This window comes from Bubalus bubalis, chromosome 4 (assembly GCF_019923935.1).
Source record: "Bubalus bubalis isolate 160015118507 breed Murrah chromosome 4, NDDB_SH_1, whole genome shotgun sequence".
NCBI lineage: Eukaryota > Metazoa > Chordata > Mammalia > Artiodactyla > Bovidae > Bubalus > Bubalus bubalis.
The window spans coordinates 1,471,224-1,752,835 of record NC_059160.1 but is presented as its reverse complement, the minus strand read 5'-3'; the positions used below and the strand labels follow the sequence as shown (position 1 = coordinate 1,752,835).

At 58.1% G+C, this 281,612-nt stretch overlaps 1 protein-coding gene across 2 annotated transcripts; it reads left to right on the top strand.

Annotated features, from left to right (window-relative positions):
- The first annotated feature begins 53,871 nt into the window (after nt 1–53,871).
- Nucleotides 53,872–231,324, top strand: TAFA5 (TAFA chemokine like family member 5). Of its 2 annotated transcripts, none has more exons than XM_006066302.4 (4): nt 53,872–54,109; nt 163,272–163,421; nt 204,696–204,823; nt 229,242–231,324. In XM_006066302.4, exons 1-4 carry the CDS (start codon nt 53,998–54,000, stop codon nt 229,248–229,250), a joined length of 399 nt encoding a protein of 132 aa, XP_006066364.1. In that variant the 5' UTR covers nt 53,872–53,997; the 3' UTR covers nt 229,251–231,324. The 2 variants fall into 2 exon arrangements, with proteins under 2 accessions (XP_006066364.1, XP_025138455.1); XM_025282670.3 differs by lacking the exon at nt 53,872–54,109 and adding an exon at nt 125,097–125,408.
- The last annotated feature ends 50,288 nt before the right edge of the window (nt 231,325–281,612 follow it).

Sequence of the window (281,612 nt, the reverse complement as noted above, 5' to 3'; positions counted from 1 at the left end):
TGAAGGAAACGGGAAGATGGCATCTGGTCTTTTTTAAAAAAAGAAGAACACACGTCGGTGAGAAGGAAGAGGGACTGGGCAGAGTCACCGGCAGATGGGCCGAGATGGACCAGCCTCAGGATAGCAGAGGCTTCCTGTCCACTGGGAATCCATGGGCGCAAGGCCCCTGAGAAGCCACAGAGCCCAGAGGAAGCCTGTGCTGGGGTTCAGAGCCCTCCCCGCGGCTCGGGGCTTGTGCAGCTTTGGGAAGCCTGATGAGCACATCTCAGAAGCAGAGAGCAGCTGTGATCAGCTTCACAGGAGCAGCGAGAAAGGATGTGAGCAGAGAGACACTCTTCCAGCAAGTTCACAGGACAGGAAGAGGTGAGCCAAGAAAGGCAGGCAGGGAGCCCGTCCAAACCCCTCTGGCCCAGCAAGCCTCAGAGTCACCCGCGTCTGCCCCCAGGTAAACCAAGGCTGCTCTGAGAAGTGTGAAAGGGCTCAGGGACAGATGGCTTTTAGAAACAGTCTGTTAGAGTCTGCAAATTAAAGACCTATATGCAATTAAAAACCAACAAAGGGGTCCTTTGCTGCAGGGATTCCTTGACCCTGGCAGGAGGTGGAACTGCATCCTTTGGAACTCACACCTGCACTCAGCCTTTTAAGGTCGCGCGGACCCGTAATCCTAGGAGTCCTGAGAAAGCATCTGGCGAGGAGCCTCCACAATCGCCCTGGCCTTTACAGACCAAAGGGCGTTCCAAGAGCCTGAGGGATTGTTCCACCCGGTGGGTTAGACCCACACTCTGGAACAACGCTTAAACCACAGAGGTGATGAACAGAAGCCCTGAGCCGGAGTTTCCATACTCGATTCACCCCAAGGCGCCCTCTCCTAACCTCGGAGCAGACCCTCCCTCTCTCCCTCCCTCTCTCTCTCACCCTGCTCTGCCTTCCAGTCCAGGCAGGATCCCTCAGCCCCTCTTAGAAGCAGACCCTTTCCCCTGTTTTGGTGGGAGTCGTGTTGGACGGGTCCGCACTTTGACCACAAACTCAAACCTGACAGAAGGGCTCATTGGTCACAAGCTCCCTCCGCTGGAGCAGACAGGGCCCGGCTCCATCACCGCCCGGAGCGAGGCCCCCCAGATCCTCACGGCGGAGGAGCCATTGGCAGGACGGCAGGAAGCCCCGGGTCGAGGGCATGCGCTTCTTCCCATAAAGGAGCCCAGGGAAGCCACCTCCCCACTGCTGAGCACGCTCGGTTGCAGGGTGATTTATGGTTGTATTATTCGTAAATCTCTGCAAAGATGTAAACAGGGTGATTGTGCCTCCGTAAGATATTAATAACTTAATGAGTCTGTGCTATTTGTTTATGTAAACGGATAATGGAATCTCTACAGGGGCCAAATATGATATTACATACAGTCTGGTGATTCCATGACTGTTGTCACAGACACACACACACACACACACACACACACACACACACTCCCAGCATGCTCTGGAGCTAGTCCAGAGCACGAACAGGGTGGGCACAGCTCACACTTCCTTCCAGGGGTCTGGGAAGAGTCAAGGTTGAGGCCATCCTGCAGGCCCCAGGGGAGGGGGCGCTGGACACTTCTTCCCTCCTCTCCCCGCCCCCTCCTCCCAAGAAGCTCCCAGGCCTCCGCAAGGCCCCCAGCCCCATCCTCAGCTGGCTGGGCCTTGCGTATGTCCCCAGCCCTGGACCGTCCTCGTCTCCCTGCAGACAGTGGAGCTGGACCAGCACTCACATCCTCCCTGTCAGAGCACTGGCCCCCGAAACTCTGGGCTGCTGAAGGGTGACCCCAACCCCCCACCAAAAACCCAGGAACTTCGGAATGCAGCTGTGTTTCGAGATGGGCTTTGAAGACATAAATAGGTTACAGTGAGGTCATGTGGGTCCTGATGCTCTGGTGGGGGTGTCCTTATACAAATGAGGTCAGGACGCAGACGTGCCCGGGGCGTCCACGTGAGGAGGGGGCGTTAGGACACAGACATGCACAGGGTGCCCATAGGAGGAGTGGATGTCAGGACGCAGACGGGCATGGGGACCCACGGGAGGACGGGCCGTCAGGATGCAGACAGGCTCGGGGCACCCACATGAGGATGGGGCATCAGGATGCAGACACAGACGGGGCACCCACAGGAGGACGGGCCGTCAGGACGCAGACGCGCACGGGGCGCCCATGTAACAACGGTGCACAATCCCCGACCTCCAGCAGGAAAGTGTCAGGAGAGGGGGTGTCTTCGGGCAGTGACCAGGTCATGAGGGTGGGCCCCCACAGGGAGATCAGTGTCCAGTGTCCCGTGGGAATGAGATGCCACGCCCCCCTCTCCCTCTGCACGAGAGGACAGCACCCTTTCCCAGCACTGCATCTGCTCGGGGTCAGCCCCATCCCCGCACTTGCCACCAGTGCCTGAGCAGCGGTGGGAGGGAGCTGAGTTCCGGTGCCTCTCTCCTTGCCGAGGGGTGCACACTCAGGTCCGAGGGGCCGTCTCCACCCTCGGGAACCTACAGGCCACAAGCTGGTCCCCCTGATCACCAAGGCCTTGTCTCCCCGGGGCTGGGAGGGGAAGATGGCTGGCAGGGCCATCTGATGGTCTCTGGCTCCACCCAGGCTAAGCCTGGGGGGAGGTGGACTCACGCCCCTCTCCTCTCGGAGCCTCAGGCTCTGCAAAGCCAGGCGGCCAGGATCCGCCCAGGGCTCTATGTGTCCAGCCCTCCCCGCGTCCCCATGCCCCCCTCACCCGAGTCTCAGGACTCGCCTGCCCCATCCCCGTCTCCCACCTCCTGCCCACCTACGTGAGGACATTAACGCGCATCCTGCCCTTCTCTTCTGTTGTTTTCTCCTGTTTATTCGTGAGCTACCGTGTGAAACAGTTACAGTTCAGATTTCTGCTGTGGATAAACAAATACAGAAAATTAGCAGATGTGTTTTGCAGATGCATTTCACAAAAATAACCTCCTCCTGATGAGTAGGAGCGTAGGGAGGCTGAGCGGTGCGGGCCCTGAGCACCGCTGGACGCCCTTCCCGGCTTTGATGGGAGGACCCTGAGACAAGAGGAAGGGCAAGGACCGGCCAAGGCCGGAGCCGGTGGCCAAGCCTGCTGTGGGCACGTGAGAGGGTGTCCGAGAGGGCGCAGAAGCTGAGGCCTGGTGGGACAGGAGGGCAGCAGCCAGGGCCTCAGGGCTGCGGCTGGACCAGTGGCCGCGAGGTCCCCTGGAGCCCCGGGGGTGGGGGAGAGGGGAGACGGAAGACCCCAGAGAAGATGCCAAAGTCAGGTGTCAGGGCATCCGGGGGACTCGGGTCAGCAGAGCTCTGACCCAGGAATGTCAGCAGGGACAAGAGCCTGAAAGCGTCCCTGAGGAGGCAGGACATGTCCCCTGTGACACACAGCCCCACAGCATGCCGTCCCCTAATTCAAGATGCCCCAGACCAGGGGCAGCTAACCTCACAGTCCTGGGAGACGAGGGACACAGAGAGGGGCGCCCGGACACCCCCCCACACACATACCCCTGCACGCAGAAACGCGGTCACCTATGTGCACATGTACGCACACGCACACACACGCTAGTTCACCCCAGCCTCCATGGCATCCTGCCGGTGGTGAGTGAACGGAGCCTCCTTCACATGCAGGCTTGGTCCTGGGAGGAAGCACTCGGTACAGATTCTATTTCTTCTTCCATGAAAGGATCACAGCCTCCCAGGGATAATTTAATTTGCCTTTTCTTTCAGGAGTGACTGCTACACAGAGGAGCCTTTCTTCTCGTCTAATTTTACCCCCAAATAAAATAAAAGACTCAAAGAATATTAGAACTGCTTCAACCCCATCACCCGATACCTGGGGAGAGACAGGAATGGTCCAGGCCTTCTGTTCAGGAGTGGGGGGTAGGGGAGGAGGGAGCCGAAGGACACAGAGGGATGGGGAGGGGTCCCAGGGAAGGAGGGAGATTCAGGGAAGGGGGGGAAATTGAGGGACGGAGGAGCAGGCCCAGAGATGGGGTGGGACTCAGGGATGGGGTGGGGACTCAGGGATGGGGAGGGGACTCAGGGATGGGGTGGGGACTCAGGGATGGGGAGGGGACTCAGGGATGGGGTGGGGACTCAGGGATGGGGAGGGGACTCAGGGATGGGGAGGGGGGGTCCAGAAGTAGCGTGAAGGCCCAGAGTTGGGGTGGGGGTCCCAGCGATAGTGGGTGCTCTTGGGGTGCCCACATACGCTGGGGACCACCTGCCTGCTAGGTGTGAGCCTGTGTAAAGGAAACGGGGCTCTGGACGCCCTCTCCATTCTGGAGAGGGAAGGAGGCTGCCGCAGAACCCACCCCAAAGCACCAGCAGCCGGCCGCGTGCAGTGAGACCTAGCAGACAGGCTAGGACCTAACAGGCTCCAGGTGACAGCCGGGGTTTGTGCTGAGTGCCGGCTCTCCTGGAGGCTGGAGTTTGGGTGCCAGCCAGGCGAGACCAGCTCTGGGCCACACCCCCGGGCAGGAGCTTCTGATGGGCTCCCCTGGCAGACTACACCTCACTCGTGAGGTCACAGCTCAGCACTGGGTGCTGAACACGTCCTGGGTGGCTCTCCTGGCCGGACCCTGGGTGCCTGCCCTGGTCCGCAGGCTCCACCTTTGCACCTGCCCTTTGCTGACTTGCTGTGTCTTGTTGCCCTGACACGTCTTAGCTGTGAGGACTGCAGGCTGAGTCTCGGGTCCTTCCAGGAAATCATGGAGCTTACGGGTGGTCCTCAGGACCCTAACACATGCTTCAGGGTCTCAAAGAAAAATGCCAAGAGTCCCTAGGGGATGACGTCCCAGGCCAGCCACTTGGGGTGAACGATGGCAGGTGGCGAGGCTCACCTTGCCGGGTCCTCCTGTGTCCCGGGTGCTGGTCCAACCCCGGGGCCATCGGCTGACATGTGTCTCATGTCTGTGATCCCAGGGACTTTGTGCAGGTCTGTAGCCTGTGGTTTTCTTTAACATTGCCTAGAAACAGTGACAGACTTTTTCTTGGGCTCCAAAATCACTGTGAACGGTGACTGCAGCCATGAAAAGAAAAGATGTTTGCTCCTTGTAAGAAAAGCTGTGACAAATGGGAGACAGCATATTAAAGAGCAGAGACATGACCTTACCAACAAAGGTCCGTCTAGTCAAAGCTCTGGTTTTTCCAGTAGTCATGTACGGATGTAAGAGCTGGACCATAAAGAAGGCTGAGTACCAAAGAATTGACACTTTTGTGTGTTTTGTTTCTTTGTTTTAATTTTATTTTTAAACTTTACAAAATTATATTAGTTTTGCCAAATATCAAAATGAATCCGCCACAGGTATACAGAATTGACACTTTTGAACTATGGTGTTGGAGAAGACTCTGGAGAGTCCTAAAGGAAATCAACCCTGAATAGTCACTGGAAGGACTGATGCTGAAGCTGCAGTACTTTAGAGCTGACTCATTGGGAAAGACCCCGATGCTGGGAAAGATTGAAGGCAGGAGGAGAAGGGGACGACAGAGGATGAGATGGTTGGATGGCATCACCGACTCGATGGACATGAGTTTGAGCGAGCTCTGGGAGCTGGTGATGGACAGGGAGACCTGGTGTGCTGCAGTTCATGGGGTTGCAAAGAGTTGAGCACAACTGAGCGACTGAACAACAACGCAAACATTCGCACTCATCTTTGAACTCTTATAAAGACATAACTTTAACAGCTGCGGAAGGATCTTCAGAGTATAACTGATGGCTGTTGCTGGCCATTCATTCTTCCAACAAAAATCTTGTTTCCCAGTGCTGTTCTTGAGAAAGTGGCCAGTCCAGACCCCACTGTCCCGGACGCACGTCCAGGGATGGGGGATGGATGACAAATGGGTGGACAGGGAGCATAAAACAGAATCATAAGACAGAAGTAAACAGAGAACACTGAAGCCACTGGCCATTTTTCCTGCGAAGTGTCGATGGAATTAATACCTTTGTGTGAACATCTCTAGTTCATCTCAGATCATGTCCTGAAGATAAATTCCCAGACAAGACATTACTGGTAGAGAAGTGTGAGTGCTTATGGCTCAACACACACTGATCCGGCAACTCCAGCAACTTTCCACACCCCAGGGGCCTCTCCAGGTCAGCAACTCCACGCCGAGGGCCCTCTCTCCTGTTTTCACCTGGGCCTGGGGGTGCGTGTTTACCCCAGTTGCCCACCGTAGTCTCTGCTGCAAGAGTACACTGCTTTCGTCTCACAGATTCACAGTTCTCCATGGGGTGGGGCTGGGGGCAGGGCGGGACCCCCCAGAAGGAAGCGGAATCCACCTTCCCTGTGCTCCCAACCCCAGCGCTCAGGCCCCTTGATTTCCACCGGGGAGGACGCCGACAAGGCTCACGTGTCCGCCTTTCAGGAGCGGATGGACACCTTTCTGCGTCTTCCGTGTTCCTTACGCAGTAAAATAGCCCCTCCCTGCCTTTTCTCCTTTGTGTTCACGTAGGATCGCCTGATCTCACCAGGTTTAAGTGCCGCTGACGCACACGTGTGCCGACAAGCAGATCACTGAGCCCTCCCCGGCTTCATCAGCATCATCGAGGAAGCACGTGCGTGCGCCAGGCGTTCTCCCTGAAGTGACTTTTAAAAGTAAAACATAATTTACGGGCGCCTCGTCCCCGCTGTTTGATGTTCACGAGTACGGTGCCGTCTCTGTCACAACGTTTTAAAGCGTCCCAAGGCTCGTCGTCATCGGAGTCTCCGGAGGACAGATGAGCCTGTGATGAAACTGCCCCTGGGGGCCCGTCCCGGTCGCTGTCTCCTCCCAGGATGTGTTCCGTTTCGGGAGGACGCTGCTGGACCCACACCTCATCAAGTCCCAGGGCAGCCGCACGCCCAGCCCACCCCGTTCCTGCTCACCCGCCTCCCTCTCCCCCTGCACAAACCTCCCCTCCCGTCCGGGCACAAAGCAATCCCTGTGCCACGGGGAGCTGGTTTCTCATTGGCCACTCCGTTACAGGCATCGTTGGATTCCCACTTGCTGCCCCAACCTGCTCACGGTGCCCCCCGTGGGGAAAGTCCACCCGTGGGAGCCCCTCCCCTAGCCCTTCTGGCCCCCTGAAAAGAAACGCTGATTGACAGAGAGGCAGGGAACATGAGCGTCCAGGCATGGTTACTAGTTAAGGACCCTTTCTGCCCTCTCCAAAATGCGTGCGAACTTGGCTTCCAGTAATTCAGCCGGGTTGACTTGAAGGTTTAAAGAACAGCCTTATGTCCCAAATCTGTTGGCAAATCCTGGGACGATGCAATCCGCGCTCACAGCCCCTGGGTGTGGGCTTGCATTCTGCCACGTGCTGTGGAATCCGCCAGCTCCGGTTTCCAAAGTGCAGATCCGAGGCCAGTCGGCCAGTCCGTGGTCTACATGGAATTTCTCCACCTCAGCCTTGAGGCATGGAGTCGGGCGGGCTGCTCTCTATGCTGGGCGGTCCGGGGAGCTGCAGGCCTGCGTCTCCCTTGGTCTCTGCTGGGAGCCAGTGGCACCTCCAAGTCTTTTTTTTTTTTTTTTAATTTTTTAATTGTATTTATTTATTTTTGGCTGTGCTGGGTCTTCATTGCCGCTTGTCCTTTTCTCTGGTTGCAGCACAGGGGCTCCTCGTTATGGGGCGTCTCTTGTCAGGGAGCACGGGTTCTGAGACAGGCGGGCTCAGCAGTTGCGGCTCACATGACTAGCTGCTCCGCCGCAAGCGGAATCTTCTGGATGGATCAGGGATCAAACCTGTGTCCCCTGCATTGGCAGGCAGGTTCCTAACCCCTGGACCACCAGGAAAGCCCACCCTCCAAGTCTTGATGACCCAACATGTCTGCAGACATTGCCACTTGCCCCGGGAGGGAGCAGACTGGTCCCAGCTGAGAGCCCTTTCTGGGGGCATCACCTCCTCCGAGTGGGGGGTGCAGCTTGTTCTGCCCCGGCTCCTGGCTGTTCTCCCCACGCCTGTGTCCTGTGGACTTGCCACCTCAGTGGCACAGCTGGGCCAAAGCCGTCCCAGGTCCCAGCACAGGGCCTGGGCCAGGAGTGCCTGACCAGCGAGTCCTTCCCCTCATGCATGGCCTTCCCACCCCTTTCCTCCATGTAGCTCCACCCACACCCGGAACTGCTCAGGCTGCTCTCAATATCTCACAGGCACCCACTGCAGCCCCCAGCTCCCCTTAGCTGTCCCCACCCCCCAACCCTGGACAGTCTCAGGGAGAGACCCCAGCAAGAGGTCTGGGCCAGACTGGGGGGGCTGTGAGGGAAGGGACCTGGGTCCCCAGCCTGTACTTCCCGTGGACACAGTCAGTGAGGGCCTGTGGGGGGAATTCCCTGGGGGTTTCACGCTACTGGGGGCTTCCCTGGTGGCTCAGATGGTAAAGAATCTGCATGTAAGCCAGGAGATGTGGGTTCGATCCCTGGGTCAGGAAGATCCCCTGGAGAAGGGAATGGATACCCACTCCAGTATTCCTGCCTGGAGAATCCCATGGACAGAGGGGCCTGGCAGGCTACAGTCCATGGGGTTGCAAAAGAGTTGGACACGACTGAGAAACTAACAATTTCACCTCACATTATTGGGCTCTTACCCATTAATCACTCCTCCCTGCTCCTGAGTTATCACCTCAGTCCCCCTGCAGGTTCGATGACCCCATCCCTCTTAAAGGTGGGGAAGGGGCAGCTCAGCATGGTCCCACAGCCCAGAAAGGGAGGAACCAGGCTCAGGGGGGTTTCTTTGTCCCTTCCTTCCTCCGCCCCAGCCACTGAGCCACAAGTTCAGGGCCATCCCATGCCAGACGCTCTCCGCTGGGTACATGGTGGGCAGCCAGTCCTTCCCGCCTCAAGATAGCTCCAGGCTCTGTCCCCGCAGCCTCGTGAGCTGGGCTCTGCTCTGCAAACAGCCAGGAGACCCCTCCCATGGGACAGAGGCACGTGTGACTTTGGGGTGCAGTGACTGTTCTGCTCCCACCGACTGCCCAGAGGAGGGACCTGACCGACCAGCCAGCCGCTCCAGGTGGGGCCAGGTGGCTGCGGGGGAGGAGGGGAGAGGGCTGAGGCCAGGGCGGGAGGGGGACCAGCGCTGCCCTCCGGGATCCCCCACCCAGGCCGTCATCCGCCCTCTCCATGTCTCCATGTCTCTGGGGGCCTCGGGGGTGTCCGTGTCTGGTGCCAGGTTGTTGGGAGCGTTGGCTGTGGGTAGTTTGGGGCTGGTGTACATTTCTTTCATGTAAATAAGCAATAATCATAAAAAGGAAAAGTGCGTTTGCTCTGAGTGGGCAGGAGATGTGTTTAAGTCAGAGTGAGGAATGCTCTGGGAGCACGGCTCCAGTCCAAGAAGACCAACACTAGGAGGCTTTTTCCCGGGGCTGCGGCTGGGCAGGCTGTGCGTCCTCGCCCACCAGCGCGAACAGTTAGGCTGGTTAATGAAAGACGGCCGGGACCCTGCTCCTGCGGCCAGCACACTGCCGGGGCCAGCGGCGTCATCAGTGGTCCAGGGATGCCCGGGACGAGGGGTGGACCAGGGACTACAGTGCCCACAGCCTCCCGACTCAGATCTCGGGGCCGATGAAGGGACGTGTCCTACGCCACGTGCTGAGTGGGGGCTGGTCCTCCCGTAGCACCTCGGGGCTCCTGAGATGAGCGTGAGCAGCAGGTGCTGGGGCGGGTCCCAGGGGCCTCTGCTTCTCTGAGCCCCTTCCCAGACCCGAGACCTCTCTCCCCTGGGAAGTTCAACGCTGGGTTCTAAAAATTTACACGATTAATCATAAATTTCCACCACTGATTTTTTTTCTTAAATAAGCACTCGAATTTATGGGTGATCATGAAACTCTCCCATCAGATATGAGTCAGAGCCACAGAAATGATGAAGTAGGAATTCTAATGTTTAATGAAATGGCTGACCCCAGCTGAGAAGTAAAAACCAGACTCTGTCCTAGCTACACATCTCGTGAGGAGCCTGCCTCCTCTGATTATCGTGAGCAGCCTCTGTCCTGTGACCTCTGTGGACAGCCCAGAGGCCCCCATAAGCCCTCACCCCAGTCAGCTGAGGCTTCTTGAGGGGCAGAGAAGGGGCCCAAGGGTCAGTCGTGTCCTTCAAGGCAGAGGGGCTGTGACCTCGAATCAGAACCTTGACCCCCACCCAGATCCTCCCCCAGTATATGGAGACTTCAGTCTCCTTTAGCTGAGCGTATCAGTCAGGGGTCTCCTGGAAAACAGACCAGCAGGATATATACACAGAAAGAGGTTTATTACAGGAACTGACTGAGATGTCCCAAGACATGTAGTCTGCGAGCTGGACACCAGGGGAGCCAGGGGAGTAGTTCAGGTCCAAGCTGGAGGCTGAGAACCAGGAGTCCAGGGGCAAATCTGAGCGGGAGGCACGAGAGGATGGATGTCCCAGCTCAGGAGACAGTGGACGCTCCCCGCTCCCACTTTGGTCTCCCTAGATGGATTGGATGAGGGCCCCACACTGGGGAGGACCATCTGCACTGCAGACAGACATGCCTAGATTGATGTTCAACCAGACACCTGGACACTCGCGTCAATGTGACACGTAAAATTAACCATTACACGGAGCACCCTGGGAAGACCGGGAAGGCGCAGACTGTGGAGACTGGCTCCTAGGGGATGTCTCCAGCCTGGGATCCTCACCACACTCAGCTCAGACTGGCCCTGGGGACAGCAGGGTCCTCGTGGCCAGAGGCCTCTGCCCTGGGCTCCTGTCCCACAAGCTGCACACCAGCCGAGGCGGTGCGACGGAAGGACCCTCTCCCCCCGAGAGCTCGCGGACACCCGGAAGCCGTATGGCTTCCCCTGAGAAACAAAGATGGCCTGACGACACAGGATGGCCAGTGGGATTAGCGAGTGATCATCTCAGGGGCCGGTGGGCGTCGGGTTGCATCCGGGTCCGCGTCCTCCCGTCGCACTAACCCACGTGCGCGTGAACACAGGCGGCACGGGCACATTGGCCAGCTCTGTTTCAGATGTTGTCGGAGATGTTCTGTCTGAATAACCCAGGAGCAGAGCCACTCTGCCCGGGACTGCGAAAGCCCCCGGCCGGTGCTGGGGGAGTACGTGCAGCCACGCGATGAAGAGAAGGGGATGAATCCGCAGATTCACGGGAGGATCGTGGAGCTGACCCGGGTCTGCATCATCACCCGCTTCCCCAGGTGTTAAAGGCTGACCCCCAGGGCGATCCGGTCCTTTGTCAGAGACGCCCGGGGGCTGAGTCAGAGCCGGGGCTGGCCCAGCCAAGGCCACTCCAGACCCCCATTTGTTTAGTCCCTGAGTCGTGTCCAACTCTGCGACCCCATGAACTGTAGCCCACCCGGCTCCTCTGTCCATGGGATTCCCCAGGTAAGAGTACTGGAGTGGGCTGCCGTGTCCTTCTCCAAAAGCTCACCTGAGGCAGCCTGAATTCTAGAGGTCAGAGCACATTTGAAGGGCTGTTAAATCCAGGCAACGCAGCATAAATCATCTGCATCCTTTCCAAATCTGAACTCCGAGATCAGCAGCCAGCTCTCTGTGGCCGAGAATCCTCCTCCCCCCGGCTCCTGTGATCCTGGACCACGCCTCCCGCTGGGGGCTTTGTCCCCCCAGCCTGGACCACCACCTGTCCTTCGCAGGGTGGATGCCCTCCTCTGCCTGGCCCAGGGAGACCCACATATACCTAAGCAGCTCTTTGCCCACCTAGCTGTGAGGACAGATGGCCGCAGACGCGGCGGCTGGGCGGTCACTCTGTCCCTGCTCTGCCCATCACTGGCTGTGTCCCTCAGCCTGGCCTCTAGCTTCCTGAGTCTAGGGCGCTTCTCTGAAGACGAGCCAATGGCTCTGACCTCAGAGAGCCCTGAGTGGGGAAAGAGGGGAGTCCAGACCCGTGACAGAGGCCGAGCCCAGCGGAGTCCTGAAACCAGGGGGTGGACGGGGCAGTCCACCACGCCGGGCATGCAGAACCGGGAGACAGGGCACAGACCAGGAGCCTGGCCAAGGGTGTGGGGACGGAGAAGGGGGCGTGACTGTGCACACAGCGTCCGGGGCCGTCAGGGAACAGACTGACCACCCGATGGGGGGATGTGGGCGCGTCTGCGGCTCAGAGGTGCCGCCGCGGCCAGTGATCCAAGGGTCCTGAGCAGAGGGGCCACCTCCCTGCCCACCACCACCCTCCCTGCCTGAGGACCACCTGCCCTCCAGTGTGGGGAGGCACCTGCCCTCCGGGGGCCTCATCTGGGGCTGGAAATGAAACGAAGGAGGCGGGCAGGGGTGGGTCTTCCCAGGCCGGACAGGCCGGGCCTTGTGAGTCTTCCCCGAGGCCGCTGGACCGGCCAGCTTCCCCTCCCGCTGCCGCCCCCATGACAGCTTGCCCAACACCGGGTGATGAAACACCATCATCCCCATACTTATTTTTGTCTTCTCCATCTATTTTGGGAAGTGGAGTCTTAGATCAGCAATTAGAAATGTCACTTGTACTTTGGGAAGGGGGGCGCATTTGCAAAGTCTATAATTGAGAATAGTAATCAAACTCGCTGACAACTTCAATGGTATGAAAATGGTAATTAATTGTAAATTTTTGATGGAATGTATAATATTTATCTATTTTTGAACTTTTTCCCGATCAGCAACAAGCTCTGGTGTCTTATTTCCTTTTTTTATCTGATTTCTATAGTTAGCATCTTTATTATTTTTTCATTAAAAGTTTCCATGGGGAAGGAGGGAGTTGCTTGAGAATGAATGGCAGGGTCAAGGAAAGCTTTGGCATCTGATCGGGGGGACTGCGAAATGGAGACATGTTCTCCGGGGTTCAGGGCTTCACTGGAGTAGGGGGTGAGGAGGGGGAGGCTGGAGATGGGAAAGCAGCCTAGGGTTCCCCCAGACCCCGAGGCTGGGGAGCCCGAGCAAGGCAGACGTTCACACGTCCAGATTCAGGCCGCCCCAGATTAGCACCTGCCTTCCACCCGTGCCAGCCCTTACAAGCCTGTCTGTCACCACAGGTCGGTCACCGTGCAGGCGGCAAAACCACATCTGATGTGCTGCCAGGCAGCTTGGTGGCTGCAAAAGCCGCAGACGGAGGTTTAGACAACACAAGCTGATTCTCTCCAAGTCCTGGAGTCTGGAATCTGAGATTCTGGTAGGGAGCAGGGCTGGTCCCTCCCGAGGCCCCTCCTGGGCGTGTCTCCTTCCTGTATCCTCACGTGGTCATCCCTCTGTGTGATTCTGGGTCTTGATCGTAGGTGTTTGTTCAGTCGTGTCCAACTCTTTGTCCCTCCATGGACTGTGGCCCACCAGGCTTCTCTGTTCACAAACTTTTCCAGGCAAGAATATTGGGAGTGGGTTGCCATTGCCTACTCCAGGGTATCTTCCCAACCCAGGGATGGAACTCGCATCTCTTATGTCTCCTGCATTGCAGGTAGATTCTTTACCACTGAGCCACTCGGGAAGCTTCTGGGTCTTGATCACCTCTCTTTGTAACAACCCCAGTCATGTTGAGGGCCCACCTGTGTGACCTCACTTTACTTTAAGTACCTTTTAAACACTCTGTCTCCAAAATGTAGTCACATTCCGAGGTCATGAGGGTTAGAAGTTCAACACGGCAACCTGGGGGGACACTGCTCAGTCCGTAACGGAGGGCAGGGGCCAACAAGCTCTGAGATGCTCATACCCCCCGAGAAGCCGGTGGGAACCCAGCTGCTCTGCCTCGGCCCTGCTGCACAACAGCCAGGGAAGGAGGCCCGAAGGACCGACTCTGAGGCTGGCTCTCTGGCAGCTCAAAGCTGAATCGCCCAGCTTCCATGAGTTTCCTTCATCACAGTCACGACGCTCCAAACAGCACTGGAAGAAAGATGCAAAAGCCACTGCCCGGCTTTTGCCAGGCTGGGGAGAGAGGAGCTGGGGCCAGCCTGTGGACTCCCCACTGCAGGTCACACCTGGCGGTCCTGGGGGCCCTCGGTTACCTCCCCCCACAGATGATAAACCAGGGGTGCCTGCTGGCCGGGGGTGGAGGTGACAGCAGAGTCTACCCACCAGGGCCCCCCACTCACCAGGGGGTTCAGGGAGACAGCGCATCCTCTGTGCACTGGGAGGGCCTGTCTCTGGGTCAGAATGTGCACATCTCACTTCAGGCCCTCACGGGTCCCTGCACCGCAACCTGGCCAGCCTCAGCCGTCCAGGGCCCTTGCTCCCACCACCACCCAAGCCTCTGACCTTGTCAGGGATGGGGGCTGCAGGATCTGCCATCTTGGCCCCCTGCAGAGGTTGTGGGGGCTGAGGGCTGGCGGAGATGCTCCAGGCCAGGGTGCCTGGAGGAGCTGGACCCCGGACTTATGTGTGCAGTGCCTGCAGGGGGCACCCAGGTCTCTGTGTTGGTGACATCAGCCCCAGGGCACACGTTCCCCAGGCATCTAGCCCCACCTCCACTCACCCAGTCCCCCCCGAACTGCCAAACTCCATCTTCACGGAGCTCTGTTCAGGACCGCCAGATGGTCCTGGAAGAGTAATGAGCAAGCAACACAAAGCCGTCGTCCAAAAGCAGAAAAACACGCAGGTCCTCGCACACGCGCGCGCACTTGGAACACAGTGAGCTTCCCGGCCACCATCTATTCTAAATCTACTTTGCATTATAAATTAAGCACGTTTTCCAATCTAATTTTTTATTATGCCTTCGAGTCTCTTTTGCTCCCTAACGAGTCGGCCGCACACATTTGAAATTTTCTACAGCCTAGCACTCAATCTGCCGGTTCATCAGCCCTCAGCCGTCAAACTCCTTCCACAAAGGCCTTTGACAGAAAAATTGAAACAGAACAGTGGATGAGGTTGAAGAAATTTGGAATCTCAGATTTGCAGCTGAAAACTAAAATCTATTTGCAGTCACCCAGATAGGCTGTTCCTGCGAGTAATGAGAACACGCGCTCAGGCCTCGAGAGGCGCCTCACGAACCTTGGAGGAGGCTGTCTATTCCGGGGAAGGTTCCGACGATTAGCCAAGTCCCAGGCACTCCCGATGCACGGAGATGGACCTGGAGAAGGAGCAGGGGCAGCTGCTCTGCAGATGTGCGACCTGGGTGTCCGTCTGTCCTCTCGCCTGATGTCTTCTGGTCCTCTATGGTCCAGCCTGGTCTTCTGTGGTCCAGTCTTGTCCCCTCTGGTCCAGCCCTGTCCCCTCTGGTCCAGGTCTGTCCCCTGTGGTCCAGTTGCTAGGCAGCCTCCATGGGAACAGAGCCCAGCCTCAGGGAGCCGACCCCTACCCCAGGGCACGGGCCGATGAACAGGGATGAAGCGAGCTGGAGGAGGCCGCCTCCAGCTCCCAGTGCCCCCAGAGTCCCAGGACGCGCAGGACTCCTGAGGGTTCATGGGAGCCTGAAATTCTGGTGCCCCAGGAGCTCCGCATTGAGGTCAGAGGGCTGAGTGCCAGGAGGCAGGGGAAAGGGCCCCTCCTGCATCTTTGAGGCAGACGGCTAAGTCCAGAATATTCCAGCTGCAGCAGCGCCAGCCGGGGACATAAATGGAGCCCCCGGCACAAGCAATCATCGGCGTTTCACGTGGACACGGATAGCTGTGCAGGGAAGCAGAATCTGACCCTCTAGGCCATGAGGATGCCTGGAAACAGCTCCGAACGGTGCCCCGGGGGCCTGGCGAGCAGGTGGGGGAAGGGCCAGGGACTTTGGGGTCTTCCCCATCAGGGCCCCGATCCTGTATTTCCGGCTGGAGAAAGTGAGAAGGTCTGCGTGCAGGAGCGGGGTCAGCTTTGCTTCTCCAGGGGTCTGGTGAACATCTCCTTGGCCCTTGGAGAGGAGCTTACCTTGGTCTCCCACCCCCGGGGCTGGAGACCTTTATGATGCAAACTGACGCACACGTTAGGTGCTATGGACGCAGTGAAGATGGCAGCTGGCAGGGAAGGACGTTGACCCGGCTAGGAGGCTGGAATCTGATCCTGTAGCTAAAGTGAGCTCCAGCTCAGGGTCCCCAGGTCTCCCTGGCAGAAGGTGGGGTCCCCTGAGACCTGAACACAGTGGGCAGCCTGACAGCCGTCCATCCGTCCGCCAGCCATGTGCTGATGACCCCGGACAGACCCCCGCTCCCCGCCCGCAGCACAGGCACACTCTAAATCCAATTGATAAGATGTAGAACATCTCCTCCCCCACCTCCTGTGCTCAGTCGGGTCAAAAATAGGTGACGTTCATTGCATTACTCGGCATAAACATGATTTTAATAATTACCGTGGGCCAGAACCCGTGCCTGCTCTTGAATAATGAGCATTGAATCCTATTATCGCTCAGTATTAAATATCTTCCAGCACGGTTCCTCACGCCTCCTGGCAAAGAGATGTCCGTGGCACAAAGCTCCGCTCCGAAAGGCGTGCGGCCCGAATTGCAAACTCTCTGCTGTTAGTCCAAGGCCCTAATAACGTATCATGTTGCAGCCCGAGAAAGCCGGAGCTGAATTATATTCCCTGCTTCGTAATCAGAATAGGATTTTCCTGAATTTGTTGTCATTTCAGGTAGCTTTCCTGTCCACTGAAGATGATGTTATTCTCTCCCTGAAGATGCATGTTCGTCTCACAGCATCTTCTCATCGGACGCAGTTCATTTGTGGTTCTTCCCTGTGCCATCAGCACCAGGAATCCACACACCCCGGGGACCTGAACCCCACGTCAGCGCACAGAAGCCAGGCGGGAACTCACAGACCATCACAGAGACCGTCTCCTGCTGCCCCTTTGTCTTCCAGATAAAGACAGTGAGCCCAGAGAGGTTAATTGACTCACCCAAGGTTACCTGAATAATTTAAGAGCCTTTGGGAACACGAATTAAGTCTGCATTTCAAACAGGTACCTCCCAAGTGTATTTAACCGGTCAGTTCAACTGCATCTCAGGGAAGCAGGGAAAGCTGACGGGCAGGTCTATTGTTGTTGTTCAGTCACTAAGTTGTGCCTGACTCTTTTGCAACCCCATGGACTATAGCCAGCCAGGCTTTTCTGCTCATGGGATTTCCCAGGCAATACTGGAGTGGGTTGCAATTTCCATATCCAAGGGATTTTCCCAATTCAGGGATCAAACCCATGTCTCCTGCACTGGCAGGTGGATTCTTTACCACTGAGCCACCAGGGAAACAATGAGCAGATTCAGTTCAGTTCAGTCGCTCAGTCGTGTCCGACTCCTTGCGACTCCATGGGCTGCAGCACGCCAGGCTTCCCTGTTCATCACCAACTTTCGGAGTTTACTCAAACCCATGTCCATCGAGTCGGTGATGCCATCCAACCCTCTCAATCTTTTTCATCCCCTCCTCCTTCTGCCTTCAATCTTTCCCAGCATCAGGGTCTTTTCTAGGAGTCAGTTCTTTGCATCAGGTAGCCAAAGTATTGGAGCTTCAGCTTCAGCATCAGTCCTTCCAATGAACACCCAGGACTAATCTCCTTTAGGATGGATTGGTTGGATCTCCTTGCAGTCCAAGGGACTCTCAAGAGTCTTCTCCAACACCACAGTTCAAAAGCATCAATCCTTCGGTGCTCAGCTTTCTTGATAGTCCAACTCTCACATCCATACATGACTACTGGAAAAACCATAGCCTTGACTAGATGGACCTTTGTGGACAAAGTAATGTCTCTGCTTTTTAATATGCAGCCTATGTTGGTCATAGCTTTTCTCCCAAAGAGCAAGCATCTTTTAATTTCATCACGGCTATCACTGTCTGCAGTGATTTTGGAGCCCAAGAAAATAAAGTCTGTCACTGTTTCCATTGTTTCCCCATCTATTTACCATGAAGTGATGGGACCAGATGCCATGATCTTAGTTTTTTGAATGCTGAGTTTTAAGACAACTTTTTCCCTCTCCTCTTTCACTTTCATCAAGAGGCTGTTCAATTTCTCTTCAATTTCTGCCATAAGGGTGGTGTCAACTGTATATCTGAGGTTATTTATATTTCTTATGGCAATCTTGATTCCAGATTGTGCTTCATCCAGCCTGGCATTTAACATGATATACTTTGCATATAAGTTAAATAAGCAGGGTGACAATATACAGCCTTGACTTACTCCTTTACCAATTTGGAACCAGTCTGTTGTTCCATGTCTGGTTCTAACTGTTGCTTCTCAATCTGCATACAGGTTTCTCAGGAGGCAGGTCAGCTGGTCCGGTATTTCCATCTCTTGAAGAATTTCCCAGTTTGCTGTGATCCACACAGTCAACGGTTGTAGCACTGTCAGTGAAGCAGAAGTTTTTCTGAAATTCTCTTGATATTTCTATGATCCAATAGATGTTGGCAATTTGATCGCTGGTTCCTCTGCCTTTTCTAAATCCAGCTTGAACATCTGGAAGTGCTCGGTTCACATACTGTTGAAGTGTAGCTTGGAGAATTTTGTGTGTTACTTTGCTAGCGTGTGAGTTGAGTGCAACTGTGCGGTAGTTTGAGCATTTTTGGCATTGCCTTTCTTTGGGATTCGAATGAAATCCTTTTCCAATCCTGTGGCCACTGCTGAGTTTTCCAAATTTGCTGGCAGATTGAGTGCAGAACTTTTACAGCATCATCTTTTAGGATTTGAAATAGCTCAGCTGGAATTCCATCACCTCTACTAGCTTTGTTGGAGTGATGCTTCCTAAGGCCCACTTGACTTTGCATTCTAGGATGTCTGGCTCTAAGTGAGTGATCACACCATCGTGGTTATCTGGGTCATTATGATCTTTCTTGTGGAGTTCTTCTGTGAATTCTTGTCACTTCTTCTAACATCTTCTGCTTCTGTTAGGTCCATACTGTCTCTGTCCTTTATTGTGCCCATCTTTGCATGAAATGTTCCCGTGGTAGAGCAGGTTGGGAGCCCTGAAAAGATGCTCACTGGTAAAAAAAAAAAATGTCCAGAGAATTGTCTCCACAGCATGGTTTTAGAAAGCACCAAGCTTTCTCCTGAGAAATCATAAGGAGGGATTATTAACTGAGACATTCTTTAAGTGAAGAATGCTCACCCACGGGCACGTGCACACAGGCAGACACCAAGTGCCAGGACCCCTGTCTGATGCTCCATCATGACATTGACCCTCCAGCCATGGAAACTGACTTTGCAGATTACACAAGGGTTTCCACTGAATATCCCACTCAACCCCTGAAAAATCATATAGGTAAAGAAACAAGTGTTATGAGGACCATTTTTCGAGGAAGAACACTGAGATCCATGGAGTTTAAAGAACTAGGTCCAAAACACAGAGGCTGGAGGGACCCTCGTGGCCACAGGCACATTGTCCTGTTTCTTCTTCAGTATCCCTGCCAGTGAAGCCATCCCACTGCGAGTGAGTTTCCAGAGTTATCCCTGGCCTGAGTGTCTGCCTTCCCGGGTACCCAACAGCCATCATCCAGAAAAGACACATCTCTCGCCATTTAGTCAGATGTTCTAGGACCCCCTGGAGAAGGAAATGGCAACCCACTCTGATATTCTTGCCTGGGAAATGCCATGGACAGAGGAGCCTGGTGGGCTACTGTCTACAGGGTCACAAAAGCGAGCAAACAACAACAGCAGCTCTTGTCCATGTCACTGCTACACCTTCCGCTTAAATGTATTCTTAGAAATTGTACAGTTATTTCGTTATTATGGATGGAATCTTCTGTCTGCCTCCATTTGCCATTGGAAGTTTCTGGTGAGCAGCGTTCTCTGTTCACTTGTCTTGTCCTCCAGCTGTCTTGCCACGTCCTGTATGATTTTAATGGTGTTTTCAGTGCGTTCTCTGGTTTTCTAGCAACTCAATTGTGTGGTTGGCAAAAGAGTATGGGTCCTTTCTATGTAAGTTGTACATTAACTAGTATTGCAATCAGATCCTTAATGGGTATTTTGGGGAACAGGACCAAGTGATTTAAAGTTGCACGTAGAAGAAAGACTATCTTAGAATAGCTATTTTTAACATGAAGTATAAACAACTCCTTCAATCACAGCAGTCTGACATCTTCACAGAGAGACAAACAGATCAATGGAACACAATAAAATGTTCAAAATTAGTCCCTGTGAAGGGAGTCCTCTGAGTCAGCTTAGCTGGGTTCCAGTCCCCAGTTATCTTATGAAACATGAGTTTGGGCTCCTCTGTACAAATATTTTGTGGATGTGGTTGACATCTACAGTTGGTTGACTCTGAGGAGGATGACCTTTGTCTGTGTGGGTGGCCCTCATCCAATCAGTTGAAGGATTTTAGAGCCTAAACTGAGATTTCCTGCAGAAGAACAAATTCTGCCTCAAGAGTTCAGCATTAAGTCCTGTCTGGGTCCCTCACCTACTGGCCACCCTACGGATTTCAGACCTCCCTATAAATGCGAAGGGTTATTTCCTGTCCTACCTGTTGTTTTTTGGGAGAATGCTGACCGACACAAGCTTTAATAATGAAGAATGCTTTTAGAGGAACGAAATCTTAAGAATAAGTTTTCTGAACAGGTTCCAGGCCTTCTGGAACTGCTTCTTGAATCTGATTTGATTTACAGGCGTTACTGGCTCTGTCTCTGTGGTGCAATGTGGCAGCAGAGACACCAGAAGCATCAGGACTGGATGCTCCTGATCAAACATGGACAAGGGGCCAGGCTCTGGGTGACTTGTGACTTAGGACTTCAGGATGTTTTGTTGAACTAACAGTGTAACGAGATTGGTTGGTTGCTCCTAATTGTGTTCAGCAAAGTGGGGACAGAGACCTCCTGGTTCACACACCACCAGAAGACCCCACATCTGCCCTAGAAGGGGACCCCCGCTCCCGACGCAGCACAGCTGAGATTCCTAAAACCAAACCCAGAGGCTCACACTGCCAGTGGCCACATTACAACAAAAGCTGAATTCTGCATGTCACAGGGGGTCTGCTGCTGAAGTGAGAACCTTGATTGGGAAGGAGGTGATCACTTTGCAAGAAGCTACTAATTCTCGGGACCCCCTGACAGCTTCTCATGGCTTCCAGACTCAGGACTGGACTCAAGGCCCAGCAGACCCCAAAAAGTAAGGCTCAGAGAATAAACCAAAGGAGGGGGTCTTACTGCATGCCAAACGTACTGCATCTTCCCAACTTCTACAGCCAGAAGCTGGGGGGTATGTGTGGAAATGGGAGCTAAGGGTGTGGAGAGTGGGGGAAGGAGCAGAAAGCTGTGCCAGGCTGAATTCTCCGATATGGGCCCACTAGCAGAGAGTCTGGATGCAGGACCCAGCTCCCCAGTTTGCTTGGTTGGGGGGCTGCAAAGTGGACCATACAGTGGCCAGCACTCAGTGTAGATGAAGTGCCGGGACCACCTCGGGATGCAGCAGAGGAAGGGTTCCAAGGCTTAGTGAGATTGAGAGTCGATCTGCCTGGTGATGCTGCTCACTCAGCCGGGAGGGTCCAGAGGACACACGGCTCCCCTGCTCCAGGAAGTGAGTGCACACTGGAGACCCAGGCTTACGAAGCCCTCTGCTGTCGCCCTGCTCTGTGGGTGAGAACTGCAGAGGGGGTCATTGGATCCCAGGGTGGGGTTAGGGTTCGGGGCCCAAGCGACAGGAGACATGCTGGAGAGATACAGCTGTGGGCCTGGCCCCTGGGCCCTCCAACTGGAACACAGAGCCTGGATGCTTTTTGGACCTGAAAAAGTCTAACGGGGAGGAATGGGCTCTGAGGGCTGGGGGCAGCAGAGGACACCATGATGCTGGCTGACCCCGAGGTTTGGGGTCTGTGCCACCTGCCAGCATTGGTCTGAGGACCACGCACACCTCCATTCTCCCAAGAAACCTCAAGGGCGGGGGCCTATCGTCCATCTCCATAGACCGACGATGAAGACGAGCCACTGAGGGGTTAGGGACTGGCCCCTCGTCTTGTAGGTGGGAAGAGGAAATGCCAGGATTGAAGGCCAGGTGGTCTGAAGTTGACCATGACTCAGTCAGGCAAAGAGAAGGGGGCCCTGAGGAAGCAGAGGGCCCACCACCACCTGGGGACACAGGGCCATGATTCCCCAGCTCGTGGCTGAGAGCCAGGCCTGAGCCCTGTGGGGAAGCCCTGCCCGGGGGAACGTGACGCAGAGCTGGGTGGCGAAGGGCTGTGGACAGCCACCGGGGTAGGGGCCTGTCACCCACTCCAGAGGCTGGACTCAAGGTCTCACAGGAAGATGCCCAAGGCATCTGAAGGCAAGTCATCAACACCCCATCAGAGATCCTGCAGCCCCGAGCCTCTGCCCTTGCTCTCTGACCCACAGTAGCTCTGGGCAGACCTGGCAAGACCTAGAAGAGCAGTTACAAAAGGGGACAGAAAATCAAGAGAAGCCAAGAGCACCTGTCCCACCATAAACTTCCTGACAGTCCACCAGAGATGCCACCAGGGAGAAGGGCTACTTTGGATGAGGGCTTGAGCCAGACCTCATGGCTGCTGAAGGTCTGAATGTAACCAGAGCAGAGACCAGATCTCAGAACAGAGACCATGTCTCATCCAGGAAGGAAGGATGGGGTTCAGAGGAAGACGGGGTTGAGCTGTTCAGAGCAGCAGCCATGAGGATGAGTGGCGTCCCCCAGCCAGCTTCTCGGCTCCTGGAACAAACTGTGCTTGTCCATGAGTGGTTACCCTTTTAAACACAGTAATGGACTTGATTTCATCTCTGCATTTTATTGAAGACTTTCGCATCTAGATGTAGAAATGAAATTAACATATAATTATATAATTTGTTTCTTCCTTTACTATTATTATCCAGTTTGGACATTAAGTTTTCCATCTTTTCATGTGATCTGCAGTTGTTTAAAAATCATAGGAAGTAAAGAAGAGTGAGAATACAGTTTGGAAATCATGGACCAGAGTAGTAATTTTTATTAAGCAATACTTAAAATGTCCCCGAACTCGAATAGTCTATGTTAATATCACCAAAATTTCCAGAGAAAAAGACAGAATTCTGGACACAAAATTAATGTCTGAAGTTTCCTTTCGGAGAGATTGGGAGAGAGAGTTAGGCAGATACAAAGATAGGAAATTTTCACTGCTCATTTTCTCTGTGTATTTATTTTATTAAAGTTATCTCAAGTGTAGGACAAAAATACAGAGGAAAATAATAAACATCCTCGGACCTTCAACCAAGTTTTGGCAAATCAAAATGTGACATTAAAAATATCTCTTCTAACAATGTTTTGCTACACAAAAGTAAAGGTATCAAATGGTCTGGTTTCCTGAATTTTCATAGATAGTATCCACCCTTGGAACCAAGACTCAGATCAAGAAGCAGGACACGGTCACGCCGCCGCTCCGCTAGGGCACCCTGGTTCTCTGGCCGCTCACCACCCACCCATGCTTAAAGGGTACCCGACTGTGCCTTTTACAGCACCAACTGCTCTCTCGTGGCTTACACTCTGGGCAAACGGGCTCCAACACGCGTGTCGTTTATGTCCAGCTTCTTGTCCTCAGAGGAGCATTGGTGCGATTCCTCCATGTTGTTAGGCGAGGGTGTGCCTCATCCACTCTAATGCTGTCAAGGGCCCATCGTGGGAATAGATCACGTCTGCACCCATTCTATTGATGAGCAGGTAGGTAGCCACCAACTGGGGGACACCAGAAGCCCTGCTCTGAACATTCCCGTATGTGGTACTTGGTGAACACATGTCCGTGTGTCTACTGGGCCCACGCCTGGGAATGAAGAGGCTCCCCCAGAGAGTTCTTAGCTGGGGCTGCAGCAGGCACTGCCAAGGGGTTCCCCAAAGCAACTGGGGGCACATCTCCACAGCAGCAAGTAAGAGATAGCATCAACCCATTTCCTCACCACTGCTCGGATTCTTCCCCATTCTGGCGCACAGACCGTGAGAACTCACCGAAGCTGCAGAGGCCTCTTGGAAGCCCATTTCTGTGAACGAATTTGCCATTTTCTATTGGGTTGTCTCTTCTTCCCTATCCATTTGAAGTTCTTCCGTAGTGCAGATATGAGTCCTATATTGGACATGTGCGTTGTGAATATTTCCTCCCAGTCCACCAGCTGCCTTCTCACTCCCCTCATGGGTTCTTCTGATCAACAGAGGTTCTTATTTTCACTATAATCCACTTCCTCCACTTTCCCAGTTTAGGTCTTGGTTAAGAAATCTGCCTACACTAAGATTGTAAAGATATGCTCCTCTGCTTTCTTCTAAAAGCTTCCTTGTTCTCACATTTAGACCTGTAATCCATCTGAAATTGATTTTTATGTAAGGTAAAGAGTAGGAATCCATACAGATATCCAATTGATCTCACTCCGTTTATTGGCGAGTCTGTCCTTTCCTCTCTGTGCTGCAGTTTGGGCTGTGTTTCAAATCATTTTTTAAAATGAAACTCCAGCTTATTCACCAATTTTTCCATTAATGTCCTCTTTCTCCTCTAGGATATAACCCAGGATCCCACGTGATGCTTCGTGGTCATGTCTCCCTAGCCCTCTGTCTGCTACAGTTTCTCTGTCTTGGCTTGTTGCTTATGACCTGGAAAGTCTTGAAGAGTACCGGTTATGTACCCTGTACAGTGTCCTTGAACCTGGGATTTTCTGTGGTTTCTCTCGTAATTAGACAGGGCTATGGATTTCTGGAGATCATAGTGCAGAGAAGTGCCCCGCCCATCACATCACACCTAGGGCACGTGATATCACACGACTGATTGTTGGTGATGTTGACCTTCATCACTTGGCCATGGTGGAATCTGCCAAGTTTCTCACTGTACAATCACTGCTGTTCCTTTCCTGGCCTAGTCTTTGGGAACCAGTCCCTGAGCCTAACCCACCCTTGAGGATGAATCTTCACCTTCCAGAGGGAAGATCACCTACATACGGTGCTTGAAATTCTTGTCCGGTGAAGACTTGTCTCTTCTCTCCTATTTGTTTATTCATTCATTCATTCACATCCGTAAAGACTCAGGCATGTTTATTTTCTACATCATCACATCCTAAAAATAAATTCAGCATGAGAGCCAGAGTCGGTGTGCAATTAAGAGACGGAGTATAAGGGATCAGATTTAACCTCTCGCTTGAATTAACAATAAAACCAGATAATACATGAACAATTAAAAATCAAACACGGTGGATCGACTTATATGCATTACTATGTGTCAGACAGATAATGAATGAGAAGCTACTGTATAGCTCAGGGAACTCTACTCACTGCCTGCGGTGACTAAATGGGAAGGAAACCTAAAAAGGAGGGGATATATGTATGTATGTACAGCTGATTCAATTTGCTGTATAGCAGACACTAATGCACATTGTAAAGCAACTGTGTGTGTGTGCTAAGTCGCTTCAGTTTCACCTGACTCTTTGCAACTCTATGGACTGACTGTAGCCTGCCAGGCTCCCCTGTCCTTGGCATTCTTCAGGCAAGAATACTAGAGTGGGTAGCCATGCCCTCTTCCAGGGATCTTCCCCACCCAGAGATCGAACCTGCATCTCTTATGTCTCCTGCATTGGCAGGCAAGTTCTTTACCGCTAGCACCACCTGGGAAGCCCAAAGCAACTATATAGCAATAGAAATTTAAAAAAAAAGTCAAGCATGGTTTCCAAGACACTGGACATCAGGCAACGAAGGGCAGGCATCCCTGAGAGACAGGAAACCAGTGAGATGTCCCCTAAAGTGCTCCAGCCTGGAGAGCTTCCTGCCAAGGGGAGTGCAGAGAAGGAGGAGCCACGGGGAGTTGGGCGCATGCCCCCAGGTGAGCAGACAGAACCTAGAATCCAAGCTGACTGTAGCGGCTGGAGTTTGGAGGACAGTGTTTAACAGAGCGACAGAGAAAGAAAGGGCAGAAGCCCGATCAGTGCGTGAGAGGGAGGAGATTGCCCAACTTCAGGGAAGAAGGATTCAAAGAGAGCAGCGAGAACATCCACACTCACATAGGGCCAGGAACATTACCTGTTCCCAGCAGTCAGCTAGAATCCTCCTGATTTATGGGGCATTAGATGATTGCTCTGAAAGGTCATGCCCCAGTAATAGGGGAAATCTTCCCTAACTCGGTGATGCTCTGGTCCTGCCTAATAAATGTGAAATAATTCCTGAAAGAATAAAATCGCTTCCAAGTATCATAACTATACATCAGAACCAAGCTCAAGACCATGTTAAGAATATAAAAATATTTGACACTCAGCAAGGTAAGATGAATAATGTCTGGCACCTAATCAAAAATGACCAGGCATACAAAGAAGCAGAAATATCAGCCCCAGATGAAGAGCGAAACCAGTCAGTGGAAACCAGCTCATAAGTAACACGGATATTAGGATGAGTGGAAAAGGACTTGAGAGTAGACGTTGTAACTGCATATCATGGTTCAAAGCACTAAAGACTGACCATGTTAGGCAGGCACACGGAAGATACTAAAAAGACCCAAGTTGAATGTGTAGAGATGAAATCTACAATGCAGGAGATAAAAAATGTACTAAACGGGATTAATGGTAGGTTAGAACTTGTAGAAGAAAATATTAGCGATTGTGAGAATGTGGCGATAGAAACCAAATTGAAATGTATAGAGGAAAAGACATGAAATATGGACAGAGCATCAGCGGGCGGTAAGGAAACTTTCAGCAGCCTGAGACAGACATTCCTGGGACCCCCACAGAGCAGAGATAGGGAAGCGCATTTGAAAACACAATGGCTGAACTTTTCGCAAATTCCATGGAAACCAAAAACCCACAGATCCAAGAAGTTCAATGAACCCCAAGTTAAAGAAATAAGAAGACAACTCTAAGGTGCATACTCGTGAAATTGTTCACAGCCATCAATAAAGAGAAACTCTGAAGAGCAGCCAGGTAAAAGTCATATACATACAGAAGAACAAAGATGAAGATGAGAGCAGGTTCATCACGAGAGCAAACAGCCAAGCTAGAAGTCAGGAGGACAGCATTTTTAAAATAATAAAAGGAAAAGTATAATCCTTGATTTTTACATCAAGTGAAGACAGCTTTTGCAAATAAAGACAAGAGAAATTTTTTTTCTGACATTTGAAAGCTGAAAGAATTCACCACCATGAAATGAATTTATAGGAAACTCCTTCACTAATAAGTAAGTTTAGCAAGATTGCAAAATATAAGATGCACGTCATCACTATATACTAGCTATGACCTCTGGAGTTGAAATTTAAAAACAACGTTTACAAAAGCAGCAAAAATATAAGATACATACGAATAACAATATAGATGAGATACTCTACTCTGAAAGCTATAAAATTCTGGTTAGAGAAATCAAAAAAAGGCCTAACGAAATGGGAAGATATACACTGGTAATAGATTGAAAGACCAACATACTAAAGATTTTAATCTCCCCAAAATGATCAATAGGTTTATATACGATTGCTATCAAAATGCCAGCAGAAATTTTTGTGGCCTGTTCTAACATTTATATAAGAAAGCAAAGGGACAAGAATAGCTAAAAACATTTTCAAAAGAGGAGAACATAATTAGAGGAATTACACGCCCTGATTTTAATACTTAAAGACTGACTCGAGCGCTATAGGAATGAACATGGTATCCTACTGACATGGTGGTTTAGTCACTGAGTCGTGTCCCACTCTTGTGACCCCACGGACGTAGCCCGCCAGGCTCTTCTGTCCATGAGATTCTCCAGGCAAGAATACTGAAGTGGGTTGCCATTTCCTTCTCCTATTGATATTAAGATATTCAAATAGATCCATGGAACAGAATAGAGTCTAGGATCAAACCCTTACATGGATGAACCAAGGTGCAAGGAAGGTACAGCTTTACTATATAGAAACACAATATTTTTAAGATTAGAACTGTCAGAAGCAAATAGAGAATACAAATAACAGAGAAGGAAATGTTTTTCAATATACATGACCAGCATCTCGCGGTGCTACAATTTACAACGTGTGTACAAGCCCAGAGTAAAAGGTGAACAACCCAAAAGAAATTCAGGCCAAGAACCAAAACAGGCAATTTTCAGATAAAAGAAATACAAAGGTTTATTGAATGCATGAAAGGATGCTCAGCCTTATTCAAAATTAATGGCGTTTCCCTGGTGGCTCAGACAGTAAAGCATCTGCTTGCAATTCAGGAGACCCAGGTTCAACCCCTGGGTCGGGGAAGATCTCCTGGAGAAGGGAATGGCTAGCCACTCCAGTATTCTTGCCTGGAGAATTCCACGAACAGAGGAGACTGGCGGGCTGCAGTCCGTGGGGTCACAAAGAGTCGAACATGACTGAAGCAACTTTTCTTTTTTTCATTGAATACATGAAAGGATGTTCACAAGCATGCAAAAGTAATGGAATTCAAGCAAAAATAAGAAAAATCCACCACTTTTCAGCCATCTGACTGTAAGTCATAGGAAGCGTTGAACACTGCAGGTGGTATAGGAAGAGAATCGGTGCCGCCTTGGGGAGGGTGTCGGTCAGGGCAGACAGTCCATGTGTCCAAGGAACACCAGTCCTGAGAAAATCTGGACATAACCTGAAACATCATAGCAGAGTGTTTCAAAGTTGAATTTGGGTTTAAGAATATATATATAAACTATAAATGCAAATTTATCATGTTTTACAAAATAAAGTTTATAAGGAAACTATGTCCTCATTTTCCAGAGGGGGTTTTCAAGCAGGATTCTTCTAAACAAATATTATAAGGGTACAGCGAGAAGCCTTTCCCTTTTTCCAGAGCAGGAACATAGCTGAAAGTTGACGTGCCTTGAAAGGCTCTGTCACTCCCCCAGGGCCTCTCCACCTGCTCTCGCCGCATCTCCAAGTGTGTGGATGGGTCCCTCCCCCACAATCCAGAAACCAGTTCTCATCTGTCAGTGGGATCCACCTTCCTGATGTCTCTTCCCACTTGATTTGCTCTTTCCTCTCTTTCCACATCTGTCTCCTTCTCAAGTTCTCTGATATTTCATCCCTGCATTTGGCTTTTCATGTTAGTTGCAGGGGTTCTCATTTCTAGGAGTTTTTGTTGGCTTGATTACCAAGCTCCTATCTTTACCAGTGTTTACTTCCCTGCCCACGTTCCCAGGTGGCTCAGTGGTAAAGAATCCACCCGCCATGCAGGTGACGCAAGATACGCGGGTTCAATCCCTGAGTGCGGAAGATCCACTGGAGAAGGAAACGGCAACCCGCTCCAGTATTCTTGCCTGGAAATTCCCACAGACGGAGGATCCTTGCGGGCTACAGTCCATGGGGTCGCAAAGAGCTGGACAAGACTGAGCACACACACGTTTCAAATCAATTTTGTGTTTTAAATTCAAGTTCCTCTTACACTGAACACACAGCACATATGTATTTACAATCCCTGCCTGCCAGTGCCCCAGATCTGAAGTCTGTAGGAAGGTGCTGCTGCTGTGTGTATGTGTGTGTGTGTGTGCACACACACGTGTGTGTGTATGTCTCTACCCAGTGGTATTCTGTGTCTTTGTGTGTTTCTGGGTCACTCACTGGGCAGATCCTGAGGTTGGCTTTCTGGATGTACAATATGGAGAATATTGCATTTTTTTCAGCTGGGACCTTCCAGCCCCGTGAACCTGGGGCCATGTCTAAACATAAAGAGTCAGCTGCAGGGCTGCGTGTTGCATTAGTCCCTCAGTCATGTCCGACTCTTTGCGACCCCGTGACCTGTAGCCCACGAGGCTTCTCTGTTCGTGGGATTCTCCAGGCAAGAATACGGGAGTAGGTTGCCATTTCCTCCTCCAACAGTACTGTGGGACTCTACAGAAAATGCACGTTCACGCCATAAACCTTCTACAGGAAGTTTTAAACATGGATTTTCAGAGGGACTTATATGTTCCCTCTCCCCAGAAACATAGTTGATATGACAAGCATCTGTTTCTTCATGTCCAACTCTCTGTGACCCCATGGAATACAGCACACCATTTCTGTCCTCCACTGTCTCCCGGAGTTTGGTCAGACTCATGTCCATTGAGTCGGTGATGCCATCCAACCATCTCATCCTCTGTCATCCCCTTCTCCTCCTGCCCTCAATCTTTCCCAGCATCAGGGTCTTTTACAGTGAGTGGGCTCTTTGCATCAGGTGGCCAAAGTAGTGGTGTTTCAGCTTCAGCATCAGTCCTTCCACAGAATATTCAGGGTTGATTTCCTTTATGTTTTCTTGGCTATATCTCTCAGAATCGCACTGCTGTAGGCCCTTCTCAGCTTTGGCCTCAGATCCGAATGGAGGAGTCTGGAGCCACTTCCCCTTTGTTGCTGTGTCTCTCTCCTCCCTGCTCCCCTCCTGCCTTTTTCCTGCACTCACCTCTCCCATCTGAGGACGGGCCTCCACTCCACCTGCACTGCAGCCAGTTCCTGGTCTTACGCAGGCTCATGTGCTGGGCTGGCAAGGATGCTGGAGAAAGGACTGGCAGGTACCAGGCTCAGATCCCAGCCGCACGGTTCTGTCTGTTATGTCCCCAGGCCTGCCGCTCCACTCCGACTAGGTCGCTGGATCTTAGAGCAAGTCACCTCCAGTCTTGTTTCATCGGGTCCCTCCCCACGCCTTGGCTACAGCCTGGCTCTCTCTCCAGTCTGATACTCTGGCCTCGTTACTCGGTGGGTGTCAAGCCTCGTCCACCTGTGTGGACCTGGCAACCAGCGGCCCTCGATCGCTCCCCTCAACAGCCGCACATCCCTGCCCGCTGCTGAAATGAAGCCACAGAGGTGTGTCTCCCGGTTTCAGAGGTGATGTCTTTACATTTTCTCTGTTCACACCTTGTCCGCTACTTCTGTGAGTGCAGAGCAAAGGGAGCTGTTGAAACACAACACTTGGTCCTGTCCTGGCAGGAAATCTGGTGACTGCTTTTAAACCATAGGATTTTAATTTTTGTCTTTTATTCGGAACTTTTCAAGCAAAAACGGATTGTGAAGACGATAAAGCAAAAATAATGAATGGTTATTTTTGTAGAATTAAGTTTTTGTTTGTCATTGTTCAGTTGCTGAGTCATGTTTCACTCTCAACCCCATGGACTGTAGCTCGCCAAGCTCTTCTGTCCCTGGAATTCTCAGGCAAGAACACTGGCATGGGTTGCCATTTCCTTCTCCAGAGGATGTTCCTGACCCAGGGACTGAACTCACATCTCCTGCATTGGCAGGAAGATTCTTTACCACTGAGCTACCAGGGAAGCCCTGAAAAGTAATATAGAATTAGTGCAAACTGAATGTATAATAATAAGAATTACACTTGTGTATGGATGGAACCTGAGAGAGAACTTAGCAAAGTGAAGAAAAATTCGTAGGTGTTATAGGATTCTGGGTAAATTTCTCTTTGATTTTTAGTGTGTCTAAAATGACAGTGATTTCAGAGTGTGGGATAGTGGGTAGATTGAAGAGTGAAGTAAGAACTGTACTTAATGTCTAGGTGATTTTTTTTTTTCTAACTGCAAGACACAGGTGAAAGTCTACAGGCTAAATGGGATACCAATTAGAAAAATCTTTGTATTTACAGTGAAAAAAGGGGTAAATAAAAACATTAGCCTTTGAAAGAGCAGAAGCTTTCTGAACCAAGCGGGAGGTGAGGTCACAGAATCCTGGCTAAGCCTCAGCACTGGGCACGCCCTGCTCCCGTGTGTTGTGGCCACAAGCCAAGGAGCCCCGGCCGCCTCAGGAGGCTGGAGGAGGTGAAGGACCCTCCCTCGAGCCTCCAAGGGAGCACGGCCCTGCTGACACCTTGCTTTAGCACTTCTGGCTCCAGAGCCAGGGGAAAACACATTTCTGGGAGTAGGTGGGGCCCCTTGCACATACAGTAGCCCGGGGAGGTTTTGTCCGGCTCTGTGTCCCTGCTCAACGGGCCTTCGTTGGTCAGATATAACCACCCAGCAGCCCTGCTAGTGACTGTGAGCCGCCTCCCCCATGGTGGGAATTGATCTGGAAGCAGCCAGGGAAAAGGACTCGAGAAGGAATGTGGCCGCTTTAACTCTAAGGAAACGTGGCAGCCTCTTCAGGATGGAGGAGTGGAGCAGGAGCCTGGCACTGTGCCCAGGCATTCCAGGGGCTCTCGGTCACCTTCGCAGGACGCCTGGCCTCAGACCCGCTCCCAGAAGGAGCGGGATGCGGGCCCCAGTCCCCGTGGTCGAGGAGGGGCCTGCCTCTGGGGGGTCAGCCAGTCCTGGGAGGGCCGGGCCGCGGGCAAGCTTTGCTTCCAACCCCGGAGCCCGGCCACAGGCTGACCTTGTCCAACCCTGCCGACTCACGACACATTTTTCTGAAGGAGGTCGGCAAAGCATCTTCTTTTAAGACTTTGATTAAGAAGCTGTTCTCTTCGGGCACCTTCCAAGGGCCCAGCAAGGAGGGCAGGAAGGTGTTTATTCTCACTCACGAAGGAAATGGGCTGTGAGCAGAAGTATTCCCTGCAATTTATTCACACCACAAAAAATTAATGAGCATTAGTAAATTCCTTTTAGTGTAAGGAGGGAAAAAGATGCAAACCATGATTTAATGAAGGATTCTGCTCTCAATGCTACTCTCCACCATAACAAAGAGGACCGTCCTTATTATTCAGAAAGCAGTTGGACTCAGAAGGAGAAGGTTCTATAAACAGCCATTAGCATCTTAATTACACGATCATTCAAAAGACAGTTCCCCTGGAAAAGAGAAAAAAAAACAAAACAAAACTTCAGCCCATAAATCTCTTGGTCTCAAAGTCCAAGAAGTGAAACAGCCTCCTGAGAACATGTTCCAGGCTGGGTGGGAGCAGAGGGGGTCTTCACCGCACGGGAGGGGGTGGTGTCCAGGGTGCGTCCTCCCCGAGGGAGGTGGGCACGGCGAGAGGCAGCCTGGATTCCCCAAGCTTGGGTCTCTGGGCCCAGCCTCTCAGGGCAGGAAGCTTTCATTGGAAGTGGGCAACCTCATTCAAACCCACTCCTTCCTAAAGGGAAATGTATTTGCACAATTGGAAAAAAAAAAAAAGAGAGAGAAAGGCTGTCTCTCCTTCCAGGCTGAGTGGCTTTGAAGACTGAGGGCTGATCACCATCTCCTGTGGTCCCTCCCTGCCCTCAACGTGGGCTTTGGTGACACAGTCCTGGGGAGTCCTCTCCACAGGCCTGGGTGTGCGTGTGCCTCACACGAGTGGGAGTGCCTGTGAACAATTTCTTTCCCAATAATTTCTGCAAAAACCCTAGAACTGACTGCTATAGGAACCAATCACTGGTTTGTGGGGAGTTCTGCCAGCTTTGGGTTAAGGGCACAGACCAGCCCCTCCCAAATCCATGGGCAAAGACAAGGGGGTGGTCCCCTTGGGAGAATGCAGTGTGTCTGGCACTGGCAGAAGTAGGGGGCAGACCCTGAGGAAACCATAATAGAAAAAGACACACTCACCCCAGTGTTCATTGCAGGCCTATTTACAACAGCCAGGACATGGAAGCATCCTAGACATCCCTCAACAGATGAATGGATAAGGAAGCTGTGATACATATGCACGACGGAATACTACCCAGCCATAAAAAGGAACGCATTTGACTCAGTTTGAATTAGGTGAAAAACTTAGAGACCATTACACAGAGTGAAGTACATCAGAAAGAAAAAGACAAATATCATGTTCATGACATTGTACAGAAGGTGGTGATCAAGACCATCCCCAAGAAAAAGAAAGGCAAAAAGGCAAAATGGCCATCTGAGGAGGACTTACAAATAGCTGAGAAAAGAAGAGAAGCTAAAAGCAAAGGAGAAAGGAAAAGAACATCCATTTGAATGCAGAGTTCCAAAGAACAGCAAGGAGAGATAAGAAAGCCTTCCTAAGTGAACAATGCAAAGAAATAGAGGAAAACAACAGAACAGAAAAGACTAGAGAGCTCTTCAAGAAAATTAGAGATACCAAGGGAACACTTCAGGCAAAGATGGGCACAATAAAGGACAGAAATGGTATGGCCCTGACAGAAACAGAAAACGTTGAGAGGAAATGGTTAGAATACACAGAAGAACTATACAAAAAAAATCTTCATGACCCAGATAACCACGATGGTGTGATCACTCATCTAGAGCCAGACATTCTGGAATGTGAAGTCAAGTGGGCTTTAGGAAGCATCACTACGAACAAAGCTAGTGGAGGTGATGGAATTCCAACTGCGCTATTTCAAGCTCTAAAAGATGATGCTGTGAAAGTTCTGTACTCAATATGCCAGCAAATTTGGAAAACTCAGCCGTGGCCACAGGACTGGGAAAGGTCAGTTTTCATTCCAATCCCAAAGAAAGGAAGTGTCAAAGAATATTCAAACTACAGTACAATTTCCCTCATCTCACAGGCTAGCAAAGTAATGCTCAAAATTCTCCAAGCCAGGCTTCAACAGTACATGAACCAAGAACCTCCAGATGTTCAAGCTGGATTTAGAAAAGGCAGAGGAACCAGAGGTCAAATTTCCAAAATCCGTTGGATCATAGAAAAAGCAAAAGAGTTCCAGAAAAACATCTACTTCTGCTTTACTGACTATGCCAAAGCCTTTGACTGTGTGGATCACAACAAACTGTGGAAAATTCTTTAAGAGATGGGAATACCAGACCACCTGACCTGCCTCCTGAGAAATCTGTATGCAGGTCAAGAAGCAATAATTAGAACCAGATATGGAACAATGGACTGGTTCCAAATCGGGAAAGGAGTACATCAAGGCTGTATATTTTCACCCTGCTTAATTAACTTACATGCAGAGTACATCATGTGAAATGCCAGGCTGGATAAAGCACAAGCTGGAATCAGGATTGCTGGGAGAAATATCAATAACCTCAGATATGCAGATGACACCACCCTTATGGCAGAAAGTGAAGAGGAACTAAAAAGCCTCTTGATGAAAGTGAAAACGAAGAGTGAAAAAGCTGGCTTAAAACTCAACATTCAAAAAACTAAGATCATGGCATCTGGTCCCATCACTTCATGGCAAATAGATGGGAAACAATGGAAACAGTAAGGGACTTTATTTTCTTGGGCTCCAATATCACTGCAGATGGTGAGTGCAGCCATGAAATTAAAAGACGCTTGCTCCTTGGAAGAAAATCTATGACCAACCTAAATAGCATGTTCAAAAGCAGAGACATTACTTTGCCAACAAAGGTTTGTCTAGTCCCATGGATAGAGGAGACTGGCAGGCTATAGTCCATGGGGTTGCAAAGAGTCGAACACAACTGAGTGACTAAGCGTAGACTAGTCAAAGGTTTGGTTTTTCCCATAGTCATGTATAGATGTGAGAGTTGGACCATAAAGAAGGCTGAGCACTGAAGAATTGATGATTCTGAACTGAGTGTTGGAGAAGACTCGTGAGAGTCCCTTGGACTGCAAGGAGATCCAACCAGTCCATTCTAAAGGAGATCAGTCCTTGGTGTTCTTTGGAAGGAATGATGCTAAAGCTGAAACTCCAGTACTTTGGCCACCTCATGCAAAGAGTTGACTCATTGGAAAAGACTCTGATGCTGGGAGGGATTGGGGGCAGGAGGAGAAGGGGACAACAGAGGATGAGATGGCTGGATGGCATCACCGACTCAATGAACGTGAGTTTGAGTGAACTCTGGGAGTTGGTGATGGACAGGGAGGCCTGGTTTGCTGTGATTCATGGGGTCGCAAAGAGTCAGACATGACGAAGGAACTGAACTAAACTGAACTGAACTGAACGAGCATTCCCAGATGGCACAGTGGTAAGGAATCTGCCTGTAATACAGGAGATGCAGGTTTGAGCCCTCGGTGAAGAAGATCCCTGGAGAAGGGCATGGCAACCGACTCCAGTATTCTAGCCTAGGGCATCCCAGGGACAGAGGAGCCTGGCATGCTGCAGTCCATGGGGTTGCAAAGAGTCATACACAGCTGAAACGGCTAAAACAACAAAACGTATTTGATTTACAATGTTGCGTTCATTTCAGGTATATAGCAAAGTGATTTAGTTGTACATGCAAACATATCCAGGCTTCCCTAGTGACTCAAAGAGTAAAGAATCTACCTGCAATGTAGGAGACCTGGGTTCGATCCCTAGGTCGGGAAGATCCCCTGGAGAAGGGAAAGACCACCCACTGCAGTGTTCTAGCCTGGAGAATCCCATGGACAGAGGAGCCTGGTGGCCGCAGTCCGTGGGGTTGCAGAGCTGCAGACACGGCTGAGAAGCAGCACCATATGTTCCACATCCTCTCTGTCCATCCATCCACCAGGGGACACGGGTTGTTCCCACGTCTTGACTATGAATAATTCTGCAATGAGAGCGAAGATGCAGGTATCTCTCTAAGATGCTGATTTCAGCTCCTTGCATACACACTCTGATGTAGGATTGCTGGATCGTAGGGTAGTTCTGTTTGTAACTTTTGAGGAGCCTCTATATTAACCAACCTCATTGTGATCGTCATTGTGTGATATGTACGTGTATAAAATCACCACGCTCTATGCCTTGCTCTTACACAGCTTCATATGCCAGCTCTGTCTCACGAGCTGGAAAAAGCCCAGCAGGAAACATAGCTGCATCTACACTAAAGCAGCGGTGATTTTCCTGGGGCCGCCCTGATGCAGGGGCCCCACCCAGGCTGTCTGGCGCTTGTCACAGATGCTTTGTTGTACAGACAGGTAGACAGACAAAAGCGTAACTTGAGAATACTGAATAAGCCATCAAAGACAAAACACCCGCCGTGATGAGGGTTCGTCAAAAGGACTCAGGAGCCGCTGAGAGGCTGCCCGTTGGCCGAGGAATGAAATAAATCACGGACCATTAAATCACACCCTGTGTAAATAAACAGCCCCCAGTCTGTGCTAATATAAATACACAACTGAGGAAATAAAGAGAACAAGGGACACGTCTCTCAGGCAGAAAGACACTAAACCATTTGTAGACACTTCACGGTCTAGGAGCCGGGACAGAACCTCCAGCCCGTAAGTGCGGGCCTTTTCCAGGGACGGCCTCCAAAGAGGAGCACGTGAGGAGCAGCCTGACAGGCACAGCTGAGCCCGGGCACCGGGGCGACACCACGACCGCCAGCCGGGTGGGCGGCTCGTAGCTGATGCGATGTGGCGAGGGCGCTTCATCTCGGAGGGCCTTTCCCCAGAACCCAGGACCCCAGCCTGACCCCGAGAAACACACCAGACAAACCCCATTAGACGGGGCACCTACAGAACCGCTGCCCAGCACACCTCAAAGCTCCCAAGGTCACACACGCAGGAGGTTTGAGAAACAGTCACGACCCTGTGACCGAAGGAGACGTAATGATCAAATGTGATGCAGAACCTCGGTGGGGGTCCCAGGACCAAACAATAAGGAAGAAACAAGGCCTTGGGTGAAGATGAAGCAGATTGGAAGAAAACGTGGATTTTCGTTTAAGGTATCCACATGGAAACGGACGCACGGGACCAACGTAAGCTGCTGGGTGTACGGGGGTCTGTGTTTATTCCTATTATTTACCTGTTTTCATTCATTTTGGGCTGTGCTGGGTCTTCATCACTGCGTGGGCCATCTCTAGCTACAGCGAGTGGGAGCTAGGCCGTCGTCGCGTGCGCCGGCTTCTCGTTGCAGAGGCTTCTCTCGTTGCAGAGCTTGGGGCCTGGGGCACGTGGCTTCAGCAGCCGCGGCCCGTGGGCTCAGTGGCTGGGGCTCCCGGGCTCTAGAGCAGGGCTCAGTAGTTGCGGCACACGGGCTTAGTTGCCCTGCGGCAGGTGGGATCTCCCCAGCCTAGGGATCAAACCCATGTCTCCTGAACTGGCAAGCAGATTCTTAACCACTGGACCACTAGGGAAGCCCCGGAATTCTGTAATATTATCACCGTTTTCTGTGAATCTGAAAGTGTTTTAAAATTTAAAAGTTGATTTTAAAAGTGCTCAGTAAAAGCCATTTGTGGGAGAATACCCTTGCAGGGCTGTCCACTCTTCAGCACGGGGCCCACGGGCCAGGCAGCTTTCCAGCTCTGTCCTCACAACTCCACCGTGGATGGGGCCCAGGGCCCCCAGAAGACAAGTCCTCAGCTTTGTGGAGCTTCTGAACCCAAGCTGGTCCACCCCTTCAGTGCTGGGGCCATTTCTGGAAAGCGCAGGAAGGGCCTTAGGACAAACTAGATGGGCCAAAGTGGGCGGGAGCCCTTTGGGGAGGGGCTCATATTCTTGGAAATGTTCAAAATGGAACTCCAAGTAGACCAGAAGAACAGTCGAGAAGCGCTGACTGCCCACTCGAGGCAAGATGACCTACCGAGTCTGTGTGGGCCATACCAAGGAGCCCCATGCAGGGTCTGCGAGGGTTATTTAGTGGGTCTGGGTGGAGGCCTCCCAGGTGTGAAGGTGATACTGTAGGGTCTTAACCACAGAGAGGAGGACTAGGAGCAGTGGGGAGACTCTAAGGGCCCCTGGTCCTCAGGTCCAGGACTAGACAGGCATCCTCTGAGATGCCCAGCTCTGGGTTTTATGCAGCACAGCGTGACCGGCCCACGATCCCAGGGGTGGACAGTGGTGAGTGGGCAGGGTGGCAGGGCTGGCTTGTTTGGCCAGGACGGGCTGGATCCAGCTTCAACACTCACCGACCAACCTACTCTTCCTCACTCATTTATTTATGTATGCATTCATTCTCCCCCTCTCCCCACTGTAACATTTTCCATTAAATCTCTGGTATCCTGTTAATTTACCTCTGATCAGTTCAGTAGATGCCTCTAAAATAATGACATATTTATTACAAAATCAGTAACCATATCACAACTAATAAAATAATAGCCGAATACTTTTGAATATCTAGCCCTGATGACGTGGCTGAGGACTGTCTTCTGACATCCTGGGGCACCTCCAGGGTGAAGGCTATTCCCAGCGCCCCTCATCCTGCCTGCTGGGACTTCCTTCAGGCCTTGAGCAGCCAAGCATGCCTGTGGGCACCCCTGTCTGACCACGGGCGGGACGCCTGACAAAGGCCACAGGACCTCCAGGACTAACGGGTCAACGACAAACGCACAGATGCTTTCAAATCCCACTGCTCCCTCCCACACACACTGAGTTCCACTCCTGCCAAATGCTTTACCTTTGCCTGGACGTCCATCCCTCTGTCCCGGGGCCTTTGCATGGCGGCTGCTTCTGTCTTCGATGCCTTCTGCTCAGCAGAGCTTTCTCATCCATTTTGGAAACAGCTGGTGTCTCCTGCTCGGAAGCCTGCTCTGAGCTCCTGTGGCAACAGCCCCACGCGCTTACCTGTGGGTAAGCTGAAGCATTACCTGCGGGCTGCTGAAGCATCACCTGTGGGTAAGCTGAAGCATCACCTGTGGGTAAGCTGAAGCATTACCTGTGGGTAAGCTGAAGCATTACCTGCGGGCTGCTGAAGCATTACCTGCGGGCTGCTGAAGCATCACCTGTGGGTAAGCTGAAGCATCACCTGTGGGTAAGCTGAAGCATTACCTGTGGGTAAGCTGAAGCATTACCTGTGGGCTGCTGAAGCATTACCTGTGGGCTGCAGAAGCATCACCTGTGGGTAAGCTGAAGCATCACCTGTGGGTAAGCTGAAGCATCACCTGTGGGTAAGCTGAAGCATTACCTGTGGGCTGCTGAAGCATTACCTGTGGGCTGCAGAAGCATTACCTGTGGGTAAGCTGAAGCATCACCTGTGGGTAAGCTGAAGCATCACCTGTGGGTAAGCTGAAGCATTACCTGTGGGCTGCTGAAGCATTACCTGTGGGCTGCAGAAGCATTACCTGTGGGTAAGCTGAAGCATCACCTGTGGGTAAGCTGAAGCATCACCTGTGGGCTGCTGAAGCATCACCTGTGGGCTGCTGAAGCATTACCTGTGGGTAAGCTGAAGCATCACCTGTGGGCTGCTGAAGCATTACCTGTGGGCTGCTGAAGCATTACCTGTGGGCTGCTGAAGCATCACCTGTGGGCTGCAGAAGCATTACCTGTGGGCTGCTGAAGCATCACCTGTGGGTAAGCTGAAGCATTACCTGTGGGCTGCTGAAGCATTACCTGTGGGCTGCTGAAGCATTACCTGTGGGTAAGCTGAAGCATCACCTGTGGGCTGCTGAAGCATCACCTGTGGGTAAGCTGAAGCATCACCTGTGGGTAAGCTGAAGCATCACCTGTGGGTAAGCTGAAGCATTACCTGTGGGTAAGCTGAAGCATCACCTGTGGGCTGCTGAAGCATCACCTGTGGGCTGCTGAAGCATCACCTGTGGCTGCTGAAGCATCACCTGTGGCTGCTGAAGCATCACCTGTGGGTAAGCTGAAGCATCACCTGTGGCTGCAGAAGCATCACCTGTGGCTGCTGAAGCACCTGTCGCACTCGCTGTGACTGCTGCCCTGGGGCAGGAGCTGGGCTGCGACGGTCCCTCTCTGGGGCTCAAAACAGCACTGAGCAGCGAGTAACTGGAAGGATGACTATTTCATCACATATTTTATAGGGGAGCGCATTTTCATTATTCAAATTACAAAAAGGAAGACTTTTGCTTTCAGAAATGATGGGCCCACAGTGATGGAATAGACCCTTCCAGCTGAATCCACTGGGAAATGGCCAAAGTACATGAAACAGGGGTCTACACGATACTGGTCATCAGGCGACAAAGGACAGTGACCCCTGAAAGGTGGGAAACAAGAGAAGGGAGCCCTGGGGTCGCCCCAACTTGCTGCCTGGAAAGAGGCCCCAGGCTGGGGTGTGGGCAGCAGGACCTGGTGGAACCCACGGGTCTCTGAATGGAGGAGACGGGTCCAGAGTACAGAGGGCACAGGATGGCCGGAGGTCACCCACAGGATGCCCAGGAGGAGAGATCCACCCAGAGAGAACCCCAAGACTGACACAGCCTCTCCCCTCTAGTGCTCACCTGAGAACTAGCCAATGCAGGCAGCTAGAAACTGCCCCAAGCCAGGGAAGGAACCACAAGAGGATTCAAGGTGACCGTCTACCGTCTCCACTGTCCACACAGTGCCCGTTATTAGTGCTTGCTCCCATTGCTTTGTCTCAGAAGACAGAACCTCAAGGTTCAGGGAGCCATGGGTAGCATGCTCAGAATCTGTGATTTGCCTTAACTGTGGGAAGTAATTTGGCTTCCCTGGTAGCTCAGCTGGTAAAGAATGTGCCTGCCAATGCAGGAGATACAGGTTCAATCCCTGGGTCAGGAAGATCCCCCGGAGAAGGGGTATGCTACCCACTCCAGTATTCCTGGGCTTCCCTGGTAGCTCAGCTGGTAAAGAATCTGTCTGCAATGCCAGAGACCTGGCTTTGACCCCGAGGTTGGGAAGATCCCCTGGAGGAGGGCATGGCGAGCCACTCCAGTATTCTTGCCCCATGGATAGAGGAGCCTGGTGTGCTGCAGTCCATGGAGCTGCAAAGAGTCAGACAAGACTGAACGACTAAGCACAGCAAAGCACAGCACGTGGGAAATAAATAATCCTAGACCATCTACTGCTCCTGTCCCACCTAAAATAATCTCCAAAAGCAAGACTCAAAAGGATCAAACTGCTTCCAAGTGAACTGCAACCTACAACAAAGCTCAAGAACACTCACAGAAATTCAAAAACATCCACTGTGGCTCAGACAGCAAAGAGTCTGCCTGCAGTGCGGGAGACTAGGTCGGCCCCTGGGTCGGGAAGATCCCCTGGCGAAGGGAATGGCACCCACTCCAGTATTCTTGCCTGGGAAATCCCATGGACAGAGGAGCCTGGCAGGCTACAGTCTATGGGATTACAAAGAGTCAGACATGACTGAGTGACTGACACTTTCACTTAATTTTCCTTTCCACAAGGAAAATTCCTGATGTCTGCTGTCCAATTAAAAACCACCAGGACCGCTATATAGAGGACATTTCAACATATAAGGGGGAGACATACCAATCAATTGAAACCACCTCAGAACTGACACAGATGTTAGAATTAGCACACAAAGCATTTTAAAAGATGTTAAAACAGTAATCCATATGGTCATGAAGCTAAGTAGAGACATGGAAGATATTTTTAAAAGACCCAAAATGAAATTCCAGACATAAAACTATAATGTCTTAAATGAAAACTACACTGTTGGGATTAATGATAGATTAGAAATTAAGGGGGAAAAGATTAATGAATTTGAAGGAATAGCAGTAGAAGCCATTCAAAAGGAAACAGAAAATAATTTTAAATTAGAGAATTATCAGGCAGTGGGCTAGCTTTATGCAGTGTGTAATGGTAATCCTCCAGGAATATAAATAGAACAAATATTTAAGAAATAATGGCTAAGCGATTTCCAAATTGGAGGAAAACTTTGAATGCACAGAGCCAGGAAACTCAGAGACTCCAAGCACAAGGAAATATTATATTAGATGTATTATAATAGTCAGTTTGCTCACCACAGATAAAGAGAAAACCCACGGAGCAGCCAGAAGCAAATGATAGGCTACATAGAGAAGGCGCGTAAGGGAGACCGCAGACTTCCTGTCACAAACGGTGCGGGAGGAAGACGCAGACAGACCCTTGAAGAAAACACAACCCGAGAAGCAGACGCCAGTGAGCCCAGCGTGCCTCACCAACACATCCGCTCTGTAAGAAATGGCAAAAGTGGGACTTCAAGCAGGAAGAGATAATACCAAAGGAAACAACTGACCTACTCAAGTAGGGACATCAGCAAGTGTGAGTGTTACTTACACCGTAAATGAAGTGGTGGAATAATACGCATTCAGCGTGGTGTAATGTAGCTACGTTGTGAGAAGCAGACACTGACACAATAAAGCAAGAACAACAGAACTAAAAAATATAGAACTGAATCATAAAAATATTCAATTTATCCATAGGAAGGCAGAAAAAGAGGTAACGGGGGGAAAAGAACAGCTGAGAAAAACACAAAATATTTAGATTTAAATTTAACTAATAAATATTCACATTAAATGTAAATTGTCTAAATGACCCCACGAAAAAGCAGATATTGCCAGACTGGATAGAAAAAGTGAGACCCTACAGCATACTACATTAATATAAAGATAGGCTGCATTAACAGAGTGGAAATGTTAATCTGGAAGAGTAGATTTCATAGCAAACTATTATTAGGAATCAATGTGGCCATTTTATAATGAGAGAAGGATCAATCTATTAAGAGGACACAACAATCCTAAGTGGTTATGTAGTTAATTACAGAATTTCACAATATGATACTTGAGGCAAAAACTGATAGAAATTCAAGCTTAAATAGACAAATCCACGATTATCGGCAAAGATTGCGATGATTGTCAATAAGCGACGCTGAAGCTGAAGCTCCAATACTGTGGCCACCTGACGCGAAGAGCCAGTTATCAATGGAAAAGACCCTGATGCTGGGGAAGATTGAGGCAGGAGGGGAAGGGGGCGGCAGGGGATGACACGGCTGGATGGCATCACTGACTCGATGGACATGCATTTGAGCAAACTCCGGGAGATGGTGAAGGACAGAGAAGCCTGGCGTGCTGCAGTCCGTGGGTCGCAAACACTCGGACACAACTGAGCGACTGCACAGCCACCACCCGTAGATCCAGTAGATAGATCGTTAGAGGCGTAGATGATGTGAGCAACACCGGAAACTCACTGCCTGACAGGACTGTGTTCAGCATCCCACCCAGCAAGAGCGGTGTTCCATTCCTGTCAAGGACGCAGGAAAGTGTTTACAATCATAGACCCTATTGTAGGCATAAAACATATCTCAGATTATTTTAAAGGACTCAAGTCAGTCAGATATGCTCTTTGTCAACAGAACTAAACTAGAAATCAATAAAAGAAAATCTCTAGAAAATCTTCTGAATGTTTAGACTAAATGATCTACTTCTAAATAACTCATGGTTCAAAAAAGAAATTAAAAGGGAAATGAGAGAGTGTTGTGGATTGAATGGAAATGAAAACACAACTGAAATAGTAATTGAGGGAAGTAATGCTGTGATTTTGTCTCAGGAAACACAGAAACAATATTTAGAAGATGTAATATCCATTTCGGATAAAACACTCCAAAAGCTGGGCATGGAAGGAAACTTCTTCAACCTGAAAGAGCACAAGTTCAAAATCTTCAGGGAACATAATGCGTGATGGAAAAGACATAAAGGCTTACTTCTAAGATTGGAAGTAAGACGATGATGTCTGCTCCAGCTGCTTATATTCAACACTGCGCTGGCATTTCTGCCCAATGTAATAAGGCAAGAAAAAGCAATGAAATCCACCCAGGTTAGAAAGGAAGGGCTAAAACTGTCTTTGTTCACAGAAATTAGGATTCTGTAGGAATTTGATGGAATCAACAAAAAGATACTAGACCTAATATCTGAGTTTATCAAGTTTTCAGTATCAAAGATCAATGTAAAAAAGACAAAGAAAAATTTCTATAAAGTAGGAACAGTCAGAAATTGAAATAAAAATTACTTAAAAACTAACAAAGTATGATTCTGTACCAAAAGTATGACGAATATGGCAGAAGGTTAGAAGACCTATACACTAGAAACTACAAATATTGCTGAGAGAAAGGAAGTAAAATCTGAATGGAAAGATACACAGTGTCTGTGGGTCAAAAGTCAAAATTATTAAGCTGACGATCACATCCTAAGCTATTGCCAAAACTCACATGGAAATGCAAATCATCTAAAAAAGTTAAAAGAAAAAAGTAGAGAACTAACACTATCTCATTTCGAGACTCTGTAAAGCTACAGCAATCAAGTTTGTGCATAAACATGGATAAATAGATCAGTGGTGCAGAGAAGGGAGTTTAGAAATAGACCCATGCAAATGTTGCCAGCCAAGTTTTCACAGTTACAGAGAAAATTCAGTGGAGAAAGGACAGTCTTTCAAACAAACGGTGCCAGAACAATTGAAATATTCATTTTCAGAAATAAATTTGTATGTGTAATTCACACCAAGTACAAAACTATCTCAAAATAAATTATAGATCTAAATGTAAACCCCAAACTACAAAACTTCTAGAAAAAAACATACCTGAAACATTTTTGGCTTGAAGTTAGGCAGAAACTTCTTAAATAGGATACCAAAATATGTACTTTATAGAGCAAACTGATGAACAAGACTTCATCAAAATTAAAAACTTCTGGTTCTTCATTTTACACAGTTTGGAGAATGAAAAGGCAAATTGTAGATTGGGAGAAAATATTTGCAAACTACATGTATGAGAAAAGACTTGTATCTTAATATATAGTGAACGTTGCTCAGCTGTGTCTGACTCGTTGCGACCCCATTCCGTGGAATTCTCCAGGCCAGGATACTAGAGTGGGTAGCCTTTCCCTTCTCCATGGAATCTTCCCAACCCAGGGAGAGAACCCAGATCTCCTGCATAGAAGGCAGATTCTTTACCAGCTGAGCCACAAGGGAAGCCCAAGAATACTGGAGTGGGTGGCCTATCCCTTCTCCAGGGGATCTTCTCCACCCCGGGAATCAAACCGGGGTCTCCTGTATTGCAGGTGGACTCTTTACCAACTGAGCTTTAAGTAGTAATAAATAAAGAACTATCAAAAATCAAGAAAACCAACAACTCAATAAAAATGTTGGGTACCTCTCCACAGAAGTATTTATTTGCACGTATGCAAACAAGCCTATGAAAAGATTCTTAACATTATTAGTCATTAGGGAAATGCAGAATAAAACCATATGAGGTACTGATTTACACCCAATAGGATAATACCAAAAAAGACTCCAAGACAGGAGAAAACAGAGCACCCAGAACTCTTGCTGCTGGTGCAGATGCTGAGTGGCATGGCCACGCTGGAAAAGAGTTCACCATTTCATGCAAAGTTAAGTGTGCAGCTGAGATACAATCCAGCCATTCTACTCCATAATATTTACCCACAAGAAATGAAAACATATGCTTATACAAAACTACACAGGAATGCTGGCAGCAGCTTGATTTGTGATAGCCCGTGTAGGCAACCCAGATGCCCCTCAACAGGTGAATTCATGAAAACTGTTGGATCCACGTAAGGGAACATTACTTGGCAGTGAAAAGGAATTAACTGTTTACTGGGAGCTTTAGTAACATGGCTGAATCTCAAAATAATTTTACTGAGTGAAAGAATCCAGAAAAAAGGAGGATACACTGTGTAAGTCCATTTTTAATATGTATCCAGGATATGAAAACTGATGTATCATGAGTCCAGCATAGGCTGAAGTGGATGGGGAGCTGCAGGATGGAGGGACTGCAGAGGGCCAGTGGGAACAGCCTGGGGAGATGGATGTGGATGCAATTATTCTCTTGATTGTGACGATTTTTCATAGGCATGTTCACAGGTGTTCAGTCGCGTCAGACTCTGTTACTCCATGGACTGTAGCCCACCAGCCTCCTCTGTCCATGAAATTTTTCAGCCAGAATTCTGGAGTGGGTTGCCATTTCCTCTTCCAGGGGATCTTCCTGACCCAGGGAGAATGTGTTTCTTGCATTGCAGGCAAATTCTTTACTACTGAGCCACCAGGGAAGCCTTTTCATAGGCATGTTGCTGCTGCTAAGTCACTTCAGTCATGTCCGACTCCGTGCGACCCCATAGACGGCAACCCACCAGGCTCCCCCGTCCCTGGGATTCACCAGGCAAGAACACTGGAGTGGGTTTCTATTTCCTTCTCCAATGCATGAAAGTGAGAAGTGAAAGTGAAGTCACTCAGTAGTGTTTGACTCTTAGAGACCCCATGGACTGCAGCCCACCAGGCTCCTCCATTCATGGGATTTTCCAGGCAAGAGTACTGGAGTGGGCTACCATTGCCTTCTCCATTTCATAGGCATACAAACGCCAAAGTTTATAAAAATGTCTACTGCTCACGTGTGTTGTTTACTGTATGCCAGTTGCGTGTCCTGTGATGATTAATTTCATGACCACTTGGCTGGACTATGACGACCAATTCTTTGACCAAACACCAATGTAGTCATTTCTGTGAAGGTGGTTTTTTTAAGATATGATTAACATTTAAATCAGCAGACTTGGAGAAAATAAATGATGCTCCACCATGTGCCTGGGTCTCATCCAGCCGACTGAAGGTCTTAAGAGAAAGCAGCGTGAGGTCCCCAGGAAGAGAGGATTCTGTTTCTGGACAGCCTCTGGGTCCCAGCTGTGATGCCAGTGTTTCCCTGAGTGCCCAGCCTGCCTTGTTCTGCACATCCCGGGCGTGCCGGCCTCCATACCTGCACGACGCATTCCATACCTTTCAACCTCTCGCTCTGTCTGCCTCTCCCTCATAGTTCTGTTTCTCTGGAGAACACTGACGAATCCACATCTGTAAAGCTGTTAAAAATATCAAAAGATACAAAAGATGAAAACCCATACTTCCATTGACAGCATATTTAAATCTAAAGATCGAAAAATGAATGGCCCATGATTCATTCAACAGTTGAAAAAATATTTATAATACATGCATAAGATCGGTAGTACCCATGGTTGTCTTATTTATGCCTTTCTGTATATTCTACATTTCAAAAACTTGAAAGAAATTAATTCCGAAGTTAAAAGCGTTATTAATTAATAATAAGATAAGAACACGAGGAGGAAACTTAGCAAAGAATATAAACAGTTGATTCACAAAAGATGTTGAGATGACACATACATATGTCAACTCTTGTTAGAGCAAATAAAAGCAAAGGTAAAAAATAAGAATTTTTTTTATCAATTAAGTAATTGTCCAACGAACTTGAGTCAATAATAATAACCAGGCTGACACGAGGTGACTGAAATGGCTCCTGTCAGGTACTGTCCAGAGGAATGTAAATTAATACAACATTATTTGGAAATTCATGGGGCTATATACATCTCAAGTCCTTAAACTGATGTCCTTACTTTGACCTAACAATTCTGGCTCTACAGTATTTTTCTACAAATAACCATAACTATAGGAAACTCGTGGCTGAAATGCTTAAAGCAGGAAAACACTAAAAGTGGTCTCAATGCCCCAGAGTAGAATTGCTAATTAAATAAATGGTGATATTCATGCATTCCTGAACTCCAACTGCATGGAAAGAATGTTCTGGAAGAGTACACGGGGCCATGGAATAACACCCGCTACACATAAGAAGGCTGTTCACTGAAGAGCTGCAGACCCAGCGACTTCACTGCTAGCGATGCATCTAGAGTAAGGAAAACAAGGCCGCACGGAAACGTTCATGAAGATAGCCCGAGGGAAGAAAGAGCCCAGTATTTATGAATCAGTGAATGAACAAACAAAAGGTGTCAAGCTGTACAGTAGACTAGTACTCAGACCTGGAAAGGAGAGGCTGCCACATGGATGAACCTTGAAGGCATTCCGCTAAAGGAGAGAAGCCAGCCACAAAAGGCCACACAGTGCATGGTTCCACTTATATATAAAACGTCCAGATTAGGCGATCTATAAAGAAATCTACAAATCAGAAAGTAGATTAGCGGTTATCTAGGGCTTGCTGGAATGGTATGAAGGGCTCTGGGGTAACAGGGGGTCTGGGACTTCTTTTGGGGGGATAAAAAGTTCTAAAATTGATTGTGACCGATTGCACAAATGCTTAAAATTATTGAATTACACAGTGGTTAAATGGGTGAATCATATGGTTTGTGAATTATCTTAATATAAAGCTGTGACAAAAATAAGAAAGAGGAAAGATCAATGGACTGGATGCGCAAAAAGAGACATAACAAGTTACCAACAAAATACCAATTGTGGCTGACTCTGAGTGGCAGAAGGAAGGGACATCTGATTTTCTTTTCGCTTATCCGTCTGTCTTACAAAACTTAGCATAAACGAACTTAAGTGAGCATCAAGAAGCAGGAGAGCAACAGCGCTTAAGGCACCCTGTCCGAAGCCAGACGGCCTGGGTGCGGCCTCCGCCAGCCCTCACAGTACACAGCCCGGAGGGACGGCCCAGCTCCTTCCTGCCCATCTGTCCCACCTGTACATCCCGGGATGAGTGCTTCAGGGGGTGGTCCCGCCGGCCCAGGTAACCACACGTGCCTGCCCAGAACGGAGCAGTGCCCAGCGCATGGCACGGAAGAAACACCACTTACCGCGACTGAGGCTGAACTGATACAATGGGTGATGGTTCATTAAACCAACGTGGAGATCCCCTCGACCAAGTCCATGGACGGTGCTGCTCCAGGAGCTGAGAGTTCTGCCGAGTGGCCTCTGGTTCCACGGGGTGGACGGTCTGCACCGGTGGAAGCGCCCACTCTTGCTTCTCTGTCTTCTACCCTCAATGATTCCTTCTGGACTGCAGCCTCCCACCATCTGAGAGCGTGCACAGGAAGCGGCTGACCTTGCTGACATCTGTCCCCAGTGCCTGGCTGGTGCCTGATCCAGGAGACGTGGAGACACGGCTACCCTCTTCCTGGGTTTCTGGACAGAAACTTGCAGTCACCTGGGACACGTCCATCAAGGCACCCCCGCCCCGCCTCCCGGTTCCCATGGCGGGTCCAGCCCATCCCCTAAAGAGCTGCTGAATGCACCCTTGCCTCCATCCCCTGTCTCCTGGACAGCCTGCCTCTCACGTGGACTTGTGCACCTGCTGCAGCTGCTGTCTGTGCCCCGCCCCCTCCCCCACACTCACTTTGGAAGCGATGTCTTTCCAAACGCACACGGGAGACCGCGTGGCCTGTTCCAGCCCCTCAGAGGGAAACCTTCTGTGTTCCCAGAAGAGGAAGAGCCAGGTCCACCACAGTCCAGCCCTTTAGCTGCCTGCTACCCAGACCCACGTGTCTTCTCTGTAAAAGAGGGCTGCCTTTCCATAACAGAGTGCCTCCCGGATGTCTCCTGGAGACTTTCCCCGCAGCTCACCTACATCCCACTTGGTTCAGGCGCTCTGGGACCTCCTGGCCAGCCTGGCAGCCCATCACTAGGCTGACAAATACGACACCCAAAGCGGAGGAGTAAGAAGCGAATGGGAGGGACGCCCCTGGTGGCCCAGTGGTGGGGAATCCACCTGCTAACGCCGAGCACGCGGGTCCAGTCCCTGGTCCAGGATGATTCCACCTGCCGCGGGGCAACTGAGCCCATGCACCTCAGCAAGAGAAGTGACCCCAGTGAGAAGCCCGCTCATCACAACTAGAGCATAGCTCCCGCCCACTGCCACTAGAGAAAGTCCACACGCGGCAGCGAAGATCCAGCGTAGCCCCCAAAGCGAGAACGGGAAAATCACGGCTGGTGTCCCTGGATTCAAAAGCAGAGCGGGGGACACGAGGCACACTCAGCCCGAGAGGAGAAGCCAGGGTTCCGGCCCAGACCTGGGAGGAGTGCCTTAGCACGCCTCCTCAGGGGGCTCTGTCCACTCCCGGTGCCTCCACGGCCACCTAAGCTGTCCACTGGCAGGATACCCCCTGCCCCGGGGCCACATCTCCACAGCCTTGTGATTCTCAGCTTGATGTGGGGTAAAACCCAGGGATATCCTCAGGGGTGCAGACCTGCATCCCTTGCTTCCTCGGCTTGACGTGGAGGTGGTGTGATTCTCTAATAAACTTATCTGTGTTTCAAAATTTCACGTTCCATCAGTTCTGGCCAGTAATCAAAAGCAGCCAATCAAGAGCCACAAACTGTCGCTGGGTAGCACGCTTGGCTCCAGGACTGAGCTTTCTGTTTCCTAGCAACAGGATTCAGCGCCCTGCTCATCCCCATCCTCAAGTTCCATGCTGATCTCTCACCAGGCCTCCAGGAGCCTCCAGCTTCTGCTGCTGGACTGGGGCTGCACCCCGGCTGTGCTGCTGCGACTGCCTCGGGGCTGTCCGCCCAGGTCAGGAGGCCCCGGCCTTGTCTCTCTCCCCACCTCCTTTCCCCTTCCAGCTTCACTGGGTTCCAGCCTCTCTGTCACCCTGGATTCGAGTCATAAGCACCAAGAACTCCATTCCCCTGCCTCTTCCTGGTAAGAGTTTTCAGTGCACGGGCGTGAACTCATCCATGCGCTCTGACTTCCTAAAGTTTTCCCCCTGATAAAGCTTCTTTGCTCCATCAATCTTCACTCAGCCTCCAGAACCTTCTCTAGACCCCACTTCCTTGTAAGATCCAGTTTCAGCAAGAACCCTTGTTTTGCCATTTAGTTGCTAAGTCCTGTCCGAGTCTTTGCAACCTCGTGGCTGGTAGCCTGCCAGGCTCCTCCGCCCTTGGAATGCTCCAGGCAAGAAAAATGGAGCGGGTAGCCATTCCCTTCTGCATGGGATCTTCCCAACCCAGGGATCAAACCCACGTCTGCTGCGCTGCAGGCGGATTCTTTACCACCTTTCCCACCGAGCCACCAGGGAAGCCCTACCAAGTCTGTTTATTCAGAACCAGCCCCTCTGTATCTGATCAGGCTCCTTTCCCTCCCCCGATCACCAGGTTATTCTGACCACCTGGCCTGCCTGGGGCAAGAATCCTGCCCGGTCAGTTTAGCCAGAAGCTCCCAAGCCCTCCTGTTTCCTCTCAGTAATTTCCCATCTCCTGACTCCCCTTCCAGCTCTGGGCTATAAATGCCCACTCGCCCTGCTGCATGTAGCAAGGAGCCTAGTCTGCTTCCTCCATAGCAAAATCCCATCCCCGTGGTCCCCATCCATGTGGTGATGGTCCTGAATAAAGTCTGCCTTACCATCTTCGACAAGAGTCCTTGAATTTTTTTTTCTTTAACATGTCAGACTCCTAACATTGCAGCCACAAAACTCTTGAGGCCTGAGTTTCAGAATGGAGGACGCTGTTTATCTCCGTGTGCCCCCTCCCTCTGCGTGGGGGACCCTCCCCAACCATCCTGCATCCCCTACATCCTTTGGCAGGACAGCTCCGATCTATCCGCCCAGGTTCAACACAGACCACATCTCTCTTTGGAACCGTGTTTGTCAAGCAAAGAAAATTACAGTCAGCAAAATTATTGGGTGGGCAACCAGCATTTTAAGAAATGAATTAGGATAGAATTGAACATGTCAGAGAGTGCTGAGGGTATAAGTATTGTTCTGTGAAACTTTCATTTCATGTGTTTGTGTGTCTGTGTGAGTGTGTGTGTCTTAAGGACAGCACTTTTGAAGACGGCTCTTCTGGAAGCTTTCCTGGGACGCCCTTACTGTAGCCCACAGCCCGCGTTGGGGCGACCCTCCTCTGTGCCAGGCGGCTCTCTCAGTGCTCCATCACTGCACGCTGGACTGTAACGGCTGCTTTCCCAAACCAGCACACATCTGCAGGGGCCAAGGGCACGCCTGCCCCACTTTCCTCCCCCACTCCTCCGGCACCTGGCATCTCGCAGGTGCTCAGCAAACAGACTTTGAAGAAAGGAGCGTCCAGGATGTTCAGAGAGAACACGATGAAATGCGAGGTGCAAGGTTTTTATCCTGTACACCCTTTTAACAGGATGAAAGGCTGAAATCAAAGGAATGAATTGTGAAGGTGGGGATGCAGGCATCTGTGGCAGCCCCCTGCATTCCAGGTGAGGGACGCCCTCCCTGGGCTGGGGGCAGAGGAGACACGAGGCGCTGCCCTCCTGCCCCCCTGTTCTCAGGGGCCCGGGTTCTGCAGCACCTCCCTGCCAGCCAAGGGAGACGGGCAGCTGCAGCTGGGAAGACACTGAAATGGGAAGTCAGAGGATGTGATTAACCAGGACCAGAAAACTCATGAAGAAACTCAGCCTGGACACAACCATATTACAACACCAGCCTTGGCCAAGCCCTGGCCCAGGCACCCATGGAGCCGGCCCCTGAGACCAGGCAGACCGCCTGGCCTGAGCCTTCTCCTCTCTGCCTGTTTGGTTCCCCCACAGGGCGTGTGTGGCATGCATGTGTGTATATGTTGTGTGTACAAGTGTGTGGCATGCATGTGTGTATATGTTGTGTGTACAAGTGTGTGGCATGCATGTGTGTATATGTTCGGTGCAGTGTGTGTGTATATATGTGTGCATGCTTGCTATGCATGTGTGTATATGTTGTGTGTACAAGTGTGTGGTGTGCATGTGTGTATGTGTTGTGTGTACAAGTGTGTGGTGTGCATGTGTGTATATGCTATATGTACACGTGTGTTCACGTGGTGTGAATGTGTGTGTATGCTGTGTGCACGTGTGCATGGTCCTGGGAGAGCTATATCCTCACGCCCTCACAGCAGGCTCTGTGATTCCTCTGGGGCCTCCCCAGCCAGGACTCAGGTAGAAGGACGGACCAGTGACCTTCCACCTCGGGGCTCCTCCCAGCTATTCGGTCAGTGCCCGGGCCCTCCAGTGGCTCCTGAGAAAGGGTCGCCGGCTTCATCAGGACTTCATGGGTGCCCAGCTCCCCTTCCTCATGCAGAATCCAGAAGAGCCCCAGAATCAGGAAGGACGATTCCTGCAGCAGGTCCACAAAGGGGCGGGCAGTCAGCGCTGGGGTGGACAGTGAGTCTGGGCGCTGCAAGGCCAGAGCCTCCCAGGGCGGAAGGATGACCCTGAGGGCACCTGGACTTGCCAGCATGTCCCGCTGAGGGGACAGGAGAAGGAGGGGTGGGGATGGCCACACTGAACTCAGAGGACGTGCTTGGTCCATCCTCTGGGTTAACACAGGTGGTCAGTCTCCGGAGGAGGAGCTGGAGACCCAGGACTGGGCTCTTGTGAACGGCGGCACCAAGACGACTCACCAAGGCCAGGGCGGTGGGCAGAACGAGGGTGCTTCAGAGGGGCCAAGACAGGGCTCCTGGGACGTGTGCCCGGCCTTCCAGGTGCCGGAACTCAACTGACTCTGCACGGGGCCAAGGCTGTGCTGTCCAGGGGTTCAAGGACGCCAACATTCAACTCCGAGCAGAGAAGACAAGGCCCATCTGGGTCAAGGGTCCAAAGACTCCTGTGCTTGGAACAAAGTCCGGTCCCCCCACCCCCGGCAAGGTTGGGGGCCGAGCACCCCAGGCAGGGGAGGATATGGGCCCCGAGGGCTGGCGGGCCACTCGGCCCGGTCCACAAACTTTACGCTGGCCGCCCGTCTTCCCCGAGAGGGGCTCCGGACGCGGGCGCGGCGGGCCGTCTTTGTCGCCATCCAGAGGCGCGGCTCGGGCGCTTCGTCCCCTCCGCCGCCTGCCTCCCCCGCCTGTACCAGGGCCCGCGTTGGGCCCCCGCGGCGCCGGGCACGCGCCTCGGGAGCGCCCCTCGCCTCGGTGGCCCGCGCGTCTGGCTCGGGCGCGCAGCGACGCCCAGAGCGGCAGGGCCGGCGTCCCCGGGCTCGGCGGGCGCGGGCGCGGGCGCGAGCTCGGCGCGGGGCGGGCCGGCGCGGGGCGCAGTGGGCCGGAACCCGGGCGCGGCGGCGGCGGCGGCGGCGGAGGATGGCGCGCGCGGGGCCCGCACGTGGAGGCCGGCGCGGGGGCGCGGGCAGGGCCGGCTGCTGAGACGCGCTGCTGCCCCCCGCGCGGGCGCCGCGGCTTCAATGGCGCCATCGCCCAGGACCGGCAGCCGGCAAGATGCGACCGCCCTGCCCAGCATGTCCTCAACTTTTTGGGCGTTCATGATCCTGGCCAGCCTGCTCATCGCCTACTGCAGTGAGTACCGCGCGGCCCGGGCCCCCGCCCGGCCCTCGGGTCCCGGCCCCGGCCCCCGATCCCGGGCCGCGGCTCCGGCAGGGCGCCCCTCGGGCCGCCCGGAGTCCGTGCGGAGTTGGGAGCTCGGGGCGCGTGGTCCCCCGTGTCCCCACCGGCCCTCCGCTGGGCCAGAAGGACGGGGGTCCAGCACTTCCGAGGTCGGCGCCACCTCTGAGCCTCCCTCCCCCCGGCTCCGGGGCAGGGCCCGGGCGCCAGGCCCCGGGTGGCGCGGCGCGTCCCTACGCGGCGATGCCCGCGGCTGCCCGGCATACCGCCGCCGCTCCCGGCCCAGGCCCACGATCCGAGCTGAGCCAGCGGCTTCTTGGCCGAAACGCGCGCTCCGGAGGCGGCGGAGGGTCTGGGGCGGGCGGGTAGCGCTGCCGGGGTTGGCGGCGGAGCGCCCTGCCCGGGGCTTTCCGCGGGCGACACTCGCTCGGGGAACGTGGGGGGACGCGGCGGCCGATTCCGGAGCGGGGCGCCCGGGGCAGAAGCGGGGCTCGGGCTAGAACGCGCGGCTGGAGCTGCTGGCTTGCAGGGAAGCAGGCTCGCCGGCGCTCTCTTAAAAACAGAGAAGTGAGGGGTGGGGTGCCCGCTGCCGCCGGCATTTCGCGGGTAGCGTCCGGGGACCCGAACCGGGTGACCCCCGTGGGTCTGGCGCGGGGCCTCGGGCTCGGGGCTGTGGTGGCACGGGTTGGTGGGCGCCCGGGGCACAGGCTGGGGGCTGGGGTGCCAGGAACAGGCTGGGGTCTGCCTGGGTGCGTCGGGGTGCGCTGTGTCAGGGGCACAGGCTGGGCACTGCGTGAATGGGAGGTGGTCGGACATTGAGCCTAAGGACTGGGGTGGGGTGAGTGGTCAGTGCTCCAGACACGGGTTCGCGGCTGGTTGGGGTGGGTGGGGAGTGGTCAGTGTCCGGGCATGGGTTCCCAGCCGGAATGGCGAGGGCTGGGGGTGGGGTAGGTTTCCCCCGCCGGCCGCCTGGCACAGGGTCCGGGTCCCTTCCCACCCCAGCAGGAGGAAGGGACGGGCGCTGAGGAACACCTGTCATGGAGAATTGCCATGGGCACGGGAGGCGATGGAAAAATATGGATTCTTTACAAAAAAGAGAGAGAGAGAGGCCGGCGGCGTACCACGCTCCCCGCCGCCACCTCGCAGCCCTCCCTCGGCCTCCTAGCTTCCAGCCCGAGCCTTCGCGCTCTCCAAAATGGGACCGCAGCGGGCCATGGTGACCCTGGGCGCGCGGGTGCCTAGTCCTGGGACGGCGCCCCCAACCCGGAACCCTGGGGAATCCGTGCTCAGAGCGGGAATGGTGCGGTTGGTCTGAGCCGGGCTGTGCATTTCCCTACAGTTGCCGGGCGCGCTGTGGCAGCGGTGGGGAGGGGTCTCGGAGCCGGAAGGTTCCCTGCGGAGTCTCAAGCCCAGCTGCCCCGGCTGGCACCGCATCCCTGGGGATGCGCCCCAGGGGCCTTTCCCAGTGTGTTCCGGGGCAGGCTGCCTGGAGGGGGAGGGGGTCTGGGGCTTGAGGGAGGAGGCCTGTGTCCTCTCCCCAGCTCCCTGCGGCCATCTCGGGACCCTGGGGCAGGTCCCCGGGGCAGGTAAACTCGGGGCTCGTGAGCAGGTGCCCTGTGGATGCACTTCCTGGTGGCGGCAAGGGAGGGGTCCCAACCACAACCGGCCGTGTCGGGAGGCGATTTGTGTCCCTGTCCGCGTCCGCCGGCCGCTGTCCCTTGCTGGCTCTGGGGACAACATCGCGGTGAGAACCCGGCAACCCCAGGCTGGCTGGGGAGGCAACCCTCCGGGAGGGGAAAAGAACAGCCGCTGATTGTTGTGAAGTGTGTGACACCTCCGCCCGTGGCTTCAACACTTCCCGCCCCAGGTACACCAGCCGGGGCCTTCCTTTCTCGCCTTCCGCTCTCTGTGCAGCCGCTGCTCGCTCCACCCCCGCGCCAGCCCTGCTTGAACCTGAAAGGGAACCCTCTCTCATACCTCTGCCAGACGGCCGCCTGCTCCCGGCGGGGGTCAGAGTGCACTGTGCCCGCTGCTCGGGCACTTGGTGGAACCTGAGGTCCCGTGGGACACTCAGGCTGCCTTTCGGAAGCCTCCCGGGCATTCTAGAAACAGCTCTTCCACCAGGATGAGGACATGTGGCAAAAACATCTTATTATCCAGAATGGCAGAAATCATTAATAGCAGAAGCTTGGGTTCACCACATTTTTATGGTTGTCTCCATGGAATGTGATAATTGACAATAAGATAACGTTTGTGGACACACCCCATTACACCAGAAAGGCACTTGGAGAAATTAAAACCTTTCGGTAGAATACAAAGTAGACATATGCACTTGGAGAAATTAACGCATGGCACTAAAATACGAAATAGACATGATAATAACTGATAGCTTGGAACAGCAGTCTCGGAGAGAAAAGAACCCCCCCTTCTTTTTTAAGATTGATAAAGCAAATAAAAAGCAAATGGAACAGTCCCTGGGATTTCATTCTCTTTTCCAGTATATCTGGGATGAAGAAGAATAGTTAGCATCCGTGTTTGTAAATTGTTTTTGTTATCTGTCAGGATTTTTATTACCCGAAATATTTTTGTGTTTTGGAGAAGATCTATCTGTATCATTAATTAGGGAGACTGATAACTCACCATTCAGGGTTCAGTTATCCTGCCTGTTCAATCTGTGCATTTTGCTGCAGCACAAAAGGTGTTCACTTCCTGGCACGGCTGAAAGAAAACTGGAATATTTCCTGGCCTGGTTTTCAGTCAGGGGTGCTCTGCTGTTCTTGGCCCCTGAAAGCCTGGCTTTTTTGCAGCCTGCCGAGCTTCGTGTTTAAGGACACGGGCTCCACCCTCTGGCTGGAGAAAGACCTGCAGTCCACCAGTTAGGTTAGTTGCTATGGTGACACAGCCTTGTCATTTTCTCCTGTTGGGGAAGAATTGCCAGGAGAAGCAGGAAGGGGAATGGGGCCCTCGATGGCTTTCTTTCAAGACGCGTACTCAATGTCTGTGTACATTCCCCTTACAGCCGAGCTGGGCGCTCGGCAAAGAGGCGTCCTGGGGAGGTGAAGGGCTCGGATGAGACCCTGAAACTCTCCTTCTCCCTGGTGGGGGGAGGCCTCTGTCCTTGCGGCTTGGAAAGTGCTGGCCTAGGTCCTCTTCCCCTTAGCATATCCAGAGCCAAGAGGTCTGTCTGGACTCGGTTCTTGGCTGGAGTGGGGCAGCTCTGTCCAAACCAGAGCAGGTTGCTTCTTTGCTGTGCTCGTCCTAAGACCTCGGAGATGCCGTCTCTCGTGCCAGCTTGCAGCATTTGTTGTTCAGTCACTAAGTCGTGTCCGACTCTGCAACCCCACAGACTATAACACACCAGGCTCCTCTGTCCTCCACTGTCTCCCGGAGTTTGCTCAAATTCGTGTCCGTTGAGTCGGTAATGCCATCTAACCATCTCATCCTCTGCTACCCCCTTCTCCTTTTGCCTTCAATCTTTGCCATCATCAGAGTCTTTTCCAGTGAGTCAGCTCGTCGCATCAGGCTGTAATAACAATGAGAATGGTGACCTAGAGGCTGCCTTAGGGCCCTAAGCCTTGACTTGATATTCGTGCACAGTATTTAATCCGAAGGTGGAGGCGGCTGGGCTTTCACGTAGACTGCGAGTCCCCTATTTGGACAGGCTTGATGGACAGTGTGTAAACGTTGGGAGGAAAGTCTGTATTTTAAAGTACAAGGGAGCAGGGTGGGAGAGGCAGTGTGACTCTGTTTTTGACTTTTGATTTTTTCTGAGTAAATTCAATATTGAATGGCAGCTTCAAGTTAAATCTTGCGTCACGGTTCGCACACAACTAAGAGAAGAAACTACAAACAACTTCTGAATTCTTGTTGATCCATTAGAATACTAACCAAGCGTAGGCTCTCTGGTGCTGCGTTTTCTTTACAAATACAATTTATTGCATATTTAGGAGAGATTAGGCCACTTTCCTGCTGTTCACATTTTATTTCTGGGGTTTTCCAAGAGGTAAAATTGAAAGTACTGGAAACTTAATGAAGTGGTGCCATTCAGAAGTTTATTTGTCTTTTTTTTCCCTCCTACTGCGTTTTTTATTTGATCAATTTCTGGCAGGAGAAGATGTGCCCCGTGTGTTTCTTTTAGCCACGGAGAGACAGGTTACCTGTGGGTGGGTGTGTGTTAGCGGAACTCCATGCCCAGGGGTGGGCGTGAGGTGGGGAGGGGTTGCCCCCTGAAGCCAGCCAGGCAGGTCGGTGCTCCCTCACCCTTCCCCTCGCTTGCCTAGTCTCCCAGACGTGGCCAGGAGGGGCTGCACCCTGCAGGGCTCCCCCAGGGGGCCTCTGACCCCTCACAGCAAGCCCGGGGAACAACACAGCTAGGAAGGAGGCCACGCGCCGCTGCTCAGCCGGCCGAGCCTTGGGCACCAGGCGTCCAGGCTGACCCCTGCCCTGGAATTCCTTGCTCCGGACCTGCACCTCAAGTGATATATGGAGATCAGTCTCTGTGGCATGAAGTATTTTCAGGTGACTTTTATGGGCGTAATTATGGGAAAATGTTATGATAATGTGGCACTAGAAAAGGGAAGAAAAGCAAAACATTAAAATCCCCATTTCTTTATATAGCTCCGCAGCTGCGCTGATTGAGAAGGGCTCGTTTTTGCATTAAAGCGGTGGTGCTCTGGAGTTAATGACCTCCACCGCACGCCACCTGTCACCCAGAGCCCTGGGCGCCGGCCCAGTGGCGGGGAGGAGAGCGGCTGACGAGGGGGCCGTGGGGAAGGTTCCCGTGCGCCCGGGGGCGGCTGCGGGGCCTGCGGGCTGTGTGTGTTTGGAGGACTGTGGCCTGGGCTGGCTCCCAGGGCCGAGAGTGCCTGGGGCAGGGGGGCCCGTTTGTCCCTGCAGCCTGGCACGCCATCCGTAGGGCCCAGAGCTGAGCCAGCGCCGCGCAGCTTGCCCCAGGGTGCCCGCAGCACCTGGGAGGCCTCCAGCGGCTGCCTGCTCCTCCCCAGGTGCCCCTCGGCACGGGTTCCACCCTGGAGGGGCGCTGACGGAAGCTCCCAGCAGGCCGCACACACCGTCTCCGTGGCCCAGCTTCCCGCAAACCTCCTGGCCGCTGGCAGTGGATCTGGGCAGCCAGCCCCATCCCTTCACCCCGCGGACGTGGTGGAGGGCGCCCACAGGCTTTGGAGTGTTTCCTTATCTGTGCCAGCGGCTGGCAGGAGTCGGGCGTGGAATCGCTTTTGTCTCCACCGAGGCTGGCGGGACTCCTGCAGCTCCCCCGGGGCCTCGCTGCGTCCTCGGGCATGGGGGCCTGGGTCTGATGGGATGGCGGCTCTGTGGTGAGATGGCCCCTGGGACACCACACTCCTCTCGCGCTGTTCCCACCTCCCGGTCAGTCCCGGGCCCTGTTGTGCTGCCCAGTGTGGGGTCAGCCTCCCCCCTGGAGGTCTGGCCTCGGAGGGACTCCACCCGGGGACCCGGCTGTCTTCCCAAGCATGTTGAAGGAGGCAGGAGGGGGAGAGCCAGCCCCTGCATCTCTGACTCCGTGCACCCCTGGGACAGGGAGTTGGGGAGTGTGTGGACACAGAGACAGGTGAGACAGTGGCCTCCTGGGCTTTCATCCTGGGGGCACCAGACGGTCCACACCAAGTCAAGGCAGCAGAGGAGGGGGCTCTCAGTGGGTCGGGCACCCCGTTCTTCTGGGTCCTTGCCCGGCCTCTCTCCGGCCACAGCCTGCCCCAGCCACTCAGCCCCAGGCTCTGGCCCCAAACCCCCTTCCATCCCTGGAGCCTTCTCTTGCCCTGCCTGCCTCCACCAGGGCCTCTGTGTTGAGGATGGCCTCTGGCTCTAACCCTGTGCCCAGCCTCCTGGAACTCCTTCTCCAAAACACCCCTCGCCATCCTCCAGGTCTGTCTGCAGTGCCATCAGCGGAGTTCCCCATGCACACATCAGCATCATTCTCGGAGGGCCACTGCCTCCAGGCTGGCTGCCAGGAGTTCCCCGCCCCGGCTCCCCTTAGAATGGCGTTGGCACCCACCGCTCCTCCCTGCGAACATCACTCAGGGCCTGACCATCGCCACTGATGTTTCCTGCCCAGGAGGTCCCCTCCGCCCCTGGCGGGGTCCTTCTGGGGCCTGCACCCCGGGCTCCCTCTGGGGGAACGTGTGTGTGTGTGCTGGTTCTCTCCTGCACACCTGGTCTCACTGGAATGTTCTGCTGCCCACGGGGCCCCTCCCGCGGTAACTGCCCACTGTGCTGTCGCGAGTGCAAGGTGGGAACCTGGAGTTGGACTGGTCCCCGGAACACCCCCAGCCCCCAGGGTTGGAGACCTCCTCCTCCAGGAAGCCTCCCCTGAGTACGCCAGCTCCTCTGCCTCTCCATGTGCTCCGTGTTCATCCAGCTGTCGAGGCTCCACCCCACCCCCAACCCCACGTCATGGTCACGGCCGGCCTCTCCAGGGCCGGGTGCTCAGCACAGCGCCTCTGGTTTACTGACAGCGGCAGAATGGTTTTCCAAGAGGACAGACAGAATGGAGTGCCTGCAGAGACAGTGGGGGGAGCGAGGGCCCCGAGCTTTTCAGGATGCCCCGTCGCCCGGGTGGGTCCCATCTGCCTGTCTTGGCATCTCGGATCCAGCGAGAGAGTCTGGTTCACGCGGTGGGGCAGGTGCCCCCGGGGTCCTGGCTGGCGGCCTGTGGCGCGTGGCTTTCTCCCGAGCTCGCTTGGGAGAGTTCATCTGCTGTTGAGGAAAGTCAGCACCAGCATTATAAGCGTCTCTGAGCTCACTTACTAAAATCCGCCGGTGACGCGCTGATGGAGGAGTCGTCCCAGCCTGGCTGACCTGCCCATGAGCAGGTCGGCTGGAACTGGGCCAGGTCCGGGGTCTCCTGCTGCAAGGTACCTGGGTGACGCAGAGGGGAAGGGCGATGCCGGTTCTCCAGGACCTGACTCACATCTGACTTTACTGAGCGTTGAGAAAGGGGGTTAAAGAGCACACCCACGGCCCGAAGCCTTGGGTCTGGGAGGGTTGGGCCGTTCTCCGGAGGCCTTTCCTATGAGGATGCTGCAGAACTGAAGCGCTGGTGCCTCCGCGCTGCCCTGGCTGCTGCTGGACGCAGGTGAGTGGCCCCTCCTGGCTCTGTTTCTAAATTATGTTTCTCTGCAGCAGCTCCATTACCTGGTAGCACTTCCCCGGATATACTAAATGCCATTAATGGGTTGATAGGGCTCGTGTTAATTAATTGATGCTAATTTATGGTTCTCGCGGCCGTGCTGGTGGCTGGAGCAGGCCAGCTGTGGAGCCACGCCGGGTCTGCCCCGAGTTTCCCTGCAGTCCAGCGCATCTCTTCCCTTCTCCTGCGCACATGGGGGGCTCTGTGGCCCTGACAGGGTGCCATGCAGGGAGGTGGAGGCTGGCCTGGGCACCCAGCGCCTCTGAAACCCTCTCGCAGGCTTAGGCCTCCTGACACCAAGGTCCTAGAGACGTGGCAACCCACGTGCCTCTTTACAAAGACTCCGACCGAATCGACAGTGTTCCGTGGTCAACAGAAATGCATCTGCTGGCGGCGGTCGCTGTTCAGTCTGTCTTAGCTCAGTGTTCATCATAAGGTTCCAGGATGCAAAGGGGGCAGCTTCTAGAGGCAGGGGCAGCAGGAGCCCACGCGGGGCAGCGCGGTGGTGGCTGGCCGCCTCCAGCTCTAAAGCCTGCAGTGTGTGGGGGGGGGATGCACACGGCTTCATCGGATGCGGTCGTCATGGAGATCTGCAAGACGCTGCCATCGCCATCACCGTCTCAGGTGGTCAGAAGGTTTTTCTCTGTCGCACCCTGGGAAGTGGGCAGGACACCCAGAAACCTCTGTCCCCTCAGCTTGTCAGCCCCGTCCCCTGGCCATGAGCCTGCCCACGGGGCCGGGACCCTCGGAGAACAGTCTGCACACCGCAGGCCCCTCCCTTGTGATCACGGCCCGGTTTGGCCCCTCAGACCTGACATGCTGTGTGCTCCTCCTGTTTTCTTGGAGCCAGCGAAGGGGTAGGCGCTTCTGAGAAGCAGAGGAACCTGATTCAGCACGGCCACGCAGACGCGACAGGCCGGAGTGTCCTGGGTGGGACTCTCTGGGGCCTAGAAAGTTCCCCGGGGTGGGCCAGGCCACCTGACGGTGGATGCTCCGTGCAGCCTTGTCCTCTGCCAGCACTGGGCAGGACGCAGCTCTGGTTTTGGGTGACCTGGGCCTTCGCCAGTCAGATTCTCATCAGAGTGGCTGAAACCTCAGCACGTCCTCTCCTGGGATCAGGCAGACGCCATGTGGGAAGGTCAGGAGCTGGCCCGGCCCTGCAGGGCCTCGTGGCCTTGGACCCAGGGTCCTCGGGGCCCTGTGTTTGCTGAGCATGGCCATGTGTGAGCAGGCCCAACCCTTGTTCCTGTGACCTGGGCTCGTCTGGAAGGTAGGGGCGTCTCCACTCACAGCAGCAGACAGGAGCTCCCCCAGAGGCAGGGGCTCTGGGCCCTCCAGCCTCTCGCCACGTGGGCTCTGCGATTACCCTGGGCTGGGACCCGCTCTGGGCAGGAGCTGGGCTTCCTGGTGGTTGTGTTGTCCTTGTCGCTGGGCCAGGGCCTGCAGAGAGCAGGTGCTGCAGATGAGTTATCCGGGCTGACTGCTGTCAGCCGTTCACACGTGTGTATGAAAAAGGCTCCGATGCAAATGTGGCTGGCAGGGGTGGGGCGGACCTGGGGTGACCCACCCGCTTTGACCCTGACTTGGAAGACTGGCTCCAGCAGCTGTCCTTACCTGCGTGGGGAAAGAGCCTTTACCAACCTTTTAATCCAACGAAGTTCTGAGAGGAGACAGCTCATCCAGGCCCCAGGGTCCTCGTGGCTGGCGCCTCGTGTTTCTACCCGCCTGTAACCCTGATGGAGGCCCCGTTTGCCCCTGGAGTCTCCCCTCTGCGGCGCCTCTCACCCCTGCCCCATCCAGACCCCCACGTGGAAGCCTGCCTCCAGGGCTTTGGTGACCGAGGCCGGACCTGCTGCCCAGAGGGATGCACGCTGTCACCCCAGGGCTGTCCAAGCAGTGAGGCTGCCCGCTTCTCACGGGCCGTCCTGGGAGAGGTGGGCACCGGCCCTCCTGTGCCACTCAGCTTCAGTCCTGGTGGACAGATGGGCCGCCAGGCACCCAGCAGACAGTGTCCACTTGCTCCTGGGTTGACCTGGCAATCTTCCCAGCTCGATACTTCTCTTCATCTTCGAGGACAGCGGGACTCAGGGAACTCAGGGGTGCACCCAGGGCCCCAGTCGGGGTAGGTGGCTACAGAGCAGGACCTTCTTCTGGGGCCCCCAGCCTGGTCCCAAGGGGCCTGGGAGGCTTGGAGAGAAGATTTGTGATGCGGGGGGCGGGGTGGGGATCAGCAGAGGAGAGCATGGTCACAGTGGGGGCTCCCAAATGGGATCTCGGAGGCCACTGCAGGGCTCCCTCCAGCTGGCGGGGCCAAGGGTGTGCACTGGGGAGACTTTGGGTGCTTGGGTGCCTTGCAGACTTCCTGCCCCAAGCCTCCTGTGAGCTCGCTGAGCAGGGCAACTGTCGGTACCATCCCACACTGTGGGCATGCCTGCTTGCAGCTGGGACACACATCTGCCTTTGGAGTCGAACCAGTCGCATCTCGAAGCCCCAGTGCTCGGGAACCCACACAAAAGCCCGCAGCCCTCCCAGGAAGGACATTTCTTGAGCCAATGCTGGGTGTCAGGCAGGTGAAGTGATTTCTTGTGCTTTGTGATATTCAAAGTGGGAGATGGGCAATGGTTTTCTTTTTATAGAAGGAGAAACTGGGGCTCTCAGAGGCCCACCGTGACTCCCAGTCATCCCCCCGTGGGCAGAGGCTGGGAGGTGAGCCTGGCTCCCGGACTCCTTGGGCTTCCCAGGTGGCGCTCGTGGTAAAGAACTCACCTGCCAATGCAGGAGACATACGAGACATGGGTTTGATCCCTGTGTCGGGAAGAGCTCCTGGAGAAGGAAACTGCAACCCACTCCAGTACTCTTGCCTGGAGAATCCCATGGACAGAGGAGCCTGAGGGGCTGCAGTCCATGGGGTCACAGAGTCGGACAGGACTGAGTGACTCAGCACACATGCGCGCAGGACTCCTCAGCTCTGGGTCTTGCCGGTCACCTCTGAGACACCTGCTCCCCACGAGGTGTGGGGTCGGGTGGTCACCAGCCCATGGTGCTGCCTGGGGACTGAGGGCCGGCCTTTACCCAGAGGCGTCCCAGCAGCCTTGGCGTCTGGCACCGCGTCTGCAGAACTGTCAGCCTGAGCACACCTGGTGCCGACCGTCGCCTCTCCCGGTGCGTCAGGGTCCCTGAGACCATCCTCAGGCTCAGAAAAGCTGTGAAGGTCATGGGGACGGCTTGTTAGAGTGAAAGGACCCAGATTAAATCAGCAGGAGGGACAGGTCCACAGAGACACGGTCCCCAGGAGAGACCAGGCCCCAGGGTGGCACGCACGGCACTCAGTTCCCCACTGAGGACGTGAGACAGCCTGGGGTGTCAGCAGGCAGGGGACTCACCTGGGCCCTGGGACCCGAGTGGTTACTGGGGACCACTTGATGGGCAGGCTTCAGTCCCCCTAGATCCTAACCAGGAAGAAAGAGAAAATACGACCTGAGAGGGTGTGGAGAAAAAGGAACCCTCTTACACTGTTGGTAGGAATGCAAGCTGATGCAACCATGGTGGAGAACACTATGGAGATTCCATGAAAAACTAGGAATAAAATCACTATGTGACCCAGCAGTCCCACTACTGGGCATGTACCCCGAGGGAACCAGAGCTGAAAAAGACACCTGTACCCCAGCGTTCGTTGCAGCACTAATTGCAACTGCTAGGACGTGGAAGCAGCCTAGATGTCCATCAGCAGATGAATGGATAAAGAAGTCATGGTGCATATGCTCAATGGCGCATTACTCACCCATAAGAAGGAACACATCTGACTCAGTTCTGATGGCTGGAAGAACCTAGAGCCTGTTATACAGAATGAAGTAAGTCAGAAAGAGAAAGATGGATACCAGATACTAGTGCACATCTGTGGATTCTAGAAAGATGCTACCAGTGATGCTCTGTGCAGGGAATAAAAGGAGACGCAGACATAAGTACAGCCTTTTGGACTCGGTGGGAGAAGGAGAGAGTACAATGAGTTGAGAAAATAGCCTTGAAACATATATGTTACCATATGTAACAGGCAGTGGGAGTTGATGAATGACGCAGAGAATGTAAAGCCTGTGCCCTGTGACAACCTGGAGGATGGGGTGGGGAGGAGGGGGGGTTCAGGAGGGAGGGGAACATGTATGCCTGTGGCCGATTCATGTTGATGTATGGCAGAAACCATCACAATATTGTAATTATCCTCCAATTAAAATTAATTAAAAAATATGAACTGACCAATTGCCAGTAACAAAATTGAATCAGTAATTTTAAAAATCCCAACAAACAAAAGTCCAGACCAGATGCCTCCACAGGTAAATTCTACCAATTGTTTGGAGAAGAGATAATACCTATCCCTCTAAAGTTATTCCAAAAATTTGCACAGGAAAGAATATTTAACAAACTCATTCTATGAAGCTAGCATCACCCTGATATCAAAACCAGACAAAGATATCACACACAAAAAATTACAAACCAATATAACTGATGAACATAGACATAAAAACCCTCAACAAAATACTAGCAGACTGACTTCAGTGGTACATTAAAAGGATCATACATCATGTCAAGTGGGGTTTCCTTATTTTTCAATATCTGCTAATCAATGCAGATACACCACATTAGCAAATTGAAGAATAAAAGCCATATGGTCATCTCAATAGATGCAGATAAAACTTTTGGTAAAACTAAACATCTCTTTATAATAAAGAAAAAACTCCCCAGAAAGAGAGCATAAAGGGAGCCTACTTCAACATAATCAAGGCTATATATGACAGACCTATAGCTCACATCATACTCAACAGGGAAAAGCTGAAAGCATTTCCTCTAAGATCAGAAACAAGACCAGGGTGACCACTCTCAGCACTTTTATTCAACATAGTTTTAGAAGTTCTAGCCCTGGCAAATCAGAAGAAAAAGAAATAAAAGGAATCCACATTGGAAAAGAGGTTAAACTGTCATGGTTTGCAGACAGCATAATACTGTACATAGAATATTCTAAAGATGCCACCAGAAAACTATCGGAACTTATCAATGAATTTGTTAAAGTTGCAGGATACAAAATTAATAGAAATCTGTTGTAGTTCTATACAGTAACAATGAAATCCTGGAGAAAATTAAGGAAGCAATCCTATTTGTCACTGTATCAAAAAGAATGAAATATCTAGGACTACACCTACCTGAGGAGGCAAAAGACTTGTGCTCAGAAAACTAGAAGATACTGATGAAGGGAACTGAAGATAACACAAAGACGCAAGAGGACAAGCAGAGGGACGATACAGCGTGCTCTGGGATTGGAGGAACCAGTAGTGGTAAGATGACTGTAGTCCTCAAGGCACTCTGCAGCTCCCGTGCAATCCCTATCAGAATGCGATGCGAGCTTTCACAGAACCAGAGCAGACAATTTTAAGGTTTGCATGAAAATACAAAAGACCCTGAACAGCCAAAACAGTCTTGAGAAAGAAGAACTGAGCTGAGAAAGAAGAACATCACCGGTCCTGACTTCAGACTATACTGTAAAGCTACAGTTATCAGAGCAGCATGGCTTTAGCACAAAAACAGATGCACAGATCAATGGAACAAGATAGAAAGCACAGAAATAAACCCACACGCTGATGGTCAATTAATATATGATAAAAGAGGCAAGAAGATACAATGGAGAAAAGACAGTCTGTTCAATAAGTGGGGCTGGGGAAACTGGACAGTTCATGTAAAAAAAGTGAAACTATCATTTACAAAAATAAACTAAAAATGCATTAAATCTAAATGTAAGACTGGATACCATAAAACTCCTAGAGGAAAACATAGGTGGAGCCCTCCTTGACATAAATCACTAGCAATGTTTTTTTGGAGCTACTTCCAAAAGTAAGGGAAATAAAAGCAAACATAAGCAAATGGGACCTCATTATACTTAAAAACAAAGGAAATCATTGACAAATTGAAAAGACAGCATAGTGAATGGGAGAAAATATTTGCAAATAGTATGATCAATAAGGGATTAATATCCAACATATAAACAGCTCCTACAACTCAACATAAAAAAAAATCACAATTAAAAAATGGGCAAAAGAACCTAATAAATATTTTTCCAAAGAGGTAATGCAGATGACCAACAGGGCACATGAAAGGATGCTCAACATCACTAATCATCAGTTCAGTTCAGTTCAGTCGCTCAGTTGTGTCCGACTCTTTGCAACCCCATGGACTGCAGCACGCCAGGCTTCCCTGTCCATCACCAACTCCCGGAGCTTACTCAAACTCATGTCCATTGAGTCGGTGATGCCATCCAACCACCTCATCCTCTGTTGTCCCCTTCTCCTCCCGCCTTCAATCCTTCCCAGCAACAGGGACTTTTCCAGTGAGTCAGTTCTTCACATCAGGTGGCCAAAGTATTGGAGCTTCAGCTTCAGCATCATTCCTTCCAATGAATATTCAGGACTGATCTCCTTTAGAATGGACTGGTTGGATCTCCTTGCAGTCCAAGGGACTCTCAAGAGTCTTCTCCAACACCACAGTTCAAAAGCATCAATTTTTCGGAGCTCAGCTTTCTTTATAGTCCAACTCTCACATCCATACTTGACCACTGGGGAAACCATAGCTTTGACTAGACGGACCTTTCTTGACAAAGTAATGTCTTTGCTTTTTAATATGCTGTCTAGTTTCATCATAGCTTTTCTTCCAAGGAGTAAGCGTCTTTTAATTCCATGGCTGCAGTCACCATCTGCAGTGATATTGGAGCCCAGAAAAATAAAGCCTCTCACTGTTTCCATTGTTTCCCCATTTATTTGTCACGAAGTGATGGGACCAAATGCCGTGATCATAGTTTTCTGAATGTTGACTTTTAAACCAACTTTTTCACTCTCCTCTTTCACTTTCATCAAGAGGCTCTTTAGTTCTTCACTTTCTGCCAGAAGGGTGGTGTCAACTGCATATCTGAGGTAACTGATATTTCTCCCAGCAATCTTGATTCCAGCTTGTGCTTCCTCCAGGCCAGCGTTTCTCATGATGTGCTCTGCATTTAAGTAAAGTAAGCAGGGTGACAATATAGCCTTGATGTACTCCTTTCCCGATTTGGAACCAGTCTGTTCTTCCATGTCTAATTCTAACTGTTACTTCTTGACCTGCATACAGATTTCTCAGGAGGCAGATAAGGTGGTCTGGTATTCCCATCTCTTGAATAATTTTCCAGTTTGCTGTGATCTACATAGTCAAAGGCTTTGGCATAGTCAATAAAGCAGAAGTAGATGTTTTTCTGGAACTCTCTCTTGCTTTTTCAATGATCCAACGAATGTCAGCAATTTGATCTCTGGTTCCTCTGCCTTTTCTAAATCCGGCTTGAACATCTGGAAGCTCATGGTTCACATACCGTTGAAGCCTGTCTTGGAGAATTTTGAGCATTACTTTGCTAGTGTGTGAGATGAGTGCAATTGTGAAGTAGTTTGAACATTCTTTGGCATTGCCCTTCTTTGGGATTGGAATGAAAACTAACCTTTTCCAGTCCTGTGGCCACGGCTGAGTTTTCCAAATTTGCTGGCATACTGAGTGCAGCACTTTCACAGCATCATCTTTTAGGATTTGAAATAGCTCAACTGGAATTCTATCACTTCCACTAGCTTTGTTTGTAGTGATGCTTCCTAAGGCCCACTTGACTTTGCACTCCAGGATGTCTGGCTCTAGGTTAGTGATCACACCATTGTGATTATCTGGGTCATGAAGATCTTTTTTGTACAGTTCTTCTGTGTATTCTTGCCGCCTCTTCTTAATATCTTCTGCTCCTGTTAGGTCCATACTATTTCTGTCCTTTATGGTGCCCATCTTTTCATGAAAACTTCCCTAATTTTCTTGAAGAAATGTCTAGTCTTTCCCATTCTATTGTTTTCCTCTATTTCTTTGCACTGATCACTGAGGAAGGCTTTCTTATCTCTCCTTGCTATTCTTTGGAACTCTGCATTCAAATGAGTATATCTTTCTTTTTCTCCCTTGCCTTTAGCTTCTCTTCTTTTCTCAGCTGTTTGTAAAGCCTCCTTAGAGAGCTATTTTGCCTTTTTGCATTTCTTTTTCTTGGGATGGTCTTGATCACCACCTCCTGTACAATATCATGAACCTCCATCCATAGTTCATCAGGCACTCTGTCTATCAGATCTAGTCCCTTAAATCTATTTGTCAGTTCCACTGTATAATCGTAAGGGATTTGATTTAGGTCATTCCTGAATGCTTTTCCATTCAGGTGGAAAGGAAAAGTGGTTTTCCCTACTTTCTTCAATTTAAGTCTGAATTTGGCAATAAGGAGTTCATGATCTGAGCCACAGTCAGCTCCCAGACTTGTTTTTGCTGACTGTATAGAGCTTCTCCATCTTTGGCTGCAAAGAATATAATCAGTCTGATTTCAGTGTTGCCCATCTGGTGATGTCCATGTGTAGAGTCTTCTCTTGTGTTGTTGGAAGAGGGTATTTGCTATGACCAGTGTGTTCTCTTGGCAAAACTCTATTAGCGTTTGCCCTGCTTCATTCTGTACTCCAAGGCCAAATCTGCCTGTTGCTCCAGGTATCTCTTGACTTCCTACTTTTGCATTCTAGTCCCCTATGATGAAAAGGACATCTATTTTGGGTGTTAGTTCTAGAAAGTCTTATAGGTCTTCACTGAACTGTTTTACTCCAGTTTCTTCAGCGTTAGTGGTCTGTGCATAGACTTGGATTACCATGATATTGAATGGTTTTCCTTAGAAACAAACAGAGATCGCTAGTCATCAGGGAAATGCAAATCAAAATCAGCGTGAGATACCCCTCTCACTTGTCAGAGTGGCTATCATCAAACAGAGCACAAGTAACAGTGTGAGTGAGGACGTGGAGAAAGGGAAGCCTTCTACACTGTTGGTGGGGATGTAGTTTGGTGCAGCACTGTGGAAACGAGTGTGGAGTTTCCTCAGAAGACTCAGAGCGAAACTAGCATACAAGCCAAAACTCCTACTCCTGGTGCAGATCTGAAAAAAAAAAAACACTAATTTAAAAAGACACATTCACCCCAGTGTTCATACCAGCATTATTTACAATTGTCAAGATATGGAAGCAGTTAACAGTTGAATGAATCAAGATGTGGTATATATATATATTGGAGAAGGCAGTGGCACCCCACTCCAGTACTCTTGCCTGGAAAATCCCATGGACAGAGAAGCCTGGTGGGCTGCAGTCCATGGGGTCACTGAGGGTCGGACACGACTGAGCGACTTCACTTTCACTTTTCACTTTCATGCATTGGAGAAGGAAATGGCAGCCCACTCCAGTGTTCTTGCCTGGAGAATCCCAGGGACGGGGGAGCCTGGAGGGCTGCAGTCTATGGGGTCGCACAGAGTTGGACACGACTGAAGCGACTTAGCAGCAGCAGCATATACACACACACACACACACGCACACACACACACACACACACACATATACACACAATGGAATCGTATTCAGCCATAAAGAAGAGTGAAGTAATGCCATTGCAGCAACATGGATGGGTCTGGAGGGTACTGTGCTGAGTGAAACGTCAGACTGAGAAAGACAAACTCTGTATGACATCACTTTTATCTGAAATCCAGTGAATGTAGCAAAAAAGAAGCAGCCTCACAGATACAGAGAAGAAGCCAGTGCTTGCCAGTGAGGAGAGGGAAGGAGTGGGGGCAGGAGAGGGGGAGGGAAGAGGGAGTCCAAACCGCCGGGTGTGCGAGAGGCTGGAGGGTGTGTCGCACAACACGGACCAAAGAAATAAGACCTCGGTCCTCAGGGGCCATCCTCCCCTGACCTGAGTGGAGGGGTGCGCTGGCCAGCACGGGCATGGCTGTCATCTGTTGTGGGCTGACACCCAGCACTTCCTGGGGTGGCCAGGACCCTACATTCACTGGGAGCCAGAGGTTGCAGAGTCTTGGGAACTGGGAGCAGCTGGAGGGAGAAAGCTGGTCAGTGGGCAGCCTCGGGGCACGAGCTGTGCTTGGCGCTCCCCACGGCCCCATCGCCCCAGCAGCATTTGTTAACTGTCCGGGGGCTCAGGCTTCCAGGAGGTGGTGCCGTCCAGGGTCCAGCCCTTTTGTGTGCCTTTAGTCCCAAGGGGCCTGTCGTTCCTGGGGAGACAGTTGACAAAGCCCCGAGGGCCATCCTGCTGAAAGACATCTTGATTCTGCTGCACCCAGGTCTGCAGAGAAACTGCTCATCAGTGTGAATTTCACAGCACGCGCTTCCTGAGGCCGAGTCACGCTCAGTGCTACCCCCCGGGGTGGCAAGGACTCTGCCATTCCAGCTCGCTTGCTAGGCCCCCTGGACCCCTGGAGCTCTGAGGGCCAACCGTGAGGCGGGCTCGTGCAGACCCTGAGTGGGTGTCGTGTGGTCTTGGGACAGCCCCTGCCTGTGCGGGTGCCAGGAGCCAGTTTTCTGGGGGTGCAGGAGAGGAAGCTGGCTCTGAGTGCCTCCTTCCCACTCCCCAGCTGGGGGGTCCCCTAAGTCCTCAGATGCTGCGTGGCTCGGGGAAGGGAGAGGCGTGTCTGCCGGACGTCCCCCAGCCGCAGCTGGTGGTGGAAGGGGCGGGTCCCCAGGGCCCAGCGTGGCTGGCAGGCTGCAAGGAGCTGACCCGGGTGGTGGCTGCAGCGTAGGCGTGGACGTGGGGAAGGTGGCCGGGGCCCGCCTGCGCATGCGCCCGCATCCGTGTGGCCCAGGCTGCAAGGTGACCCGCGCCTCCTTCCCTCTGCTCCGTCTCCCCGTCACAGCCGCTCCAGTGGGAAATAGCCCCTGCTCTGCTCCTGGAGACAGGCGGTCATTTCGGAGGAGGAGAGCTTAACAGAAACCTGCAGGGAAATAACAAAGTCTGAGATGAGGACAGTGTCAAAACGTAGATGGTTTGTAGAGTGTCTGTGTGTGTGTCTGTGTGTGTGTGTGTGTGTGTCTATTTGTGTGTCTGGTGTGTGTGTCTGTGTGTCTGTGTTTATATCTGTGTGTGAGTTGATGTGTCAGTGTGTCTGAATCTCTGAGTGTATGTGTGTATATGTCTGTGTGTTTTGTGTGTGTGTGTGTGTTTGTATCTGTGTGTGTGTCAGTGTGTGTGTGTCTGTGTATGTATGTGACTGTGTGTCTCTGTGTGTGTCTGTATGTGTTGTAGTGTGTGTCTCTATCTCTGTTTGTGTCTGTCTGTGTGTCTGTGTCTCTGTGTGTCTGTGTGTGTGTGTGTGTCTGTGTCAATGTGTATGTGTGTGTCTGTGTGTGTGTGTGTCAGCATGTGTGTGTGTGTCTGTGTCAGAGTGTCTGTGTGTCTGTGTATGTGTGTCTCTGTGTGTCTCTGTGTGTGTGTCTGTCTGTCTGTGTCAGCGTGTCTGTGTGTCTGTGTGCACAAGCGTTGGTCCTAACATAACTCCTCTCCACGTGCTCTTCTTCCCTCCGGTGGGTCCCTGGGGCCCAGCACCTCCTCACCTTCCTTTCCCGACCCGGGATCGGAGGCTTCCCCAGCCCAGAGGTCAGCCTGGGGACTCAGCAGAGGGAGGCTGAGACCCTGACTCGGAGCGGAGTCCGTGCTGCGGCTGACCCGGGCCCCGGCTGTGTCGGCCTCTGTGGTCTCCGGCGCTGCCTCTCCCCGGGGGCCCACACGTGTCCCGGCATGGGGCTCTTTAGTCTTGTCGGGGCTCGCTGTGTGGACAAGCTCGTCTGTCTGCTGACCTCTGGCCTGGGGATGCTGGGGGCCTCTGGGAGGGGTTTGGTCCGGGTGGGCTTGGTGTGGACAAGGGCCCTCAGCTGCCTGCCATGGGTGGGGCAGGACGGAGGGAGACCCGGCCCCCCTTCCCTTTTGTGAGGCGCGCGGCTCCAGAGGGATTGTGCCCCTTCTTGGGTGCACCTTGTTGACCCGAGGGTACAGCTGACCTCGGGGTCTTTCCTGCGCCCCGGGCAAGGAACCCTATGCGGACCACCGAGTCACGGGCATCTGTGTGCACAGGCTCCAGACGGAGTGAGCACATGCTCCTCTGGAATTCCAAATTGCAAAGTTTTCATCTCAATTAATGCAACAATAAGCTTGGAAAGGTGGCAGTCGGCATTAGAAAATTAAACGACACCTTCTTGGCGTCTCATGTTGGTGAGAAGGCCAACTGATTATTTTTATATTACAATCCCCAGGCATTGTCAAATTGATTAATAAATTCGCTGCAAACCCGTTACCTCTTAATAAATTTAATTCGGGTTGTTGGGGATAACTTTCCTGTGACCTCTGAGTGTGGGCTCTCCGGGCGTCGACGGTGGGAATGTGAGCCTGCCTGGCACATCTGTCACCCTGCAGGAGCACGCAGGAGTCGAGGGGACCATTCCGTCAGCCCTGTCTCCACGGACATGGCCCAGGTCTCAAGGGCTTTTTGGATCTTCTGGGTGACTTCCAGGCTGGGCAGAGCTGGAGCCTGCAGGGCCAGGTGACTCCTCCCAGCTGAGACTTAACAGCCCAGGCAAAGGGAGCCCCTGAAATTGAGCCCAGAACTCGGCCCTGAGCTTTCTGGCAGGCAAGACAAAAGGGAAATATCCACTGGGTTTAAGGCTCTGAGTGTCCATTAGGGACTCAGCTCAGAAGGTTGAAATGACACCAACAGGGCTGCCAACTGCCGGCCATCACACTGGCTGTTCCAGCATCCCGATGACTCAGCCCTCAGCCTCCAGAGCCGGGCGAGGTGGCCACTCTCACTCCCAGTCTTAGGCTGAAACCAGAGAGGCCCAAAGAGGGGGCCTCTCACGGGACAGAGCGGATGTGACCCTGAGAAAGGCGTCCGGCCCTCCCCGCCCGGGAGCCGTGGTGCAGAGCTGCTCCAGGTTGGTGAAACTCCAGCACGGGGGCCGCACGGGGATTGGCCCCCGACACTGCAGCTTCCGGTCCTGCCAGGGGGGACCCTTCACGGCCCATCTCCACCCCACGCTCTGGCACCTTGGCCTCAGACCAGATGCCCTCGGCTTCCCCCACAGCCACAGGCCCATCACCCATCCTCTGGGACTTTGGGCTCCTCCTTCCCAGGGGTTGAACTTGTCAAGATCACCATTGCAGTTGCCAGTCGCGAGGTCTTCCGAGGTCTCACAGCACCAGGGCTTAGCTCATCCGGCCCCTCCCCGACCCCTCCCCACTCCCCATGGGCCGCTCCTGGCCTGTGTGCAGCCAGCCTCGTTCTTCTGGGCTGGCCTCTCTGTCGTCCATGTCAGGAGCACTGCCCACCCCTGCCAAGCCCCAGCCTCCAGCCTGGTAGGGGAAATGGGTCCGGGGCCACCTGAGAGCTTCAGCAGCCTGTGGACAGGCGTATGTCCTCCAGGGGCTGAGAGCAGAGACCCCACCCTGCCCAGGGCAGTGGGGTGGCTGACCTCCCATGTCCAGCCTCACGCCCCAGGCCCACCTCCAGGCCGACCCCCCACAGCCCCCACCGTGTCCCCAGTGACCTCGGCCCCAACACACCACACCCATCGGCCCGCGAACCCAGGGACCTCGGCCCCGACCCCCGACCATGTCCCCAACGACCTCAGCCCCGACCCCCGTGCCCCCGCCGCGTCCCCAGCGACTCGGCCCCGACCCCCGTGCCCCCGCCGCATCCCCAGCGACCTCGGCCCCGACCCCCGTGCCCCCGCCACGTCCCCAGCGACCTCGGCCCCGACCCCCCAGGTGAGGTGGTCGACGTGCCCCGCAGTCAGCCCGTGTGCCACCCGAGGACTGATGAGACCAGGTGGCGCTGGGTCCCAGGTGGAGGTGCGGAGACGGCTCTGCATTTAAGTTGATCAGAACTGGGTGGCACAGCACATGCCAGTGGAGGTTAAGAACGTTGTACGCACGTCTGAGCGGCCCTTCCAAACCCCTTCCTGGTGATCCGCTCACATCTCTCGCGCCGCCTCATGCCCTGTCCCGAGACCTCGGGGCCGCTCCGTTTGCATGTCCTCTAAGCTGGCAGAGCACCCACCGTGGGCGTCACCGGCGTGGAAGGCCTTCAGGATGGAGGGACCCGCGCTGACCCCCAGGTTCCTTGCGGAGCTGGCGGGCCTTTCGCACCGGGCCTGGTACCCCGAGGATGGCCGTCTCCGTGGCAACGTGCCGACGGCCTGTCTGGCCTCTCTGCGCGTGGGTGTCATCCTGTTCCGGGGCCGTGTCCCTGGCTGGGGGGCTTTGAGCTCGGGCAGTGCTGACGCTCAGTCAAAGAGGGGTGGAGGCCCCCCTCCAGAGGCCAGTGCTTTATCTGGGGGAGTGGTGGCTGCAGCCTGGCCAGGCCCCCGCGGGTCCGCCACCCTCCACGTTCCAGCAGCGTGCATGGCCCCAGGGATGGGGCGCTGGTGCACGGGCGTGTGTCAGCCCCTGGGGGGGGCCCGTGGGGGCCCCGGCAAGTGTGTGCTCCGCATCCAGGCCTGCTCCGCAGCAAGCGGGCCTCACTCCTGCTCTCAGGGAGAGTCTGGCTGCTCTGACGGGCTTTTAAAGTGTTTCCTTGTTTTGCTTTTTATTGAGATGAAGCTCACATAACAGAACTAACCGCTTTACGTTCACGCTTCGTTGGATCCAGCGTGTCCTGCCACTGCCGTCGCCATGACGTTCTCTTTTCATCTCCCCGGGAGGAAACCCCGGGCACACTAAGCAGGCACTCCTGTCTCCCCTCTGCCCACCCCGGGACACCCGGGGTGACACACCTTGGTGACACAAAGCCCGAGAGACCCTCGGTTGCTCACAGTTGGAGGCTCACAAGCAGGGAAACCAAGACCTTGGCGTTGACCCGGCTGCCCAGACACGCAGACTGTGGGAGGAATACGGGGCACAGTTGTGCTGGGGGCGTCTGACAGGCCGTATCACATTCCATCAGCCGCTGCCCAGAGGGGGACCCAGGCCCGCCTGCAGGCACCCCTGTGACCCACCCCACCCCCGGGGTGCACGCCCGGCCCTGCTTGCCCCACCTCCCTGCCCAGATGTCAGCTGTGGGCCGGGCTCCCCACGCTGGCACAGCAGCGAACTCTGACCCGGCCCCGGGCCTGGGCCGGCGCAGTAACTGCCCCCAGGGAGCCCAGCACGCAGATGTCCGGGGCTTCTGCCCGGCGGCTTGGCTCCGGCCCGCCTAGGGGCCCTGAACCATGTCCTGGTGGAAAGCGGCCAGTCACGGGCGAGTGGCGGACCCCAGGGCCCTGCCGCCCGGGCACCCAGATGCCCCACCTGAGTGGCGGCAGTGAGGCCTGCCATGTCACCCCCCGGGGCCGGGGCCCTCTGCCCTGGCCGGCCCGGGGCGGGGCTGGGGACCCAGGCGGCCCTCTCCTCAGCCCCGCCTCTCCCAGTCCGTCTTCTCCGGGCAGGCTCAGTGGGGGTGCAGTCCTGGCAAAGCTCACTCTGTCTTCCAGTCCAGTGGTGTGCCCACATGTGACCGTGCAGGGGACAGTGCCCATGAAAAGCCCCTTTGTCTGGCCTGGCTAATTAAGAAGTAGCAGCAGGCCTCGGAGGGGGCCCAGCCCCAGGTCCTCTCTGGACATGGGCCAGGGTCCCAGAGGGCTGGACAGGCGCGGCCAGGGCTTGAGCGGGATTCCTGAAGGACCTTCCAGGCCCGCCCGAGCGTCCTGCCGCCTCCGGGGGCCTCCCAGCCCCGGTCAGCGTGGAGCCGCCTCCTCTCCTCCAAGCCCGACGCCGACGCGGTCCTGGGAGCGGGCCCAGCATCTGAGGCTGCTGCCGTGTGTGCGCTGGAGGCCCAGGCCGGGCACCGCGCCCGAGGCCCCACGCTCTTCTCTGGGAAATGGGGCGGGCTCGCCCCGGAGGCTGCAGGGCAGAGGCCGCAGCGCCCGAGGCTGCTCCCAGGCCCTCGCCGTGACCCCCGAGGCGCGGACCCCCAGCAGGGCCGCCTTCTCCGCACTGACTCCGCCTGACGTGGGGCCTGGTGTGGCAGCCGCTGCCCCTGGGCATCCCTCCCCACTCCCGTCTGCTCGGTGTGCCAGCCCCTGCCCCTGGGCATCCCTCCCCACTCCCGTCTGCTCGGTGTGCCAGCCCCTGCCCCTGGGCATCCCTCCCCACTCCCGTCTGCTCGGTGTGCGCACGCAGGGGCGGGGACCAGGGACTCCCGCGAGCTCGCATGGCATCCGCAGCGGTTGCTGGGGGTCCCGCCTCCCGCCGTGGCCTTTGGGAGCGGCAGGGCTGTGCCCCACTCAGAGGGCCTGCCCAGGGAGGCCAGCCATCCTCCTCCGGCTTCAGTAGTGGCCAAAGCTGAGGATGAGCTGACGGGTTCTGATCTGCTTGGAGATGGAAGGGCTCCGACCTCGCGGAATCCAACGGACATGCGCGGGTTCTTGCATTTGGGCCCCGTAAAGGCTCCTGGAAGCTGGTCCAGCTCTCAGCTTGGAGACACAGTGACGGGACTGGGTGAGCTGCTCAGCCTCTGGGACCTCGGTGTACTGGTCTGTGTAATGCGAGCAGGAGTCCAGGAGCACTTTTCCCCGAGGCTCTCCGCCTGGCCTCAGCAGGTTAACAGAGGTGAGTGATGGACTCACCACATCCCGTATCACCTGAATGGCAGCCCAGCCATATCCCCACCAGCTCCATCACCGCCGTGACCTTACCAGACGTGGGGTCCCAGCAAGAATGCCTGGCTGTGGACGGGATGACCCTGGGACCCCTCCTGCTGGACCAGCCTCCTGCTTGGCCCCACACAGTCCTGTCCAGGGATTCCTAAAGCTTCCAGGGTCTTCCGGAGGCCGAGTGGGCTGGCTAGGTAGCGATGGCCTGTGTGTAGATGAGGAAACTGAGGTCCCTGGGAGAAAATGGTTCCCCGGGCACTGTAACAGTCGGGGGTGTCCCGCCCAGTGACCGCCCCCCCCAGTGCTCTGCGGACAGTCGCTTGAAACGGACCGGGGCTCTCACCTCCTTCCCCAGGGCAGTCTGCACCCCGGTCTGCAGGGCAGGGCAGGGGTCGCCTGCGATGGCCCAGACCTCGTGCAAGCAACAGGCTCTTAGGGGCTGACCCCGAGCCGAGAGCCCTGGGGTAGTTTAAATTTGAAAATTAACATGAAATCAAAGGAGACAGAGTAATTTTTCATTCTGCTTGAAAGGTTATTTGCTTCTCAGCCGATGCTTAGTGTGCTGATACATGATGTCAAAAGGTAAATGATTTTAAACCAGATTCAATTTAAATTTCATTACATATTTGTAGGAGACAGAGGCTCCAAGCGTCCCTTGCCTTCTCATGGAGGATCTTTCACTTTTAATAACTCGGGCGCCTAATGCCCTAATCTATTGATTATGCGGTCGTGTGGCAGGGGCGAAACATTCATGCTCCCAGAAGCCCCTCGAGCGTCTGTGGAACCGTCCCGCGTCTCGAAGGGTAGCTGTGCTGGGGGCCAGGGAGGGGGGCAGACTGGAGACCCCCGTCCCAGGAGCCGCTCGGCCCAAACACCCATGTGACTGTCCGCAAGCAGCGGCCTTCTCAGCTCTGTCTCCCCGTCTGCGCCGCGTGGCTGAACTCCTGGGGACAAGGGCCGGGGTCTGGTCTTGCCTTGACCACGCAGCAACTGTGCCACCCTGGACGAGGGCTCGGCCTCTCTGGGCGTGGGCTCCCCTCCGCTACAGGACGGCCTCTTGGAAGGCTGAATCGTGTCCTGCCTTCAGTTCACACCAACCCGGGACCTCCATGTGTGCCTGTCTTTGGAAATAGGGTCCTTGCGGGTGTCAGTTGTTAAGAGGAAGTCATACTGGAGAAGGGCGGCCCTGAATTCGGTGACTAGGGTCCTTGAAGAGGGAGGAGAGGACAGAGACCCCGGGGGGAAGCCACGTGACGGCCGAGGCAGAGATGAGAGCGATGTGCATACAAGCCCCCCCCACCCCGGCGAGCGCCAGAGCCGGGGAGAGGCCCAGGACGGAGCAGCCCTGACCTCCTGTCGGAGGGGGGAGCTCCCGCTGTGCCATCCGGGGTCGGCACGGTGACCGCCCCAGGGAGCAGAGGCCCAGGGCTGGCGAGAGGGTGCCCTGTTGTTTCGTCGCTCAGTTGTGGACTGTAGCCCACCAGGCTCCTGTGTCCGTTGGATTTCCCAGGCAAGGATACTGAAGTGGGTTGCCACGCCTTTTTCCAGGAGATCTTCCCGACCCAGGGATCGAAGGCTTGTCTCCTGCTTTGATTCTTTACCATTGAGCCCCCAGGGAAGCCCGAGGGTGCCCTGATTGTGCGCTAGTGTGGGAACCACTGGCAGATGCCCCGGCTCCAGGCAGCACCGTGGAAATTGTTCTCTGCATCCACGCCTCCTTTTCTTGACTCATCATTTCCATCCCTCCTGGGGGCCGTGGCCAGTCACAGCTCTGCTCTGAGCCCCTGGTCCACCCTGAACACCATGGAGCAGGGGAAGGGGCAGGGTCGTGCCAGCAACCACAGCTCGTGTTCTGGGGGGGGGCGGAGCGACCACCACTGCTGGGTGAGGCGACGAAGCTTGAGGACGTGTCCTGGGTGGGACCAGGTGGACAGCATCCCTGGGAGTCGGAGCTGGAGGGACCACCTCTGGGCGTGTGGCTTATCCCTGGAGGTGAAATGGTGGTTCGAGGCTGATCCCGTGAGTGGTCCTGAATTGAGGCGGGGGCTTCAGTGCAGGGTGGATGGCGGGAGAGGCTGTGGGGCTGAGCAGCGAGATGAGACAGCCTGGAGGCTGCGGTGTGGCCAGTCTCCCTGGTGTTCCTGGAACGCACCCGGCTGCCCATGCTGGCCTCACCCCGCGGGGTCCCACCCGGAGCTCTGGGGAGGAGCAGCAGCGGTCACTTCGATTTGCCCAGGGCTGCCGAGTGCCGGGGGAGGTCCAGCCACAGGGCTGCCCGGGGCTCACTGGATGGCCAGGGACAGGTGGGCAGGACACAGCTCGAAGGAGCATACGGACACCCCAGGTCTGGAAGTTTCCATCAGGACCGGCCTGCCTCGGCTCCTCTGGATCTCAAGGGCTGGGCCGGGCCGGGCCGGGCCGGGCTGGGTGCAGAGGAGTGCGAAGACGGTGGGTGTCCAGAGGTCACGACCCCGTCTACACTCTGTGTCCGACTCCCACCCCAGCTCCTGGAAGAGCCCAGTGAGGGGGATGGGGGTTGTGGCCTGTACTCATGAAGAAGTCTATTTGTGGGGGGAACGTAAGCGTGGATGGAATTTTCCCTGGAAGTTAATTGTCCGGTGCATTCTTCCCATCTGGGCTGTAGCAAAGCAGAATCCAGGGCAAGGAAACAGGGCTGTGAGTGAGTTTCCTCCAGCCCGCTTCAGCAATTACTGCCTCTCGCTGGCGTGCAGTCCGCTGCTTTATTTACCCAGCAGGACGCTGCTCTTAAATGCACATCTGGGCACTTTCACAAAATAATGTGATTGCCTCTCGGGAACTCTTTTCCCCGATTTGGGTTTGTTTTATTTTCAGCATCAAACAGTGAGGGATGGAAGGTTCCAGATCATGGTCGCAGGCCTCAGGGTTCAGCGTGCAGATGCCCCCGAGCTGGTCCCCGCGAGCGCATCGCCGACTCCCTGTCCCGGGTGCTGGTGGCACCGTTTGTTCCCGGTGCCACGAGGAAGGAGCAGGAGGAAGCCAGCCGGGTGTTCGTTGTCGTTAAGCTGAGGATAAAAGTAAAGATACTCCGCAGCTGTGTTTCCAGGGTGTCTTTGATGAGTGATGTTTTTACAAATGTGTGGTTCTGGGGATCTGGAGCGGCCCCGTGGCAGCGCGGCTGCAGACACCTCCTGATCGTGAGGCCTGGGCAGTGGGCTGCGAGGATGTCCTGGTTTGTCATGAAGCATCACGCTCGTCCCTGGTTGCCTTGGCCTGTGTCTGTGAGCTCAGGATGGTGTCTGAGACCCTCCTCTCCCGCCACTGGGAGGTGGTCTGTGGCTGCGGCTCCTCGTCGCGCCGTCTCTGTTTCTCCTTGGAGCAGAGCTGGGCCGTGAGCTTGGCTGATGAGGGCACTGGAACCATCCAGAGGGAAAAGAAAGTTAAGTCACTCAGTCGTGCCCGACTCTTTGCGACCCTGTGGACTGTGGCCCGCCAGGCTCTTCTTGTCCATGGGATTTTCCAGGCAAGAACACTGGAGTGGGTTGCCATTTCCTTCTCCAGAGGATCTTCCTGACCCAGGGATCAAACTCAGGTCTCCTGCATTGTGGGCAGACTCGTTGCCTTTTGAGCCACAAGGGAATCCCGGGCAATCTGGAGGGAAGCTCTGTCCCAGAAACGTAGCCCAGGCTCCGGGGCAGCGCCTGGCGGGCACAATAAGCAGGTAGGAGCAGGGGAAGCAGGGGCCACTCCAGGTGCTCGCAGGCCCCGGTCAATTCGTGCTGCCTCCCTGGGGAGTGCTGGCATCTGACCAGCAGAGGTGCCAGCAGGCAGACCTTGTTCTCCGTGAAAGAGCGAAGTGAGCAGCCCAGAGCTAGCATGGGGCTGACCGGGGCTCTGAAGCCAAGGCCTGTCCATCCCTCCTGCCCGTCTCAGGGTGGGGCAGGCCCCCTCCCGCCACCCTGTCCAGCCCCAGGCCCGGGGGCCTCTCCATCCCCGCACCATCTGGGTTTCTGTTTCCCTCTCTAGCACGGGCTCTGGCTGATGAAACTTCACACTTCCTTCCATTTGCTGAGATGATGCTACAGCGTGAGTGGGAACCCTGGAGGAGAGGAGGGCCCAGCTCTGCCTGGCAGGCGGGCTCATATCTTCCTGGGAGCGTCACCCCTTCAAGTCCCATTGAAGGTGAGCCAGGTGTCCACTCGCTGTGGGTGACCTGGCAGAGTCCAGGGGGCATCTGCCTGCCACCCCAAGTGAGTTCATGGCAGTGAGAGCAGAGCAAACAGGAACCCCGGGGCCAGCTCACATGCAGCCTGTCCTGGGGGTGGAAAACCGGCCTACCTCGGGAAACCAGGAGCAGTCCAAGGTGCTCAGAGGGCAGGGTGCAGGAAAGGCTAGTCACACATGTCACTTCCTTGCCAGCAGGGGACCTAGGGCCGGCAGGTCTTCCCAGAGGGTGACCGAGGCTGCACTGGACAGCCTGGGGGACAGCTTCAGCCCCCGGGCCACAGGCCACCCCAGAGCTGAGACCCCCGGCTCGAGGGTCGGTCCTCTGACACTCCTGCTCGGGAACTCCCCGGCCTGGGGCCCAGCTGTCCTGGCGCAGCAGCAGCCCTGGCCACGTGTCTTCGAAGCTGTCAGCGCGGCAGGAGCGAGGCTGTGGCCAAGAGCACCGGGTGGGCTCGGGGCTCAGAGCCCATGGTTCAGGGGGCAGGGTCTCTGCGCCTCCAGTGGGGCACCAGTAGCTTCAGGTCCGTCTCCCGCCCTGAGCCCGGGCAGCCGTGTCTGGAAGGTGGTCACGTGACAGGTCCAGCCCATGTCAGACCCGACAGCCCGTCAGCGCTGCGGTGGGACTGATGGGAGGTGTGACCAGTGAGTTAAGCGGCTCCTGCTGAAGGCTGGACTGGCAGCGGGTCCGATCCACAGGGTGATAGGGTGCACGGGCCCAGGCCGGCCCGCGCGGTGGATGCTGGTGGGGACTCACTCAGCCTGGCGGGGCCGTGATGCCCACGTGTGGCCCATAGTGCAGCCCTCAGCCACCCGGGGAGACGCAGGGCGTGGTCTTTGCACTGAATCCTGGCGTGGACAAGCAGCCGTCTCCCTAGCCCCCTCTGCCTCTCCTTGTCTGTGCCTGCCTCCCTGTTCCCACCCCTGTCTCCCTGTCCCTGTCTCCCCGTCTCTCTGTCTCTCTTTCTGTCTCTGGGTCATCACCATCAGCATCACCCACAGCACCCAGAGTCTTCCCACCCCAGGATCCTGGCGCATGGACTTTAGGAGAACCTCCCAAATTCAGGCCCTCCTCCAGGATCCGCTAAGCCCAGCACTTCTCAACCTGTGGCCCGTGACCCGGCCTCGATGTACAGTCAGTCTGGTGGGTCAGGATCATCTTTAATGACGCAGGCGTATTTACTCAGACCGCCACCCACTTTGTGGCCGGCAGCTCTGTGAGGTCTGGCTCACGTGTGATACCGCTTCTCCTCCCCAGAATCTCTCATCCGGAATCAGGCTCTGCGCTCGCTTTCTCTAAAGATCAGAAACTCGCACACGCTCTGCGGGCCCCACGGTGTCGAGCGCAGCGCCTCCGCCTGGCTGTGTAACTGAGAACTCATAGGGCAGACAGCTGACTGTCCTCAGGCCCTGGAGTCGTGTCCCCAGAACTCAGGACGGGGCCGTGCTTGGCAAGAGGGCTGATGCAGGGTGACCGGTGTCCTCACGAGAACCTGCATGGTGGGGCTGTCGCCCCCATGGGCCTGCGCCCGGGCGTGTGAAGGTGCAGGCTGGCGGGGACACGCAGATGGCCAGCGAGCCCCGGCGCCGGAGGAAAGCTTGGAAAAGATGCTCCCTCACGACCTTGGAAGGAGCTGGCCGGCCGACACGCTGATCTCAGGCTTCCAGCCTGAGCCAGGGCGGGTCTGCTGTTCAAGCCGCCCGGCCTGTGGGATGGGCTAGGACAGCACAGGACACGCAGGTCCCTCCTGGGTCTGGGGTCAGCTGTCACAGGCTGTCCTGTGACTGAAGAGCAGAGCATCCATCCTCTCGAGTGTGGCCCTGGACAGGCTGCCTTCTGTTGTCTTCTATCCACTGGTCCATCTGTCTGTCCAGCCCACTCTGCAGAGCCCTGACACCTCCGCCTCTCCCACCCCGGCCCATCTCCCTGCCGTGGGGAGGGCTGACCCCGACCCCGTGAGGAGCCCCCTGGGCAGCTGGCTCCTGCAGCTGCCACCCTGCAGGGGCGTGTGGGGTGGGGCTTGGGGCACAGGCTGCGACCGGCAGAGCACCCCAAGAGCCACAGGGCAGGGCCTGGGGACAGCAAAGCGCTCAGAAAAGAGGGCGGGCCGGGGGGACACAGAGCGGAAGGCAGGAGGCGGCAAGACCCTTTCCCCGACTGGCCGGGATTCAGCCGCAGCAATAGCCGCCCCTCAGAGACAGGAGGGATGTTCGTGCCGGCAACTCGGACGCACACTGTGCACACCCGTGTGGGCACCAATATGACCCACGTACACACGCCAAGCAGGTGCCAGCCTGACGTTTGCCCTCGACACCCACGCACACACGGGGGACCCCACGGCTGAGACCTGGCGTCCAGCCTCCTCGCTCAGAGGTGCGGCCACCCGCTGCCACCTGCAGGCTTGTCCCGTGACCTGCGAGCACCCCAGGGCCTCCCGGCGGACGGAAAACCGCCTTTCAGTGGCTGGAGCCCCACACCACTCCCCGGGGTACAGGGGGCTGTCTGCTGAGGGCTCCTCCCCCCGGGGTCTCAGCGGCAACCCAGCCTCAGAAGCAGGGCTTCCCTCCTGGGGGTGGATGCCGACTCTGAGAATCACAGCCCCTTCTCCTTCATGGTGCTTGTGGGGTCCCCCATCCTTGGGTTGAGGACACGGGGTCCCTTGAGCCTTTCCTGCCGCCTTGGCCCACACCATCACCTGGGGGCCCCCGAGGGGGCTCCGTCTGGCTCAGCTCGGCTCCCTGTTGGATGAGAGCACCCAGCGGCTCCGAGGGAGCTCTGGGGAGCGCAGGCCTGGCTGCCGGCCTCGGAGGTCTTCAGGGACCCCTGCACCCGCCTTCCTGGGGCTGCTGGGTGGGAGGGCTCTGTGCCACTGGCTTCCTGGTACAGGTGGGCAGCAGGACACACCTGTGAAGGCCTCGCCCAGGTGTTCCCAGGTGATAGAGACTCCGTCCGGCTGTGCGTGCACGTGTGGGGGCGTCCCTGCTGCCTCCCAGGACCCTGGGGCAGCTCCCGCTGCAGGGCCCTCGGGTGGAGCAATGCCTGACCCCGGAGCTCTCCGTGGGAGAGCGGGAGCAGGTGCGGCAGCCCAGCCTTCCAGAAGCTAGTGCCCATGGCCCCATCTGAGGGTGGAGTGCCGAGCCCTGGGCCCTGAGGACCGGGCCGGGCATCGGAGTGCCTCTCGCTCCCCTTAGCCCTGTGCGAGCCGGCTTTGCGCAGCGGCCCGCAGGCACTCCCGGGGGCATCGTGTATTGTTCCTCCTTCCTGGTCCCGGCAGGAAGAAACAATGTCCCGGGAATGCATCTGCATGGTGATCACGCTGTCATTATGTATCTGGGAGTTTTTATCGTGGGAAGAATGAGATAATCATGTTGGTAGATACTGAATAGACTTTCAAAGATTGCAAGATGGCACTTTCATTGGAAGAGGGGAATTCATTTAAAAATACGCTGTCAAAATATGTTGTTCTAAATGCTGAGTTGATGGTTCTTTTGTTTTGCTTTGTTTCTTGAATGTGTCATTAGAAAAAATTAACAGTGACATCAACTGCGAGATGGGCTACACGCCTCTGAAAGGGAGACGTTGTCCTTGTGACTTTGTGGAACAATTTCTTTGCCTTTACATATTGCCTCCCTTGTGAGGAAGGCCTCTCGTAACTTCGGTATTTATTCATTTTGTAGAAGTCGGATGTGTACGTTTGGAGAACTCAGGCCTCGGAGGGCCCCTCCCAGGGTCTCCACTCCATACTGTGGGACTGGGTCCAGCCTTGGGCCCCAGGCTGGGCTGTGTGGGCCACCTGCCCTCTTAGCTCTCCTCCCAGAGGGCGGTGTTTCAGAGCCTCCAGCCGAGTTCCTCCTCTGACACAAGAGCAGATGAGTGAATGCATTTGTGTTATGTGGACACAGATGTCTGTCTGCATCACTGGGTGACGACTGGATGGATGAATGAATGAGTGAATGAATGAATGCAGGGTGGCCAGGGAGCTGTGGCCTCCTGCCCCAGAACCCCCATGAGCCTTCTTCCCCGGAAAGCTCCATGGAGGATGTGCTCTTGCAGTGTTGGGCTCCAGAGCAGAGACCAGGGCTCCCCGCCCCATCCCTTCAGAGCCACTCTCACCCAGAAGCTTCTCCTGGGAAGACCCCGGGATCCCAGAGGCCATGCAGGACCCAGAACAGGGGTCAGTGCCCCAGGGCTCGGAGCAGCGGCAGGTGCCACTCCCAGCTGCCCCCGGGCCGCCCCTCTTGTCCTTTCTCTTGCCTGCAGGATGGGTCATCCTGGCCTTGGAACCCAGAACCTTCCAGAAGGCAGACCGGGGAGTAGCTCAGGGAAGAGGGGCAGCAGAGTGTGCGAGTCGGGAGGGTGCGGGCTGGGCTGGGGCCCCTCTGCCCTGCTCACATCCCCAGCGCGCCCTGATCCAGATGCTGCGGTGGGCAGCAGGCAGACCCCACCCTGGCATCACCCCGGCCACCTACCCCCCTGGGCCCAAGGGGAGCCCAGGAGGGGTCACGGCTCAGAGGCCACAGCAACTCAGAGGAGGGGACAGGGAGGACGGGGCTTTGTGCATGATTAGATTTCAGTCATTCCTTATCTGGAGTGAGAGAGAGGCGTAGGTCATTGCACACAGTCAGGAAACTCAGATCCCCGCAGAAGCACGCTCGGGTCCCCCTAGGCTCTGTCCAGAAGGCCCTACCCCACCACGTCAGGTCTGGCAGTGGTCCTGGCGTCCACCCATGTGGGGCTGACCATGTGCCAGAGCCCTGCAGGGAGGGTGGATGCCAGGACCACTGCCAGAACCTACATGTACATGGTGGGCTCCGCCCTCCTGCCGTGCGTCTGACAGGGGTGAGGCACCCTGCCCTGGCTGCCTTTGCTGTGGGGTCTTGGACAGAGGCGGGCCTCCCCGAGGGCCCGGGGCCGGCCGTGCGTGTGGTGGCCGGTGCTGGGGGGAGTGGAAGCCACCTGGGGGTGCTGGTTCCTCCAGACTGAAAGCAGCTCGTGGGCAGCCCTCCTGGGCTCCTGGGAGAAGCCGTGCGCCTGGTCTCCCGGGGGGACTGAGGATTAGGGGGCTGTCAGGGGCCCCCGTGGGCAGAGCATCTTTCTCCCTCGTGGGCACGTGGCTCTTATTCCCCGGGAGGCCCCGGAGTCTCCGTGGTGGAGAAAGCTGACGTCCTGGTGTGTGTGCACGCATGTGCGTGTGTGCCTGTGTGCAAGCATGAGTGTGCGTCTGAGAGCATTCTTGTGTGTCCCAGTGTGTGTGCACGCGTGTACGTGTGTGCCTGTGTGCACGCGTGAGTGTGCATCTGAGAGCATTTGTGTGTGCATGAATGTGTATGTTTGTGCGTGGAGTGTGTGCAGATGTAGGGCGTGTGTGTGCAGCGCGTGTGAGAATGAGAGTGTGCATGGGTGCGGCCCGCGGCTCAGGGGCGCCATTCCACCCCACGGCTCCAAAGAGCCCCCACCCCTCCGCCTACCCCTTCCCGGCCGTGCCTTTCAGCCCAGGGGCTTCAGCTGTTGGCCTGGCTGCTGCCCCTGATGTAAGGAGCCTCCAGGAGGAGGCCGTAGGGGACAAGGTTTAAACACTGACTCGGGCTGAGTCACCAATTACGCATCAGGTCACCCACGGTTCAGGGAGGGCCGGGGACTGCCCTCTGCCCGCAAGGAGCCTGGGCCGCAGAGCATGAAGTCCACACGCGCGTCCACAGGCTGGGGTCACGGGAGCCCCCTCTCGGGCTCAGCCTGGCCTGAGTGGGTCTCGGCCGCCGGCCTCACCTGGAGAGGGTTACAGGGCTCCCTCCTGTCGGGAGGCAGAGTGGGGCAGGTGGGCAGAGGTACGTGGTGTCCCACTCACACTTCTGTCTCCAGAATGACCCCAGGGGCACAGCTCCACACGGGCCTCTGGGAAGGAAGCGTGGTCGTCCCGTGTGTCTCGAGCGGGCCCCCACCCCCGGGCCATGGACCATTAGCAACCAGGCTGCCGAGTGGCAGGCAGGCAAGCGAAGCTTCATCCACTGCTCCCCATGCTCTATTCCTGCCTGAGCTGTCCCCGACTGTCCCTGGAGAAGCCGTCTTCCATGAGACAGTCCCTGTGGCCGAAAACGCTGGGGGCCGCCGACCTAGAGGAAGCTCTTGGACCATGGAGAAGCACCACCACGGTGGTGTTTGTCCACCTGCCAGGGAGGTGGGGGCAGGCGGAGACGCTGCTCAGGCCCTGCCACCCACATGTCCCCCACCCGGGGGGCCCCTCCCTGGCTCTGTCTGCTGGAGGCAGGGCTCCCACCCCTGGGCCTGTGTTCCCGGCAGGGCGCCCCCCGAGGACACCCTGGCCAGACTCCCGGCCCGGCAGAGCAGACGCAGGGGCAGGAATCTAGCCTCTGCCATGGGACGTTCTGGTCCTGGTTGTGTGTGTGAATGTGTACAGGTGTGGCTCCCGAGAAGAAGGGACGTTTCTACAGGGTCGTGTGACGGTGACCGTCCCACTGGACGTGCCGTGACTCAGAAGAGCATGTCTCCTACACACACAGGTAGTTTAAATTATCGAACCCATGCACGCACGTGTGTGTAGATACACACTCACAAGCCCTGTGCACGCAGAGAGGGAGCAGAGAGCCTGGGCCTCCTTCGTGTGAACGTGAAAGTCGCTCAGTCGTGTCTGACTCTTTGCGACCCCATGGACTACACAGTCCCTGGAATTCTCCAGGCCAGAATACTGGAGTGGGTAGCCTTTCCCTTCTCCAGGGGGTCTTCCCAAGCCAGGTATTGAACCCAGGTCTCCCGCACTGCAGGCAAATTCTTTACCAGCTGAGCCATCAGGGAAGCCCAAGAGTCCTGGAGTGCATAGCCTACCCCTTTTCCAGCGGATCTTCCTGACCCAGGAATCGAACCAGGGTCTCCTGCATTGCAGGTGGAATCTTTCACAACTGAGCTATCAGGGAAGCCCCACCTTTGTGTGGGGGTGAACCATCCGAACTGAGAGCTGCGTGGGTGTGTGTACATCACACACGCATAGCAGAGACACACGTGTGTGAAGGCTACTTGGACAGAACTGTGTGTGAGTGTGTGCTGACCCCTGTGCACACACACAGCAGCGGCCACACGCACACACGTGCACAGCCCCTGTGGGGAGGGAGGCCCCCTGCTCTGTGATCCACCTGCGAGGCTGACGACGAGCCAGCAGCATTTTGCAGCGTCTGGTGGTTTTCTTCGGGGGAACTTGGGAGAGACAGCGTCTGTGTGTGGGTGAGGGACTGGGTCTGTGCATCGCCTGCAGCCCCTCCATGCCCACACGGGCACACACGCGCACACACACCCAGGGCCTGGACTCCCCTCCCCCACCCCACCGGGCTCAGGGCCAGCAGGCAGCCCAGGCTTTGCAGGGACGCACGGAGGAGGCGTGTCCTTCCTAGGGCTTCCACTCCCTCGAGCCAGGAAGCGAGGGGTCTCCTTTGCTCGCCTGCAAGCCCAGGTCGGGATGGGGAACCCCCAGCAGCTGCCCTTTATGGTGCTCGCGCTGTGTGAGCCGAGAGAAGCCCCCCGACAAGCAGGCACGGGGCCCCCGGGCGCCGGCCTGACGCGTCCTCAGGGGTCCGTGGCCCGGCGTGCTGCGCCCGGCACTTCACAGGGGGACCACGGACTCCAGCCTGGTTCTCAACATGTGACATTTCAAACACCGCCCGAGGAGTTGTTAACTTGGGGTTTCCTTGTCAACAGCATCCTGTCCTCAGTGGCTGCTGCCTGCCTGGGTGAACGTGGCCGGGGGATCTGGGCTGGGGGGTCAGGACGGGCGTGGCGGGGGTCTCTGTGGACGCCCTGCGGTTTTCGGGCGGTGCACAGATGCCATTCTCACCCACTGCTTGGCACTCCTGCCCATGGCCTGCTTTTGTATTCCTAGGGAGCTAGGCTTCCCAGGTGGCTCAGCAGTAAGGAATCTGTCTGCAGTGCAGGAGACCCGAGTTCCATCCCTGGGTCGGGAAGATTCCCTGGAAGAGGAAATGGCAACCCACACCAGTATCCTTGCCTGGAGAATCCCATGGACAGAGGAGCCTGGCGGGCTTCAGTCCATGGGGTCACAAAGAGTCAGACACGACTGAGGGACGGAGCACACACCAGGAACGGATTTTGCATTATTGAAGGGTTATCACTGCGACAAAGGGAACAGATCGTGTGAAGCACCGGGGAGGTGTGTGGCCTGCACAAGCCTTACTCGGGGCTCTAGGGTGGTCTTACTAAGGGCTCTAGCGCGGAGACGAGCCGCTGGGGCCCACAGGGGAAGCCCTCGTGTTTATCTCCTTCTTTCTTTTTAGTGTGTGTTCTGTAATGTGTGCAGTAGGAGTCTGTGCTCAGGCATGAATAAATAAATACACATGGGGGGGGCATTCACTCTGGGTAGCGAGTTAGACATGGTGCCTGGGGCGTGGGACATCCTGGGTGCAGGCTCTGATCAGGCCGGGCTGGATTCCGCTGAGCGGAGTCCCCGGGGCCCTCCGTGACCTGCCGGGTAATTGCTGCGTTCAGGCCGTGCTTTCTTGCCGCATAATGACATTTCTGTGTCTCACGGCAGATGCTGGCTCTGTGGTAATGAAGGCAGGGCCCTGGAGAGACGGCCAGAAAGACCCCAGTGGGTCTCCAAATTGGTTTATTTGCCAGGTAATCAGAGGCACAGAAGGCGCCGTAATAGGACACGGGCTCTGGGGTAGCCTGTGTGCGGTCGGGCCCTGCGGGACGGGCCTGGCAGGCGGCCGCCTCCGAATTGTGGTTACCTTGCCCCCGAAAAGAAAAGCCGGGTGAGCTCCCTTTGGGCGCCTGGTCTGAAACAGAATCATCGTGTGGACTTTTCCTAAAGACGGAGCTGCGTTGAGAGGGTGTCGTCTGGCGCTGCAGCTTTTCTTCCCTGCCTTCCGCCTCTCTGTTCCGAGCCAGGACGGCATTTAGGAAGGGTGTGAGCGCGTTAGGAAGCGATAAGGAACGGAGGTTAACGGCCGTTCGGGGCACAGCGCGTGGGTCCCTGCCAAGCCGGGCCGGCGGGGCCTGGTCTCATCGTCTCTGCCTCTGTGACGCAGGCAGGGCCGCCCGAGACCCCGGGTGGTGCCCGCGCGTCTGCAAAGCCCAGGCTCCTTCACCCGTAGCCTGGCCAACCAGGGCCCCGGCCCCTGGAGGAGAAGCCAGAAGCAGATAAACAAGCATGCAGCAGGTCCATCCCGCCCTGGACGGTCCCTTCAGAGAATCATGACAGGGGCTTGATGGTGCGGAGGCTGCAGGGGGCGGATGCTCGGGGAGGGCTGTGCCCCGGGAGGTGGCACTTTGCTGAAGGCTGGATGGCAGGAAGCAGGTCGTCCATGGGGACACTTGGCCCATCGAGGAGTGAGGTTGCTGGGAGAGGCGGCCTCCAAGGCCATGCGCCCTGCATCTTCAGGACAGAAAAATGCAAAGGCCTCAAGCCAAGCCCCGGGTCCCCACACACACACCCACACAGCACAGGGCGGGGGCCCTCGGTCCCCGTGCAGGCATCCCAGGCGGGTGGGCAGGGAGCCCCTGTCCTGTGCAACCGGGGAGCAGGCAGTCAGTCCTGGGGGCGGACACGGCCTTGGTTTGCTTCCACGTGCAGTGGAGCCTCTGGAGGAAGGCTGTCAGATTCAGCCTCTGAAGGCTCCCAGGGCTAATGAAGATCAGGGCATGGGGGTGGGACGTGGAGCGGGCCCCGTGGGGGAGGCAGAGGGGACAGTCAGGGCAGCTGGTGGTGCTTGGCAAGGGGAGAAGGGGGCCCTCAGGGGAGTCCGTGCCATCTCATCCCAGCCCCACTCAGGGCTGCCCAGGGGCTCGTCATAGCTGAGACGCTCCCGGTCAGAGGTGACGAGAGCTTGACACACCCCGGCTTAAACAGCAGAGGCCCGTTGGCACCCGGCCCAGGGAGGGGTGTCCGGGTCCAGAGGCAGGTGGGCGGCTGGTGTCCCGCCCCCTCGGGTGGCTCCACGGGGGCCCCAGTGAGCCCCCTAGCAGAACCCAGGCCAGGGCCGCCCCGCCCAGCACTGGGCCCAGGCCTGGGAGGCTGCAGGTGTCCTGGCTGGACCAGCACAGGGCGCAAGCCTGTTCTGGAGCTGAGGACTGCAGGCGGGACGTGGAGGGGGTGGATGCGCTGAAGCTGGTGGGGCTGCCCCCGGGGATGGACCAGGTGCCTCGGAACACGGCTGCTCACAGCGGAAACCCGGGGCCCCCAGGAGGGGCCGGGGAGGCGGACGCTGCCTGACCTCCAGCAGAGCGCCCCTGCGGCCCCACTATGGCCTCAAACATGCCCCTTGCTCTTCCCATGAGTCTAAGGCTCCGAGTGCCTGCTTCCAGTTCTTCCTCGAGTTGCTGGGCTGCAAGGATCTTGTCATTCACCAGTCATTCCTTCTCTACAAGACCATGCTGTTCAGAATGTAGTCAGGAACTTGCGCGAACACGTGGCCCCGGCCCCTCTCCGACATCTGGATGGAGATTGGTGGCTCCCGGTGTCCGGGTTGGTTCGTGTTTGCCTGTCGGCCCGTTTTTCGCTGCCCGTGATAGAAGCAGCCATTTGTTAGAAGCCGTTAGAAGCCGGCAGGCGGTGCCAGGCCTGACGGTGGTTTACGTGTGGGTGTGATGCTCTGGTGCTGAGAGCATCTCCCACGGGGAGGTGGGACCCGGCACTGAGGGGCGGGTCCTCGGACCCTCGTGCAGGGAGATGCGGGGGCCGCAGTCAGGCCCCTGTATGTGGGGCCCCCCCACAGGCGCTCCCCGCTGGAGCCTCCTGGAGCAAGTGCACAGGGCTGGGGACCCCCTGCTCCCACTCCTGCCGGGACCTGCGGATCTGTCACCCTGAGATCTGTGGGCGTGTGTGCGAGAACCCAGAATGGTGAGGAGCTCTTGGTGCATTTCTTGCCGGAAGATGGAGAATCGGGGGCCTCGGGGGCTGCTGCTCTTAGTGACGACACCCCGTGTTTGATCTGGGCCTGGCCTCTGGCCCAGGTGCAAAGTCTTGGGCAGACTGTCTGGTGCACGTGGTCACACTTAACCTGTCGGCTGGCGTGAGGATGGAGGTGCTGGGGGTCCCTGCAGGCGGCCTGTGTTGGGGCTCGGCTCCCCCTGCCTCGTCTTGGCCCCAGACTCACAGCCCTTCAAGGTGGGGCTCTGCTCCCAGCCTGGGGACTGGCGGGCAGTCAGGCCAGCAGCTGCCTTTGCGGTTGGGGACCACTCCCTGCGACTCGAGTGACCCGGCAGGGCCCACGGACCCAGGAGGCACGTGTCCACTAGCCCTTGAGCGCCTCCGGCTCAGCCCACTTGTTCATGCTGTGCGGGCGTCCTGCCTGGCTCCACTGTCTCCAGCTGTTTCCTGGGCCCTGGGCCCGTGTGGGCTTCCCGGGGCCCCTGTGATAAAGCACTGCTTACTGGTGGCTTCAGACAGCGGGCTCTGGCCTCGCGCTCAGAGAAGAGGCTGGCGGCCTGAGAGGTGGGGCGTCTGTTCTCTGCCAGCTTAGGGGCGCCTTGGCCTGTATTGCGTCGCTCTGGTCTCTGCCTCCGAACTCGCAGGGAGAGCTCTGTCTCTTGTCTCTCCTCTTATGAGAGCCGTCTCATTGGTTCGGGCCCCTCCCCACTCTAGGAAGGCTTCATCTTCACCAGGCAGTCTGCAGCCACCTGTTTGCAAATGAAGACATTTGGACGCCGGGGGCTTCCGAGGGTCAGCTCTCGAAGATGTTTCTCAGGGGACGTAACTCAGCCCATCAAGGCTGACGTCTCTGTGCTGCTTCCTCGCACAGCACCACCCTCTCTGGCTGTTGGGAGGTGATGGAGCCGCGTTTTGGCTGGAAGTTGACATCTGTTAACTTTCAAACAAAGCTGACCCACCTGTTACCCTCAGCCCCTGGTGACAGGGGTTGGTGGTGGGGCCCTGCTTCCCATTCCCCAGGGTTTGGGGGTCCTTGTGAGCCAAGGGGGGACCACAGCTTTCCCAACAACCCCACTGCCAGGCCCTCAGTGGGACCCCAGCCTCAGGGTGTGGAGATGAATGAGGGTGGTCCCGGGTGGGTCAGGATGGCCTCGGGAAGGGAAGGACCTCGAAGGACACAGGGGTGATGCTCAGTCTTGCTCTAGGGAAGGTGATTGTGCCCTTCCCCTGGTCCCTCCCCACCCCAACATCACATGAAGCCGTGTGCAAGGGCCGGATGCAGGGCGGAGCCCCAGGTGGGCCCTGGGCCAGGGGTGGCCACCCAACCTCCAGGAGGCCCAGGCGCCTGCAGCCCACCCCCAGGAGGTGGACGGGACCAGCTGCAGCCCAGCCTCCTAGGTGCTGGGAGCCCTGTGTGGCCGGCACGTCTCTGTCCTGATTTGAGGGGCACCTGGGAGTCGCCCCGTCTCCTCTATTGCACTTTCCTGCCTGGGGGGGCGAGCAAAAGGCAGCATCCCGGCCCATCACAGCGCCACCCCCCGACCCCACAAGCCTCAGGGGGACGGCTCTGCCTCCAGGACCAGGCCAGGCACCTGCACCTCTTCCGGGGAAGCTTCAGGGCTGCGGCTCCCTGTCTTTAGTTCCTCCTCTTGCTCTGCAGCTGCGAGGACTGAGTGGTGTGAGCGCTCATTACCCAACACCCATCAGTCAAGACACTCAGCCTCCCCAGGGCGGGAGGTCAGGCCCCAGTCACTCTGTGCAATAACATTTGTGGAACGTAAAGACGAAATGTTCATAAACGGATCATAAAACGTAATCCTGCCCGCGAAGCCGGCCTGAGTGGACAGGAGGTGACCTTTCCAGCTCCTCTGGAGGAAACGTCACCCAGGAGAGCGGGTGGAGGGGTTTTACATCCGAGGAGAGCCTGCCTGCCTGCCTGGCGCTCCCTGACCCAAGGCCACCCTGCCTGACCCTGCCCTGTGGCCAGGAGCCATCTGGACGGGGGGGCAGAACCTTCGCTGTGAATCAGGAATGGTGCTGGGATGCAACCTGCCGGCCTCCCCACCCCTTTCCTCACCGGTGGGCCCCATCCTTCCCTTCCTGCCATGACCCTGCCCTGTTCTGGCAGGGTCCTGACTGCGGGGTCTCGGGCAGGTTAGGTTTACGCAGACGTGGCCCTCGGGTGTCTGTTAGGTGGGCTCTGGCCAGGAGGGCAGCTCCCTTCCAGCTGGCATCTGCAGGCCCACGAGACACGCCCCTCAGGAGGGGTTGGAATTGCTCCCAGGACTCCAGCAGACCCCGAACTGCAGAGAAATTGGGCCAAGTATCACACTGGGGGCTGGTCCCTTAGCAGCCAGGCCAGGCTCGTCTCAGCTCCTTGCACTTAAAGGGGGCTGGACTGGCCCTGCCCAGGTGACCCACGCGAAGGGGAATCTGACAGTGATGGTCTGGCCTGCACTGAGCCGCCTGGCGGCCAGAGACGTTGGCACAGAGGGTTCTGAGACCACTCAGCCCCAAACTCCTATGCACCAGACACGCAGACCCAGCGCGCAGTGGTCTCACCTGCCAGGCCAGGATCCAGGGGCAGGGGTCGGCGGCCCCCACAGGAAGAGCTTCCAGCGGGTTCCAGGATTCCCTAGTGCCTCCAGGCCCCCAGCTTTGCCCAAAACTCCTGGTCTGGGCCTGACGGCCTTCTCCATGCTTCACCCTGGAGGACAGTGGGAGCCCCTCCCCTGCAGACGGAGGTCCTGTCAGGGCTGTGGACCCCCTGCCTGTTATCCTGGAGGACTTCCCAGGGACGCCACAGACCTCCGTCGAGGTGACGTCTAGGAGGCAGTGTTCATGGAAGCTCTGTGCCGGACGCTAGTGTGGGCCTTGTTCAACGAGCAGCCGCGCTGGCCGGGGAGGCGGGGGGCCGGGGGGAGGGCATGTTAATTGTGTAAACACGCGCCAGCCCCTCCCGTGTTCCCGTGGCTGCAGCCCCGCCGCCTTCTCTGAAGCCCCGCTCGGAGGCTGCACCGCGGCCCTGAGCGTCCCAGGGCCGCTCTGTGGGTTTTCTTTCCTTGTTCTGGGCTCGCCTGTCCCGGGCCATGGGGACTCGAGCCCGGTGTACCAGTAGAGTCCAGGGTTCACCCACAAACCCTTGTCTTGTGTGCGGACGGTCCCTGGAGACACTTGAGAGCCCACCGCCCTCCCTCGAGCTCTCAGAGGAAGGGGCGCCTGGGGTGGGGTCCTCTGTCTCCATGACGCTGCTCATCGGGGCACCCTGCAAGCCGGGTCAGGAAGGGGAGCCTTGCCCTCTGGTTCTGGTTCAAGGAGCCGGGGGGTCAGAGGGCCACCCGGGCCGTGTGCGTTCCCTGGTGCCCAGCGAACAACACGCCTGTCCTCCGGGAAGAGGCGTCTCTGTGGTTCTGGAGAGACCCCCCCCCCCCCAGTGCTGGTGTCAGGCTGGTTGGTTCCAGGAGCCGTGGCCCAGGAGGAGGGCAACTGAATCAGCTGTTCCCGTCACAGCTCCAGGAAAGGCCTGGGACGGGGGTACCCCACACCCAAGAGCTCCCTGGATGGGTCCAAACCACGGTGCCAGCATCTCCGAGGGGACAACTCTGGGATCCCTCTGTCCAGAATGCCTAGGGGTCTCCAGCGGGGCACCCCCCACGCCCCCCATGGCACAGGGAGAGGGCCCACCCCCATGTGCACGAAGCACATGAAGCTTCCAGAGGGCTGCAAGCAGCCAGTTGGCCAAACTCAATCTTCATCTTGCCTCCGAAGAGTTTGTTTTTCCAGACTCTGTCCAAGTCTGTTTTAATCCACCAAAAGAGGAGCTAAGTTTGATAAATAAAAGAAGATTAAAAATGGTAGAGAAAAATGTGTTTCTCCCCCCCCCACACCCCAGTTCCCCGGAGAGAACTGCCAAAATTGAGGCGTAGAAACAAAAATAGAAATGATCGAAACGCCTGATGGTGTCTCTGTTTCAAATGGAAAGGCAGCAAGCCCTCCAGCCGAGCCCCTCGCAGCCTGGGAGCCACCTCGCCCCCTGTGCTTCGTGCGCTTCGGGCTGGGCCTTCCTCTGCCACGTGGGGCGTGGGGGGTGCCCCACTGGAGACCCCTCAGCATTCTGGAAGGAGGGATCCCCGAGCTGTCCCCTCGGAGATGCTGGCCCCACGGTTTGGACCCGTCCAGGGACCTCTTGGGTGTGGGGACACCCCCCGTCCCAGGCCTTTCCTTCCAAGACGCACCTGTGACATTCCAGACACTGAGATGTCAGCCCTGGGCAGGAGCTGTGTGATGAGAGGGGCAGAGGGGACCTCGAACTTGACACCGGCCACTCAGCTGCACCTGGGTGGCCTGGAGACTTTGTCTAAGTGGTCACAGTGGAGGTGGCAGCGACTGTCCTTTGGAAGCTCTGTGTCACCCGCCAGCTCCATCTGCCACTTCACGGGTATCAGCTCCTTGAACCTTCAGGACCCACTCTAGGCGGTGGTCCTCAGTGTGGGGTCTGTGCCTCGCCCAGGAGCCAGTTAGAAATGCAGGCTCTGGGTCATCCAGACCCCCTGAATTGGAGACTCCCAGTAGGACCCAGTTCCCTCATCTTTCCCCAGGGGGTCTGATGCACGTGCAAGGTTGAAAGTTGCTGCCCTGAAGTGGATAACGTGTCCCCCATTCCCCATCTTCTGGGTGGGGACAGTTGAGAAAGTCGATATGAACGAACTTGTCTGACGTCTGTCATCTCGTCCATGACAGAAATGGGAGCAGGAAAAGGCTCTGTGCTTGTCCAGGGCTGAAGCAGGCACCCCTGTGTCCTGCTGTGTGTGTGCTCCCTGCTGGATCCTCCGTCTTCCTCCGACGGGGGGACCGTGAAGTCTCTGTCCCAGGGGCCGCCCGCTGGGGCCGCTTCCAAGCTGAGGAGGCGCCAAGAGCAGCCCCTGGTGGGTTCCGCAGACGCACCAGGTCAGCGCTCCTGGGGTGGAGATCCCTGGTGTGGATGCTCACTTCCTTGCTCACAAGTGAAAGTAACGAGGAAGACACTGGGGATTCCAGCCGCATCTCCAGAGACCATCTGAGATGCCACACGTCTCCCCACTCTCCCTGGCCCCCCGCCCCCGCCTCCCATCACAGACAGTAACTTGATGGTGACCCGCCCCTTCTTCGGGTCAGCTTGGCTTGGCGTCTCAGCCAGCCTGCTTTCAAAACTAAAGGTCTGCTTCGGCTGGCTGCTGCCCTGCAGCGCTGGGTGCCAGGCCGGCAGCTCAGTGGCTCAACACAGCAGGCAGGCGTCTGTGGGTCGGCTGGGTGGTCCCAGCTGTGAATCTGGACTAGCCTGGACCCACACCAGGACTTCAGGAGAGAGCTGTGGACCCCCTGGGGTCCTGCTGGGCTCAGCAGGCCAGGCCCCAGCCTCTGGGCTGCTCTGTGCGTGAAGTGCCAGGGGCCCACTCCAGGCCCCCAGGCACCACAGCCCCTGGCTAACACAGGCTACCCAGGGGCACAGTGCCAGGGAGGGCGGGGCCTTTCCCCCAGTGTCCACCACTGCTCCCAGCTCTTGCCCCTCCATCCACTCCCCTGGGGGGCCTGTCAGACGGCAGGTGCTTAATGCAGGCCTGAGGTCCAGCCAGGAGCTGGTCGTTTTCTCTGAATTCATTGTCTTTCTGGGAACGAGATGATGCAGCGCCGTCACCGCCGTGCGGAGGCTTCTGGCCAAAGTGACCTCCTTTATAGAAATCAAGTTGACCCCAAGAAGAGTGTTCAAATGTAAATTCATTGGCATGAAACGGCAGTGCCCATCCCATCTTAAATTGTCTCCGAAATGGAAACACGCAGAGTCTGTTCCCGGCCGGAGCGGGTCTCACTCCTTCTGCCAAATGCAGGGTCACCGCCCACCCCCACCCAGAGCAGAGTGCGTCTGCCGTCTCCAGAGGTTCAGAGAGACTCTTGGCCAAGGGGTCTGGGATGTGAAGGTCCCGCCTGTGCAGCCGGCCCGATCCAAAGGCCACCCCTGCGTGTTTGCGGCCCGTGGCGCGTCCCTCTCGCCCCAGAGCCAGAGGTGCACCCGTGGCTCCAGACTGAGCTCGTCCTGAACCTTGGTGCCTTGGCGCTTCTGCGTGCCTTTCAGAAAGGGGCCCTCTTCCGAATTTAAATCGTGTTCATTGTATTCACACAGCGGCATTTGGAGACAGGGACCCCCCCCCCCCACTGCCATGCCAAGCAGGCTACAGGAACTCAGCGCCCTGGCGCTCCCAAGGGCTTGGGCTGGCTCTCCTCCATCTAGTCTGTCCATTCTCCTGGAGGCGACAACCCCTGACCCGGCGTTCTGGGAGAGGGACGTGGCCAGAGCGGCGCCAAGATGCAGGCAGCTTGGAGACCACCACGTGGCACTGGGATCCGTCTGTGGCCCTCACTGCCCGTGTGGCCTGGAACGGTGAATGAGCCGCAGGCCCCCACCCAGGTGTGAGGACCGGACATCACCAGGGACCGCAGGCCTGAGACCGCCGCTGGCCGCGCTCCCTCCGTGCTCGGGCAGTACCGGCAGCTTACTGCGCACCAGGCGTGAGTCCAGGAGGTTTTCTCGAGTGACTCATTCACGGCTGCTGCCCTCACCACGAGGCGCTCTCACGGCCCCTTTCTCCCGAGGAGGGATGGAGCCACAGGGTGTACATACCCCGAGCACGTGGCCCGCTGGTCTCAGAAGCCGACATGGGTGCCAGCGCCGTGAGGATGCCCGCGGGGCCTGCTGCTACTGGGCAGGGCCTCCCCAGACCTCCCTCCGCCAGGTCACCACATGCAGCGGCAGGAACCCTCCCGGAACTGCTGGAAGGAGGATCCTGAATGGCCTTTGGAAGGACAGCAATCTCAGCCTAAGGAGACCTCCCCAAGTGTCCGTTACCCCTCCGGGTGGGCTACAGGGATGAGCCCCTCAGGAGACTCATGCCGTCTCCAACTGGCCCGGGAGGCCTGGAATCAGGACTCCAGGCTTTCCAGTCCAGGTCGTCAGAAACGCTGTGGCCTGTGTGGGCGAGTGGACAGAAGCGGACGCCTCTGTGGGCTGTTCCAACTGCAGGCAGTGACCGTGGGGCAACGCAGCCCCAACTGTCGTTGCTGGGTTGACCGACGGCCAGCCTGCCCGTGTTGGCTGGGGGGACGCAGGGCCATGCCAGGGGAGGGCACAGCTGGCTTTGGCTTCTTTTGTAGCACTACTCACACACACACTCCACAGGGACGGGGCGAGGGAGAGGAGGGGCTGGACGGGAGGCCGCGGTGGGTGGTGAGTGTCCAGCGTGGCCTGCGTTTGTCCCCTGCGGTCACCGATCTGGCTTCAGATGCCCCACAGGAGGTGTTCTGGCATCTTCTGGGGCCTGAGGCGGACAGATTAGCGATGTCTGCTGCGGGTCAGATGGGGGAACCACCCTGGAGCCTTTGCTATTTCGGGGCAGTAGGCAGGCAGGTCTGGGACCCTAGACAGTGCCCTGGCGCCAGGCTGAGGCGGCCAAGGTGGAGTTTGGCCACCGGCTTTGATCTCCGAGAGCTGGGGGCTGCCCAGCGGCCCTGACAGGTGGAGGGGTTGATCCTGCTTACCTGGCCGCCTCCCGAGTCCAAGGTGAAAGTCAGTGGGAGGTTGGGTATCACCCTGGAGCTTCCCCCGCCATCCGCAGAGCTGAGGCCCTGCAGGCGCTGGGCATCGGGCGGTTTCCCTCTGCTCACTCTTCCTGGGCTGAGGGGACGACTCTGTGCAGTGCCAGCCCGTCTGCCCTGCTGTGAGACGGGGTCTCATGCGGGGCTGCCTTGGAGACGGTGCAGGGCCCATCCCGAGCCCCTTCCCACCTTCCACCAAGCTGCGGGTGGGACAGCTGAGGTCCGGGCTCCCCGTCCTCCTCTCTACTGGGAAGAGAAATGCGTCTGATGGAGGGACTCAGCGTGGAGACTCCCGGTTTTGACTCACACACTTGGCTCGAGAGGAGGGTCTCCTCCCAAGGAGGCCCACCCAGTCGTCCCCCACAGTCCCAGGCTGGAGGCCTTGCTGGGCCTGGACAAATGCATTTTGGTCCAAGGCCGTCAGCTGTAGGGGACACCTCCCCTGACCGTCTCCTTCTTGGACCTGAAGCAGGAACTTCCAGACCAAAGTGTGTCGGGAACCAGGGCACTCACTTGTTTGTGCAGAAATCAGCCGCTCTTGAAAGCGCTCCCTCAGGCCTCAGCTGGTGCTGCGGCCTTGGGCCGGCGTGAGGAGGGTCCACGCACACCGCTGGTGCTGCGGCCTTGGGCCAGCGTGAGGAGGGTCCACGCACACCGCTGACCCACAGTCCCTGTGGCCACTGCTGCTGCTCCGAGTCCCTGTCCAGTGTCATCCTAAACCCTCCATGCTCTGGGGGACAGGGGTCTCGGTGACCAGGAGGTGCCCCCTGGCCTGAGGGCCTCCCAGGGAAAGGACAGCCTGTGCCCTCTCCGACAGTCCGGGGCAGGGCTCCCCGCCCCCCTCCAAGGTGAGGCAGGGGACAGCAGCCTGGCTGGTGCTCTGAGCCCATCGAGAATTCCGCTCCAGAACTCCTTGATATTTGGCTTAAAGTTCAGCTCTAAATATAGCCTGCTGGGCTACGTCACAGCATGTCGTCTGGGAGGTGTGTGTGTGTGGTCACGTGCGGGTGTAGTAGCAGGCGGGCAGGGCTTGCCTATCCGCACATCCACCCTGCAGCATCTCGTAAGGAGACAGACACCTGCCGGAGACCCCAGGGGCAGGACGTTGCTGAGGATGCAGCTCCAGCAGAGCCAGGCCGCCGGCTTGCCCACCCTCCAGGCCGAGGCGACCCCCGCCCCAGCCCGCCCTCCGCTTCTGCCCATGTGGAGGCTGTGGGGGGCAGAGCTGCAGGATGGGGGCCTTGGGGCCAGCTGAGGACGCTGGAGGGGACGGCAGACAGCGTGATGAAGAGCATGAGCTCCAGTGGGAAGGTGGCACCACCTGGGGGCCTCAGAGGAAACTGGGCCTTCTGAGTCTCTAGCTGGCGCTGCAAGGGGTCAGCGATGCCGCGGGGTCCCTGTGGCCGACGCACTCACAGGCCCTGTGCCCAGGGGCTGCGCGGCCGGTGCTGCCCCAGCTGTCTGTCCCAGTCTTGGGGGCGGGGTCCTGAGAGCTCCAGCCTCCTCCCCCTCCATCAGAGGAGCCCCCGGGTCACAGCCAGGAACCCGCAGTGCCTAGAGCACTCCATCTGTGTCTCTGCCCATCTGAGAGCCTTCTCGGCCAGGTGGTGGGCGGACCTCTAGGGACTGCTCTCCCAGTCCCAACAGCCGGGGGGCTGGCACCCTGGGGATGTGCTGGCTCTTCTGGACTCTTCTTGCCGCCTCCAGGGCCCAACAGAGCCACGGGGAGGGTCCACCAGATCGGGGACCCGGAGGCCAGTCCGTCTGCCCAGGCCAGCGCAGACCCTGCAGGAGGGAAGGGTGTCCTGGCGGGGCTGGGCTGACCCTTGGGGAGGCTGGCTGCTCTGACCGCTGAGCACGGCCAGGCTGTCCTCTGTCCCCCAGCCATCGTTGTGCCCGGATGGTCCACCTGAGGACACTGAGAGACTCTGCCCGCTCAGTAGGGGCTGGGGTGTGAATTAGGTCCTTCTGGTGGGAGGCAGGGGTGGGGAGCTGGGGGCCTGGTCTTGGGAAGGGGGCCTGGCTGTGCCCTGCTTGGGAATCAGATGCCTTAACGTGTGAGGTCTCCACAGCCGTAAGGCCAGGCTCGGGGAGGGGGGCGGCTGGCAGAGTGAGTCTCCTGGGTCAGCCTTGGGCAGGGCTGGGAGCCGGGAGACACCACCTGGGGGCTGTGAGCTAACACGTGGTCCCCCTCGTCTCCAGGGGGCTCTCCCTGCAGGCTAGGAGGCCCCAGGGCCCTCCTCCTGGGACAGAGCTGTCTGGAAAGTGGCCACGTACAGGCCGACCCGGCTCAGACTCCTGTGACCTCAGAGGCCTGAGCCCTCCGTGCCCAGCGGCCCCCACAAAGGCTGGACTTCCTGGGCCCTCAGCCACGTGTCTGGTGTCGGGGGGCCTCCGTGTTCTGGGGAACCTCTGTTCTGGGTGTCGGTGCCCCCTCTTGTTCCAGGGCAGGGCAGGGCCTTGACAGCCCCTTAGCTCCTGGGACGGGTTTGGACGCATGTGGCGGCCCTGCCAAGGGCTCCCGGGCCCTGCCAGGCTGCTGGCCAGAGACTCTGCAGGAAGGCAAGGGGCCTGGCCTCTGCCCTGGGAAGGTCACGTGGGCTCGTGCGTCACTGTGGGGGGAGTGGTTGGTTACAGCCTCCACCCCAGAGGTAGCCCCTTAGGCCAGGCTCCCAGAGAGCTCGGGGTCCCGGGCTCTGGACAAAGCTGGGCTGGGGGGTGGGCACAGCGACCTGCTGGCCAGGGAGCTGGTGACCCAGGCGAGGGCCCTTCCCTCTGGGGATGAAGGGCCCAGGGTGCAGCCGGGAGTCAGCCGACCGCCAGATGGGAGCGGTTCTGGCCTGAGCCCCATCGCCCCGTCCACCTGCTCCCCTCTGCCAGAAGGAATAGGTGCACGCCGGTACCCATTAAACTTTACTTACAAGGACAGGCCATGGCCTCGTGCAGTCGGCAGGAGGTGGTGTCATTCCGTTCCGGGACAGACGCACCCAGGGGACTGCTGTGTCCGCGGAGGTGGAGGGTGCGGTCGGCTCATGTCAGGGGCCACGGGGGCCCCACAGACAGGTCGGTGGTGCTGAGTCTGGAGGACGGAATGTGCTGGAGAGGCTTTTGGCTTTTTTTTTTTTTTTTAATTTGTAAGTCAGATCACGTGGTTTCCACTGAATTGTGTTGCTCTAATTGAGTTGGTCTGAAATTAACTGGACTCGGCTTGGCCTCCTACAGAGGCAACCGGGCATGGGTGAGGTCCGGGCCCAGACTCAGCCCCTGCCCAGGGAGGGATCCTTATGGACCAGGCTCCCCAGGGTCTCCCTGATTCTGCATCTTGATGCCCCGGGGCCTCTGGCCCGGCCCAGCCATAGTGGGACCTGGACCCCCTCCTGCCAGCAGCTGGTCCTCTGCTAGACCTCGCCTGTGATCAGGATCTCTGCATTCCCGAGACACGTGTTCACACCAGCCCCATCCCAGCTCCATGCCTCTGCCCCGTCCCGGCCCCAGAGGAAGGGAAACCACCTCTCAGCCCAGCGCCCAGAGCCCACGGGCGCTCACCTCACCCCCTGCAGCGCTCTGAGTGACAGGCGGGGTGGGACATGCCCTCAGGAGGGTCTCCTGTAGATTAACTCGGCTTACTTGATCCATCGATTTTGTCAAGGGTCCGTTTATCACACTGACAACTGGAAAAACCTTAAGTAAATGTTGATTGTGCACACGGGTCTGCCCAGCCGCACGGCACCCACTCCCGCCCCTGGGCTTGGCCCGAGGGAAGAGGCTGAGAACCGGGGTCCTGGGAGGTCGGCTCACACCCCCGGCCTGGAGGGGGTCACTGCCCAGTTCTGCTCTCCCCCCGGGGGCCACCCTTCACAGCTCCTTGGCTCATTCGTGCATTCTCCCGGCATCTCGAGAACCTCTCCGCATGCCCTGTGGGGACGGGAAAGACAGAGGTGCCACCCTGGGCGGAGGCCGCCCGGCACGGGAGTGTCAGGGGGAGACCGCAGTCAGTCAGACGGGGAGAGGAGACCCCGGGGGATGGGCCTGGACTGCAGTGCGTCTTCCTCTGACAGGCGTCCCACTCAGAGGGCTTCTTGGGGTCCCGGAACCCGGCCAAGAAGTTGGCAGTCAGCTGGTGTCAGGGCCTGTAGGGGACGCACTGAGCCCGCCGGGGTCCAAGGGGGACGCACTGAGCCCGCTGGGGTCCGGGGGGGACGCACTGAGCCGCTGGGGTCTGGGGGGACAGCCATGTTGCCCAGGCCTCCGTCCTCGGATTGTGAGCGTCCGGGCAACAAGGACGTGCCCCTGGCAGCAGGCGGTGAGCACCCTCTGTCTGGAGCCCCTGCCCCCTGAGCTGTCTCCGTCCTTGGGGGCTGCTCAGAGGTTCCGGGGGGCCTGCAGGGGCCTTTGAAAAACTGGGGAGACAAGTGACTTCTGGACGTTCTGAAAGGCCCCATGGCCAGGCGGGGTCTGGAGGAAAGTGCCTGCGAGCCTGGCTGCGGCTTTGAAAGTACAGAAGTTTGACGGGTTAGTTTAGTTCATCATTTTTTCCCATTAATAAAAATTAGGATAAGAAAGAAATTATCATAATCCAACATTGACAATGAAGCTTTCCCATTTACTTCTCGTTCTGGGAGAGTTTTTTTTTTTTAAATCAAAATGATTTATGATGAATACAGTGCATATTAAAACTTTTAACCTGGTACCTTCCTAAAGTAAAAAATGTTCCCAACATATTACATTTTTAATCACATGAGTTAATTACTCTTTAGGGAGGCTTTGCAAATTCTGGGAAGGAGAGTATTACGGATTTCAAAGAATGAGAGGGAAACTGTCATTTTAATGAGAATGCAAATGAGAACTGTTAAGGTTCAGTGAAGGTCATAGCAGCTTAATCATCAAATTATTATGGCCATTTATTGCCAGTAACAAATGAATATTAAAACCTATTGTTTTAACAGATCAGACCACCAAATGATTGTTATTTCAAACTTCCCAGGTGTTTGGGGTGTAATTTGAGAATTATCAAATGCTGGGGACCCCTTCATGCCTAGAACGCCCTCCCCCATCTGTTCGTGCTCACAACCGTGTGGGCACACTTGTCCCCAGATGTCCGGGTTTCTGGGCTGGGCTCTGTGGAGATGCTGTGGGCAGATGTCCCATCCGGTCAGCGGAGACGGAGGCAGGGGGACGCTCAAGTAGCCGCCAGCATCGGAGGAGGGGCCGGGAGCTCCCCATCGCCAGACCCAAGCCCTTGGGCAGCCTGCCACCGTCCACTCACTGCTGACTCCAAGGCACTGCCCAGGGCCTGGTGCCGGCGGGCGGGTGGGGCTCTGTGAGTGTCTGAGGGCGGCATGCAGGCTGCTGGATCGGGTGACTGCGGGCTCAGGGCTCTTCATGGCCCTGCGGCGTGGCCGGTTCTCCCCATGCACAGGCAGTCACCCTCCTGCAAGGTCAGAGCAGCCCCCTCCTCTCCAGCAGAGCCGGGCCTTGGGTGTTGCTCCGGGGGTGGGCATCAGCTCTAGCTCATCCCAGTGGGCTTGTCTGACATTCTTCCCTGCACACAGTGCGAGTTCCAGGCTGTCTGTGTCTTCAGCAGGATCCATCTTTACTGGAGGGGGAGACAGAGACAAGCAGAAGGAGATATTTCACCCCAGACGTGTTCCAGGGCCGCAGGGCACCCCAGGTCCTCAGCTCCCAGTGGTCTGAGCTCTTCTGCAGCCAGATGATCCCTCACTAAAGGACTCAGAGAACGTTGTCTGAACCCAGCCCCGCCTCGCCCCGCCCCTGAGCCCAGGAAGCTGGGGAGGGAGCTGCGGGAGACCTGCCTGGGGCCGGTGGCCTGGGGTCACATCCATCTCTCCAGGAGCAGGAGCATGTCCTCCCAGACGGAGGCCCCTGGACATCCGGGGGGCCTGGTCAGAGGTCAGACGTCCAGGGGTCTGAGGTCAGATGTCCAGGGGACTGGTCTGAGGTCAGGCGTCCAGGGGGGCTGGTCTGAGGTCAGGAGTGCAGGGGGGCTGGTCTGAGGTCCCCTGCTTGTGAGACCCACCCCAGTCCAGACCTGAACTCTCCTTGCCCAAGAGACCGCCCGCTGGGGGTCCAGGTGCTCGGACCTCATGTCCTGGCTGAGACCTGACTTGAAGGCTCCTCAGGGCAGTCAGGTGTGTTGGGAGCTTTGACAGCATGACCTCGGGGACCACCCGTAGAAGGTCTGTCACTGTGAGCCTGGGAGGGGCACAGAAGGGGGTCTGGGGCAGAGGAGATGAGTCTGTCTTGGCCACTGGGGAGCTCCCGGGGGCCCAGGGGAAGAGGCAGGGGCTCTCGGGGGCATGCTCCCAGCCTCTGCCCTCAGCCCCAGGCCTGCGGCCGCATGGAGGTGGAGCGAGGGGGCCGGCACCTCCCGCAGAGCGACCCCCGGGCTCTGCAGGCTCCCCAGGGGGCGGCATGCTGTCCGTGCGTCTCGATCCCGCGCACCACAGGGAGAGGTAATTAAATGTAATAGACGCCGGGGCTTCCGGAATTACATTATTTAGAAGCCGTAGCTTACACACACACACACACATGCTAAGCTGTGGATAATTAATAGATTTATTTAAATCAGCCTCTGCCATCTGTATTCAACCAGGGAGGGATGCGTCCCAGGCAGGCCCGTGTCAAGATGCCTCTGGTTTGTGAAGGGAAAGCTGGGAACCCCCGAGGGAGGTGGGGGGCTGGCAGGAGACCGGGGTCCACAGGGCTGAGCTCCCGGGGCGGATGGGGCCGTGAGCCTGCACTGCGGACGCTGCGCCCGTGGACGGCCAGGTGGGGTGCAGTCGCGGTGGACCGGGATGCGGTCCCTCAGCGGTGCTCGGGGGGACAGATCCATGGGGGGATCAGCCACAGGGACGCAGGGGCTCCCGCCCTCTATGTCTCCTTGCCCGCTGGTCCCGGCTCTGTGTGCAGCCCACTGGGGGCCTCCCGTTAGCATCTGACAGGAGGTGTCTCCATCAGGCAGCTGGTTGTCACCCTCCTCCCAGCTCTGGGTGTTGGCCACTGCTGGGAATAGCCACGGATCCTAAAATGACTCTCTCAGCTTCCTGCAACCCGGACACCAGTTAGGTCCCAGGACGCGGAGGCATCTTGCACGTGGGTTCCCTCTGAGTGGTCAGCCCAGGCCCATGATACACACGGGGGTGCAGGCCCAGGGCCCCCACTGGACCTCACGGCCGGCACGGAACTGTATCCAGATGCCCAGGCTGACGGCATCTGAGTCTGAGGGTCCTGTCCAGATTTGAAGCGGGGGGTCTTTGCTGCGAAGGCCGTGGTCAGCTCTTTCTATTGATGGGGCTGGGGGAGAGGGCCGTGTGGGGTGGGGCTCTCGTGGCCCCTTTGGCACCACGCCCGTGGTTCACGGGCAGCTTCCATGCTCCTGTTGCGCCTGCCTGCTCCCCAGAACTGCTGAAAGGACACAGGGCCAGCCGCACCCCACCCAGAGCATCCCCACCTCCCGCCCCAGCCTCCGCTCACCTCCGCCAGCTGTACGGCCCATGCCCTCTCGCCCCACGGCCCTGCTCTGGACGGTGCCTTGGGCCCTGCTGTGCCCTCTATGAGATCACGCGTTCTCTCCTTGGGGGCTGGATCAGCTGTGTCCCCTACCCAGCCCTGCAGGTGCTCTGTAGATACGGGGGAGGAGTGAGCAGTTCAGAGAATCGGGCGCCCCCAGGCCAGCCTGTGGGGTGGGAGGACACGGGGGTGGGGAGGAGCCCTCGTGTCTGGGGCTGGGGTTCCTCTGAGAGCCGGGTCCTCTGGCAGAAAGGCTGGTATGTGTTTGCTATAGTGTTACCTTTCTGAGGGTCTCTACCTGGGGAGACGGGTGTGAGAGAGACCCCTGATGCCTTGGGGGGAACCTGGGAATTCCAGGCTCAAGTTCGGCCTTAAAATCTCAGAAAACAACCAGCACGCCTCCCCGGAGGCAGCGTAGGGAGTTGCAGGTGTGCGGCGGGCGGCAGGAGGGGAGGGGCCCTCGTGGCTGGCCTCCTGGGCCACCCTCAGCCTCAGAGTCCTGCCGCAATCTCGAAGGGTGACCTTGCCTCCTCGCGGTGCTGGGGGGGGGTGCTCCGAGCACGCCCAGCGTGCAGCGAGCACCCTCGCAGAGCGAGCAAGGCCATCAGGACCGGGAATCGGGTGGAATCCGGGAGCCCCAGCGCGCCCAGAGGGAGCTGGCCGCCCCGCTGGTCCTGGGGGAGTGGGTGTGGGAGATACTGCGGACCCCCCGGCGCCCCTGATCGGCTCTGGGGGTCGTGCACCCCCTCCCAGCTAGGTCCTGCTGGGAGAGCAGAGGCCTGCACAGTGAGTGGGTCCCCGAGGCAGCGAGCACACGGGGAGCCAGCTGGGCACCTGTGTCCACGGTCAGGGGACCCGAGGCGAGTGCTGGGGGCTCAGAGCCGGGTGATAACACGAGAAGCGGCATGGTGGGGCTGAGGGGGCAGGCGTCCTGGGCTGACTGCGTCCCCAGACTCAGACCGAGACGGGTCTTTACAGGGGATTAGTGAGGCCAGGGGGGTGGGGCCCCAATCCCACAGGACCAGTGTCCTTATTAGGAGAGAATCAGGACACACGCACACCCAGGGGGCCAACCAGGTGGGGACAGGTGGAGGATACGGCGTCTGCAGCCCTGGAGAGGCCTTGGGAGGGACCAGCCTGGGGCACCTGGACCTCAGATCCCAGCCTCCCCCACTGGGGGACAGTGAGTGTGTGCGGTTCAAGCCGCCCCGCCTCGCCTATGGCTCCTGGAGGGAAGAGTACCCCCCATTCCGCCAGCAGAAGCGTCCACCTCTAACCCGCCCCAGGCAGAGGGCGCCCGCCCACCTGAAGGGTCAGCACAGGGTCTCGGGGGAGCTCAGCGGGGGACAGGAACTCCCGGATGCACGGACGGAGGCTGGCTGGTCCCTCTCCCTCCCGGCCCCACACCATCCCGGCGGTCATTACTGCGTTTCCGCTCTCTGCAGCTGCATTGTAATGTGAGCTTATGTTCAATTTGCCGGGAGCTGGCAAATCGTCGCCGGCTCCTCGGTGACACACACTCATTTGCTCCTGGCCCTGGGTGTTTCTGAAAGTCGCGCGTTTTCCACCAGGCAAATTAAATTTCGACATGAAGGGGGCCCTCTCCGGAGCTGACATCATGGGCGTTAATCACCCTCACACCTCTCGGGGTGCCGGAGCTGGAATCGTCTGCATTTCCAAGCAGCCCATTACTTACAGAGATGTGGCCTCCAAGCCCATAATGAAGTTATTAGTCGGAGTCGGGGCCCATATGGGTCCTCTCCACATTCCCTCTGGGGCTGGCTTGAGGGCTTGAGGGTGGCTGGAGAGGAGTCTTTGTCCTGTGTGTTTATCCATCTGGCCAAGCAGTGTTCGCTTCCTGACCACGACTGGAGGTGGGTTCCGGGAGTGGAGGGCAGGCGAGGCCCAGGGGGCACGAGGACTGGCTGGTAAGGACCGCAGGGCGAGCAGGTGCCGAGCCAGGCTGGTCACTCTTGAGGTCCAGAGAGACCCTGCCTGCCAGCCACGTGGGCCAGACAGACCAGAGAGGCTCGGTCCACCTGCGGGCGTCCACTCGGCCACCGGGCTCCAAGGGAGGGCCCGTGGGTGGCTGCTCGGGGCCGAGGATACAGTTGGCACGTGTTGTGTATGGACCAGGTCGTGTCCCCACTGCCACAGGCTGCAGTCCTGACCCCCGTGTGATGGACTGTGAGGTGACGAGGCCCTGCAGTGGGGACCCCGCCGGGGGGCGAGGGAGACAGACACCCGTGTACAGCCGGCAGGGGCCCAGCAGGAGAGCCGTCTCCCGGAACCGGGCCAGCAATGCCTGGACCTTGGGCCTCCAGACGGGTGAGAGGGGCAGGCCGGCCGTCTGAGCCCCCGTCTGTGCCATCTGTCACGCAGCTGGCTGCCCAGGGTGGTGGGCGCTCTGCCACCCGACGTGGGCCCCCAGCAGCGGATCTGCTCTGAAGCCAGTGATGATGGATGCTCTCAGGAGGGCGGGCCTGATTCCCCAGGGAGCAGAGACCTCCCCCTCCCCCTCCAGTCAAGCAGGTCTCTATGACTCCCAGATTCTCAGGGCCTCGTGCTGCGGCCCCTGCAGACCGCAGATGGGTCTTCTGGGACCCAGGGCTGCACTGTCCCGGGAACCAGGGCTGGTCTGAGCTGAGCCTTTGGGAGGAGTAAGGGACACGGAATGGGGGCCAGGCGAGGCCATGGCATGAACAGGAAGGCGGGAGGGGGCGGGACCACCCTGGGGTGACGGGGGCACCGGGGTGACCAGAGCGAGGCCCCAAGGAGGGGCCGTGACTCTAACTCCCAGCCCACCGCTTCCTGGGGCCGGGTCCCCGCGGCCTTCCAGGCGGATCCCAGGCCGGCCCCCCAGCGCCCTCCTCAGCACCTGATCCATCAGGACCCTGACAAAGCACCCGAGCTCTCATCTTCGGCACCCCCCATCACAGAGGCCATAGCCGGGTGCCCGGGAGACAGAGGGGAGGGCACATGAGCAGAGCAGGGGCAGCCCCGGGGGAGCGCCGCCCAGCGTGGACTCAGGGCCCCCAGCACTTAGGAGAGGGTGCGGCCGAGACCCGAGGGGGCCGTGGCAGCTGTCCTGGCACCTGCGTTCTCAGTGGTTCCTGGACACACAGGTTCCGTCCCGAGCCCACCCCTGCGTCCCAGGGGACGGGCCGTGGGAGGGAAACACCAGGCTCCTGTGGGCAAGGCCGTCGCAGGACCCAGAGCGGCATCAGACGTCGGTCCTGGGAGGGAGGCGTGGACAGGGAGGTGCGTGTCACACACACAGAGGACGCCTGCCCGCCCTTCCTCAGGGAGCTGTCCCGCCCACGTGGCCTGCCCTGTCCCGGGATCCGTGTGCTCCTCGGCGGTTCTGCGGGACATTGATGCCACTCCGGGCCTGTCCGGGTGAAGCACTGGGAGCATCCTCCGTCTCAGAGGTAGAAACACAGAGCCCGCGGTGGACGCAACACGTGGAGAGCAGGGCCCTTCTTTCTGCAGGGCTGCGGGAGCTTCCTCGCCGGGGCTCCCTTCAGCACACAGCCCCCTGCTGGGCCCCCGTGGTCCCAAGACAGGATGCTGGAACCTTCCGTCTGCCCCATGGAGAGCGAGGCCGACCCAGAAGTGAGCGGGGGGCTGTCGGTGTTGGCCGCCAGCAGGCGGGCAGCCCAGGGCGCGCTTTCCCACACCAAGCTGAAAAGTGCACCAGGCCCTCGAGGCCTCGTGGGCCAGGCCCTCGCGGGCATGCGGGTCCTCACTCGTGGCCTTGCTCGGGTTCATGACCGCGGCTTTCAGGCTCCACCTCTGGCCCCAGGGGTGCCTTGGGCTCTGTGACAAGGGCCTGGTGCCCACACTGGCCCTGCCCTGCTCTGCAGAGGCGCCCGCCCCTCTGGGCTCCTGGGCACCCGGCCGTGGCCTCGGGGGATGGGGGCGGACCGTGGATGGGAATCAGGAGGCTCGTGAGTCTGTAAACCTGAGAGTTTATAGAGCGCTGCCACCCACTCCCTCTCGCGCTCCTCTGAGAGTCAGCGGGCTGACCCGAGCTGGGATGATGGACTTTTGTTATTACCGAGGTGGAGATGGTCCCGCTGGAAAGTTCCACACGCAGCAGGTGTAATAAAGCACTTTCGCCAACAAGGCACCCCCACGTTTTTAAAATCAATAAGCCATTTCTGATGCTCTGACGCGGGCTCTGACCTTATTTAGCCGCTGATGTGCTGGCTCTTGGCGTCGCTGCTCAGGGTCAGGTCCCGGGCCTCGCGCTCGCTGCATGCAGTCCAGGTAATGTCTGACCCTTTGCCGGGGGACCTGGGAGGGGCCAGGGTGGGCTTCAGCGGATGGCCTCTGGAGTCCCGCCCGGTACAGCCCCCATTTCTTTTCATCAGGAATTAGTAATAGTAACTACCTCTTGGAGAAGGAAATGGCAGCCCACTCCAGAACTCTTGCCTGGAAAATTCCATGGACGGAGAAGCCTGGTAGGCTATAGTCCATGGGGTCGCGAAGAGTCGGACACGACTGAGCGCCTTCACTTCACCTGGGGCCGAGGCAGGAATGAGACCAGACTCGGAGCACAGAGGACACGCCGAGTGAAGGTCAGCACGTTGCTCCCGCTTCCGCTGCTGTTAACACCCCCAAAGCCTCACCCTGGAGTCCCTTTCTGAAAAGTGAAGTGCGTGGGATGCAGGAACGTTCCCCAGCAGCACTGCGGACCCCACAGGGTGGCCTGTGACTCTACGGGGTGGGCGGTGGCCGCAGCTAAGCGGGAATCCTAGCCTCCCCCACAGAGTGGGCATCACACCCAAGGAGGTGGAGCCTGGGCCCGGGAAGGGCACTCCTGGGGCCAGGTCACAGCCTCGAGGGCCACGGAACCCCATTTCTGGGCCCTTCCCCGCAGGCGTGGGTCTGGTCATCGGGGGTCAGCACGGGGCCAACTGCTTCTCCACAGGAAGAGAGGGTCCCTCCCAAACTCTGCGGAACTCCCCAGGCCACCGGGGCCCTGCCCTCGGGCGGGTGCAGCCTTCTGCTCCTCTCCTGACCCGGCCTCTCTGCAGGGCGTGGTGCTGGGGGCCCTGGGTGGACCGCAGGCTGGCACCTGGGCCAGCTGTGCGTCCCGGGGGCAGGACCCTCTCCAGACTGGATGCTGGGCTGGATCTGGCCTCCCCTCCCCCAGCCAGGCTGTGGCCCCTAACCTTCAGCCGATTCTCTGACATTTAGCAAACAGTGTTGGCTGCCACCTCCTCCTTGGAGTCTCAGCCGGGCTTTTGTGCAGGCTCCATGAGGATGCCGGCAGACAAGGGGCCGATCCTCACCCCGGGGGTCATTTGCACATTTCTCCAGAGGGATGGCGGTGGGTGTTTAGGTTGGAAGGACAAAGGGTCACTGTCCTGAGCCTCGAATGGTCTGTCTGGCCCCGCCAGCAGCTCGGGGGATGAGCACTGAACTCTTTGGGGGATGGGGGAAGCCGGCCCGGACTCCTGAGTCCCTGGACGCAGGACGCTGGGCAGTGATGCTCCCAGTGTTCCTGTGGTGGGCCCTGCTCACCCTGGAGGCAGCCTCAACTGAGCAGCTTTTGACAGGCCCAGGGGTTGCTGCATGCTCAGAAGGGGCTTCTCCTGGGAGTAGGCGAGGCCTGGGTCTCGCCGCCTCTTGCCCCCACACCTGGAGCAATCCCCACCCGCCGCAGGAGTGGCCGCCCTCCGGGCAGCAGTGGTCCCGGGACATCTGGTCTTGCTTCCAGCTCGCCGAGCAGGGTCGCGGGAGTGTCGGCTCCTGGATGGACAGCTTTGCGGGCCCCAGAGGTCAAGGGCAAGGAACCCCCCGGGGTGGGGCAGCGGCTGGGTAGTGTCCTGCTGAGTGTGAAGGCGGCTCTCCCACCCAGCAGTCACGGGCAGCCCCTGCCAGGACCATGTCGGGCTCCTTCCTGTGGGCTCCTGAGCCCGGCAGTTCTGGGAGGACCATGCAGACGGCTACCCGGCTGTGCTCCTTAGAAAGGGTGCCCTGCTGGGCAACGGGGTCTTGGCCTGGGCTCCCCAAATGCCTGAGACAAGGATGGGCCTGCACATGGGCGTGACTGGAGAGAGTAGCTGGGGGTCGGGAGACAGGCGTCAGGAGAGAGGGCGATAAGTCAGGGGGAGGTCCCCAATCCCCCCCGGGGCGGCTGAGCTCCGCCTGGTGGGGCAGAGGAAGGCTGCCCCAGAGGGGGAAGGAGCAGAGACTGTGGTCCAGGGCCCGGGCACTTTGCGGGCAGGGGCGGCTATCCTGGAGAATGAAGGCCGGCGTCCAGGGGCTGGTCAGAGGCCGGGTCCGGGGTGGCAGGGCTGTGGATCAGAGCGAGGCATCCGTGTGAGTGGTTAGGGACATGTTTGGCTCCTCAGGTTGGTCCTGACTTGGAATTGGGAAAAGAAACAAGGGAAGCTGAGGGTCACTGATGGCCGTTGGGTGGGCAGGGATTCGGAGCTCCATTGTTGCCTATGGTCTGGCCAGTGTCCGTATGATGCCACCTGCCTCCTAGTGGCCGGGCTGGGGTGCACGTAGGGGGTTGAAGCCTGGGGTGGTGGGATGGGGGTGGAGCAGGAACCAGCCCCTGCCAGGCTGGAACGTCTCTGGGGGACGCTGGGCACGGTCAGGAGCAGGTGGGAGATTGGCTGGAGCCCCTAGATGGGCCCGTGGACTCGGACTTAGGGTGGACTCGGGAACATGCGAGGACCCGCTCTGGAGGCCAGGTGCGGGGGGCCCGCCTTGGTGCTGGCTGCGGGGACGGGCTTCCAGATGTGCACCGGAGAGATGATCCCAGACCCGGCTCCTGTCACCACAGCGGCGGCTGGGAAGCCTCTGGTTCTGGCCTGAGCAGCAGAAGATGCTCAGTCCCAGCAGCAGCTCCCGGAGCGCTCGGAAGGCCAGGCCGCCCCGCGCTGCTGCTGGCTCTGCCTGCTTTGAGCCAAATCTGGCATTTTTCCCTCAGATGGAGGCTTTTCGGTCTACATAGAAGCCTCGTTATTCTGGGGTCTCAGCTGCTGGAAATCCTCAGCCCTGTAAGACTTTGGTCTTGCCGCCCACCCAGCCCTGTGCTCAGCCTCCAGGAAGCCCCTCTTGGCCCCAATCATAGCATGTGCCTCCCGGGACTGGACTGCCCAGGACCAACATCCATTTCCTCCAGGAGAAGGTTCAGGAGAAAGGGTCTGGGTCTCATTCCCACCTGCATGCTCCTTGCTTGGACCAGAGTCAAACACAGGTAGGGGATGGGTGGATGTACAGATGGATGGATAGAAGGCTGGAGGAGACATAGATGGATGGATTGGCGGACAGGTAGATGGACGGGTAGATGGACAGATGTGTGACAGATAGATGTATTATAATGAATGTTCAGATAGATGAATAGATGGATGGGTGGATGGATAGTTGGGTGGCTAGAAGGAAATATGGATAGGTAGATGGATGGATAGGTGGATGGATAGATGGAGGACAGGATGACAGATGATGGATGAGTGAATAGATGGGTGATGGATGGTGGGTTGATGGAAATACAGATGGGTGGATAGAAGGATGGATGGATGAATAGACGAGCGATGGGTGCCTAGATGGATGGAAGGATTGGTGGGTGGATGGACAGATGGATGAACACATGTGTGGACAGATGTATAGGATGTGCAGTTGGGTAAAGAGAACAAAAGATGGATTAGATAGATGTGTGGGTGGATGGATGGACGGATGATGGAATGAATGATGGGTGGATGGATGGGTGGATGATGGAATGATGGATGGATGGATAGATGATGGAACGAATGATGGATGGGTGGATGGGTGGATGATGGAACGAATGATGGGTGGATGGATGGGTGGATGATGGAATGAATGATGGATGGGTGAATGATGGATGGGTGGGTGGGTGGACAGATGGAGGGATGATGGATGGAAGGATGAAGAGCTGGATGATGAGGGGTGGACTGATGGATGTACAGGTGGATGTGATGGATGGGTGGAGAGATGAAGCAGCTCTGAGGATGTTACAGCCTCTTTGGGTGGTGAGGGCTGCCAGGTGGCCCAGCCCTAGCCCAGCCCCTGCTTGCCTGGCTCGAGGCAGGTCCTGAGCTCCCGAGCCTGTTTCCTCAGCAGTAAGTGGGGAACCTCTGCTTCAGGAGGTCACTGTGAGGACCACTTGTGATAAGGGGCCCAGGGCAGGGCTCCAGCTGTGGCCGCAGTCCCACTGCCTGCACTGGGGGGTGTCCTGTCTGCTCTTTGCCCACCTCTGTGACTTGGAGACTCACGCTTGTTGGCTCGGTAGATCCCGTTGCCTCCTTCCTACCTGCTGTGTGGTGTCCAGTCCCGTGGTTCTGCCGCAACCATCACCCCTCCCTGGAGGAAGGCACTCCTGTTCTTGTCTGATTTCAGAGGTTTTGTTATTAATAAAGAAAGGCTCCCCTGAGTCCTGTGTGTCTCATTGGACACCTGCAATCTGCTCCAGGTGTTCTGAGGATGTGACTTTCAGATTTAGGGTTGAGACATCTTGAATCTGACTATATTGCCTCAAGGACTCTTAACAGGAGCTGACTGTTTTTAAACGAAACCAGAACCTCCCTGTTTGCCTCCTAGAGTGGCTGCTCACTTGGATGCTGTGAGCCGGCCACACTCCGGCCTCCTCCAGCTCCTAAGGCCCTGGGAGCGCAGCACATGCGTAGGTGTTCCAGGGACCCGGAGCACCAGGCTACCCCGTGGGCAGCAGTTCCCTTCCGGCTCATCAGGAGACACGTTGAGCCAAGGGGAGGTATCAAGTTCACCTAGGGTGTTTGAGAGTGAGGGCTACCACGTGCGGAGACCAGGCGGGGCTTCACAGGAAGGATGGGGCCGCAGCGGTCAGGGCGGGGACCGGAGCCACACAGGCATTGCTGCAAGGCCGGAGAAGGGGAGCCGCTGGGCCCCGGAGGCTGTCATTTCAGGGGGCACGTCTGCTCCTCAGTGAAGCCCCGGACTCCTACCCGCCTTCCTGCCCCTCCCCAGCCCTCACCCAGGTGTCGCATCCTCTGAGTTCCTCCTTGGCGCCTGGCACCGGTAGGGAGGTCCACGGGGTGCAAAGCTCCAGGACTCAGCCCTGCTCCCTAAGGGGCCTGGCCACAGCTCAGGGGACTGGGGGAGGATGCAGGAGGAGGGCTCAGCCCCTGGTTCCTGCCTGAGCCTGGCCAATGGCAAGCTCAGACACCAGGGCCTCAGCAAGGTGGTCCCCGAGCAGGGAGATGAGGGCCTGGGGGCTTACCCTGAGCCGCCATGGGTGCGGGGCTTAGCGCTGGCCTGTGGGTGACGGGAAGGGGGGTTTCGCCGAGATCACACGCTTCTGGGGGTGCTGGGTGCCCACAGAAGAAACAAGAGTGAGAGAGGAAGCACTCCCGACCTCACAGGTCTGAGTGTGGTGGAGACTGAGCCTGGCCCCTGGCCCCAGCTGTCCTGAAGCCCCATGGAGAATGGACGCCCACGCTGGCCCCCGCCCCAGCATCCCTGCCGCCCTCGCTCCGCTAGCCGCCTTCACATCCGCCACGTCCCCCTCTCCAGCCTGCATTGGCTCTGCTCACTCCTGCTCTAGAGACACAGTCCGGACGCCCCTGCCCGCCCCCCAATGCTGGGTATAAAGGACCGAGGAGGCGGCCCTGCTGGGGGATCTGCCCTCCACACAGGATCAGAGCTTGAGCTCACAGCTTGCATTCCGGGGTGACTCTGGACCACCAGCGTGGCCTGGCCCATCTCGCTGGGGCTCCCACAGCGATGCCCATGCCCCCAGCTTCCCTGGGGGTCGATGTCACCCCTTCCGTGTGTGCGGAAGGGAGCCAAGTCCGGGAGGTGCAATCTGTCCAATTAGCTCTAGTCTGAGTCCCAAGAACTTGTGAGGGATCGAGGGGCAGAGGGCCTGACAGCTGGCCAGTGGTTCCACAGCTGCTGACCTGAGCCCGGGGCCCCCGCTCAGGCTCCTAGCCCTTTTCTTAAGCTAAGGCCACCCCTGGCTGCTGGCCTGACCCCTCCCCCAGCACCATGGCCCTCCCCAGAGCAGGAGTGTGTCCCCAACAGGGTCACACGGTTGAACGTGATCTGAGAGGGGCAGCTGGGCGAGGGGCCCATCCCTTCCTGACCCCAGAGTGCATAAGTAGGCGTGGAAACGGGCAGCCCCACCCCCAGTGCTCAGCCTTTCCGTCTGCAGGATGGGGAGCCTCGCACCCACTTAGCACAGTCCTGGGGCGTGGTCAGGGCACAGGTACTTGGGAGATCAGTAGACGTGTGTCTTTGCTTGGTGGACACACAGACCTCTGCTCGGAGGATCGTGGGGACCCGCGGCCCTAGGAGTGCCTGGTGACCGCAGGGTCTGGCCTGGCCTGATGACTGAGGGTTGCCTGTGGGCGGCGGGGGCTGCAGTCACCAAGGTGCAGACAAGGCTGAGGCAAGCAGGACCCCACTTTGGACACACACAGGCCTGGCTTCCGGTGGCCGTCTTCTCCTTAGGATGGTCACTGTGGTCCTGTTCCAGCCTTGCTGTGGCTCAGCCATGAGTACAGAGTCCTAGGCTTCGGCAGCATGGGGACTGAGCTGGGATTCCCAGCCACGGCCCCACCCTTGCTGAGCTGCCCCGTGGCTCCCCTCCCCGCTTCTCCGTGCCCTCAGCCGCTCAGGGACCGTGTGCTCTGGGCGTCAGTTGGGTCCGGGCACCCCCTGTTCTGGGATGGCTGGGATGGATGTCTGGTGGTAAAGCTGGGGTCTCCCAAGGACACCAGGGCCCTGGGGTGGGGGTGGGGGGATGGTCAAGCTCAGGGTCCCCTTGTGAGCAGGACGGCCCCGCCTCTGGAGACAAGCCCGCCCTCAGGCCGCAGGTGCGTCCAGGGAAGCCCTGCTCTTTGTCTCCACGCCCACTTGTTGCTAACTAACTCTCTTGCTGATGTGGGCTGGGTCCCTTACGGTGACCCCCAGGCTTACCCATCACACAGTGGTGGTCACCTTCCAGCTGTCCCCCCAGCCCTGGCTTTGGTCCCAGGTGAGGATGAGGCCCTGACCCTGGGCCCAGTCTGCCCTCCAGGCCTGTTCTCCCCGCCTGGACCCAGAAGAGGCGGAGCTTCAGCCCAGAGCCCCCCTCCTTCCCACAGCGTCGCGGGCCGAGGCTGCACTGGAGTCACCCCAGGCCTCACCCCCAGCGCTTGCCCCTCGTGGCTTCCTCTGCCTGTTGCCTCCCGTTTCCTTGTCTGGCATGCTCACTGGCAACTCGGTCCCCTCTGCAAACTCTGGACTCCGGTCTCCTGGCCCTGAGCCTGCCAGCTGGGCCCTACCTGCTGCGTCTTCCTGGTCCTCCCCCTCCTAGAAAGCCACGTGACTCCCTTCCACGCGGGTGACTTCTCTCCACCAGCCAAGGCCAGCCCTCCAGCCCCTCCTGCTCTCGTGGTCTTTAGTTGTTAGAGTGTGTTCACACTTATTTAAAAACATAGCTGTGACCATCTCTATTTTGTTTATATCTGTTATCTCCCTCTATAAATACCACTTTGTTCTCTTCAACAAGTGCAGACTATTACATTATATGGACAGAATGCGATTCATTTACAGTATTTTTATAATACTAGGTCTTCTCAAATCACAGAGCTTGAATGTCTCACATGTTAGAAAAAAAAATCAAATAACAAATGGAAAGCAAGATTCTGCCTCGGTTTTTCTCACACCCTGACCTTTTCCCCAGGGACAAAGCTGTTCATCATCTGGGCCTTCCTGCTGTGATTTTTATTTATTTGTTTTTACCCAGTGTGGCTGCAAGTGCTGACTTAAACGTTTACCCCTTGACTCACCGCTTCTGATCAGACTTGTTAGCAAATGGTCAGACACACGTTATGGTTTAGAGCGAGTTCCAGGGCAGGGCCTGAGCACCTCTCACTCTGAGCCAGGAGAAATCAGAAAGCCCACTTCAATACCACCGTACCTTCCCTTGTTTCGTATAATTTTTTTAAAAAAATCAAGGTTTAAGATCTGTATTTACCCTTCTACCATAAACGTTTTTTTCTGAGTTTTGTCTACTTGTGGATTTTAAAACAAACCAAGAGATCAGTGTCATTTACAATACTACTTTATAAATATTGTTCAGCAAAGATAGCAACTTTGTGACCAGCCCTGTGAAGAAAGAGATGTAACGTTTTATGGTGAAGGTGTTACCAGTTAAAGGAGATTCTCCCCAGTGTGAAGGCCTAATGTGCTTTTAAGCACATTCTTTACAGCTTATTTCACATCTAAAGAATCAAATATGCTAGATACTCTTCAGTCCATATTCCCACAGCCACCTCCTTGGTTCCTTTTTCTGCTGGGATGTCACCTTGGGCCATCTTGCCGCTGTGGACACGTGGCCAGTCAACCGGAGTCTTGTGTGCCCTCAAATGCGGAACCGTGTTGATAGTCTAGCTGGGTATAAAATTCTAGGTGCCAAAACTTCTCTCTTTAGTGCCGAATGACCTGCTCCGGGGTTTTCTGGAAGCCGTGTTGCTAATGGAAACCCCAGCATCCGTCTGTGTCTGACTTCCCAGAACATAGCTTTCTTCTTCTCTTCATTCTGCCAGCTTCTCTGAGTCCCTTGCATTTCTTGGGTCCTGGTCTGAGTCAGACTTATTCTGAGTCTGGGGGCTGCCATCCAAGGATGTGTGTTCGGTTGTCTGAATTTCCTAGTCTCTGTTGCCTTTAACCTTCTCCCTTAAACTTTCTGTAGATAGGCGTTTGACACCTTGCATGTTTCAGCCTTTACCGTCCCTCCCGTCTATTTCTATCTACTCTCTGTTCTGCAAGGCATCCCTTAATTTCCACGCCTGGTTTCCACTCATGCCCGTTTTACTTCTCAGGGTATCCCCTGGAGCCCCAAGCTGGTTAGTCTTGTTGATTCTCAAGTTTTTCTTCTTGTTTTCTTTCCCTTTGTTTCACGGTAACTTATTGTCTTTCACTAGTGCACATTCTCTCAAATTTTTTCTAGAATGATGCTATTTGAATTATTATTTTTATTACTTTACTTTTCTCTGAGTCATTAGTGATTTCCACCCCCCACCCCCGCCCAGGGTCCTGTGTTAAAAGTATTCATGTCCTGGGTTTTCCGTCTCTTTCTGCAAACACCTGGTCGTCCTCCTGGCCAGGTCCTCTCTCTACAGGAATAAGTGTGGAAGTGAGTACAGTCACTGGTCACCGATGTCACTCGCATCCTATTGAACCAGCGGGCTTCTTGCTTGACCAGGAGAGCTGACTGTAGGTTCCCTGCGAACAGGCAGGGCATATGGACACTTTGGCACCCTTGGAAGGAGCAGTGGAGCTGGTGGGCAAGCAAAGTCCCAGACTGGCCTGATGATGGCCAGCTGCAGCCTGGGGATGTTTGTGCATCTCCCTCCCAGGGGATGGTCCTGCCTCTGACCCCTGTCCCTACCTGCTGTGGATGACCAGAGATGTCCATTCTGCCCTTTCTGGCTCTCTCTCACACTCTCCCTTTCTCAGGAGATCAGGAGACCCCAGGCGTTGTTTGTCCCATGGGCCTTTTTGGCAATCTGGTGATGCTTATGAAACCCTTCTCAGAACAACATAAAAACATACAAGATTACTAAGAAAACCAATTATATCGAAATGCAGTTTTATCAAATGTTGGGAAACCTATTTTGATACAGTAATATGTTTGCTTCCTTATTAAAACATTACATAAAAATGTCTGGCAGTGGGACAACCATAATTGGAAGTCAGGGTGATATTTCAAGCTATCTGCATGAGCTGTAATGTGATATGAAGATTCCTGCAATTTCTGGTAGTGACAAAAATCACAGTTACACCTAAACTCTTATGTTTACTGCCTACGTGGCCAACTGAAGGGAACGTCAAGTTTCAGTTAGAGACACATCAAACAAAAGGCACGTCTTCCACACCCAGTCCTTACCTCCAGCCCTCTGGGCCCCTCCCCAGGCAGAAGACTCCTCTCTCTTTGGACAGCACTCTTACAGCTCTGGCCTGAGCTACCCTTGCCTGACAGCAGCTCGCTCGCGCCTGGCCTCTGCTCCTCGGAGGCAAGCTTCCTCCTCTGGGGTCACATGTGCTGGCTCTGGAGCCCTGGACATCCTTCCAACACCTCTGGCTACAGCCTCCTCCCTTCTTTCCAGCACATGGCTCCAGGACTCCCCACCCTTCCTGGCCTGAAGACTGTCCTCAATTTGGAGGGGGGGGGCGCAATTCCCATGTGGTGCTAGTGGTAGAGAACCCACCTGCCAATGCAAGAGACAATAGAGATGTGGGTTCAATCCCTGGGTTAGGAAGATCCCCTGGGGGAGGGCATGGCAACCCACTCCAGTATTCTTGCCTGGAGAATCCCACAGACAGAGGAGCCTAACAGGCTACAGTTCATTCAGTTGCAAAGAATTGGACACAGCTGAAGTGACTGAGCATGCGTACACACACCAGTATGGCTTTATCATTTATTCTGATGCATCTCTTTGATCAGACCCTGGGTGTCCCCTCCTGCAGTGTGTGTGGCGTTCATTCGGACACCTTGAACTCACTTCCCAGTGGCACGGCTAATCCCCTCTGTGGACCTGTCACGGGGTCCCCAGTCGTCACTGTCACTCCTCTAAGGGCACAAGCAACGCCGCACGTGTGGCCCTGGGGAAGGCCCTGGAGCCGGAGGATAATCTGGTCCCCATGGCACCTCCCCTCCTGTTGCACTTGTTGAAAATAAATTTACACCCTGGTTCTCTTTATAAACTCTCTTCTCTTAGTTCTCTTTACAGAAGGAGCTTCGAAATGGTTAGTTTGTAAAAGTTCTCCTGGGGAATGGAAAATACTTGCAATTTTCAAAATTTCCAGTAGTAGCCACCTGACTGGGCACAGAGGATGTCAGAGGCTGGCCTTGCTTTCTGCTTGAGGTCCCTTTGGGGTCCTGGGGGTGTGTGTGTAGTGAGCACCCAGCGATCCTCAAGCCTTCTGAGGGGAACAGCGCGGCCCCAGGTGAGGACTGAACGCCAATGACCTTGGTGGAGGTCAGGCTCTATTCTGTTAGGAAGGGCGGCTCCCCAGAGGCTGCTGCAGGGGGAGTTTCCTGCAAAGTGCCTGGGGGTGAAGGCCAAGGAAGAGGCTGTTAAAGGAAATGGGACTCCGAGGGCCCATGCAAGGGGAGAGAGGACCACGCCCACCCACCCCGCCACCCGCAAGGCAGGGTCTGAGCTGCTTGGCCTGTCTGAGGCTGCAGCCACTTCTCCAGGTAAGGGCTCAGAGCTGGTGTTCCTGTCTCGTGGACCATCCGCAGGGAGGGGTCCTGGCTAGCAACGCAGCCCGCGTGGGGCATTGCTTCAGGGGCGGCCTCCCCTCTGACCGGGGCTGGCACAGCACCTCAGGCCAGGTCGGCGGCGGCAGCCTTGGTGCTGGTCTGGAGTGACTTGCTGTCTGTGTCCCCAAGTGTGGGTGGAGGGCCTTGACTCACCTGACCTCCAGGAGCACTCCCAGGAGTGGCCCCTTTCCCTTCCTGCAGATCAATGTCCCTGCAGGCAGAAAGCAGCTTTCTGGGGCCTGCTCTCCAGGCCTAAGGCTCCCCAGGACCCTCTGGCGGTGGGACCCTTTCCTGTGCCCCACCCACCCCACACGGTGGGGCTTAGGATCAGGCAGAGGCTCCCTCCCTGATCCCCAGCCAAAGCTCTTTGCTGGGAATTTGGAATTTTATTTGAAATTCAAATCAGGCAAACAACTGCCTTGAGACCTAGACTGGCCTCCGGGACGCTGAACTGGGCACAGATACCCCGGCTCCGGGACTCAGAGTTGGTGAGGAAAACGGGCTGGTAGCGAATGCCAGCGCTTCCCAGAGGCGGGAGGAGGCCGGGCCAGGAACGGCCCGCTCCTGCATCTAGCGCAGCCCCGGGCGTTGAGTGAGCGCCTACGCGCCGACCGCTGGCCGGAAGGATGGCACCTACTGGGTCCGGAATGTGCAGCGAGTGTGTTTCCAGGACGAGGTGCAGATTTTCAGAAGCCGCCGCGGCTCAGTCCTGGGCAGTGACGACGCCTGGGCCGGGGTCCCCGCCCCCCGCCCCCCGCCCCCCGTCCTCCCCGGGAGCCGCGGAGCGCTGGGGGGTTGGGCGCACCAGGGGCTCGATCCCCGCTCGGTCGGCCCCCGCCTCGGCCGCCTCTGCAGTGAGGCCCCTGCACGCCTAGGTGGAGCCCGACCCGCGGTTTTCGGCCGGACCGGCCTCGCCTGACCCGCCGGCGCGCCAGGCGGGGGCGCTGCAGGGCGGCAGGGGTCCCCTGGGTCCCCTCCGCGGCCCAGTGCGCATCGGCGGCTCGGCGGGCCGGCAGGAGCGCAGACGGCGGCGGGCGCGGGCCGGAGTCCGAGCGCCGCGCGGCCCCTCCCGCCGCCTCCCTAGAAGGACCGAGCCGATCGGGCGGCGGGCGCGCGCCACGGGCCGGAGCGGCGGCGTCCCGCGGGCGAGGCGCGCATTGTCGCCGGCCCCACCTGTCGGCGCGGCCGCCACCGGCCCAGCCGGGCAGGCGGCCCGCGGGAGCCCGGGCCGGGCCTCGACCGGCCGCCGCGGCGGAGGCGCGGGCTCCGGGAGCGCGGAGGCCGGCACCGTTCGAGGGCCACCGGGCCACGCAAGTTCTCTGCCTGAGGGCTGGGCCCGGCCGCGCGGGCCCCGGCGGCGGCGATGGTGCGGCGGCCCCGCGCCCGGCGCGCAGCCCCGGCCCCGCGCTCGGTTCTCCGCGGCGGCGGCGGCGGCGGCGGCAGCGCGGCCCCCTGAGCCCCGGGCCGGAGCGAGCGCGGCGGCGGCGGCGAGAGGAAGGCAGCGGCGGGAGGCGACAGGCGACCGGCGGTCGGGCCGTTGCGCAATCCACGGCCCGCCGTCCGAGCCCTGCCGGTGGCGCGGCTCCGGGGGCGGCGGCGGGGCTGATTCATGGGGCCGCGGCGGCCACCCCCCCGCGCCCGGGCCCCCGGCGCCCCGCAGCCCGCGCTGGTGGCCGAGCGGCCGGAGCGGCGGCCGCCGCGGCCCGAGCCTCGGTGCTAACCTCCCCGCCCCGCCCGCCCCCTCCCCGCGCCCCCGCCCGCTCCCCTCCCCCTGCCCAAAAAGACACAGCCCGGCTCCCGGAGCGGCACCTCCAGTCGCGGCGGAGCGCGGCGTTGGCGCGGATGGAGGGCGCGAGCGGGCGGCCGCGGCGGCTGCACCCGGCGGGGCGCTGATGCGGCGCCTGGACCTTTGCTGCTCGACTTGGGGGGCGTCGGCCGAGTGGGCACTCCGCGATGCAGCTCCTGAAGGCGCTCTGGGCACTCGCGGGGGCCGCGCTCTGCTGCTTCCTCGTCCTGGTGATCCACGCGCAGTTCCTGAAAGAAGGTAATTGTCCCCCCGCGCGCCAGGCTTCCAGCACGTTCGGCCGCCGCCGCTGCGCTCGGCCCGGCCAGCCCGGCACCACTGCGGGGCCCCGGCGCCCGGCGCGCACCCTGCCCGGCCCCGCGTGGATCCCGCAGCCGCGCTCAGCCCCGGGTCCGAGGTGGCGGGCGGTGTGGACGCGGCGGCCTCAGTGCCTCTGGCGCCGCCGGGCCCCGGCCCGCTCCGGGGCTGCCGTGCTGTCCCCTTCCCCGCACGGCTCGTGGGCAGCGGCGCCCGGCCTCTGTCCGCCGGCTCTCGGTAGATGGCACCCGCGCTCCACGCTGGCGGGCCAGGCGCGGGCCCGGGCGGAGGGAGCCCCGGACGAGGCCTGCGCGCCCGTACCCCGCTCTCCGCGCCGCCTTCCGGGCAAGCCCGGGGCCCGCCGGCTCTAGGAGCAGGGGCTCGCCCGCCAGAGCGCCTGGCCCCGCACCAAGTCCGGCCCCCCCGTCCTCCTTGCCTGCTTGAGAGCAGAGCTCGCGCTGCAGTGGATCTTTCTTGCGACTTGGTTGAGTCGAGCAAGTTGATGGAAGCATTTGTGGGACGGGCGGCCCTGCACCTGCTGTCCAGGGAAGGAGCCCCAGGGCTCGCAGGGCGGGTGTGGACCCGAGTACCCAGGGCATTCCTGGGAACTTGCTGGCTCGGAGGCCTGGGCTCTGGAGGGCAGCCTGGGTGCACTGGGCTCAGCCCGGCTGCCCTCGTGGAACAGCCAGCCCCGGGAACTCAGGGCCAGGCGGCACCCACTGCCGTGGTGGCCGTGCACTCGCCCCCAGGCCCCTTGCCCCCAGGACTGCGCGGTGCCCCCCCAATGCCAGCCAACAGGGCACGCCAGCCCACCTCCAAGCCTCCGTGGCCCGGAGCGCAGGCGGATCCTCGTTAGCTCCTGGCCCTCACAAAGGACGGGTGTGCAGCGTTCAGCTGCTTTCCAGCCTAATTAATGAGCTGCCTCTGGCTCTTCGGAAGCAGGTAGGTGTGGGAGGCCAGGCTGCCCTTCACCTGCTCCTTTGGCTTGGTGTCCATTTCCTGCCCTGGTTTTGGGTCCAAGCCCTGAAGGGAGAGGGGACCACTCCTCCAGCCTGGGGGTGGTGCTGCAGGCCCAGGCCGCCCTGAGAGGGCCGGGTGAGTTTCCGATAAACTGGAGGACCGCCCTCCACCACCCGCTTGCTTCAGGAGTGGCTGGGGATGGGTGGTCCCTGGGGGCTAGCAAGCCACCCAGGGGCCGATGCCAGCTGTGCCCTCTGCCAGGGGACTCTGGGGCCCCCCAAGTGGACGACAGTTCCTCACCCTTCCTTTCCACCGGGCTGTGCTTTCAGGGGGATCTCTTGAAAGGGGACTCCTGTGAGTTCACTGCTTCTAAGGTGGAAAGGGCCAGGCTGTGTGTGTGTTCCCCTGGGGAGGGGGTTGTTCTGTGTAGAGACAGATTCTCCGTGATCTTAGAGCCGTTGTGGTGAGAGAGGGAGTTCTGAGCACCTCTGGCTGAGCCCCGGCCTTCTGCTCGCCCCGTGGGAGCCGACCGGTCCTGCTGGCTTCAGAGGCCTTGCCGTCCTCCTGAGGCCCCACGTCTTAAGGTCAAGACGCATGTTTTGATCGACAGAGAAGTTTCTGTATTCTGGATTCAAAGAGTATGGGTGCAGGGCAGGGCAGAGGTTCGGGGCCTCATCTTGCTCGGAGAGGGTGCTGTTTTCTGAGGATGGGTTATTGGAGAGCCTGGCACGGAAACGTCCGCGTTTACCCTGCTCTGGGCAGCAACCTCTGCGAGGCGTCAACGCTCTGGAAGCCGGTGTAGGAACAGGGAGGTGGGGCGTGGGGCCCGGAGCAGGTCCGCGCTCTGCAGGCGCTCGGGGGAAGTTTGTTTGTGTGCATAGCCTTCTGCAATCCTTAGAAGCGCCGTCTGTCCATCCTGAAGGATGTCACAGTCCTGCTTCCCAGGGTGGAGCACCCTGCACCCCATCTCTCTGAAAGGTCAGACTGGGAGCAAGCACCCTGCCCTCCCTGACTGTCCCCTGTGGGGTCAGGAGCCCCGGGCAGGTGCTGGGGGGCCGGGGGGTGGCCCGCCCTGGATGCACGGGACCCCCGGGCCCTCTGGCTGCAGGCCCCAGGCCACTTCCTTCCAGGCGCGCTGGCCCCAGGAGGGGGGAGCGCGGCGGGCGGACAGACAATCATGACTTGTTGTCTGCGGACGGGTGGGAGAGAGCTGTTTAAATGGTCATTTCCCTGAATCTGGCTTTTTCAGCGGTGAAGAATGGGGGGCCTGGGGAGCCGCTTTTCCACACTCCGCCTTTTGTGTGCAGATGCGGGTCACCCCGTGGCTAATCCGTCCCCCTCTGGCCAGTCTGTCTCCCAGTGTTGGCGAAGATGAATAGGGCTGTGCATGAGAGAGAGGCGTATTGTGGTTCCTGATTGCAGTCTTGGCCGGGCCGGTCTTTGTGAGAGCCTCCTGCCCGCCGTGGCCAGCCGGGCCGGGCACTCAGAGGGCGGGGGAAAGAGTGCTGCGGCCTGGGGCGGGGGCCGCGGGGAACTGGCCAACCCTGCCTCCTCCTGCTCACCCTTCGGGACGCCCTGCCCCTCCTCTGGGGAGCTCGGGCTGGCCTTGGCCTCTGGACGCAGCACTCAACGTGCTCCGTGTTTGTGAACTAGTCCGGGGCTGGGTGGGGGAGCGGTCTGGGGAGCCGATTTCAAATGCAGCCTCTAAATCGGGGGACAGAAGGCCCGGGTGGTGCTGCACCCCAAGAAGGCAGAGGGGAGACTTCCTTTTATCTTCCTAACGATGCTAGGTCTCAGAACATGGCCTTAAGGAAACGGCAGGAATTAGGGGAAAAAAAAAGATTTTCAGTCTCTCTCTACCAAAGACTTGAAGGTATTTTTCTCCCAGCTTTTCAATCACCGTGCAGATTCAGGCCCTCGGGTCGCCGCTGATGTAACCGGAGCAGTACAGTCCGCTCTTTCCTGCAGCTGCGGGTCTGAGGTCTGCCTGCGTCTCCCTCTCCTTGGGGGCCGCAGAGCTGGGAGGTGGGTGGGCGTGTGATTCACAGCCTCTGTGGGAGAGCGTGTTTCGGGAGATGAGTGTGTACGTCCGGACACGCTTGCTGTGGACCCGGCCTTGATTCCGGAGGTCCTTTCTGAATCGGACAGCTGCTCTGAGGGCCGACTGTTGAGTAAACAGGATTCCACTTTGGCTTATTTATTTAGCGCCTCATTCTGGAAGAGAAGCGGAATTCTGGGGGCCCAGGGCCGGGGGGAGCGCGCGTACCCCCGAGCAGCCCCTCCGCGGCGTCCTGTGAATGGCCGTGACTCTGCGCGCCGGGCGGTCATCACTGTCGTCTGCATGAGCTCAGGAGTGAGCCCAGAGTTAACTGTCTCTTACACCTGTGAGTTTATTTTAAAACATGGACAGAGGCCTGACAGCACAGCTCCTGGCACCCAGGGGTCCCTCAGAAATGTATCTGTGGGAGCAGAAAATCACCCCGGTTACAACCCACACAGGGTCTCCCAGGCACTGACGCATGTGGGCAGCCCCCCGTGGGTCGGGAAGGATTGTGGATCCCGTGTCGAGCTTCCGAGCACGGGAGAGTTCCGGGGCCTAGGCTTTGCCCAGATGGTTCTCAGAGGCTGTGATAACGAGGAGGGTCAGGACAGAGGCCCGGGGCTGGTGTTCAAGTCGGCAGAAGACTGAGACGCCCTGTGTTCCAGATGCTTCCGACCACCCGCCCAGACCTCCCAGGAGGCCGGGGGCGCCCAGCCCACCCTGCCTGCCTGTTTCTCCCGGAGGCTCCGGGTGCGCACCAAGGGGCCTGGCCACGCTGCCTTTTCTCCCCTCAGCAGAGCCCCTTGTGAGGCCAGGGCAGTGGGGCCGGCTGGGGGGCACTTGGGGGCCGCATTGAAATAGCCCGGCTCCTCATTGCCATGTACCATCATTTCCGCGTGGCAAAGAGTCTAAAGCCCGCACTCACCATAACGGGAGCCTCGTTGCGGAGCGTCTGACAGCTGGACAAAGTGAGAGCGGAGCAGGGCTGGTCAGGGGGTGACTGCCGACGTGCCAGGGCGCCGGGGCCCGGCCGGCTGCTGTACACCCCCGGGGCCGGGCACAGGCGTGCAGGCTGGGGAGGGCTGCCCTTGGCCGGACTCTCTGCCCTCATCTCTGCAAGCTCTTCAGGCCCTGTCTTGGCCTCCACCCTGAGCGGGCATCGGGGGCCCTGCAGCAGGCCGTGTGAGCTTCAGCTCTGGGGTCCGGTTTACAGACCTGTACGCACCAGGCTCTTACACCAGGGTCTCTGCCCATCCTGGGGACGCAGCCCCGTGCAGGGGCACCAGCGGCGAGGGGGCAGTGTGGGGTGGCCAGGTCCCCTCCCTGTGGAGGGCCGCTGAGGCCTGCAGGAGGCGGGGTGCTGGGTCCCCAGCAGTGGACCACCGCTGACTCGTCGTGTGTGTGTGTGTGTGTGTGTGTGTGGTGGTTTGTTGTTCAGTCGTGAAGTCACGTCCGACTCTCTGCGACCCCGTGGACTGCAGCACTCTGCTGTCCTCCACTGTCTCCCGGAGCTTGCTCAAACTCACGTCCATCGAGTCGGTGATGCCATCCAGCCATCTCATCCTCTGTCGTCCCCTCCTCCTGCCCCCAGTCTTTCCCAGCATCGGGTCTTTTCCAATGAGTCGGCTCTGAGCCTCAGGTGGCCAGAGTATTGAAGCTTCAGCACCAGTGCTTCCGTTGAATATTCGGGGTTGATCTCCTTTAGGGTGGACTGGTAGGATGACGTGGATGCGTTCACTAAACTCTCCACATTTGTAATGTCTGTAGGCATGTGGAGTGAGTGAGCTACACGGAGAACCTGCTCTTGGATCAGGAAGCCACCCTTAATCTCTGCACTTGCCGGTCAGTAGATGGTTACAGGAGACGCAGAGTGCAGCATGAGCTGCGTGACAGAAAGCATCGAGGTTGTCACTGTGCATCTGCGTGTAACGTGTGCTGCTGTTCACACGCGTTCAGTGAATGGACTCCGAGCCCCCTGGAGAGGCACGCAGTGAGGCCTGGAGTCCTTGTCCTGCTGTGCTGGTGACCAGCCGGCCCGCCGTGACCGCTCCCTTTCATCTTTCCTCCTGAGTCTGTTCCTCTGTGCGCACCGAGGCGCTCACACAGGTGACATGGTCACAAACACGGGAACACATGCATGCATGGACACACACAGGCAGGCACACGTGGGGAGCAGCGCCCAGCCTGGAGGCAAGAAGCAGGGGAGAGGCCCCTGGGGTCCCGTCTCTGCCCCCAGGACCCTGGGGCTGCCTTGCTTGGAGCGGCCACGTCCAGCGAGGCCCAGCAATGTCCACAGTCAGGTCACAGAGGTCACAGAGGCCAAGGGGACGTGGGCCAGCGTGTGCGCTCACTGTCTCTTCTTCTCTGCTTGGACCCGGAGCCCGGCAGCTCCTGGAGTCTCATACCTACCCCGCCTCACACATCCCGTACCTCGCTGACCCAGCGCCTGGCTCGTGGGCTTACACATGCTTGTGCAAATGGCCTTTGTAACTGGGAAGCTGGGTGGACATGTGATATCAGGCAAGTCACTGGACCACTGGGACCCTCAGTCTCCTCCTTGGCAGAATGGACAGGGTCGCAGACCTGAGACTTAGGTTGGTTCAGCCTGTATTTCCTAAGCTAAAGACGATGCTGATCTTGGACGGAGCCCCTCCAGGAACTCAAGCTGCAGCCTAGGTCCACTCCCACTCCCTGCCCCCCTGAGATTCCTTCCCCGGGTCACTCCATCTGGGAGGCCTCAGCTGCGGCCGCCAGCATGTTCCGGGATGCTGGGTCTTCAGGGAGTTCCCAGGGAGGGACAGGGCCCTCCATCTCTCCCTCACAAGGGCTCTGACCACCAACCCAACCTGTGCCCTCCGGAACCATCTCTGAGGCAAGGGGCTTCCCAAGGGAGATGGGAGCCCAGGACAGCTAGGGGACAGGCCCAGCCCCACAGGCCACCCGGGACCTGTCAGACCAAAGGTCTTGGCCATGTTCCTGGCAGAGGCGGTCCAGGAAGGAGCCAGAAGCAGGCCTGGGCCCTGAGAGCCTGGTGGGCTGGGGTGGCCCCGAGCCTCCAGGGATTTGGAGGCCGCTGACCAAGCTTGAGTGAAGCCCCGCCCCGACCCCCACCCCGGCGAGGGGGGGTGCCAATCCCCACGTGGCCCCGGAGAGTCTGGTGCAGGAAGGCTGGGACCCGGCTGCTTCCTAGCCATTCCGTAGTCCCTAGGGCGAGAAGCGTTTGCTGCCTGCCTGGGGCTGAGATGCTGTCCATGAGCTGGCCCAGGCTGCCAGCCGGGAGGGTCCCCCACTGAGCTGGCTGCACGGGGCTGGCGGTGGACGGAGGCTGTTCTTGGCCCACTCAGCCCCCTGGCAGTGACCTGAGCAGTGGGAAGGGCCAGCCCCTCCCTTCCAGGCACCCGTGTGTGTTTGTGGAGCTGCAGGGGGTGGTGGGGGGGAGAAGCAGGGTCACCTTTTAGCAGGGGAAGGGCAGACGCTCGCAGGTGGGGAACCGGGTGGGCGTCCCCCCGATCCCCTGGCTGTGCAGGGCCATCCGCCCCCTGCCATCCACACGGCCTCTGCCGCCGATCGTCGCCAGTGCCCCGGCAGCCCAGGGCAGGAGCTGGGCCATGTGCTTGGCTGCCCTGTCCCGTGCCGTCTCTGAGGACGCCGGCTCGCACCCTGCCGCCCTCGGCTGGGTGACTTGATGGTGGCCGTGGTGATTTACGGATGGGCCCCTGTAGATCACGTGGCCCTTTGTCCAAACACGACTTTGCAGGAGTCGGGGGAGGCCTGCCCTGTGCCCCAGCCCCTCTGGCCACCGGGGAGCTCGGGGGGTACCACCCAGACCACCCCCACTTTCTTTCAGTAGGAAGATCCCACACGTGATTGGAGAAAGTGGGTCACAGACTCAGACCGTGCTCCGGGGACCCACATGAGGCGTCGTGGCTGACCCCCAGCCCCGTGGACGGAGTCGCGTGTCTGATGAGACCGAGCCAGGGCTGTGGGTGTGTCCAGTGGTCTTCACAGCCCACCCGTGGGGCGGGTGACCCCGGGTCCAGCCGCTCCCGCCCATGGGCCCATGTTTGTCTGCTGCTTTCGCAGGGTGCACGGGAGTCCTTCTTATTCTTTGCGTCTAATCCTCCTTAGGATACGGAGCCTGCCCCGTCCGGTGAAAACCCTGCAGGTATGATGCCGCCTCTGGCATCCAGGCCAGGATGCTCCTGGTGGTTGAGGTTGGGGCCAGGAGATCCTGGACCGTCTCAGGCCTTCCTAGGGCAGGATGGGACCGCCAGGGTGGTGCCTCTCCAGCCACGTGGTGGCCACCTCTAGGGCAGTGTGACCCAGGGACAGTCAGGGGGCACCTCGGGCAGGCTTTGGGGGATCCTGGCCAGCCCTAAGAGGGCCACCTTCAGTACACTGAGCTCCCTGGTGTCCTGGTCAATAATGACTTGGTCCTTATTGGGCCTGGAGTGGTCACCCTGGAGGCCTCAGTCCACCAGCTGTGGCCCTGGTGGGTCCCATGGGCACCGGCTCCCTGGCTTGGGGGAGCAATCCGAGGTCTCAGGCTGGGTGGACGGCATGGTGGTGCCCACCTTCCCCACCCTGCAGGACTTGGGGTGAGACCTCAGCGATGGAGCTGTGACCCCGGGGTGCCAGTGGCTGGTCTGTGCCCTGGTCTCCTGGTATGACAGTGAGTCTGGCAAGGGGCCGAGGCTGGACCTCATGGGCACTCCCCTCTGCCGCTTCCCCCTTGTCCCCAGGGCCCCCGGTTCGGGCAGGAGGCTGGTTCTGGAAGGTCCCTGAGGACCCTGCGGGAAGTCCCAAACGGCACCACACATGCCCACCCTCAGCCCTTTGTTCTTCCCAAGAGTCTGGAGGAGGGTGTGCAGCCTTTCAAACACGGTCTTTTCAAAGTCAGCCTCTGCCTGGAGAAGGCGGGTTGTATCAGCCAGTTCCCTCTCTTCTCCTCCAACTGCAGGAGCAGCTGAGCAGGCTCCGCATGCTTTACTGAGACAGGAGCCCCGGTCTCGCTGATGCTTAGCTATGCGTTGCAGGACCCCCACCCCCCGCCATCGTCCTTTGCCCCACTTCCCCAGGAGCCCCTGCATGGCCACAGCCCCCGGGGCCAATTGTCCGGGCGACAGCCTTACTAGACATAGCGGCCCAGGGTGGGGCACACGTTGAGCGCCTGCAGTATGCCGGCACGAGCTGTGTGCTGGTGCCCGTGGGACCCTGTGTGTGAGGAGCCAGACTCCTGAAGAAGCGCACGGCTGAGAGCTGAGCTGTGGCCCCCCAGGGACGGTGCACCCAGAACCCGTGGAGGGGCCTGGTTGGGGAGGAGGGTGATTTGCAGGTGAGGTTAAGGTAAGACTCTCTGGGTGCCATCGCCTGGATGGGGTCCACCCTGCACCCAGAGAGAAGCGTCCTTAGAAAAGAAGAGACCCAGGAGAGGCCACGTGAAGATGGAGGCGGAGACAGACTATGTGGCCACCAGCCAAGGGATGCCCACGGCCTCTAGAGGCTAGAAGAGGCAGAAGACCCTCCCCCAGAGGCTCCAGAGAGTGCGCGGCCCTGCCCACGCCGTGACCTTGGACCTGAGGCTCCCAGGACCCGGCGGGATGAGTTTCCGGGGTTCGCTCTCATTGTTACCGTGGCTGCAGGAAGCCAGCAGGCCACACGCGGGTGATGGAGGGGTGCGTGCCGGGAGGAGCCCGGCCAGGTGTGCCGTGCGTGCAGGGGTCTCACCACCTCTGTCCCAGGGAGGCCCGGACGGGCAGACGCCCCATCAGTGTTCAGGCAAAGACGTGGTCTCCTGTCTGGCGTCTGGGCCCACAAAGGCAATGGCCATTGAGTCCCAGCTTAAGGCAGAAGCCACGTCTCCCGGCGATGGGGCTTGGGGGCGGCCCGGAAGTCCTCAGCACGCCTCCGTCTGTAAATCAGTGTTTCCCAAAGCCAGGGCATGTAGGCTGTGCATACGAGATGACTTTATGTGGGCTTGGGTGGGCATTTTTCATTTTAACGGTCGTGTGTTTATTTTTATGGTTACCTTCTATTTATGGCCACGAGGCTGGCTTCCTGCTCACAGAAGATGGAGAGTTCCTTCCCGGCCAGACAGGGACGCTCGTGGGGGGGGTCGCAGTGGAGGCAGTGAGCCACAGGGGCGCGTGTTTATGGAGCATCTACTGCGCGCCGGGCCCGGCGAACAGGCTAAGCCAGGCAGCAGGAGGCTGGTGGGCACGGGGCTGAGACTCTGGGCAGCAGGGGCCCCAGAGGGTCGTGCAGTTGGGTGAGGGTCATCGCAGGCCGTGCTCCAGTAGCCATGGTCACTTCCTTGGTGTCCAGGCCAACTGAGAACGAAGGGGCCTCCCTGTAATGTGGGACATGCACTCCACGGAGGACGCTGGAGAGAGGTGGGCAGTCAGCTTCTGGGGGCTGCAGGACACAGGCCCACGACTGGGGTTTGAAGAATGGACATTTACCGTCCCTTCCTTTTGGAGGCCAAAAGTCCAGGCCGAGACATTGCGGGGATGGGGGGGTTCCTTCCAGGCCGCTTCGTGCTTCTGGTGGCTCCCAGCAGCCCTGGCTCTCCCGGGCTCGGGACCCATCTCTCCAGTCTCGGTGTCACGTGGCCTCCTCCTACTCCTCTCTTATCAGGATGCACGCCCTTGCATTTCGGGCCCACCCGCATCCAGGTGACCTCATCCTGAGAGCTCCACTGTATCTGCAAGGACATTTACCCCAGAGCAGACCACCTTCCGGGGTTCTGGGTAGACCTGGGGTTCTGGGTAGACCTACCTTTGGGGTAAGGTAGACCTTCCAGGGTTCTGGGTAGACCTTCCAGGGTTCTGGATAGACCTTCCGGGGTTCTGGGTAGACTTTCCAGGGTTCTGGGTAGACCTTCTGGGTTTCTGGGTAGACCTACCTTTGAGGAAGGGTAGACCTTCTGGGCGGAGAAGGAGATGGCACCCCACTCCAGTACTCTTGCCTGGAGAATCCCAGGGACGGGAAGCCTGGTTGGCTGCCGTCTATGGGGTCTCACAGAGTCGGACCCGACTGAAGCGATGCAGCAGCAGCAGCAGCAGCAGACCTTCCGGGGTTCTGGGTAGACCTTCTGGGGTTTTGGGTAGACCTTCTGGGATTCTGGGTAGACCTTCCGGGGTTCTGGGTAGACCTTCTGGGGTTCTGGGTCCCTACCAGACCTACCTTTGGGGTCCACTGTTCCACTCACCGCATGGGGCTGGAAGATGATGCACCCGTGACCGGGCACTGACGCCGTCACCCAGGACCAGAGGTCTTGCAGACCTTAATGTAGCAAGCACCAGCCCCCTCCAGCCTGGGCCTTCCCTGTGTTTGGGGTTCTCCTGGGGGCTGGGGGCTTCCTCCTGCTGAACCCCATCATGGAGTGGCAACGCTGAGAGACCCCTGCATCCTGCCCTCAGAGGCCCTGGTGTCCCACCCTTACTGGGGCCGGCCGTCTGCAGGCTGAGCTGACCGCATGGGGCCAGGACTCTGCTTCTATTCGTGGACCGCACGTGTCTGTGTGAAAGTTAGTTGTTTTTTCTTTTCTTTCATTTTTTAAAGAAAATTGTGAAAGCCACTTTGGCATTGGTGCCCGGCCTCCCCCAAGGCACGTTTGATTCCACTTGGAATAGTCGGTTGCCAGCTTAGCAGTTTCCCGGCACGTTATTCAAAATGTGTCTGTAATGTTCGTTCTCTTCACTCCCGACTCCTAACGAGCTGACTCACCGTTGAACCTTGCGTATTTTTTTTTTTTTTTCATTAAGTGTGTGTCTTGGCATTGAGAGCAAACTTCTGGGTGTAGTTTTCTTCCCACTGAGGCTGGGAAGCTGTGCGTGAGAAGAGGGGGTGTACTCTGCCTGAGGAATCTTCTAGAAGGGAAAGTGGTTCCTTTTGGGTGGGAAGCACCATTAAAGGCAGAGACTAGGGGGCAGGAGAAGGATGCCCAGGCCCCATCACAGGCTGCCCCCCGGGGTCCTACTCCCCCAGCCCCTCGTCAGACGGCCTCTGACGCAGCCGTCCACCTGGAGGGCGGCCCGAGATGCCCCAAGCTCTGACTGTGCAGAGGGGAGGGCACAGAGGTGCGGGAGGTCCTGAGGGCGCCCGTACTGTGGACGGAGGTCTCCTGCCGGCTTGGGGTGGGGACAGGGACCCAGGAGGTGGCCGCGGGGACGCTCAGGTGATACTAGTATCCCGGAGCGCCCTTCAGCTGCTGGAGGAGCGACCGGGGGCGTGGCGCTGCCTGTGGTCCAGGAGTAGCCGTGTCCGCCCGCCTGCACACGGGGTGGGCTCCCTGGGGGGTGGGAGTGCTCCCACGGGGCCCTGGGGTGAGCTCTCTGGGTCCTGAGCCAACCTCCTTCCAGGGACCAGCTTGTCCAGTCCCATCCGTCTCTGACTTCCGCACCCCCAAGTCCTGAGTGGGAGCCCGTGGCTCCTCGGTCCAGTCGTGGCCCTCCTCCTCCCGGTCTGTGCCTGTGAGCACGAGTGCTCTCTGTGCCTGGACTCGGGGTGGGGGCGGGGTCAGGACAGCAGGTGCCCCCGAGCATCCCGTGGCTCCGGGATGGTGTGTGTGTGGAGCGGCTGCCCTTGCTCCAGCCCTGCCCCTCCCCGCCCAGGGTTCCTGCCGCCTGCGCCCCCTCCCCCACCTTGGGCTGAAGCTTCTCGACATGGCCCCTCGCTGGTGGGCAGGGAGTCGCCGGGGGTTTCCTCGCATCGTCCTGCCCCAGCCCTCCCGTGGCTGCATTCTAGGGGCTGAGAGGCTGGACCTGGCCCTTGGGCTTTGGGGCGCAGGAACCGCAGGGTCAGCAGAATTCCCTGGAGAACTTAGCAGGACATGCAGTGGAGAGAGCATTCTCCATGCTCTTTCCCCCAGCCTGAGGCCGCCTGTGTTTCCCGGGGCCAATCGTCGGAGGTTGCTGTCTTGGGGCTCGCAGGGCAGAGCGCTTGGGGCAATTGCGTGTGAAATCTGGTCCGTGTGTGGAGAGCCAGCCCTCGGCGTCCTGGACACGGGGACGTCCTAGGAGCTTGCTGGGCGACGGAGGGGAGACAGGACAACTGCGTTGCCTGCAGCCACGGTTGGGTGTGTCCACACGGACCCAGGTAGGATCCGGAGTGGACCAGGCGGCTGGCCTGCAAAGTCACCTGCGTGCACGGTGTCTCCTGTGGAATTCTCCTGGGGAACTCTGTGTGGATGGGCCGGCCTGAGCCCGCACCCATGTCCCCAGCAGGCTCGGGGCTTGTTTGTAAAAGGAGCCTCAGGACCGGTTACCCCAGACGCTGGAGGTGGAGGTGCTGGAGGGCATCTGCTGGGACCGAGTGCCCCATTGTACAGATGGAAAAAACCGAGGGCTGGGCTGGGGAGGGGCTCGCCCAGGGTGCATGGCTCTCAGCGAATGACATTGGCAGGTGTCGGGAGTGGATTTCTCGTGGGGAGACGGGTGCAGCTGAAGGCTTATGGGGGGCTGTGCCCCCACATGACCGGCGGGGGCTCCAAACTGGCTCAGCAGCCTGGGGGCCTGTGCAGGTGGGCTGAGGGATGGGGCGAGACTGTGGCCTGGGTCGGCAGGGCTGAGTCTAGCTAGTTACCAGGCTGAGACGCTCCATCGGACCCCCTGGTCAGTGTCCCCAGGGACCAAGGGGGCCCCGCGTGTGTTTGCTCCCAGCCCCCCGCCCCCATGCCGCCCCCAGGGCAGGTGCCTAGGGAGCTGGGAGCCCGACCACAGAGCCCTGTGGGGTCCTCTCCACCAGCCAGCCTGGGCACTGTCCAGCTGCAGCCATGGCCTCACTCCCTGGGCCCCCCTGCCCAGTCTGTAAGGGGGGATGCTCCCGGCTGCCCCCCAGCTGTGGTGTGAGGTTGGGAGGGGGAAGGGGCGGCACTCACCACCATGCCCGCATCACATACGCCTTCGATCTACACTGCTCTTCTTTTTAGCTATTTTTGTTATTTTTCTTGTCTACCCAAGCCGTTTCAAAGAGGCATGGTTTCCTAGGAGGCTGCTGCTGATGATAAATGCCAGAAAACAGGAGCATCTTTCCAGCCGCTGTGTGGGGGGCCTGCAGACCCTCCCCAGGCCTTGGAAGCGGTCCTCCTCCCCCCATGGAGGGATGCCTGTGTCCCTGGGGCCCTGGGGACTCACCGGGACGACCCCCAGGGGCCCCTGCAGCCTCGGGGGTGGCTGGGACCCAGCCAGGCTTGGCCCTACGGGTTGCCCAGGAGATGGCAGACCTCTGTGTGTCTCACCCCTCGAGAGGGCCCATGAGATAAGCCGGGGGCACACAGGGGCTGGGGGCCTTGCAGGCCTTATGTGTACAGGGAACCTCTTGGTTTTCTCCGTGACAAGTGCATGTCTATCTGAATACAGGCTGGCGCCTGGCGACCCAGGGCTTCTCCCAATAGTCAGGGGGCTGCTGTGGGAGGTCCCCCACTCCCGTCAGCAGCTCCTTTGGACATCCTGCCGCCTCTGTGGGTGTCCAGAGAGCCCTCGTGGTCCCTGCCGCCTACCTGGGCCCAGCATGCATGCTGTAGGCGACGGCTGGACCCCTGGGCGTGGGGCTGCGGCCGCTGAGACCGCGGAAACACGCTCTAGCTGGGCATCCAGCCTCGGGGTGGGGCTGGAGGTGGGCTGAGTGCCCCTCGGACATGCCTGTATGCCCCCCAACCCCAGAGGAGCCCTTTGGATCCCAGCGTGTGAGCGCTCCCTCGGCCACAGGCGGCTCGGCTGGAGCCCTGTCCAGAGCGGCCGTCCCCGTTGGCCCTGAGCGCACAAGCCCCAGGTCATCGAGTCTGGAATTCAGGGTTTCCCGAGCCCCGTGCCGGGCACTTGGGATGCCAGGCCACACTACCCCGGGGCCCTGCGCGTGTTTCCACCCGTGCACCTGCCTTGCCAGCCTTCACTGCCCCAACCACAGGGGGTCCTCCTTCCGCCTTTCTGGGGCAGCAGGGGTGTTGGAAGGAGACCAGCTCCAGCTCCGGGGGACTCCCTGCCCCCAGTCATTGTCCACTCCCCGGGTGCCTCTGTCCCCATGGCCCCCGGGTGGCAGTGGTCACAGTCGTGCCATCAGCCCCAGCTGGCGTGTCCCAGGAGTGAAGGCGGCTGATGGCGTGAGGGTGGTCCGGCTGCACAGAAAAGCTGGGGAGGTGAATGCATTTTGTCCTGAGGATCAGCACGTCGCCACCAGCAGGAATGAGGTCCTCCAGGGGTGGAGCCCGGAGCCGCCCTCTGGGTCACGTCCAAGTCCGTGGGGGCCGCAGAGACCATGGCGGGGCTCTCTGGGCGGGGCCCTCTGGGCGGGGCTCTCTGGGCGGGCTGTGGGGTCTCAGCATTAGTGAGCACCAGCGAATCTTGTCCCCTGGGAGCCCGGCAGGACCCACCCCGCTCCTCGCGCTGGTTAATTAGTGTCTACAAGGCCCCCAACATTCCCGTACGCTAATCCTTTAAGAACAGAGACAGTCTCAACGGCAGCTGAGTTCCAAGCGGCATCCATTAAAACCCCTCCTGCATGGAATTGTGTGGCCTTATTAAGTGGCGAGATTATGTGGAAAAAAATCGTTACGTGTGATAATGCAACTTTCCATGTGATTCCTACAGGACATTCATTATCTCCCATTCGGCTCTATTTAAGCTCGATTGCGGGGGAATTAGTGGTATTACTGTTTAAATCTTAACTTTTGTGTTAAGAAAGCACGTTGCAAAGCTTTTGAAATGTATCTTGGAAGCAGTGCCTGGTTTCCCTGGTTTAACAAGGGAGCGAGCACAAGAGATTTCAAAGCCTACTAATCTGTAGATAATTTGGTCATGTGCCAAGCAGATTTTTTTTTTCATCTAATTAAAAAAAAAAAGGTGTTTTCCTGAAAGTTACTGAGATAAAGTTGTTCCAGGGAGGGCCACAGGATGTGGGGTGACATGGCCTCTGAGAACCCGGGCTGGCCTTCCTGTCTGGTCGCTGAGGGTGGGGCCCGGCGCTGGGCTGGGGTGGGGAACTGGCCTCGCTGGCTCCGTCCAAAGGCACGTTCTGGACGTGCATCCAGAGATGAATGGATAAACGAGGTCTCGGCGTATGAGGGACTATTACACAGCCTTCAAGAAGACGGAATCCCAACGCCTGGTACAACACAGATGAACCTTGAGAGCACAGTGTGACTCCGTGGCCCAAGCCGGACCCAGAAGGACTAATCATGTCCGATTGCACCGACGTGAGGTCCCTGAGCAGTCACATCCCTGGAGACAGAAAGTAGACAGTAGGGGCCCCGGGCTGGGGACAGGGAGGGGGAGGGATGTTTAACGAGGACAGAGTCTCAGTTGGAGAAGATGAGAAAGTTCTGGAGATGATAGTGGAGATGGTCGTACAACACTGTGAAGGTTCTTAATGCTGGTGAGCTGTGTGCTTAAAATGGTTAAAATGGTAAATTTTCTGTGAGTGCATTTTACCACAGTAAAAAAAAATTAAGGCACGTTCTCACTTGGGTCAAAGGGCAAGAACCATGTAGTTATATTATCACTTAAAAAAATTGTGATGTCCCCTTTTTACAAGGGCAGTTTTAGGGTTGGAGGAGGTTTGAGCAGATAGAAAGGGACCCCCACACGCCTTCCCGCCCCAGGGTGCCTGCGCCTCACCTCACCTAGAGGGAGGTGTCCATCACGAGTGATGAGCTGAGATCCCCAAGTTATTCTTAACCCTGGTCCGCAGTTGTCCTTGGGGCTCTGTCGTCTTGCTGGCGTCCACTCCGTGGCCTGGCAGGTGGACAATGACCCGTGTCCACTGCTGCGTGTCTCCAGCGCGGTTTTCCCTGCTCCATCATCCATCATCTTCTCGCTCTGCCCGCTGGGCACTGACCACCAGCCATCGGGCTGCAGCTCTTGGGCCCACGCCTGCCTCTCCGAGCCCTGGCCATGGCCATGAGCACTCCTGGGGGTCCCCTGGGCGGGGATGGGAGGGGACTCGGGACCACCCCTCCTCAGTAACCAGGCTGTGTCTCTATTGCCTTGCTTTGCAATGTGGCATTTATGACACAAGATACAGCTGAGATGCCAGCATTTTATTTTACAACCTCTTTTTTTCCTTTAACACCAGAAAGCGGTGCTCACATAACTCTGTTCCCTGTGAAGCGCCAGTAATAGACCCGCCTCTCAGGAGAGGACGCCCCTCCCCTCTGCTTCTCCACCCAGCCCTCCACCTCCCTCTGCCTGCCCCCCACCACATCCCCCCATTGTGCCCGCACTCCCTGGGTTGGAGGAGGCTTCGCCCCCTTCTCTGTGATTCGCATGGGAAGAAAGCCCCCAGGCGGCTCGTTGGGCCCCTGGACTTCCAATGTCTCTGCTTGCAAACCCCTCTCCCCACCACCCCTGTGTGTGTGTGTGTGTGTGTGTGTGTGTGTGTGATCTCCAGGAGGAGAGCCAGCCAGAGGTGTGCAGAGAGAGGGGTCACATGATGGTGAAGTCATGGTAAACCCAGATCTGATGGGAGCAAGCCCGCAGGCCGGGGTGGGGCCACGCTGCGTTCTGATTGGGCGAGGCCCACCCAGCCACTAATGTGTCCTCCGCGTCACTGGTCCACTGATGGGAGTGTTGATCTCATCCCCAAACACTCTCATGGAACCACTGAGATTCATGTTTGGTCACGTGTCTGGGTGCGGTGGCCCAGCCAGGTGGACCCTGAAGTCAGCCACTGTGGGGAGGTGTGTTCAGGGTGGCGGTGGAGAGGGCCTGGAGGGGGAGGCACCAATTATGGAAGTGGTTCAGGGGCTGATGGTGGTCGTGCCTGAAGGACCATCTCCTCCTGGTGATGGAGGGTTCAGTCAGCACCTGGGACAGGGGTCATCTGGGGGCCTGGTGATGGGCTCATCCCCATACAGGTGTGCTCAGGGCAGGCCAGCAGGGATCAGATTTCAGCAGGGGTCAGCAGGTGTTGGGACCAGCAGGGGTCCAAGGTCAGCAGGGGTGGGCTTAGAGGGGTCAGAGGTCAGCAGGGATAGAGGTTAGCAGGGATCAGGGCGGGGAAGCTCGGCTCTGCTGATGATGCAGCCTGGGGACTGGGAGCTTGAGGGCTGGGTGCCCGTCGAAAGTCCAGGGCAGTGGAGTGCCCTGGGGGCAGCTCTCAGCCCCACACCTGCCAGGACAGCATGCTCAGCAAGCAGCCCCCAAGGCGTCCGCGGTTCAGGGGAGGGAGCCTCGGTGGCCTCCCGGTGCTAAAGGGCTGTGCCGTCTGCTCCCCTGGCTGGCCTGCTTCAGCTGGGCGCCCTGCCCCTTGGGGCTGCCATTCTTTTGGGGGGTCGTCCTGTCATCGAGGCTCGCAGCCCTGGCCGCCCACGCTCGCGGCCAGAGGCAGTCTGCCCCAAGTCCCCAGGTGTTGCCCGAGGTGCCCTGCTCACCTTGCTGGGTTCAGAAGCCCTGCCTGGGGGCGGGGGCACCCACAGCTCAGCGTGCAGGTGGGGCGCTCTGCGCCAGTCATCCAGGCCTCGCCCTTCCACGGCTGCGGTTGAGGCTCTCCCCGTCACACGCTTCTCCTCGCTTGGGGCAGCCTTGCAGTGCCCTGTCTCTGCCAGACTCCAGTGAAAATGAAACAGCAGTGAGCGGGCAGGCGGGCAGGGGGCCTGGAGGGGGTGGGGATGGCCCAGAGCTGAGGGGGAGGGGTGTGTGTGCAGGGACAAGGGTCCCCAGGGGTGGCAACCCAGGGAGGGTCCCAGCAGGTGGGCCCTGGGCACCTGCCACGTGCTTCAGAGCAGAGGCTGCTTGAAGGCCTTTGCAGATGAAGAGGCTGTCGGTGCCTCTGCGGCCACATCTGTCCTGTCCAGTGGGGCACGTTCACCCTTGGGTTTCACCCTTTATGGCACCCCACTCCAGTACTCTTGGAAAATCCCATGGACAGAGGAGCCTGTTAGGCTGCAATCCATGGGGTCGCTAAGAGTCGGACACGACTGAGCGACTTCACTTTCACTTTTCACTTTCATGCATTGGAGAAGGGAATGGCAACCCACTCCAGTGTTCTTGCCTGGAGAATCCCAGGGACGGGGGGACCTGGTGGGCTGCCGTCTATGGGGTCACACAGAGTCGGACACGACTGAAGTGACTTAGCATAGCATAGCATGTGTACATATATACGTGTGCATGCGTTCACATATCTTTACTGTGGGGTGTGCATGTGTGTGTGTGTGTGTTTGAGCAGGTTGTGTTGTATTGGCATAGGTAACACTTTTAACTTCGTGCAAAGTTTGGAAGAAAGACAGCAAGACTGTGCCCTCATGGGCACCTGCCCAGGGCACAGGGCGTACCTGGGCAGAGGCCCTGAGCTGACCCAAAGCAGCTCGCAGACCTGCCAGCCTCTCTGTGTTCCTGGGTGGGAGGCTTCGTTTCCTAGAACATAGCTTTATTGTCCGCGGTTTTCACTCTTGGCTCCGGGTCCTCTCTTGCATGTCTTCCTGTGGCCGGGCTGCCATCTGAGCAGCAGCAAGGGGAGCCCCGAGGGGCTGGTGGTGCGGAGGATCCTGGCTCTAGGTCCTGTGTCTGAGGACATACTAGGTGTGGGGCTTCCAGGCAGATGGCTGCAGTCTGTCAGGTTGGTCCCTCTTCCAACAAGCGACTTTCACTGTAACGCCTCAGCTCCCCAGATGGTCAGCAACACGCAGCCCGCGGGGAAGCAGGCCCTCGGCCTTAGTGATGGATGGCCTCCAAATGTCACTTCGGGAGAATGCATTTGGGGGGCAGAGTGTCCTGAGGCTGGGCCCCTCTGCTCCTTGGCTACTGGGGTCACTGAAGCCCAGAGGTCACCCAGCTTCGGAGTCCTTGGCTGAGTAGGAGGTCTGCAGCCAGGCAGGGTCGTGATGCATTGTGGACGTGCCTGGGGCATCCCTGGGACACACAGGAAGGTCCCGGCTCCTTCCATCTGACCTCCACGGACAGTGCCGGGATGTGGGCTCACTGGGGCACCTGGTCCCATGGGTTGAAGTTGGTCCCTATTGGGCAACAACAGCCCTTCCACACCCACGTGCTGCCCACTGGGTGCTCCTCAGTGGCGAGCTGCTCAAGGTTGTCGTGGAGACCACATCCAGGGCTGAAGGAGGGTTTGGCTGTGGACTCTTTGGGCCTGGACGGGTGACCTCTTGGCAGACGCTTCCTTCTCCCCTCCTGTTCCCCTCTGTGCCAACAGTATGCCAGCACGGTGAGCTGGGGCCTCTCCAGTGGACTCATCCTGAGCCCTGGCCCTAGGGTGGCACCGGAGTGAGGGGTGGAGAGAAGGCCGGGGCTGGGAGGGGGAAACCAGTGGACCTGTGAGGAAACAGGCAGGGCTTCACGAGTGGTAGAGGCCATCTGGGAAGAGAGGGGCAAGGAGCAGAGCCTGAGGTGGGAGAGGCTCAGTCGCACCTGGCCAACCCAGCAAGCGCATGTCTGTGATACTGATGGGGGTGATGATGGTGATGTGATGGGGGTGGGAACAAATCTGTCTATGTGCCTTTCATCCACCACCTCCTCTAACCCTAGGAGCCCTGGTCGATTGAAAGCAGGTATTACGTCCATTTTACAGGTGAGGTATTTGAGAGTTTAGAGGTTAAGTACCTTTCCCAAGGTTCAACATGCATAACTTGGCAAGCCTCAAATGTCAACTTGAGACTGACTGATTCCAAAATTAGACCCTTTCTCATGCCAAGGCACACAATGGAAATAATTATAATCTGTTTAGTTGGCCTGAGTGGCAGGAGAGGCTGCTGGTGTCTGGAGCCCTGAGGGGTCAGAATCTGGATGTGACTGTCCTGGGCCCCGCCCACCGCTGGGGTGAGCATTGCTAACCCCAGCTGAGGTGCCCACAAGGTCAGGCCTGGGGAGTTGCTAGGCCCACAGACTTGGGTTCTGAGTCCTGGGCAGTGGACTTGGCAGCCTCCCTCCCAAGTAGGATGCTGGGTCTGTATACAGGAGATGGAGCAGGGCGGTGGTTAGGGGAGGCTCAGCCCTGTGGCCTGCAAGCCAGCACAGGTCAGACCTCAGGAGGCCTCAGCTCTCTGGTCCTGCAGGGGGACAGCTGGGGAGGCCCCTGATCGCCCTCTGCAGACTCAGCTGCGGAGCCCCGGGCTCAGCCTCTGGGACGTGTGTGCCCTGTGTCCAGGGTAGCTGCCCCAGAAATCCCGCCTCAGGGAGCTGGTCCTGGGACACGTGGACAGCTCCCCTGGTACCCGGTGGGGTCGTGTGGGAGTGGGAACCTGTCTGGGGGCAGAAGAGGACGGTCCCCCGGCATCTCTAACACAGAGAGCCCCCGCCCCCACCCCACCACGGGGGCAGGAACACAGGTGATGCTCTCAAAGCCAAGGAAAGTGGGTTTATGCTTTAAGTCTGACACTCCCAGGGTTACCCCGGAGACCCGTGTTTATAAACACGGATGCGTGTGTGAAACACACAGAGCAGGAACATGGGATGAGCGTGTGCTGAAGAGCCCACTGTGGTGGCTTCCTCGGGTGGCATGATTATCCGTGAAACTTCTCTCTTCTCTGACTTTCTTCTTTTTAAATAAACATCGTGTTTACTTGTAATCGCAAAAATGCAGCATTAAAAAGTGCCTTAGCTGCTGCCTCTGCTCTCGGGGTTGGCCATCGTGTTCCCAAGGGGCGCGTCATCCCTCACCCTGCATTTTACCTGTGCGCACGAGCAGATGCAGACACGTGGCATGGCACGATTCTTTCCAGGGCCGTCAAAGCCGCAGATGCAGAAAGTGGGGGGTGGGGGAGGGGAGGGGAGGGGAGGGGGAGGGTGGGGTGGGGGAGGGGAGGGGGAGGGTGGGGGAGGGTGGGGGAGGGGCGGTGTCCAGTGTGGGCAGTTTCCTTTCCGGAAGATGAGAAAGTTCTGGAGAGGATGGTGGTGATGGTCGCACAGCAGCGTGACTGTGCTTACTGCCGCTGAGCGGTGCACTTCAGAACAGTTCCGAAAGTGAGTTTTGTCACGCGCGTTTCACCAGGATCAGAGCTAAGGGGAGGACAGCCCCCTCCCCGAGAGTCACAGCCCCGGGCCTGCAGGCCTGTGTGTGCACTGCCCCAGCCCAGCCTTCCTCCTGGCAGGGGGGTGCGGGGCCCCTCTCAGCCCTGCAGAACGTGGATGGCTGTGGGGTGAGGTGGCTGCTCCCTGCCCTTCACCCTGGAGGCCCTCCGCGGGGTCTGTGTTGCCCTTTAGGGCAGGTGCCCCCCGACCCCTCTGTCCCTGCCCCTCGTGTGCACCACTGTGAGGCCCACTGGCCTGAATCTGGGATACCCCTGGGGCTGAGGGTGGGGGCGGAGAACCCCAGCTGGCTCCAGCCCCAGGGAGGACACTGAGTCTCGGGGCCCAGGGACATCGGTTGTTGTGTTCTTTGCCCAGACCAGATGCTGGGCAGGAAAATCGTGAGCTTCGCAGCCCATCCTGATCCTGACCCACCCACGTGGTGCAGAGGATAGGGCAGATGCATTTAGAGCAGGGTTCTCGGGGAGGGGGTCAGCCGTGTGTGTGTGTGTGTGTGTGTGTGTGTGTGTGTGTGTGTGGAGGGGCGATGGCACTGCCGTGAGCTGACAAAGCTCGGGGCAGGGCTCTGTTCCCAAAGCCCTCCGGCTCTTCCCTGCTCCTGTGACTCCAGACGGGGCCCCCTTCCAGCAGAGGGAAGGCTCCCCCCAACCCCGGGGCCCCGGTCAGGATGGCAAAGCTTCCGTGGTCCAGGCACAGGGGCCCTGACCCACAGCTGCGTGGGCATCACAGCCTCTGAGCCTGGACCTGATTTCCGAGGCTCCTTGGCCCAGTGCACTGGTCTTCAGGGAGAGAGTGGACTCGGATCCCTGCGGATGCCAGAGAACGCTGGTCGGCCCCTGCTCCCTGGGGTTGGGCCCTTCTGGAAGAAGCACTTACAGAGTGTGGAGCAGCGGAGGGTGCAGGGCTGCAGGCGGCTCATGCACCCTGGGCGGGGGTGCCTTCCTGAGCGGAGGCCATGGCCTGGGAGTGGATGCTCAGCCCCTCCCACACATCCCCGCATGCCCAGAGGCTCCAGGAAGGGTGGCCCAGGCCGGGGCATTTCGGGCTGGACGCGGAGGTCCCGCTGGGTCCAGGGAACATGGTTCTGCGTCCTCTCTCGGCTCTCAGTGAGCACAAGAGCTGGCCCCCCACCTTACCCCACTCCACCCTATACCCCCCACCCTTGAGCGGCTGCCGTGCCTGCAGAGGCAGGACTGGGTGCCCACACCCTGGCAGCCCCGCCGCCGTGGCCCAGCAGCCCAGGTGCCCCCGGAGGCCACCCAGAGCAGCCCGCCGCTGCAGTGGTCACTTCTGTGTCCCGTCAGAGCACAGTCTCTCCCACAAAAGCCCGAGGCCTCTTCTCAGGCGCTGGGTGTGAGCTGTTGTAGATCCAGTGGCGGGCGCCTCCTCCCCCGAGACCCCCTCTGGCAGGAGGCAGGGGTTGGCACGTCCACTTTCACAGGTCGTTGACGTAGGAACTCAGGCACTAGCAGCTGATCTGGGTCTGGGGCTGGAGTGGGGGGTTCCTGGTGGAGGTGACGTCCAGGCTGACTCAGGAGGTGATGTCCGGGCTGACTCAAGAGGAGGGGCAGAGATCCCGGTAGGCCGGCACAGTGAGGCGCTGAGGCAGAGGGTCTGGTTGACATCAGGACGGCGTCACTTCCAAACAGGTGGGCCCTGGAGATCTGCTGGGGGTGGGTAGCCCCACTGAACCTGAAGGACCCCCACCCCGCGGTCCTGCAGAAAAGGCCACGAAGGGGTCCTCAGGGGTCCAGGAGGGAGGGGTACTTGTCTGTGACACGTGTGACCCCCGCACGGAGAAGACTTCGGCTGCAGTCACTGGAAAAATAAGCCCACCACCAGGAGCGCAGAAGCGCCTTCATAAAGCCTGCTCCACTGAGGGGTGTCGGTTTGACGGGTGGTGGGGGCAACAGCATCGCAGAAGGGGAGCTGAGGCCGCAGGCCCCCACCCGCCCCCCAAGAAATGTGGGCGAGGCCACGAGGGCAGACCCTGCCTGCAAGGCTCCTGAGATGAGACTTGTTTACACCTTGAAATGTTTGAAGAACTTAACATCTAATGAAGGAGGCTCAGGCGGTAAAGAATCTGCCCGCACTGCAAGAGACCCAGGTTGAATCCCTGGATCAGAAAGATCCCCTGGAGAAGCAAAAGGCAGCCCACTCCAGTGTTCTTGCCTGGAGAATCCCTTGGGTAGAAGAGCCTGGCGAGCTACTGTCCACAGGCTCATTAAGAGTCAGACACAACTGAGCAGCTAACACTTTGATGAGATTCAAGTTGCAGCGACCGTAAATAAAGCTCTGGGGACGGGTGGGGCGGGCACCCCAGGCCCGTCTGTGATTTTTCTGGGGTCACCTCGGCCCTTCAGTCTGCACTGCGCAGCCCCCGGGCGTCCGCGGCTGCAGAGTCAGGACATGTGCCATCTCCTCCTTACAGAAAAGCCCTTCGGACCCCAGAGCCAAGGCTTCGACGACTCGAGGGTGGGAAGGGCTGTTTGCTGCCGGAAGGACGGTCCCGGTGCCCTCGCCTGCCTTGGAGGCTGGGTTCGGGGCGTCCCGGGCAGGCAGAGCGGCATCATTCTGTAAGGCAGGCACATGCGTCCTCTGTCTGACATCCAAGGTCATGGCCGACTGTAGCCGTGGGGGCTGGTGGGGGGACCGGAACCAGGACCGCTCAGGCCTGCCCTGACCTGTGCCCTCCCTGGGCCGTCGGCCAACTGCTCCAGCCAGGTCCTCCCCACAGTTCCTTACAACAGGGAGGCAGGAAGGTCACGGAGCAGGACGTGTGACTGGGACGATGGGGGCAGGGGTCCAGGCTCCGTGGGGAGGGGCCCAGGAGCCTCCGGAAGCTGGGGGCTGTCCTCTGTGTTGCCGGAGGCCTCCCTGGCGGGGGCGCCGTCTGTTGCAGGAGCCACAGGAAGTTCATACACAGCTGATCTGGGTCCCCGCACACCCCCACCCTCAGCTCCAGCCCCGGCCATTGCCCCTTAGGCCGAGTGACCGTGAGAGCCGCTGGGGGCAGCAGCTTGGAACACAATGGCCCCTGCAGATCATCACCTGCTCAGAGGGGAGACTAGCACTCAGGGCCCCCCCCCAAGGCGGGAGGCATCATCAGCCTGGGCCCCATTCCCTGCTGGGCGTGCGTGCTGCATGTCTGGCTGGCTAGTGAGCCATGAGCACTGAGACTTGATCGACCCCGCACCTGGGGACACGTGGGCCCAGTGGGAGGGCCAGGTCCCAGCCCCGCCTCTGGGGGGAGCACTTGGTGAGTGAGCACCTCCTCCTCGGGGTGCTGTTTGTGCCCATTTCTCAGGTAGGGAAACTGAGGCAGCACCAGGTTTCAAACCCAAGGAGTCTGGTCTCACGCTTAACATCCAGGCTGTGTGAAAGCGTCCGCAGCAGAGGGAGCCCCGGCGTTTCTGACAAGGGGCTCAGAGGGGAGCGGGCTTGTCTGCCAGCCTCGGGGCTGCCCCCTCCGTGTGGACACAGCGGCCTTCCCAGGTGCCCACTGCCCAGGCCCGCAGGGAACGCTGCAGTGGGCACCGTGTCCACCCAGGGCGCTCCATGTCGGCGTTCCTGAACTCACGTCTTCATATTTACTCTTGCTGCGCCAATTGAATTAGAAAAGGCCGTCGTGCACTTTAGAAGCAAGAGGCCTCGTAAATACTTTATTGGAACAAGCTCAGGATTTACTTGCTCATAAAGATAGCCTGGACGGCTCTGCCCCGTGATGAGTAATTGATCGGCCGGCTTAATGTTCATCGTTGGCAATCCGGCCACTCGGGTGCATGGCAATGTGCAGAGCTGGGCTGCGTGGTCTCTACGGCCATTGGGGGATCCTTGTTGGTGAGGTGGGTGCTCCAGCCCCTTTGCTTGCGAGGCTCCTTCACATCCATCTTGCCCCCTGTCCTGCCCCTGTCCACGAGGGTGGTGAGCTTGGAGTTGTCCAGTTGAGCTACTCTGCTGATCTTTGCAGAACGAAGCAGAGATGGATGAAGGATGAGCAAGTGAGCCGGGACTTCCCGAGGCAGCAACCTGCCTCCAGCCTCAGCGTCCTCACTCCTGGCCAGAGGAGTCCACGGCCCCTCCTCGACCCAGCCCTGGTCAGAGCCGGGACTCTTGGGTCCACAGCCCCTCCTCGACCCAGCCCTGGTCAGAGCCGGGACTCTCGGGTCCACGGCCTCTCCTCAACCCAGCCCTGGTCAGAGCCAGGACTCTCGGGTCCACGGCCCCTCCTCGACCTAGCCCTGGTCAGAGCCGGGACTCTCGGGTCCACGGCCCCTCCCCGACCCAGCCCTGGCACGCGCCCTGGGAAACCTAGGTCCCGTGTTGGAGGTGCCGTCTCTCCCACGGTTGCTGGTCAGGTGCACCCAAGGATGCAGGACACAGCTGGAGCCCCGAGTCCCAGGCCTGGTCACCTAGGCAGGCGGTCACACAGGGATGGGCAGCCCCAGCGTCCACTTGAGGGGCAGCCTCAGGATGGAGACACAGCCTTAGCGCCGGCCTGGCCACACACTGTCCAGCAGAGCCCTCTTCCTTGAAGTCAGATCCCACTTCCCATATCTCTGAGTCGTCCGTGTCCAAGCCCCAGGACCTGGGTGCTGCAGCCTGGGTGTTTGTGGGGCTCAGCGCTGCAGGTTTTTATTGAAACCCCCGTGTCAAATCCAATAGGAAAGGAAGAAAGAAAAGAAAGCAAAGTGAGCCTGGGTTCGGGGCAGCCAGGCTGGAGGACGGGCGGAGACAGGCCCCCTCCTCGTCTCTGTCCCCAGCACCGCTGCCCCTGGACGCTTCGTCCTCTTGCTCTCTGCCTGCGCCAGCGCCAGAGGCTGGATTCTGTCCGGTGACTGATGGCTCAGGCCCCCCAAGAGCAGACGCCTCAGCTGAGCCCAAAGCCTAGGCTGCAGACGGATCTGTCTGATGGGTCTGGACCAGCCTTCCAGGCCCTGCCGCAGACTCTCACCCTTGCCTTTCTGAAGTGCCGTCCTGCTGCAGGGCCCCTCGCCTCCCGCTGCTGCCCGGGAGCGCCACCCTCACGGCTGTGCATGGCCAGCGCACGTAGCTCGGTGGTGCCTCTGATGTCTCTCCACAGTGGACCCGCTGTGGCCGCCTCCTCGGCTCCTGACTTGGCTCTGTTCTTCTTGCAGAGGACAGTTGAATCCAGCCCCCAAGTGCGAGTCGCAAAGGCCGTGGCTGCCCGTGTTGGTCGACTAGCGTTGTCAGCCCTCCCTGTGGGTGTCTTTACGGGGAGCCAGGGACTCCAGACAGCAGCCCGTGGGGTTTGGATCTTGGTCCTGCCAGGTTGTTTATCCAGTACCTGTTCTTGGGACCCCACACTGTTCCAGTCTTGAGGCCCTGGTCATAGAGAATGGACCCTCAGAGAACCTCATGGTCAGCTGCTTTCCCTTCTGCCCTCCCTCTGTCCATCCATCCACTCATCAACCCATCAGTCTGTCCATCAGCCATGCACTTATCCATCCATCTGTCCATCCAGACACTCATCCATCCATCCATCCACCGATCCATCTGTCCATCCATCTATCATCCATCCACTCAACCATCCATCTACCCTTTCATCAATCTGTCCATCCATCTGTCCATCAATTCATCATCCATCCACCCATCCATCCGTCCACCCACCCATCCACCCACCCACCCATCCATCCATCCACCCACCCATCCGTCCACCCACCCACTCGTCCATCCACCCACCCATCCGTCCATCCACCGACTCATCCATCCATCCATCCGTCCACCCATCCACCCATCTGTCCATCAATCCATCATCCATCCACTCTTCAATCCATCCACTCATCCACCCATCCACCCACCCACCCATCCATCCACCCACCCATCCATCCATCCACCCATCCATCCACCCACCTATCCATCCACCCACCCACCCATTTGTCCACCCATCCATCCATCTGTTCACCCATCTGTTTGTCCACCCATCCACCCATCTGTCCATCAATCCATCATCCATCCACTCATCAGTCCATCCACCCATGCATCCATCCACCCGTCCACCCACCCATCCACCCGTCCATCCATCCCTCCGTCCATGCCCGTGGACAGTGCCTGCTCTGTGCCGACGGCAGTGAGCGGCCCTGGCCTGGCAGGCAGGCACAGCAGCACCCCGTGGCGAGGCCTGGGTGACGGGTGGGGACCTGGGAGCAGGCACAGGTCGAAGGCCACTGGATCCCAGGGCACAGGCGGGGAAGATGGGCTTCCTGAGGCCGGTCCCTGGGCTGCCGGGCTGGAGGCCATGCTATGGCAGCTGCTGAGCGCCCCAGGCCACAGCAAGAATCCGGTCCTCAGATTCTCCTGTCTTTGTGGGGCCTGCCGGGCAGGGGCTGCAGAGGCTCCGACCTCTGACCTGAAACATGGATGTGGCTGGGGCCACCCTGGAGACCCTGATTCTGGAGGCTGCTGGGGGTGGCTGAGCATCCGGATCCATCAGAACCCTGTAGACTCTTCTCCAGTAGCTGAGACTTTGAAGGGGCCTCACCCCACAGCAGGGGCACGTCTATAGGCTGCTGAGGCTAGCCTCTGGGGGCGGCTGGGCCCCTGTTTCCCTGTTTCCTCTTCTTGGAAAAGGAGTTTGGCTCTGCCTGGCTTACGGGCTGAGCTGGTCCGCTTGGAGGCCAGGACCCAGGGGAGAGGCTCTGGATCAGGATGGGAGGGGCAGACCGCCCTATGGGAACCTCGTGGCCCAAGTAGCCACTCCTCCCATCGCCTGCCGGAAGCACCCCTGGTCATGGCGGAGGCGGTCACTGAAAACAGCAACGCTGTGTCCCAGGAGCAAGGGCAGTGGTGGCAGGGTCTTGGACGTGTGGGGCAGGGGAACCTCTCGCAGGGCCCCTTTCTCACCGGCGATGGTCTGGATGGCCCCGCTGGATGCCCAGCCCCATCCAGGGAATCGCCCGGCGTGACCCCGTGACTCCCCACCCTGTGCCTTGGAGCCCCAGGGTGTCCCGTCTGTGGTGCAGGGCATGGGGCCAGGAGAGGCCAAACCCTGCCCGAGGAGAGGGCCCCAGGGGACCGGGGTGGGGACGGGGCTGGAGCCCAGAGGCCCAGCCAAGGTCTTCCCTGTGCTGCTGATGCAGCAGGTGCCCGCTTCTCCGGGGCCCCGCTGGCAAGACGGTGCTGGGCTCCTGGCTGCAGGGAAGGCCGCGGTTCATGGCGACTCCAGGCTTGGCTCTGACCGGTGCAGGGCACCGTGGGGCTTGTGTGGGCAAGACCTGGCAGGGTGGGGCACCGAGGCAGGAGTCTGCCCTGTTCTCTGGCGTCTCTGGCTTGGGCTGCTCCGATGCAGAGTGATGCTCCGTGCCTTTTATCGACCTTTGCGAAGTCGTAAACCGCGGCGTAATTACCCCATGTTTACGATGCTGTGCCAACAGCGTTCCGGTCCAGCTCGGGCCGGGCCCCCAGGGCCGCAGGGACCCGCCAGCCGCGCTCGCCTCATTAGCAGACACGTTCGCGGGGATAATTGACCGGGAGCCAGCTGGACCGGCCGGGCACTTTGTAACGGGCGTTTCGGGGCAGTGCTCGGTCGCCTTCGCTGTCCATGAAGGCAGGCGGTGCTCCAGGGGGCAGCAGAAAGTGCAGTCTGCCGGGGAACAGGCTCTCGCTCCCCGCTTCTCCGCCTTAAACCAGGCAGCCAGGCCGAGGACTAGCCCAGGGAGCCGTGGACTGGACCCAGGACCGTCCTGCCCTGCCGGGGGGAAGGCTACACCCAGAGAAGTGAGGTAGATCCCGCAAGCTGGGGGAGGGCAGGGCAGACAGGAGCCCTGCAGAGTCTCCAGCCGGGGCCGTGCTCAGAATGCAGGGGGGTCTCGTGCCTGCCTTAGGGGACATCCGGGAGGGTCAGCCCCTGGCCACCCCGCTCTGTTCCCTCACCGGCTCCTCGGAGCCTCAGCCACTTCTGAAGGTCCGCTGAGCCCCGTTGCTGTGGCCGAGACCTGCCAGGGAGACTTCTGGGGTGCTGGCCCCTCTGCCAGGCCACCTGGGCTCCCGGCAGGGACCTCGCCCAGCGCATGTGTGTGGCCCCAGCTGACCAGCTCCATCTCAACACTCGGCCTTGTGGGTGAGGCTGGCCACACCCCCTCCCCGCGTTTCCAGGAAGGAGCTGGCCTGGAACCTTCTAGCTGGGGAGGGAGCTCTCCAGGACCTAGACGTGGGGCTCCTCTGCCTCTGACACCCCCAGCAAAACCTACACTGACTGGCCCACTCGCTGCGGGCTCTGTCTCTGGAGGCCCTTCCCCCCCGCCGGCCAGCCTTGCCCACCAGGCCCAGCCTCAGTGGTCCCCGGTCATCAATCCCGGGGCCTCCTTGCTGGGGCTGCAGCTGGAACACACCACACTTTTTTGCGCTCCTGCAGGTCGCAAGTGGACACGGGTCTCACTGAGCCGAAGTCAAGGTTCAGGCAGGGCTGGGTCCCCCCAGAGGCTCCAGGAGGGCGTCTGTCCCTTGTGTTTCCCTAATTTTGTGGCTCACGGCCTCTTCCTTCCTCCAGCCCCCGAGCCCAGCATCACCTGACCCCCCTCTCTGCGGTCAGGCTCCCTCTGCCCCCTTAGAGGGACGCTGTGATGCCACGGGTCCCAGCGTTATGGCCACACTCAGGACCTTCACTCACCTCTCCACCAGTTAAGGCGATGCTAGCCTGTGTGAGGCTCCAGGGTTTACGGCGTGGGCCTCTCTGGGGCCATGTTTCTGCCGGCTCCATGGGGTTGTTTGTAACCCTGGGTCTTGCTGTCTGTGGCCCTGGAGCCCGTCAGGAGGCTGTGACCTTAGCAAGGAGGCCCACAGCAGCGGACGGCCTGTGCCCACCCTCATCACCCTAACCGCTAGGGGTCCATAGCTTTTCCCCAAGGAGTCTGCTCCGACCGACAAGGCTGTGATCCCACGTGGGCCCTGCGGGCTCACCAGGGAGTGTGGGATGGAAAGGTGGGGTCTGCCCTCCTCAGCGTGCAGGCCAGGAGACAGAGGAGAGCACCCACAGGACGTGCCCTGAGCCCCCGGGGCAAGGCCAGGCCGCTGGAGTCCAGGCTCAGATGGCCCCTCGCATGAAGAGGTCACAGGGCACCGGGGGGCATGTCCAGCTCTGACCTGCAAGCCTCGCCCACCCCCCTGTGGAGTCTGTCCTGATATGGGGAGCGGGCTGCGTGGCCACCAGTGTTCTCCCTGACTGCCTCGCCCCCCCCTCAGCTAGAGGGGGAGGGCTGGAAGGTGGGGTGACCGGGTGCATGCCCACAAGTGTCCTTTCCACAGGGACCTGTGGTTGTGAGTGGGCCGGGCCCAGTGTGGACCTGGGGGCTAGGGGCCTAGCTGAGGGGAGCAGGGCTCTGACGTCAGGGAGGGCAGGCCAGGGGCCTGGGAAGGCCGGCGGTGCAGGCGGAGAGGGGCCAGTGCTGGGCCTGTGAGTCCTGGGGGGCTTGGTCCCCACCTAGCATTCTCCAGGGCGGAGCACAGACCCACACGCCCACAGCCGACCTTAAAGCCATCTGCCCTCTGCAGGCCCAGCCTGGGCCGCTTCTGATGACCCTCCCCTGCCCGACTGAGGGCCCAGAACCAGGAACCCACAGCTGCTCCTGGGGGAGGCGTCCGTCGCCCCACGTGGTGGCTGCAGGAGCATCTCGGGGGCCTCCATCGGCTCCTGCGTTTCCGTCCCGCAGCCCTGCGATCTCCCATCCCAAGGACGTGCGTCCCGCCCCCGGCGCTGCCCTATGCTCTGCAGGTGGCCGGCCGGCCGTGGTGGAGACAGCAGGGGCGGTCCCCGACGGCCCGCGGTAGTTTCTGCGAGCTCGGGTCACGCAGCGCCCCTGCGGCTCCTCTCTGAGCCTGGGTGAGCCTGCACGCTGGGGGCGGGGGGCTCGGCCCGTGGGGGACACTGGCTGACCGCGGAGGTTGCCGTGGCAGCGCTGGGGGAACTCGAGTGCAGGCTCTGGAACCCGCTCCACTGCTGGGGTCGCAGCCCGCCTCCTTCCTTTCGTATTACAGGTCCCTCCTGCACCTGCTCTCCCGCCGATGAAAAGGCCAGGCCCTCGGGGCGCCCGGGCGAGCATTGCAGGAGGGCCTGCCGGGCAGGCGTCTGTAAGCCAAGGCCACTCCCGGAGCTGGCAGCCGTGAGGGGACCCTCTCCTTCCTCCCCCTGCTCCCCCGGAGCCCTTCCTGTGTCTGGAGGCTGCAGGACGGGCCGGGAGGCACGCAGGGGGCTCCTCACACAGAAGGTTCCAGAAGGCGCACCGGCCACGGGAGGGGCCACCACCCGCCCTTCTTGTCCCAGCCCATCCGGGTTCTGCACAGGAAGGGAGGATGTGGCCATGGACAGAAGGGGCGGCGACCAGGGAACCAGCTGGGACAGGTTAGCGGGCAATGGCACCCCACTCCAGTACTCTTGCCTGGAAAATCCCATGGATGGAGGAGCCTGGTAGGCTGCAATCCATGGGGTCGCTAAGAGTCGGACACGACTGAGCGACTTCCCTTTCACTTTTCACTTTCATGCATTGGAGAAGGAAATGGCAACCCACTCCACTGTTCTTGCCTGGAGAATCCCAGAGACAGGGGAGCCTGGTGGGCTTCCGTCTACGGGATCGCACAGAGTCGGACACGACTGAAGCGACTTAGCAGGGGCTTGCATACGATCAGAGGCTTTGCTGGGAAAGCCATGATGATCCTTCCCTGGTGTGCTGACGGGAGTGGTCAAGGGCTGACCCACAGGGCAGGGTGAGCTCGTTCAAAGGCTCATCTTTAAGCTGGGAGAAGGCGGGTGTCGTGCTCCGAGCCCTGAGGCTCATCTCTCCGTCAGCGTGGCCTGTCCCCCGATTACCCCCGCCCTTCCTGACAAGCCCCCAGTGGAGCAGCATCAGGCAGGGTCGCTGGGGCAGGACAGGGCAGGGGCACTGACCGCCCAACGTAGCCAGGACCGTCGGACTCCGCCTCTGAGGCCGGCAGTGGGACGGAGGGTCAGAGGTGAAAGGTCAAGTTGGCGCTGAGTGGCAGCGTATCGCACCCGCCCGGCTGGCACTTTGTCTGCCGTGTGTCTGGGCCGTTGCAGGTGGCTGGCAGCCTCTCCTCTGCAGGCTGGGATCTGACCGCTGACCCCTGGCATGGCCCCCTCTCCTCTGGGACCCCACACTGGCGGGGTCGGGGTCTGGAGTTCCCAGGCCCGTTCCTGTAACTGGAGAGGTTAGGCCGGCCCCGCAGCCAGCGCCCAGGCACGCCTGGACCCTCTCCAAGAGCAGAGCTGCCTCATCACCCAGGTCTTCCCTCCTGTTGGGGACCTGCCCAGGCCCTGGTCTTCCTCGCCACGCGCGTGCCGAGTGCTAAGCCAGCCGGTGGTCAGCTCCAGCCCTGCTGGCCGCCTCGTCCGCCCTGGTTTCATCCTCATGCAGGCACGGGCTGACGTCCATGATCTCTCAAGGCTCCAAGTGCCCGTCAAGGCAGCCTGAACCTTTGTCCTGTAATATATCCTGCCAGACACCCTCCCAGACGGATGTCGGCGCAGCCTGGATACAGCGGCTGGCGTGGGCTCTGGGGGCAGGTGGGCGGGCAGGCGCTGCAGGGAGGACCCGGGCCAGCCGAGTCACCGTGGAGCCCTCGCCCCTCAGGCCGGCCTTGGCTGCCCTCTCCACGTGGACCGCCCCCCCAAACCTCCACCAGGATGCACAGCGCTCCTGGCCCTGAGAAGTGACCCCTGACCTGCAGTTTCGCATCACGTGCCTTTGGACCTCTCCGCCCATCCAGTGGCTGGGCTTGGGGTCTAGGTGGTGGCTGCCTTGGTTTGGGGACCATCCTGGGGACATCGAGGGGCTGGTGTCCAGCCATCCTGCCTGCTCTGGCTCAAAGACTAAACAAAACCTGGCCAAGTTGATTCACTCGGCCAGAACATAGCAGCAGAGGCTACGCCCCTGAATTCGCAGAAGACAGCGACTGTCCACAGCCTGCAGGATCCCGGGGACCAGGAAGTCCCCGAGAGTGGGGGCGTGGTCCACAGAAATGTTCCCCAGCATCCCTTCTCCAAGCCCCAGGCACCCAGCCAGGGTCCCGTGGACGTGAGAGTGACGTCTGTGAGCTCTTTGTGCAGACAGGGAAGAGAACGGCACACACCGTCCAGCGAGATCATCAAGGGCTGGGCGCAGCTCTTGCCCGTCCAGCCCAGCACCGCAAGGGAGCTGCGTGGCCGGCAGGGGCAGTGCTGGGCCCCTAGCCCCTGGGGCCCTGTGGGTGGTGGGCGTCCCCAGCCCCCGGTCCTGGGGGCATGTTCAGCTGCCTGGATCACTTGGCCACAGGGCCATGAGCACTGCAGGGTGGGCCCCTCCCAAGCAGGGCTCCCTCCTTGGGCTCAGCCTCCATGCCCGGTGGCTGTGGTTCATCCTCTGTCTCTGTCCCTGCAATGGGGACCAGGCCCCCGCACAGACCCTCGCCCTGCAGCTCACAGAGCGTCTGCACCCGAGGCTGGGCAAGGTTGCCTCCCATGTCGGTGGCCACGATGGGGCTGAGAAGTGACCTGGCCTCTCCTGGGGTGCCTCCCGCTCCCCCATCCCAAGTGGACTGTCCCAGGGGACCCCCAGCTGCAGGCAGAGGCTACAGTGTCCAGGGTAGGGTGGCCAGCTCTTTTCCTGGAATGAGATCCCCACGAGTGCCAGGGGACAAAGCCAGGCCACAGAACTGTGGGTTTGCACAACCCCCCACACGCACTCTGACTGCGGCCGCTGTCCAGGGGCCCAGGGAGGCGCTGCAGGAAGGCAGCCCGTCCCTGGGGGATAAGCACCCTTTCCTTGCGTTTCCCTCTGGCATCTGGTCTTTGTTCAAGACTGTGCTGCTGCCTGGCTCCCAGCAAAGCCTCTTGTTTCTTTCCATCTCCACAGAAGCAGCGTGTCAGCCCTTGCACCCCTGGGCACACACGTGTGTACACACAGGCAGTCTCATCCCTGAGCCCCAGAGGGCCTTGGGTCCTCGCTGGGCTGGGGATGGGGGGTGCAGGAACAGCGGCCGGGGGTCTCGGAGCCGCCTCTTGCAAGCGCCTCGGGTCTCTTGGAGCCTCTGTGCTGGGCCTGTGTGCTGGTCCTGGCCCACCGTGTCCCTGCCCCCTCGCCCTTCATGTGGGCCGCTTGCTTCCAGGAGTTCTGGCCTCTCAGTGCGTGCTGCCTGGCAGCATCATTGGGGGGCAGTGGAGCCAGGGGCGAGGCAGCAGGCTTTGAGCATTTTTCTGTGAGGTTCTCCAGGGGTCACTCAGGGACGAGATCTGAGACCCAGCGCAGCAGGGAAGATGTTCTCAGTGCAGGTTGAGGCCCGCATGAAAGCCCTGGGGTGAAGGCCAGCGGACAGAATCCGAGTCTGCCGACAGCCAACCCCAAATATGAAATCCAGTGGTGAAAAATAAGGGCTGGAGACCCCGGGGAAGCTTGCAGGGCAGCAGAGAGAGCAGGTACAGACGGCCGGACGGCGTGTGCCTGGGGTGCACTGGGAATAAACCAATAAACCAGCCCTGTGTTCTCCCGAAGGCGCACGGAGGAGTGTGTGCTCACGGATCCTGGGCCAGCCCGTTCCCCTTGGGCTTTTCTACACTCAGAGGCGAGTTCCCTTGGTTTTGTATGTTGATGGCGTCTCTGAAAATACATTTAGGTGGCCCTGATCCCTGCGAAGGTGGCCGCATTTGGGAATAGGGTCTTTGCATCTGTGGTCAAGCTAAGATGAGGTTGTTAGTGAAGTCGCTCAGTCGTGTTCCATTCTTTGCGACCCCATGAATTGTAGCCTACCAGGCTCCTCCATCCATGGGATTTCCCAGGCAAGAGTACTGGAGTGGGTTGCCATTTCCTTCTCCAGGAGATCTTCCCGACCCAGAGATTGAACCCAGGTCTCCAGCGTCACAGGCAGACGCTTTCCTGTCAGAGGCACCAGGGAAGTCCTGACCTTGTTAAGTGAACCCTCATCAAGTGCCCAGTGACCTCGTGAGTAGAGCAGGACGCGCGGAGGCGTCGTGACATTGGGGGCAGACGTGGGGCCTACGCGGCTGCGAGGCGAGGACGGCCCCCGGGCCCCAGGGAGCAGCACGGTCCCCCACAGGGCCTGCCGATGCCAATGCCGCGGTTTCAGACGTGCAGCCCCAGGATGCCGGTGAAAACTCCGGGGGGCCGGCCCCCGGCCTGTGACGGCTCTTTAAGGCCCCAGACACGGACCGCTGCCCGTGGCCCTGCTCTCAGCCCCATCTCTGCGTGGGTGCCTGTGCGGAGGAGTTGGGGTGGGGCCGCTGGCGGCCTTGGCCTCCCCTCCCCCAACCCCCTGGGCTGTGGTCCAAGGTCATGGCACCAGGTTGGGGGGATGATGGTCAGGTTGATGGCCACCTGGGGCAGGGCACATGGATGTGGAAACCCTCTCCATACCCTGCCGGTGGTCTTGCCCGGCCTCCCCCTGGCAGTGAGGGTCCAAGCACCAGAGGCGTGAGGTGCCCAGGACAGGGGTTTCCTGCGCTGGGCTGCCGATGCCAGACCCTGGTCAGGTCACGGCTTGGGTGGCAAGTGCGTGGCTGGTCGGGCGGTTGCTCCGTTAGTTAGCAACCAGGGCTCGGGATCCCAGGAGACGTGGGGCTCTGCTGGCCACTGACGTCAGCCAGAGGTGGCTGGGGCCCAGGTGGGCCTCAGTGAGGACTAGGGACAGTGGAGCAGCCCCGCGGAGCTTAAATAACAGCTGGACAGAGCCCATGCCGCGGCCGACCGCACAGGGCAGTGCGGGGCCGGCCTGCGAACCTGCGTCCTTGCGTGAGCCCCCGTGACCACGCCCTGCAGGCTGTGCCCCGCCTGTCATGAGACGCAGTCTCCTCGTCCTCCCGGCACACATCCCTGCTGCCTCCGTGCGTCTGCCGAGTGACGTACATGTCTGTCTGTCTAGTTTCACCCCAGTCCTGGTGGTGTCTGTAATTTTGTACGTAACTGGTTCGAGCACGTTAAACCTGCCGCTGCAGCCTCAGCCTCGGGGGGCTGTGCGGTGTCGGCCTGAGAAGGGGCTCTGCTCAGGAAGGGGGGTGTCCCGACAGTCGGGGAGGAGGTGGCTAGGGCCCCACGTCCTCCTCCTGCGCCTGTGTGGCCCCGTGAGCTGCCCACCACGGGCCCCAGGTGTCTGGCTTGGAGTCACTGCGCATAGCCCCCTTCAAGCCCAGGGCCAGGTGATGCAGACACCCCTGGGCCTCCTGGGTGAGGTCACACCCAGGTGCAGCTTCCCCCGGTCAGGGCGGCCCCAGCAGCTCTGGGCCAACGGAGCTGGTGGCTGCTCCGGGCACTCTGTCCTGCCAGCTCATGTGGTGCTGCCCGGGACCCGGCCCCAGGCTGGGCTGGGGACCTGGAGGTGACCTCAGGGACAAAAAGGCAGGATGGGTCAGTGCAGTGGGCTGCCTGGAGGAGGGGACCAGAGGTGACGCAGTGCATCAGCAGGGCCCCTGGGGCTGGAGGCCACCAGCTGGTCCCCCACAGGGTGGACTCTGCCACCCCCACCCCGGCCCTGCAGGTGGAGCCCCTCTCCTGGGTGTCAGCTCCCCACGGTTCCCTTGTGAGCTGCGGCGTGCTCCCCGACCCGTCTCCCTGCTGAGCTCGTGGGGTGGACTGGGATCTGTAGGAGGCCGTGTCCCCGAGCTGGGAGGGCCCCTCAGGGCCGTGTCCAGCACGCTTTCTCCCACGGTGGTCCCAGGGCCACGCGGGAGGCAGCATACAGTAGGTGCTTATTATTTGCTGAGGGAATGAGTGAGGCAGAGAGTGAGTGGACACCCTGGTGGAGACTGTGGCCACGTGGCGGGGCAGGATCTGGCCCACGGTGCGGAGGGGCCACCAGGAGCTCTGCGGTGTCTGGGGTGCGTCCTCCGTGGGGCGAGCGGCTGGGCCGCCCCGTCCAGTGTGACCGCTCAGAGCATCGTGGTTTACGGGGAGCGGGCCCTGCGGCTGGGACATTGGCCAGGCCGGCTCCTCAGAGCGATGCCTGCTCTCCCTGGCGGGTGTGTGGGTGCGCACGTGCGTCTGTGGGGCTCAGGGTCTGTGTGCCTCTCGGCCCTGGCGTGTTCACACCTCAGTCCTGTGTCCATGTAAGCTGTCCTCCGTGTGCACGCGCCAGGCGTGTGGACTGCGTGTGTTTGCACCTTATGTGTAACTCTGTGTGTGTGTGTGTGTGTGTGCAGTTCACGTGCACACACGTGAATAGGTGTGTGCCCAGCAGAGGCGGAGAGGAGACCCTGGGCGGCCTGGCCTGGAGGTTAGCATGTGTGGCCCACTCTCCCTGGTGGAGTGGTGGCCAGTGCAGACCCCAGAGGTCCTGGGAGAGGGTCTGGGCTGGTCCCCCCACTCCAGGTCGGCCTGGGCCGCCATCGCCAAGCTCCATGCAGCCCCGCTCCTAACTCGGGACTGGGGGTCAGTCCCTTCCCTCCTTCCTTTCTGGCCGGGACGGAGACTGGCCACAGGGAGTGTCCTGTCACGAGGGCAGGGCTTCCAGTGCCCCGCCGCGTGAACAGTTAGGACACCGGGGTGCCCTGCGCACGAGGGCAGGGCTCCCAGCGCCCCGCCGCGTGAACGGTTAGGGCACCGGGGTGCCCTGCGCACGAGGGCAGGGCTCCCAGCGCCCCGCCGCGTGAACAGTTAGGACACCGGGGTGCCCTGTGCGCATGTCGGCGTTCACAGGGCCGGGCTCACGGCATCGCTGGCTGCGGTTCGGACGTCCCTCGGGGAGCGGCCTCCGTCCGCACGCCACGCTGGGTCCTCTCCATGGGGCGGGCTCCGTGGGGCAGGCGCTGCATGGGCACCGCGTGGGCTGGTCCCCGGGGCGCGTCCGCTCAGCTCGCCTGTGCGTCTCTTGCAGGTCAGCTGGCCGCCGGCACCTGTGAGATTGTGACGCTGGACCGCGACAGCAGCCAGCCGCGGAGGACAATCGCCCGGCAGACGGCCCGCTGTGCCTGCAGAAAGGGGCAGATCGCGGGCACCACCCGAGCCCGGCCCGCCTGCGTGGACGGTAAGAGCCCAGGTTCCCCTGACGCCTGCCTCCCGGCCGTCCGGGACGTTCTGCCTGGGCCCCCTGCTCGCTGGACGGGGCTCCCAGCAGACACCTTGGGCTGCCTGCAGGAGTGGGGCCTGGGGCACCGCGGTCCCCACGTGGCCTGAGGGCGTTCCTTGGCCGGTCAGGTTTGCTATGGGCGGAGTGGTCCGAGGTGCTGCCACGGGGTGAGGGGCCCAAATGCCCATGAGGCTGTTGCCCTCTGGCCTGGCAGGTGGCAGGTTCCCCAGGCTCCCGGGACAGCCGACGTGCTCCGGAGGTGGGCTGGCAGTTCCCCAGAGGCTGAGCCGTCTGGGGGACGAGACGTGTCCTGTTAGCGTCCTTGCCTTGGGGACCATCCTCGGTCTTCACAGAGAGAGGAGCCCCTCACCTTCCATCAGGCACTGCCGTGGGCGCAGCTCCTGGTGCAGGGGATGCCGAGGGCACCGTGCGGGGTGCAGGGCGCTGACCCGGGGGGCCCAGCAGGAGGCCTGGGCATCCGAGGCCGACGCGGTGGGGATACCAGCTGGGGGCGGGGCGGCAGGCGAGCTGGGAGGGCACAGGCCACAGTGGGCATGGGAGCCAGGTGCCCCGCCCGCCCCGTGGCTCTGGTAGGGTAGACCCCCTCTTCCGGGTGGGCTGGGGGCTGCTAGGGCCTGCTGCGTTGGTCTGGGTTCCTTGGGGTGGGTGGCCCCACGCGGGGTGTGGGAGCCTTGGTTCTGCAGGGGACTGGGGGGGACGTGGTTACAGCAGCCCGTGAGGCTGGCTCCGAGGTGTCAGCCGGTCCATCCCGCAGGGCGGCAGGGTCACGCGGGGTCACCCGGAGCTGGACTGGGACCCGGGCTCTTCCAACTGAGCCCTTGCTCCCCTAGGGCCTCTGCGTGGGCTCTGGGGTCCCAGGCCTCTGGTTCAGTCTGCTGCCCCAGCCCGGAGTGGTGCCCCGCCAGCCCCCTGCTCTGACCTGGGGCGCAAGGAGGCCCCCTGGTTGAGTCTCCTGCCTCTGCCCGGAGCCCCCCTCTGCTCTGACCTGGGGCGTGGGGAGGCCCACTGTGCCTGCAGGGGATGGTGGTGAAGGTGACGGAGAGGTGGCAGGTGTGCAGACACGGGCGAGCTCCGGGCACCGAGGCCAGAGATTCATCAGCAGTGAGGGCAGGCCTGCATCGGGAGTGGGGACGCATCATCCCAGTGCGGGGGCGGGGGGGCTCTCTGAGGAGCTGGCGGGTCCCAGGGCGGCCCCCACAGCGAGAAAGGCCCCCAAGGAAGGGATCAGCAGGGCCATGAGCCCCACGCCAGGGGGGCCTACTCAGGAACCCACCAGGTCAGCAGCAGCCTCTCCAAGGACTGTCGGGGACCTGGCGGGGAGGCGACTCTGCTCGGGGCCTGGAGTCTGGAGCTGTGGCCCCACCGGGCCTCCAGCAGGACAGGGAAGCCCTGGGTGAGGGCGCACCGGTCCAGGCCCCGGTGCCCTGGGCACCTTTGGCCGCAGGGGCCTCACCCGCACAGCCTGGGGTGTCCAGAAGCTCCCTGGGGGCACACAGGGCTCTGGGACCACCCCCCAGCCCCAGGACCCACCCTGCTTCCCTCAGGCCCGTGGCCGTGGCCGCTGGTCCAGAAGGGCTCCCTGGGCATGTTGGGGGAGCCTGGATGGTCAGGACCTGCCATCCGGGGCTGGAGCGAGTGGAAGGGTGCTGCCGGGGCTGCCGGCACCCTTTGAGGGTCCAGAGCTGGTTTTGTCTCTAAGAAGCCTGGTCTTTGTTGAGCATCTACCCATCAGCGTCCCGTGGATGGGCTGTGACTGAGCAGCCGGGTGTTCGTGCGTGGTGCTCGCATCCTTGCCTTTGGGACCCTTCTCAGAAACAATCACCAGGGCTCCTCCAGGAGGACACGCCTGGCTTCCGCAAGGCTGCTGCGCTAACCCTGGACCTGGTCAGCCCCTCGGGTCCCGGGTGGATCGTCGTGACCCCAGCGAGCTGGGCTGAGTCCCCGCATCCCGTGTGTCTGCAGCTCCTGTAACTCCAGCCGGCCAGAGCGCCTTCGAGTGCCTTCTTGCTGGCGTTGATGGATTCTTCCTGGCTGAGAGGGAGGGACGGGGGTGGCGCAGGCCTGGCAGGAGCTCACGGCCCTGCTTCCCTCCCCTCTGCTCGTTAGCTCTGCACGCCTACCGGGGAGTCGGGTCAGAACTGATTACTAATTGAATCCGGGTCTGCTCATCCGAAACCGCGTCTTCACCCCTCTCCGGCGAGCTCCCCGCGCCTCAGGAGCCGGGTCCCAGAGACCCAAATTAAACCCAGCCGTTTGCAGGGGAGGCCACGCAAACCAGTTAGTTGGCATTTTTCTGCACAGTGGGCATTTCCAGGCTGCCATCTAATTTAATTTTTGCTTTTCTGTTTGCTTGCTCTGTGTGCATAATGTTTCCTCACCTGTGGATTGTGTCAGTGAAGAGGAAACTCGCTCTGCGTGTGTGTGTGTTGGGGGGGTGGGATTGGAGTTTGGTGTGAGCGGGGCTTAAACTGGGAGGGAGGGCCTGTGCTGACCCCACCCCCCATGTTCAGTAAACACGGGGCCTTAAAGTACCAGAGCCCAGCTGCCTCCGTTCACTTATTTATTAGCATCATTCATTCATTCACACACTCATTGAATCAGAGAAGGTGCTTGCTCCTGGAGGGAGGCGAGCTGGAATGGAGATTGACTCTTAGGGTGTCCAGGACCTAGTACCTGGGGTGCTGGGGGCTGGGGTCCAGGCTGTGGGACCCCAGAGTACAGCCGTCTCTGCCTGCGCGTGACCTTGGCAAAGCTGCATCTCCAAGGGGCCATTTGAGAGGGTACTGAAGGATGGATAGGAGCTCACCAGGATAGCATCTCTGTGAAAGGAGGTGGGGGGGGGGGTTGCTGGTGGTTAGACAGCAGCTCCTGGCCGTGTCTCAGAGCCTGAAGTGTTTCCCAACAAACTGAAACCACCGCCCCCTCCCCTGCCACCTTGAATGCAGGTGACCCAGGGCACCTGGCTAGGCTTGCTCCCACTCATGGGACCGTCAGGGAAAGAGGTCCTCACGCAAACAAACCCACCGTCCCTGCCTGGATACAGAGCGCCACCCGCCGCCTCTGGTGGGCTCCATCCCACACCACTGCTGCTCCCGGAGGCTCTGGGGGCCCCGCCCCCCGGCAGGTTCCCTGGTGGTCCCGATGCCCCGAAGCACCCCTGGGAGCACCGAGGCCGGGTCCCCAAGCCGCACCCTGCCCAGCACACAGCAGGCCGTCCATCCACGAGCAGCCCGCCTCCCTGAACTGGCCTCTTCCCTCATAAAGAGAGGTCCTCCCCTACCGGCTGAATTCTCCTGAAACTCTCCTGAAAGGAATCAAAGCAGAGGAAGCAGCGTGGTGCCCGGGCCGGGCGTGCAGTGGGGAGAGCGGAGGTGCTTTCAGAAGCGGCACTGCCTCAGCCATCGGGGAGGTGAGGCTAAGAGTCTCAGCCAGGCCCAGGGGGACCCCGGAGCCTTGTGGCGGCAGTGGGCAGGTCTGTTGTAAGGTCCACCGCGGCCCCGAGCAGGAGGTTGCAGCCGGGGTTGGCGCGGCCTGGGGAGGGTCCCCGGCCGGGCTCTCCAAAGGCCCTGCGGGGCCCGCTGGCCACTGCTGCCCACCAGCCCTGCCAGGAGCCCGCCTGGCCGCCAGGCACGGCACCCTGAGCAGGGGACGGACACGTCCAGGTCACATGCCTCAGCGTTAGGGCCAGGCCACATCGTGCGCCTTTCCTTTCCGGGGCGCCCGGGAGGCGGGGCCCAGGGTGTGGGCTGGAGACCCGGGCCCAGGCCTCATGCATAATCACTGCTGTGCCTGCCTCTGCCCCCGCGGGTCAGGGTAGAGCATCACACCTCCTCAGAGTGGGAAGGCGGGTGGGGCTCCAAGGCCCGCACTTGGTGGCTGTACCAGCCTCGGCAACCACCTGTGCCCATTGGCACCCTTCCCAGCAGTTTAAAGGCACGAGGGTCGGGGAGGTGGGCTTGGGAGGGGCCTGGGCACAGACGGCTGCTGTGGCTTGGGATCAAGTGAAGACCCAGAAGAGGCTCCACGATGGAGCCCAGGAGGCTCCTCACAGGCACATGCAAGGAGCCGAGGGTCCAGAAATGAACCCTCCGGGCACTCCAGCCGATTTTCAACATGGGCACCAAGACCGCTCAATGGGAAAGGAGAAGTCTTTTCAGGGGGTGGCACTGGGACGTCTGGATCCACGTGCAGCAGAGTGAAGTCAGATGCCCGCCCCACGCCACGCACGCAGACGGCCTCAAGGTGGATCGAAGTGCTCAGTGTTCAAGGGCGAAGACGGCAGAACTTGTAGCGGGACGCTGCGCGGACTCTTTGTGACCTTGGGTTTCGCAAAAGGTCCTTACGTGCGACACCAGAGCGCAAGCAGCAAGCAGAAGAGCCATTAGATGAGATCTCGTCCAAAGGAGAAGCTCTGGGGCTTCAGAGGACACCACTGAGGCAGTGAAAAGACAGCCCACAGAACGGAGGAAACATTTGCAAATTGTGGATCTGATAAGGGACTTTTATCCAGAACATATGAAGAACTCCTACCACTCAAAAATGAGAAGACAGTTAACACAATTTTTTGAAAATTGTCAAAGGATCCGAGCAGACACTTCTTTAAAGAAGACGGGCGTGAATAGCTAATAAGCCCCTGAAAAGACACCGGCCACCGTGAATCAGCAGGAACCTGCACGTCAAATGCACGATAAGACACCCCGCACACCCCACAGCGTGGCTGCAGTCGGGCCTCAGATGATCACAAGTGTTGCCAAGGATGTGGGCAATCAGAGCCTCATACACCAGTGCCGGGAGGTGATGGGAAGCAGCTGCTTTGGAAGAATGGTCTTGATTAAACAAGAGCTGTCCTGTGAGCTGACAGCCCAACTGTCAGGGGAATCCCAGCTCTTTCTCCAGGAGGAATGAAACCACATATCCACTGTGTCGGCTGCAGAAGGTACATACCGTGACGGGTGTGAGTTGAGTTTTATTTGGGGCAAAATGAGGGCCGCAGTCCAGGAGACAGCCCCTCAGTCAGCTTCTAGAGACCGTTCGCTCCAAGAGGTAGAGGGGAAGGTCAGTATTTGCGCGATTTTGGTGAAAGCGGAGTACATTCGATCAAGCACATATCTTTTACAGAAGGTTTCTGCTGGTCATGAAGAGTGGGCATCACCTGGAAGGATTATAGTGCTTTTCTAGATACAAGGAGATGCAAGAATCAGGTTCATAAAACCTCCTGAAAATACCTAACTATCTGAAGACCTGTTCTGCCAGTTTTTTCCCAGGACACAGAGCACCCCCTTACTGATCTCCACCCTGAGCTCCTTCTGGGAGTTGTTGAAGGTCAGCAGCTGCAGCAGCTCACGATTTAATCCTTGTAGGGGCAGATGACAAGCGTCAGTTTGTGGCTGGCAACTCAAAAATTTGTCCACACTCACTCACAGCAGCCTTCGCCATAGCGGACAAAAGGCGGAAGCAGCCCGTTAGTGGAAAAACGGGTCAGCTGAACAGTGTGCCCATAAATGGACATTACTGAGCCAGAGAAAAGAACGAGATGTGACACCGGATCGGTGTGGACCAACCTGGAAAGTGTGCTGCTCTGTGAGGAGGCCAGACCCCAAGGGCACGTGGTGTGTGATTCCACGTACGCGGAGTTTCCAGAACAGGCAGATTCGGAGAGACAAGGGGCTGGTCCGTGGCTGCGGGGGGCTGGGCAGTGATGGATGAGGGGACAGGGTTTCTTCTGGGGGGTTGAGGGGGTTAAAGTGAAAGTGTTAGTCGCTCAGTCGTGTCCGACTCTTTGCTACCCTATGGAGTCCATGACGTCCTCTGTCCCGTGGAATTCTCCAGGCAAAAATACTGGAGTGGGTTGCCATTCCCTTCTGCAGGGGATCTTCAACCCAGGGATCGAACCTGGACTGCAGACAGATTCTTTCCTGCGTGAACCACTAAGGTTAAATCTGACGTGGACACACGGCTCTGCACACACTGAAACCGCTGAGGGTGTGCGCTTCTGAGTCGTGAACTGTGAGGTGTGTGAACCCCCCGCCACATGTGAACAGAGTAGATGAGGAGGGTGAGCTGGGAGGGGGTGCCTGGCAGACTTGTGCCACAGTGTGGGACTGGCACCACCGACCCCGACGGGTGAGGGTCAGGGGTGAGGACAAGGGCTGTGCTGCAGCCCGGCGGGTTTGGAGCTCAGGTCGGAGAAGGTCTGATAGGGGAGGCGAGTGTACACCACCGTTCCTTAGACTGAAGGCAGGGCCCAGCGTCTGTTTTGCAGGATGTGGTTAAAAAGCACGTAACTGGGAAACAGACTTGCAGAGAGCTTCAAGTCCCGGCGTGCTCTGCTAGGTCCAGCAGAGCCTGGGGGGCCCCTCCCTGTCACACCGGCCCACTGTGTCAAGAGCAGTTTGGTCAGCGGCCCCCATCGCGGCCCGGGAAGGGCAGGAGACCGGGACGGGGCTGAGATGCTCAGAGCAAAAGGGAAGCAAATGTGAAGTCACTTAGATGCTGGTGAAGAAGATCGGGAGCTGAGAAGGACAGAGAAGCTGGGAGTGGCTGGGAATCCCCAGGAAAGGGCTGGGACTGGGGCCAGGGCCGCCTCGGAGGGGAGCCAGAGGCCCAGCGGAAGGCCCGTAGCCGGGAGGCCGGACCTTGGCGTTTCAGCACCCAACCCTGTGGATCACCTCGCTTCTCCCCGGCTTCACTGCAGGAGCGCTCGGGTGGGACCCAGAGGCAGAGGCGTGAGATGAGAGGAGGGGGCATCGCAGGGCAGCACAAACCTGACGGAGGCTGAACGGGGCAGATGTGGCAGGGAAAATCCAGGAAGGCTTCCTGGAGGAGCTGGGCCCTGTGATCCAGGGAGGCGGCCACGCTCCATGGCCCTGGCTGTGCTAGACTCCCAGAGGTCCTGAAACAGGAGGTGTCCATGAGTGGCCACCCCACATCCATGTCCATCCCTGTCCAGACCCCCCCAACCCGCTCTCTCTGAAGGGGAAATGCAGAGAGGACAGCAGGCCCCAGTTTTGGGGGAAAAGCTGTCAGGTCTTATAATACTGAGATAAGTGAGTTCTGGTGTGCATTTAAAACCCTGCATGTGCGTTCTGTGCCGCTGTGAGGCCTCCAGCTGGCTGGCTCAGCTCTCTGAGCTGTGGGCAGATGGACAGCAGAGGTGAGCGAAGGCCCAGCCCTGCGCTTCCTCACCTGGGTCACCTGCCCTCTGGCACCTGCAAGCCCCACCCCGTGCTGCACCCGGCAGGCTGGCAGCGACCCGCGAGGGCCGAGAGCCCCACCCCGTGCTGCGCCCGGCAGGCTGGCAGCCACCCGCGAGGGCCATGTGCTCCATGTTCAGAAGTGTTGTGAGCTGACTGCCCTGCACAGCCTTTATCACAAAGTTAGTCACTTAAATTTCTCTCAGTTCAGTCGATCAGTCGTGTCCGACTCTTTGCAACCCCATGAATTGCAGTACACCAGCCCTCCCTGTCCATCACCATCTCCCGGAGTTCACTCAGACTCACATCCATCGAGTCAGTGATGCCATCCAGCCATGTCATCCTCTGTCATCCCCTTCTCCTCCTGCCCCCAATCCTTCCCAGCATCAGAGTCTTTTCCAATGAGTCAACTCTTCACATGAGGTGGCCAAAGTACTGGAGTTTCAGCTTTAGCATCAGTCCTTCCAAAGAAATCCCAGGACTGATCTCCTTCAGAATGGACTGGTTGGATCTCCTTGCAGTCCAAGGGACTCTCAAGAGTCTTCTCCAACATCACAGATCAAAAGCATCAATTCTTTGGTGCTCAGCTTTCTTCACAGTCCAACTCTCACATCCATACATGACCACAGGAAAAACCATAGCCTTGACTAGATGGACCTTTGTTGGCAAAGTAATGTCTGCTTTTCAATATGCTATCTAGATTGGTCATAACTTTTCTTCCAAGGAGTAAGTGTCTTTTAATTTCATGGCTGCAGTCACCACCTGCAGTGATTTTGGAGCCCAAAAAAAATGAAGTCTGACACTGTTTCCACTGTTTCCCCATCTATTTCCCATGAAGTGATGGGACCAGATGCCATGATCTTCGTTTTCTGAATGTTGAGCTTTAAGCCAACTTTTTCACTCTCCACTTTCATTTTCATCAAGAGACTCTTTAGTTACTCTTCACTTTCTGCCATAAGGGTGGTGTCATCTGCATATCTTAAGTTATTGATATTTCTCCCGGCAATCTTGATTCCAGCTTGTGCTTCTTCCAGCCCAGCGTTTCTCATGATGTACTCTGCATATAAGTTAAATAAGCAGGGTGACAATATACAGCCTTGACGAACTCCTTTTCCTATTTGGAACCAGTCTGTTGTTCCATGTCCAGTTCTAACTATTGCTTCCTGACCTGCATATAGGTTTCTCAAGAGGCAGGTCAGGTGGTCTGGTATTCCCATCTCTTTCAGAATTTTCCACAGTTTATTGGAATCCACACAGTCAAAGGCTTTGGCATAGTCAATAAAGCAGAAATAGATGTTTTTCTGGAACTCTCTTGCTTTTTCCATGACCCAGCGGATGTTGGCAATTTGATCTCTGGTTCCTCTGCCTTTTCTAAAACGAGCTTGAACATCTGGAAGTTCACAGTTCACATAGTGCTGAAGCCTGGCTTGGAGAATTTTGAGCATTACTTTACTAGCATGTGAGATGAGTGCAATTGTGTGGTAGTTTGAGCATTCTTTGGCATTGCCTTTCTTTGGAATTGGAATGAAAACTGACCTTTTCCAGTCCTGTGGCCACTGCTGAGTTTTCCAAATTTGCTGGCATATTGAGTGCAGCACTTTCACAGCATCATCTTTCAGGATTTGAAATAGCTCAACTGGAATTCCATCACCTCCACTAGCTTTGTTCGTAGTGATATTTTCTAAGGCCCACTTGACTTCACATTCCAGGATGTCTGGCTCTAGGTGAGTGATCACACCATCGTGATTATTTGGGTCGTGAAGATCTTTTTTGTACAGTTCTTCTGTGTATTCTTGCCATCTCTTCTTAATATCTTCTGCTCCTGTTAGGTCCATACCATTTCCTTTATCGAGCCCATCTTTGCATGAAATGTTTCTTTGGTATCTCTGATTTTCTTAAAGAGATCTCTAGTCTTTCCTATTATGTTGTTTTCCTCTATTTCTTTGCATTGATCGCAGAAGAAGGCTTTCTTATCTCTTCTTGCTATTCTTTGGAACTCTGCATTCAGATGTTTATATCTTTCCTTTTTTCCTTTGCTTTTCGCTTCTCTTCTTTTCACAGCTATTTGTAAGGCCTCCTCAGACAGCCATTTTGCTTTTTTGCATTTCTTTTCCATGGGGATGGTCTTGATTCCTGTCTCCTGTACAATGTCACGAACCTCATTCCATAGTTCATCAGGCACTCTGTCTATCAGATCTAGGCCCCTAAATCTATTTCTCACTTCCACTGTATAATCATAAGGGATTTTATTTAGGTCATACCTGAATGGTCTAGTGGTTTTCCCTACTTTCTTCAATTTCAGTCTGAATTGGGCAATAAGGAGCTCATGATCTGAGCCACAGTCAGCTCCCATCTTGTTTTTGCTGACTGTATAGAGCTTCTCCATCTTTGGCTGCAAAGAATATAATCAATCTGATTTCGGTGTTGACCATCTGGTGATGTCCATGTGTAGAGGCTTCTCTTGTGTTGTTGGAAGAGGGTGTTTGCTATGACCAGTGCGTTCTCTTGGCAAAACTCTATTAGTCTTTGCCCTGCTTCATTCCGTATTCCAAGGCCAAATTTGCCTGTTACTCCAGGTTTTTCTTGACTTCCTACTTTTGCATTCCAGTCCCCTATAATGAAAAGGACATCTTTTTTGGGTGTTAGTTCTAGAAGGTCTTGTAGGTCTTCATAGAACCGTTCAACTTCAGCTTCTTCAGCGTTACTGGTTGGGGCATAGACTTGGATTACTGTGATATTGAATGGTTTGCCTTGGAAACGAACAGAGATCATTCTGTCGTTTTTGAGATTGCTTCCAAGTACTGCATTTCGGACTCTTTTGTTGACCATGATGGCTACTCCATTTCTTCTGAGGGATTCCTGCCCACAGTAGTAGATATAATGGTCATCTGAGTTAAATTCACTCATTCCAGTCTATTTTAGTTCGCTGATTCCTAGAATGTTGATGTTCACTCTTGCCATCTCCTGTTTGACCACTTCCAATTTGCCTTGATTCATGGACCTGACGTTCCAGGTTCCTATGCAATATTGCTCTTTACAGCATCGGACCTTGCTTCTGTCACCAGTCACATCCACAACTGGGTATTGTTTTTGCTTTGGCTCCATCCCTTCATTCTTTCTGGAGTTATTTCTCCACTCATCTCCAGTAGCATATTGGGCACCTACTGACCTGGGGAGTTCCTTTTTCAGTATCCTATAATATTTCCTTTTCATACTGTTCATGGGGTTCTCAAGGCAAGAATACTGAAGTGGTTTGCCATTCCCTCCTCCAGTGGACCACATTCTGTCAGATCTCTCCACCATGACCCTCCCATCTTGGGTGGCCCTACAGGGCATGGCTTAGTTTCATTGAGTTAGACAAGGCTGTGGTCCTAGTGTGATTAGATTGACTAATTTTCTGTGATTATGGTTTCAGTGTCTCTGCCCTCTGATGCCCTCTTGCAACACCTACCATCTTACTTGAGTTTCTTTTACATTGGACGAGGAGTATCTCCTCACCGCTGCCCCTCCTTACCTTGAATGTGGAATAGCTCCTCTAGGCTCTCCTGCGCCCGTGCAGCCACGGCTCCTTGGACGTGGAGTTGCTCCTCCCGGCTGCCACCCCTGGCCTCGGGCAGGGGGTAGCTCCTTCAGGCCGATATCCCGGCCTTGGGCGTGGGGTAGCTCCTCCCAGTTGCCGCCCCTGACCTCGGATGTGGGGTAGCTCCTCCCAGCTGCCGCCCCTGACCTCGGATGTGGGGTAGCTCCTCCCAGCTGCCGCCCCTGACCTCGGATGTGGGGTAGCTCCTCTAGGCCGCTGCCCCTGACCTTGGACATGGGGTAGCTCCTCTCAGCCGTTCCTGCTCCGTCGCAGCCTGGCACTCTCAGCTGCTGCCCCTGACCTCGGATGTGGGGTAGCTCCTCTCAGCTGCTGCCCCTGACCTCGGATGTGGGGTAGCTCCTCCCAGCTGCCGCCCCTGACCTCGGATGTGGGGTAGCTCCTCTCAGCTGCCGCCCCTGACCTCGGATGTGGGGTAGCTCCTCCCAGCTGCCGCCCCTGACCTCGGATGTGGGGTAGCTCCTCTAGGCCGCTGCCCCTGACCTTGGACATGGGGTAGCTCCTCTCAGCCGTTCCTGCTCCGTCGCAGCCTGGCACTCTCAGCTGCTGCCCCTGACCTCGGATGTGGGGTAGCTCCTCTCAGCTGCTGCCCCTGACCTCGGATGTGGGGTAGCTCCTCTCAGCTGCCGCCCCTGACCTCGGATGTGGGGTAGCTCCTCCCAGCTGCCGCCCCTGACCTCGGATGTGGGGTAGCTCCTCTCAGCTGCTGCCCCTGACCTCGGATGTGGGGTAGCTCCTCCCAGCTGCCGCCCCTGACCTCGGATGTGGGGTAGCTCCTCTCAGCTGCCGCCCCTGACCTCGGATGTGGGGTAGCTCCTCTCAGCTGCCGCCCCTGACCTCGGATGTGGGGTAGCTCCTCCCAGCTGCCGCCCCTGACCTCGGATGTGGGGTAGCTCCTCTAGGCCGCTGCCCCTGACCTTGGACGTGGGGTAGCTCCTCTCGGCCGCACTCTATGCACCATCGCAGCTGCCTGCTACTTAAATTTACCTGTACGTAAATGATACTAAAAAGAGAGATACCAAAGAAAGATATTCACCTTAAGACTCTAAAAAAAGAACAATCTAAACCCAAATCAAGTAGAAGGAAGAAAATTAGAATGGAAACAAATGAAACAGAATAGAAAAAAACCAGTGGACATCTGCTAAACCAAGGATAAACAAAAATATCAAAATTTTATTTTTAACTAGTCTAATCAGAGAGAGTAAAAGGCTTAAATTCCAAAATGAGAAACAACTTAACAGCTGGCTGCCGACACATTAGGAAGCTCGGATGAAACGGACACCTTCCTGGAAAGACAAAAGCTGACTCAAGAGGAAATGGAAAGTCTGTGTAGACCCATGAGACGTCAAGATAATGAGGTCATCATCTAATAGTATCTCAGCAAGAAAAGCCCAGGATCAGATGGTTCCCCTGCTGAATTCTACCTAATTCAGACAAGAATTAATGCCAACTCCTCTCAAATTCTTCCAACAAAAATATAAGAGGAAACGTATGTTGACTTGCTCCATGAAGCTGGGTTTACCCTGAGAGCAGAAGTGTGAGGGAAAGTCGTGACAAGGAATCAGCAGCGGGCTTCTCAGGCGACTTGGTGGTAAAGAATCTGCTTGTCAATACAGGAGACTTGGACTCAGTCCCTGGGTCGGGAAGATTGCCTGGAGAAGGAAATGAAAACCCGCTCCAATATTCTTGCCTAGGAAATTCCATAGACAGAGGACCCTGTCTGGCTACAGTCCATGGAGTCACAAAGAGTTGGACACAGCTGAGTGACTAAATAACAGACCTGATAAATATAAATGCAGAAATCCTCCAAAAAGACTCACAAACTGAGTCCAAAAGCATAGGAAAAGGACTATACGTCATGACCAAGTGTGATTTATCTCAAGGAGGCAAGCAGGGCTCAATATAAGAAAACCAGTAGCTGTAATATTTGTGGGGTTTTTTGGTGTAACTTTATTTCATATTCAAAAAATGAAAATTGCTGATCTTTGGTATTGATAGAATAAAGATCAAAAGTCCCACATTGTGCCAATAGTCACAGAAAAAGCACTTCACAAAATCCAACATCCTTTCAGTATAAAAACACTGAGCAGACTGGAAACAAAAGGGAATGTCTCACCTGACAAAGGGCGTCTGTGAAAAGCCATCAGGTGGCTTCACATTCAGTGGGAAGAGTGGGTGCGTTTGCCCTCGAATCGGGAGCAGGACTAGGATGTCTGCTCTGCCCACTGTATCCACCTTTGTCCTGCAGGCCTCACAGGGGTGGTTGGACAAGAAACGTCAGTAAAAGTCACTCTGATTGGAAAGGAAGAAGCGAAGCTGTCTATTCACAGGCCATGTGATCTTTTACAAAGAAAATCTGAAGGAATCCACACACACATACACACTTAAAAGTAATAAAAGAGTTTGGCGTGGTCACAGGGTACAAGGTCAGGATACAAAACAATGGAATCTGTCTGCAATGGTAGTGAGCACTCTGAAAATGATCTCAGGGAAACAGTTCCATTTACGGGAGCTTCAGAAAGAGTGAAATACTCAAAAATAAATTCAACGGAAGTGCCAGACTCTTGCTCTGAAAGCTATAAAACAGAAAGCTAATAATGCCACCTCCCTCCTCTTAGACGTTTTCATCAGCGTTTGAGGATAATCAGCACGTAGAGAAGAAAGATCTTTTCAACATCTTGGATGAAATTCTCTCCGGGAGCAGGCGACGCTGTGCCCCGGGGAGCGGTGGGAGCCCTCGTGCTCTGATTGCTGGCACACTTGCCTCATTATTCAGGGAACGGCGCTGGGGTGGGGTCTGCACCAGGCAACAGACAGATCTGCAGGCCGCCTCCATCCCGCCCCACTCCTGCAGCTCAGTGTCATCACAGACCCTCGTCCTCGCGGAGGGAGATGTGGCCAGGAGAGCGTGGTACCCTGGGCTCGCCCAGGCCCCCAGGGAGCCCCTCGGCCTTGCCCAGGATGCTGGGGTCAGGCCCACCTTCCCGAGATGGCTGAGTGTCTGTATGCCCCGGGGAAGGAGGGTGACGTGGGTCCTCAGCTCTGGAGCCCCCGACTCTGGGTGAACTTTAGATCTGGATGTTTTCAGCACCCCCAAAGCAAAGCTACGGTTGACATGGGGGTGACGGAGCTTTGTAAGCAGCTCCTCAGGCCAGCATGCCCGGGCCTGACAAGGGCATCAGGTCCTTGCTGAAAGCCTTAAATGAATCACTGGTTTTATTTCCACAAACACCCGTGGAGAGAAGCAGTGTCCTCCGCCCGTCTTTAAAGACCGAAGACTGAGCCTTCTGGGGGGTGGAGTTTGCCCTGCATGGTCAGCTGCATCGCGGGGGCACCAGGGTTTCAGAGCCACCGGGGAAGTCGCAGTTCCCTCTGGGAAACACCTCAGCAGGGCTGAGCTGGTCCAGACCTGGGTGCAGAATAAGAATGGCCCAGGTTGGTGGCCTCATCGAGGACCTGGGGAGATGGAACAAAAGGTCTTGACCTACCCTGAGACGCCTGGAGGAGGCACGAGACCCCAGGGGAGGGAACCAGGGACTCAGGCTGCAGCGAGCAGGGAAGGCTTCCTGGAAGAGGTGACACCAGCATTCATCCCGGGGCCGCAGGTGTCAGGGGCAGGCGGGCGTCGGGGGCAGCACAACCAGGGCGCTCGCCGGCCGCTAGCGCAGGTGTCAGGGGCAGGCGGGCGTCGGGGGCAGCACACCCAGGGCGCTCGCCGGCCGCTAGGCCGATTACTGTCGTGAACAAAGTCTCAGGGATCCGTGCCCTGCAGAGTCTGTGGTTGAGGGTCCCCCTTCCTTCCTGGTGTGGTGGCTGCAGAGGAGCGAGGTGGTGGCCTCTGCCTTCTGTCCACGCCTTGCCCATGTGCCCAGCAGAGGTCACGCCAGTGCTCAGCCTGGTGACCAGGGCTGTCCTCAGCCTTGGTCCATTGCCCAGCCCTGGGTCCTGGCATGGGGTACCCCAGCCACCGTGAGGCCCTGCCTGGGGTTGACCTTAAGGAGGGGCAGAGTGGACGCAGCCCAGCCTGCCATCCTGATCGCGTCCAGGCTGAGTCCAAGGGTGGGTCATGGGAGCTGGACACCGAGGGTCCCACCCCTCCCAGGGAGGCCAGCCCTTTCTCTGGGAGCCCAGCTTCCATAGAGCAGTGGACCCAGGCACCGTTCCAGTTACAGGGCAGGGCCTGGCCAAGAAGTGCGGGTATGGGGGGCCCGTCTGGGAGGGAGGTGGGCCTGCCCCCCAGCGGCCTGGGCAGAGCCCAGTGTCACAGGGATCTCAGTGCAGAGAGGCGTCCATGCTGACCAAGGAGGACCTGGGCTTGGCCTGAGCACTGTCCCCCTCCCCCCGGCAGGTGTGGCCCAGCTGCAGGCGGGGGAGCGGGTGGGCTACAGGGGTCGGAGGCAGGCTCAGGGGGCTCCCCTGGCTGGCGGGAAGGCGCACAAGGTCAGCAGGGAGGCGGCTCAGGACGGGGATCTGGCCGCAGGCCCTGTGGCCTGACTCCAGGTGGTGACTGCCACTCAGAGCCCTGACACAGAGGGTGGGGGGTCAGCATCCCCTTCCTGCCCTCTGCAGCTGGGGGGCGCAGGAAGGAGGCCCCTAGTAAGGGAGGCACAGAGGCGAGTAAAGTTCTCCCTTTCACTGTTCAGTCGCCAGGCAGGACCAGGCAGAGTCGGCCTGTCTGACGGGCGAGACGGGGCTGGGCGCCTGGGGATCAGAGGGGTCTCGGAAGGGACATGGGCCCTCGGGGCCAGGCGCCAGTGGGCGGCTCTCTGGATCGGCCAGAGGGGTCCTCCCCTGTGCTTCGGCTGCACGTAGTTTGGCTTTACGGTCACCGTGTTGAGTGTCCTCAGCTGACACTCGAGCAGCTGCGCTGACTCAGATTTCATCCGGAACCAGGGAGGACACGATGCGCACGTGCGGGGTCCACAGCCTGGGGGGCAGGGTGCCACCCCTGAGAGTCAGAGCCACTGGCCCCCCGGGAGCTTAAGTACCCAATTCGTCACAGGTCCTGAGCCCAGCTTCCCGTTTGACCGTGACCCTCACCTCCACCCTGAGCACCGGGGTCTCTCCCGTGTGGACCTGTGGCAACAGCTGGCCTAGCAGTCAGAGTTCCCCAGGGGGCACCAAACCAGAGATGCAGGCGTGTGTGTGCAGAGATGCTTCTCCTTTAACCGTGAGTGTGCCTGGGGAGCCTGAAGAGTGGAGAGGGTGTCCCAGGGCCAGGGGGACTGAACTGGGCCCCTTCTCCTGCACCGGGCGACCTAGGGAATCTGTGTCTCTACAGTTACATACCCATAAATATGCCCGGGTAACACGTTCAGAAAAGATTCCATGACCTTGCATAGGATTTGGAAGTCCCAAACCAGTGTTTATTCTTTTAAATAAAAACACTTTGAGACGAACACACGCACAGGCGTGCACACAACTGGCCAGCCGGTGCTCCCCCCCCGACCATGGTCTTTCCCTCCACCTCCCTTCCCTAGTGTCCCGCCCTCTGGAGCCTCCCATAGAAAGAGCCAGACAGAAAGTAGACCTTTGCGTGCGGCTTCGTTCACTCACCGTGTCTGTGAGATCGACCGTGTTGTGTGGAGCGATATTTTACTTTACAGCTGTGTAGAATTCCATTGCATCATTGTCCCATAATTTGTCTGTTTCAGAGAAGACGGGTGTTTGGGTTATTTTGAATTTTTCGTCATTGTTAGTACAACAGCTGTGAACACGTGTGTGTGTCTTGGTAAATGTGCACACTCACACACCGTGGGCATACATGCCCAGTGTACATACGCAGGCGTGGCAGGGGTGCCGGTCAGTTATGGGAGGGACAGCCGAAGTGTTTCTCCAAGTGCTTGTACCATCAGACCCGCCTCCAGCCACGAAGTCAAGCCGCCTTTGCCCGGCGCCCTCACCAGCACTTGTTACTGTGCGTCTTTTTACTTTAGCCATCCTCCGGGGTGTAAGCAGTATCTCACTTTGGAGTTGACATGCATCTCTCTGCTGAGTGGTGATGGTGAGCGTGATTCCTCAGGCTTGCTGAGCAGCTGAAGAGCATCTCTTATTTGTTGGGTGATTCTCAGCAGCTCTTCCTTTAGTCTGCATCCGACTCCTGCCTTGGGGGCTTGTCCTGCTAACATCTTCTCCCAGCCTGGCATGGTCAGCCGGCTTCCCGTGTGTCCACCCACCATGAGGATGGGGGTCCGTGATGTCCCTGAGCCTCAGGAGGGGGGCAGGATGGAGGGGAGGCGGCCTGCAGATCTGGTGATTGGCACAGACCCCCACCCAGGACTGTTCCCTGCATAATGCCACAGGCGTCCAGCAATCAGAGCACGAGGGCTCCCAGGCAATTTCTGGATGAACAGAAACTCCTGTATTAAGCAGGTCTGTTTTACTGGGCTCTTCTCTTAAGCCACGTGCTTTGCAGGTTGGGGGCTGGTGCCTTATGTCTTTCCACGAGCTCTGCCGTCCACATCACACCTGTGGGTCTGTAAACACTTCTCACTGATGTTTCATGTGGTCTCAGATGGAGCTCTGATTGCAGTTCCAGGGTCACTACTGAAAGGCTCTGGTCTTTGGAACTCATGACAATACCATGTGAAGTTCTAAAACATGGTTCTGAAGCAGAGTGGAAGAGCTGGGTTGCTCCTCTGATTGTATTCACCTCATTAGCTAATCGTCTCTTGCTGTCTGATCAGCTGAGAGCGGGGGCTCAGGTCACACGTGTGTCACTGTATATCCTCCCCCCCCCCCACCCAGAGCGCTAACAAACCCGTGGCGCCTCTGTGTCCTTCTCCACCTTGATGAGCATCTCAGGGTGAAATCCACGGGAGGAATCCACCCCTCGTTCCCCAGACGGTCCTGGCCCGTGGGTCCTCCCACGGGGGTGCAGGGCCAGGCTCTACAGGGTGAGGGTGCTGGTCACTTAGGGGGACCCTGGCCTGGCAGTCTTGTACTCTTGGCCCGAAGGCAGGACAGACAGACAGGCAGAGAGAGGGGTCTGGCTTGTTCCTCCATCCTGGGCTGTCGGCCTGGGCTGCACTGCACCCACAGATGGGAGGATCTCTTCTGTCCGAGTGGTCGGGCAGCCAGCAGAGGACCAGGGCTGGGCTGTCCGGGCTGTGAGCTCTGGGGGGACAGGTCTCTCCTCCCACCGAGGATCGGGCCACGTGTCTTATTCCACATCGTCTGGGCTGGAGCCTGTGTTTTTCCTTCGCCGGTTTGTTTTTAATTAATATGCTTAATTTTTAGAGAAGTTTTCAGTTTACAAAAAAAATAGAGCAACAAGTACAGAGTGTTCCCAGCTCCCCCAGACCCCGCTTATTGGCATTAAGAATAGTATTGCTGGTGACTTTGCTCCGGCTGAGGAGCTGGTAGGGAGCGACTGGCGTCGACCCAAGTCCACGTTTGTATCAGGTGGGTTTGGCCAAATACTTCGTGTCAGGGACCCATGGGGACGGCATCAGCCACGATGTCGCTCTGCCCTGGAGCCTGCTGTCGGAGCACGCTGGGGCCCCTCCACACTCTGGGGTCGGTTCCCCAAGACGGGGGTCCCTGTGGCGGGTGGAAGGGAACTGGTACCCAGGGTACGCCTGTGCCCACTGAGATGGGCGACGTCCCCCTGGAGGTCCTCAGGGAGGCAGGTAAGAGGCCGCTTCTTCCCTTTCACACCAGGAAGCCGGGGCGACAGTGATGGGGGAGGCAAAGAGCTGACCTAGTCTGTGTTCCCGAGGGCAGCCCACCCTCCCAGCTCCCGGGGCCCACGAAGGAGACAGCCTCACAGGAGCTGCTGATTCTGAGGCGGCTGTCACCAGGCCAGGGCTGGAGCCGGACACCACGACAGGGGAACCTGGTGCGTCCAGAGACCCTCCTGAGCATCTGCCAGCCCCCCGGGTGGGCGGTGGGGCCTGGGCCTCCTGCCCCTCACACAGAGCACCCACTGTGGCCCGTGCCCAGGTGCTGCCCGGCCGGTTTTGGGAAAAGTCTCCAGGCTGCAGAGACCCCTGGGCCGGCTGCTCCCGGAGAGGCTTCTGTCCACACGGGCATCCTGTCTATCTGGGAACGCCCAGCAGGGCCCCAAGCGCGGGGGGCTAGAGGGCACCAGGGCAGGGCCATTATTCCTGCCCAGAAGGGTTAGGGTTAGGCATCCGGAAGGCAGGTGCATGGGGCAGAAGCTGGATGCCCCGGGGGGAGCTCGGGGGAGGGTGCCCCAGGCCAGCATCCTCTGTGTGCAGTGGGTTCTAGTGCTCCTGGGCCCAAGAGGGCCGACTCGGGAGCAAGAACCGCCCCTTCCCGGCCTGGTTACCGCCGCCCGCCGGAAACGCGCCCACACTGCAGGAGGAGGGCCTGTGGCCCCCGAGAGTCAGGAGGCAGGAGGAGAGATTGGGAAACTTGTAATAGGATTGCATTTCCTGAAATAGCGGCGCCCGTGCTGGTGATGCACCTCTCCCCGTATTGGTTCTGACACGGGGGCCGCGCGTGAGCAGCGTCGTGCAGCTGACCCCCGCCCGGCCCGGCCGCTCTCCCCTGTTGACGCAGACTTACCTCGCGGGCTCTGGGGGAGGGCGACGCTCGTCGGCTCGCCAGCACTGCATTATAACTTAATTCAATTTCCCTCCTGTTCTGACTCCACTGACAAAAGTAATCGGCTTCTGGCTGCCAGGGCCGCAGAGTCTCCCCTGAGAGCTGGGTCTCCAGGTGCCCTGAGGTCCTGGCCTGGAGGGTGCTGCATCCCCGTCCTCCTTGACCTTGTCCTTGGGATCGGCCGATCCCACAGCACCCTGACTCCCAACTGCAGGAGACAGAGGAAGTCCTGACTTTAACCTTAATGGATGAACAGAGATGCAGTTCTAATCAGGCATAGGTTCATCTCCAAAACCCTTGAGAAAGGAGAGTGGGACCCGCTGCTCAGCACCCGGGACCTTGCCTGGCCGGAACCCAGAGACCCATCCAGACCACAGACACTTGGGGTCCCTGACTGAAGCCCAGTCACTGTTCCTCCAGGAGAACTAGTCATTCCGGGAAGGGCGGTGTGCCTCTTTCTCCCTCCTGGTGACCTTCGCCCGGCACCACCCTGAGCAGAGGAGGCAGCGTGCCCTCAGGCTGACCTGGGTCACAGCCACCGCCCACGAGCCTCAGGTCACCTCTGGAGGGAGCGTCCGTGACCTGCCCCAGGCCAGCGGGGTCCCCAAGGCTCCACCGGGGAGGTTCCTTGGAAACGAACCCACGAGGTGTCCTTATGGAGCCCTTCCCAGGGGTAAGCTGGCACTGCGGCCTCTCTTTCTGAACAGGCGTGGTTTAAATGGTGCAGAACTGTGCGCCATCTGGAAGTACCTGCTGGGTGGCAGTAAATTACTTGCCTCAGCCCCCCTCCCCCGGTCCTGGCCCTCCCCCCTCAGCCCCCTCCCTGGTCCTGTGCCCTCCCCCCTCAGCCCCCTCCCCCGGTCCTGTCCCTTCCTCCCAGCCCCTCCCCCGGTCCTGTCCCCCCCCAGCCCCCTCCCTGGTCCTGTCCCCCCGCCCTCAGCCCCCTCCCCTGGTCCTGTCCCCCTCCTCAGCCCCTTCCCAGGTCCTGTCCCCTCCCCAGCCCCCTCCCTGGTCCTGTCCCCCTCTCAGCCCCCTCCCAGCCCTGTTTCTCCTGGACTTTGCACAAGGGGGTCCCTGCCCATTGGTGACCAAATAACAGGACCTCACAGAGGTCAGGTTTTCAGCCCGATCTTGCAGACCCCCCAGGCAAGCTGCCTCCTGCCCTAGCTGGCCTCTCCATTCAGTTTGTTGGGAATGGAAAATCCTGATCTCTGGCCCCTGCTCCATCTGGCAGACTGCCCTGGTCAGTGGTCCAAGCCTGTGGGAATCACAGGAAGATGAAGGATGGCCTTTAGGGGCTGGACACCCCACCTCTGGCCTTGGACGGTTCATTTGTTCCTCTTGGAAGGGGCGGCTCCGGGCTCTGAATGTGCCCTCGGGCCAGCGCATGCCAACCCCAATCCCATAATTGGTTGTTAATTGCTGTGTACTTCTCGGGGTGGTCTTCCTTGATTATGGCTTTTTTGATAAATAAATGCAGTATTGATTACAGTCCGTTACGAAGGGCAGTGTTGCCTTGCACGGGGCGTCATGATTCGGCACGCTGAGACGTCTGAAGCTATCTTTAATGGAGGGTCTTGCTGGAGGAGGGCTCCGTGGACAGGCCACTTAGAAGCTGCTGGGAGACCCATCCAGTGTGCCCATGACAAATGCACCTGAGTGAGCTCTGCCCACCTTCTGTGGCCAAACCCGTGGCCACTGTCAGCTCGGATCCAGAAGAGTGCAGGCTGAGGGCAGCCCCCTGTCCCAGTCTAGCCCTGCAGAGGAAACTTGAGGGGCAAGAAGGGAGGGGAGTCTGCTGGGGACGGCCGGGGCAGAGCAGCACCGCGGTCAAAGCTCCCAGCAGGACAGAGCTGCTTCGGAGCCACTGGGTGACGACCATGCAGACTTGCCAGCTCATCAGGAGTAGACACTGGGGTCAGGGCGTTTTGTCATGTTCCTGACGGCAAGGAGGCACCTCCCGGGTTGAGTGAGGGAGGTTTTTCGTGATGCAGACGGTGATTAACAGCAGCTTCTCCGCAGCGGGCTTTACGGGCCTCTGGTGACTGTCCTGGGTCATAAATACAACAGGAAATCACCATTTCCAGAGGCTGGGACAGCCGGTCCTGACTTATCTGTGCCGATGAAAACCCTAAACCCCAGGGAGTCAGACTGTCATCACACATTACCCGTGAATTAGGGGCCCGGGGAACATCGCCTGCAGGTGTCCAGTAGGAAACGCCGGCAAGCTTCCATGTTCCAGGGACGCGGTGAGCCTGGGAGGACCAGAGCCTGCTATTCGCTCACACTGCTTAAACCCCGAGGTTGATATGCCTGTGATGCAGAAGCTGGGGGAGCCACAGCCTTGGTGACGGTGACCACGACCAAGCCCTCCCCAGCTGAGCTCCCCGAGGAATGAGCCGAGTGGGAGGAGATCAGCAGGGAGGCGGGCCCTGACCTCGAGTTCCTCCCCACCACCACCGCTGCAAGACCACCGTCTTGTCCCAAACTGGAGACCAGAGCACCCAGGGCACCTCTGGCAAGGTCACCTTTCTCTTCTCCCGGACCTGAGGTGCTCTGCTGAGAAGCACAGAAATCTGCAGCTGGACGGGCCGGGGGTTGCCGGGCTTGGGACCACAGCAGGCGGGAGCTCCACGCCTGCAGGGGGCTCAGAATGTCCAGCCCACCCAAACCGGGGGCACGAGGACTCCGGGGTCTCTGCTGACTCTGCTGTCGGGGCGAAGTGGCATCCAGGAGGACCTGCCGTCCGTGGGATGACCCTGCAGCACACCCCACATGAGCAGGCATGTTTGTCAGGGAATCACCCAGACCCCCAAGCCCCGTGAGACCCACAAGTACCCTGGACATAAGTCATAGGACTTGTGACGGGGCCCCTCCCCGAGAATCACTGTGTCCTGGAGCCAGCCACACCTGCGACTCACCCTTGGCTCCTGCAGCCCTGGCCAGGCTCACAGGAAGAAAGAAAGAAGCTGCCTGGTTCCCAGACTCAGACGATCTCCAGTGACCAAGGGGTGAGCCCAGAGTGTGAACGTGGTCCCTTGGGTTCAGTTGTGATTCTTGCACTGAGTATCCGTGTGTCTTTGAAGAAACTCCTAGGCCTCCTGAGTCTGCTCTCTCCTCCGTCACGTGGGTAGAGGGCTCGCTTCAAGGACCAGAAATATCACGAGTGAGGGGTGGTGATTGTCACGCTGTGTTCATCGGTCTGGGCTCACCCGGAAACCTTCTCCCGTGAACTTCCCTCCCAGACCTTGACTGCAAACACTCCTGTTCTTCGCTTGTGTCTCAGCGCTCGGTTATCCGGCCATGACTGATGGACCCTGGGAGGGTCGGTCTGTGGACCTGTGTTGCCCGCACTGGCCTGCGATCTGACCATCCCCTTGAGCACTCATCTTTAAAGCTAGCGCTGAGTGTTAATTATTTGTGGTAGATCATTTGGGCAGAAGAAGAAGATGGAGATGTTTCTTTCATACCCCACAAAAAAAAAAACCCACAGTTAGCTCTTTTGAAAATGCCTGTTTTCCTCATGTGTATCAGGGAACAAAACCCCACGTGTGGAAGACACAGCTGAAATTCAGGTTCATGTTTCCTGTGAATGTGGTTTGTGCTGGGTGCTATCTTGGCTGGGTATAGAATCACAGCTCAGGTTCGCTTCCCTGCGGGGCCCCCAAGGCTTCACTCATGTCCACAGGGCCTCTCGCACCTTCCATGGCTGTGCCTCCTTTGTCAGTGCCTGCTCACGCCCAGGGCATCTTCCTCCCCTCCCCCCAGAGCCTTCTGAAACTTTCCTTGGAATTTCTGCGTTCAGAGGCATCCCTGGGTTACAGCCAGTCGTGCTGACGCTCGGTGGGCCCTTGGAGACTCCAGATTTGCTGGGGAAACGTTTGTATGATCTCTGATCAGCCCCAGCCCCATCTCCGCCTGGCTCTTTCCTGTTAGTTGCTCTTGGTGTTGAGAAGCTCAGCTCCCAGGCACAGGGGTGTTTGTGATGGGCGTAGAGACCGGGGCGCTTGCAGAATTTGGTGCCATGTGCCCTCTGTCCTTCCTGCCTTCTGCTCTCACGATGCTGCAGAAAATTGCTGAGGGCACCGCTGTTGTGACCTTGCTTCCTCGTCACCAAAATCCACTCTCCTCTCACATGAGCCACGTCCATCCATGTGACTCTCTGAGGGGTTCTTCAAGATGGGCTGACCATGGTCTCTGCCCTGTGCGGTCTCCCGGGGGGGGGTTCCCCACCGGCTCCTCTCTGCCCTGCCCCCAGCCTGTGGCCACCCCTATGGCCGCCTCTTTCTGAACCAGGAGCACCGGGCCACTGCGCAGGGGGACAGCCCGGGGTCCCCTGTGTCTGCAGCAGCCTGTTCCCTAAGTTGAGAATGGGATGGCTCTCAGGTACCAGCCATTGGGTGGACGATGGATGATGCCCTGTCCCTGCCCCACCAGGACAGCTTTACACGTCCTGGAGGTGGGCTGTCTCCTCGCCAAAGCCCCTGAGCCTCCAAAGGTCTGCACTCGTGTGTGAGGCAGGTGGGGCGGGGGGGAACTCAGAAAGATGGAGTGATGGAGGGCCAGCGCTGTTTCAGGCTCTGACGGCCACTGTTTGCAATTCTCCATAGATGTGCCCATCTCCCCAGACCCATCTGGCCAGCCCACGGGTGATTTAGGGGCTGGATGTGGGGCTGGATGTTGTGGTAGCTGCTTCGTGGGTACCGGGCGGGGGGTGGGAGGACTGGCCCTCACTGGAGGGCTGGCCTCTCGTCGCGATGTGCCGGGACATCGTGGGGACCCAGCGCCCGGCGTCTCACTACAGACTTGCGGCCACGGCTCCCTCTGCTCCCACCGCCTGGGACGCCAACCCAGCTGCTGTGGGTGCCGGGGGTAAGTGCAGCTGTGCCTCTCGGTGTGTTTGCATCTTGCGTTTGCTGCCCCTCCCACCCACCTCCCTCCCTGAGCCCAAGGTGCAGGCGGGCGGTTTTCAGGCCCGCATGCTCCCCGACTGCAGGGCTCCTTCCCGGCCTTTATGGGAGTGACCTTCCTGTGCATCCTTCCGGCTCTCACAAAGGCCGCTGTGGCTTCACTGAAGGACTGAAGGGTGTGGCTTGCACACTGCGCTGTCAGGGTCCTCGCGGGGGCTGATCCAGGTCAAGGCAGTTAGGCGCCGCATCCCAGGCCTTAATCACCGCCTGCCTGAGACATGGCCCAGCACAGCGGGCAGGGGGAACCAGGCTCACGAGTGGAGCAGGGGCCTTGGTGCTCTGACCCTGGGGCCCTGGACTGTCTCAGACCTGCCCAGCTTCTGTGGAAGCCCAGGTGGGCGCCTGACCAACCGCCCGACACTGGAAACCTTGCCCCCGTCACGGGGCTTTTGTGGGGTGCAGGCTTCTGACAAGACTGGGGCACAGTCTCGGGGGGCAGAGCCAGGACCTGAGGTCCCCGTGTTGACACCAGAGTCGGACCCTGCATCTTGGCCTCCTGGGCGTCTCTGCCCACGGCCCACCCTGACTCCTAGATCAGGGACAGGGTGGGGGTCCCCGGCCAGCCGGCTCCCCCACGGAGACCCTGTCTAGAGAAGGGCTGTGGGAGGGAGGCCTCCACACCCCCTCCTCATGCTTGCTGGCAGTGGCCTTGAGTCCATGGGGAGCTGGGCTCAGCTGAGGTGTCCTCTTAGGGCCCGCTGGCTTGGTGGAGTTTCACGGGGTCCCCTCCATACTCAGCCTGCAGGGGCATCAGGGCCACATATGGGCTGCAGCTGTGAGTTGTCCTGTGCATCTGTGCTCAGACATTCAGTCGTGGCCGACTATTGGGACCCTGTGGACTGTAGCCCACCAGGCTCCACTGTCCATGGGATTTTCCAGGCAAGAGTACTGGAGTCGGTTGCCATTTCCTACTCCAAGGGATATCCCAACCCAGAGTTTAAACCCTGGTCTCCTGCATTGTAGGCAGATTCTTTACCACTGAGCCTCCAGGGACACTTTCTGGCTTAAGAAAAGTTTGCTGGTCATCAAGCCTGTAACACAAGTTTGTTTTATTCCATCAATCCTGAGTATTCATTGGAAGGACGACTCTGAAGCTGAAGTTTCAATACTTTGGCCACCTGATGCAAAGAGCTGACTCATTGGAAAAGACCCTGATGCTGTGGAAGACTGAAGGCAGGAGAAGGGGGTGACAGAGGATGAGATGGTTGGATGGCATCACTGACTCAATGGATATGAGTTTGAGCAAATTCCAGAAGATACTGAAGGACATGGAAGCCTGGCGTGCTGCAGTTCATGTGGTCACAAAGAGCCGGACACGACTGAGTGGCCAGACAACAACCACAGGATCATGGTGGTTCTGCCCCGCTGGCCCAGGATCCCCCACACCTTGGAGGCCCCCCGTTTTGAAGGAGCCACGTGTGGCCTGGGAGGGCAGGCAGGTTCTGGGCTGAGCCTGGAAAGAGCCTCTCGGCTTCCTGAGATCCTCTGGCCGGGCCACTGCCTCCGTGCAGGAGCCTGGGAAGTGCGTTCTTGCTATATATGCAGGGAAAGGAGGAAATGGGTTTGGGGACCTTCATCCCAAGCAAGTTGACCTTGCAGCCATGCATCTCAGAGTGATGCCCTCAGAGTGGGTGGGGGCGTGGATGAACTCTGAGCCTTGGGAAGCCCAAGAAGAGTGTGGGGGCGATGGCGCCCCCTTGGGGGAGAACCTGGCGCCTTTGCTCTGGTGCTGCTGGGCCCATGGGGCTGGGCCATCCTCTTGGGCCCTGAGATGCCATCCTGGGGGCCCTGGTCCAAGGCCCAGCGCCCGCTCACCCTGCACCCACCAGCACCAGCTGCCCGGCACCAGCTCAGGGACGTGCAGGTGCCCTGTCTGTGGTGTCCTCTGATGGGCCAACCGGTGCCTGGTGCCCTGGGGGCAGGAAAGGCGTCATCCACCTGCTGAGGAAGGGGGGTTGCCCCTGCCTGGAGTCTTATCTGAACCCGGAAACTTCCGGTACCTCCTGCTGACTCTCCTGGCAGCGGGGATCCCAGGTGTAGAAGGCTGACCTTGTGCCCACCCTGTGGCCACAACCAGCAGCTGGTCCTGCCTCTGAACACCAAGGGCGGCTGCTGGACGGGGCAGCGATGGAGGAGCCCAGCAGAAGCCGGGCACGTTCCTGGAAGCTTGGAAATGAGATGCAGGTCAGCCCTGGAGCCTCTACTCCCAGAGCTGCAGCGGCCAGGCCCAGCCACGCTCGGTGAGGGAAGGATGTGGAATGTTCTGGAAACAGCAGTGCTCCCAGAGCAGCTCCTCCTCCCCCACCCTCTACGGGTTCTTTCCAGAACCTTCTCTGCACCAGGAGCTGTGCAGGGCCTGCAGCAGGGGCCAGAGCAGGCCAGCTCCACCCTCGTGGAGCTCCTCGTGGGGCGCAGACTCCCCAAATCCACACTCGGATTTGTGTCGCTGGCCTCCTGCAGGATCAGGGTTCCCAAGGAAGGCCCTGGGGCCTGTGTCAGTGCAGGGGGCAGGAGAGGCCTCTGTCGGGGCAAGGTCAGGCCTGAGAGGCATAGCGGGGGGCACCCAAGCACAGTGGGGTGGGGGACAGGCTGCAGGCGGGCAGCCAGGGCACGTGGCCCAGGGGTCTTGGTCCCACAGTCAGAGGGGGTCTCCAGCATGGCCCACGGGATAAAAGCCTGACTCACTGAAAAGATGCTGGAGACAAGTGTCACGACAGAAATAACAAAGAAAAGAAGAAACAGGACAAAAAGTCAGGTGTAGGCTCATGCAGTCGGATGTCCCAGGACGGAGGGCTGGAAGGGGCAGAGGGTGCTCCCCAAGTGGCAGAGGTTGGCTCTGAACCACTGGGCCCGGCCCAGCTCTGTGCTGCCCCCGGGGGCCTGGGGCTGACTGCCTGGGACCTCGGTGCCCCCTTGTCAGCAGGGAGGGTGGCTCTGTCCCCAGGAGCCACGGGGGCTGCAGGAAGGCAGGACAGAGCCCGCTGGCCTGGGCCGGCCTCAAGCCAGCCTTGCCTCTGCAGCAGGATCTGACGGTGTTTGTCCCAGAAGGAGCGGCAGTCCGGCCCCAGGCGGGGAATGGGAGTCCGTTTCCGAGGCTTCAGTTCCACCCGCTCTGTTCCCCAGACCCTGACCCTGGCAGAGGCAGACTATAAATAACGCCCAGTTTGCAGCTCCGCTGCCATTCATCCTGCTGCCCAGGTGGCCGTCACTGGTTGCCGGATTCCTGGCTCAGATAAAGGAAGAAAGTCAGGGACAGGGCTTCACTTCCAGCCCCCCGCTGCCAACACCGCCTTCTGCGGCCCTGGGCGCTTCACCCTTTTCAGCCGTGGGCTCCCCGAGGCGGCCAGAATGGCCCTGTGCTGAGTGAGGCGGGGCGGCCCTGGACAGTGTAGGAGAGCCCGGAACAGGGACCCCAGGCTGGAGGGGGACACAGCGGCCGCGGGCCAGGGGCTTTCCCAAACTGCCGCAAGACCACGGGCCTCACCCTGCCGCAGCCCCAGGAGCATGATACGGGGGACCCCCAGACCCCCGGCCCGTGCCAGCCGCACCTCCCAGGGCGGGCAGTGCTGGGGAGCCCAGGGCGGGGCACTGGGCTCATTTCAGTGACCCCCCCCAGGGGGGCTTCTAGAAGGCTCCAGCCCAGTGAACCCAGAGCCTTTGATTCCAGCATCTCCTGTGGGCGTTTCACTCCCTGGGCCTTTTCTATTTCAGCAGCTTCGCCCCCCTCACCGCGGGTGGCTGGCAGGGCCTCACCGTTTCCACAGCGCAGCCTCCAGGCTAGGGGGATTTCAGCAAGATTAAGAATGCCAGGCAGGGCCCTGTGCGTGGACCGAAACTGAGCTCAAAGTTATGGGGAGACTTGGGGACGCAGATCAAAGTGGTAACCAAGGAAACCGCATCCAGACGTCCAGGCTGAGTCTGCCCCGTTTCAGAGCCTCTCCGACTGTGAGGGGCTCAAACCATAGAGCGGATAAACAGATGTCAGGAGAGGCTTCCTTTCCATTCCTTAAATCGAAGTTTGTAAATCTTAACACAGGTGAGATGCTTCCGGTAGAGACACCTTTCCCAGATTCTAAGATAAAACTCGATCGATGCTGGCGTGGTGTCTGAACAGTGTCTCCCCAGTGATCCAACACCCACGCCCTCCCGTTCGGGGGCTCTGTGCTGAGTTCACGTGACCCTGGATTCCGGCAGCCTGCCCACGGCTCAGTCCGTTTCCTGGGGCCGGGGGGCCTTGTGCTGGTCGCTTCTAAGTGTGGGATGTGGAACATGAATGTGGGACGTGGCCTGCCCTGGCTGCCTTGCTCTGCACCCAAGGAAGGGCGTCTGTAGTGGGTGGGGTTGAAGTTCTAACCCATGGGCTGTGACCGTGGCCTTGGGTGGCCATGTAATCAGAGGTGACCGGTTAAGACGGGGTCATCAAGGGGGCTCTGCTCCAGTGCCTGGGTCCTCACGGGAGGAGGAGAGGCTGTGTGAAGACAGAGGCCCAAGGGGCGGGCCGTGTGCGGATGGAGGCAGGGACTGCAGGGCTGCAAGCCGCCTCCGGGCCTCCGTCTCCCCAGTCCTGCTTTCCCAGGCCTCACAGCCTCCCTTCCTGTGGGGACAGGGAGAGGGGCTCTGAGCCCATCAGGAAGGAGAGGCCTGAGCTGCTGGAGGACGGGGAGCGCCGTCTGGAGGAAACCCTTCAAGGGCCGCTGGAACCTCCAGTTCATGGGTGGAAACTCGCTGGTTCCCTATTTACAATTGTTGTTCAGTCACTCGGTCATGTCCAACTCTTTTCGACCTGATGGACGGCAGAACGCCAGGCCTCCCTATCCTTCGCCATCTCTTGGAGTTTTCTCAGACTCACGTCCATGGAGTTGATGATGCCATCCAACCATCTCATCCTCTGTCTTTCCCAGCATCAGGGTCTCTTCCAATGAGTCAGTCTTCACATCAAGGGGTAGAGAGCCTGGGCAGAGTCTTCGGTGCCCACGGGCTATCCCTGGCTCCTTCTGTCACTGCCAAGTGGACCGCAGGAGAGGAGAGAGGGGCAGGAAGTCTGGCACGCTGCGTGTTGGCTACACGTCCGCTGTGTAGGAGTCAGAGGCAGGCGGGGTGGGGTCGATTCAGCTAGCGATATCACTTCCTCCCCACCTTCCCTCTGAAGTTTGCTCCAGGGGGCAGGAGGTCCCTGAGCACCGGTTTATTTGGCCTTTCTCAGTAGGCATGACCAGGCATCTCACCACTGGGAAGGCAAAGTGGGGAAGGCAAAGGAAGGCAAGTTCAAGAGTTTCATGGTGCTGCACACACTAAAGATTAGATGGACGGATGGGAGAGTGGATGGCTCAATAAATGAATGGATGGACAGATGGATGGACAGATGGGAGGGAGGATGGGTCAATAAATGGATGGATGGACAGATGGGAGGGAGGGTGGGTCAATAAATGGATGTATGGACAGATGGGAGGGAGGGTGGGTCAATAAATGGATGGATAGATGGATAGGTAGATGGATGGGAGGGTGGATGGACGGATGGGAGGGTGGGTGGGTCGATAGATGGATGGATAGATGGATAGGTAGATGGGTGGAGGGTGGATGGATGAAAGGAGAGATGAATGGGCAGAGTGGTTTTCTAGATATTCCATGGGCCTTGTTGTCCATGAAAGGTGATAGGTCTGAGTCCTAGTGGGGGCCTGGATTCCCTGAAAGCAGCTGGCATTCTCAGCCTCGGCGTCTCCCGCCACGTCCAGCGTCTCTCTTGCAGAGGCCAGACCTCTCCCCTGGACCGCGGCCTCATCACTTTCTGGAGACGGGCCCCCAGCACAGCCCCCAGCCCTGTGGGTGCCCGGCTGCCCCGGGTGGCCGCCCTAAATGAGGGCATGTCCAGCTCTGCGCACACGGACGTGTGATGTCCCCATACAGCCAGGGCCTGACACCCCCTGCTGCCCCCCAGGAGTCCCATGGCCTCCCAGAGCCGGGGGGGACGCTCTCCCAGTCACGAGTTAAACTGGAAACCTGGCTGCCTCTCCTGTCTGCTCTCCCAAGGCACTTCTGTCGGTTCATGGGAATTTGCCCAATAAAGAATTTTTTTCTTCCCCCTCCACGTACATTTCTTGATCCTAATGAGATAATGAAGCAGGTAGCTCGCAACAACTGTGGTTTTTCTCTCTCAATCTAATTCGATTACCCAAATCTGGAGAGTTTGCCACGGGCGCCAGCCGGTGTCCAGTCTTCCAGGGGACTTCTCTGACCTTGCACTCCAGTGCGGACAGCACCCAGGCGGCTAATGAGTCACGCTAATCAGAGACTCGTCTTGAAAATTAATCCATTCTACGGTAACTATTTAAAGAAAAAATAATTATCAAGAATGTGCTCGCTAAATTACACTGTCTAGAAGTTGTCGAAAGAAAATTTTTGTCTAATTTTAAAACATAATCTGGGTTTTGCAGATTTTTCTTTGCCGGGTGATTGAAAGATTCAGCCTGAGTGACCGAGAGGAGGACTCGCCTCTTCTCTAATCCCTAGGTCTTGGGTGTGGCGTGTGCCAGCCTGGTGCGGCTCACAACCTCGGCCTCTGTCACAGACCCCACCGGGAGGGCGGAGCGTGGCCTTGGGGCCTCTGGACCCCAGGCGTATCTGGGGACAGTGGATCTCCCTGCCTGTCCATCTGTTCTGAGTGCAGGCCTGCGTGCTCGAGCTGGGTGTGCCTGGCAGGTGGGCTGAGCACAGCCTGAGCCAGCGACCGTGGCCCCCTTGGCCTGGGGGGGTAGAGGCTGACAGGCCACCGGAGCTCAGGGGTCCCAGCAGCTGAGCTGTGCCCACTCCCACCCCTGTTGCGTCTCTGATGGGCTAGTCTCGGTACCAGGGGAGGACAGGGCCCTCCAGTCTGGCCTGGCAGTACTCGGGACATCTGAGAAGGCTCCAGGAAGCTGCTTCCAGCCTTTGCCGCGAAGGAAGAGGAGTCACAGACGGTTCATGCTCTGGCGGGCGCACTGACATCTGTCTGTCCCACATGACCCAGGGGACCAGAGCAGGTCAGGGAGCCCGGAGCCAGACCCGGGGGCAGCCCTTCAAGGAGGAGGTAGGCTGCTCCTGAGAAGTCCCTGAGGATGGGCACAGAGGCCACCCTGGACCGCAGAGAGGCCCCGGCTGGCTCGCAGAAGTCGGGCAGGGTCAGAGAGGGTTCCGGAAGGCTGGGCCAGGGAGGGCTCTTTGTCCCAGCGACCTTCTCCTGTGGACTCAGGATGGCCGCCTCCATCCCCTGGAGCCCTCAGGGACCCCTCTGTGCCCCGCAGCACAGGGGCCTTTAAACCACCACGAGGACCCGTGCTGTCCAGTAAAGACGTGCGGTCAGTGGCCACATGTGGCTGCGTCAGCTCTTTCCACGCCTCTGTTCGTCCCGTCTCCTCACGACATTTCCAACAGAACCCACAACACTTCCTCTGCAGGGTCCACAGACGGTCCACCCCGTGTCCCTCCATCCTCGGGCCAAGGTCCAGCGGCCACCAGGTGGGCCCCAGAGCTGGGGGCTGGAGCAGGAGTCTGCGGGGCTGGCCCTGCAGGGGGAAGGGTTCTCTGCCCGGAGCTCCGTCCCTCGGGTCCACCAGGGGGCCCCGGGCCAGGACTGCGGGGTCTCAGGTCCCTTTGGGTTCTGTGCTCCTTCTCCCACCCCCTCGCACGGCCCGGCCCCCCAGACCTAGCCCTCCCCCGCCTGCATCAGGATGCCCGCCACGCTCCCAGGGGGGACGTCTGGGCCCACAGAACACGCTGGAGCCAGGTGGTGGCAGTGCCTTCACGGTCCCCCCTTCCCGGCTGTCAGCCGTAATCAACGTGGCAAAGGCCCAGAGCCTATTTTGGGACCGTTGGAGGCAATCTCACATACCCGTTCCTCACAAGAGGAGTCGGCGCAGCCCGACGCTGGGGGCGGCGGAGGGGGTGAAGTCAGCCCTCTAAACTGCGGTGGCTGTGAGCTCAGCCCGCCCGCGATCGCAGACCCGGCAGCCACCTGCTGCGTGCTCTGATTGTCAGAGACCTAGCGGAGCCCTGGAGCGCTCAGAAGCTCCTGAATACGAGTGTGGACGTGCGTCTGTGTGGACGCCGGAAACCCTCGTGGGAGTGGCAGGAGGCCGCAGACCCCGGCGGCCTGGGAAGTGGCTCCCTGTCCTCAGGCCGCTGACCCAGGCTCAGCCGGCCTCAGGCTGGAGCAGCCCCGAGCTGGCACCCGGGTCTCTGGAGAGCCCACCTGGAGGCCCCCAGGGGTGGGATGCCCCTGGGTTTTCTTGTGCGTCCGGTGCAGTGGGACCCCATCCGTCCCCTGCTCTCCAGATGCTTCTGGGGACAGAGAGTGGGAGACAAGCCACCACCCCAGCCCTGCAGCCCCGGGTGCTGCGGGGGAGGGTGCTCACACACAGGCCTCCTGGATCGCCCATGACCCCCGCCCCTCCTGCAGAGCCCCGGAGCCCAGGCCCAGGCTGACCCAGCGAGGAGCAGGGGCCCCCATTTCTGCCCACAGCTCTGCGGTCAGGCAGGCGCTGAGAGGGTGCGCCTCTGGGGGGAGACTGACTCAGGCCCAAGGCCATCGTAAAGCTGCCCCCAACCCCCTGCTGCGATGGCCACAGACCCACCTGCCAGACGCGACTCGGTGCCGGCTCCCCCCAGGGACAGGGGACGGAGGACACGGAGAGGCCTGCAGCCTGACCGGCCATACTCGGGACATCCTAGAAGATCATCTGAGGCACAGTCAGGGTCTCATCCACCTGCCGGGCAGCCTGGCTGCACGCATCCAGTGCCATGGAGACACTCAGACCTTTGATCCTGTCATTCCCCTCTCAGGAGTGCGTCCTGAGAAAATAATTCCAAACAAGGTGGACGTTGTGTTGAGGGCCAAGCTGAGCTGCTCTCTCGGGAACGGCATGGCAGACGGCGGGGGCCTGAGCTGGTCTCGGCCGGTGCCTCCGCGGAGCAGGACCGTGGGCCGGCAGAGCCGGGAGGCGGGGGGAGGCGGCTGCGTGGGGGCCCTTAACCATGCCTGGGGGCAGGGGTGCCCTGTGGGGGCTGGAGGTCCTCGCTGTGGCCGGGCTGCCCCTGAGAGCACGGGGCACTGGCACAGACGGCCAGGGCCCTTGCCCCCACCCTCCCGCCAGCCGCAGAGCCGGCTGCCCGCCCACAGCACTCAGCTGGCCGCTATCTTTGCTGTCCTAGCCCGTGATAATCCTAAGAGCATGGACTGTGATGGGGCAGGGGCCGGGGCGGGTACGTTGGCCAGCTCATTCCAATTGGCTCTTACGTCAGCTCCATCCTTGCAGCAGCCCCCCAACCCCAACCCTGTGGGCGCCTTCATCCCATGGACAGTGAGGAAACGGAGGCCCCAGACGGGGCAGGCGGCTTTCCTGGGGGCTCGGCCGTGAGCAGCAGAGCTGGGACTTGGCCTCGTGGGGTGGGTCAGGCTTTGAATGCGCCCCAGCCTCCCCTACGGGCGGGTCACGTTCCTCCTGCCGGCCGGCCGGGGGAGCTAGGTCCTGGCCTCAGCCACGTGGAGTCAGAGAGTGGGGGCCGCAGTCAGGCCGAGCAGACTCCAGTCCCCGCCTCGCCCCTCCGGCAGCTCTGTGGCCCTGGCACAGTTCTGGACCTCTCCGAGCTTCTGCACCCCGTGAGTGATGAGAGGCTCGGTCACATCACCTCCTCGTGGGTGACGGCCAGCCGTCCGTCCACCCGCAAGGAAGCCTGTGTGTCCCCAGGAGGAACGGCAAGCCGGCCCCACGGTCAGCGGAGCCTGAGAGCCCTGCAGCTGCATCTGGAGCCCCCAGGAGCCCCCTGCCAGGTGGGCTCGCCAGGTGTGCCTGGGCTTTGGCGTTTCAAACGGGACTTTGTAGAACGCAGAAGCTGCTTCTGAGTGTGTGAGGGCACAGTGGATCTCTCCCAGAAGCGTGCAGGTCCCAGCAGGTGTTATGGTTGCTGGAGTTTTCCTGAGCCCAGGGCTGCCCGTCTCCGGGGGGATGCAGGGAGACCACAGCTTGCTGGGAGGCCCAGCTGGGCAGGCTCGTCTCCCCAGGCTGGGCGGGGCCTCCCAGGGCGGGCCTCCAGCCCCCTTCTCGGAGTCCTCCTGCCTGGGAGGGCCGGCCTGAGAGTGGCCTGGCAGGGAACACCCTTGAACAGCGCCCCCCAACCCCAGGCGCCCTCTGACCTCCAGCCCCCCAGGCCTTCCTGCCCCAGCTGGTGACCACTCCCAGGAGGGGCCCCCACATGCTACCCTGAAGAGCAGAAAGATGGGGCCTTCTGGGGACCCTCCAGACATTCCTGCAGCAGAAGCATCTCGATTCCATCCTCAGGGCCTGTGCCAGCCCCTCGTGTGGTGGACTCTTCTGGAAACCTGCGCACATCTCAGTTGTGCCCGACCCCCGTGGGGGTGTGTGTGTGTGTGTGTGTGTGTGTGTGTGTGTAGTTAGTCTCTCTCTGCTCGTGTTAAATGGCAGCCGCCGCTTCCCCCACGTGTGCATGTGGCCTGAGCCCTCCGTCACCAGCGAGGCCGGGGGGACTCTGGGGCCAGGGACGTCGCTGCCAGATGCAGCCTCCCCACCTTGGACGGACGCAGTCCCTTTATGACTGCATCTGAGAGTGTGGCCAGAGATTTCTGGAATCCCACTGGTTTTGTTCTGGGTGATTCATTTTTCCGAGCTGTTGAGTAAAGTAAGCAGATTCATGTGTTAATGGAAATGAAGAAACAGTTTATTCCGAAGGGAACCATGCAATTTACGAGCAGCAAAGGGCGCGGGCGTTGAGCGGAGCAGCACGGGCTCTGTGATCCCGGGCCAATTAGCGCCGCGCGTCCCCGTCCATCTGTCCGGACTCGGGAGGGCGGCACGCTCGTCCCCACACTTGCTGTCCAAGCACACGTGCCAGCCGCCAGCCCCGGGTGTCTTCAAGGTCGTCCTGCGTGTCCATGTCCTCGGTTTTGCAGGAGCAGGCGGGGGGACCGGCAAAGGCGTCAGGAAGGGGTGCGTTTCTGAGCTTGCCCGTCTTTGGAGCTTGTGTGTGCTGGGAGCAGAAAGGGGTCCCAGAATCGCACATGTCGTGGTCGGGAGGGGCAGGGGCCCCACATTCACGCAGCTCATCCCTGCGAGAGAGCTTCAGATGTACACAGGGGCACATCTGTGCACACCACATATACACACACGCATATACACAAACACACCCACGGGGTCAACAGTTGGACACAGCCTCTGTAGGAGGCTCTCATGGCTGGTGAGCTGCTTGGTCTGAGGTCCACTCAGACCTTCCACACATCCTCGGGACCCTGGTCTGGAGGGTTAGAGCAGTCAAAGGTGTGCTTGGCCCAGTCGAGGAGCACGCTGGGGAAAGTGCAGGGTCCTCTTTGAGCAGAGTGAGTCCAGGCTTAGGCCCTGCAGCTTCTGCCTCAGTCCCGGCCCCTCCTGCCTTTTTCCTGCCTCAGACAGGCTGCCTTTTTTGCTGAGATGGAAAATTCCAGAGTGGTGGCCCTGGAGGGTGGACACTGCCACTCCAGGGCAGGCCGGCTTGGGCCCCTCACGGGCCCAGTAAGGGCAAGCACTCAGGAACTGTCAGCAGATAAGACAAAGGCGCAGTCTCCCGGGCCTGCCCAGGAGAGACGCTGCTGGTCTCTGCTGGCTGAGCCCGACTCTGGGTCTTCTGCAGGTTCCTGAGAAGCGGCACGTATGAAGCCCCACGAGCTTTTTAGGGTGTAATGCGCTCAGGCAATGCCCCATCTCTTACTGGCTGGCCATGGATCTGAGTGAATTTGGCCCCAAATTTCTCTGAGCCCAGGTGGCTGATCTTCAGAGTGGGGCTCCAGGGGTGGGAGGGTGGGCCTGTCTCTCAAGGAGGAAGGAGCTGGCGCCCCAGCAGGGCCGGAGACAGGTGCGCTGGGTCCCTGTGGCACCGTCTTGAGGGTCCCCCCTGGGTTCTGCATGGGCCTGTGCTGCCCTGTCCCTTGAATCTGCGGCACTCCGTCTTCTCTAGCAGATGTCCCCAGGCCCCCGTCACCCTGCGGCTCCTGGGGTCTGTCTTTGACCCCAGGCACGGTTTGCCCCCACAGTTTTGGCAATTGGCCCTTCAGCCTGAGCCTGAGCCAGTCACTGATGTGTTCACGACCTGCACCCAGCTGGGCCCCCTGCTTCTCAGCCCCTTGGACACCCCGGGCCCTGCCCTGCTCCCCTCCCAGGCTCCAGGTTCCTCCCTGCCCAAGACGCTGGTCCTCTGTGTCCCACGAGGTATGTTCTGTCCTTCATGAGCACCAGGGCTGCAAGAGTGGCTTCCTTCTGGGGAGACGGTGGCCAGGATTGAGGCTCTGGGCCTGGAATTACCGTGGTGTTCTCACAGAGAGGAGGAACCAGCCTCTGCCTGCCCCCGCATGGCTGCAGGAGGGAAGAGTGACTATGCAGCCTACATTCTCACATGCACCCTGTGGACATGAGTACGTGTGCAGACGTGCGTGCACGTGCAGGAGTGCTTGTGTGTGCATGTGCAGACTGTGCCGCACAAGCATGTGAGACATGTATGTACAAGCATGTGCAGACTGCATGTGCCAGTGTTGCCTGTGCAGACGTGTGTGCATGTGCAGGTGTGTGCTTGCGTGCAAATGTGTGTGTGCAAACGTGTGCAAGTGTGTGTGCAAGTGCATGTGGATGTGCAAGTGTGTGTGCATGCAGATGTGTGTGAGTGCACATGTGTGCAGACGTGTTTGCAGATGTGTGTGCTCACGTGCAAGCATTTGTGTGTTGCATGCAAACATGTGCGAATGTGTGTGCAAGTGCATGTGAGTGTGTGCATGCAGATGCATGTGAGTGCAAGTATACATGCAATAGCGTGTGCTGTGTGCAAACGTGTGCATATGCAAATGTGTGCATATGTGCAAATGTGTGTGTGTGAGGCAGAAGGAGAGGACTGTGACCAGGCTGGGTCCCCGGGTGCAGTGCCCGTCATAGGCTCCGGTTGGCAGAGCTGGTCCATCTTGGGCCCCGAGGCCCAGCGTGGATGGACCTGCCCTCCCCTGTGCCTCAGACAGGCATTGGGTATGCGGCCACAGGAGACCCACGCCCTGCGCCTGCAGAGGCCAAGGGCCCCCGGTCATGACACCAGAACAGGCTGGACTGTGGTCCCCAGCTGTCGTCCACGTCACTCTGCTCGCTGGACCCCCTCCACCCCAGGGAATGCCCTCCCCAGCTGAGAGCTGCCATGACGTCAGGACCAGAGATGAGGTGGTGACGTGTGGGCATGAAAGGCCCCTTTGTCCCTGGAACATGGTGGCCTAGCCCTGCGCCGCTGACTGCCCCCACAGGAAGTGGGCTGGGGCTGGCTGAGCCGAGCTCCCAAGGCCAACAGAAGGCCTTGTGTGGTTGGTACTGGCTGGCCAGCGCCCTCAGCAGGGCCGGCGCCCACACACCAGGCCACCTCGCTGGGTGGGAGAAGGGCAGTGGTCAGGGAGTCCGTGTGTCTGTTTGTCCTGCAGACATGTCCACGTGCCTGCTCCCCGCCAGGCAGCCCTCACAGTGTCCCACGTGTGTGGTGATGAGTGTGTGCTCAAGCATTCGTGTGTGTGAGTGCAGACTAGGTCGCTTCAGTCGTGTCCGATTCTCTGCAGTGCTATGGACTGTAGCCCACCAGGCTCCTCTGTCTGAGGGACTCTCCAGAGAAGAAGACTGGAGTGGGCTGCCATGCGCTCCCCCAGGGGATCTTCCCCACACGGGGATTGAACCTGCGTCTCTTGCGTCTCCTGCCTTGGCAGGCGGGTTCTTTACCACTAGCGCCACCTGGGACGCCCCGCATTCGTGTACGTGTGTGCATGTCTGTGTATGTAGCTGTGCATACATGAGCCATTTCCCACATACAGGCGTGTGCGTGTGCTTTGGGTGTTTCTGCGTGTGAGTGTGCTCCATCTAGGGCCTCTGCATCCTTGTGTGTGTTTCCACATGTGTGTGTGCATGTGTGAACATGTGTGTCCAGGCTCTGTGCCTGCAGATGGGCAGGACCTCTGTCCCTCCCCCTACCTTATCCCTCACCCCTCAAGCTTTCCTCCCTCTCCCTGACCTTCAAATGTCTTGTCACATTTTTGGGCTCTCCCATGAATGTTGGGGCTGTGTACCCCCATCTCCCGGAGGGGATGGAGGTTTAGAGTAAGGCCTTGACCAAGGGCCTGGAGCCATGCCCACTGCAGCCTGGGGGCGGGCTCCAGGGGACCAGCGGGCATCCCAGCCCTTGGCAGTGGGGAGGCTGGCTCCGTCTCCCCCGGCATCTGTCCACCGTCTCTGGCACCATGGTCAGCGGCCGAGAGTGGCTTCTGTCCTCACTCGACTGTGAAGGACGTGTGTTTGGGGTGTGGCCTGGCCCAGCCCTGGGCCAGGTACTCCACCCACAGCTTCTCCTCTGTCCCCACCGTCACTGAGCTTCCCGGGGAGGACAGAGCCTATGGTGGGTTGAGGGGGGCACCCGGGCTCAAGGTCCAGGCTGGCACAGCAGGGCAGACTGAATCCATCCCCACTCCGTCATCTGGTCCTGCAACCAGCCAGGGCAGCGTCGACATCAGAAGGAGGACTCTGACGTTGCCCCCTGGTCTGGGATGACCACTTTCTGGATGGCTGTGGCCTCTCTAAGCAGGGCCTCACCCCAGCCTCCTTGCCTCCAGGTCTGCATGTCCCTTTTGCAGCGAAGAGCAGGCCTGTTGCCTGAGAAGGCCAAGTTCCTGCTCTGGTCCCTGGGCCGCCAGGGGCTGGGTCCCCTCCCCGCGATGGAGGTCTCTGAGCTGGGCACAGTGGCCTGACAGCATCTCCCTGGGCGTAGCCCCGGGACACAGAGGGGAGCGCAGATTCAGATTTTGTAACCACACGTGAGCCTCTTCTCACCCCGTGTGTCCTGGTTGATCCCAGAGAAACCCTCCCTTCTTTCTTTAATTCGTCTTGATCTTCTCTATGCTGTGCACACAGGATTTCCAGGGATTGGCAGGGTGTGTGTTTCAATCTCGCTGCTTCATGGGTTTAAGTTTACGCTTGTTGCAACAACAAGGTCTTTGTGTATCTTTTACTGCCACCAAAATGGTGCACTGGGGACTTCCACCGGAATGAAGTGCAAACGAGGAGAGGAGGCCTGAGGGGGCGTGCTGGGGGGCGCCGTCTGTCCCTGCCAGTCCTGGGGGCTCCGAGGGACAGGAGGCGGTGGGTGGCCTTTGTCGTTCATCTTGGAGCCGTTTCTGGGGCATCCCCCTCACCCTTCGGGGGAGCAGAGCCCGTCTCCTCCTCCGCTGGAGCTGCCACTCAGCTGGACTGGTTTTCCACTCTGACTTCAGCTGGATGAGCGGCTTTTCTGAGCCGTGGGGTCTCCCAGGCTGTCTGCTCAGGCTCAGGCTGCAGCAACAACTGGAGGCCATGGGGCTGGAGCAGCAGAAACTCCATTTCTTGCAGCTCCAGAGATGGGAGGCTGTGGCTCAGGTGCCGCTGACGGGCTCCTGGCGGGACCCCCTCCTCACTGTGTCCACGCAGGGGAGGCTGGTCTTGCTCAGGTCGCTTCTCTTAAGGGCACTGATTCCATGGGGGGAGGCCCCACCCTTGTGACCTTGTTTAACCTCAGTTAAACAGCATCTCTAAAGATCCCGTCTCCAAGCCCAGCCACCCTGGGGTCATCCTGTGATTTTGGTGGGTCACGGTTCTGTCCATAGCTCGGCTTAGAACGGAGCTGGTCTCAGGCTGACTGACCAGTGACCATGGATAGTGAGATGCCTGGGGTGGGGCCTTGGGGCAGCACACACCACAGGGCCCTCTGCTGTGCCCGCAGCGGGCATCACTAATCGGTCCCAGGACACTCTCCCCTGTGTTCAGGCAGCTCCTGCTTATCTGTCAGAATTGACACCAAGGGGTCACCTGGGATGCCGTCCTTGTCTGTCTTCCAGACCACCTCCCAGGGCACCCGTTGTTAAGGCTCACCGAGTCCTGCTCCCCTGCAGGGGCCCCGAGGCCCAGGCCCCCAGGGGGCGAGGCCCCCGGGTCCCCTGTCGCTTTGCAGGGACACTCGCTGCCTGCAAGGCTGGCGCTGTGCTTGGTGTCCTCTGTGCAAAGAGAAGTGCCAGGAGGCTGTAAGGGTTGCTGAGAATTTCGAGGCGTAGGAAGAGCAGCGTGGGGCCCCGCGGGCTGTGCCCCGCCGGGGCTGCAGCCTCCACAGCGATCACCTCTGGAAGGACATAGGTCCCTTGGTGCTAATTCAGAAACGGCCCATGGTTCCCAGGTTCCTTTAACGACATGTCCATGAATATAATCCTTGTTCTTTCCATCACATAGCCCCTCCTTCCAGGGTTTCCATCAGTGAGGGGTCCCCAGCCCCCCAATACAGCCACAGAGCAGTGGTGGGTTTCGTCCTCTGGGGGCTCACCACCCCGGGACGGCCTCTGGGGGCTCCCCTTTGTGGATGAGGCTCTGGGAGCTCTGTGGTAACTGTAAGATCTGCCAGACGTCCCCGCCCACCCCCTGCCCACCTCCTTCCAGCCTGACCCAGCCCCTGGATTCTGACCTGCGGATGGGTGGCTCCCAAGACATCTGAGGGGTTCTGACTGGGCAGGCTTTCCTGCTCTCACGTGGGTTCCAGACACAGGAGAGAACGATGTTGTCCCTTCCAGGAAGGCGCCTTGGCTGCTCCTTGACACTGTCCCCAAGGCCCTCCATCCCTGCTGACCTAGTGACCAATGACAGCTGCCCACAGACAGCAAGCAGGTGGCTGGGAGCCCAGGGCAGGAGCAGCACCCGGCCGGGCTCCCCGACTGGCCCCAGGGGCTACCCACCTGGCCTTCCCATCCCTGAGGCCAGGGCTGGGTGCTGGGTAGCATGGGAACCGCCCCACCCCCAGCCGGCGCTGACCTCTGTCCTCTGTCCTCTGTCCACAGCGCGGATCATCAGGACAAAGCAGTGGTGTGACATGCTCCCGTGTCTAGAGGGGGAGGGCTGCGACTTGCTGATCAACCGGTCAGGCTGGACGTGCACACAGCCCGGCGGGCGGATAAAGACCACCACGGTATGTACGCAGGCCCCCGGCTGTCCTGGGGTGTGGGGGCCCTAGCAAGCGGGACCGGGGGTGGACCTCACACCGGCAATGGCAAGAAGCCGGTCCCTGGCTTCCTGATGCAAGGAGGCTGCCGGCTCTGTGGCTGGATGGGTCTGTCCCCTGGCTGCTCAGAGCATCATGGGGTCACTGAGTGCCCATCGGCCCAAGGGGCCACACAGAGCACCTCCTGGCCGCTCAGCCCACACGAGCTCGTTGTGCAGGGTGGTCTCATTTCTGGGCGATGTCCTCCCAGCCCCAGGCTGCAGGAAAGGTTCAAACCCACAGAGGGGCTTCAGACCCCACCTCTGGGCAGAGGGCCTTCAAGAGGAAAGAATGGGGGGGCGTGGTCTGATGCAGGCGCCCCAGGCAGGCATCTAGAGCAGAGGCTCTGAGAACCCCGGGGGGCCCCGGGTCCCTCCTGGATCCACCAAGAGGAGCACTGGGTCCCCTGCTCACTGCCGTGGGCTGGGAGGCCAGAACGGCAGAGCAGTCCCAAGGATTCTCTGAGATTCCTTTTCCAAAGGAACGTTCCCCTGGCACAGGGGAACAGTGAAGGCCAGGGGAGCTGGGGACGCCCGGCCGTGACCCCTGGGGACCGCTCTGGGGCTCCGCAGGCCTGGCATGCTCACTGTGGGCTCCGCAGGCCAATTATCACCCCTCATCCAGGCTCATCCTCCTGAGGTTTCCATAGAAAGCTGAGGGCTGGCATGGGCTCCAGGCTACGACGCCCACCCCGATGGCGGGGAGCATTAGGTCAGGGAGCGGGAACTCATGGAAGCACCTGGGAGTTCTCTGCTGGCACCCCCAGGCAGAGAGGCGGGGGCCACGGCCCCTTGGGAGTTAGGCCAGAGGAAAACCCGCTCCTCCCACTCTCTCAGCCTCCACGTGAGAGCGCAGGTGGGCTCTCTCAGCAGCACCATCAAGAGGCCAGTCTGGCCGAGCTGCTCTGCAGGGAGCCGTGGGTCCCTGCCCCGTGGCCGGCCAGAGGTCAGCCCTGAGCTTGAGTGGGGCACCTTCCAAGGTCGGCGCTGTAAAGCTGATGCAGGCCCCCCGCTCCCCATGGATGCCTTGGCAGCCTCTTGTGATTGTGGGGGTTCGGGCCTGGGGGCCCTGCCAGCAGCCTCCCCCTTGCAGGCCTGGCGGGGGTCTTGAGCAGGGCGGCCCCTCAAGGGTATCAGAGCCGGGCTGCAGCGAGCATCCCAGGTCTCCAGTTGGAGCTGCAGCCGTGTGCTTGTCTGATCATCAGCAGCCCTTGTTTCTCTGTGTCTAGCATGGAGGCCGGAGAAGGCAATGGCACCCCACTCCAGTACTCTTGCCTGGAAAATCCCATGGACAGAGGAGCCTGGTGGGCTGCAGTCCATGGGGTCGCTACGAGTCGGGCATGACTGAGTGACTTCACTTTCACTTTTAACTTTCCTGCACTGGGGAAGGAAATGGCAACCCTCTCCAGTGATCTTGCCTGGAGAATCCCAGGTACGGGGGAGCCTGGTGGGCTGCCATCTATGGGGTCGCACAGAGTCGGACACGACTGAAGAGACTTAGCAGCAGCAGCAGCATGGAGGCAGGGACCTGTCTCCCCACCCGTGAGGTGTGCCAGGCTCCCCAGCCCCTTCCCTGAACCTGCCTCGCCGCTCCGGCAGCAGAATGGGCTCTGAGCTGGGGCTGCCGCCTCCCCCCGAGTCCAGGAGGCGGGTGACCTTTCCAAGGTCCCCATCTGCGTGCTGTGTCCTTTTTTGGGATGGATCCTTGGGGACAAGCAGACTGGCACCCCCGGGGTCACCATCCCCAGATCCACGAGGCCTGGGGGTCCCTGTGTGGGCTCCCTGGGGCCTGGGCCAGCCCTGGTGCCGGTGACGCTGTGTTGGGGGTTTTGAATGAACCCCCAGAGGAGGGGAGGCTCGGGCAGGGCTCCAGAGGCCCTGGGTGCCTCGGCGGGCGTGGGGGTGGGGCACTGCCGCAGGGTCAGGCCTGCCCTCCAGGCCGCATGGTGCGGGCAGCACCTGTCTGTGTCATCATGGTGAATTGGGGTGCCCCTCTCATCAAGCCCCCAGCCCCTCCAGGCGCCCTGCCATGCGGGGGTTCTGAGGCTGTCCCCTACTCGCGGGCACAGCCTGAGTCCTTGATTTACTCCAAGGCCTCTGCTGAGAAGGTGCAGACGCACGTTCCTTTCCATCCCCCAGACCTCCGGGCTCAGAACCATCATCTCAGTTTTACAGCCGTGAAAACTGCAACTGGGAGAGACAGGGATGCCGACGGCCAGGGGTCGGCGGGCCGTGGAGCTGAGCTTGAATCTGCCGGGTCTGTGGAATTCAGACGCAGCCCTGGCTTGGCAGGAGCCCCGCGTGCCTCCTGGGGTCCTGTAGGCCCCCCTCCCTGGGGGGTGTCTGGTGCTAGAGCCCGTGGAGCCCGCGGTCCAGGCGGACGGACCCGGCATGCATGGGGCAGGTCGGGGGAGGCGTGCACGCACAGGGACCCTCGACTTCCTGGGGGCGGCCCTGCACTCAGAGGCGCGGCCGAGGGGCAGGCGTGTGCAGCAACACTGGTCTCCCACCTGCGTCCCGGCCCTGAGCGCCGCAGCCCCGCCCAGGAAGTGGGCCCCGGGTCCTCGCACTGGCAGGTCGCACTGAGCGACTGGGCAATGACCCTAGGGGACCGATGGGCTCCGTCGTCTTCCCAAGTGTCTGCAGAGGTGACCCTGGCCTGCAGAGACCTGTTTTCCAAGCTTGCTTAAATGCTTACCTGAGCTTTTGACCCAAAGTGAAAAGTGAAAGTCGCTCAGTCACGTCCGGCTCTTTGCGACCCCATGGACTATACAGTCCATGGAATTCTCCAGGACAGAATGCTAGAGTGGGTAGCCTATCCCTTTTCGAGCGGATCTTCCCATCCCAGGAATTGAACCCAGGTCTCCCACATTGCTGGCAGATTCTTTACCAGCTGAGCCACAAGGGAAGCCCCAGAATACTAGAATGGGTAGCCTATCCCTTCTCGAGTGGATCTTCCCAACCCAGGAATTGAACTGGGGTCTCCCACATTACAGGCGAATTCTTTACCAACTGAACTATAAGGGAAGCTGCGAACTCTTGACCCAAACATCTTATAATTGGAGCACGTAATCCTCTTCTAGGATTGAATTGCAGGCGTCTTACAGCTGGCAAATTAGCGCCGTGGAGTTTCACATTTTACCATAAATTGGTTTTCCGTGGTGGGGGCTGGGGGGCGGGAATCTAGGAGACCTCGGGATTGCTTGACCACAAGATGGCTAATTCCACCCCAGCAGCCAGGTCCTCAGCCCAGCACCCTGCAGCCGGGCTGTGTCCACAGGTGGCCACCCCCCCACCCCACCTGGTCACGCCCCAGCTCCTTCTCCACATGGCTGCGGCTGCTCCCTTCTCCGTGTCTTCAGCAAACCGTGAGTGAGCCGAGGGCAGGCACGAGCCTTGGGGGTCTCACCATCCCCATCCCCCATTCAGGTCTTATGTAGATGCTTGTGATCAATTGATTAATTGATTAGCAGAACCCAGGCCCTGGGTGCATGCCGATGCCTGCATTTCCTGGATCACCGCTTTGCAAAGTGCAGGTCATCACCCCATTAGTGGGTCGTGAAATTAATTTAGTGGCTCACGATCAGCATTAAAAGAAGGAAGAAGAAATAGAATAAAAATGTTCGGGTGCATCCCCGTCTTGAGGGTGAGAGCTGCTTGGTGACATGCACACGGGCCCCTGAGTGAGGCTATGCGGGTACCAGGGCCAGTTGCCATGATGACTTGGGGACCCGGCATCCTGGGGGTACACAGGGTGGGGGGAACCTGGCTTCTGGGGCCCCCGTGATCCCTGTTTCAGGGGCTCCCTTAGCGATCTGTCTCTGCTCTGTGACGTTGGTCCACACGGGGCAAGGTGAACATCGCGGGCCCTCCCCAAGGTCACAAGCAGCATCCTCTCCTTGGCAACCAAACAGCCGCTGACAGCAGCTGACTGGGCAGGCGGAAGGGGCGGGCAGAGGCTGGGCCGGTGGGTGTGAGCGCCCCGCCCACTCTGGCTGCTGTGCGGACGTGAGTGGCTGAGGCCGCGCCTGGGTGTTGGCGGCCCAGGGCGAGGTGACGCAGGCTCCGCCCAGCACGTGCGGGTCTGTACTGAAGATGCGCCTTGGTAGCTGCTGTAACGAGCGCCTCCTAGACCAGGACAGGCCAGCTGGTTGAACTCGTCTCTCAAATCAGCGATTAAGCTCCGCGTTTTAATCCTGTGCTGCATGGACGCCATGCTCTGGAGGGTGAGGGGCATTCTTGTCCAGGGTTGGTGGGGGTTCTGTACAGTCTGCTCAGGACCTTGGATTTCGTGGAAACTCGTGACACCAAGGGCAGTTTCCCAGGAGCCACCCTGGACGTCCGAATTCCGCCTGAGCCCAGGTGTCCCAGACCCCGGAGTGCATGGTGGTGAGGTACAGACAGGTGCCCAGGGGTCTCCCCTGGATGCCAGGAGAGGTGCCCAGTGGCCTATGGGTCATCACCCCGCATCCCCCATCTTGTCGTGAACCGACCGTCACTGGGCCGGGCAGCTAGGCTCTCCAGCCAGAGCAGCCCGCACGCAGGGGCTCAGGCTCTCAAAGGGCATTCAGGGGGCACTTTGCAGCTGCCCGCGCCAGGCTCCCCCCACCATGATAGAGAGCAGAAGGCATGCTTCCCACTTGAGCGCCCTGGAGACCCCTGGGTGGACAGGGACGCGGGGCAGGGACACAGTCCACCGGGCAGGGGCGCGGTTCCCCAGCTCAGGGTGGGGTCGCAGCTCCCCAGCTCGGGGAGGGGGCAAGGCTCCCCAGCTTGGCACAGCCGCAGAGCCAAGAGGGCCAGGCCCGTGACCTCGGGGGCCCAGGGGGCTGAACCCCCGAGGAACTACTGGCCGGGCCTGCCCTCAGACCCCCGCCTCAGGGGCCAGGATGCAGGGCCCCCCGCCTGTGCAGTGGAGGCACCCAGCCCACGGGCTGTGCGCCCCGCAGGAGCCTGGACCCCCAGAGGCTCACGCCCGTAGGACTCACAGCTGCACGCCTCTGGGCCCCGGGAGGCCAGCGCCGAGTGTGGAGGAACGTCCGGAGATGTGAGACCCGCCCACTCCCAGGAGTGTGGGCAGAGCGTGGGGCCTCTCTCCAGCAAACCCGGGGTCCCAGCTTCCCAGGCTGCTGTGACCGGTGACCAAGCTGGGAGACCCACAGCCGCAGAGAGCTTCCCTCACAGCATGGAGGCCACAGGTTCAGGGTCAAGGGTCCTGCCAACCTTGAGGTGTGCCTGTGGCCCTGGGGGCTCCCAGGCTGAGGCCACTTCCCCACAAAGGCGTCGGCTCCTCTCTGGGTGTCTGAGCTCCCCTCTTTCCTCCCGTAGAGACGCCAGCATCACGTGTGGGGCCCACCCTCCCTGACGGGTGATTTCATCCCGAAGTCCTTAACTCGCTCCATCTTAAAGACCCAGTTCCGAAGAAGGTCATATTCTGACGTTCCGGATGGACAAGAACTTTGTGGGGGGGTGCTCTATGCCGCCCACCAGCCTGCCAAGCCAAGTGCAGAAGCTTGGGTGCTGTGAGCCCGGGCCCCAGGCCCCCTGTGATGCCCCCACCCACCTGTCAAGGTTCAAACGGCAGGATCCTCACCAGTGGGAGGAGAGAGAGGTCAGACACACAGAAGCTGGGGGCGGGGGCAAGGGGCTCAGAGGAGACCAGCACCCAGGCCGCGGAGAGGAGGCGGCTCAGATGCAAGGCACCCGGTGAGCCCGTCAGGCTCGCGGCCGAGGGCGCTCACCCCCGCCACGCCCGCGGCGGCTGCTGTCTATATGAGGCTGGAGCTTCCTGGAAGCATGACGTATTTCAAGAGCTGTAAGATGCGGGGGTCACATACCTGCACATGTCACGTGAAGTGTGTATCTGTCTTTGCAGACAGCACCTACCTGTGTGAGTGTGTGTCTGTGTAACAGAATTTGTTAAAACTCTGGCAAATGTGTGGGACATAAAATTGAAGAGGTCTCATAAAGCCAGGAGGAGAACTTAAAAAAAAAAAAAAAGTAGGAAGTACGAAAGAAAAAAAAAAACATTAGAAGATCAATTCAGGGGGTCTAGAGACTATAAGATCCAAAAATAGAGACAAATGAAGAAGGAATTATCAAAGAAGTGTTTTCTAAAGAAATTCCCAGGACTCAAAGCCTGGGTTTCCTGTGTGCAGGGACTCACCACCGGCGGGAAATGAGTGAAGAAAGCCCCGTCCCAAGGCGCGTCAGCGTGAAATCTCAGGCCCGTGGAGATGAAAACAGCATCCTGAAAACTCAGAGGGAAAAAATAGGTCACTTACAAAGATGCAGACATCAGAGTGGATCTGGCTTCTCAGCTGAAGCGCTCGGAGCTGGAAAACAGCAACCCAGACCTTCCAGAGCGGGGACCCAGTGGATTTCCACGCCAGCCCAGAGTTCACGGGCGGGGGCGGGGGCCGCCAGCCTGGAGTCCGTAACTGGGACGGTCCTCCCAGCTTCAGGAGCCGAGGGTCCGCTCCCCGCTCCGGGAGCCCCGTCCTCCAGAGGCTGTAGATGAAGTGGTCCATGGGGATAAGGGTGAAGGATGAAGAGAACCCGGGACACCATGCACCCCCAGCACAGCCCACGGCAGCCGGACAGGCCCCAAGAGGGCTCCTCCACGGAGGACAGTGTGGGCCATGAAGATGCTTCCAGAAAGTTGTGGGTCAACCTCGCAGGCACAGGAGTCAGGCAGTGGAGCACCTGGAAGATTCCCCAGGAAAACGTGAAGGGAAACCATCCCAGGACGCAGCACAGAGACTTCTGTGGTACCCAGGAGGAGGCCCAGAGGCACACGCCGGGTGCAAGGGGCGGAAGGAGAGGTGAGCGTTGGGGGGACTGGTGACCCCGTCCTGACCCCTCCTGGCTGTACCCAGCAGGCCTGGCTGTACCCAGTAGGCCTGGCCGCACCCAGATCAGAAGGACCAAGACTCACTGAGGACAAAGGGGGCAGCATCCCTGTGGGGGCAGCGTGGAGGCCTCCGAGCAGGGAAGGTGGCGGCCGTGGTCCTGGAGGGGAGCCCAGAGGTCCTGGCAGGTGACATCCGGCTCTGGGTGGCTGACCCCGTGTTGGGTGAAGGATGTGGTTCAGGGTCTGGGGGCCCTACACTGCGCCCTTCACCCCATCCCCAGCCTCCCCGGGGGGCCGTGCCTTCTCATTCTCGTCAGAGTGCAGCCCAGCAGGGCTCAGGGTTTCTGTCTCATCCACAGGGTCCCCCTGACCCTCCCAGGCTCCCCCCAGGCCCCTGGACACCCAGGAACTCCCGCCGCCTTTCTGATGCACTGCAGTGTCTGTGGGCGTCGCCCCCTCTTTGCTGTCTCCTGTGTGAGTCCTTCCCTCCTTCCCTGGGAAGGGGGCTCCTTCCCCAGTCAAGGTGGCAGGGCCTTGCCCCCCTGGGCCAGGACTTCGGGGGCGTTGTGTGCGCTGCATCACTCCCCCAACCGGCATCCTGCAGGCCACCCTCCCTCACAGCTGAAGGCCTTCTCCCCCACCGTCTGGCCATGCATCCACCGTCGGCCCAGGTCAGCCCGCCCCGGGGCCCCGGGAGCAGTGGACTCCGTCCCCTTCACGGAGGAACACACGCTTGGCCCGTCTCACGACCCAGGGCTTCCAGCCCCCAGCCGCCCCGCTGGGTGTGGGTTTCCACGGACGGGACTGTCCTGGCACAGCCAGGGCTCCTTGGACGCTTGGTGACGTCACGTTCCTCTCTGCTCCCAAGCGGGCCAGCCAGCAGTTGGAAGCGTTTGTCGCTAAGCCTTCCCTTTGTTGCCGTTCAGTCGCTCAGTCGTGTCTGACTCTCTGCCACCCCATGGACTGCATCACGCCAGGCTTCCCTGTCTTTCACCAACTCCCGAAGCTTGCTCAAACTCACGTCCACGGAGTCAGTGATGCCATCCAACCATCTCATCCTCTATCACCACCTTCCCACTGCTCTTCCGAGAATGAATGAAACGAAACTGATTCTGAGCCGGGAGCAAGGTGATGTGTGGCCTTGCTGAGCAGAGGCCGCGGTGAGCCGCCTTTGGGCCGTCTTTCCTGTTTCCTTGGGGAAGAGGTGGGTCATCCTGAATTCCTATCGGTCCGCCAGGCGTGTGTCCTGGGACCCCGAGAGGCCCCACCTGCCCTGTGCGCCAAGGGCTCTTCCTGGGCCTCCCAGCCCTGGGGGCTTCTCGTCTGCCGCCACCCCCCCCACCCCGCCCAGTGCAGCCCCAGCAGGCTGGGGGTTACTCGGTGGGAGGGCTCACAGGCCCCAGGGTGCCGTCTGGCAGGCAGGATTCCTCCTGAGGACTCTGCCGCACCTGGGCCTGCTCCCTGCGTCTTCTGCTTCCGAGAAACACACGCTGGGCATCCTCTGACCTGCTCCTGGGTCCAGATGCCTCGCTGCGTCCTGGGAGGTGCTAGAGCAGAGAGACGGGGGCAGAGGGGGAGGTTGGGGTCCATGCAGACCCAGCTGCCTAGCAGGGAGGTCGGGCTGCAGCCCTCCTCGCTGAGCACAAGACACCCTCCCAAGGGCAAGAGGCCTTCGTGCAGGAGGTCTGGGGTTAACCCGTCAAAAGGCAAGCAGATGGTGCGTCCCCCACAGAAGGAACTTGGTACCTGCCCCTCGCTGATTTTTCCTTTTGCCAAACAATGAAAAATGCCCCGTCGTGCCTCCAATCCCTGTCTGCAATCCATTTTGCGTTCATTCGAATCACTGCTATTCATCACAGCGATAATAGCGGGGCATTTTAATAGATTCCGTGTGTAAACACAAACGTGGATGGCAGCCCGGCTCCACCGCGCCGTGAGCACCGACACCCTTCACGTCCTCTGCGGAAATGCGCCCGAGCCGGAAAGCAGGTCTGACCAAGCCACAGCGTTTCCTGGGCGCTCCTGGCCCGCTCTGAGACGGGGCGTTTCCTGCGAGGACTCTTTGCCCTAATTGTGCCGCGAGCCTCAGTGTTCTTCAGAACAGTTGTTCTTCGATTTTAAATACTTCAGTGGTGAGGGTTGAAACGGGAGGAAGCGTGTCCAGTGGAAAGAGCCAGTGGGCGCTGGACGGGCCACTGCGTGTGGCTGGGTGCTCCTGACCCCACGGAGCTGACAGGCGGCCTGCGAGAGAGCAGTGGGCCAGGGTCGGGGTCAGCTGAGCTCTGCCCGCTCAGCCAGCCCTGGAGTGGCCCTCCCCTCGCACCACATGGACCGCTGGGTCACGTGATCAGTTCGCAGTATCCCCAGCACCTCCTGCCCTCCCGCCTCCCCTGCCCTCCGTCCCTGCCAGCTCTGTGTTGGACGCTGGGGCGAGCACTCATGGCCCCTGGATCTCAGGGCGTCAGCAGGTGCCCCTCAGGAATGCCTGGAGGGGCCGCTTCAGGGGCTGTGGGGATGGCCGGTGCTTGGAACGTGAGGTCAAGTGGCTGCTGAGATGAGAATACTGCCTGTAGAACCTGGGGCGGGGGTAGGGGGCAGCGGGCACTGGCCAGGTATCCGAGTCCCACCGCTTAGACGGATGTGGGGGCAGGGATCTGAGAATTCCAAAGAGTCGCAGATCTCTAGGAGCCTTAGGGAAGCCTGAGGGCGTGTGTCCCCACAGAGGAACCTGCAGAGAGCCCTCCTGATGATCGGGACAGCGGTTCTAGGGTGAGCAGGCATCACTCCCAGCACACTGCCCATTTCAGCCAGCCTGCATGCTGGCCACAGCTGCCCAGGGCCTTCCACCTCCCCCTGGCCCTCTGCCCTGGTCAGGAGTGCCCCTGAGGTCCTGCAGGCATGCGAGTTCCCATCTTGTCCACGTGAGCTTTTGATAAGGATGGATGAAGTTCAGAGTCATCCCCAGTTCCCAGAAGAGCTGCTTGAGTTAATACTGTTTGTTGATTACATGTTTCATGCACTAACTGGGCAGAAATCCTGGCGAAGTCATAGAAAACATGGCTTTTTCTTTCTGGTTTATGATGTCCTTGTAATCTTACACATGGTGTTTCATCGCCTGGTGATTTATTTTTTCATAAAAGACAAAGGTAAGCCTGATCCTTCTTTACTGTTCTGTGAAAAGTCAGATCATACATTCAAGACAGAAGTTAAGTCAGCGTGAGCACAGCAGAAGTCGTCAGGGTGCTGACCTTCTTCTTAACGCAGCACGGCTCTGGTTCCAATGCAGAATGCCGGGCCCCTGGCATCTGCTCTGCCCGCCCCGGCCTGACCCTCGTGCCCGGCATCTAGTCACCCCAAACCTCTCCCTGTGGCCGTGTCTTCCTGCTCTGCCCTCTCGCTGTGGCCGGGTGTGACCCCCGTCCCCTGCCCGGCCCCGCCACCCACGTGGCAGCCCTGATGGCGTCTGGGTGCCGCAGTGGGCGTGAAATACATTTGGCACAGACATTTGTTAAAGATCACTCCTGAGAAATGAAATAGAAGGATTTGTGTCTCAGTCTAGAGCACTTTAACCGTCAGCTCGCGTTGAGCAGACGCCCTGGGGCACCACGGCTGCCATTGCCATCCCTGCGGTCCTGTCCCCGGGTCGTCTTGCCCCCCGTCATCCCCTGAACCAGAGCATGAGCTCAGGCTCACCTGGACCCGTGTGGGATCACACCTCCCGAGCCCCCCTGTTCTGTCCAGTCCTGTTCCGGGGCCATGCCCAGACACGTCCGTCCCCCCACCCTCCGCCTGCAGGCGTGACAGGTGTGATGCACAGGCAGCCTTGCAGGAGCCTCTTTCCCCTCCGTGAGCCTCAGCTTCCTCAGCTGTGGGAGGGGAGCACGCCCCCGTTCCACTTCACAGGTCCTGGGATGTGGGGAAAGGGAGATAATGGAGGAGAAGGCCACCCCCAGGTATGGAGCCTGGGGTCTCTTCCTCATGCTTGGACCTCACCTTGGACCTAGACACCCTGCCGTGGTCACAAAACAAGCGGGCAGAGGTGGAGCCTGCCCACCAGGGGCGGGGATGGGGATGGGGGAAGCTTCACTCTGTGAGTACACGGCTCCAGCAGCAGGAATAGAGGATGCCAGCGTGCAGGTGAGCCCCCTGGAAGGGGCACAGTTAGCCAGAAGAGCCTGTCGCCTGGGGCAAGAGAAGCCTGCCCAACACACCAAGGCTGTGATGTTCCCTTCATCCTTCCTTCTCAAAAGTCTGCTGTTTAGACAGAAAACCTGACCTCCCAGGTGGGAACAGGCCCCCCCGGGAGCTGCCTTTGGGGTCCAATGAAGATTTGGGGTCTCTGCACATCGCCCCAACCTTCCAGGCCAGCCTGGGGCAGGCAGGGCCTCCCACAGCCCCAAGAATTGAGAGAATCAAACTTGCTCATCCCAAGCCCGCTGACACATTCCCAGGTGGGATCAGCCGCTGCCTGTTTAAAAAGGAATCTTAAAAGCATCACATCTAAAATATAAACAGAAGGCTGTAAAAGAACGCCAGCTCTCTGTGGAAGGGAATGCTTTCTGGAGACTTAAAGGCAGATTAGCTCTGGAAATAGGCTCTGCAGTAAGTGTGAGGCTTCTGGGAACCATCTGCTTGTTGGCATCAAACAGATACAAGAGGCTGTGACCTCTGTGACCCAGGAGCAAAGAGCCTGGAGGAAATGGCAGCCTGGGATGAAATGCAGGCAAGCACCCAAAAGTTTGCAGGACTAAGTAGCGGCTGAACACAAAGGGACCCAAGACATCAGACTGGACTGAGATGTGTACAGAAGCTGCAGACGACAGAGGTGTCGCTGCAGAGGATCAACACAGGAGCGTGGACTGATCTTAAACCAAGCGACGCTTCATAGGAGATGCAGGAAATTAAGCCAAAGAGACTGTATGAGGACAGAGGATGGAAATCCAACCTGTGGAAGTGGATGCCCATGGGGGAAGACACATGGCGAGAAGAAGGCCAGCTGAAGGTGAGAAGAGAGGGTTGTCAAGAAGCTTTGCAGAGCCAGGGGAGCCCCCAGTTAAGGCAGAGCAAAAGCCTCCGGAACTCGGCCATCCACGGCAGTATCGGGACTTGGCAGAATGAAGGGAAACTCTCTAATCTCCCAGGTTGGATTGGAGAAAAAACAAAAGCAGCAGGAAAAGCCCACGGACCTCCCTCCAAAGGCGCAGAGAAGCTGCCTGTGAACTGTGAGGCCCAGAGCCACAGAGAAAAGCAGCGCCATCTCCAGGGTTTTGTCGAAAAATAGTTTTGTCTCTGTTGTCGTTGTTCAGTCGCTGAGTCACGGCCGACTCTCTGCAACCCCATGGCCTGCAGCTCGCCAGGTCTCCCTGCCCTTCACTGTCTCCCAGAGTTTCCTCAAACTCACGTCCATGGAGTCGGGGATGCCCTCCCACCATCTCGTCCTCTGTGGCCCCCTTTACTTGTGAGTTCAGTTCTATCTCTGATTGTGGTTGTGGACAAAGGAAGTGAAAAGGACAGTTTTAAGTTTGCAAGAATATAGAAAGTGTGCCACTCACATACCTTTCCTGAAAGAGTCAATGAAAGATGCCCTGGAGCCATCAAAGAAATATGAATGAGTGGCTGATGACTGTAAAGGTCATAGGTCGTAGGTAAGAAGGTCACTGGTGACTGGATGCCACTTAACTACACAGAGCTTAGATGTAAATTATTCCTATGATGGGGGTTACACAGCTGAACACAAACTTGACAACACTATTATTTAATGTACTCCATATATGGTGAAGAATATTTTTGTGTAATAATAAACTGATTTGTAACTTCTGATTAATTTAACAACCCTGCAGGGGGGCAGCTGCAGAGGAAAAGTCACTGAGTGTCTCTCTGTGGGAAGAAGGAACATCCATCACTAAGGAAATGGCTTAATCATTAAAAGTGCACTTGATTAACATAAAGGCCACCCCTAGTAGAAACAAGAACATGATTTCTTCTAAACCAGCATGGAAGGAAAAGCAAGTAAGCCTGTGTGTAAGGAAAAGAACCTTGAACGGAGCAGAAAGAGAGACTGGAACATGCTGCTCAGGACAGATCCACAGCATCAGCGGCGACAATAAGTGTGAACGGGTTAGTCTCTGCTGCTAAAAGGCAGAGACTAACCAGGGTGTTTTTAAAGAGTCAAACATGTGTTGCGTTCCAAGGGCACTCCTACAAGCAAAAGTTTAAAAGCAAATAATAAAGATACGAGGCAAATGACGTGGAAGAGAAATCAGTAGGTGAAAGTGTGCTAGTCACTCAGTCGTGTCTGACTCTTGTGACTTCATGGGCTGTAGCCCGCCAGGCTCCTCTGTCCATGGAATTCTCCAAGCAAGAATACTGGAGTGGGTAGCCATTCTCTTCTCCAGGAATCTTCCCCATCCACACATTGAACCTTGGTCTCCTGCATTGCCGGCAGGGTCTTTACTGTCTGAGCCATCTGGTAAGTCCAGGTAAAATGATTAAAGTGGAACAATATGGTGCCATATATTGATATATATGTGCACAGGATTATTGACACAAAACGATTCACTACAGTTCAAACTACTGAAGTGTCACAGAAACCTTTATGTACTGATTAACATAAGTTTATAGAAAGCAAAACCATGAGAAACGCTGGGCTGGATGAAGCACAAGCTGGAATCAAGATTGCCGGGAGAAATGTCAATAACCTCAGATTTGCACATGACACCACCCTTATGGCAAAAAGTGAAGAACTAAAGAGCCTCTTGATGAAAGTGAAAGAGGAGAGTGAAAAAGTTGGCTTAAAGCTCAACATTCAGAAAACAAAGATCATGGCATCTGGTCCCATCACTTCATGGGAAATAGATGGAGAAACAGTGAACACAGTGGCTGACTTTATTTTGGGGGGCTCCAAAATCACTGCAGATGGTGACTGCAGCCATGAAATTAAAAGATACTAGCTCCTTGGAAGAAAAGTTATGACCAACCTAGAGTGCATATTAAAAAGCAGAGACATTTCTTTGCCAACAAAGGTCCGTCTAGTCAAGGCTATGGTTTTTGCAGTAGTTATGTATGGATGTGAGAGTTGGACTATAAAGAAAGCTGAGTGCCGAATAATTGATGCTTTTGAACTCTGGTGTTGGAGAAGACTCTTGAGAGTCCCTTGGACTGCAAGGAAATCCAACCAGTCCATCCTAAAGGAGATCAGTCCTGGGTGTTCTTTGGAAGGACTAATGTTGAAGCTGAAGCTCCAATACTTTGGCCACCTGAGGCAAAGAGCTGACTCATTTGAAAAGACCCTGATGCTGGGAATGATTGAAGGCTGGAGGAGAAGGGGATGACAGAGGATGAGATGGTTGGATGGCATCACTGACTCGATGGACATGAGTTTGAACAAGCTCCAGAGTTGGTGATGGACAGGGAGGCCTGGCATGCTACGGTTCATGGGGTCACAGAGAATCGGACACGACTGAGTGACTGAACTGAACTGAAAAGGAGGAATGTGCCAGCCTTTTCCAATCATGATACCATATATTTGAAACCATACCCCTCAAAATAATCATAACCCGAGCAACCAGGGCCTTCCTATAATTTGTTGGTCAAGGATGAAATAAAACACGAAGCCCCGCCCATGAGTTTTGTGCATGTGAGATCAATCTTCCCACTCAATTCCCTGGCAGAGCAGCCTGATCTGCTTAACTCAGAGTGCATGGCCTTGCTCTCTGCGTTTCCATTTCTGCATCTATAAAAATGGGCAAAACACTATTCCCTGATTCCTAGGGCTGCTCTGAAAGTGTGAAAGTGTTAGTCACTCAGTTGTGTCCAATTCTTTGGGGACTCCTGATTCGACTATAGCCCACCAGGCTCCTCTGTCCATGGGATTCTCCAGGCAAGAATACTGGAGTGGGTGGCCATGTCCTCCTGCAAGGAATCTTCCTGACCCAGGGATTGCACCAGGGTCACCTGCACTGGCAGGCAGATTCTTTACCATCTGAGCCACCAGGGAAGCCCCACCAGGGCTGCTGTAAGGGTTGAGACAGTTAGAACATGAACAGCATTTTGTGGGGCCGGCACTTACTGGACGATAGAGTGTACACGTCTGAGCTATTGTTAAGTCTCATTTCGGGTGTGATGAGGACAGCGCAGTGCACCTGTGGACACAGGGAAAGGTGGACTCGTGAATACACCGTGGCTCAAAGAACTTTATTTTTAACTCAGAACAAAAATGAAGAACCCAAGCTATAGAAAAAGCCACCTTCAAAACGAGAGGAGAAAACCTGTGAAGATGAAAAAGAAATATTAATGATTTTTTTTAAAGACAGGGAATTGATCGTTGCATCTCTGGCAAAACTATACAAATGCATTTTACTTCCGTCATGTGTAGGTTTTTTAAAAGTTAGAGCGTAAACCTGAAAGGGAGAAAGAAAAATCAGCCTGTAATGGGGCCTCAAGTTAATGAGGAGCGTGTGCAGAGCTGGGCCCCTGATCACGACACATGGAAGTCTGATTAAATATATCATATTCTGGGGGCAGGGGGAATTATAACCAAAGGAGTAGGCAATGTTAATGTTTGCCAGTAAAAGTTCCAGATGTTTTAACTGGCATGTTCTTGGAAGCGTTCTGCACACAGGTGTCTCGTCCCCAAATTGGAAAATGCAGTAAATGACCCTGTTCATTTTAGGGGCTGGTGAAACCCTGATGCCAGAAAGGTCCCCCCAGTGAAAGTTCGCAGAGAGTCCTTTTGTTCGGTAGAGAGGTTTGAGTCTGTGCTGTGGGCTGTGTGCCCTGCCAAGCACTGAGCTCCTTTAGCCAATGCCCGGGGCCCTCTGGGAGTTAGCACTGTTTTCAGGGTGCACATGCTTCTCGGGGGATCCCTCCCTGGTGTGAGTGGTGATTGGGTGATTTTATGTTGGCACTGACATACAATGACAGCCTGCTGATTTCTGCAGGCCTTCAAAAGAACCCAGGACAGTCCCCCACACAGTAGATTTATATGAGATGAAATACACTTTAATATTTCAGAATCAGGTAGGACAAGATCTGTCAGGAGATCAAATATAACACGTGTTCTAATTCAGAAGATGCGGAAAAAGACAGCAGTCAAACCCTGTATTTATTCCTCAGAAAAAATATCACAGGAGCGATGTTTGCAGCCCTCCAGGCCAACCTGGAGGAGGAGGTGGGCCTCCCGGAGCCCGGTGTCCCCCTGGAGCCACAGGGCTGCCGGCGCACTACACGTGGGCCCCGCCCTGCCCTCCTGGGCCGAGGGCCGGCGGCTGTCGTGAGGCTGGCCTACAGCCCCCAGGACTGATTACTTTTTGGAAGTTCTGGCAAAGGCACTCACAAAACTATTTGATATGAGAAAATGCAATCACTATTACCTACAGAACGTAAACAGGTACTTCCTAAACTCTGGAGGATCACCTGAATGCCTTGAAAACGAATTAAAGAATTTGTTAAATTGGACCAATGAGGGACATAGAAGTTTCTCTACTTGTGTTCAACTGTAAACTGTCATAGACAGGAGCAAGCTCTGGTCTAGATCAGAGGTCAGCTGACTACCACCTGCTGGTCAAATCTGGCCCCCTACCTGTTTTTGTAAATAAAGTTTTATTGGCACACAGCCTGGCTTATTCACCTATATATCATCTAGGGATGTGTTCGCACTGCAATGGCAAAGCTGAGTCTTTGCAGAGAGACCTTACAACCTGCAAAGTTGAAAATGTACACTAACTGGCCCCTGGTAGCATGAGTTTGCCAGCCCCAGACTAGACTAACAAAGGCTCATCAGTCCTGAGGCCTGGGGCACAGAGTCAGCAGTCGCTTAAACATGGGTCATTTAGGAGGTGAAAACAGGAGGTGACGTGTGTAGGCAGCTTTAAGGAAAAACATGCCCACTGGCTCGTGGAGGAGAGACTGGAAAAAAGCCTTTGTGTTCTTACCTCCAGGCAACTATGTGTAGAAAGCATAACGGTTTCATTACAGTTAATACAGAAATGAAAGTGAAAGAGAGGAGAGCTGCATTACTGGCAGGAGCAAACATAAAATAGCTGGGAATAACTCCAGGAAGAAAAAGCACCTATAAAGATCATGACAAAGCCTCCCCATGGGAAATTTACAAAGACTTGCAGAGATGAATAGAAGGTGTCACACACTTTGATAAGGTAGGGATTGTCTAAATATTATGACGTTGTCCTTTCAAACTTGATGTTTGGATTTAATACAATTTCAATTAAATCTCCGATGAGACTTTTTTGGAACATTACAGAGTGATTTCAGGCCTCCTGTCGGGTGGGACTCAGCCACAGTGTGGAATGGGGCTCTGGGACATGCCCCAGTGTCCACCTCCCGCTGGGGAGGGACATGGGGGTAAAGAAGCTTTGTGAGCGGATCAGCGCTGGGCAGTGTGGCTGCAACCTGGTTCTGCCACTCACCCACCTCGTGAGTCCATAGCGGACCCTGCTTCATGAAGTTCCCAGGATCCAGTTACCACACACGAAGATGTTCACTCTTCCGATGCTCTTTCTGATCCGAGGACCAGACCACGTGGCTGACACGAATCCAGATGTTGGTACCACGGACAGGGGAGCGAGGGGGAAGGGGCGGCCCATGACATGGATGCTGAGAACACCCGCTTTATATTTCGGGGAGATTCAAGTGGGATCCTTACCTCACCCCTCATCCCAAATTAAATTTCCTATGGATTACAGACTAAGACACCGGAAACCATGAAGTGGCTGGAGACGAGTCCAGGTGGGCATTTGAGTTCAGGAGGAAGGACGCTGAAGGTCCAGCAGCCTGAACACGATCAGTGACCAGCGTGAGGGCAGACGTCCCCCGGCGCTGTTCTGAGCACATGCCCAGGGCCCCCGTCCAGGCCGATGGTCACCATGGGCTGTCGTCACCCCGTTTTACAGCTGAGGCCTCTACAGGTCACCTGGTGACCAGGAGGCCGGCACTGGGCCATCCTCAGGGGCAGCCCCAATACCCCAAGCTTCTGAAAGTCAAGCTCCCCTCCACAAGAACCGAGGCCCATGGAAGGTGGGCGTGGGGGCCTGCCCAATGGGGACTGGTTCCCAGGCCAGGAGCGGGCAGCAGGCAGACGGGGAAGATCGCAGCTCAGGGCAGAAACTTCCTAAAGCGTGAAATGTGGATGGGACGTGTGATGAGGGGTTCTCCACGAGGGGTCACAGTGCAGACAGCACGGCTCCTGGGGCTCCCAGGCCGGGTCCCATCTCCTTTCTCTGGGGTCACAGTGCAGACGGTGCAGCTCCCGGGGCTCCCAGGCTGGATCCCATCTCCTTTAGCTTCACTCTGAAGCCTCACAAAGGCTGCTGGGAGGCGTGTGAATTTGCCAGTCTTTCTGGAAAGTGCTGGGAATGCGTCATCAAGAGAGTCAGAGATGCCCATGTCAGCGCCTTTGGACAGCGGGCTGGCAGTGGCTCAGAAAGTTCGATACATCTACCCCGTGACGCAGAACCCCTCTCCTGGGGGCTCCCCGGGATGGGATGGGGGTGGGGGTCACTGCTGACGGGTGTACTCTGCGGAATGTTGGCAAGTGTTGCAAGTTGACCATGGCAATGGCTTCCCGGCTCTGAACGGACCAAACCGCAGACTTGAGCCCGTCAAAGGGCACCTCGGCTGCGCGCTGGCCCTCAGTGCAGCTCCTTGTAGCAGATGGCCGTGGAAGGATATTTGAGCCAGAAAGTGTTTGGCCGGATCCTCGGCCTGCTCCCCAGGCTTCTCTGACTGACAGCCGCCTGGTGGGGCCACCGCACCCTCTGCTGACATGTGTCCCCCTGAGGACGCGGCCTGGGTCCAGCAGTGATTCCCCACCCACTGAAAGCGGACGCAGCAGGCAGAGCGGGGTCGGGGTTCCCCCCTGAGCTCCCCGGGCACGCGGGGCCCCGCACGCTGTGGATGGCCAGGCGTCAGGGAAACTGCCTGACGCCCCTCGGAGGACCCCCCACCATGCCCTGTCATCTCCAGAATTGCTGGGACTTAGGGACGGTGGGGTGGCTGCGAGCGATGGTTGGCCAAATCAGCCGGGCTCTCATTGCTGGCATTGGCGGAGCCGGCGGGGAGCGGGGGCAGAAGGGACTTCAGAGTCTGCCGGTGCCCAGGGACAGAGCAGACGGACCAGAGGCCAGTGCGGTCAGACCCCCTTCGGAAAAGCCGAGCCGGCCCTTCCGGGGGCAGCTGAGTGGGTGGGGAGGTCAAGGACTGCCCAGTGCGGAGCTGGAGGGGGCTAGGGTGGGGATCTGCCCACCGCCTCAGCCTGGGGGCCCCGTCCAGGGGGTGCATCCCTGCAAGAGCTGGGCAGTAGCTGAGCAGGATGTTGCTGGGGTCCCGGCCTCCCCCAGGCGGAGTGGAGGTCTCTCTCTGCCGCCTCCCTCTGCCTGAGGCCAGGCACTCACCCACCGCCTGCTGGGGAGATGGGCCTGCAGGACCAATGCGGGGATAGAGGTCTGCGGTGGCCCCAGGAGCCCCTGGTGTGTTACAAGCGCTGTCTCTCGTGTCTTCTCCGTCTTGTTGTTCCACTGGGACGCGCATGCCAGCACTCAGCCCCTCATGGCGTCCACACACACACACACACACACTCACGTCGCTTGTCCCGTGAGGGCCGGTTCCACTGTGACCGGTGCAGCATCCTCACCCTGGTGAGCGGGTGCTGAATCAGCTCCTGTCCTCAACGCGCAGGGTCTGCTTTGCCGGGGGAAGGCCACTGAGACCCAGACGAGCTGACTGTCCAGTTTATTCGCATTCCCGCCTCGGGCTGGGTGCCGGCCGCCCTCCCATCCTTTGCCAGTTCTTGACCAGCCCGGCCAGAGGTGGGGCCTGCCTCCCCCGGCCTTGGAAGGCCAGTGGCTCGGGGTGATTGAGGCCACGCAGCGGCTTTGTTAGCCAGAGACCCCAGGAGGGGAGACCCCCGGCCGGTGCTGAGCCCAGGAGGGCAGGCGTGGTCACCTGAGTCCTCGCCAGGGGCCAAAGTGTGAGGGTAGCCGGAGAGGGGGCCCTGAAATCAGACTCAGCTTCTCCCCGTCTGCTGGGGCCCCAGACCCAGGCCCGGGGGTGCCCTGGGGACGTGATGTGCAGAGTGGCCGTCAGCGTCCCCTGCCACGGGGCGGGTGGCCACCCCACACCGCTTCGTAGGCACGAGGGCAGTGTGCTGAGGCTGCGGGGCAGGGACAGAGCTGCCCGCCCAGGCGTCCCCTGCCCCCGCCCGGCCGCCCCCCCCCCCCGGCCTCTCTCGTCGGGGGCACCGTGGAGGCCTGGCCCTTCAGAACCGGCTCGGCGAGGTCCCACAAGACCACCACAGGCTGCAGCCTCCAGGACGGAGTCCCAGGCACGGGCCGTGCCTGCTGCATGTCATCGCTGGTGTCCCCGCTGGTCCGGGGCATCCGTGTGACCTTTGGGGGCTGTGGGCTCCAGGGGACGAAGCCCTTCACTCCCTGCCCCCGGGAGCCCTAAATGTCAGGAGGAGGCACGGCTGTCACCTTCCTGGTGTCCAGCAGCCCCTGAGGGAGGCAGAGGCGGGTGCAGGTGGGGTGGGGACAGACAGCTGTGGAGGCAGCTGCAGTGACCAGTAGCTGCGATCGGGGCAGCCAGACTGGTCCCCAAGGGGCAGGCGAGGAGGGGGCCCCGCCGTCTCATGCCAGGCGTCCCCGGGCTGCCGGCTGCCCTGGCCTCTGTCTGCAGCCCCACCATTTGCTGTGTCCCGTCTCCGCCCTGTCTGCCCCAGGTACCAGCCGCAGCTGTGAGTTTTCACCGGGACTTGGGTCTCCAGGCGGCCGCCTCCCTCACGCCTGGGCAGAGGGGGCCGCATCTGGGCATCTGCGCCCCTCTGGGAATGAGCGTGTCCCTCCCTCCTCGGGCGTCTGGGACCTCCCGGGTTCAGGGCTCAGTTAACAGCACTCCTCACGTGTGCGGTTACAAGAAACAGTCCCAGAGCCTCAGTCACACGGCTGGCTGGGTGTGGATGGGACGATGCTCAGCCTTTCCAGAAGCTTCTCCCCAGGCTTTACTTTCTCCACAGTAACAGGCTTCGTGGTCAAGCCCTCTCGCGCAGGCCACCGTCATCTCGTGGCCCCATGGTTTCCGTGTCTCTGCTGTTCATCAAGACCTCTTGCTCAGGGCGTTCAAACCAGAACCTCGAGCTTCCTGAACAGAAGACTCATCCAGACCTGGAAGGCAGTGGGAACTTTCAGAGGAACCAATAACACAGCTCCGTGGACTCCTGGAGCTGGAGAGTGTCCCTGTGTTTTGTTAACAAAGCTTTATAGGCTCCAAACACCGAGAAAAACCAACTCATCACCTCAGAACACATGCTTCCCCGGCTGGTGGGAGAGACTCACCTGGACGGGAATGCGAGCGGGTCCACAGTGCCAGCTCAGACCAACCCCCAGGTGCATAGACCGGAGGGGATCCCAGGCCGGATGCCCCCCTCCAGAGACAGACAGACAGCTGCCCGAGCTCCTGGTGGAATGGAGCCCACCGTCCCACCAAGCCTGGGGTCCCGGTCGCTGACTCCGCTTGTCCCTGAGCAGGTGGAGGCAGGGGCCCTGGGGCTGAGACCCCCAGCTCAGGTCTGCCTCCCTTCTCGTTTGTCACTGCCAGAGCTCAGGCGTGTGGTCCCCAGGTGCGGGGGCAGCCCGGCAGGAGACCCCGGGGGTCCCTGGGGGCCTGGCCTACTGTCTCAAGGGGCCTGTCCCCAGGGAAGAATGCTGGAAACCAGAGAACCCACCTTCCAGCAGAGCAGCCTCCCACTGCCCACAGGGGCCAGCCAGCGCCATGAGGACCAGCGCAGGGCCCTGAGCAGGGACCCCGAGACGGGCCTCGGCCATGAAGTCCCTCGCCTGGAAACGCATCTCTGCAGCCAGACAAGCCCTGTCGGCCCTGCTGCAGCCAGTCCCCGGGCTCCTGACCACCTTCCCAGGCTGCAGACCCGATTCCCCGGCCTCTCTCCCAGTCACTGGGCCTCAGGACCAGCTGGCAGTCCCCACCCGTGGGTGCTGCTGGGTGGGCTGGGCCTTTTGTCCCAGATGGACACCACCTCTGAGGACGTCAGGCCGCCCGTCCATTCCTGATAGTCAGGCCAAGGCCAGGACCGCTGAGCCCAATGTCTGACCACAAAGGCCGCAGACCTGTGAGCCCCCACCTGGCCGGTCTGGCTGCAGCCCCCCTCTCCGGTGGTTCTGGGTCTGCCTCCCTCCCCTACTCAGCCTGAGCCCTGCTGCAGATGGAAGGGGACTCTCTGGGCTCGGGTGGAAGCTGGACGGGCCCCCGTGTACCCCTGTCCTGGCTTCTGTCTCCAGGCTGGGCCCTTGGGGGGACTGGCCGGAGCAGACAGGGGCCTGGTGTCCTTCCTGCCCCACCCACCTGCCCGCCCAAGATCAGGAAAAGCCAGAGGCTGGGGGTGTGGGGGAAAGCGGGGGCCTCCTGAGGATGGGGGAACCTCTGGGACAAGCCCTAGGACGGTGTGTAGACTGAGTCGCTTTAAGCCATGAGGGCGTCCCGAATGGACTCCCAGCCCTGCTTCCCTCCCAGAAAAGAAAACCTGGGTGTCTGCGACACGGCACAGATGTGAACCGCGGGTGGACCAAGCTGGACGGCAGGCCCACAGGGCACGTGCCGGGGCCTCTTGCGGGCCTGCCCGTGATGAAACACGCGTCCTTGTTCAGATCGGGAAGAAACGCAGAGCCCGGCCAGACGAACTGGCACAGACAGGCACATGGCCAGGACCCCGCTGGTCAGCGTGCTCCACTCCTCTGGCCGGCACAAGGATGAGACGAGTCCTCAACCAAACCCTGCCTCTTTTCAGTGGAATTACGGGGCGTGGGAGCCTCTGCTGTCTGAGCTCGCAGACGTGAGAAGTAGCCCCCTAGGTGGGGCTTGGGGGGGACGTTGAGACAGCCCGGGCCCTGCCCGTCTGTCCTGGGGTTGGTGCGTGAGCATGGACATGGCCAGGGATCGCTGACCCCCCAGACAGGCTGCCAGCCTGCGTCGGACGACGCGAGCGTTCATGCCAAGCCCCGGCCTCATCGTAGCTGTAACACAGAGCATGTGAGCTGTTACAGAGTGCAGAGGAAATGCAGTTATGTTATCAAAATATTTACCTTCGGGTACGGAACGTGGGTGGGTTTTTATTTTCTTTTTATGCTCCAGTGTTTTCCCATTTATCCACGAATAAGAATTTATACAACTTTCTATGTAGAAAAAGTGGGTTCAGTGCTTCCTTTCTTGGTTAGCCCCTCGAGCTAGCCCGTGAGTGACCGGGCTGGATGGTCTCGGTCGTGGACGTGACTGGACAGGTCAGGGAGGGGCAGCTGCCCTGGGCTGTGGGCAGCGGAGCAGAGGGTGGGCCTGGACGCTGCCTGCGGGGTCCTGGGCAGGTGAGGGTCACCACGATACGCACAGGGGCCTCTGTCCAACTCAGGAGACCTGGGGAGGGGTGCTCGCTGCGGATTAGGGTCAGGGTCCTGGGGCTGCTAGGCAGCTGGTCAGATGGGGAGAAACATGTAACCAGGACCCTGCAATGGTCTGGAAAGTGACCACCCCCCCAGGACCCTGCGCCGGTCTGACAGTGAGCCCAGCATGTGTCCCACCCTGGCCCTGCTCCCCAACCCCTCCTAGGCTGGGCCTCAGTCGGCAGAGACGGAGGGGCTCCGAGCGTCTCCCCTGCTGCCCACTCTCATGCTCATCCCCCTCTCCAGTGGCACATGGAGCTCCCCTCGGGGCTCCTGTCACTGTGGACACGCACCCACAGCCCTGGGGTCCCACACCAGTCCTGCTCCTGCAGCCCCTGGGAGGCCCCGTCCTGCCAAGTGGGTGGGCCCGGCGCGGACGTGGACACGGGGCGGGAGGCTGCGGAGGTGCCCCGGGGAAGCCTCCTATCCTATGTCCGCTGTCTCACCCGTGATGCTCCTGCTGCAGAGCAGAGGCTGGGGACCCCGTCCCCTCACAGCACTGACCTGGAGTGTTCTGTCATGTCCCTGAGATGCCCCAGTGCTGCCTGGGGGGCTGTGCACCCATCAACCAGCATGTACACCCCAGCTCTGCATCCTGCCGGGGGCTCTGTGGGGGTGAGGCACCCTTGTTTCCAGCGCTCTCCTCTGTGCAATTATGCAGCACCTGCTGTGTACACGGTTAAAGAAACAGGTCGATGCCGCCCAGACCCAAGGACCTGGCCAGCACAGGGCGGAAGACAGGCAGTTCACACCAGCAGCTGAGAGTTCCAGCACGTTCCCTTGTCACGGCCAAGGGTGGGAGGCAGGGCCCCACCTGGAGAAAGAGGGTGTTCCCAGGGACTTCTTGTGACAAGCATAGCTTTCTCCTCCAGTTTGGCTCTGAAAACTAGTTTTTGTCCTCAAGAAGGTCTGCTGGTGTCTTTCCAGCATATTGTCCAGGTGAGGCCAACCTAGCGGGGTCCCTGGGCTCCTGCTGTTCCCGACGGGGACCCTTGGTGTGTGTGGAGGCTGACGGCTCTCCTCTTTCTGCTTCTCAGGTCTCCTGACAAACACAGCCCCAGAGGGGCCCCAGGAGCGGCCCCGGCTCCCTGGAGAGTCCACAGCTCGGCCGCGCTCCTCGGCCCGTCGTGGACGCCACCTACCCGCTGCCATCCGCCCACGCTCCATTTCTCTAGCCCGTCAAGGACAGCCTGCTTCCTCGGCCGCCCGCGCTGAGTCTGTCTGGCCTCCCCCAGGACTCGGGCCGGGAACACACCGCGGGGCCACGTCGCCGGGCACCCCTGGAGCCTGGCCTGGCCGCCCTCCCGGCGTGGACTCGGAGAAGGAGGAGGACAAGGCTGCAGCCCCGCCAGCCCGAGAGCGGAGGACAGCGCCGGGTCCCGGGAGGACTGAGTCTCGGACGCAGACGTGGCCTCTCCTCGAGCCCCAGACTGTCCGAATCGCTTTTATTTTCTTATCCTTTCAGTATATTCAATAGACCAAAGAGCAAAATCTATTTTCAAGTGGACTCGCCCTCACCATCCGAGTCCCTGGGTTTGTGTACCGGGGGGTACACGGGGGCAGAGACGTGCCCGGGCAGCCCCCGCCCCACGAACACTGCGGGCCTTGCCCCTGCCCCGCACGGCTGGAGGACGTGACCGGAGGACATGTGGCCCATGATGTCCCCACGCGGACCCCACGGGCACGCCTGCGGGGGACCACAGCCTGCCGCGCACACCTGCTCCTCTGCACTTAGGTGGACCTTCTCCTACTAAAATCACTTTCTGTTTTAACCAGTTCGACGCGCCTCTCGCCGCCCCATTCAGATAGCGGGACAATCCAGGATCCGCAAGAGCATGTTGGGTCTCCCATGACTGCTGTCTCATCTGACCGCCCTTTAGCTCCAGAAAGCAAATTAAAGAAAGCGAAAGTAACACTTGTTTGAAAGAGATCATTAAATGTATTTTGCAAAGCCGGAAGTTATATATTTAACAGTTTTTATATGTTGTATATTTGTAGAAAATCCTATTTAACAATTCATGTGGCAGCCCCAGCTGTCCCTGAGAGGCAGGCCGGGACAGGGGCCTCCCAAAGGGTCTGGGCTGGGTGTTGGGGACCTGCACCCCCAGACACAGGGGCGCTCAGTGTGCGGAGGGGGCAGGACTCGGGTGCAGCGGGCTGAGGGCCAGGTCCGGGCGGCACAGGCACGCTGGTCAGTGACACAGAAGGGCCAGTGGCCTTTCCCATGGTCTGGGTTGGATCGTCCTGCCTCCCGGGCCTCTGTCCTGGGAGTGTCCCGTCCCTGGATCACGCCTGTTCCAACCAGTTTTGTTTCCTGTTTTCTTACCCCTCTCACGTTCGCAGACCTGGAGGGCAGTTGGCAGCCGACCTCGTCTTCCCAGTCGGATGCCCCCGTGATCCCGATAGTCTTCATGCCAGAAGGCGGAGACGGCGGGGGACGGGCCGAGCCCGTGTCTCCCGCATCCCTCCTGCGAGGTGGGGTCGCCAGGCCCACGGATAAGGAACAGTTACGGTTACCTTCCCCCGGCCACCCTGTGCCAGACCCCTTTATCTTCCTGAGTTTCAGCTGAAGTATACTACCTAAGAGTCCAATTAACAGGAGTGTTATGCTAGGTCTATGCTACTAAAAAAAAAAAAAGTTATAAAAAATCTATATAGAAGTTGTTCCAGCCACCCATAGACTAAAGATAGGAGAGAAACTCCATTTATTTAAGACCCATTCCAACGTCCATGAGTATTTAGTTACCTTCGGTCACCACAGATTCACGGGCACGTGTTGTCCTGGGGTGAAAGAGATGGCTGGGGTTGCGTTTCTCATCACAGAGGAGGCGGCCGCGGGGTGCTGCCCCACCCCAGGCTGGCCCCAGGCTCCTCAGCCCGGGGTCACTCCAGGAGTGGGGAGGGAGGCCTTGGGAGGGTCCCCGGCCCAGCGCACCTCTGCCCTGCCTGCCAGCGTCCCCACCACCTGCCCCCAGCCTGTTTCTTTTGACAGTGGGTGTAGACACCTGAGGGCAGAGACTGGGAGTTTGATATGTTGCAGCATTTTTCCCTTGTTTTACAGTATTCAATTTTGTGTTGATTCAGCTAAATTATGAAAATAAAGAGAAACTCCTTTGATAAGCATGGCTTTTGTTCGCTGGCCGCGGTGTCCTGGGAGGGGCTTTCGCCGGTGTGGCTGGCAGCAACAGAGCTCAGGGCACAGGTGGTGACAGGACCTCCTTCCCGGGAGGCGGGCCCCATGACCATGTGCAGGCGAGAGCCCTCCAGGCGTTTCTGGACCCCACGGAGGCTCCGTGACGCCCAGCCCCGGGCGGGCGAGCAGCGCCTGACCTGTAACTACTGCTTCATCCCCGGCCAAGCCCATGGGAAGGCTGACGGCCACCTGCCTTCACCGGCACCGGGGTCTGTGAGCCAGGCTCTGCTCATGCCCCCAGGCCCAGCTGCAGAACCCTGCTCGGGGCTCCAGAAGGAGACCCTTGTCTAAGGGCCCCCTTTCTAGGGGAATCTGCTTGGATCTCCAAGCAGCAGATATCGGCGTGTTCCGAATCCGGCAGGCTGTGACCATCAGCTTGCAACTGCTCTTGATAAAATTTCAACTCTGGGACCTGCGGCCTGGCAGGCGGGCCGTGGGCATCTCGAGGTCTGTGCTCGATTTGAGGAGGCTTCACTGGCCTTTGGAGCCGCTCCAGGGAGTGAAGGAGACCCCGCCCTCCCGCACAAAGCCGGGCTCATCCCAGGAGGGAGGAAGAAGGACAGAACCCAGGCCTAGCTGCCACCACAGGGCACCCAGGTGTGCCCTACACTGCGGGCGGCCTGGGTGTCCATGACAGATAGGAGCTTCCGGGGACTACACCACAGGAAGCACCTGGGGACTTGGCCATCAGAGGCCAGGAGGGCAGGGCAGTGTGGCCGGGAGAGCGACCAGCCCTCGGCTCCTCCCTCTGTGCACACGGAGAAATGCGCTGGAAGGGGGCAGGGGGTGTGCCTGCCAGAGGAAAGGAACCTCCCCTACCCAGAGCCATGTGCACGGCCGCTGTTCCAGAGCCTTCTGGGCATAGCAGGGGAAAATAGAATCGTGAGGCCAGAGGAAAGAGAAAGAGCTTCGCAACCGCCAGCGTTCATAAAAGCAGACCCTGATCTCCAAGCGGAGCCCGGCGTACCTGTCCGGATGGTCCGGGTGTGCTGCAGTGACAGCCGAACTCTCTGAGGCTGGCCTTCCCGTCCGCGGGGTCTCCCCTCCCGCCACAAGCCAGGGTGCCCGGCGAGGGCGTCTCCATGATGGGGGGCACTTAGGCGTCCAGAACGCACTGCAGAGCCCTCCGCGTGGAAGCAACGTCTCCTTGGCCCCCGCCCCGCCTCCCCCGACCCGGCCACGCCCACTCGGACCCGGCCACGCCCCTCTCCCGGCCACGCCCTCCTCCCGGCCACGCCCTCTGCCCCGCACGCCTCCCCTGGTCTGGCCACGCCCCCTCTGCCTTGTCCACTCCAGGCTGGGCCAAGTCTGGCTCTTCTAACTTGAGCTCCTGGCCTGTTTCCTGACCCACCAAATTCAATAGGCCTCCCTGCTGCCCACCTGCAGGGTGCGGAAAGGACGTGAGGTCCACCTCCCCGTGTGGGGGACGGTCACACACTCCCCCCACGGGGCCCAGTCCCAGCCGGGTTGTGACCTGAGGCTGGGCAGGCGTGGACACCGTCCCCAGGAGGGGAAGGACTGCTCTCCAGCCCCTGCAGGACAGCCTTGCTGGAGGGCCATGCTCCCCAGGGAGGCCGCCCCGCTGTGTGTCAGGAGGGGCAGGAGTCTGGGAGGGGGCCCTGTCCCGGCTGCCCGCACAGCTCAGATGCGCCTGCGCTCTGGGCCTCGGCTTTCCCGTTGGTGGAGTAAAGGGAGTTGGGCGGAGCTCACCGGATTCCTGGAGAGCAAGGAGGAGCACGTGAATCACCCAGCGCCCGGCAGCCTGAGCGAACAGGAGGGTGGATGCTGATTTAGGGATGACTCTGAGTCAGGGCCGCCAACACTGCCCCATCTCTCGGAGCCAGCTCCGCCTCCTGGAAGAAGTGAAGCAGGCTGCGGGTGATGGGGGTCCTGGGGGCACCTGCCTGCAGGGGCAGGTGAGGTTCCGGGTCAGGGGCAGGGCAGGGCTTCTTAAGCGGATCCCACTGTGACTGTCTCTACAGCGATCAGGCACGCCCTCCACGGTCGGTTCCTGAACCAGCCAACCAGGACCACTGTACATGCTGTGTAGGGAGTGTGTGCACGTGTGTGTGTGTGTGTGTGTGTACACGTGCCTGTTTTCATGGTCACCCTCGTGTGCTGAGCACTTCGTAGGTCAGGGGTCCAAGTCACACACCATCAGCCAGGGAGGCTGTCGCCCACCCGACTGTGCTTCTGTTGAAACCCCCTGTGGAGGGGAGGCTCAGGAGGTTCCCAGAGGTTCCCAGAGTGCTGGGCTCAGCAAGAAGAGTGGGAGCCACCTCTCGTCCTGCGGGTCTGAGTAGGCCCTGTGTCCCCAGCAGAACCTGTGACAGCATCCGAGTGCCACCGAGAGGACCCACTTCAGGGCTCAGGAGGCTCCCTGAGTGGCTGGGTCAGCCCAGCCCAGGGAGAGGCAACACCAGGGTGTGGAAGGGGCTCCTGGCGGAGATGGGGGTGGTGGGTGCTCCGGGAGGGGCTAGAGAAGGCAGACAGCAGTGGGAGGAAGTGGACTCAGGGGCCCCGGGGAGGGGGGGACAAGGAGAGGGGCTGGAACGGGTGTCCGGGCCTCTCAGTGCAGCTCCAGGACCTCAGGACAGCAGCCTGCCCTCCCAGGACACGTCCCTGTGTTTGCCCACCAGCACCCTTCACCCCGCACCGGGACTTGCCGGCTTCTCCCCACTAAGATGCCCCCATCCCACGGAGGTTGCTCACACCCTGTGTCCTGCCCCAGGGGTCCTGTCATGCAGACAGGGGACCCGGCAGCTACCAGGAACCGCGTGCGGACCTTCACAGACGCTGCCCCGCGTCCCCAGCTCCACTGGTCGGGTCAGAGCTCACAGCCCTGGTCTGATTCAGACACCCCTCTGTCCTTCTGTCTCTCAGCCACCCTCCAGACTGCCAAGGCAGGGCCTGATCACCCAACGCACAGGCCGTCACCCCTCCACTCTTCCCAGCCTGGGCATCGGGCGTCCCTCCTGAAGATGGGGGTGGGCTCCCTGCTCTCACTGCCCTGGAGGACCCGCGTGCACCCTTCTGGCTGGCCAGCTGGTCTCCTGGTCGTGTATCTTCTCCATTTAGTCATTGGCTTCCTTAGGGGACACACTGAATCTTAAATTGTCTTTTATTTCTTCTCCTGCGCCCAGGGTCATGGAACTGCTTTAAAATTATAACCACATTTATTTCGCTTTTATAGATGTCACCTCATGTATTCCTTCTGCCAGCACCGCAGGGAGGACACCCGCCTCCTTCCTGGGGGGGTGCAGGGGCCCCAGCTGCTGGGGCAGCACCCAGTGGACCCGCCTGTGATGTCGCTGACCCGTCATCCCTAGGGGCCCCTCACCAGGAGAGGGCTTTATTCCAGGGCAAGAGGAACCCAGAAGTTGGCCATGCAGGCCCGCTGCACCATCCGGTCCCGTAGTAAAGACGGGAGTGAGCCTGGGAGGCAAGAAAGGAACACAAACGCGGAGGTGTCCACGCCTCACAGCACCTCAGCTCCGCAGAGGGCGAGTGTTAAGGAAAAGTCACTACCCTCGTGGCTCAGATGGTAAAGTATCTACCTGCAACGCAGGAGACCGAGGTTCGATCCCTGGGTCGGGAAGATCCCCCGGAGAAGGGAATGGCAACCCACTCCAGGATTCTTGTCTGGGAAATCCCGTGGACAGAGGAGCCTGGTGGGCTACAGCCCATGGGGTCGCAAAGAATCAGACACAAGTGAGCAATGAACACTTTCACTCTGAGGCGTGTGGAAACGGTCAGGAAGATTCCACTGAGGACCTCTGCAACAGGGGAGGTCAAGTTCCATTCCCAGCAGAGCGGACGGATGGCTGGGGATTTACAGCCAAGGAGCAGAGTGGACGGAGGCCGGGACTGGACATGGTGGGGCTGGGGTTCCTGTCAGCGAATGTGGGTGCCCTGAGACTGACCCGGCAGGACTCTGGCTAAGATGGGCCTGCTGAGGTCGCACATGGGATACCGACGCCAGGCTGGCCAAGTGCCAGATCCGGTCAAGGGGAGCGTTTTGGTCATGAGCCTCTCTGAGCGTGGAGATGGTACCTCCCACACAAGCCGCCACAGCATGGCCCTCCCATTTGAGCCTGGCCTCACTTGCAGGAAGACAGACGAGGAAGGAAACGCTCCTGTTGCCAAGGAGACGCCAAGACGCCAGCTGAGCCCGTGGTCACCACTGGGCCCCCAACACTCCTGGGAGAAGGGGGGAGGAGGGTTGCCCCGAGGCACCTTCCAGGTGACGCTCATTCTGACACTGGCTGGGCCCTGGCAAGGCCAGCTTTCAGGCAGAGGTTGGCTGCAAACCCCAGAGCTAAGCCCGCCGCCGAGTGACAGGTGACCCAGTGGGAACGTCCAGGCCCAGCCCCAAATGCCAAGGATGGCCCGGCTGCCCTCCCCCCCAGGCCCCATCAGTGAGGGCTCCCGGGGCCTTTCTGAGGGACGAGGCCTCACCGAGCCAGACAGACGGACGGCCTGGGCTCCCTTCTGAGCGACGCAGACCAGCCCAGCCCACGTCGGGACCATGGCCCCATGAGCCAGCCCCATCTCGTCCCAGAAACGCCACGTCATACATGGGTCAGCTAACGCGCTGGAACCCACAGACCACCATGGGACCATCTGACTGGCTCAGGGGGGTGGGGCCACACCAGGCGGGGCCAAAAGCCCATGCCCGGGACTCCTGGGACACGGACACGGAAGCGGGCCCTGCCCCCTGTGCAGCCTGGCAGGTGGAGGGAGGAGGCCGGAGGACCTCGGGCTGAGCACTCAGGAGCGTGAACACAGCACTGAGTCCCAGAATCCACACGGTCCAGGAGCAGCTCAGATCCACTGTGCACCCAGGGAGGCCGCTGTCCCTACCGGAGCATCCGTGTTGCTCAGGGGCCCAGGGCCTCACCCCACCCCGAGCAGGTGCCTGGACCCACCGGATGCCCCCACCGCCTCGGCCCCGTGAACCCCAAAGACAAGAGCAGTCCCAGGTGACCCGGGAGCAGAGGGCAGATCCGGCGATGAGCGCAGGCCCCGGCAGAAGGAGTGTCCCCACGCAGCCCACGAGCTCTGCGGAGCCGCTGCCTCCTCCGCTCTCACAGGGCTGCGGTCGCTCCCGGGGCCGAGCGCCCATCAGTAACTGCGGATATGACAGAGCCGCTAATGAAATCGATTTGCTCAAGTTATCAATTTAATGCCTAAAACGGAACCGATCTCATCCCCAAGGCTGGAGGCTGGCTGTCATAAGTCACCCAGAGAGAATGAGCTTCTGACTTGCAAATAATTAAACTTACTTTTCTGCTTGGGGTTCATAAACTTCCCCTTAATTATGACTGCGAGAGCCCCTCAATCATCTGGGGGTGAGCTGCGGCCTGAGGAGGCCCATCCCTTTGGGAAAATAGTCTGTGTCGTGGGCGTGGGGGTGCATCCTGGCGGGGGTCAGCCAGGTAGACACTCAGGCTCCTCCATGTGGGGCTCTCCCAGACCCTCTCAGCCCTGCTTCATCCCCTTACGTGCAGACACTCTTTTCATAAGAAGACAAGAAACATTAGCTACAGGAATGACAGCAAGCACCCTGCCTGCCCCCCAGAGACCACGTGGCCACTGGGATCCATGCTCCTGGCTTTGTTCTCATCCAAGGAATTTCTGAACAGTCTCCTTCATCCAGAAAAGATCTCTTTTGCTGTGATCAGGTGACTTGGCTTCTGTGTTCCATAGTCAAGGTGAAGCCAAGGTCAAGGCTTGGTGGGGGGCGTTCAGGCCCCTGGGTGTTCGCCCTCTCTCAAGCCCCCGGGGTGCAGCCCTCAGCCCCAGTGACCCCAGGAGCACAGGCTCAGGGGAGGCGGGCGTGCACGCTGCATCCAGGAGGGGCCACAGTCTCCTGCAGGGCAGAGCTGAGTGGGGTCAGGGTGTGGGGGGAGCGAGGGGCTGAGCAGAGCTCCCTCGGGGCAGCTGGGCAGCTCCTCCCCATGCCGGTCAGTGCTGTCCCGGAGGCCCTTCCGGTGAGGCTCCAGGGAGGGCAATACAAATGCGAATATTCCACAGCAGAGGGTGAGGGTTGTGCTCAGAGGCTAAATTGGGCTGTCTGTTAATGGGATCCTGCTTTGCCAGATGGTCAAAGAAATTTCTGTTTTCCCAGTTAGCTTTCCAGACACTGTTTGATCCCAGGATGTGTCTGTGTGTGTGTCTGTGTCTGTGTGTGAATGTCTATGTGTGTGTGTGTGTGTGAATGTGTCTCTGTGTGTGTCTCTGTGTATGTGTGCATGTGTGTGTGTGAATGTCTCTGTGTGTGCACACACACGTATGTTCGTGGGACTGTCCATGGTGTGTGTCAGAGCCCAGATGTGTGTGTCCTGCCCCAGCTGAGATCCGCAGGAGGAGGGTCCTGGCTCGGGGGAGCAGTTTCTCAGCGACAGGAGGGTGCTCCCGGCCTGGCACAGCGTGAGGCAGGGCCAAGCCCAGCGTCCTTCTGCAGGAACACCCCTCTACTCGGCCACGCGGCCCATCAGAGAGGTCCCCCAGACATGAGCCCCACAGTCCAGCAGGCACGGGGGAGGGGCGCCCGGGGGCCCAGAAACGTCTGACAGCAGCGTCCGCCCCGGAGCACGGACGCAGCGTCAGGTGTGGGCTCCAGATGAACTGTGGTTTTCCAAAAAACGGATAATAATGTGCTGAAGGGGAAGATGCTGTAGGGAACAGGAGTACGGGAACCAAGGGCCGTGGCCACAGCTCCCAGCCCCCAGCTCACCCAGGCGTCACCTGGGCAAGTCCAGCCCTCCCCGGCTCCTGGCTCCCGGGGCTGAGAACCCCTCCCGCACTCACTCACCTTCGCTTTCACCACAGCCCACCCAGCGGGACGAGCCTGGGGGTGGGAACAGAGCAGACGCAGTGCTGGGTCCAGGCTGTGCTGCAGGGTGAGGGGAGGGGAGGGAAGACGACCCCCACAAGCAAACGGGTAAATGTCGTCTCCATTGGGCCACGGGGATGTGGGGAGCGCACTGCTGGACATGGGGGTCAGGGCCCATCACAGCCTAAGTTGTCCTGACCTGGTTGGGATGAAGGCTTGAACCAGAATAGCCTTCTGTTAGGACGGGGGGACCTGGAGGTTTGAGCTCAGCTCTGCCCTCCTTTCCAAAACTCAGGGGCTTCGAGAGTCGGGTCTAGACCTGCCCTCTGCTCCATGAGGCTCATGCAGGCACCGTGCCCAGCATCATCTCTACCCACTGCACACTCCTGCAGACCCGGCCCTGGGTGATGCCCTGCCCTACGGAGGCATCCTAGGTGTGACCTGAGGTGGGCTCTCCTGGCACCAGCCCTGGCCGGCGCCCCGCCCCTGCAGGGCACAGGCAGGACACATGCTGGACAGTCCATGGCCACGCCCACAGGGTCACCACCACGCGCTGCAGACGCCCGGCAGAAAGAAGACGCCTATTCAAAGCATCGTCTCCTGGGGCCTGTTCAAACACTTCCTCTTCCATAAAGGGAATGCCAACCTGCCTGCACAAGGAATTTGAAGAGGAGATTACCCTCCCAGGCCGCAAGAGAAGGGCCCCAGCAGATCACTGGCCGGAATCTTGGAGGTTCAGGAAGGAACAAGGATCAGGGAGGTGGGATGCTGGTTACTGGAGAATGGTAAGGTTGGAAGCTCTTTCCAAGAAACAACTACAAAACCTGAACTCAGTTCTCCAACACAACACTGAAGGCACTGAATAGAGGCAGGAAGAAACAGGGAAGAGTTACTTTTGGAAGATTGCTGCTGATCAGGTGAAAACTGCAACTTCACGGCTCTCTTCCTGGGGCTACTCCCAACCCCAGCTGCGGCGGTGAAAACGCACAGCCTCGGAGGGCACGGCGGCAGGTGACAGAGCGGAGCAGCAGGCGGCAGGAAGGGTGAAGAAAGAGCAGGTTTGTGAGCAGGGGACACAGTTGGGGCCAGATCCAGGACTGAGGATCCAGTCCTTAGTGATCCTGGCTGATCACTAAGCAACAGGGGACCGTGGGGCAGAAACTGGAGACAAAGGCTTGTGATGACGGATGGGAAGGCCATGCCTTTGATAAAGGACACTCTCCAACCTGCACGGTCCAGGCCGCCGTGAGAGGAGATGCTCCAGCTTGATGCATCAGAAGGAGGAACACAGGGTGACCAACAGCCGAAGACCCAGAAAGTGGGCGAGCCCCAAACCTTGGTGGACTCAGGCCAAATCCTCAGCGGAGCACTAAACCACACAGGTGTGAGACACACACGAGGAGTCGGGATTTAAAGTGAGCCGAGCTGAAACCAAAGAACAGAAAATAAACCCAGAAAACAGGAGCTTGAAGCAGAAGCGTCAGCTGCTCTTCACTTCAGGGAAGACAGATTTCACAGTCTGAGTGCAGGCAAAAGAATTGCCAAGTGTAACACAAAGCAACAACCCTCAAAAAATAACAGACGTTTCAGGGTGCCCACAACATACTACTTTGAGCTTTCCACCAAAATTTATCAGATGTGCAAAGAAGCAGGAATGTGTGATCTGTACTCAGGAAAAAAGTTTACATATTGACATCATCTCAGAACCAGCCTACTGCTGATTTATCAGAGACTTCCAAGAGCTCTCATGAAGGTGTTCAAATACTTAAAGGACAATGTGGTAGCAGGGCGCTTTCCCTGTGGCTCAGCTGCTAAAGAACCGCCTGCCAATGCAGAAGAGGCAAGAGACAAGGGTTCAATCCCTGGTGGGGAAGATCCCCTGGAGGAATAAATGACAACACACTCTGCTATTCTTGGCTGGAAAAATCTCATGGACAAAGGAGCCTGGGGTCTCAAAGAGTTGGACATGACTGAGTGTGCACGCCATGGCATGCCATGCCATGTGGTATCAATGAGGAGCAAGGCAGAGAAGGTCCACAAAAAAACCTCCAACGACATCTAAGAATGGCGGTTCTGGGGCTGAAAAGTACAATATTGGGAAATAAATTGAAAAATTGACCAGATGGGCTCAATAGCAGCTGGCAGCCAACAGAGCAGCAAGCTGGTAAGCCTGGAGATGGGCCAGTAAACGTGAGTCGATCTGAAAAATGGACTGGAACTATGCACGGAAAGTGGGAAGGCCTCAGACACCTTCGGGGAGGAGATGAAACCATCCAGCAGAGGCAGAATTAGGCCCCTGGAACGAGAGGAGGAAACGTGGTGTAGAAGCAGCATTTGTAGGCGTGCTGGCCAAGGCCTCCGCATCTGGAGAAGACGTGAATATACAGACCCTTCAGGCCAACAACCCAAAGTGGAACAAAAACAAGAAACCACGACGAAGAACGTGTCAGTCAAGCCTCTGAGAGACAAGCACTAAGAGGCGTCCTCGAAAACCGCAAGAGAAAGCAGCCCGCTCCACAGACGTGGCAGTACTCAGATGCTCGGCTGACAGCCCGCCAGAGAGCAGGCCACGGACGGAGGAGTGCGTGCGAAGAGGCTCTGCACGTGCGCGTACAAGGGAGTGTTACTCGACCGTGGAAAAGAATGGAATGAGTCCATGTGCAGCAACACGGACGGACTCGGAGATTATCATAATACGTGAGGTAAGTCAGAGAAAGACAGGTATCATATGATGTCACTTATATGTGGGATCTAAAATATGACGGGAGTGAACTAATTTGCAAAAACAAAAACAGACCCACAGACAGAGAAAACAAACCTATGGTTACCAGAGGGGAAAGGGGGTGAGGGGAGAGGCGAGTCAGGAGGCTGGGATTATCATATACACACGATTAAGTGCAAAATCGGTAACCAACAAGGACCTGCTGAACAGCACAGGGAGCTATGCTCGACATTTTGTAAGAACCTATAAGGGAAAAGAATCTGAACTAGAATAGATTTATAAATATGTGTGTATTTATGTGTAACAGAATAACTTTGGTGTACACCTCAAACTAACAACACTGAAAATCAACTATAATTCTATTTTTTTAAAAAAAGCAAACAGAAAACCAATGTGGAGGTCAGACACTGCAGAGTCACATCGGAAGTATCTAGGAGAAAAAAAAAATCTACCAAACAATCTACTTCCAGAAAAACTATCCTTCAGAACAGAATGTGAAATAAAGACACTTCCAGTAAAATAAAGCAAGAGCACTCCCTGCCAGTAGCCCTGCGCTGCGAGAGATGGCAAGTGCCACAGAAACACAAACAGCAGCAGTGGGTCCTCAACTTCGTAACTTCTTCAAAATACATTTGGTTGGGTTTCAAATGTACAGAGGTTTTACTTGTCTTGTATAGAGGCGTATAGCCCAAAAGATGATGGTTGCAGATAGAAAATATTCTGTTACAAAGTTCCTTTTTTTCAGAAGTCACTTAATATTAATCTTAAATGAGGTGTGATAACGTAGTATGAGCCACTGTGCAACTGCTAAAAGCAGAGAGTCACCTAGAAAGCTGAGAGTGGAAGGGGAGCGGCGTGCTACTGACATGCGGTCAGCCCTGGAAGGCGGGAAGGGGAGGCTGTAGAAAGAAAGCCGAGCTGAGACCACGGGAGAGACAGTGAGCGGCCCCCAAACCCAGCACAGCAGCAGCCGCAGGTAAACAGAATGTGCCCCAGTGACAAGTCAAGGGAGGACAGACAGGATAAAACAGTAAGAACAAACATGTGCTTTATGCAGGCAAACCCTAACGTGAACCACACGCAGTGAAAGAATGGACAGCTGGTACCATCCAGACAGCAGGCGGGAGAAACCGGGAGGGGATTCGTGAGTAATAACGGACGAGATGGAGTCTCTGACAGGGAACAATACTATGAAAAGGACCACTCAATAATGACAAAGCATCAGTATATCAGAAAAATAAAAGAATTCTCGATGTATATGTGCCTGAAAATGAATACACAGTACATGGAACAAAATGGTCAGAACTGAAAGGACATTCAGAGACAGTAACCATTAGAAGGAGATCCAACCAGTCCATTCTGAAGGAGATCAGCCCTGGGTGTTCTTTGGAAGGACTGATGCTAAAGCTGAAACTCCAGTACTTTGGCCACCTCATGCGAAGAGTTGACTCATTGGAAAAGACTCTGATGCTGGGAGGGATTGGGGGCAGGAGGAGAAGGGGACGACAGAGGATGAGATGGCTGGATGGCATCATTGACTCTATGGACATGAGTCTGAGTGAACTCCGGGAGTTGGTGAGGGACAGAGAGGCAAAGAGTCAGACACGACTGAGCAACTGAACTGAACTGAACTGAACCATTAGAAATGGAGATATCATTATTCCGTCATCAGTAACTGATGAAAGAAACACAAAATCAGTAAGGCCATGGATGACTCAGATAAGAGCAGCGAGCACCTAATTACACTTCTAGAACATTCCACCGACAGAATGGCCCCTACACGTGCCAGGACCCAAGGTAGGGCTGTGTGCCTATATTTTCTCAAATTACTAAACTCTGTTCAAAAGTAGTTGTACATGTCTGATCAGTCTTTGTTAACTTTAGACATTCTAATGAACTAACTTTACTCACACTCTCTTCAAGACACATGGAAGATGATCCAAGACAGACCAAATGTTGGAGAAAAAGCAAATCTCAAAAAATTTCAAGAAATGAAAATCATGAAATACATGCTCTCTGACCACAACTGAATCTGACCACAAGTTAGAAATCAATCAGAAAACAGTATCTGGAAAATTCCCCAATACTTGGAAATACCTTCTACACAATCCAGGAGATAAGGAAAACTGTGAAATTAACATGTTTAATTAAATTAATGCAAATATTTTGACTTGAATGAAAATAAAAACACACTACACTGAAAATCTCTTCAATGTAGCCAGTGCAGCGCTTTAAAAGATCATATTAGGAAGGGGGAAAGGTATGAAGTGATTGACATCAGCTTCCTCCTTAAGAAACCAGAGAAAGTCCATGAGGGGCTCCCCAGGTGGCCCTTGTGGGAAAGAACCCGCCTGCCAATGCAGGAGACCTAAGAGATTCAGGTTGAATCCCTGGGTTGGGAAGATGCCCTGGAGGAGGGCATGGCAATCCACTCCAGTATTCTTGCCTGGGAAATGCCATGGACAGAGGAGCCTGGCAGGTACAGTCTCTGGGGTTGCAAACAGTCAGACACAACTGAAGCAACTTAGCAAGCACGCACGTAAGCAAGCTCCATGTACACGGGAAGAAGATGGTACAGTGAAGGCAGAGATCAGTGAAACAGAAAGCGAGTAAGTAACAGAGAAAAGCAATGAAACCAAATGGTGGAATTTTAAAAAGCAGCTTTACAGAGCTGTGAAAGTGAAAGTGATTCAGTCGTGTCCGACTCTTTGCAACGCCATGGACTATACACTCCTTGAAATTTCCCAGGCCAGAATACTGGAGTGGGTAGCCTTTCCCTTCTCCAGGGCATCTTCCCAACCCAGGGATGAAACCTAGGTCTCCTGCATTCCAGGCGGATTCTTTACCGACTGAGCTCTCAGGGAAGCCCACACAGAGTTATGATGGATGTGCAATTAACTGCACGTATTTCAAGCATACAACCGTGGAACACGTCGTGTTTTGACATGTATGCACACCACTGAAAGCATCGCCCCATCTCAGTCTGCTCTGGCTGCGGTAGCAACAAACCACGGGCAGAGTGGCACGTCTCATTGCAGATTTCCTTCTTTTCTAATGTAAACATGTAAAGTTGTGAATCTCCCTCCCAGAGTTGGTTCTGCTGCATCGCACATGTGTGGGTCTGTCGTGTTTTCATTATCGTCCTGTTCAGAGTATTTCTCTAATTTGCTTGGTTATTTATTTTCGACCCATGGATTGTTCAGAAATGGGTTATTTAACTTCTAAACATTTGGGGATTTTCTAGATATTTTAGGGTTACTGAGGTCTAAATTAGTTGCACTGTGGCCAAAGAAAGTATTCTGCATGATTTCAGCCCTTTGAAATTGAGCCTGTTGGATGGCCTATTGCGTGACCTATCGTGGTGAGTGTACTGTGCTGATTTGAAACAAATGTGTATTTTGTAAGTCTCGCATTTGTGCCCTGTAAGTATCGACTGTTATCAGTACCGCATATCCAAATATAAACTTTTTAAATGCTCTTTGTCTAGTTCTACCAAAAATATTAGAATGTTAATGAGACGTGCATTGAAGTTAGCGGAGGTGGTGTTGTATAGGTATTGAGACTTTATGTAAATGAGCACAGCGTTTATCTAAATATTTATTAAGATCTTCTGATTGTCTTTCATTTTCTCCTCAACAGGTTTTCATGCACCAAGTGTTCGCTCCTTTAGGTTTACAGAAAGCGGCTTTGAGAAGCTTATTTTGAATAATACGTCTGTTGATGCCACAAAAGTGTGTGGCAATAGTCTCACGTTTTTCCTTTTAAATCTTTTACTATGTATCTTGTTTTACTCCACCAAATTGAAATACTCTTAACTTGTCCCAGATTTTAAAGAGAGTGTGTCTACAAGTTTTATACTAAAGCATGATGTCTGTGGTCCGTTTTTAGAGATAACCTATATCAACTTTAGGAAGTACTCTCCTATTCATAGCTTTTTCAGAGCTTTTATCAAAAATGAGGTTAAATTTTTTATATGCACTTTCTTGCCTCTATTCTCATAACTGTATGTTTTTAAGTGGTGAATTATACATGTGGTATCAATGCATCTTCTTATTCCTAAGAAAACTCAGTTTGATCATGAGTAATTTTTAATGGATTACCACATTTGAATTGTTAACACTTTGATTGATTTTTAAATCGATGCTCATAAATTATATTGACCTACGCTTCTCTTATACTGTCCTTCACTGACTTAGGATCAAGAAGATACCTCATAAAAAGAGTTCTTTCATTTTTTATTGTCTGGACGATTCTTTATGAAATTGGAATGACTTCTGTTCATTGACTATTTGGTAGAATTCACCCATAAAACTATCTGTGCCCGTTTTAAATTGAAAATATGAGCTAGATGGCCTTTAAAAGACCAGTGCAGTTTCTTTAACTCTTAAAGGTCTTTTTAGGCTTGCTGTTTCTATGGGGGTCACTTTTGGGAAGTTATACTTTATCAGACACTTTTCAAGTTGACTTAAGTTTGCACATTTATCAGGACAGATGTGCTTATAGAGTTCTCTCATCTTTAATGTCTCTACTGTGAGATGTATCATATCACTCCTTCAACGACGCAGGTGAGCAGCAGTAACACAGGAAACACACATCCTTCCAGCATTTCCGTGAGGAGCCGGAGCCTCCCCAGCCTGACGAAGCCGCCACGACCTCACCCCAGTCTTTTCTTCTCCCGCCCTCTCCCCAGAGCCATCATCTCCCTGACTTTGTGGAAATCACATTCTTACGTTTTTAAGAGTTTGTAAGCTAAGAACATATCCGTACCTTCTGTCACCGGGTTTACAGTGAGAGTAACAGTCAGGGAGCTAAGTTTAAAGGTCAGAGCACCGTGGCCACCGCACAGGAAAGGCACCCAGGGAAAACAAGCTCAGCAGAGTGTGTGGGGAAGCCTGGCACCCTGGAGAGTTAGTGCGGCCCTCTGCAGAGTGCCCTGAGCAGGTCGTGAATGAGGCGGGGACCCCTGGGCTCACGGAGGCCGGGCCCCCGCAGGGGCTGTAGTGCGGACCGGGAGCTGGTGTCTGGGAGGAGCACGGCCAGTCAGAGCCACGGCTGTGCTGACTGCTCAATCGCCCTCCAGCTCCCGGGACGTGCCCCGAGAAGCCCCATCTGTGCAGTGGGGTGCACACCCTCAGATGGCCCAGAATCCCAGGAGATGAGCCATGCACACAGCCAAGGAATGGCAGAGGAGGGGCCCAGTCAGCAGTTCAGCTGCACAGAGCTTGGGTCAGATGCTGACACGGCCGGGGTGAGCCCCCCGGGTGAACCTCCACGTGCCCGTCGACAGGGATGCCCTCCAATCCGGGCATGGTGAGCTCTGCGTCTGGTGGACGGCTGTCCACACAGAGGCCTTCACCTGCCTCTTGAGGGTGGCGGCCACGCTCTGCACGGCATGTCCGGTGCCCTGAGCCCTCAGTGGGCTCCTGCTCTCGGCCGGGTGGTCACGACCTCCCGAGCCTCCCAGGAAAGCACTCCAGGGAAGCAATGGTTTCAGAGTCTGCCTGTCCAAAGTGGCTTTTATCTTTTTCTACATATTTATTTTATTGTTGACTATCAAAACATACTGAAGGGTTTGGCTGGGTAAAGAATTCTGGTTGGAAACTGTTTCCCTTCTGACTCAGAAGAGGCGTATCACTGTCTTTTGCATCCCGGTCGGGCTGTTGAGAAACCCAAAGCCTTGTTGGTTCCACCCTTCGAGCCAACTTTCCCACAAGTAAGATCACAGCACGGTCTCTACTCTGTTGCCCAGCTCCACGTGAGGAGCCCTGGCGCGGGCTTCTTTTCATTCCTGTGCTAGATATCCACAGGGCCTTGTTAATCCCTCAACCCACGCCCTTCATTTCTGAGAAATTTCCTTGTTTTTTGTTGTTGTTGATTTAATCTTTTCTATCTGTTTAATGTACTTTGACTCTTCTCATCTATAACGCCCGTTATTGGGGAGTTGGACCTTCTGAACTGATCTTCTAATTTGATTTCTTTGTTTTTCATTGCTTCCCCTTTATCTCTGCATACTTTTTGTGGCTTCACCTCACCGTGAGATTGTTTCCATTTTCTCTTGCAGACTTTCTCTGGGGTTTTTCATTTTGACAGCCATGTTTTTCATTTCCAATCACTATTTTGTTACTGTTCTCTGAATTTCCTCGTGTGTTACAGATAGCATGCTGTTCTTGCTTTATTATTGCAATATTTTTCTTATTTCTCTGGGGTATACGATGACTTTGGGGAAAGTTTCTGCTCTCTGGAAAGTCCTCGTTTCCTCCAAGTGGCGCTGCTCTAGCTCTGGCCGCTGTCTCCCTCGTTGGAAACTTTTCCCCCACGTGACACTCCTGGGCTGATGGCTCATGGTGCAGCGTGTTTGGAAGCTTTACAGGGTCAACGCATGGAATCTGGATTTTGCTCCAAGGACACGTGGATGGCCCGTTCTGTGGGAACTCATCACCTTGGAGACTCGAGGTGCATGTAGATGTTTTCTCTTTGGTTGGCTGACTCCCCAGAAGACTATCTTCTCATCTCTCGCCTGAAAGGTGAGGGTTTCCTGCCAGGTTATGTCTCAGTCTTCTGCATACGGTCCCCACATCTCAGTTTTGCCGAGTGTGGAAACTACACCCCCAGACTCCAGCAGAGGTAGAGGAGGGGCTGTGGGTGGGGAGGAAAGCTAGGCGCCGACTTGCTCTCCCAACGGAGGCCGTGCTGGCCACGGGTCCCAGGCATCCTCCCTCCCTTCCTCCTCCCTCCCTTGTGAATTCTCTGGGATGCATCCTTTTGGTTCCCCACACTCCCGTGCACTGCTTGGAACACAGATTTCTCACACTCACTAAATTAGCTACTTTTCACTGGTTTATTTCTTGGATTCAAAATTTGTATTCCTCGCACCCCCATCTTTTAAGAACTTCAGAAAAGATTTTCAAGTTAAAAAGTCATTTTATTAATGTTTTGGGGAAGTTGTAAAAATACATGGAATGTGCACTCTACCGTCTTAATCTCTAAATGACATTGTCTTTGAGGAGATGATATGGTCATGCTAGAATTACAGTGACCGTCTTTTACATCCCTAGTATTGGTTTATTTGTCCTCAAAATGCAATGGACTTTTAGTTTTTGGAAGTTTTTTCTGGATAAATTTCTTGCAAGTTGTCAATGTTGATAAATTTTTCTTTAAAAGTCTAACTTTTAACATTGAAGATATTGAATACCTTTAGTTTGGTTTCAATTTTATCAATTTCTACTTTTTTATTACCTTCATTCTATATTTTTGATATTTACATTGTTGGTTTTGTTTTTGTTATTTTTCCTAATTTCTTAAGTTATTTTTGTTCATTCTTCCTTCCAAAAGTAAGAGTTTAAGGTTGCAAACTTTTCTCCAGTTTTGCATCAGCTGTGTCTAACATTTTTGATCATAGACTCTTTTATTATTTAGAAATGTCTGTTGTATACTTTACATTGTTACTTATCATTTAAACCACAAGTAATTAACTTTTTTTTATACACAGGGTCTTTAATTAAAAATTTCTTTAAGCTAGAGATTTGCATGCAGGTAGAAGAAATAATATGGAGAGAATCTCATGCAATTTTGCCCTGTTTTCACCAATCCAGGCATCATGTAAATTTTAGTGTGGCGTTTCACTGGAGTGGAACAATTCACCGATCTTGCTCAGATTTCCCCACTTTTACTTGGACATGTGTGTGTGTGGTATGTGTGTACGTGTGTGTACGTGTGTGTGTGTGGTGTGTGTGTGTGTATGTGTGCGTGCATGTGTGTATGTGTGTACGTGTGTGTGTGGTGTGTGTGTGTGCGTGCATGTGTGTGCATGTGTGTATGTGTGTATGTGTGCATGCATGTGTGTGGATGTGTGTGTGTGTGTTGTGTGTGTATGTGTGTGTATGTGTGTGTGGATGTGTGTGTGCATGTGTGTGCATGTGTGTGGATGTGTGTGTGTGTGTGGTGTGGTAGGTACATGTGTGCCGTGCGTGGATTCCGTCCCGCACAGTGTTATCTTTATGAATCCAGCAGCAGTCAGGACACTCAGCAGTTCTCACACTCAGCACCCTTCTAACTACACCCTCCCCCTCACCTCCCCTCACCTCCCCACACCCCACCTGCTGGCAAACACTAATCGGTCTTCCAGTCTTAAAATTTCATCATTTAAAATGTCATATAAGGAGAACCATATCCCCTGTAGCCCGGGCGTCTTCTCTTTGCTCCTCGTAATCGCCCGCGGCTCCGTGCTGGGCACAGGTAGTTGGTTAATTCCATTGCTGACTAGTGTTCCACGGCGGGAGAGGCAGTCTGCTTAACCCTTCTAAACATATGGAAATTTTAAGTTGTTTTTCATCAGTGACTTGCAATATAATTATGTTCACCAACTGTGTTCTGTCTCATGGTAGAATCAGTTTGGTTTTGAAATTCACTGATTTATAGTCCAATCCAGGTCAATTTCCGCAAGCATTCTGCGTATACTTAAAAGAAAGTCAACCCTGCAAGTCTGAGGTGCATTCTCCTACAGTCTGTATTTTCATGCGGTCTCTTTGCTAGTTATTGGTAATTGTGTTGCTTTGACCTCTCATAATCTCATATTTTTGCTTCTTGATTTATTGTGCAAGCTGTTACCGTCTTGCAGGACGGTGGGGGACGTGTCCACCCGTGCCTGCACTCCTGTTACCTGGGGCTGAAATCGGGAGTTTTGTCTTGTGCGCGCGTATTTGGACTTCTGCACGTGCCCCTGATGAATTAGGCTTTTCGTTGTCATGTGACCCTCCTCGTCTGCAGTAACTCCTATTCCACGTTTAACAGTAGCTGCTCCCAGACACTGTCGTTTCATCTGCCTCCAAGGCTCTGTCCCTTCTTGTGCTTCTACAGTGTCTCCCTGTGTTGTGGGCACGTCTGTTGTGTTTGCCATATGACTGCTTTTCTCAAATTTGCTATAATTAATTATATTGGAATCCTTTTACGTGTGTGGGTTTCCGTTGTGGCTCAGCTAGTAAAGAATCTGCCTGCAATGCAGGAGACCTGGGTTCAATCCCTGGCTTGGGAAGATCCCCTGGAGGAGGGAAAGGCTGCCTACTCCGGTTCAACTAGTGCTGTGCTACTTTTTCTGCCTTCTCTGAATTTCTTTACTTTTTCCCTCTCCCTTCTTTCTTTCTCCTGAAAGCAGGCCGTATGTGTACATTTCATGTAGGAAGAGGCAGCTCTGTAGAACAAGGGACCAGGAGAAGGAGAGCTGTTGAAACGTGGAAGAGGCCAGTGGCGGGTGAAGCAGTCCACGTGGACAGGAGCAGCAACCTGCTGTTGGGGACACGGCAGCTCCAGGGGCGCTGAGGGGGCCTCTGGGAAGAAGGCTGCGTGCCTATTCCCCTTGGTCTCTCGTGTTATCTCCTTGTTGACCAAATCCAACTGCAAGCCCGTGGGCTTGGGAGCCGGAGGGTCAAGATAAGGCGGCAACACTTGCGGCTTCACAATTACTCTAATTAACTCTAGTTGTCCAGTTCATTTAATTAATTCAATTAACTCTAGTTGTCCAGTTCATACTTACACGGCCTCCCAGGGGGTGCAGGGGTCAATAGTCCTCCTGCCAATGCCGGAAACACGGGGGACACAGGCTCAACACCTGGACTGGGAACAACTACTGGAGGAGGAAACGGCAGCCTGCTCCAATATTCTTGCCTGGAAAGTTCCATGGACAGAGGAGCCTGATGGGCTACAGTCCATGGGGTCACAAAGAGTCGGACACAATGGAGCATGCACACACAACTTCATCCACTTAAATGTGATAATGATACTTGGATTGTTTGATTAATGAGCTTTAAACCATTGACCTGTGCTGAGAAGGATGGTAAGGTCGCTGCTGATCCAACGCCCAGCCTGCTTTCCCCACCACCTGCTCTTCAGTTCATATCATTATTTTCGCAGTGTTATAGCCTATAATATTTAATCCTCACTCGATAGCCATCATTTCTACCCTTGCTTTAGACTGCATATTACATTTATAAGGTTTCATAATAAGCTCCACACCAGTTCACTCGTTACAGCTTTTGAACAGGATGGCTCAGAGCGGACAGCTTTCGCCCTCTAGAGAATTCTTCAAGAAGGCCATGGGAGATCTCTATACAACAAAAGGTCTCTCTTTGTTTTGCACTCAAATAATAGTTGAGCTGGGCATAAAATTATCAAGTGGCATTTTCTTTTCATAAATCTATAAACTTCAATCTGTGCTCTTCCAATATCGAAAGCTCCTATGGAAAAGTCCTGAGATGGACCAACGTCTCCCCTAATATTTGATTAAATTTTAGAGGAAGAGGTGGCTTTCATATGTTGTTTCTGTATCTTTCAAGTCCAGGAATTTCACCTCCTCTTCTTTAAGGCAAATAATTATATACAGGTAGCAATCTATTTTTCTTTTATGGCCATCACATTCTCCCTTGTATTTGAAAACTTAACCAAATTATTTCATTTTGCTCTTAGTTTCCACCCTCACTTCCACCTACCCCCAGCTATGGCGGTCCATCCTCACGAGCAGATAAAAGCCACACGCATGCGCATGCATGTGCACAGGTATGCGTGCTTGTGTGCATACGTGTACATGTGTGTATGCCTGGATGTGTTTGCGTGTGTGTACCTGTGCATGTTTGAACAGGTGCGTGCATGCATGTTTTCATAAGTACTTGTGTGTGCATGCATCCGTAGGTATGCGTGTGTGTGCTGTGTGTACGTGTTTGCACAGGTGCGTGCACACATGTTTTCGTGAGTACTTGTATGTGCATGCATCTGTAGGTATATGTGTGTGTGTGCTGCGTGTGTGCACACATGTATTTGTATGTGAGCGTGTGCGTGTGTGTGTGCGTGCGCACCGGCACCCTTGCAGCATATTGTCTGATGTTGGTCTACACTGAGCTTCCATCCCGGACATCAGAGCTTTCAGAGCCGCATCTCAGGGCGGGATGCCTTTCTTCCAGCATGTGATGGACTAACTGCCTCCTGCAAAGACGGCGGTGCTTTTCCTTGTTGCCCGCAGTTATATGACCCCTCGCAGTGTCAGGAGTTTTAAGGAAGCCCTGTAGTGCCCGGGCAGCTCTTTGCCCGTGTCCCAGGGCAGGTGCCCGTCAGAGTGCTGGCTGCTTCAGAGTAGGTTTGCGCTATGTGGACCCCCTGGTCTGCAGGGGCAGGAGGGCCTGGCCTGCCTTGCTACAGCTCCTGGCAATTAGATCACACACATGCCCTGAAACCCAGAGGCCAGCATGGGAGGCCGTGTTCCCACTGTTCCCTCCTCCCTGTCTCCATCTGCCTTGTGAGGGGAGTCAGCCCATTGGTGTGGTGACTCCCAGCCAGGCTGCTCTGTGTCTCAGGTCACGGGCCCTGAGCAGAACCTCCCAGAACTCGACCCCGAGGAGAGAGGGTCCAGGGCTGCTCCGTCCACCATGTCCTGGTGCTGAGGAGGCAGCCCGACAGCAGGGACCAGAGCCCTCCTCCCCCACCTGCTGAAGCCAAGGCTGCTGTCCAGCGGCCAAGGCTGTGGGGAGCACTGCAGAGGAGGGGTGGGAGAGGCCTCCCGGGGGAGCTGGGGAGTCCCTGGAAAGGGCCCCAGGGCCTCGGGAAGGAGGCTGGGGTCATGGCAAGGAGCACAGACAGGAAGCCCCCACGGAGGGCCCTGTGCCCGGGGACAGTGAGGGCAGAGTGCAAGGACTGGGGTCCCGGGACGGGATCAGAGCTGCGGCCAGGTTCCCACAGAGCTGCATCCCATGGGCCAGGGAGTGGGGCGGGGGTCCGGGCTGGGCCACACCGCAGGATGCACATGTCGGGGAATCTCCCTGAGGACTCTCCTAGAGCCCGGCCCTGCTTCCACTGACCAGTGCCCTGCCCCCAGCCCACACCAGCGATGAAAGGCTCAGGAAGCTGAGGCTCAGGGAGCTGCTCCCCGGCTGGGACAGTGTGGACAAGGGGATCACCCATCGTCTCCGCAGCGAGGTGCCCACTCTCCGTGCGACGGTGGCTGACATAGCATCATAAACTGGGCCGTGGGCCTTTATTGTCCTATAAATGGACTTTGCAAAACTTCTCTGAGGGAACTTCCTTGAGATGTAACTGAACATCAGCCAAACACCCGTCTCAGCTTTGCTCCCAGCCCGTCAGGTGTCCCTCTTCTCACCTCCGGAGGCTCTGCCGTCAGTGGGGTGGGCTGCACGCCCCAACATGGGCTGGCGCAGGGCACCCCGGCACCCCTCTTTACTCAGAAGACTCAGAAGTGGCTGGCCTCACCAGGGGAGAGGGAACACTGGCCGCCATGCATGGAATGGCCGATGGGACGGGCCTCTTGTTTAATCTGCATAACTGCCTCCCAGGCAGCTGCTTGTTTTCAGAGGAGACACAGGAGGGCTGATGCTTCATGAAGTCCACACGGCCTGTTGGGCACCATGGTGTCACCCAGTCTGGGGACTCGGGGGAGTTTCCAGCAGAGGCTGGAGCCCACAGCTTCCCCACCCTGTACTCTGGCAAAATTCCCCCTGGGCCTCCTTACTGGGGAGTCAGGGATCACCAGAGAAGCAGAACCAGTGGGATATGCCTGAGCTCAGTCATGGCCAACTCTTTGTGACCCCAAGGACTGCAGCCCGCCAGGCTCCTCTGTCCATGGGATTCTCCAGGCAAGAATACTGGAGCGGGTGGCCATTTCCTCCTCCAGGGGGTCTTCCCCACCCAGGGATCAAACTGGGTCTCTTGCACTGGCAAGGGGATCCTTTAACTACTGAGGCACCTGGGAAGCCCCTAAACAGAAGAGATTTATTGTAGGAATCCATGTCCATGGTGATGGAGACCGAGAAGCCCCACAAGCTGCCTGCAGGCTGGGGCCCCAGGACAGCCAGTGAGCAGCTCCCAGCCGAGTCTGAGGCCTGAGATAAGGAAGGGTCAGCCGGTCCTTTGAGTCCCAGTGTGAATGTCAAAGCACGACAGCCCAGAGCGACAATGTCCCCGATGTCTCTGGGCAGGAACAGATGGACGTCGGGTTTGCAGAGGGAAAGGTTTGCTCCTCCTCTACCTTCTGTGTCATTCTGGGGTCGAGGGATTGGATGCCTTCCCACCCACCCAGCACACACACCCTTGGGGGGCCCTGACTTACTCTGTCCACAGAACCCTCTAAGACATACCCAGATCCGCATCCAACGAGCTGTCGGGGCCCCCACGGCCAGTTGAGCTGACACATAAAGCTAACCCTCACCGTGACAAAGTGTCCAGGGACACACTTGAGGAGGAGGAGAGGCAGAAAGTAGAAAGGATGGACCAGTTTCTGAGCCAGCTTGGAGACAAGAATCAGGCTGAGCTTGAAAGGGGCTGACGACGAGGCTGCTTTAGTTTCGTAGCGCCTGGGCGGTTCCAACTGCACACGTTTACTTCCTCACATGCTGGAGGGTGGAAGTCCGAGGTGAAGGTGCTCACGGGGCTGGCTGCTGCCGACGCCTCTCCCCTCCGTAGACGCGGATTCCTCCCCATGTCCTCGTGTGGCCGTCCCCCTGAGTGTCTTCTTACAAGGACCTGGTCGTGTTGGACCGGGGCCCACCGCCGTGACCTCCTGGGACCATCATCACCTCTTTAAAGACCCATCTCCACATACACTCACATGCTGAGGTCCTCGCGGTGGGGGGTTCAGCACTTGAATTTGGGGGGGCACAGACGGTCAGTGTGAAGAGCTGACCTGCGTGTGGACGCTGCTGCCTCGGGGTGTCTGGGGGGCCCAGGAGTCAAGTCCACTCGCTAAACCCTGAGCTAAATTCTGGCTCCAAATCTTCAGACACAGGCCTGTGACCCTGACCCATGGCTTCACATTTTAACTCACTGGGCAAGGCCCTCCCTGGAGACCCCGAAGCCCCGTAAGAGCAGAGTCACCCCTCAGAGGGGCTGGGACAGAGTGGGAGGAAGACCCCCTGGGCTCAGGGAGAAGGCTTCTGGGGACCACAGTGCTGGGGGCGGGCCTTTCGAGGAACATCAGCTCCATGCGCCCGGCCGCCTGTCCATCTGCTTTTTGTGCGGCTTTATTATTTTCCAAAACAGGAATGCTTCTGTCTCCCTGAGACTAGCACTCCTAGCAAACCATCAGGACGTGACTTCTCTAATCCCCTCTGCCCACGAGGCAGTGCGGTGAGGACCCCGGGCCCAGAGAGGAGGCGCTGTTCGTCCAGCGTCACGCGGGCCGTGGGGTGAGTCGCTGTCCCTCTGACTGCAGAGCTCAAGCTTTAGGCACAAGACTGTTCAGCCTCCTCTCTCTTAACATGATTCCAAAATAATGTAACTGTCCAAGCAATGTTTGGGAACCTCTAAGCAATCTCTAAAACGCAGAGGAGAAAATAAAGACCGACCTCATCCAGCCCCACTGGGAGCCTGGCTGGCCTTTCCAAGGGCAGTAGGGGCCGCATCTAGCGTGTGAGCCTAGAGGCCCCCGGCCACCGGGCCCACGCGGGCACCTTCGCCAAGGGGGCAGCATTGGGTCTCATTGCTCCTTACAGCCTCGAGGGACGAGCCAGAGGCTTAACAGCAAAGTGAAACATCACTCACAGTGAAAAGGAATTAGCCACAAATCTGGGAAAAGCAGGGATTAATCTCAAAACCGTCACGCTGAGCGGAAGACGCAGGGCACTGAATGAATACGTGCATGCACTTCTGTTTTTACAAAGTGCCCCCAAAGGCAAAATCACGCTCGGTTTCAGGGCTGTAGACAAGGGAGGTGAAACCATAAAGGAAAACAGGGACGTTAAGTCCACGACATTAAGGAGTTTGCTTGACCCGAGGGCAGGAAGGAGGCCGGCCTGGGGATGGGAGGGTGGGCGTGTGTTGGGGGCCCCCCCAGGAGGTCACAGCCCTGCCCTGGGCCCCCGGGGACGGAGGCGGAGGGGGGAGCAAGGAGTCTGACCCACCCTCCGAGTCGGCTATGTGGCCCTGGACAAGCTCCTGATCCCCCGGAGGAGCATCCTCGTCCTCAGCCCTGTTCAGGGTTGTCGTGGCAACCAGAGGAGACGCCGGACTCGGAGATGGGCGGCTTGGTCTGCTGTCGACTGAACCGTGTCCCCCGGAAAGCACACTGCAGTCCTGATGCCCGCCCACCCTGGGGACTCGGCCTTGTTTGGTCTTCAAGGCTGGGGTCAAGTTAAGAGCTGGCCGTGCTGAGAAGGGTGGGTGCTGCCCACAGTGACCAGGGTCCCCGTGGGAGATGCAGAGAAGCCGACACAGGGCGAGGCCACGTGCAGACAGGGGCAGGGATGGCGTCGCGCCACGGGCCGAGGGGCACCTGCAGCCTCCCGGAGCTGGAGGAGGCAGGAAGGAGCCTCCCCGAGCCTCCAGAGGAAGCTGCCCTGCCCCCACCTTGAGGCGCCCGCCCTCCAGAGCCTGAAGGAACACGTCCCCGCAGTCGCAAGCCACCTGGCTTGTGACAGGCGCTCAGCAGCCCTTGCAGACTGACTCCGCCTCGCCTGTCGCTCCTGTGGACGCGGCTCTGTCTTGCTGTCGCTGTGAGTTCAGCCCCAGCTTTGTCCAGGTTGGCACTCACCGTCTGCCCCGGCAAGGATCGAAACATGAGCTGCTGCAGCTGCTGACCTTCAACAGCCCCAGAAAGGAGCTCAGACTGGAGATCAGGAGTGAGGCCCTCAGAACAGGTCTTCGGGTTAGACATTTTCAGGAGGTTCTATGAGCCTGACCCTTGCATCGCCTCATACCTAGAAAAGCACCAAAATCCTTCATGGAGCCATCTGCTCCTTGTGACCAGCAGAAAAGTGAAGTCGCTCAGTCACGTCTGACCACCAGGCTCCTCCGTCCATGGGATTTCCCAGGCAGGAATACTGGAATGGGTTACCATTTCCTTCTCCAGGGGATCATCCCACCCCAGGGATGACCACCAGGCTCCTCCATCCATGGGATTTCCAGGCACGAATACTGGAATGGGTTACCATTTCCTTCTCCAGGGGATCTTCCCACCCCAGGGATCGAACTGGGGTCTCCTGCATCGCAGGCGGATTCTTTACCAACTGAGCCACTAGGGAAGCTAGTTTTAGATAGTATGCATGCCTGCTCTTTAAAACATGGGCCTGGGAATCCCTTCAGAGACACCAGCCCCTCCTCAGCCTTGCTGACCTGGCCCCTTTCCGTTGTGACGATTGATGCTGCCTTGCATATATCCGTGTACGACCCTCAAACTCATTTAGAAATTCCATTACCGAAACCCCAGGCAGGACTTTGTTAGGTGACCATGCAAACGCCCTGTGCACTTTCACACTTGCTGCCCACGGCCGGATCCGTCTTGGGAAACGGGGACCCCTTCAGAAGCCACCAACCCGGAACAGACCCCTTTCCCACAGGCCGCCCACACCAGGGGTGACCTTCTCTCTAATCTCTGCCAATTTGCTAAACAAAAACGGTATCAGTGGCTTCGTCGCTTGCATTTGCATGCCTTTGATGACTATTGAGTTTGAACATCTTTTCATATGTTTATTGGCCATTTATGTAAATAAGTCCTTAACATTTATGGAGCCTTTAAAAAATTCCAGCCGGCCTCCTCCATCAGGGGCTCAAAGACCTGAGCCCTGGGCTGGGGGAGGGCGGGGGAGGCACCATCGCGGGCAGGACCCATCCTCCAGCTTCAGAGGGTCCAGTGCCCCAGCTTCAGAGGGGTCCACTCCTCCAGCTTCAGAGGGCGTCCAGAAGCCTGTCAAGGACCCCCCTGCCGGCTCTGCCCGCTCCGTGCACCCCCAGCCTGCACCCCAAGCCTCCCCTGCCGCCCCCCACCCCCCTGGGCTCTGCGGTCCGAGGGTGGATGACAGCAGCTTGGCAAGGCCTCAGCTCAGAGAGATTTGCCTGTTAACAGGGAACTCTGCTTCAGGCTAATGATTTGAAAACCTAGCCTGAGCTCTGGGGGCTCAGCTCTGGAGCCTTTAAAAGCTAAATCAACTGTAAACAACACACGTAGCAGCCGGTGCTTCCCAACTGCCTGGCCTCCTCCACTGGGAGTGGGTCAGCGAGGGAGTGATTCCCAGGCAAAAAGTCACAGACATGCCCTGCCCCTGGGGCCCTGCTTGGGCCCCCAGGTCAAGGGGCCCCTCCTCCCAGTCCTAGAGGTGAGCCATGTGGAGACTGGGCCCAGGCTGGCTTCTGACCATCAGGACCCCTGCCCTGCCTCTGGCCTCTCCGAACCCCCCTCGGAATGGCCCCCGCCCTCCTCAACCATCCCAAGGTCAACTCTGCCCCGAGTAGCCCTCCTCGACTTAGTTGGCCACCCTTCCTTCTCCATCGCACCAGCTAAATCATTCTGCATTTTACGTTTTATTTTCTGATTAGTCGTATAGAGCTCATTAAATGGCAGATAGAACGTTTCATAAAATATGTAGGAGGACCTTAGATGATTAATGCCAAAATTAAAAAAATAATCATCAGGCGATGAGAGGCATTGTCTGTCCATAAAACTCATGTAGCGTCTGAAGACAGCGGGTTTACGGCCGCAGGGATGGAGGGCAGGCCCGGCTCTGGCGCTGACCCGGCCCATCCCCTGCTCGCTCAGCCACCCTGCAGGGCCCGGCTCTGGCGCTGACCCGGCCCATCCCCTGCTTGCTCAGCCACCCTGCAGGGCCCGCTCCTGGAGAAGCCTGCCCGGCGGCCACTGCAGGTGCCGAGAAGTCAGGGCTTGGGGTCCCCCATCATCAGACGCACGGCCTGTGGTGTCGAGGCCTCCGTTGAGCCCTGGGGCCCCCCTCTACGGGCGCTCACCCACCAGGGTTTGTTCCTGTGGTCGGCCAGTCACGCCGTTCAACACTTAGTTCTGGGCAGGCAGCTGAGTGGAAAGACCATCAGATTGACGACCCCTGCCCCCGGGACCGAGGACCCCTGCCTTGTCAGCGCCCAGCCAGCATCCCTTCCCCCCGGAGGCTCTCAGGCCGGGCCCTGCCTTCGTCCCCCCCGACTACCTGCCCAGCCCTGCCCTGGGGAAGCTGGGTGCTCAGGAGGCCTCCACTCCCAGGGGGCAGAGCCGGGTGGCTGGACTCGTGAGGAGCCTGCCCGCTGGTGCCTAGGGGGCTCTGCTGGGCCTGGGGCTTCTGTCCGACCTCAGGGCTGGCAGGGAGCGGTGACCCTTGGGGCAGCGCCCGGCCGTCCAGCTTGGTTCATTGAGGTGGGAGCGGCTCTGCTGATTATTCATGAGTGCAGGAGACGCGTCCTCAGGGGAGAAGGGCCACATGGGGATTTTCCGTGACCGCACATCGGGCCTGGCCTCCCCTGCGAGCTGAAGGTAAGCTGAGTATAGAAAGCTCTCCGGGCAGGTGCAGGAGAGTGGACAGTCCCCACGTGCCCCCCAGGAGGGGGACCCCTCTCTGGCACCCACCTCCGATGCCCAGTAACAACCTATGTGGCCAGTGTACAGTTCAGTTCAGTTCAGTCGCTCAGTCATGTCCGACTCGTTGCCACCCCATGGACTGCAGCACACCAGGCCTCCCTGTCCATCACCAACTCCCAGAATTTACCCAAACTCATGTCCATTGAGTCGGTGATGCCATCCAACCATCTCATCCTCTGTTATCCCCTTCTCTTCCTGCCCTCAATCTTTCCCAGCATCAGGGTCTTTTCAAATGAGTCAGCTCTTCGCATCAGGTGGCCAAAATGTTGGAGTTTCGGCTTCAACATCAGTCTCTCCAATGAACACTCAGGACTGATCTCCTCTAGGATGGACTGGTTGGACCTCCTTTCAGTCCAAGGGACTCTCAAGAGTGTAAACTTAGTGGTGCTTAATAGCATCCCAGCTCCAGCAGGGGCCTGACTCCCAGGATGGAAGGGGCAGGGTTGGGGAATGGAGCGGGGAGGGGAGGCTGCCAGCAGGCCTGCGGGCCGGTGAGCCCCGGGCTTGGGAAGCCACAGGCGGTCTCCCCTGGGCAAAGCGAGGCCCAGGGGCAAGATGGTCTAGCCTTCTCCCCCGTCTTGGGGTGGGGACCTCCTGACAATGCTCCCTCCTGTGAGGACCGTCCAGGCCTGAGGCCGGCCCCTGGAGCCGGGAGCCGGGAGCCAGGAGCTGGGGGGCCAGGGGCCTCCTGGATCTGACATAGGTTGGGGGGCACTGATGGGGCTACTGAGGTGGATGGACCCCCAGCACCCCATCCTCAGAGGGCAGAGCCCATCTCCGGGGTGGGGGTGCCGGTCCCCTCCCTGGCCGGCACCAGGGAGGTGCTTCCTGCAGGGGCCGCTGCTTCCGAGCATCCTCCTTAGGACGGCAGGGGAGCATCCTACCAGCACCCGTGATCACTGCCTGTCCCGGACTCGCGGGCACCTGAGCCAAGGGGTCAGGCAAGGCAGCAGCTGTCCAAAGGCCCCAAGGTCGGGACTGGTCACACGGGAACAGAAGGAGCGGGGGTCAGGTGTCCCTGGACAGGAAGTGCTGGAAGGTGCCCAAAGGACCCTCCCCCACGATGTCAGGGAGCAGGTAGGGGCTCCTGCCATCAACCTGGGAGGGGGCTGTGATGGGTGTTGGAGGAGACCTGGAGAGGGAGCAGGGAGCTTTGAAGAGAAGTGGCAATGTCCTGGTGGGTGGGGTGGGGTGTCTTGAGGGGGCCCTGGTGTCCGGAGCTGGGCCAGGCTTCCAGCGGGAGGCCAGGGCTGCAGTCAAGGCCCTGGAGCCCAGGGTGGGGGGGGTGGGGTCATGGCCAGGCGAGGGGCAGGGAGTGGCCTCTCCCAGGGCCTCGCAGACAGGATGGAACTTACACCATCTCTATGAATGGGACCTACGTGGTGGCAGCCTCATTCCAGACAGAGACAGTGGGGAGGGTCTTTCCGGAGCTGGGCACCATCCGCAGGGTCTCTGAAGGTGGGCTGCTCTGATGACGTTCCCTGACTCCTTGTGGGTGGGCATCCCGGCCCCCACTTCCAGCGGGGATGCCCCGGGAGGCCTCCAGCTCCCGCGGGGGCTGTCAGTCCCCAGCCCCACCCTTGCTGGGTAGCAGCCTCACCCAGGGGTCTTGTTTCCGGCCCCTCCCTGAGTTCTCTCAGAGTGGGACGCCTGTGGGCAGGACGACGGAGGCTGTGACCCCCACGGCTCTCAGAGACCCTGGGAGCTCATCCCAGCCGCCTCTGGCCTGGGAGCTCAGGCAGGTTTTCCAGTGGGGCTGGGGGAAGCGCCTGCAGTGTGAGGAGGGGTTCGCCCATGGCAGTGAGGAGATGGGGGTTCCATGTGCACGGGACCACCTGAGCAAAGTCACTGAAGCCTGGAGACCACGGGATGGGCCCCCAGGGGAGAGAGTGGGGGCCAAGGACGGGGCACCGGAGAAGCTGGACCCGGTGGTCAGGAGCTCAGAACTGACCGGGAGAGGCTGGGACCACAACTAAGTCTGTAACCGATGCGGTGGGAGGGGCTCACGTTCCTGAGAAGAGGTCTGGTTCCTGACAAGGGCGGAAGGAGCAGAGCGGGGCAGGGAGGCTGGAGGGGCCTGGCGGGGGGCGTGGGGGCGGGGCTGCCCGCACGGAATGGGAGGGGCTCGACGGACCGCGGTGCCGTCCTAGTGGAACTCTGCTTTGATTTTTTGTACATTTCATTTTTCAGGCCAGTTTTAGATTTGCAGAGTTCCCACACCCCCACCCAAGGGTCTCCATACATCCTTAGTATGCTTACATATCTGTTACAACAAATAAAGCAGTATCCATACGTTAGTATCAGCTGAAGCACAAGCATTCCTCTGAATTCCTTAGTTTGTACCTGAATTCCTTGGTTTTTATCTAACGCCCTTTTCTCCAGGACCCCAGGCGACCCAAAGTCCTCCCGTCTCCCTGGGCTCGTCCCACGGCTGGGCCAGTCCCTCCAGCTCCCTTGCCTCTGCGGCCTTGGCTGCCTGGGCGTCGGGGCAGGTGTTCCACGGGAGGCCCTCCTGCTGCCGTCCTGGAAGGAGCTGACCGGGCTACGTGCTGCCAGCGGGACGGTCGCCGTGGTGCCGGCCTCTCACCCGGCGGAGGCGTCCTGCGCCCCCAGGCCGCCTGTCCTCCTTGGACGGAAGCCGCCGGGCGCAGCCCACACTCCCGGGCGGGGGTCGCGCCCCAGCTCCTCGAGGGCCAGGGGCTGTGACGGTTCCGGATCGGCCTCTTCTGCCCTGTTTACTCAATCATTGGCATCAGTCTGAACTCAGGGGTTTATTTCAGGCGTTTGGGTGTCTCCTAGACCACACATCTTGATGCGAAAATGGTTCCAGCTTGGACGGGGGCTCTTTCATATGCCCCGTGTCCCTTGACCTGCCCTTGACCTTCAGACACCATGTGGTCCCTCCCTGTCTCCCTCCTTCCTCTCTTCCTCCCTTCCTTTCTCTCCCTCTTTAGGGACTGCCCCCTTTTTTCTTCTTCGCCCTCACTCCCAGGGGACAGCCTTCCGGCACGTCCTGACGGCCAGCCAGATGCTGTCCTGGGGCCCCTCTTCCAATGCTCCCCAGGCACCCGGCCATCTCAGCTACTGGATTCTGTTTGTGTTCTCAGCCTCCCACCCGGGTGCATGCAGCTGGGGAATCAGTCGGTGCCTTGAGCGGACTTTGCTGTAGAGTTTCGGGCTCAATTCCCTCGGCTCTCGCATCTGGAATGTTTTGAGCCTTCATCTCTGGTGGAGAGAAGGCGCCCCCTTCCCTGTCTCCGACGCCCAGGAGCTGGAGCCTGATTTCATGAGGCGAGAGGAGGAGGACCGCAGTCTCCCGTCCGTGTCCTGGGCCGGTCAGCGTCCACAGGGCAGGGCTGGGAGGGGCTCTCAGTCTGGTCCCTGAGCCCACGAGTGGCAGCCCACACTGCTGTGTATTACTGGGCAAGACCCCTGAAGTCTGAGCCTGTGAGGAGCATCTGACTGTTGCCTTAGAGGAGCTCCAGGAAGTCCACGAGTGGTTCTTCTTGTCAGGAAACACGCTGACATTCAGGGGCTGCTGAGGACCAGAAACTAGGGGTGACGGAGCCGCCTGGAGGCGCCACCCCCCCATGCTTCGTGCAGACCCAGCCTCCATCCCCGTGCCTGCCTCACCCGCGCCTGCGGGCCCGTCACAGCTGGGCCCCCGTCTGCCGTCTACACTTCAGTCTGTGTGTCTGTTCGCCCCGCAGGCAGAGTTGCGTGTCCAAGGGGAATGAATGCCCGTGGTCCCTGGAGAGGGCCGCCCAGCCTGAGGGGAGGTCCCTCGGGCCCCTATTTGGGCTTCTGGGTCCCCCACTTGCTGCTCCCAGGGACCCGTCCCGTTATGCTTTGAAGATGAAATTGAAGGCCATCCATCCATTGCTCCCTGGGGGCTGCCATGCCATTTCCTTAAGCTCCTGGTGAGCTGACCCTCAGTGGGATCCCAGGACTGATACCCTGGCCAGCACCTTCCTCCGCAGTGGGCGCGCAGGGCAGGCCCCACGACCACCCAACCGGCTGATCTCAGCCCAGGCCATGGGGCCAGTACCGCCAAGCATGGTGTCCCGGTGAAGCCCAGACCCTCGATGAGGGCAGCTTGGTTGTTGTTCAGGGATGACCAGGGACAAAGGATGCTTTCCCAGGGCTGGTGGGAGGGGCTTCATGCAGGCCACGCCCACCACCTGCCCAGGGGACTGGGGGGCAACCACATGACTGGCAGCTGAATCCCTGCCACCCTGCACAGCAGTGGAGCTGGGTGGGGTGGGTGCGAGTGCAGAGGCTCTGAGATCCTGGCTGCCGGGGCGGGGGCAGGGGGACGGGTCACGCCTGCACCTCCATCAGCCTGGGGTCCACATCCCCCTGTTCCACCCAGAGCTGCCCAGATGACCGTCCTGTCAGGAAAGACCCCTGACCCACCAGATTCCTGGCCCCGACGTCTGAATCTGGCCACAGGGAAGGGGCCAGGGCCGTGGGAGCTGAGCTGAATGTCACATGGGCCTCGTGGTAGCTGGGTTCTGCGGGACGCTCCTGTCTGCTGCCTTGACTGCTGTGTTAATTCCACAGTGGGCGCGGTTTCCGCCCTTCTCAGGAAGAAGCCGCATCTGTGATTCAGGGCTTTGAGCCCTGCCCTGGGGCTCCCACCCGAGAACTTTCCAAGGGGTCTTCGCCACCGCAGCTCGCATCCCCCGTCCACCCGTCCGCGACCCCCAGCGCTTGCTGCACGTTGCTGCTGGACTGCAAACGTGTGCGCGCCCCTCCCTGCGGGCAGGACTGCTCACTCGCACTGCGTTCGGGAACACGGAGGCTCACTTTGCGTGTGTGTCACCTGAGGGGGTGGGGCAGGGAGAAGGGCAGGGCTTACAGGGACCCGCTCGCCTGCAGCTGGGGCTGGACACTGGCGTCTGCACACTGGCGTCTGGACTGCTTTGCTCTGGGGAAGTGTTGCCCGAGGACCACATGAAACCACGTGGAGAAATACTAGCACTTAGAAGTGAGATGCTTCATCCCCCGCCCCAGAGGGCTGTCGTGCAGGAACTGTGCGCCCCGGGTGAGGCCACCAGGGGGCCGGTCCTCCCCGCCCCACACCCTTCCTGGTCAGGTGAGCCCCTTCCCAGCTCGGGGGGAGGTGCTGTCCACGGTGCTGAGAACCCAGTGAACATGGAGGCCATTGCGTCCACGAGGAGGACGGGACAGGCACTGAGTGGGGGACCCGGGGACTGACTGCCTGGCTTCATGGACGAGGAACCAGCACTGGCAGGGTGACAGAGGGTCAGGGAGCCTCCCCCACGGCAGCACGGGTGCTGAAATCCCAGGGGCTGAAATCCAGGAGCCACGGGAGGGCGCGTCCCCCTGGCAGCGGGTCTGGGTGGGCACCAGCGTGCCGATAGCCCCAGGGTGCCATGGGTGGGGTGGGGCGTGGGGCGCTCTGGGGCAAGCAGATCAGCTCCCAGTGAGGCTGGAAGGCAGAATGTGGACCGGCTTAGCTGGGGTTGCATTTACCAGATGACACTGCGGAGTTTGAAAGGGGTTGTTCTTGCAAGAGGCCAGACTTCAGGGCCCAGAGAAGCTGCCGGGGGTGAGCAGGGGGTCAGGGCGACCCCCAAGAGACAGCAAGTAGGGGCTTGAGGAGGGAGGTGGAGGCAGGGATGAAGGGAGCAGAGGGGCCCTGACTGGTTTTGGAGGAAGCATGCCCAGGGCTTCCGGGAGGACTGGATGGGGTCAGGGGGCTGGGGGACCGAGAACGACCCCAGGCAGGCCAAGCTGGGAGGGTGCCTCTGGGGGCCGGGGGAACCGGGAGTCTGTGCGCCCTGGTCTGCAGGTCTCTGGACCTGAACCTGGAGATGCGATTCAGGGGACAGAGCATCATCAGGGATGAGGCTGGTGCTGATGGCCTGGCCTGCAGGTCCCAGGGGACCCCGAGCAGGGCAGAGGTGGCAAGTGTGACCACGGAGCTTGCACCGCCCGTGGGGCAGGAAATACCTCTTCCCAGCGTCCCTAATACCATTAGGGAGCGCACCGGGCTCTTTTCTCTCCCGCCGGTCCCTGGTAATCAGTCCCTGGTAATCGGTTCTCCACAGCTGCCAGCCGTGTGCAGATGGCTGTGTTACGTCTGGTGCAGCTCTGCTTGGGATTCAGGGGAGAGAGCTGGGCAGATTTGGGCCCTGGGTTCAGGCTGCCGGCAGAGAAAGCAGCAGCCTCAGTCCACCTCCGGAGGTCAGGGAACCGTGGGAAGGGACTGCAGGCAGGTGGACTGGGCATGGATCAGCGCCTGCAGCCAAGCAAGGGCGGAGCCCAGGAGGTCTTTGGGGGCCAGAGGCGGGGCTCCCCCTCAGCTCTGGGCATCACCTGTGGGTGCCCCGGACAGGGTTCCGGGCTTCAGAGGTGCAGGGACACTGAGACAGGCCGGCCCCGCGAGGAGCAGGCTCTGGGGACGGAGAGGGCAGGCTGGTGCCCCGGGCGCCTGGTGGGGAGAGCGGGTGGGGCAGAGGTGCCAACCCCCAGCCCCAGTGGGAGCAGGCTGCCCCCGCCAGAACACAGGCGCAGCCGGAGAACTGCGGGTCTGCGTACCCCGCTCCCTGGAAACTGCTAGACGGAGAGGCTGTGCGAGCTCAGCTGTGGGCAGCGTGCGTGCTGCCGGGTTGCTGTTCTTCAGTCGCTCAGTCGTGTCCAACTCTTTGCACCCCACGGACTGCAGCAAGCCAGGCTCCCCTGTCCTTCACTATCTCCTGGAGCTTGCTCAAACTCATGTCCACTGAGTCAGTGATGCCGTCCAGCCATCTCATCCTCTGTCCCCTTCTCCTGCCTTCAATCTTATCCCAGCATCAGAGTCTTTTCCAATGTGTCAGCTCTTCACATCAGGTGGCCAAAATATTGAAGCTTTGGCTTCAGCATCAGTCCTTCCAATGAATATTCAGGGTTGATTTCCTTTAGGATGGACTGGCTTGGTCCCCTTTCTGTCCAGGGGACTCTCAGCCAGGTCTGGGCCCCTCTGGGTGATCAGTGCCTCCACATAGGATTCTGCACACACCTGTGTCTTTGAGTCCTGAATCCCCTCTTTTTATTAAGAGCTCTGCCTGTGTGCGCCTTCCTGCCGGCCCCAGCCTGGGGATGGCCAGGCTGTCCTCAGGAGGGGACGCGGGGGAGGGCTCCTGCGTGGGGGCTGGTGATACAGGGCAGAGTCTTCCTTGTCTGCCCACCCCTGCTGCCCTGCCAGGAGGTCTCCTTCGGCTGCAACCACACCACTCAGCCCTGCCCAGGTCATACCTTCCTTCTCCCTCCGAGTCTACCAGCCCAGGACCAGGTGAGGGCTCCCTGCAGAACTGCCTGGCAGGTGCCTGGGGGCCCTGCAGGAGCACCCTGGGGACAGAAGCCCACCCAAACGTGTCACTGGGCCTCCACCTACAGCTCCTGGCCTGGAACCGCTCACTGCTCAGCAAGGGACACAGCCTTTCATGTGGACCCACAGTCCAGCGTCTCAGCACCCCAGGAGCGGGCACTCGGGGTAACCCAGAGGGGGTGGCAGGCATGCCACTGTGCCCTTTGGAAGGTTCTGGAGGAACCAGGAGGCTGGATGGTGTCTCCAGCGCGCTCGGCTGTGGGGCAGCCCCGTGGGACCAAGGGACCTCACTTGCTCTGTTCCCTTCCGAGAGTAGGACCAGACCCCATCCATGGCTGGTAACCTGGCAACCATCCCCGTCTGCCCCAGACTCGTCAGCTGAGGTCCAGGCCAGCGCAATGGGGAGATGGCTGCTCCCTCCCGGGTGTCTGGAGGGTGTGACCACCCATCAGACCCCCTTGTTTCTGGACAAATGACCCAGCAGACCCTCCCTGGGCTCCTCCAGAAGCCCTGTGGTCTGCTGCAAGCTGAGGGGCCCAGACACACCGCATTCCCCCCGATAACAGCTGTGACCGAGCCTCCCTCCACAGCCCTGCAAAGGGCCCTGGACCCTGGGGCCTGGCTGGGGCTCATCCAGCAGGAACAGACCGTTCGCCAAGAGGGTGGACAACACCAGCCCTCGCGTGACAAATGGGCTCATTAAGGAGATGGATGACCGTGGTCCTCCGCCGTGTGCTGCGTCCGCCCAGGCAGGGGCCAAGTGCATTCAGACCAGCTGCAGACCGGCCTCCAGGAGGCTGGGGCGGGGGCTTTTGAGAGGAGGAACAGGCTGGGTCTCGGGGGAGGGGGGTGCCCAGAGACTCAGGGATGCGGTGAGGGTGCTCAGGGTGGCGGGTTGGCAGGGGACGCTGGAAGCCTAGGGACAAAGAAAAGCCCTGCAAGCGCCCCACGAGCCAGCATCTCTGGTTAAAATCCAGCTCGGCCAGAACCCTCAGCTCCCGTCTGCTCCCCATTTCCCCCGGTCCCAGCACAGCCCTCACCGCCTCCCTCTGCTGGCAGGTTGTCCCCAAATTCCTCCCCGAGACCAATCTGGGAGCCCCTGGTGGACGCCGGGTCATCCCATCTGGACCCCTGCGCCCTGGGGCCTCCACACCCAGAGAACAGATGCAGGCAGGAAGGAGACGGGATGCCCCCTCCAGTCCCACGGCCTCCCCTGCGCCCCTCCTCCTGGAAGCTGCCCTCACCCGATTCTCAGCTCATGTGGCTGGTTCACTCACAGGGCGCTGAACCCACCTCGGGTCAGAAAAGCAATTTCTCAGGAGGGAGAGGCGCGGGGTGGGTGTCGGTGGGATGCCCGGACCATGCCTGAGAGTCTGAGGGTCCCAGCGCCCCGTGAGGGCCATCTGCCCCCTGAGCCTGAGTCTTAGAGCTCGGCAGGCTGCAGCCCCCGAGCGCAGGGCCAGGTTTGGGACGCTGCCTGGCTGGGGCGGGTGGGAGTGACCAGCAGGGCCCGGGTGAGATGGGCCTGAGTGGAAGCTATTCAGAGGCCGGGGAGGGCCCGCCTCGGGGGTGGTCCACTGCAGGGCATTCCAGACATCTTGTCCTTCTCCAAGGAGCCTTTGCTGGGACCCCAGCTCCCTCCTCCCACTCCTGGAGGGCCCAGACCCCAAGAGCTGCCCCCAACTCCCAAGCCAACAGCCTCATCCTCCTCCACAAAAGGCCGGATCAGGCCTGCTGGGCCTCCCTCCAGAACCCGTCACAAAACCTTCTAATCAAACGTTCTCAACCGAGGATAAGCAGGGCTTTAACTCCTCAGGTGTGTGTATTAAGTACGGTTTTCAGGGAGGCCTCTTGGAGACCATTAAAAGATTATCTTCTCCTTGAGAGCTCCATTAGCATCCCTCCAGGCTCTTGACCAAAGCCTGAAGACAGGGAGAGGTGCCTTGTTGAATCAGAGCAGGAAAACGAGCCCTCAGATGGGCCCGTGAGCTCCTGGACTAGCGTCAGGAGCAGGGTTCTGCAAACCCTGGAAGCGGCAGACAAACCAGCCTACCTGTTCCAGGGCTTTCCTTTTGCGTTTGCACCTGTTTTGCTCTGATTTCTGTCTTTTGTGTCTCAGTGACCTTGAGAAAGCTGGGTGAGACTGACCTTCACCATACCCCAAGGTGGCCCGCTGGCCAGCCCACCTGTGTTCCATCCCAGGTGAGTGCAGAGGCCCCTTCCAGGTCAGGGAGGCCCTGGACCAGGGCGGCCGAACAGGCCAAGGTGCGAGGTGTCGGCAGACAGGCCGAGTTTCTCTTAGTGATGTCGAGAAGCAGGCCTGGACACGGAAGACTGGGTTCACGGCCGACCCCTCTGTGGCGAGGGTGTTCAGAGTGGGGGAAAGGACCCTCCAGGTGCTGGGCTCACATGGAAGGGGCTGGGGCCCACCTGCCGGGAGGGTTCAGGAAAGGTGCCCCTGGCGGGCCCTGTGGACGTCCCCTGGCCTTGCTTCAGCAGGGGCCCGGACCACACGTGAGCCGCCGGGGAGCACAGGGGTGGCTTCGGTAACACAGGCCCCCCTGGAATCTGGAGCCACGGTGGGTGGCAGGAAGGCGCAGGGGGCCTTGTTCCGTTCCCTCCCCTCCGGGGCAGGGGACCCGGGCCGGGCGGCTGCGGGTGTCCCCGGATGGTGAGGAGTCGCCCCGGCTCCAGGCTCACAGAGGTGTGGACCTGGCCAGGCTCAGGCCCGGCCAGCGCTCCCTGCACTTTCTCTCCTGCTCCGCGCTGGGATCGAGAGGGGCGGGAAGCCGCTGAGCCTCCTGTGCTGGCTGGAGCATGGGTGGATGCGGGTTCTCCTCTGCTACGGGCCTCTGCCCTGGGATTTGGGGCCCCGAGGGGCCAGAGGTCCCAGACACCCAGCGGCAAAGCCCGGGGCCGGAACCCGCAGCCCTGTGACCTTGGGACCCAAACGCGGCGGTGGTGGCCTTCCCCCGGCCGGGCGTGGGCGGGCCGGCTCTGCACCTGGCCGGCCCGGGCCACTTCCTCGGGCGGTCTCTGGGCGTGGGCAGGTCGGCTCTGCACCTGGCCGGCCCGGGCCACTTCCTCGGGCGGTCTCTGGGCGTGGGCAGGTCGGCTCTGCACCTGGCCGGCCCGGGGCCACTTCCTCGGGCGGTCTCGGCGTGGGCAGGTCGGCTCTGCACCTGGCCGGCCCGGGGCCACTTCCTCGGGCTCTTTTCTCCGTCTCTTTTCTCTGTCATTGCTGTCCTCTCGCCTCTGCCTTTTGAGAAAGCTTCTCGAGTCCAACTTTCACTGATTCCACTCTCGCTCTTTACGGCTCCAATGCCAACTTGTACATGTGTGTTTCCTGTGCACGCGTGTGAGGGGACGGCACACCCACGCGTGTAAGCATCAGGGTCGGGCTGACGTGTGTGCCCGCCCCCAGGTGAAGGCTGGGCACCCTGCCCCCCGCCGTGACCCGTCCAGGTTCCAGCGCCCTCACCCAGAGGTCTGCTGGCGTCAGCCATGCCCACCTGGTGCCTGCACAGCTGTGCCACCTGCAGATGCGGCCCTGCGGGGGGTGCGGGCCTTGCTCTGCTTTGCGCTTTGTGGCGTGGAGCCACATGTTGGCCTCTACGGGGGCGGCCTCTTTCCCTCGGTGTCGCGTTTGGAGGGCGCAGCAGCTGTAATTCACTCCAGGGGGCGCAGTTTCCTCTGTCCCGTTTCAAGCGTGCTCTGCAGTCCGAGGGTTTGCACTCCATCCGACTTCTATTCATCAGGACAAGCGAGCCGCGATGGCATCCTCAAGGAGCCTTCTCCCTTTGGGTCTTTGTTCCTGCAAAGTCTTCACATTCACTTAAACCTCCATCTGCCCTGGTTGATCAGTCTGTCCTTCCTGTTTTTGCCAAGCTCTGGCCTATTCTGGGGCAATGTAAAAGCACAGGAGTGTAAAAGGGGTAACATTTTCGGGAATTCCTGCTTCCACCCGCTGTCCTGACTTTGACCCTGGGAGCCAGGAGTCTGAAACTGCCCGGACTCGTGCAACCCCGGGGGGTTCCGGGCGGGGCGGGTGCAAGGTGTGCGAGGAGGGACTCAAACAGTGGCCGAGAGCAGAGCCTGGAGGGCCGTCCGCCAGCCCCACGGGGACCAACAACATGACTGCAGGCAGGAGGAGACCCGCCCAACGTTGGGGCAGCCGGGCGCCCTGGCGTCCACTGCCGCTTCTCGTCCTAAGGCAACGCCACCCGCTCACTCGGAGAGTCTCGGTTCGCGTGTGTGGTCAGGCTTACGTCTTCTTTCCACGTATGCTGATCGTGTGGATTTTCCCCCATGACACCCGGATCAGCTCAACATCACAAACCAACCACACTTTCCACGGCTTTCTCGGCATGGCTGCATCGTTAACGTGATTTACAGTCAGGGTCTCCTCTTTGTGGGCTTCCCAGGTGGCTCAGTGGTGAAGAACCCGCCTGCCAGTGCAGAGGACGTGGGTTCGATCCCTGGGTCGGGAAGATGCCCTGGAGAGTATAGGAGAGTATAGTATAGTGAAGTTGCTCAGTCCTGTCTGACTCTTTGCGACCCCGTGGTCTGTAGCCTACCAGCCTCCTCCCTCCATGGGATTCTCCAGGCAAGAGTACTGGAGTGGGTTGCCATTTCCTTCTCCAGGGGATCTTCCTGACCCAGGGATCGAACCTGGGTCTCCCACATTGCAGGCAGACACTTTAACCTCTGAGCCACCAGGGAACACCCCAAAGGACTGGCAACCCACCCCAGTATTCTTGCCTGGAGGATCCCATGGACAGAGGAGCCTGGGGGCTACACTCTACAGGGTCGCGAAGAGTCGGACACAACTGAGCGACTAAACAACAGCTTCTCCCGATTTGTTCCGAAATGACTGGGGACTTTGCCCCTTTGAAATAACTTTGTTACCCCGTGGACCACTGCTGGGAGGGGCTTGCCATGTGCTGCTGGCCCTGCAGCCACACGCTCAGCCCCGGCTCTCGAGCTGGTGCTTCTGTGACGTCCTGGGTGGGTTTCCTGGGAAGGGGCGGGGGAGACGGGCTGCCCCTTGGGTGAACTTGATAGCTGAAGGCCAGTTAGCACCTACGATCCCCCTGGATTTTCTTTCTCTGAGTACCTCACGTCTGCCTTTTGGTTTCCTTCCGGGACTAAGTTCGCGGTCTGGGATCCTGGCGGCAAGCCCGCCTGATCTCAGCTGTTTGCTGACCGTGAGTCCCAGCTGTGTGCACTGTCCACCCAGCAGTCTACACCACTCCCCCGTTTTCGTCTGGAAGCTGCCCTGATTGGGTGCTAAAGACATTGTCACCCTACTCACAAACAGCTTTCCCTTTTCCCACAAAGCCCCAGCAGGTGTTTAAATCCTTAAAGACCAGGATCTACTAGAACATGCGCAGGGTGGGCCGTTCTGACAGACTGGCCCTTTGCACAGACTCCTTTATTTCAGGACAGATTCCCCTCGGGGGAGGGTGAACACTGCTCCGTCACCGCCCCACCCGATTTGGGGGTTCCGTCCACATGCATCTTGGGCCTTCTTTGCGTCTATTCTGTGACTATAACTTTCTGTAGAGCCCTTACTGTTTAGTTCATTTTCCCGTTTTCTCTCCATCTTTCTCACTGGCCTGACTGCAGCATCCGTGCTATCTGCTCACCCGTATGTACAAACCGGCTGGGTTCTCATTTCTGAAATTATGCTGCTTTTTCTTTAAAAAGTTGTTTTTAAGCCTTTCCACACTTTCTTCCGGCTTCCTGCTTAGCAAGCTCATTCCTGAGCTCTTCTATTTTTCACTGCTGTGTGTCTTCACAAATGCATCCTTGTCTTCATTTTCGTCGGCTCGTCTGTTGCATTAGGCTCCAGCCTGCACGCGTCCAGAGGCCAGTTTCCAGCAGGGGGTCCTTTCCGGTCCCTCCCTCAGCTCACCTTTACCTCTACCCTCACCAAGGTTTCTGTGGATTTTTCACAATCCTTCTCTCTCGCTCATTTGAGATGAGCTCAAGGCCCTGTGTTTTAGAAGGTGTCCCAGTATAGGGGGTGCAAAGTGGTGACCCCAGCCCCACACTCCTGTGCTCTTCCCTGGTTTCGTGGGGAAGAGCATCTCACCGAGGAAGCGGCTGAGAACAGCACTGAAGGGTGGGTTCTCGGCCCCCGGCCCAGCCCTCCCTGGCTCTGCAGTCCTCTCCCCATGACCCTGGGCAGCTCCGCACACGCTCCGAGGCGCGGCTTCCATGGTGTTGAGTTGAGCTGATAGGGGTGCCCTCCCTGAAAGGAGCGCGGGGACAGAGGGGCTTGATTCCCAGAGCCAGAGTCTGTTTCAGGTGCTAGGCAGCCAGGGGTTAGCACTGATATCCCTCCTGGGGCCCTGCTTCCTGACCTTTAACCCTGGAGCCTCAGGGGACGCAGTGCTCCCAAGTCTCAGTGGGTCCTAACCGCTCACATCCCTGGATTTCTACGTGAGTCCCTAGGGAACATCTCCCTCTGCCCACAGACCTGCTTGTGAGCAGGTGTCTCGGTGCAGGTGGAGATCCCCCTCAGATCGGCTGGTGAGGGGTGGCCTCCTTGAGCCGGGTGGAGGGTTGTGGGCCGCTGTGACTCTGCGTGGAGACAGCCCAGCTCTCGTCAGCTCAGGAGCTCCTGAAGTCCGCATGCGCTCTGCTCCGGGCTCTGCCCACCTACGGGTCTAAGGGGAGCTGCCGGCTTTGCTAGGCCACCTCCTGGCCATTCCTGCCAGGAGAGAGACCCGTGCGTGGAGTTGCTCGAATCCTGGCTGGGTCACACGGCTGAGAGCCTAATGCCACCGCTCCTGTCTCATCAGTGTTCCCGCCTGTGAAATGGGCTGGTGCCATCTTTCAGGACCTTCAAGGGTGGGATGGGGGCAGGGAAGCACTGTGCTCCGTGGACAACCCTCCTTCTGGGCGGGGACCTCTCCTGGGAGGGACCTGGAGCCCAGGAGGTAGAGCCCCCACACTAGGCTCCCCTTGCCCTGCAAGTCTTGCAGGGGGTGGACCCTGGGAGGCAGCGGGTTCTGGGTGTGCAAGCTACTCAGGGAACTGCAGGACGGAAGTGTCTCTGCATGCAAGGAACGTCCAGCTGAGAGCCGGGACTTCAGAGTCTTCCTTTCCACTCTCTGTCCTGCGGGCCTGGGGGTCCCCTCCCAGAGTAGACAGCACCACCCGGAGAGGCGAGGCAGGCCCGCGGCGGCAGCTCCAAGCTCTGTGTCCGGGCCCCACTGGGAGGACACCCCCCAAACCTCCCTCACACCAATAATCTCATGTTGATGGACAAAATTAGTCTCCGAATTCTAATGAGACTGCTCCTGGAGACAGACAGCTCATCTGAAGATTAAATGAGAAAAATTGCCACTTCTGCTGGTTCCTTTAGAAACTCATTTGCATTCTGTCAGCTTCCATTACGAAGGGGCCCTGCGGACTCTGGAGGAGATACAGGAGGGGGCGAGGCCCTCTGGCCTGGGGGTGCTGTGCCCTGGGGGTTGGGGGCGCCCTGAGGGGTCCCCGCCACCTCCAGGCTGGCTCTCCTTCCCCCTCTCAGAGCCCCGCCGCCCTCTCCCCCGCCCCACAAGGCTCTGGGCAGAGCGGCTGCAGCCTCCCTACCCTTCCTTGCTCCCCTGGAGGCCAGGCCCCCCAGGGAAGAGCTCCCTGCCTGCTGGGGCCTTGTGGGGGACGGGGAGACAGGCAGAGCCCCCAGGCTGGCCCGCCACTCTCAGGCTCTTCTGAGGTCAGGAGACAAACGCCCGCACACCCTGGCCCCGCAAAGGGCAGCTTGTGTTTCTCCCCACACTGCAGGCCGCTCGTGTCACTCCCCTGCTGGTGAGACCCTGTGGGGCTCACTCACTCCTGGGACACCTCCCCGCAGCTGGAAAAGTCCAGAGGTCCTGCCGTGTGCACTGGCCGGGGGCCGGGGGTGACCGGAGGAGCCCATGGAGACAGCGTGAGATGACCCGCACAACCAGACCTCCCACGGGGCACCGCCGCCAGGGCCCCTGGCTTAGGATCCGCGCCACCCTTTCCCAGGGACCCCACCCCTCTCGGTGAGTCTCCAGGAGGAGGTTCAACACCGGCAAATCATGAAGCCAGTCAGCCAAGCTAACCGCTGACACTGGCACTAATTGTAATTAAAAATTAGCATAGAAATGTGCTTTCAGGAGATTAAAATTACTGGTAGGTCCCGACCCACATGCCTCACCCTGACGATGGGGGACAAGCACAGCTTGCGTTGGATAAAGCATGTCTAACGGGCTTCTGAGAGAGGAAACATGCCAATGCATTCCTCTCCTTTTCCCCCTGACTTACAACACGCCTCCTGCATAGACAAGCGGCCATCGGGACGGTCCTCCCATCTCCCCGGGACCGTCTGCTCCCTCAGTCTCCCCAGCCGGCTCCCGCAGCAATTTCCATACAGGTCCGCGACCCCGAGTCACGGCTTTGTACCGTAAGCACTTTCTACACTCTTTAAATTGCCTTACACATTAGAAATATTATCTCCGAGCAGCAAACTATCAGTTCATGATGAGCTGAGCGGGCGGAAGGCCTGTCAGCCGGAGGGGACAGAGGCAGAGAGCAGTTGCGCAAGGCGCGGTGCTGCGTCCCTGGTGGCGTGTGGGCTCTGCGGCTTTGCAGCTGCCATCGCCGGAGCAACGAGAAGACAGACGTGTCTTTGGGGCTGGGGCACCTGCCTCGCCTGGGTGCTCTTGGCCTCCTGGGCCAGGTATACAGGCGGCTGGGGCATCCAGAGGCTCGAAGGATTCCCCGCGGAGTCAAGGCAGTGCCTGACTCAGCTTTCCTGGTGTGATTTGAAGAGCGAGGGTGCCTGGTGCGGCCCAAGGCATGTAGGGACTCAGTTCACCCAGTCTGACCTGTGTGGGCAGCCCCCACCCACAAAGGCTCCAGGGAGTGGGGGCCAGGGTACGGCAGACACACCCTTGTACTCCTGCAGCTTGTAGAGTAGAGAAGGAAGCATGGGGGACCAGCAAGGGACAGACAAGCAAGGACTAGGAGGCCAGGTGTTGGAAAGAAATAGAAATCAAAGAAGGGGTGAGGAGACAGAGAGGCTGGCTTAGAAACTGCAGTCCTGGGGGGCCTCTCTGAGCAGGTGACTTTTGAGGAAAGTCCCAAAGGTAAAGCAAGAGCAAGTCTTGTATCAAGGTGGGTGGAAAGGCCCAAGACAAGGGCACAGGGGGCCGGGTGCTGAGGCTGTGGGGAGTGTCCCACACGCGACGAGAAGGCCAGTGTGGCCGGACAGTTGAGGGACAGGTGGTGACAGGTGCAGGCAGGGCCTGAGCCCACACCGGGGACATCCCAGGTCCTCCCAGTCCTTGCTTGTCTGTCCCTTGCTGGCCCCCCGTGCTTCCTTCTCTACTCTACAAGCTGCAGGAGCTCAAGGGTGCGTCTGCCCTACCCTGGCCCCCACTCCCTGGAGCCTTTGTGGGTGGGGGCTGCCCACACAGGTCAGACTGTGGTCTGACTGGCCTCTGCGCCAAGAATAGATGGGGGTGGGTACTGCAGAAATCAGGGGGGAGATGTGGCAGCTTGAGGTGGGGCTGGATTCAGACCTGCCTGGAGGTCATTCAATGCGCAGGAGCGAAGACCGGAGACAGGCTGCTGGAGAAGGAAGAAACTGAACCATGCCAGGACTTGGGTCCAGCAGCTGGGATGCAGGGCTGATGGAGCTGAGGGCGGGCGAGGGGCTGCTCAGGGTGGGGGCCAAGAGAGATGGGCAGATGCCCCAGTCTCCAGGCGGGCTGAGCTGTGGAACGGCTGAGGGCCAGGGTAAGAACCAGGTTGTGGGACAGGGCAAGGACTAGGGTGTAGACAGGGGTGACTAGGTATAGACAGGGGAGGACTAGAGTCTGTCCCTGGGCTGCAGCAGGGCATGGGTAGGATGGACATCAGGCCCCGCTTGCTTGCTGCCCACTCGGCGGCTCCCTCCTCGTCCCCTGGAGGGAACTCTGTGCCCGCCTGGCTGTGCACTGTCTGCTCTGAAGCTTCAGCACCTGCGAGGCTGCCCCGAGGCTCGTGAGGAGGGCATTCCTCCCTGGGCCCTCCCCTCTGTGGCCTGGTCCCTCGGGTGGTCCTCCTCGGGTCCACGTCCAGCTCCACCCCGTCCAGCGTCCTGGCCGCGCGGTCGGGCAGCTGTCCTGAAGCCGCTTCCTCTCCCGGTCCTGCCCTCTGCTGCCCTGTCCCCCCACGGGGGCACTTTCTCCAAGACCAGCTCCCCCTCCCGGTGCGCGCCTGGCTCTGGGTGTCCTGTCTCGTGTCCTGCAGGCTGTCAGCCCTGCCCACCGGGTGCCCAGCCCCACACAGCCAGCGTTCAGGAAGATGCTGGGGGCACAGAGGCTAGGTTGGCTCGGGGCTGAGCCCTGACCTCACGGCCGGACATGCCACCCAGAGGAGGTGTGCAGACACTGGGATCCCCCAGGAGCCAGCGGGCGAGTTGGGGGAACCCAGGGTTATTTTTACAGAGCTGCAGGAGGGCGCCTGGTTTCCACACCGTCTGCAGCGGTGGCTTTCCCCAGCGAGCACCAGGCCGGCTCCTGGTCCGTATTCTCCAAGACTGATGGAGAAAACAGGCGTGTTCACTGGATTTGATTCCCCACATCGAAGAACCGGGTGGGCCTGGGTCACCCGAGGAGGGTTATCGGGAGTTTATCAACCCGGCCCCCGATGACTTTCCCCCAGACGGGCTACCTGGCCCGGACTGTGCTTGGCTAGAGGCCAGGATCCGGGGGGAAGAACAAATTCCCGCAGCCCCCCGGGTTCCGCCCCCGGGATCTCACGGGTTTCTTCTCGGCCATTTGAAGAACATCCACTGTTGTTTTTGGTGTCGGAGTGAATTATTTAATGGGATGAAATCCTGCCCCCTGAGTGCCTTTAAGAACACAGCGGGATTGGAGGGTACATTTGTTTTCCTTAATGTCTGTCTCTGCTTTTCCTGGAGGAGTCCGGGGAGAACCGGCTCTCTGCTCCAGGGCTGCCCCTTGTCCGCTCCTCCCCAGCCGGGCCCCCTCGTCTGTCACACGGCCCCTGCTGCAGCCCCAGCCCTGCCTGTCCGCAGATGCCCCAGCCTTCATCCCGGCCCAACACCCACGCCTCCTGGGCCCTCCCTGCCCTGGACTTCCCTGCAGAGCTCAGGGCAGGGAGGAGGACCCAGCAGGGGACCCGTCTGTCCCCCACCTGCGTCTCCCTGCCCCTGCCTCAACCATGGCTGCACCCCAACACGCCTGGCACCTCGTCCAGGTGAGACGCCTGCAACCCCTCAGGCTCGGGCTGCTCTGTCAAAGGGGCACCTGGTTAGAGTTTGGGGTGAAGGGTCAGGTCCCACAGTCCCAGCGCACTTCTCTGGAGCAAGTCCCAGGGCGCTCAGGGGTACAGGCATCCTGGCATTGCCCCCTAGCACCCAGAGGTCAAAGGATGTGAACCCAGCTAGTGACTCAGAACCCCAGGCCAGTGCCTGCCCGAAGGTGATGGTAACGGTCAGATGAATGTCACTGGGAGACGTCACCCCCACTGGAGCCCGGCGTGTAGCCGACACCCGCTTCCACGTGTCAGGCATGGGTCCTTCTGAGCCTCCGGAGGTGCTGGCGCTGCTGCTGGAGGACGGAGAGGGGCCAGAGAGCCTCCCGCAGAGACCTGGGGACCGGCCGTGGGAGGCTGCCCTTCCTGGCCTGCCTCCCCGGGAGCCCCGGCCCCCAGGGCTCAGCTGAGCTCAGGCAGCGCCTGACCTGCTCCCCCTCGGGGGTCCTCGGGGCGCGTGAGCCCTGCCCAGGGTGTGGTGATGGGGAGGCTGCCTCATCACCCCAGGATGGAAGCTGGACGCGTGCACATAGTGGCTGTCGGCTGGCTGGGAAGACGGGGCTGGAGGCACGCTTGCCTTGAGACCTCCCCGAGCGAACCCGCTGCCTGCCTCGCTGAGCTAAGCGGCTCCTCCGCCAGGTGACTCCAGGCCCGCTTCATGTGCAGCAGCCAGTGCGTGTGTGTGCCGCGTGCTCAGTCGTGTCGACTCTCTGTGGCCCCATGGACTGCGCCCTGCCAGGCTTCCCTGTCCACCACCTTCTCCCAGAACTTGCACAAACTCATGTCCATTGAGTCAGTGATGCCATCCAACCCTCTCATCCTCTATCACCCCCTTCCCCTCCCACCTTCAATCTTCCCCAGCATCAGGATCTTTTCAAATGAGTCAGTTCTTCACATCAGGTGGCCAAAGTGTTGGAGTTTCAGCTTCAACATCAGTCCTTCCAATGGACTGATCTCCTTTGGGATGGACTGGTTGGATCTCCTTGCAGTCCAAGGGACTCTCAAGAGTCTTCTCCAATATCACAGTTCAAAAGCATCAATTCTTGGGCGCTCAGCTTTCTTTATGGTCCAACTCTCACATCCATATATGACTACTGAAAAAACCATAGCTTTGACTAGACAGACCTCTGTTGGCAAAGTAATGTCTCTGCTTTTTAATATGCTGTCTAGGTTGGTCATAGCTTTTCTTCCAAGGAGCAAGAGTTTTTTTAATTTCAAGGCTGCAATCACCATCTGCAGTGATTTTGGAGCCCAAGAAAAAAAAGTTTCTACTGTTTCCATTGTTTCTCCATCTATTTGCCATGAAGTGATGGGACCAGATGCCAGCTTTTTCACTCCTTTCACTTTCATCAAGAGGCTCTTTAGTTCTTCTTCACTTTCTGCCATAAGGGTGGTGTCATCCGCATATCTGAGGTTATTGATATTTCTCCCAGCAGTCTTGATTCCAGCTTGTGCTTCATCCAGTCCAGGGTTTCTCTTGATGTACTCTGCATATGTTAAATAAGCAGGATGACAGTATACAGCCTTGATGTACTCCTTTCCCAATTTGGAACCAGTCTGTTGTTCCATGTCCAGTTCTAACTGTTGCTTCTAGACCTGCATACAGGTTTCTCAAGAGGCAGATCAGGTGGTCTGGTATTCCCATCTCTTGAAGAATTTTCCACAGTTTATTGTGATCCACACAGTCAAAGGCCTTGGCATAGTCAATAAAGCAGAAATAGATGTTTTTCTGGAACTCTCTTGCTTTTTCCATGACCCAGCGGATGTTGGCAATTTGATCTCTGGTTCCTCTGCCTTTTCTAAAACCAGCTTACACATCTGGAAGTTCACGGTTCACGTATTGCTGAAGCCTGGCTTGGAGAATTTTGAGCATTACTTTACTAGCATGTGAGATGAGTGCAATTGTGTGATAGTTTGAGCATTCTTTGGCATTGCCTTTCTTTGGGATTGGAATGAAAACTGACCTTTTCCAGTCCTGTGGCCACTGCTGAGTTTTCCAAATTTGCTGGCATACTGAATGCAGCACTTTCACAGGATCATCTTTTAGGATTTGGAATAGCTCACCTGGAATTCTATCACCTCCACTAGCTGTTTGTAGTGATGCTTTCTAAGGCCCACTTGACTTTGCATTCCAGGATGTCTGGCTCTAGGTGAGTGATCACACCATCGTGATCATCTGGGTCGTGAAGATCTTTTTTGTACAGTTCTTCTGTGTATTCTTGCCACCTCTTCTTAATACCTTCTGCTTCTGTCAGGTCCATACCGTTTCTGTCTTTTATTGAGCCCATCTTTGCATGAAACAATCCTTTGGTATCTCTAATTTTCTTGAAGAGATCTCTAGTCTTTCCCATTCTATTGTTTTCCTCTATTTCTTTGCATTGATCTCTGAGGAAGGTTTTCTTATCTCTCCTTGCTCTTCTTTGGAACTCTGCATTCAAATGGGTATATCTTTCCTTTTCTCCTTTGCCTTTCACTTCTCTTCTTTTCTCAGCTGTTTGTAAGGCCTCCTCAGACAGCCATGTAGCCTTTTTGCCTTTCTTTTTGGGGGATGGCCTTGATCCCTGCCTCCTGTACAATGTCACAAACGTCCCTGGCTGTGGAGGCAGTGAAAGGGGTGGGGCAGGGAGTAGCCTGAGGGCTCAGGGGAGGCGCCGGGCTCTGTCCTCAGCTGGATCTGCACTCGCCCAGCCTGCACAGTTTGCAAACCTGACGTGGTGAGAAAAGAGGCCCCGTGCTTCTCCCAGCTGGGCAGACTCCCAGGTAACGCTGTGCTGACCAGCTCACGTCCCAAAGCACAGAACACTGAGGGCGGCAGCTCCGTGAATGGAACGGGGCAGGAGACGCGGACCCCAGCTCACGGGGCGACTCGGGGGTGACATGCTGACCCCAGAGCCCGTTTGGGTGTGTTTGAATTTTATTTATTGGTTGGTTTTTGGCTGTGCTGGGTCTCCATTGCCGCTTGGGCTTTCTCTCGTTGCGGCGAAGGGTGCCTGCTCTCTCGTTGCGGGGCCTGGGCTCCTCTCCTTCTGGAATACGGGCTCCGGGGCGAGGGCTCAGTAGCTCAGGCACACGGGCTTAGTTGCTCCATGGCGTGTGGGATCTTCCGGGGCCAGAGATCGAAACCCATGTTTCTTGCATTTGCTGGCGAATTCTTTATCACTGAGCCACCATGGAAGCCCCCCTCACCATTTGGTTTTGAACGTTTAACCAATAAAAGAGGAGATCAGAAACCTCAGCATAGACCAGAAAACCATTAAAAAGACCAAGAATTTACTCTTGGTTACTTGTTTTCCAGACAAAAGGCAGGCCGTGGACTTGAGGGACAAGGTCGATACAGGGTCCTATTCCATTTCACTCCTCGACACCTGTCGTGTTCTGGATTTGGGGCGTCAGTCATCCTCACGGTGGGAGACAGTACGTATCTCCTGTGTGCCCCAGCCTCAGAGTCCCAGAGCCCCAGGCCAGCAGCTTTTCCAGGGAAGGGAGCACGGACCCCTTGTCAACATCATACGGTGGGTGCACGTCCTGGTGGGGGATGTGTGGGTACCACATACAGCGTGCTCGCTGGCACAGAGCTCAGCGTCCAGCTTCAACCAAATGATGTTCATTGAATGAAAAAGTTCCCTTCATTCTCATCTTATTTATATAAGCATGTTCGCAGTG

Bases quoted from the DNA above. Each gene is read 5' to 3' on its own strand.
- TAFA5 (XM_006066302.4), top strand. From the start codon at position 53,998: ATGGCGCCATCGCCCAGGACCGGCAGCCGGCAAGATGCGACCGCCCTG. The intron at 54,110-163,271 runs GTGAGTACCGCG...CGTCTCTTGCAG, and splicing joins CCTGCTCATCGCCTACTGCA to GTCAGCTGGCCGCCGGCACC. The intron at 163,422-204,695 runs GTAAGAGCCCAG...CTCTGTCCACAG, and splicing joins CCGGCCCGCCTGCGTGGACG to CGCGGATCATCAGGACAAAG.